The 288358-nt window shown below is 34.4% G+C and overlaps 1 pseudogene; it reads left to right on the forward strand.

The window, feature by feature from the left end:
* The first annotated feature begins 136314 nt into the window (after positions 1 to 136314).
* LOC122750477 lies at positions 136315 to 136701 on the forward strand (annotated as a pseudogene).
* Positions 136702 to 288358: the final 151657 nt, after the last annotated feature.

A 288358-nucleotide genomic window follows, 5' to 3' on the forward strand; every position in this document is an offset into this window, starting at 1 on the left:
TTTCTTTTTTTTTTTTTGGTCTTAATTATAATTTTATATTCCCAAATTAAATATAAATACAAATTTTGACATCAAAAATTTTTTTTAAAACTTGTGTTCCAAATTTTCTTTCAACCCTCCCTCCCCCCCTCCAAGAACTTAAGCAATTCAATGTAAGTTATACATGAGCAAAACATTTTCACATTAGCCAGGTTGTTAAAGAAAACAGACAAAAAACAAATTTCAGATTAATGAACTAACAAAAAATATGCTTATAAATCTGTATTCAGACAAAATCCATTCCTCTTTTGTACATGAACTATGTTTTCACAAGCTCGTCAGAGCTGTCTTGGATCACTGCATTTCTGAAAGTAAACAAGTCATTCACAGCAGATCATCTTACAGTATTGCTGTTATTTTTGTGTACAGTACATTTATGTTGCATCATTGAATCATTGATAGTGAGGACTGACTGATAATATATAAGGATCAGTTGATGAAAAGGTGGTTTGATTGATAATGAGGATTGATTGATGATGATTGACAATGACGATAAAGAGAGCGAACTGATTTTGTTCTGAATACAGATTTAAGCATAATTGTTTTTGTTAATTCCTTGATCTGAAGGTTTTTTGTCTGTTTTCTTTCAGAAACTGGATAATGTGGAAATGTTTTGCATGGATTCTCATGTATAGCTTATTTTTGAATTGGCTTGAGTTTTTGGCAGGGGGGTGGAAGGAAAAGGATTTAGAACAAAAAGGTTTTTTAAAAAATTGATGTCAAAATTTTTATTTACATGTAATTTGGGGAAAATTCTAAATAAATGATTTTCCAACTTAAAAAAAAAAGAAAATGACTAGCCAAAGGTTACATATTAGTATCCCAGAGTTAGAATCAAAGCTAAAAACTGGACTCCAAATCCTGCACTCTTCAAGTACAATTTTAAGTTCCAGTTCTTATATTATTATTTCTCAAACTGCCTGAGTCTTTAGTTTCCATTCATACCTCTTCCAAATGATTTACTATGACATATCTGCTATTAATCAGGGTTTGCTTTGTACTTTAATTGACATTTTGTATACATGTATGTATACACATTTAAACAAATGTATGCTTCTACAATAGCTTCCACAATGACAATGCATCTGTTCATTATTATACTTATATATATATATATATATATACATATAATGTACATACACACAGGATAGGAAGTAAGTATTTAGGAGGCACAGACGTAATAGTGCCAAACTTGGAGGCAGGAAGACCTGAGTTCAAATCTTGCTTAGATGCTAACTAACTCTAAGCAAGGTACTTAAAGTCTTTCTGCATCAGTTTTAGTATCAAGAAATTGGGGATAATAATATCTTCTACCTCACAGCATTTTTGTGAAGATCAAATGAGATAAGATATGTATAGTACCTTGAATATAATAACAAGCTATTATTATATTATAAATGCAAAGTAGCATAAATGTTTATCATATATATGTCCTTTGTATATATGTAAATATGTATATAAACATACACAAAAACCTAATATATAGTATACACATTCTATTTATGTGTGTGTATATATATATATACACATATACATATACATGTGTGTGTGTGTGTGTGTGTGTGTATGGGGGGGGGATCCAAGAAAACTAGACTCTAGGTCACTGAAAACCCAGCCTGTGAGCCTTAATAGTAATTTCAGATCTTAAGTATTGTAACGATTGGAATGACGCCACCTGCTGGAGACTTACTGTAGAAGAGTTCTGCCCATGAAGCAAAGGTCTTTGAGGGCAAGACCAGGAGTCTTTTCTTTGGCGTCAGGAAGTGAGGCGGGCTAGTGGGAGGAGGAAGGAAGAGACTGGCTCTCGGTCTCACACTCTTTTCCTTGGGACTCTGGTGGAGAGCAGAGCTAGAAATGTGCTCTCCCTTTAATAGATAGGAATCTAGGCCTTTCTCTCTCTTTACCAAATTCTTATTCTCCTTAATAAATGCTTAAAAGTCTAACTCTTGCTAAATCTTATAATTTATTGGCGACCACTCATTGGATATTTTAGACAGACTAACTAGAATTTTAGCCCTTAACAGTATACAACAATGCCTTCTGCAAATTATATACTTAATGAATTTCCTTTGTTGCAGCTGTCAAGGGGGCTAGTGATATTGGTCAAATGCTTTTATACAGGCTTAAGCCCCTTGACCCTATGTGCAAAAGAATGATATAAACCTGGGTTTTCAAAGAGGTTTTAGATGTCATTTCATTCAACCCATATTTTAACAATCCTATAATAGCATTTCCATTTGGTCACATAATCTCTGTGTCACTAAGAAGAAACATATTACCTGACAATACATTCCATTTAATTTTTGAAAACTCTAGTTCTAGGAAGATTTTCCTTTAATTAATCACAAATTTGCCTCCTAATAGATGCATTTGTTCCTCATCCTATTTTATAGATTACTATGTAATGTTGAACCCCTCTTCCCCAAGAAACCCTTCAGATATTTATTATATTGTTTCTCTTTATGTCTTTTCTTTAAAGGCTAAACATATGTTTGTTTTAATAAATCTTAATATTGAACTTATCCATACATTCTGGACACTTGGAAATTATGCTTTTTCTCCCAATTTCACCATATTATTCTCACTCTTAACATATGGTACCCAGCATAGGACACAAAACTCCAGATATGGGTAGAACAGAAGATTTATTTGGTAATTGATGAATTAATTAGTTTTTTAAATTACTGCATCAAAGTTCACATTTTCTCTTTCAATTGTCTCATCAAGACAACTGATTAACGTGGGGTTTACAGGCAATTGTGATCATAATTATCATCATAAATTATTACACTATATAACTTTTCTACCTTAGATGTTTATATTTGATTTTTTTCTTTGAACCTTAATGTAGGATTATAAATTGTCCCTTATTAAATGTATTCTTATTAAATTCGATCCAACATTCTTTATTATCAACATCTTTTGGTTTTCTGATTTTTTCAGCCAAATTTTTATTATATTTGTGAGCTACATAGGTAAAAATTGTAAGCAGGTAATACTAGAACTGAGATAAGACACCATAAAGAACAAAATGGCTGCGCTGAAATGAGGCTAAAATTGGAAGAAAACATCTTTTACCCAAACCAAAATTATGTAAACTATTGCCACCATGTCTTAGGCCCTTTCTTACTCTTTGTCTAGGAAGACATTCCAATTTCAAACACTCAGTATTCAACCAATTCTTTAACTAAATCAATTGGCTAAATTAGGTACTCTGAGGAAGACAGGTAGTTAGAAATGCTCTGCTCTTATACTTATTAACCATTTGCTTTATTCATCCTGCTGTCACTTTTTGAAACTGAAATGATCCAAAAATATTTTTAAAATTATTTAATGACAAAATATTATTTCCATGAGAATATCACCCATATCATAATGCATTTATACAATGCATGCACACAAATATTTATATGTGTTTAGATATGTGAAAAACTACTTAAGATAAGACTGTTTCTCCATCTCTCCTTTGTTTTCTCTCCCATTTTCCTTTTCCTCATCTTCCTCTTTTTCTCTCACCCCTTCTCCATTATCCTTTTTGTTGATTCCAAGAAGCAAAGACAAAATAGTTTAATGATTTTATTATTACAACAAAGGAGTCATAACTATGCAGGCTTTTAAAAAGCAACTTCTATTCTAGTACTCTTAGATTCAAATTCCATCTTAGAAAGATTAAATATTCAGTGTCCCATTTTTGCCAAAGGTTAATCTCTGAAGAAATAAAAATGTGTTAAAAAAAAAAAACTGACAATTCCAAATTCAGTTTCTGATAGGATACAGATTGGTTTGATTCCCCAATGTAGAGATGCAATTATCAAACAAAATTGTGAGTATGGCTCCTTTGTGAACTATGATGTCAATTTTTGCATTTACTTTATAATTCCCAATAAACTAAAATTCTTCTACACTCATGGGTCATGCTTTCTAGGTTTAACTTAATTTTGTTTCCAGTTAATATGTTTTACTTTTTAGGTTAGGCATTTTGCTGTTAGTTAATTATACTATCAATAGGCATGACCTTGTTCTTCTACACTAAGGGGGCCACTTATTATTAACACGTAGAAATCAGTTTTTATATCCTAAATTAGATAATAAAGTCTGTATCCCAAAAGTCTATATTATCATGCTTTATTTCAGATTTTGGGATTATCTTCCTTTTATCATGAAAAATGATCATGAAAACAAATAAGGCAGTAAAGTTGAAAAGCAGAGAAAAAGCAGAAAGATAATTTTAGGAAACACCAGATTCTCTTCTTTATCACTATTCTAGATTGTAAATCAATAAATAGTCACAAAGAAATAAATATATTCATCTTCCTCCCTTCTTATTACTGGTTTTTCAGACTCACAAGTGAAAATAGCAACTATAGGAAGAAACATATTTATTAACTTATTTCTTAAAAATCATTCATTTATTTACTTTTTTGTTTACTTTTATTTATCTATTAATTTCTCTATTCATCCACTCATTTGTTGATTGATTGATTGATTGTATTTATCTCTTGGGAATCTCCAAACCTATGTTTGATAAATGAGTGTGAAGAGAATTTGTATTTCTATAATTTTAGCAACAATACCTAGGAATTTTTAAAAAACCTAATTAGATAAACTATTTCATGAAGCTTGAGCATGATTAAATGTAATTTGTCAGTTCCAGGGTACCCTGAGAAAATATGTTTAGACTTCTCATGCTGACAGCTGTTCTATTTGCACTGTGCTTTTTAAATAATACACTTTAGTCAGGGTGACATCAGTCAAGGCATATTTGAACAGAAAATAATTCTCTGTGTTAGGATTTCAAGGATGCATCATTTAACCACAGATGATCCATACAGAATAGTTATAAAGTCTGTTAAGCTGTAAAATATGTAAGTTTTTTTCACATAACATCAGAGTAATCTCAACTATTCCAACTGTAACCTTATTTTATAAATGATATATGAAGACACATAGTAATTAGGTTCTTATATAATGAAACAGACTATGTTTCTTATGCAGTACAGTGACCAGGTTGGTTTAAAAAAGGAGGGGCTAGAAATATGCCACAATTCTATTGTAAGATTAAAATATTTACTCAAATCAAATCACTTAATTTAAGATTATTTTTCTGAAGTATGAAAACAAGTATTTTTAAAGGATTTATCTGGACAGAAAACTATAATTCAAAGTATCTATGTTGAGTACAAAAATAAATTTTCTGGAATGGGAAAGGGTCATAATATTTATATACTCACTATCATTGGAATTCAAATGGTAGAATAACCTGATTTTTGCATAAAGCATAAGATCAGACTGTTGTGACATTAAAAAATGAGTGCCCACAATGAGGTAGCTTTTTAGATGGAATTAAGTCAATTTTCTATTTTCCATTTAAATATGAAGAAACAATAAAATGTTATAGTCCTTTTTAAAACTCAAAAATTATGGGGCAGCTAGGTGGCACAGTGGATAAAGCACCGGCCCTGGATTCAGGAGTACCTGAGTTCAAATCCGGCCTCAGACACTTAATACTTACTAGCTGTGTGACCCTGGGCAAGTCACTTGACCCTCATTGCCCTAAAAAACAAAAAACAAACAAACAAAAAACAAAACAAAACCCTCAAAAATTACTATTTTCTATTGCATATTTGATGAATAAAAAAGAATGCAGAATCATAGGTTGAAAGCTAGAAGGGAGCCTAAAGCCCCAAGTCCTCATTATTAACTGAGCTCTAGTACATCAATTAGATAATCAATCAACAAGTATTTATTAAGTGCCTTAAATGTCACAGGCACTGTCCTAGATGTGTGACATATGAGTAAAAAGAATGAAACCATCCCTACTTAGAGTGCCTTCTTGATATGTGGAGGAGCCCATGAAATAGTATAGAGATATTCTTTTTGTGATAGGAAGAGAAAAAAGAAAAATGTGACTAGATCACAGAGTATGGGAAGAAGAATAATACTTAATGAAGCAGGAATATTATGGTGGGTTCACCTTACAGAGGATTCTAAAAATGAAACAGAAGATTGATATTTAATCTTAACCCCCATAAGAACTCTATGGAGTTCATTGAACAGAGGGATGACATGGGCTTACCAGTGTTAAAGGAAAAATTTGGGCAGCAAAATGTTGAATGGACAGCAGTGGTGATAGACTTGAGTTGGGGAGGGCATTTAGGATGCTATTGCTATAATGTAGTTGAGAAGTCATTAGTGCCTGAAATGTAGTGATAGCTTGTATGGCTAGAGAAAAGCAGTCAAATGAGAATGATGTTGTTAATATGGAAATTGTAAGATTTTGTAACTAATGGGATATGTGAGGTAAGGGAGGTTGAGGACTAGATTTTAATGCCAAAAATATAAACCTAGTTGTTGGGAGAAAAGAAAAATAGTGGAAAAAGGAAAGAACTAGATAAAAATATAATGAATTCAGTTTTGAACATGATAAGTTAAAGATGTCTTCAGAACCTGATATTCAAAATTGCCAATAAGCATTGGTTGTTGTGGGACTGAATCAGAGTAGAGAGATAAGATATATTGATCCATGAGTTATACGGATTATATATTGTAATCAAAATGAGGTTATCAAGAGGAATAATGAGGACTGAGAAGAGAACTAGTACAGAATTTTGGGCAATACCCACTATAAGATGACATGATAGAGATGATTATACATACATATACACATACAAGCAAAAACATATATACAATTATACATTTATATAATAATATGTATGTGTATATGTATACATAAACATGCATTGAACCATGTTTTTTTCAATGGTTTGAACCCACTTAAACATATCCATGGTAGAAAGAAGTCACAATATATGGAACAAAGGTCTGGACCCTGAATTGGAATGATGTTAGACCATAGGTAGAAAGACATTTACAAGGATTGAGAATAAGTGTTCTGGGATAAGAAAAATTGTCTGTGTTGCTACCCTATTGTGGTTTATATCTATTTCAAATATGGAGACAAATATTTTCTTACCATCCATCTTTTTTTTTCTCTCCTACATTGTTAATATTGAATTACAGTGGCATAAATAATTTGTATAATTGATATCAGTTTTGTAGAATGGGTCCATTAGAGAATAATGTTGTAGATCAAGAATAACCCAGGTCAAAGCTTAGGCAAGAAGGCAGAATAACAAGAACCCCTTTAAAATTACTCAACCTCTCCCCCCAAAAAACTTTAAAATAACTCTTCAAATCAAATTATGAAGTGAAAGAATCAACAAAAGTTCAGGATGAAAGAATTTTCCAGGTCAATAACTTAGGAAGTTGTTGGGAAAGATATGTATCCTAGGGTGGTGTTAGTTTGAGGCAACATGCCCTATGGTGAACCTTGAGGAGAGCTCCATCAATAGGGAAGCAGCTTCAGGAACTTTCAGTACCCAGATAGTGTGTATGTGTATGTGGGGGGTCAGACAAGTGGTCAGAAGATCACTGAGGACCCTTTACTGGTTGGGGGCAGTACCCAGTTGAATTGAGCATATACAGTTCCAGTTCATGTTCCAAAGATGGAAAGGAACATTAGCAAACTGGTAGTTGGCACAAGGAGGAAGAACAGGAGCCATAGTCACAATTCCATAATGGAGAGAAGTATTTTTCGTCCCTCAAGTGGAGGTATGCCTGACTCAGGTTTGGGGGTTTGGGGCAGAAAAGGCCAGTGACTCTTGGATCAGTGGCTGAGTTGCATTTATAAAGGCAAAGGAGTGAGAGTGCTCAGAGAGCCCAACTTTAACATAAAGTTAAAAGTCAAGAAACAGACTGGTAAAATGATTAAAAATGGGGAAAAAAAGGAAACTGATCATAGAATGTTAATATGGATACAGAGATCAAAGCACAAACACAGAAGAAAATAGAATCAAAGCAGTAACAAGCAGAACCTGAAAGAGATCCTAAGATAATCAATTAAAATTTAGTTAAATAATTAACATCTTCTGTATAGCTGTAGGATACAAAAAAACCCTACATGAATCAAAAGCATTTTTATGTATCACCAACCAAATACAGCAGCAAGAGATAGAGAAATTTAATTTAAAATAACTGCAAACAATACAAAGTACTTGGTAATTTACCTGCCAAGACAAACACAGAAATTATATGAATGCAATTACAAAACACTTTCCCACAAATCTAGTCAGAACTAAACAGAGAAATGTCCATTGTTTATGGGTTTATGGGTAGACTAAGCCAATAAAATAAAAATGATAATTCAACCTAAACTAATCTATTTATTCAGGGCCATGCCAGTCAAAGTACCAAATAGTTATTTTATAGAAGTAGAAAAAATAATTAAAAAGTTACATATCTAGCAAAACAAAAGGCTAAGAATATCAAGGAAGTTAATGAAGAAAGGTGACTAGCATTACCAGCCTCAAACTGTAGTATCAAATGATAATAATCAAAACAAACTGTACTGGCTGAGAAATAAAGTCATGGATCAGTGGAATATATTAAGTATAAAATTCAGAGTAGGAAATTATCATAGTAATATAGTGTTTTTTGAAAACAAATACCCAATCTTTTGTGAAAATACTTCACTGCTTGAAAAAAAATATCCTGGGAAAAATTGAAAGAAATTTGGTAGTACAAGCATAGACCAGTTTCTCACATTACATACCAAGATAAGGTCAAAATGAGTAAATGATTTAGAAATACAGGGTAAAATCACTAGAAAATTAGGAGAAAATGGAATAGTTTACCTACCAAATCTAGGGATAAATGAAGAATTTATGAGTGAACAAAAGAATACAAAATGGATAATTTTGGTTACACTAAATTAATATTTGTACAAACAAAACAATTGATGGGAAGATTAGAAGAAAAGCATGAAACTGAGAAAATATATTAATTTTCTCTGATAAAGGCCTCAATTTTCAAACATGGAAAATAGATTCAAATTTATTATTTTAAAAAATGTCATTTTCCAATTGATAAATGGTCAAAAAACAGTAACAAACAGGTTTGAGATGAGAAAATCAAAGATAACTTTAGTAATATGAAAAAATCTCTAAAACACTGGTTTTTTGTTCTTTTATTTTGTTTTGTTTTTGCAACAAACATTTATTTTATTTTTTCCAGTTACATGTAAGGGTGGTTTTCAACATTCATTTTCATAAGATTTAAAGTTCCAAATTTTTCTCTCTCCCCCTTCCACAAGACTGGTATATGTTATATATGTTCAATCCAAAAGCGCTCTTTTTATCAGTTCTTTCTATGGTAGTGGATAGTATGCTTCATCATTAGTCCCTTGGGATTGTCTTGGATCATTGTATTGCTGAGGTAGTCAAGTCATTCACAATCACTCATCCAACAATACTGCTGTCACTATGCACAATGTCCTGCCAGTTCTGCTCATTTCAGTATACATCAGTTCATATGAGCCTTTCAAGGTTTTTCTGGGACCATCCTGTTTGTCATTTCTTATAGGACAATACCAATTCTACTACAATCATATACCACCACAGCTTCTTTAGTCATTCCTCAAATGATGGACATTCCCTTGATTCCCAATTCTTAGCCACCACAAAGAGTTGTATAAATATTTTTTGTACAATTTTCACCATTTTCTCTTTTTTTACAATTACTATTGTGAACTATTTCCCTCCATCCTATTACCTTCTCCATGATATTTACTGTATTATCTATCATCTTTCACCTTGTCCCTCTTCAATAGGGATTTGCTTCTATCTGTCCCCTCCCCCAATCTGCTTTCCCTTCTTTTACCTCTCTATCTTTATCCTCTTCCCCTCCTATTTTCCTGCAGGTTTAGGTAGATTTCTCTACCCAATTGAGTGTGTGTCATTCCCTCCTTGAGTGAATTCTGATGAGATTAAGGTCTTTGAGCCTATTCTGATGAGAGTAAAATTCATTTACTGCCCTGCTCCTCCCCCATTTCTTCCCCCTGTGAGAATTGGAGTGACGTTCCCTGATGGAGAAATATTGAGGGAAAGCTCTGCCATGAGGAGAAGGTGTCTGAGGATAAGCCATGTGGCTTGGAGGGTCAGTGCCTTGATGTTAGGAAGTGATGTTTGCTCATGGATACTGTCAATCAAAGCTACCAGCCAATTAGCTTGGAGCTCTGTGTGTGGACGGGCTGTTTCCATTTTCACAGGAGGGTTCTGGGATGAAGAAGGGGCAAGGTGGGCTCTTTTCACCAGGACCTCATGTGGAATGTAGTGGAGACACTGGCTCCCTTAGATAGATAGACAAAGGAACCTTGGGTTCTTTCTTTCTCCTCACCAAATTCTTATGCTCCTTAATAAATGCTTAAATGTCTAAACTCTTGCTAAAGTTTCTAATTTATTGGCATCCATTCATTAGATTTTTAGACAGTCTAGCTAGACAGACAACAATTTTACACCCCACTCCATAAGCCCTTTACTGTTTCTTTTATGTGGGTTTAACCCCAAGCTACCTCTACCCTTCCCCCTCCACCAGTGCATTCCTCTCAGACCTCAATTTTACCCTATAGATGTCATCATGGGGCAGCTAGGTGACACAGTGGACAAAGCATCTATCCCAGATCCAGGGGGCCCCCAGCCAAAACCCAGCCTCAGAAACAACACAGTCACCCATTGCATGACCCCAGGTATGTCCCCCAACACCAGGTTTTTATGGTTCCCCAGGTTCTTGTATTCGAAAGTCACATTTTCCATTCAGTTCAGTTCTTTTTTGTTTAAGTCCCATTTTTTTTCCTCTGAAAGATTATACTCAGTTTTTCTGGATACATGTATCTTGGTTGTAATCCCAATTTCTTTGCCTTCTGGAATATCATATTCCATGCTCTCTGTTCCTTTAATGTAGAAGCTGCTAGATCTTGTGCAATCCTGACTGGGGCTCCACAGTACTTGAATTTTTTTTCTTTTTGGCAGCTTGCAATATTTTCTCCTTGACCTGGGAGATCTGTTATTGGGCTATCATATTCCTGGAAGTTTTCCTTTTGGGATCTCTTTCAGGAGGTGATCAGTGGATTCTTTCAATTTCTATTTCACGTTCTTCTTCTAGAATATCAGGGCAACTTTCCCTGACAATTTCTTGGAAGATGATATCTACGCTCTTTCCTTCATCATGTTTTCAGGTAGACCAATAATTTTTGAAATATCTCTCCTGGCTCTATTTTCCAGATAAGTAGTTTTTCCAAGATGCTGCACATTGCCCCCTATTTTTTATCCATTTGGATGTGCTTTATTGTGTCTTGGTTTCTCAGAAAGTCACTGGCTTCCATTTATTCAATCCTATTTCTTAGGCAATTATTTTCATCAGAAAGCTTTTCCATTTGGCTTTTCAAGCTGTTGACATTTTTCTCATATCTTTCCAGAACCACCCTCATTTCTTTTTCCATTTTTTCCTCTACCTCTCTAACTTTATCATCAAAGTCCTTTTTGATTGCCTCTGTGGCCTCAGTCCAATTCCTATTTTGCTTGGAAGTTTTAGATATAGGGGCCCTGACATTGTCATCTTCCCCTGAGGGTGTACATCAATCTTCCTTGTCACTAATTGTCCTCACCTTTCTCTGTCTACTCTTCTTGCCTTTCTTTTATTTGGCTTTTAGCTCCTTAAAGTGCAGTATGTTTCCAGGCTGCACTATCCCAAGCATCAGGAGGTCCCAGGGGGGATGATTTAAGGACGGGCAGGTTCTTCACTCACCTGGCCTATTCCCAGGTCCATAGATGACCCAAGACCAACTTGCTAATCAACCAGCTTTGTGTGTTGTGGTTGTCAGCTCTGATGAGCCTGTGCCTCTCCCCCACCTAGGTCAAAGCTACTCAAGCCTACCCCCTGGGTCCCAGCAGGGGTGAAAATCAAGTTCTGCCTCAGCACCAGCAAAGTCCCTTGTAAACTCCCCCTGCCAAGGTCGCAGCTCTCTCATCAGATTGTGAGCTTAGTTCCAGGTGACACTGGCACTAGAGCTGATTCAGAGGTTCTAAGAGTCTCTTTCTCTGGTGAGGCCTTCCTGGGACAGGATCTATATCAGCGTGACTGTGGGGTTGAGCTCCACTTCTGTCTCAGCACAACACCCCCCTCCTTCCACCCTTCCAAGCTGTCCTTGGTTGGAAAATTATCTCAGAACATTCTTCTGTGAATTTTGCTGCTCCAGGAATTTTCCTGTGGTATTATTTGTATGTTTTTTTGAGTGATCATGTAGTGAGTTCAAGAGCTCACTGCCTTGGCTCTGCCCTGGAAGGTCTCTAAATCACTGTTGATCAGAGAATGAAAATTAAAACAACTCTGAGACAGAATCTCACACTTATTACATTGGATAATATGATAGACAAGGAAAATTATATAGGTTGGAGGATATGTGGGGAAACTGATACACTAATGGAACTGTTTTTTTATTTTTAAATTTTTTTTAAAATTTAATCATAAATTTATTTTACTATTTTACATTTACATGTAAAGATAGTTTTTGACATTTCTTTTCATAATATTCTTCCAAATTTTTCTGACTCCCTCCTTTCCCTACCCCCCGCCCAAGGCAGAAAGCAATCTGATATAGGTTATATATGTACAATCACATTAAACATATTTTTGCATTAGTTATATTGTGAATGAAGAATCATAACAGAAGGGAAAACTGCAAAAAAGAAAAAATACAACCAAAAAGTAGAAACAGGCTTGATAAATCTGCATTCCAAATCCAAAGTGCTTTCTTTCTGGATGTGGAGAACATTTTCCATCATGAGTTCTTTGGAATTGTCTTGGATCAATAGTGCTGCTGAAGTAAGCAAATCTATCACTGTTGATCATGATACAATGTTTCTGTTACTGTGTACCATGTTATCCTGGTTCTGCTCACTTCACTCATCATTAATCCACTTAAGTCTTTGCAGGTTTTTCTGTAATCTGCCTGCTCATCATTCCTTACAGCACAATACTATTCCATTACCTGCATATATCACAACTTGTTCAGCCATTCCCCAATTGATGGTCATTCCCTTGATTTCCAATTTTTGCCACCACAAATAGAGCTGCTATAAATATTTTTGTACGTATGGTTCCTTTTCCTTTTTCTCTGATCTCTTTGGATACAGACCTAGTAATAGTATTACTGGGTCAAAAAGGTATGAATAGTTCAATAACCTTTTGGGCATAGTTCCAAATTGCTCTCCAGAATGTTTACATAAGTTCACAATTCCACTAGCAATTCAACTAATGGCACTGTTACAGAGTTTTCAACTGATGTAACATTTTTGGAGAGAAATTTGTAACTATGCCCAAAGAACTGTAAAAGTGCAAATCTGCACTTTGATCCAGCAAATTCCAATATTGCTTTTGTATCCCAAAAATATAAAAAAAATATTTATAACAGCTCTTTTTTTGGTGGCAAAGAATTGGAAATTGAGGATATGTCCATCCATTAGGGAATGGCTGAACACCTTGTGGTATATGACTGTGTTACAAGGTACAACAAGGGTGGCCTTAGAAAAATCTGGAAAGCCTTACATTAAGCAATGTAAAGTGAAATGAACAGATCCAGGAGAACTTTGTAGTTGGTAACAATTATCAACTGTCAGTTACTCAGCCGTTCTAAGTAATAAAATCATTTCACATGTTTCTGATGTACTTATGAAGAAAAAATGCTAGCCATCTATGGGGAAAGAACTGCTGGAGAAATACATTTTCCCATTTTTTTTATTTCTGCATTAGTCATGTTGTGAAAGAAGAATCAGAACAAAAGAGGAAAACCTCAAAAAAGAAAAAAAAAGTAGAAACAGTATGGTTCAATCTGTATTCAAAATCCACAGGTATTTCTTCTGGATGTGGAGACCATTTTCCATCATGACTCCTTTAAAATTATTTTGGATCATTGTATTTCTGAAAAGAATTAAGTCTATCATAGTTGATAATCACACAATGTTGTAAATACTATGTACACTGTTTTCCTGAATCTTCTCATTTCACTCAGGATCAATTCATGTAAGTCCAGATATTTCTGAAACAGTCTGCTTATTATTTCTTTTGTTTTTTAATAGTGGCAATCAATTCATTAAAAGTGATGATGTATTAGGAATCTGCAATGGTGACTTTACCTTCTATACCTGGTTAAAAGCAGAAGTGATCTGCTTAACAATTTCAGAAGGACTGTGAAAATCAAGACATTTGTGGATTCTCATCTGGAACCGATCCCAGGTCTTAGAACCTTCACCATAAAGAATTTTTCTAGTTGCAATTCAAAGTATCTTAGTGGGCATTCAAACAGGTCCCTTCACTTTTTTTTTTTCCTTTGGCTCCTCTAAGTATGTCAGGACACACCTTCTCAAGTGACTTCACATTGCGGCTGGTGAGGATGATTTGAATCTGGTTAATTGCTTCTTCAGGCTCCACAAATGTCTGTCTGGTGTCTTTTAATGCCATGACAATGGAGCAGCTTTCTGATTGATTTATTCCTCAGTGAGACTGAACAGTAGTGAGTCAGGAGGTGGAGAGGCAGGAACTGCCGACTCCACGTAGCTGTGGCGATGATACCTTCAACAAAAGGTCTACTTCTCATCTCTTACAGCATAATAATATTCTATTACCTTCATATACCACAACTTCTTCAGCCATTCCCCAATTGACGGGCACCCTCTCAGTTTCCAATTCTTTCCCACCACAAAGAGAGCTGCTATGAATATTTTTTTTTATATGTAGGTCCTTTTCCAATTTTTATTATCTCTTTGGAATTAGACCTAATAGTGGTATTTCAGAGTGAAAGCATATGTACCGTTTTATTTCCCTTTGGCCATAGTTACCAATTGCTCTCCAGAATGGTTGGATCAGTTCACAACTCCACCAACGATGTATAAGTGTTGTATTTTTTTCACAGCTTCTCCAATATTTATTATTTTCCTTTTTTGTCATATTAGTCAATCTGATAGGTATGAGGTAGTGCCTCAGAGTTCTTTTAATTTGCATTTTTCTAATCAATAGTAATTTAGAGCATTTTTTTATGTGGTAATAGATTGCTTTTATTTCTTCATCTGTAAACTACCTGTTCATATCTTAAATCATACTTTTTACCTTTTTCTTATTTTTCCTGTTTAGTTTGTTTTTTGGTCTCTGTTCTCTTTTACAACATGACTAATACTGAAATACATTGTGAATGATTGTACATGCATAATCTATATCAATGTGCTTTCCTTTTCAAAGAGTGGAGAGAGAGGAGAGGGATGGAATATAGGAAATTTGGAACTCAAACATTATGAAATTGCAAATGTTAAGCTTGTTTTACATATACATAAGAAAAAAATAAAACATTCTAAAATATAAACAAATATTGATATTGTTCAATCTAAACTGGGCCTTCATTTTTTTAAATGTATTTAAATTGACTGTTTGACTCTAACCAACTTTCATTAGTAGCAATTTTAGACTTCTCCTTTCTTCTAAACATAATAGCACTTACACTACTTTTTACCTCTCAGCAGAGGAGCTTTGTTTCATGCCATACTGAAAAGTTTGAGACATACATTTTATGCATATGATTCCCAAAGATATGTATTTTGTCCAAACCCCTCCTTTATATTCCAATTCCTCATTACTAATTGTTGAACATCTCCATTAGATATTCAAAAAAACTTGTCATATTCCACATTTCAAAAACTTAACTCACCTTTCCACCAAAATCTTCCCCTTTTAATAATTTTTTTTTTAATTTATATTGAGGTACTCCCATCTTGTTAGTTACAGTTTTGCAAAATATTTATCTATTTCTTATATGTTATATGCAATCAATTGCCAATTATAGTTGGTGCTACCTACTTAATATGTCATATATAAATTCCCTTCATTCAATTCACATTGCCTCTTAAATAATGTAGGCCTTCATCACTTCTTGGCTAGTATATTGCAGCTGACTCCTAATTGGTCTTTCAGTCTCTACTCACCCTTTTCTCCAATCCAAATTCTAGTGCATTGCATAGGTCTCACCATATTAGTCCAGTACTCAAAAAATAGTAGTTATTCCATCTTGCCTATAGGAAAACATTAAAAAAATTTTTTTCCATTTGGATTTTTAAACACTTCACAGTTTGGCATAAACTTTTGTGTCCATGATAAATGCATATTTTTCTACCTCACACATTCTGTTGTTATTCATCCTTGGTTTTTTTAAAATAAAATTATTTTATTAATTTCCAACATTTGTTTATATAAGATTTCCAATTTCAAATTTTTCGCCCTCCCTGCCCTCCCTCCTCCCCTCCCCTAGACAGTAGGTAAACTGATATAGGTTATATATACATAATAACATTAAACATATTTCTGCATTAGTCATGTTATAAGAGAAGACAAAAACAAAAGAAATAGTATGGTCCAAACATCAGTCATATCCTACACTTCCTTTCCCCCCCCCCCTGGATTTGGAGAGCCTTTTCCATCATGAGTCCTTTAGAATATTCTTGTTCCATTGGATTAGTGAGAAGAATATAATCTATCACAGTTGGTCCACCCATAGTGTTGATGACACTGTGTATAATGTTCTTCTGGTTCTGCTCATCTCATTCATCATCAGTTCATGCAAGTCCTTCCAGGTTTCTGTGAACTCCACCTGCTCATCATTTCTTACAGCACAATAGAATGCCATTACATTCATATGCCACAACTTGATCAGCCATTCCCCAATTGATGGACATCCCCTCAATTTCCAATTCCTTGCCACCACTAAAAGAGCAGCTATAAATATTTTTGTACATGTGGGTCCTTTTCCCTTTTTTATGATCTCTTTCTAAAAAAGACCCAAAAGTGCTATTGCTGGGTCAAAGGGTATGCACAGCTTTATAGCCCTTTGGGCATCATCCTTTGTTTTTGAAGTGGAACAGTTGATATCAAACTTTGCTCTTCATTCTAATCAAACTGGCTTACATTGTATTAGAAATGCATCTCATTCCATTCCATCTCACCATGAAGAATACTCATACCTAAGACTCCACTGTTCTATTTGATAAATTCCTTGTCAGGATAATAATTTCATTAGTACCCCTAGCAATTTTTGCTTTATGCCAATATCAGTCCACTTTTGGGAATTTATCTTTACCTTTTTAACAGCCACCCTCACATTCTCAAGAAACCTCCACCCAGAGGCATGTTTATTCTTGGTAAAACCCTCTCCTAGAATGCCATTTTCAGGAAGAACTGCTATTTCTTCTCTTTTCATTCAACAACATCTCCACATTTTTAAGGCCTTCCAATGATTTGCAGCTTCTGTTTATGGACTTTTTCCCTCCCTATCATATAAATTCTTTAGGGGAAGGGTGAGTCTCATTTTCTTATATTTGTGTCCCCAGTATTGTATAATGTTTGGTACATAGTTGTTCAAAAAACAAACATCTTATTTTTGTATTGATATCATACTTATTTATAAATGTGCATGATGTCTTTCTGGAAGAATGTGAACTCCTTGGGGCAGGCAATTTGCATTTTTTTTAACCTTTGTGTTCCCAACTTCTAGAATAGAGCCTTTTCCATAGGGTTGCTTAATAAATGCTTGGTGAATTGAAGCATTGAATTAACCAATTGTTTAATATTAATGAAAGGCCAGTTATACAGAGATATCAGAAAATTTAAGTGGACCAGGTAAGAAACAAAGTCTCCTCCTACTCTTAGTATACTTAGTACATTTTTGAAATTTTTAGTTTATATCTTGTGGAGACATGGGAAGAAACCATTTAGCTATTTATTATGATGGAATTAGAAATGTTGATTTAATAAATGTTAGTAAATAATGACAAGAAGTTTCATTTTGTAATATGATTTTTAGATGAGTAATATAAATGGAATAAAAGGGATTTTATATCATATAAAGATAGGTGTCTAATTCTTTAATTTATAAGAAAATAGCTGCTCTAGTAAATAGTCCCACAAATTTCCATAAAGAATATTGACTACCTAATAATGAGCACATAAATAAAAAATTAAGGAAACTAATATTAGCTATTTGTATCTTTTAAAGATGGTAGAAAAATAGCATCTTAAGTCTTAATTCATATAAAGTTAATGCTGCATTTATATGATACTTTCAGGAATCACTTCTAAGTACCAAATTTATGGTTAATTATCTCTTTGTTATATCCTCTTCTTTCAATTTGTTAAAAAGTAATTCATAGCAAAGATCATAATGACAAGGAGAAAGGAAGAAAAAAATCCCACTATATATATATATATGCACACACACATACACACATATATATACATATATATACACACACATATATATATACATATATAAACACATACATGCACACACACACACATATATACATATGCATATATATTTCCCTATCACTGTTTATTATAAATACAAGCAGTCAGGAATATATGTGTGTATGTATGTGTATACACATACATATATTGGATATATTTTGTGTGAACTGTGGGTGAATATTCTTATGGCCTTTATTACAAAATTCAGAAATAATACTTAATTTCTCTAGCAAATCTGTTGTCAGAGAGCACAGACTCATAATGAAAGGGTAATGTAGTGAATATCTAAAAGTTAATGGTTGCTGCAAACATACCAAATAAACCAGTATCCAGAGCATTTTATTTTTGAACAATTAGACTTTTATGAAACTATTAAAATATATTTGGCTACATAAAGTTGATTACCTCTTTATGCAATAAAAATGCTGAAAAATAACTTTTGGGACTTTGATTAAAAGTAATAGCCCATTTATAAACTCGCATAATTTTCCTCAGAGTTGAACTTAGAAAAATACTGAGAAAGTGCCAAATCAGTGTAATAAATTAAGTGCTTTTTATATTATTCTGTAAGGTTAATTTAGCATCTTACATTTTATTAATAGAATTTCATCAAATATGTAATAGAAAAAATATTTGTCTCCTTGACAAAAATTTAAGATTCTTGACAAGGAAACATCACATTGATGCACAATATCCTTTTCATTTTATTATCATACTGGGTTTTATATTCCATTAGAATATTTTTAAGTTTTCGCCCCTTCAGTGAGTACTACTACTGAGTCCCAATCACTAGAGAATATAGTAAACACACGCACACATATGAATAAAGAGAGACTTTTATTTGAATGATACATCTAACTCATTTTTGTGCCAATGGACAAGGCACAAGCTCTCTTGAACCCCACTTTCTTTATTTGTGTAAAGGGGATAAATCATACCAGGAGTACACAAGACTTTACTTAGGATCAGCTGAGATCATATATGTAAAACATCTACAAAACTTGATGGATTATGCTTTTTAAAAAATATTGTGAATCCTTTCTGTAGATTAACCCTGGATATCAGCAACGGTACCATGACTGAATTTTGTTGTAAGATTATATTCTTCACTAGCACCAGATATCTAAATCATGTAGAAGGCAGATTAGTTGACTTGAAACTAGGAAGATATCAACTTCAATTAAATATCAGGTTCTTAATAGCTGTGTGATCTTGGTCCAGTTACAAACCTGTCTAAGCCTCAGTTTCCTCATCTGTAAAGTGAAGGGGCTGGTCTCAATCACCACTGATATTCCTTCTAGCTCCAAATCTAGGATCCTATAGTTTTAGGACACAAGATTCAAAATGCTATCTCTGAACCCTGTAAAATCTACTGTCAAGAAAACTAGGGAGGACTTCCAGGGCAGAGCCAAGATGGCAGAGGAAAGGCAGTGAGCTCTCGAACTCATGACATGACTGCTCCAAGAAACATCCAAATAGCACCATAGGAAAATGCCCAGAGCAGCAAAACTCACAGAAGAATGTGCCGAAATCATCTTCTAACCAAGAACAGCTTGGAAGGTCAGAAGGAGGGAGCTGCTGTGCTGAAACAGGAGTCGAACCCAACCACACAGTCATCCTGACACAGATCCAGTCCCAGGAAGGCCTCACCAGAGAAGGAGACCACCAGAGCCTCTGAATCAGCTGAAGGGCCAGTTTCCTCTGGAACTAAGATCACAGTCTGATGAGAGGGCTGAGCCCTGGGCAGGGGGGAGACTACAGGGGTCTATGCTGGTCCTGAGGCAGAACTTGGATTTTTCACTCCTGCTGAGAACCAGGAGATAGGCTTGAGTAGCAGTGGCCCAGGGGAGGGGCACAGGCTCATCAGAGCTGACAACCACAACACACAAAGCTGGTTGATTAGCAAGTTGGTCTGGGGTCATCTATGGACAAGGGAACAGGCCAGGTGAGGGAAGAACCTGATCCTCCTTAAATCATACCACATGGGACTTCTTAAGCTTGGGATACTGCAGCCTGGAAATAGTGCCCCACTTTAAGGAGCTAAAAGTCAAGTAAAAGAAAGGCAAGATTAACAGACAGAGAAAGGTGAGGACCATAGAAAGTTTCTTCAGTAACAAGGAAGACTGAGGTGCACCCTCAGAGGAAGATGTCAGCATCAGGGCCCCTATATCTAAAGCTTCCAAGAAAAATATGAATTGGTCTCAGGCCATAGAGGTGCTCAAAAAGGACTTTGAAGATAAAGTTAGAGAGGTAGAGGAAAAAATGGAAAGAGAAATGAGGGTGATGCAGGAAAGACATGAGAAAAAAGTCAACAGCTTGAAGAGTCAAATTGGCCAAATGGAAAAGGAGGTTCAAAAGCTCTCTGATGAAAATAATTGTCTAAGAATGAGGATTGAACAAATGGAAGCCAGTGACTTTATGAAAAACCAAGACACAATAAAGCAAATCCAAATGAAGAAAAAAAAATAAAGAGCAATGTGAAATATCTTTTGGGAAAAACTGCTGACCTGGAAAATAGGTCCAGGAGAGATCATTTGAAAATTATTGGTCTACCTGAAAACCATGATCAAGGAAAGAGCTTATACATCATCTTCCAAGATATTGTCAGGGAAAATTGCCCTGGAATTCTAGAAGAAGAAGCTAAAATAGAAATTGAAAGAATCCACCTATCACCTCCAGAAAGAGTTCCCAAAAGAAAAACTCCTAGGAATATTATAGCCAAATTCCAGAGCTCTCAGATCAAGGAGAAAATATTGCAAGCCGCCAAAAAGAAAGAATTCAAATACCATGGAGCCCCAGTAATGATAGCACAAGATCTAGCAGCTTCTACATTAAAGGACTGGAGGGCATTGAATATTATATTCCAGAGGGCAAAGGAAATGAGATTACAACCAAGAATCGCCTACCCAACAAAACTCAGCATAATCTTTCAGCAGAAAAATGGGACTTTAATGAAAAAGAAGATTTTCAGATATTTGTGATGAAAAGACCTGAACTGAATGGCATATTTGACTTTCAAATACAAGACCCAAGAGAACCATAAAAAATTGGAGCTGGGGGACATACCTGGGGTTGTACAGTGGGTGACTGTCTTGTGTCTGAGGCTGGGTTTTGGCTGGGATCCCCCTGGGTCCAGGGGTGATGCTTTGTCCACTGTGTCACCTAGCTAGGTGATGACATCTTTAGGGTTAAATTGAGGGGTGAAGCGAATGCAATGGGGGAGGGGGAAGGGCAGAGGTGAAATTCTACATGAAAAAACAGGAAAAGGGTTATGGAGTGGGGGAAGAGATGGGAGAGGAGCAGGGCAGTAAATTAATTTTACACAGATCAGAAAAGGCTCAAAGACCTTAAACTCATCAGAGCTACCTCAAAGGGGGAGGAACACACACACCCAACTGGGTGGAGTAATCTATTTAATCTGGGCAGTAAATGAGTGGAACACTCATCAGAATTGGATCAAAGACCTCAATTTCATTTGAATTGGCTCAAGGAGGGAATAATGTACACACTCATTTGGGTGGAGTAATCTCTCTAACCCTGCAGGAAAATAGGAGGGGAAGGGGATAAAGAGAGAGGGGCAAAAACAGGAAGGGCAAAGTGGGGGAGGGGACAGACAGAAGAAAATCACTTTTGAAGAGTGATAGGATGCAAGAAGATGGATAATAGAATAAATATCATGGGGAAGGGAATAGGATGGAAGGGAAAAAGTTAACAATAGTAACCATGAAATAGAGAAAAGGGTAAAAATTGTACAAAAGATATTTATAGCAACTCTTGCTGGAGGCTAAGAATTGAGAATCAAGGGAATGTCCATCAATTGAGGAATGGTGGCAAAAGCTATGCTATATGATTGTAGTGGAATGGTCTTGTGCTACAGGAAATGACAAACAGGACGATCCCCAAAAAACCTGGAAAGACTAATGAACATTGATGTATAGTGAAGTGAGCAGAGCTGGGAGGACATTGTGCATAATGACAGCAGTATTGTTCAATGAACAATTGTGAATGACTTAACTACTCTCAGCAATGCAATGACCCAAGACAATCCCAAGGAACTGATGAGGAACCTTACTATGCACCCCCAGAGAAAGAATTGATAAAAATAACAATTGTGGATTGTACATATAAAACCTGGTTGCGATCTTGTGGAGGGGGGAAAAATGGAGGGAGGGATGGAGAAAAATTTGGAACTCTAAATCTTATGAAAATGAATGTTGAAAACTACCCTTACCTGTAACTGGAAAAAATAAAATAAATGTTTGTAGCCATGGGAAAAAAAAGATTATAGAGAAGACAAAAATCTTTTGGGTAATGATAATTCAGTCATTTAAGACTTTTTTTCTATTTAAAACTAGCATTTTGACTTGATGATAAGAAAAAAACTGATTCAATTTTCTTATAAATTAAATGAATTCAAAGGCACACACAAACATATATATGTATATATAGTCTTTATATAGAAAATTTAAAAACAAAAAGAATGGAAATCATAAATTGTTCAGCTTCAAATTATTAGAATTTATGAGTTTATCATTGAGAGTAAAAATTAGAAATTAATACATCCCAATCCGAAGGAGGGTTAATCTTGGAGTTCACAACATGTCAAGCATTTGTTTCTTTATTTCTTTCTTTTTTTTTTTTTTAGTGAGGCAATTGGGGTTAAGAGACTTGCCCAGGGTCACACAGCTAGTAAGTGTTAAGTGTCTGAGTCCAGATTTGAATTCAGGTACTGCTGACTCCAGGGCTGGTGCTCTATCCACTGTACCACCTAGCTGCCCCCATGTTGGGCATTTCTAAAAGCATTTCAGGAAAAAAAATTGTTAACAAATCAAATTAAATTTCAGTACAGTGTGTCAACATGGGCCTCAAATGAATAATGGTTGATTACTCTCTGTGTTTATTTATTTCCCTTTTATATTTTGAAAATGACTAAATTAACATTTTCTATATAAAAGATAATATAGCCAACCTGATATTTTCTATGCTAATGTTTCAAGAAAGTGTTTTCAATCTGTTCATTCAATGTTGATTTATTAAGCATCACATACTCCAAGAGTAGGTGCATAATTAATAGTTTGACTGAAAGTTGATTAATTTTAAAGAATTTAAACATGAGTAGAAGATGAAATGTGGGCAAAAAAGATGTTTCACATGGCTTCACTTTTGCAATTTCAAATATATCCCTCTTCTCATCCTATTTCATTTCCCCTTGTTAATGCATTCATTTGAAAAAGACTTGCAAGAACTTTTCTAGTTTTATGAGGAAAATATTTTGGGGATAAACCTAGAAATGTAAGACAGTACCTGCTCTCAAGTTGGTCACTTTTAAATAGAAGACACAAAATAATTGAAGAATTTCAGCTAGAAGTCAAATGGAAAAGCTCCATCATTCTTAGGTTACAGAAACAAGGCAGAATTTAATCACTCTTCTCTCAAGTGATTTCCACTTCTAAAATATCACTTTCTGATGTTGAACTATTTATTAATACCAAGGACTTTTGTGTCAAGAACTGCCTTTTCTGGCTCTTTAATATCTGTGACTATAGCACTGTACTAAGCCATTCCCAGGCTGGATATACACAGAGAGTATTCCAACAGGTGATCCCTTTGGGTACTAGACTGGAAGCATCAAAATCCCCAAGGTTCTGGGTTCAGGGTCACAAGGAGTCTTAAGCAAAGTTTTAGGGGAAATGTGATAATGGTAGTTGTGGTGTTTTGACTTCCCTGACCTGTGCTTCCATCTCTCTCTCTCAGGGTGTCATGCTACTTTTGCTAGGCTAGTTTGCCTGCACTGTTTGTAGGCAATTGGTCAGGATTGCTGGCTAGGCCTCCACAGGAGTTGCTTCCCCAGATTATGAATGTGAAAACTGTGATGGAAGCAAGACTGGTGGTCCGAAGAGTGCTTCCTGTTCGTTGGAGATAGGCAAAAGCTATTGCTTGTTTTGAAGAGAAAGATGGACCTCTTTATAATTTTCCCTTCAATAATAGCCATAAAGGGGCAGTGTAGTTGATAGAACACTGGCCCTGGAGTCAGGAGGACCTGAGTTCAAATCCGACCTCAGACACTTGATACTTACTAGCTTTGTGACCCTGGGCAAGTCACTTAATCCCAACTACGTCACCAAAACAAAACAAAACATGAATAGCCATAAAAAAATTGGTCTCTGCAAGAAAACTAAGCAGTGCAAAGAAAAAATAATCAATATCAATTGAAAATATCACTAAATATTCTTTAAGGGAAAAAAAAAAGATATCACAGGGAAGACAGATCTTCTAAAGAATGATAAGATACAATGTTCCAGTTATCCACATGGTCACAAAAAATTCAAAATAATGACAATATGAATTGCCTAAAATAAGAGAGCTTTCACGAACTACTAATATAAAGAAAAATAGAGTAGTTACATTAAAAAATGAATGGAATCTCTAGTTTCTTTATAGAACTGAAAATTAGGGGGCTATATAAGATGCATATTTATTTGACCAACTGCTTTATATCTGCTTATAAATTACTAAAAAATATATTTTATCATTTTTTTCTCAGACACAACTTTCATCCTACTTTTCTTAATAGAAGGTATCACATGTCTTTTGTCCACAACAAAAACACCACTTATTCTTCAAATTGTAAGGTCAATTTTCCATTTCTGTACCTTATAATTAATATTCATAATTTATATGACTAAATATATGTGAATTTCTAAAGAAGACAAAATGGCACATTATTTTCTCCTTATTGTTTGAGGAGAAAAACATCGCAGTTGTATAAAGAACAGTTTAGTATAACTTCATTAATTATTGGGAAAAAGACTCAACGACAATGCTTGTCAATAACAGCTATACCTATTATTCTTTTTTTTAACCCCAGCATGTTAATGCATACTTTAATAAGTATAAAATAGACCATAACATTATAAAATATCCTTATGAAACAAATTGTTTTGATGTTCTTAAATTCATTGCATATTACTTGACCTCTCCCTTGAATCTCCAAACTGCATTCTTCATCCTTGCTGCAATTTCCTATTCCTCCACACTACAATTCATTCCCTGGTCATCAAACTTAATATTGGCTATATTCTGTTTCCCTTCTCATATTGACACCCTGCTAAATCAGTTCAATTCTATATTCTTTTCTCCATTTCTTTGTAGCTATATCTTATTGAAGATCTTGCCCTTTCAAATACTAACCTTTTATTATTCCCATCTTCCACTGCCTTCACTCCAACTCACACTTCTAAAAGAAGTTGAAAACTCTGGATCTACTACAAGTTAATGTTTAATAATGTCAACAGGCCCACAATGAACCAATGTGCTAAGACTAGATGATAGAAACATAGAGTGAAAGACTATATGTGTGTATGTGTATATGTATATGTATATGTATGTGTATGTGTATATGTATATGTATATGTATGTGTATGTGTATGTGTATATGTATGTGTATATGTACATGTACATGTACATGTATATGTATATGTATGTATATGTATGATAATGGGTGACTTCTCCCTATATGTATTGATTTTCCTTTTGTATTTTGAAAAACACAAAATGCAGACACTAAATTAATATTTTCTATGTAAAAGAAGATATATAGCCAAACTAATATTTTCTATGTTAATGTTTCAAGAAAGTATTTTCAATCAATTCATTCAATTTTGATTTAGTAAGCATCTCATGCTCCAAGAGTAGGTGCATAATTAATATTTTGATTAAAAATTGATTAATTTTAAAGAGTTTAAACATGAGGGAAATAAATTTGTTTCATATGTTTTCATATTTGCAATTTCAAACATTTCCCTCATATCTTACTTCATGCCCCTTTGTCAACTCATTCATTTGAAAAAGAGTTCCAAGAACTTTTCTAATTTTTATGAGGAATATATTTTTGGGAAAAACCTATATATGTGTGTACGTGTGTGTGTGTATATGTACATGTGTTTGTGTATATATGTATATATATATATATATATATACAAACACACACACATATATATGGAATAAAGAGCTGTCAGTGAATTATATTCATTATATAAAGCATATCATATGTATTATATTTATATTCCCTCTGTGTATGTATATGTCTATGTGTATGTGCACATGCAGTCAATATCTTTCTCTATCTCTATATATCTATTATCTCTATAGCTCCACCTATATCTACAGCTACATATAACTATATATAAATCTATATCTACATCTGTATCTGTATCTGCATCTATCTCTACATCTATATCTATTACCCCTAATTTATATACTATGAAACTAATTACAGTAGCTTTTACAAATCTTTTCATCCCTCCTCAAAACTTCCACAGCTCACTCTCTACCTATAATCTCAGGTGACAATCTTGCCTAATATTTCACTGAAAAGATTGAGGTGATTCACTGACAGCTCTCTTCTCCCGTATTTCTCATCTTAAGTCACCAAGAATCCTCCTGTCACTATTCCTTCCTCTACCTATATATCACATAAAAAGGTAGCTTTTCTAATTTACATGCACAAATAGCCCTATTCCATTCCATCTTCTCCAACAGCTGACTCTCTATCATCCCAACACTCACCAGTGTTCAATCATTCCCTGTCTACTGACTGATTTCTTTTTGATTAGAGTATATCCATGTCACCACAATCATAAAAAATCCCAAAACTAACACTTGATCCCTTGATCCATCCATTTCTGATAGAAATTATTGCCCCTGTTACTACTAGACTCCTTGAGAAATTAATCTTCATTTCCTCTCCTTTTCCTTTCTTCAGAACTCTGCTATATGTCTACAACTTCATCATTCAATATAAACTGATATTTCCAGAGTCACTAATAAGCTCTTGTTTTTTTCTCTCTCTCAATTACAGTGCAAGAAAACAATATTTTTTTTTACATACTGAATTCCAAATTGCCCAACCTGCTTCTCTTCCCCTGCCTTGAGAAGGCAAGCAATTTGATATGTGCAATCATGGCAATCATATTTCTATCTTAGCCATATTGAAAATTAAAACATATAAAAAAAGAAAAAAAAAGAAAGTAAAAAAAATACCCATCAACATGTATTCAGATATCATAAGTTCCCCACTTCATCCCATCCCACCCATGTCATGGAGGTAGATATTATTTTTCATTATATATCCTTCAGAATTTCCTTGGATCATTGCTAAGAATAGTTAAATCATTCACATTTGATCATCTAACGTGTTCCTGTTACTGTGTACAATGTTCTCTTGGTTCTGTTCTCTCCACATTACATCAGTTCACATAAGTGTTTAGATGATTTTTAAAGCAATCTCTTCCTTATTTCTTTTCTTTTCTTTTCTTTTCTTTTTTCTTTCTTTTTTTTTTTTTTGGTGAGGCAATTGAGGTTAGGTGACTTTCCCAGGGTCACATAGCTAGTAAGTATCAAGTATCTGAGGTCGGATTTGAACTCCGGTCCTCCTGAATCCAGGGCCGGTGCTCTATCCACTGTGCCACCTAGCTGCCCCTCTTCCTTATTTCTTATAGCACAATAGTATTCCATTACAATCATATCCCATGACTTATCCAGCCATTTCACCTACTAGAATAAATCCTTTATCTATCCTTACTGCCTCCCTTCTTTTAATTATTCCTATTTTTCTAGCATATGCCTCATTGGTACATCTTTCCTTGTTGTCTCCCCCATTAGATTGTGAACACCTTAATGGAAAGCTCTGTGTTTTGCTTCTTTCTGAATACCCAACACTTAGCACAGTATCTGGCTAATAGTAGTTGCTTAATAAATGGTTATTGACTAACAGAGATAGGAACTTAGGAAGGACAAAGAATTGCATTATTAGTGAATTAATGTAAATACCAAGAACACCTTCCAGTCATCTTGGCTAGACTCCTGGGGAAGATTTAAAGGAGAATATGGACAAGAGTTATACAACGTGAAAGCTTATAGACAGATTGGTCGCTATAGACTTTGAGACATGAAAGATCACTATTTCATTAATGTTTTCAATTAAGAACTGATTTCCAAGTATATTTATATTCAAGGGCAAGATTAACTGAAAATCTCTCTCTAAACTTATATGTTTCCTTTTTCTCTTATTAACTCCACTATGTTTCCATATAAGCTCAGTTATCAACACACAAACTTTTGGGGGGGAAAATGTCTTTTTGCAAAAACTGGACAACAAAAAAGAAAAAAAAAACCTTGTCCTTTGTTTCCATAGCTGGTCAGTAATTCTTTCTTTCCCCTCACACAGTGTTGTGTTTTGTGACACTTTAGTGTTTCTGTATGATAATTTTTTTCACCTGTGTTTTTGGGTTATTCTCCTATTTGAACAAATTAATGATTAGGTTACACTAAGTCTATATGCGGTCTTTGTAATTCTACTAAATTAGAGAACAGGCCAAGAATGGTAGAAAAACAGGAGCACCAAAAAAAAAAATAGGTAAGTGTATCATGAGGGAATGAGGGGCTTTGGCTAGATAATAGAAAGAGTGTGTTGACCAGGTGCAATTGACCTGTTCAACAAATATTTTTAGAATTACAGTGACTTCATTTTACCCTGGAATAATAAAAGACACAAACTTTGTTTCAAACCAATAAAATACAGCTAATAAATCTACTCATAAGGTTATGACACCTATCTTTACAGTCCACTTTGTTTTAAGAATATTGAGAAGCTGTAATGTCTGTAATAGTTCTCTCACCCCACGTTTTACTTCCGTCTTTCAGGTTTGATGTCAGCAGACTTTAACCTATTATTCCCTATGTGTTAACTGAAGCCCCAAGAGTAGCTGATATTCCTTCAGTGTCTTGTACCACAATAGAAACAGGAGTGGCAAAAAATTGTATTAGTTTGGGTGGAATCAGTGTCATTCTACCTTAAAATAATATTGCTCATTATTTTGTGGTCTGTTATAGTTACTTATACATTTCCCTTAGAGTGCAAGCCTTCCTACTGGCTTGACCAGAACAAGGGTTTGGGCAGCATTAATCTTTTTAATTGATGTTTTAAGAATGCTATGAGGGCACCATGTCTTTCAGGTGCAAGAATTTGGTACTGACCTAGATATACCTAGTTCACTTTCTAGGCATGTGACTTAATGCTGCTATTGTCTCATCTGTTAGATGGGTATGAAGATTCCAATTGTGTCTTCTTCAGCATGGTTGGTATGAAGAAGAAAAGGGTTAATGTATGTTAAGTAGATACATACACATATCATTAAAAACCAATATACTAGGGGCGGCTAGGTGGCACAGTGGATAAAGCACCGGCCTTGGATTCAGGAGGACTTGAGTTCAAATCCAGCCTCAGACACTTGACTTACTAGCTGTGTGACCCTGGACAAGTCACTTAACCCCCATTGCCCAGAAAAAAAAAAGACAAAAAAACAATATACTATAATCCCTCCCCCCAGTTTTGATTTGTTGGATGGTTAGTGTAGTAATTTAAATGTGGGACTGTGGAACTGGTGCTAAACTTGTCACAAAACCTAAGTTTACTTTATTGCTCTCCTCATTTCTAGTGTTTCATTGGGTAAGTCAATTAATATCTGCATGCCTCAGTTTACCTGTCTTTAAAATGATTACATTGCCAATCTACTCTTTTCCAATTCTTTATACATATTCTTAATTTCTGATAAGTTTTTTGAGTTATAATATCAAGCAAATACAATTTCAAGTTATACCCAGAGCATTTCATAAGAAACAAAACTGGAAAAGGCTATATTTTCTGTCTCATCTCTACTACTTTAACTGCTGGGCATACTAAGATTTGACAAAAATTAAAATGTGAAAATGGGTATTATCAAATTTCATGATTCTTTGAAACTCCATGAATAAATGTACTCTTTGTTTTACGAAGACTAAATTTCATCAAAAGGTTGTATGAGATTTTATTGCATGATCTAAAATATATGTCACTATAAAGGGTTTTTTAAAAATTTGCTGTAAACTTTCCTCTCCTTACTTTAATTCCATTATTTCTATTAATGATGTTTTATTTTATTCTTTAAAACTCTTCCCCTTGTGCTTGTGTACTTTAACTAGTCTGTAAGCAATTTTCATATTGTGACATACTTGGTAGTTGTTAACTACCATGATACACACCACTGTCTTCAACCATGCTTATTTTGGGAACTCATATGCTTTAGGTTTATCATGTTTCCCATTTTTCCATTGATTAATTCTATATAAGGTGATTGGTGATTACCTCCTTTATCAGAGCTAGGAAATGTATGTATTTGGTTCTAAAGTATATTGGTCTTCTTTTCACTTTATATATATTAAATATTGACTTACTTTTAGCTTACTGCATTATTTTACAAAGATAATGAGGATAAATGGGATCACAGATGGGAAATTTTAGGTGTTTCTTAGGAGGGCCCACAAAAATTCAACATATTACACAGGCTTAAATATACTACTCAGGAGGGCATTTGATTACTTATCAGAGATTCACTGATTTATATTTGGAAAGGACCACAAAGACCTTTTAAGCCAAACTAATTATTTTACAAATGGGAAAACAGAGGTTTATGGGAGGTTATGTGATTTACCCAAGATGATTTTAATATGTGAGATTTGAACCCAATAGGAAATGATTCAAATTCTACCAATCTAAATTGTTATCTGCTTTACTTGTACAAAAGGGGTAAGTTTGATTTCACATGTGGCTAGTCATTTGAAGAATAATTGCTTTATAAACTGAAAAACACATCTGCATTTTGAAAGACATTTTGGTTTTATAACTGCCTCTCTAGCTCTGTAGAACAGCTATTCTGGACAATTTGGAATCTTTGATGTACCATATAAGTCACCAACAACAAAAAAATGTATTAAATACTACCTATGTGCCAGTCACTGTTACAAGTAGGAAAAAAAGAACATCCCTGTCTTGAAAGAGCTGACATTCTAATGGGGAAAGACTAATTTATTTCTTTCTCCCTTCCAATCTATTCCTCCCATAGCAATCAAAATACATTCCTCATGAAAAGTTCTGAACACAGGTTCTGAACTGTAAGTAAACCATAGATCCTTAAAAATTGTCCAGTAGTTGCCATTATACTTCAGGGAAACTATCTGGAGTATATCTCTTCTTCCAATATTGACAGTCCTCAACAGGAGATAATGTGTCATAAATAATATTACAAGGGATTGAATATTTGGGATAATATCAAATGTTCTTATATTTTCTTTACTTATCAACATTAGACATGGAGATAATTTAAAACATTTTAAAACAATTATAACTTTACACTATCCTTATAAGAATTGATTACATTTCCAGCTTGGGTATATAAAAATATGGAAGATGTCTGAATGATTTTTATTTTTCAGTGTACTGTTAAACAGACTGTAATATAATATGACAAACATACTGACTTGAGTATATGACTATTTTTGCTTTGACAAAACTTTATATGAAACACAAAATGTTTGCATTACTTGTTTTTATTATGGGTGTCACATGAGGACAATTTGATACATTGATAGTTATAAACAAGAGTCCATCACATCTTTTGGCAGCCAACTGATATATAAAGAGGATAACATAGATGTCATATTGGTTTTGAATAGCTTTTCTCTCCCCATACTGTTTTTGGCTAAGTTAAAGAATTGGAAGCAAATAAAGTTTGATGCTACAATTTATCTGTAATTAACATCCAATTTTGCAAAATACAGTGTTTTATCTATGATAAAGGATATAATATGGCATTTTGGGAGAGAATGTATGAGAATCTAATTATTAGAGAAATGCACTCAGTTATTTTTCTTTCCATTTTTTTCCTGGGAAGTAAAGGATCCTAAAATTTTCTATGTAGATAGCCCAAAAGTCTGTAGTTCTCTATCTTTAGCAGAATTCTCTTGATGCTTTAATAACTGTTCATTCTTGTTGGCACAGTCCTTACTTAACATTTTGTTTCACTGTTACATTTCATTATTAGGAGATACTTAAAGAAGTATTTAGGGACAAACTATAGAGGGAAATACACTAGTACATTCCCCTCAGATCTATTTTTATTTAGTAATTTTTCTTAATTTTGGTAGTTTCTTTCCCACCTGATTGCATACCAAAAAAGTTGTTAAAATAAAACATGTTTGTATCCCAAGACATGCTCTGAAAACAGACTTTTCTATTGATGTAATACAAAATATTCCACATGCTACTGTCCTCTAAGAAAACTGATTGCATTAACATTTTTTTCTTCAAAAGGAAACTGAAGTTTTGCTAATTTAATTTTAAAACTTAATAGAATAACAGCTTAGTCTCATAAACTTTCATATCAGTACCCAATTAAAACATTGATTTGAAACATTTAAGGACATTATTTCATTCAGAAATATTTGGTAGCTCCATTTGAATGCCAATGGGCTTTATTAAACCTGGTTTACTAAAGCTATATTTTAAGAAATCATAAATGAGACTATATGGGACAAAATAGTTAATTGTCCCAATGTATTTTTCAATTTTAATTGATAAAATAAGTAGGAAAGAGAAAGAAAAAAATAGCGTGTAAAACTATGTATGGCAATCATTTAGATGTAAGAGTTTTTAAACTACACAAGTCATGATGTCATCCATCTCTCACTTCTTAAATGGAGTCTCTGAAACTGTAAGAAAGTATTTTCATGTGAGTCAAAAACTGACTTGGAGGGCAAAAACTTGAGAATGCAAGCCTTTTTTTTGTTCAACCTTAATAGTATTTTATTTTTTCCATTGACGTATAAAAATAGTTTTCAATGGGACCTCCTGGGCTGGGGTCCAGCCCAGCCCAGGCCTCTGTCCTTGGGACTTCAGGGCTGATTCTTGCCTTCCCCACCGCTGTCAGTTGGTCCCTTGAGGCCCTGGCCACTGTTCCCCAGATCTGAGGCCAGCCTGATGTGTGGGACCCACAGTCTTACAGGCTAAGCAGCAGAAACCTGTGGCCAGTTTATCTGACTAGTTTTGGCTGAGCAGTTTGCCTAGTCATAAGATGGAATCTTCATGGTGACTGGGATCATCTTCTGCAGGAAACTCTAGCTGTTACAACTTTGAGGCCTAAGACCATTGACCAGCAAGAGATCTACAAGCTGTAAATGTGTTTCAACTTTCTCATCCGGGAAGTTCGTTATCAACCCTTTCCTAATTTGAGAAAGCATGAATTGTGCACTGGAAAATGGAAACATGTCACCTTAGAAAGTAGCAAATTTTGAACATCAACTATATGGAAAGCTGTGAAGGGAGATGGCTTTCACTCAACTGATCCAATGGAAGATTGTCAGTGGTTAGACCAAAGCCCATCATTATACAAAAAATCCCTAGCTTTCCCTTCATTAAGACTATGGGAATCCTGGCCCTTGATGATGCTATTGGAGTTGAAAGAAGCTAGAAAGTGTGTTCTTGTAGAGAATTAGAACTGTCTGGGTCCTCTTGGCCACATAAAAAAAACATTCTTGTCTTCCCATTGGGCCCAGTATTCTCCTATTTTGCCACAGGAGCAGACTGCATAGCAAGGATGGCCTTTGATGGTACTGCTAGAGTTGGAAGAAGCTAGGAAACTTCTCCTGGTGGAGAATTTGTACTGTGTAGGTCCTCATGGCCAACCACTTTTAATACCATCCTTGTCTTCCTTTGGGCCTAGTCCTCCCCTTCTGTGCCACAGGAAGAGACTGTCAATAATCCTTGATGGTGCTATTGGAGTTGGAATAAACTAGAAGAATTTGTGGTTGACTCCTTGTTGCTCTGGACTTGACCTTACATTATAGTACACATATTCATCAACCCTCCCCACTTTTGACAACTTACCATGGGACAGAGTATGGCAAGTCTGCCACCTCCCCTTTCTCCCATCATTCTATTTGACCCAGAAGAAGCTTTTGTAAACCTCTTTAGTTGAACCTTCCACGTTAAGGAGAGCCCCATCCAGAGCAGGGACTATGCCTTTGACTAGTCTGAAATTCTGTGATCCTGAAATAAAAATTATTTCAGGGAAAAAATAGTTTTCAACATTTGTTATTATAAGATTTTGTATTCCAAATTTTTCTCCCTCCCTTGCTTCCCTCCCTCTCACCAAGAAAGAAAGCAATCTGATATAGGTTATATATGTACAATTATATTAAACATATTTTCACATTAGTCATATTATGAAAAAAGAATCAGGACAAAAGGGGAAAACCTCAAAAAAGAAAAAAAGATAAAATAGTATGGTTCAATCTGCAGTCATATTCCACAATTCTTTTCTTTTTCCTAAATGTGCAGAACATTTTCCATCATGAGTTCTGTGGAATTGTCTTGGATCATTGTATTGCTGAGAAGAGCTAAATCTCTCAGAGCTAATCATCACATAATGTTGCTGTTAACTTGTACACTGTTCTCCTGGTTTGTCTCACTTCACTCAGAATCAGTCCACTTGTCTTCCAAGTTTTTCTTAAATCTGCCTGCTCATCATTTCTTACATCACAATAGTTGACAATGCAAATCTGTGGACTCATTGCTCTTGAACAGAGTACAAAATCAACACTTCAATTTATCTTTATCATATATCATACTGTAGGATTGTATTTGTAGGATTTGTAGTTGTTATATCGGTGACTTTTAAATCACATGAAGTGAAAATTATCCCTGTTAATATATGTAGCACTGACTTGTGAAACAAAACTACATGTGAATAAGTTTTTCTTAAATGCTTGTGATGGTAGAAAATATGTTATGATGAATTAAAAAAAACAACAGATCATCATTTAAATCTTCTTTCTTTAAATACAGGCTGGGTATGAAATTAAAGGTGCTCTTTCCAAAGAGATGTTAAAAAAGGGGAAAGGACCCACAGCAACACAAATATTTTAGCAGCTCTTTTTGTGGTAGCAAAGAATTGGGGATTGAAGGAATGACTGTCAATTGGGGAATGGCTGAACAAGTTCTAGTATGTGAATGTAAAGGAAGACTGTACTATTAGAAAAGATGAGCAGGCAGAATTCAGGGAGGGGGGGGCACATGGAAAGTGTTACATGAACTGATGCTGAGTTAAGTGAGCAAAACCAATAAAACATTGTACACAGTTACAGCAACATTGTATGGTGGTCAACTATGATTGACTTAGCCCTTTTTGGCAATACAACGATCCAAGGTAATTCCAAAAGAATCATAATGGAAAAGGCTATCAGATGCACAAAAAAGAACTATAAAGTCTGAATGAATATTGAATTATAATATTTTCACATTTAATTTTCTTTTTTGTGGCTTTTCCCTTTTGTTCTGTTTCTTATTTCATAACACTAATGTGGAAAGATGTTTACATGACATGTATAACATATATCAGATTCCTTGCTCTCCTTTGGAAAGGCCATGGGATGGAGGGAAGAAGAAAAAATTGAAGCTCAATATTTTATACATGTAACTAGAAAAAATTAAACACTATTTTTAAATGGTGCTCTTTATTGTCAATTTCCCTGGCTTGCTTTATATTTATCTGATTATCCATATATGTGGAAGGAAAAAAGGCCAAAGGACAGTTGTTTAGAATACATAAGCAAGTAATTGGAAAACAAAATAAAACAAACAGAAAACCCAGAATAGTGAGAGATGATACACATGTGCTACAAGCTTACCAGTACTAATATGATTGGGCATTACAGTTACAGGAATAGCAGGAAAATGTGTAGTGGAAAAAGCACTGAATATATAGTCACATTGCTTGAGTTCAAATCTCAACTCTTCCAATTGGTATGTGAAATCATAGGCAAGCAATTTCAACCTTTCTGGACCTCGGTTTTTCCAATAGTAAAATTAGATTTTTTAGGCTGAGTGACCTTTTAAGTCCAATTTTAATCCCATATCTATGATTCTATGGTCCTGTGATCAACTCAACTCCTTTGGATGGCACAGATTCCAGGGAAATTCGAAGCTATACTTGAAGGTAAGAATAATGATAAAACATTGCTTTTCATATCAACAAGATAATTTCTATACCAGAAATGTGACACTAAAAGAGATATTTTAACCAAAAGAAATGCTCCTAAGATAACTTTATACTTAAAATATATAAATCTTCCCTGCTCCAGTCTAAAAAAATTTGCCAAGGCAATTCCCATAAACTACAAATCCAACTATGTCATACCCCTGCAAAGAATTTGTGTCTTCTTGCTTTAAGGATTAAATGTCATTTCCTCAGTTTGTCATTTAAAACCCTTCACAATATGGCCCAGCCTAATTTTACAGACTCCTTTTTTATCCTTGTTTAGAATTTATTTTCAAAATTACATGTAAAAACAAATTTTGACATCATTTTTTAAAACTTTATGTTCCAACTTCTCTTACTGCCTCCCCTCCCATCCCTGACCTCCAAGAACTTAAATAATTCAATATAAGTTGTACATAAGTAGTCATGGAAAACATCTCCACATTAGCTAGGTTGTGAGAGAAAACAGAAAAAGACAAAGCTTTAGATTAAGGAACTGTCAAAAAAGTATGCTTCAATCTGTTTTCAGATATCATCAGTTCTGTCTCTGTAGATGGATTGTAATTTTCTTAAGTACTTCAGAGTTATATTGGATCATTGCATTGGTGAAAATAAACACATCCTTCCCAGCAGGTCATTTTACACTATTGCTGTTATTTTGTCTACAATACATTTCATTCTGCTTTAGTTCATGTAGGTCATTCCAGGTTTCTCTGATAGCATACTGTTCATCATAACTTTTATATTGTACCTTGAACTTGACAAAGAATTTTATTCACAATAGCCCAGCAAAGTAGGTACCATATGTTTTGTCATTATAATCAATAACCATAACTATTTCCCTCCAACCTATTCCCTTCCCATGATATTTACTCTATTTTCTATCTACTTTTACATTATTCCTCCTCAAAAGTATTTTGCTTCTGAATGTTCCCTCTCCCATTCTGCACTCCCTTTTTTCACCCTTCCTTCCTTATCCTCTTCCCCTCCTACTTTCCTGAAAGGTTAGATAGATTACTCCTCCAAAATAGGTTTGTATGTTATTCCCTCCATGAGCCCACTCTGATGAGATTAAGGTCTTTAAGCTAATTCTGTGTCCTAAATTTTCTTCTTCCCTCCCTCTTCAACCCTCCGTATGAAATCAAGCAATTCACTATAAGTCATACATGTGTAGTTATGCAGAATATCGTCACCTTCCTTGAAAGTGTTTTGCTTTTTACTAATCCCTCCCCAAATCTGCTCTTCTTTCCTTCCCCTCTTATCCCCCCTCCCTTATCTACTTCCCCTCCCAATTTCCCTCAGGTAAAAATATATTACTATATCTAGTTGAATATGTATGTTATTCCCTCTTTGAGCCAATTCTGATGATAGTAAGGTTCATTCACTCCCCAACTCCTTCCCCCTCTTCCCCTCACCTCCAAAAGCTTTTTTTTGTTTCTTTTATGTGAGATACTTTTTACCAATCTACCTCTCCTTTTACCTTTTTTCCAGTGCATTCCTCTTACCATTTAACTTTATTTTAAAGATGTCATCATGGGTTAGCTAGGTGGCACAGTGGACAAAGCACCAGCCCTGTTCCCAGAAGGCCCTGAACCAAAACCCAGCCCCACCCTATCTGCCCCGCAAAAAAAGGATAAACAAAAAAATTAATGATTTACAGATATCATCCCTTCATATTCAGGTCAGACCTGTGTCCTGTCTAAATGTATTTCTTTCAGCTACCCTAATGCTGAGAAAGTTCTTATGAGTTAGAAGTATTATGTTCCCATGTAGGATTGTAAACAATTTAATCTTTTAATATCTCTCATGATGTATTTTTCCTGTTTACCTTTTTATGCTCCTCTAGGGTCTTGTATTTAAAAGTCAAATTTTCTTTTCAATTCAGGTCTTTTCATCACAAATGCCTGAAATTCCACTTTTTCATTGAAGTCCCTTTTTTCCACTGCAAGATTATACTCATTTTTGCTTGGTAGGTGATGCTTGGCTCTCGTCCCGGTTCCTTTGCTGTTTGGCATATGTCCTCTGGTCCTTTAATGTAGATGCTGCTAAATTTTGGTATATCCTTATTGAAGATCCAGAGTATTTGAATTCCTTTTTTCTAGCTTCTTGAAATATTTTCTCCTTGAGCTGGGAGTTCTGGAATTCAGCTATAATATTCCTGGAGATTTTCCTTTTGGTATCTCTTTCAGGAGGTGATAAGTGGATTCTTTCAATTTCTATTTTGCCATCTGCTTCTAGAATATCAGGGCAATTTTACCTGACAATCTCTTGGAGGATGCTGTCTAAACTCTTATTGTGGTCATGGTTTTCAGGTAGTCCAATGATTTTCAAATTATCTCTCCTGGATCAATTTTCCAGGTCAGCTGTTTTTCCAAGGAGATATTTCATATTGTCCTCTATTCTTTTATTCATTTGGATTTGCTTTACTGTGTCTGGTTTCTCATAGATTCACTAGCTTCCATTTTTTAATCCTAATTCTTAGGCAATTATTTTCTTCAGAGAGCTTTTGTATCTCCTTTTCCATTTGGCTTTTCAAGCTGTTGACTTTTTTCTCATAGCTCTCCTGCATTGCTCTCATTTCTCTTTCCATTCTCTCTTCCACCTCTCTGGACCTTCCTTCTATCTCTCCTACTTTCTCTTCAAATTCCTTTTTGAGTGCTCCAAAGACTGAAACCAATTCATATTTTTCTTTGAAGCTTTGGATGTAGGGGCCCTGAGGTTGTTATCCTTTTCTGAGGATGCACCTCAATCTTCCTTGTAGTTAAAGAAACTTTCTATAGTTCTCAACTTTCTATGCTTGCTAATTTTACTGTCTTTTACTTGACTTTTAACTTCCTCTTACTGTGTGGCCCTACTTCCAAGCTACACTGTGTCAAGCTTCAGAGGGTTCCGGGTGTTTCAGTTAGAGGAAGCACAGGTTTTTCTCTTGCCTGGCCTGTTCTCTGATCCTAACATAACCTCAAGCCAACTTGCTAATTTATCTGTCAGCAGAATTGTTTGTGCTGTGGTGGCTGTTAGCTCCCAGAAGCCTGTGTCCCTCCACCACCTGGGCCTCCCCTTGCTCAAGATTTCTTCCTAGTTCCCCTCTGGGGAAGGATGGCTGAATTCCTCCTTATGTCCCACAGACTCCTCTGTAACCTCCCCACCCCCCAGCTAGCTGTTCAGCCCTCTCTCCAGAACATAACCTTAGTTCCAGAAGATGCTGGTTCTACAGCTGATTCAGAGGCTTGGAGGTAAGTTTCCCTGGTTCAGCCTGCCTGGGGATTGTGTTGGTGTGATCATGGAGTTTGACTCTACTTGCAGCCCAGCATAGTCCCTCTAAGCTGTCTTTGGCTGGAAAATAATCTCAGCCCATCTTTTTATGTGTTTTCCTGCTCCAGGGGTTGTTTTATTGATGTTTTGGGGCTAATTATGTCAGGAACTCTGTGTGTTTAATGTGTTTTCCTCCACCATCTTGGCTGCCTAGACATCTTTTATATCACTCTTCTTCATGGATTCCATGTTCCAGCCTAACTGTTCTACTTGGCATAATATCTCTAATCTATTTACCTTCATATATACTTTCACATGCCTAGAGTATACTTTCACCTCATTTACAACTCTTAGAATCCTGATATTCCTTCAAAGCTCAACTTTACTGTCACTTTCTATAGCAAGCCTTCCCAGATTCCCCTAGCTTCTAGTAGTATCTCTTCTAACAAATTAGCTTTTATTTATCAATTATTTTCTATGTATTTCCCCATAAAAATAGAATCACTAAGAAATTATTTTAATTTTTATCTTTATATTCCTAGGACCTTGTACAGAGCTTAAATGGTATGAAATACTTAATAAATGATTGTTAAATTGTATTGAATTAATAAGATAAGACAGTTAAGTGGCACATGATATACAGGCAAATGGGGAGTCAGAAAATCTGAATTTAAGTCATATTTCAGACATATTAACTATATGAACAGGGACAAGTTAACTGCTCAACCTTAGTTTCATCATTTATAAAAATGAGAGGATTGAGCTTGTTGGATTCTGAGATCCCATGCAGATCTTGATCTCTTGATCCTTGAACTTGGACAACTTAACTGTTCAAACTTAGTTTCATCATTTGTAAAAATGAGGGGACTGGACTTGTTGGACCCTGAGGTCCCATGCAGATCTTAATCTCTGATCTTTAAGTTTTGATATGGTTCTGTCATTCTAAAAGAAACCCAGCAAGTGATTTATATGTCAAAACTATAGAAGCATGACCCAGAATCTTTCCAATGCTATATGAACATCAGATGAAATGTCTGAGCCTTGGAGAAGTTAAGTGACTTAGGTAACGATCATAACTAGTGTGAAAGATCGGGTTTCAAATCAGGACTTCTTGACTCCAGGTCTAACATAATTATTCACTGTGCTAAACTGCTCAAAAGTGAACTGGATTTCAAGTTATTGGACCTTCATTTGAACCCCAGCTCTGCTACATACTGCCTATGTGACTTTGGACAAATGACTTCTCTCTAGGCCTGAGTTTCCTCATTTGAAACATAAAAAAAGTTGAACTAAATGATCCCTAAAGTCTCTTCCAGCTCTAAAGCCTGTCATGTGACAAAGGTCATCTTACCAGTCATTGAACTTGGCTTTTTCTCATAGTGATTCTGATTCATATCTAAACAAAGATTTTTCAGCTCATTTTCCAGACAGAGATTTTATTTTCTTTTATTTTTCTCTGTGACACAGGTCTGTTATGTGTCTTTAAAAAAGCTGAACTTAACAGATACCAAATAAAATGGGCATTTCTAAATACCGAATAGAACAAAAAAAGAGAGAGAATTGTACATGAAAGTACAGATCTCTACTATGTACAGTTTGCTTTTCTCTTTAAGTATATAATAAGTACAATCTGTAGCTTTCAAAGCTGTCCTGCTTGCTGTGCTTCTTTCTGGACTATCTTTTGTTCTATTTTCCACAATTTGAAAAAGATGCCTCAATAAACCTCTTTTTATTTCTTTTCTTTTTACTATACCTATGCCCCACCCTCAGTAGCTCACTCTTCTCCCAAATCGCTGCCTACTGGAAACAAAAAAGAAAGAAAGAAAGAAAGAAAGAAAGAAAGAAAGAAAGAAAGAAAGAAAGAAAGAAAGAAAGAAAGAAAGAAGGAAGGAAAAAGAAAAAAGAGAAAAAAAGAAAAACAAGGCCCTTATAACATATATGTACAGTGAAATAAAATGCAGTCCACTATGGAATATGTGTGAAAAAGTTTATCTTCTTCTATCTCTTAAATCTATCATTTTCCTGTCAGGAGATGGATGACATATTTTTAATTAATATTTTAATTGTAGTTGATCATGGCCTTAATAAAATCTTTCAAAGTTGATATTATTTATAATGTTTATGATATTACATGAATGTTATTCTGGCACTTTCATTCTGTATCACTTCATAATGGGCTTACAAACTATAATTAATAATGTCCATTTAATTATTTCTTATGATACCATACCATTTCATTTCTTCCTGAAAATACTTTCCATAATTACTCAGATCTTAAAAAAATTTTTGTTGCATTAATTCATGTCAAATTATATGTAATATTATAGATAAATTATATATAGGAAAAATTACATTTTATTCTTTGTGATCTGTTTTAGCCCTTGTATGGTCATGATTTCATCTCATATACATAGATTTGAAAGGTAATTCCTTCCTTGTGTATAATTTGTTTATAATAATACCCTTAAAAATAAATCACATACCCATTTGGAATTTATCTTGTTATGTGATGTGAAGGGTATATCTAAATCTAATTTCTGCCATACTCCAGTCAAGTATACCCAATATTTTGTTGTTGTTGTTGCTACGAAATAAAGGGTCCTTACTACAGTAACTTATAATAATAAGATATTGTTATTTGTATAACAATAACAGATATTGTTCCAGTATTTGCAAACTATAACAAATAGCCATGTGAGCATTTTGTAAAGTGGCTGGCATGCTATTTCCTGAGGAAGTTTTCTATTACCATTGATTTTATTGGGAGAAAATGTAGTATTATAATGTTTTTAATTGATTAAAAATTATCACAATCAGATTTGTATTGGGTGTCTATTTTTTACCCTTTCAAGGTATGTTATTAATAATTAATTTGACTTTAATATAAAGAGGAAAGTCAAACATACAACGTACTTACCAATAGCTTAATCAATACAATTATAGCAAAAAAGTATTATTAAATCAACTGTTTCATACAATAAGTCCTCTATATCTTCCCATTTTTTCATATGGATTTACTAAGCATTTTTGTTTTTGTTTTTGTATTTTTGTTGTTTTTTGGTGAGGCAATTGGGGTTAAGTAACTTGCCCAGGGTCACACAGCCAGCAAGTGCCAAGTGTCTGAGGCTGTATCCGAACCCAGGTCCTCCTGACTCCAAGGCCGGTGCTCTATCCACTGCGCCACCTAGCCGCCCCATTTACTAAGCATTTTGAAATATATTAGATATTTAATTTTTAAATGCTTTGTTAATCCATAATATTTATTCAGGATTACAGTGTTTTATTTAAATAAAAACAAACAAAAAAGACATGTTACAGAACCTTTTTCAATTCAGGGAGTTATTTTGTGTATATTAGAATGCCTCTCTGAAAGAAGAGAGACTTGGGTCATATGAATGTTATGACACTTTTATTTTCCAAATAGAATAGATAGAACATAAGTGATATCTTTCAGAATAATGTGACTGGTGATTGAGCAAAGAATACATAGAATGCATCCCACCTTTTTATTATTTTGTTTTATTAATAGGGAGTCTCCTTTTCCTAAATTCACCTTCTGGTAGAGTCAAAAATTTGTAATTGACTGAGTTCAGAGGGATATTAGTCATCTCAATCCCTTCCCGAAGGACAGATAAATTCTCTTGTGGGACATCATATGTATACTAGATATTAAATAAAGTTTAAGGACAAAAAGTGTTTCATGTTTGCCATTGTATCTCCAGTGTCTTAGCCCATAGAAGGAACTTAATAAATACTTATTCAATTGAGTTGAACTGAAGTATAAGAAACCATTTTCTTTGTTTCTAAAGGAAAAACACATTATGGGCATTATTTGCATCTGGTTTTTGATACCTTTATTTTATTTTTTTAATTATACTCTATTAAATTATTGTATATAAAGATTCTACCACCTTCACCAAGAATTAAAAAAAAAAAAAGAATGAACAAAACAGACCTAAGACCTTAAACCTGTTTTTCAGGGACACAGGGCCTAAAAGGCAAAGGGGGATATTGTTCCTCTTTGTTCCATGAACCACAATCAAGTCAATGTATAGTACTTAAGCTTAAGTTTTTGATGAAAAGGATCTCTATTTCCCAAACAGCAAGAGAGAGAGACAGGCAGAGAGAGAGTGAAAGAGAGAGAGACACAGAGAGAGAGAGAGACTGAGAGAGAGACTGAAAGAGAGACAGATACAGAGACAGAGATAGAGAGACAGAAACACTGACAGTCTGGTTGTTTAATGATATAGACTATTCTAACTGCAAAGCTGATGGAAACAGGCTTTATCCACCTATGTGTTAGAGGAACACAGGATGTCTTTCCCCAGAAGACCTCTGTCACAAGGATACCTTTAGCTTAGATGATTTTGGAATGTGCAGCAAAGTCCTATTGAGTGTATGTCTATGTTTATGTCTATGTCTATGTCTATGTCTATCTGTCTATCTATCTATCTATCTGTCTGTCTATCTTTCTATCTATCTATCTATCTATCTATCTATCTATCTATCTATCTATCTATCTATCTATCTAACTATCTATCATTTATATGCAACCATAGAAAGGTAGGTCATTCACATTTTGGGGTTTAAGGAAGATAACCTGTTGATAGTGCCTTAGCTGAGGTTAGAAGAGAACTAACATCTTTAGAAGCAGATATGATAAAAAGTACATCTCAGACATGAAGATCCTTATGTAAAGGAACAGAGATATCAGTTGAAATGTAATGTGTGAAAAATATCAAAATGAATTATTCAGATGAATGATAGAATGTGTTAGAGGAGTAACTTTTGAGACTGCAATAGAAGTAGGGGGTCAAATTATGAAGGATTTAAAAATCCAAAATCTTATGTTTATATTTTATATTTGAGGTATTAAGAAGTTACTGGAATTAACTGATAGAACTTGTGAAGTAGTCTGATACTGAAAATTTAAGAAAATCATATGGATACCTATGTATATAGAGAATGAAATGGAAAAGGGAGAAGCTTGAGTTGATTAAATATTAGCAAAAGAGACTCACCAGGGTGCCCTTGCTCCTCTATCTCTGTACACCGGGTCTGTGTCTTCCCAAGAGAGAAGTGACAATTCCTAGTGTCAAAGCCAAACCTAGAGTATTTCCCTATTGTACACTAAAGTAAGAAACTGGTGACTATTCTCATACAGAATTTCAACCAAGAACTATGGGAGGGTAAGCATGATCAGAAGCCTGACATCCCATCCAGAACTACAGTTTGGCTATGAGCATTCAGACTTCAGCAAGCTAAATTACAAGCTAATGCTAAAATAACAGCATTTAATTGACAGGCTGCAGCAGGAATCACCACCAAGTTTTATATACTCCATCTAACACTGGGTGGTAGTGTGGGGTAGAAATCAGAACCTGAGTTATTTTGATCTTTCTGTTGTGAAGATTTCTTAATAGTTAATTGTTAATTAAATAATTTCAATTATTTCCCACAAAGTTCTTGTGTTTTTTAATATAAAATAAAAGGTATTATTCTTATGAACATTATTATGTTGGAAAAACATATAATGAGTAGAAATGAAAAGTTAATTCCTTTATTTCTTCATCTGGGTCTTGGACACATAATTGATAGAAAAAGACTGAAAGAACATATGATAACATGATTAAAATCTATAGAAATAATTTTGAAACTTGTAAAGCTCATTTTGCTGAACAATATTTAAGGCTGAAAATAAGTACATGCAATTGGATTTGTCTACAGTAGCCAAAAGAGGTCTACTTATACATGGAACCTAGGAAAAGACACAGATTCAAGAGGGGAGTCAACTGGAACTCCTTGGGCAACATCTAATGATTGGTAACCAATAGACAGAGCACCAGATAATATTTCATAAACAGCAGCCCCAAACCCTTCATGGCACTGTTAAAACCATAAGGGGAAAAGTAATTAGCCTTCCTTTGGGGACCCAATTGTTAGAGTAATTTTAAATTGAGAGGTATTGCCAGAGCAGGTGTTACACATGACTTTCAGAAATTCCAGAAAGACTATCTTTAAGGAACATAGAATTATTTATCAATGTCTAATATTCAAGAAATAATAGAAACTCTTGGCTTCAAATATCACCTCCCAAAGACCCAGCAAGATATGAATTAGTTGCTCAAATTATTCCTCAGAAATTTGCTACCTTTTATAGACTGAGATATTGCAAATTCCTTCAATACAATTACAGACCTCAACATACCATGTAGAACTAAACCAACAAACTGCACTGGAAATAGATCATTCTGAGAAACCAAATTGTTGCTCAAAATTGCCTGGATTGAAAATTGATCCAAAAAACTAAAAACAGTTTCTTTAATAGATAACATATTAAATACTCATAATTTCCACACTATATGGGAACAACAAAAATATTTTTGCAATATATAAGGATCTGGCAGAAGAATTCAAAATAAGTTGTGAACAAGATGAATTATAAATCTTTCTCATCCTATTTGATACTAGAATTTTACAGATGTTACTTTCTGGGAGCCAACAAAAATATAGGCTCTAATTTAAAGTGCTTTTTCAAATAAAAAAAATATATTTGTTTGAACACCCTATGCAACAACATGCAAAACATGCAGTATGAACAAGTAATAGAAAGAAAGCAACTTGTCCTATAACAATTATTGTGATCTCCATCAAAAAAGATATATACACACTATATATATTTGGTATGTGTTGAATAGTTTTTACCAATTTTTGTTGTCACTTATTACCATACTATCCTTATTAAACAGCTATTATATCCCTTATTTATATTCACTGGTGCCACTAACATAGCCTTAAAAAATATTTTTGTTAATATGTTCTGAGCTTTAGAAATCCTCAAACTATCCTTTCTGAAATATATCCAATTTTAATACACAAAGATTTTGGATTAAGGATTTTCTTTTTGGATTCGCTTTCTTAGAAATCTAGAATATTTGGACTCACACTCTAGGACTGAAGGCTATTCAGATGGTGAGCACTCTCCTCCAAGTACAGAATAGAAATTGCAGAAAAGAATGAAATGGGAGATGGAGCCAAGATGGCAGAGGAAGGACATTAAATACACAGAGCTCCTGACACAATTACTCCAAAAATAGCAATAAAACATGCCATGGAGGGGCAAACCCCACAAAAACATGCTGGGTTTATTTTCCTGATTAAAGGGGACCTTACTGGGCTGTGAGAAGAATCCAACCCCTGAGTGCGCTGACACAGACCCCAAACATGCTACGCAAGGGAAATTTAACCCCAGCCCCCAAATCAGCTGCAGCATCTGTGTTTTCTGGAACTAAGCTTACTGTCAGGTGAGAAGACTGAATGGCTGTCCCAGGGGGTGGAAAACACAGGGGTGTCTGTGGTACCTGAGGAGGAGTTCAGATATACCACCCCAGCAAGGAACCAGGAAAAAATCCTGAGCTGCAGGATGCCCAGGTAGGGGAAGGGCACTGGCTCATCGAGGCTAAACACAACCACAGAACTCTGCTGGCTGGTTAACTAGCAAGTTGGCTTGAGGTTACCTTCAGACCACAAAATAGTCCAGGAGAGAGAAAAACCTGCCCTCCCACAAACTGAAACACCTCAGACGCTCTGAAGCTTGACACAGTGCAACTTGCAAGTAGGCCCCCACAGTAAGAGGGAGCTAAAAGTCAAGTAAAAAATGGCAAGATGAGCAAACAAAGAAATATGAAAATAATAGAAAGTTTCTTTAACTAAAAGGAAGATGGATGTGTACCCTCAGAAGAGGAAAACAAATTCAGGGCCCTACATCCAAACCTTCCAAGAAACATATGAATTGGTGTCAGGCCTTGGGAGCACTCAAAAGGGAATTTGAAGAGAATGTAGGAGAGATAGGAAAAAATATTTAGAGAGGTGGAGGAAAGAAAGGAAAGGAAATGAGAGCAATGCAGGAGACCTATGAGAAAAAGTCAACAGCTTGAAAAGCCAAATAGAAAAGGAGGTAAAAAAGCTGTCTGATGAAAATTATTGCCTAAGAAGTAGGATTGAACAAATGGAAGCTAGTGAATTTATGAGAAACCAAGACACAGTACAGCAAATCCAAATGAATAAAAAATAGAGGGCAATATGAAATATCTCCTTAGAAAAACAGCTGACCTGGAAAACAGATCCAGGAGACATAATTTGAAAATCATTGGACAACCTGAAAACCATGACCAAAATAAAAACTTAGAAACCATCCTCCAAGAGATTGTCAGGTAAAATTGCCCTGATATTCTAGAAGCAGATGGCAAAATAAAAATTGAAAGAATACATCAATCACCTCCTGAAAGAGATCCAAAAAGGAAAACCTCCAGGAATATTATAGCCAAATTCCAGATCTCCCAGGCCAAGGGGAAAATATTGCAAGCAGCTAGAAAAAAAGAATTGAATACTATGGAGCTTAAATAAGGCTAAAACAAGATATAGCAGCATCTACATTAAAGAACCAGAGACCATGGAATATGATATTTCAGAGGGCAAAAGAACTGGGACTATAGCCAATAATTACATATCCAGCAAAACTGATTATAATCTTTCCGAGGAAAAAATGGGAATTCAATAAAAAAGAGGATTTTCAGGAAATTTTGATGAAAAGACCTGAACTGAACAGTAAATTTGACTTTCAAATACAATACCCTAGAGAAGCATAAAAAAGTAAACTGGAAAAAGACTTAATGAGGGATATTAAAAAATCAAACTGTTTACATTCCTACATGGGAAGATAATACATCAAACTCATAAGAACTTTTTCAGTTAGGAATTCACAGAAGTCAAAGGTCTGAACTGAATGTAAAGGGATGATATCTGTAAAGCATTTGTTTTGTCTTTGTGGGGCAAACAGGGTGGGGTGTCTTATGTCTTGGGCCAGATTTTGGCTTGGGGTCTCCTGAGTCCAGGGCTGGTCCACTGTGCTAGCTAACTAACCCATGATGACAGCTTTAAAATAGGATTGAGGGGTAGGAGGAATAGACTTGGGGAGGGGTAAGGGGACAGATGGACTGGGGAGAGGTACCTCACATGAAGGAAACAAGAAGATAGTTTATGTAGGGGAGGTGAAGAGGGGATAGGATTGGTGGAGTGAGTGAACCTTAATATCATCACAATTGGCTCAAAGAGATACTAACCTCCATATTCAAGTGGGAGATATACTGTGGGGGGGGGAAGAAGAGGGTAAGGAGGGAAGGGTTGATTTGAGGAGAGAGCAGTAAAAAGCAAAGCACTTTTGAGGGAGGTGAAGATATTATGCATAATTGAAAAAGTATGACATATTTAATTGCTTGATTCCATATGGAGTGTTGAGGAGGGAGGGAGGAAGAAAAATTTAGAACACAGAATTAGCTCAAAGACCTTAATCTCATCAAAGTGGGCTCAAGGAGGGAATAACATTCACATCCAATTGGGAGGAGTAATCTATTTAACCCTACAGGAAAGTAGGAGGGGAGGAGGATAAGGAGGGAAGGATGAAAAAAAGGGAGTGCAAAGGAGGGGAGGGGACAGTCAGAAGTAAAACACTTTTGAGGAGGAATAGGGTAAAAGAAGATAAAAATAGAGTATATATCATGGGAAGGGAATAGAATGGAGGGAAATAGTTATGATGATTGATTATAATGACAAAAAGTATGGTACCTACTTTGCTGGGCTATTATGAAGGAAATTCTTTGTCAAGTTTAAGGCACTATATATAGGTTATGGTGAACAGGATACTATCAGAAAAAACCTGTAAAGATCTATGTGAACTGAAGCAGAGTGAAATGTACTGTATACAAAATAACAGTAATAATGTAAGATGATCTGCTGGCAAGCATGTATTTATTTTCAGTAATGCAAAGATCCAATATAACCCTGAAGGACTTATGAAAAATTGCAATCCATCTACAGGGAAAGAACTGATGTTATCTGAAAATAGATGGAAATACATTTTTAATTTTTTTCTTTGACAATTACCTAATTTGAAGTTTTGTTTTTTAACTGTTTTCACTCACAACCTAGCTAATGTGGGAATGTTTTCCATGACTACTCATGTATAACTTATTTTGAATTGCTCTAGTTTTTGTTGGTGGGGGGTGGCAAGGGAGGGAGGAAGAGAAGTTGGAACACAAAGTTTTTTAAAAATTGATGTCAAAATTTGTTTTTATATATATTTTGAAAAATAAAATTCTAAACAAAATTTTAAAAAAGGAAATCTAGAATATTCCCTGATAAATAAATAGGAAAGTAATGAAAAGAATTCAAACGAACAAGTTTCTAAGGATCAAGCCTATAGAATATTAGTAGGACTCATTTAACTGAATATTCAATAAATGACAAGAATAACATATGCATAGAATCCATCAGCAAGCACCAACAAGAAACATATGTAATAAAAACTAACTTGCAAAATCCATCTTTGAAAGAAACATGAAAAATTAAAAAATGAAATTTTAAAAAGATAGTCAGGTTAGATTAGTAATGAATGAATTGTTCTTTTATTACTCAAGTATTAGCTGAAGCATTTTATGGATATTTGAATATTCTATGGAATTTTAAAATATTTTCCTTCTTTGTCTGTAATTGTAACTGAATGTCCATATATCATTATTTCCAATATTGGATAATAGATATAGGATATGAATTTAAACATCCCATTTTTCAATAATGTAATGTTATAAATATAAAAGTAATTATTTGAATAATTTTGAATTTTAAAAAATGAACTTTAAAATTAATCTACTCCTGAGGGAGGTTATCTTTCATTTACATTCAGCTTCAGTTGTGGACTTTCTTCCAACACAGATAACATCAAATAACAAATTTTAACTTGTATTCTGCTACTCTGGTAAATTGACTATCTCAGTTTTGGCATTCCTTCAGTGATAGCCTTGAAAATAATTAGATGGTATTTATTTTATACTATTATACTATCTTGATTTTATCATCATCAAATGTAATCATTAGGAATATTGTTGACTATACATTTGTTGACCTTCCTTTACATCATTTTGTCCACATTGGAGTATCTACATTCAAGCTTCGAACCCAAGCTTATGATTTTAAAAATGGATGTATGTAATTGATTAAGTAATGCACTGTATAATTTAATTTCAAAATCATTCTTATTGTATCAGTCAATGATGTTAATTTAGTGATGTAAAATGTTTCCCAGACCCAGATTAAAAAAATGCTTCTTATTTTTACTTATTATATGCTTTTTAAAGTTAATTTTCAGAAGAATATCACTTTTTAACATAAAAACCTCAATTAATTTTTGGAAAATTATTAAAATCATCATTATAGAAGATAATTTATTTTGAATGTATTATACTCTTATTTCACCTGATAAGTTTTTTCTAAAGAAATACTAAATCAACTCTCTAAATTATATTGTAAATTTTTTAAATTAGCTTTGTTTAAAAAGTCTTTTTTGCATGTGTATTACAGCCACTAAGATGTATACAAAGCAGAGACAGTTGATTTATGAAATTATCATACCCATAAAGGGTAAATCATACTTATTAAGTTTTTGTGATCACTGCCTCTCATAATCACCCTAAAGAATTAGAATAGTTTCAGAAGATAATGTCAATTTCAGCTATCAAAAATCTTGTAAAAATCACTTGCTTTTCCATCTTTTTTCTGAGGGATGACACAGGAAAACTTGTATATAGTGTAATGATTGGAGTGATTCCACCTGCTGGAGAGTTACTATAGGAAATCTCCACCATGAGGCTTTCCTTGGCATCAGGAAGTGACGTTAGCTTGTGGGTACTGTCAATCCAGGCTACCAGCCAATTAGCTTGGAGCTGTGTATGCTTGTGGATGGGATGTTCCCAGTTTCACAGGAGTCTTCAGGGAGGAAGGAGGTAGCATTGGGTCCTTTTTGGTTCCTGACCTCACCATGGCAGGTTGGGTGTTGGGGTCTCTTAGAAATAGTTAGATTTTTACCTTTCTCTCTGATCCTAACGCTCTTTAATAAATACTTAGACAATTAAATATTCTTGGTGAAGCTTATAATTGATTGATGACCACTCAGATTTTAGATAGTATAGCTAGAATTTTAGCCCCTTACGATAGGCATACAGAAAATCCAATAAGTTACTGAAATACATACACACAAACTGCTTTGCCACAATATATATTAGTCAGCTTTCTTTAGGATTCTCATATCATTCTCAAAGTACTCCATTGAAGGGGAAAACACTAAACTTGAGATAGCCCATTCTATTTTTGGACAACACTTATTATCAAAAAGTTCTTGGTATCTCTTTGTGTGTCTTCTATCTATCTGTATTTATTAGATCTTATAGAGAGCAATCCCCAAAATAACTCAACATTGCAAATTCCATCATTAATATAATGCTGTTATTTGTACAAAGGCAATGTCAGTGAGTCACTGAGAGTCTTGTGAAAGGAAAACCCATACCTTCTATGGAGAGTTTGCTCCTAATTCAGTAGACAACAAAGTGAAATAATTATACCTAAGCTAAATGCAGGGCTTAGGCCTATTTACATAGTAATATAGGAACGATATTGTAGCTCTTGCAAATGAATCTTATAGACTTGGTTATGTCACTAAGATACATTTTGGGGATGCATATGGATACTTTACATTATTTAGCTGTCTATAATCTCATTTGTTTCCAATTCATCCTACATCTCTTGGTCTGAAACATTGTTTTCATACAGTCATTTCTGTAATGACCTTGCTGTGGGTAATAACCTGGTTTACTAGAAATTGGGGATTAGATTTCCTGAATCACCAGATGTCATCTCTGCATTAAACATCATCAGTGACCACCACTCTATATTAATTTATGTCAATAGTAATGATTGTATGTGTAAGTGTTCTGGGAATGCCAGCACAATCTTTAGTGAGCATTACTATTGACCCATCCCTATGGGTATACATACCCAAGCAAAGTAATTTCATGTTCTCTGCCTATGAATACAGTCTGAACTTCAGCATATCTAACATCTCCTTTCTATGTTCACTGAAGGGTTATGGGTACATGTAATATTTACAGAAGTTGAAATTGAAATTCCATTGTGTGACATTGTAACACAATTCAATTTTAGGCAAGTGACAATTGTTGCCAGGAATGAATCAGGCACATAGTATAAAACACTGGGATGATACTGGGCAGAACACAAGGCATCTGGGCAAAAGGTGTCAGCTAAATGTTGGAATAACACCAAGAAATTACAAAGAAAGGAAGAAAGGAAGGGAAAATCAGAAAAGGAAGGAAGGAAGACAAAAATGGTATGTTTGAGTCTGCAGACAATATTAGTTCTTTTTCTGGAGGTGGATTGTTTGTTTCATCATGAGTCCTTTGGGTTTGTCTTAGATCATTTTATTGCTGAGAATAGATAAGTTGTTCACAGTTCAAAATAAAATAATTCTGGTACTATATACAATATTGTTCTGGTTCTGTTTACTTCACTTTGTATCATGCAAGACTTTTCAGGTTGTTCTGAAATCATCCAGCTTGTCATTTCTTATACCATAATGCTATGCCATCACAATCATATGCCGCCGCTTTTTAAGGCATTGTTTGAATCTTCCTGTACAAAATAAGTAATATGGAAATGATTTACATGATTGCACATATATAACATGTCAGACCACTTACTATCCCAAAGAAGTGTTAGGCGAAGAAATGAAAGAAGAATAGAATTTGAAACTCAAAACTTAAACACACACACACACACACACACACGTGTGTATTAGTATGTAACTGGAAAAAAGGAAATATTTTAAATATAAAAACATTAAAATGAGATTTACAGTTTCTGGAAATCAGACACCATAACACATTTGCCACCACAAATCCTGCATTCTGAGGGTACAAGGACACATACAAAAGATCATATTCAGTGTGGTATATGCATGCACATTGTTCTTTAATAGATAAAGTCAGAATTCTTTATTATATGCCATTAACAATAAAGTTAATTTGATAAATGCCCTCACTTGGTTCCAGTCTATCATATCCAAAAAGGTTTATTAGACAGAACATTTAATAGCATAATACATCAATTTCAAACTTTCTCTGAAATATTAATTTAATTATTTTGGTATTCTCATAAAATATGACTTTTAGAATAGAGTAACTTTTTTCTCTATCCCAACTCTCTGCTTAAAACCAAGGTGATGCTCTATGAGACAGATTTTCCTCCAAATTTCCTGAGCCTAACAATGATAATATTTTCATTGAGTGTATCTTTTTTCATAACTAGACATTTTCAGTTTGTCATACAAATATTTACACATGCAAGCATTATATTTCTTTTTTTTTCTTGTATTCAGTATACCTTATCCATTGAGAGATTTTATAGTATAATCCCAATAGTGCTTGGTTAAAAATTATTCATTCTTTTTATGAGTTTTCACACAGAAGCAATGACCTTGAATTGTTAAAACCTAGGTTCTTGACAAGATGCTTTTTTTTTATAACTCTAGACAAGCTAGAAGGAAGGAGAGAATACTAATTTATAAAATGCCTCCTATGTAATAGGCATGATCCTTATAAGTCTTTGAGATACATGCTGCTATTATAACCATTTTATAGTAGATTAAATTGAGGCAAAGAAAAAGATAGTAACTTGCCCAGATCACACAGCTCTTAAGTATCTGAGGCCAGGTTTGAACTCAAATCTTCCTGACATAAAGGTCAGCATTTTACCACTGAGACATTGAAATATAATAAAGAGGGTACAAGAATTGGAGTCTAAAGACCAGAGTTTCAATTTTAACTCTGACACAATAGCTATGTGACTTTGGACAAGTCAGTAAAAAATCCCTCAGTTTTCTCACTTTAAAAAAAAAAAGATGAATAATTTCAATGTAACTAACATTGTTGTGAGAAAAAATATTTAAAATGAAGTTGCTACTTTTATAATACTGAATAGATCTGAAAAGTCTGCATTGTATAGTATGTCCTCCCATTTTACATGTTTGACTTTATCTTACCTACATAGCCAATAAGATTCACACCCAAAGGTAAAAGCAGAGTAAAAATGGAGGTGATTAGTCAATTTCCATTAATTAGAGAAACTATAGACACTCACAGATTGTTTAGGTTAATTATTGCTACACAGTTAACTTAATACTGTGGTTGTCCCAAGCCCTTGAAACATTGGGGAGTCTAGAGAACACTCACATGGCAACTCTCCAGGATGCAAGGCTGGTCAAGACTTTCCTCAAATGATTACAGAAGCATGGCCTAGGAGTGATAGGTCAGAATGCCAACATTAGTAATTTTTAATAAGTTATTACAAGCAAAGGTGTCATCACAATGTCACTGGCATTGCAAATTATGAGTTTGAAAATGAACTAGACCATTCACAGAAAAATTTCCAAACCTAATTGTGCATGAGATTGATAGAATATGTGAATCAATCTTTATTTTCACTAAAATTATAATAAAACCAAATGAATCATAACTCTTTCAAAGGGAAAGATTCTTCTATGAATGTCAGTAATTTAGCTCTAGTATATTTTAGATAGAGACTTAAGATGATGATGCTTCTTAATCTTTCTGTTAACATGAAAAATGTATACCAGATGGTAAATGTCCTACTTGCTCATCTCTGGGAATAATTGGATCCCTAAACAGAGATGCATGGGAAGGAGTTTATATCACATGATGATACTAAGAATATTGATCATGTTGTGAAATAATCACATTCTAACTAAGGAGCTTGGTCATTGTGGGCATAATGGAGCCTGGAGCATCTGGTTGACTAAATAAGGCCCCTATGATTCCACTGAATAACCTTTCACAAACAGAGAATTATTTGTTTGTTATTTCTCTAAAGAACAGTGATAACTAAATCTTCTGAACTTCTGAAAGGTTATTAATTATTGAAGTTTATTTTCATTCAAATGTCTATCTTTTTAATGTTAATTATATTTCTTAAGCTAAGAGAAATGAAATTGTCAGTATTATGTCATTTCTTAAGAAAAGCATATTCTCCTTTGTGTTCCATGGTTGAGAGAATGTATGGGTTTAGGACATTTTATTTGTTCCTTTCAAGTTACTGGATTAATGTAAATGAGTAATATGACACCAATTGTTATACTCAATGAATCTGTGAACTCACTTGTTGAATGGAATGCAAAAGTATGTCTCGTGAGTTTACTATGTGCTGAGCACTACATTAAGTGCTGTGAATACTAAAGCATGGCACTTCCTGCTCTCAAAGAGCTTGCAAAATAATTAGAAAAGACAACATGTGTAGAAGTCATTCATTACTTGGAAAATGGAATAATCCATTGATTCCACTTCTAGGGCTCCAAGGTGGTCTCAGAGCCAGTGAAATTTAGGCTGGGGAAATTATGGAAAACTAATGAGGGATTTCAGATGATTAAGTCATTCTTCTAAAGCACATGGTGGTTTCTGTGCACATGAGACTTGAGCCATAATAGTATTCTCTTGCTACTACAAGATAACAAAATATTATTTTGTCAATCCAAGAGTTCATAACAGTTTTTTCCAATGACAAGGTAGACTACATTGCACCCATGCATGAATATCTTGTGCAGGTCTTGCATGTTTTCCACAAGAAGTCCATCTAAATTGTCCTTTATCTAGTTCTCTTACCTTGTGTATATAGATGGAGCATGTGAGCTGTCTATTAATTATCTCCCTTTCTCATCCATTTTTTCTGTTAATATTCTGTGCTCTGTGGTGACATTATTGTTATATAAAAAGTAACATAAAATGCTCATTATGTTCAATGCTAACTTAATTAGGTAAACAATTAAAACTAAAGTACTGTAAATGGTATGTAACATGTAAATATGTATGTGTAGGTAAATCATATTATATAGCAAAATGTAATGCCACTGGAGCAAGGAGACAGAAACCTGAATTCTTCTTCTTTCTCTAACACAAAATTCCTTTGACACCCTTCCTATTCACTTAAAGGCTATAGGCTTCAGTTTCATCCTCTTTAAAATAAGGAAGATAGTATAGATTAATTCTAATATTCCTTCTGTATGGAGCAAACTTCCTCAGTCTACCCAAATAACTCGAGAAGACCACCAAGTCAAGCAGAGACAGATTTATTACATTCCCATAGGAATGGGCAAGCTCAATACCTGAGCCACGCTAGCTAATACATGCCTTGACCTTTTATAGGGGAAGTCCCCATGCACACTAGGTTGAGCTCACAATCTAACATCTATTAAGGGCTAAAATTCTAGCTAGTCTGTCTAAAATATCTAATGAGTGGTCGCCAATAAATTATAAGCTTTAGCAAGAGTTAGACTTTTAAGCATTTATTAAGGAGAATAAGAATTTGGTAAAGAGAGAGAAAGGCCTAGATTCCTATGTATTAAAGGGAGAGCACATTTCTAGCTCCGCTCTCCACCAGCGTCCTCAGGAAAGAGAGGCAGAGCGAGTGCCAGTCTCTTCCTTCCTCCTCCCACTTGCCCGTGTCACTTCCTGACGCCAAAGAAAAGACTCCTGGTCTTGCCCTCAAAGACCTTCGCTTCATGGGTGGAACTCTTCTACAGTAAGTCTCCAGCAGGTGGCGTCATTCCAATCCTTACACATCCAATCCTGTCTCACCCAGGGTGCGTGTTTACCTCGTGATCAATGTATGGAGACATGCATATGTGTTCCAGGAACAAGGGGGAAAAGGGGAGGGGGAACAAGGTCAAACCAAAGGAAGAGGAAACAGGGGAGTGACAGATGTTTCAGATCTCACAGTTCCCACTGACTCCCCTCTCCCGACCCCTGTCTCTAAAGATATTCAACCTGAATAAGAGGAAGAGTCGCTCAGGTTCTTCAGCATTGTTCTGTAGTCATGTTAATTCTAGAAGGATGACAAGGTTAAAATTTATCTTCGATCATATTGGGAAGAAAAGAATAATCCATTGTTGGAACCCTAGGGCCAAGGGGATTCTGCTCTGAGAAAAAGAGACATGTCACTTAACATCTGGTCTCAACTTAATTGCTGCATCCTCTGCCGAACCCTTTCCTTTCTTCTTGAGTCCCGAGTATTGAATTGGTGGGCAAACTCCCTGACCCACTCGACAGGGACTGGGGTTCTGACACATGATGGATTACAGACAAAACTAATATGTAGCTGACAAATGGGGAGACTGAGCAGAAGAAAAAAAAATACTGTTAATTGGCAATAAAACTTAAAGGAGACAGTGAGAATTTGACAAGTAACAAACTTCTAAACTAAATGGGGCAGGGCTGGGTACCTTCCAGACCCCATCCTCAGAGTTTAATCTGACTCAAATCCATAATCATATCATACACTTCCATTGTAAAAATCTATGATATTCTACTCTAAAATGTCATTATAATATCAGTGCCAAAGGAGAAATATGTAGCTGCACTTTAGTCTTTCTGATGAGCAAGAGAGACAAAGAGATAAAGACAGCCAAAGCCAGAGATTTAGACCAAGAGACTTGGGGGGTGGAGCATGCAAAAGTATGTAGAGAATGAAAATCTCAGAGAAGATAATATGACCTTGACATTGATTAAATCAATATATATTTTCCTCCTTAAAAATAAGAGCTTTTTTCATGTTTCAATTTTCTTATTCCTTATGTGTAAGGGAAGGAAAGTACCTGGATTGCATCTGGCCTCTGATTTATACTATCTGTTTAATCATGAGCAAGTGATAATTTATCACTGTTCCATGCAACTCAGTAAGAATATGTTGCCAACAAACTGCAAGTCTGCTTTGGTAAAGTGTTGCCAAAATACATCCAAGGTTTACAGCAACATAATTAACAAACCCTCTTTATACATATAAAGGAAGACAGATAATTAGAAATATATTGAGTTCTTATAGTTAGACCATTCTACATAATAAAAATTATGATACTATCCAAATTAATTTGTGTTTCTTGCCAAACCAAGAAAACTACAAATGATTAATTAATAAAGCTAGCCAAAGTAATAAAAATTCATTTAGAGGAACATGTGATCAAGTATTTCAAGAGAAATAATGGAAAAAAGTAGGATTGAAAAGGTAACAGAATAAGATCTCAAACTATATAATGAAATAATCAGCAAAATTAATGGTTCAGAATATATAGAAAAGTTGGCTAATAAAACATATTGCATAAACAAAGCCCAGAAATAATACAAGATTATGGCAAATGACTTGCTAAATCTAAATACATCAACTGATATAAATAATCCTTTTTTCCAAAAGATATAAGGAAAACTAGAAGGAAGTTTGGAAAGAATTATATGTAACCCAAAATCTCATACTTTTTTTTTTGGTAGGGCAGTTGGGGTTAAGTAACTTGCCTAGGGTCACACAGCTAGTAAGTCTTAAGTGTCTGAGGCGGGATTTGAACTGAGGTCCTCCTGAATCCAGGGTCAGTGTTCAATCCACTGTGCCACTTAGGTGCCCCAAATCTCATACTTTGTATTATGATAAACTCTAAAAGGATTCATGACATAAATAGAAAAGGTTATATTAGAAACAGATTAAAGAATGGGAAGATACATGTTTCAAAACTATGGATTAAAGGGGATTTTTAATTAAACAAAGCAATAGAGATAATCATAGAAGGTACAATGGATCATGTTTAATTACATAAAAGTAATAGATTTTGCACAAGCAAAATCACTTAAGTTAGAATTAGAAGAGAAATAGTTTACTCTGGGAGGAAGTTTTTTTTTTTTTGCTATGAATTTCTCTGATAAAAGTCTGATAAATTATCTAACTATGAAACACTTATAATATTGTAAAACAAAAACTATTGTCCAATAGATAAATGGTCAAACCTTATAAACAGTCAATATTATTTTATTTTTCTTGAATTTACAAACACTAAAAAATACCATATATACAAAGCAGTGAATAAGATAATTTTAGATGAATAGAGATATCAATCTGTTATTTCTAATTTAATTTTAATTAAATATATAATATATTCAACCTGCTCCATTCAAAGATGTTTTGCTTGTTTTTCCTATTGAACTTCCTTTTTATCCCCTTTTGTGCATTGTACAAGAAGCTTTATAAAGAAGACACACACAGTATAAATTGCCATATAAATAATGCACTTAAAATCCCTAATGAGAGAAATATTAATTAAAAGAACTCTCAAATTCTAAGTCAGTCCCATAGTCTTAGCAAAGTTATAAAAGTATGAAGTCAACAATTGTGATGGAAATTATAGGAGGGCAGTGTTTGAATTTCTATTAGTTGATCCCAGGACTCTGGAAAGCAATTTAGAACTATATCCAGAGTAAGTACATTGTTGATATACCCTTTAATCCATATGTATTACTACTATGAATATAACTGAAATGAAGTCAAAGAAAGAAGGAAAAGACTAATTCATACAAAAATATTTACTTCCATTCTTGATCTATTAAAGAACTGGAAAAATATATGTTCCCATCAATTAGGGTGTTTTCCATCATAATGAAATCACAGGCTTGGATATCAATCCCTTACCCCTGCAAACAATTTAGATGGTTAAATTCATTTTTCAATAATGAAATATATTTCACATTTTCCCAAAATATTGCCCCCAGATACAGCATCCTAGAAGTCACTTCTAGTTTTTTGGCATTAGGGGGGTACTAATCACAAATGAGTTCACTCTCCCTTTATATCACAATTAAAATATTAGAATTATCTTTCAACTTATTAAATAAAAAATCATAGTTTAATAGTTTTCTTAGTTCAAAGTGTGGTTGCAATTTTAGGGTTATATGCCAATATAGAGAGTTAAATAATGGAAGGACTACATTTCTCTGATACTTTATTAATTCCAATATAGCACCTATTCCTACCTCTCTCCACCCTATGTTTTATCATCTTCAATGATAGCTTTGACTGAAAATATTTCTCAACTCGTGACTCAACTTTTGGTGAGAAATTTCTCTGAGTTTAGCTTATATCATACTTAGTTCATTTCTAAGTTCAGCCATGAAGACTTTCCAGATCAGAAACTTAGGGTTACTTCCACATTATGATGGCAATCCAAGTAAGAACTGCAAAAGTAAATTCATTCAAATACTCTCATTTTTATGAATTTTGAGGTACTCTATACCTTAATTTTTTCATATTTTCATATGAATTTCCTATAAAATTAAGAAATTCTGGAACTCTTTCTTTATAAAACCAAACTTTTAATCATTATCCAAAAATGAAATATTGGGGACAAATCATTTTTAAGCAGGCATATCTAATATACAATCTGAAACTAATTAGAAGTACAGTATTTCTTCAAGGAGTAGCCTATAATAAAGTTTTCAACTTCCATTTTAATCAAAATGTGTTAAATTAAAAAGTATTAAAATATTTTATGTGAAGGTGCCATCATTCTCTCAATGATGTTAATGTAAAATAAAAATGATTTGCAAAGGAAAAGGTTTAAAAAGTTTAATAACCTATATTTAAAAAGTAGAGTCACTTTTAGTACTTCCATTAATTTTCATATTAAAGCACTTTAACTGTCAACTTTTCACAGAGATCATTTTTAAAATGTCACTCCAACCTTTAAAATGTTGGTGGTGATCTTTAAATATGTAAAAAACATATGTTTACTAATCCCGATTCTCTAATTCAATGCATGAAACACCTGCAAATATTACAACCAGCATAATAGATAGCCCCTTAGTGAACATGAAGCAATGATTTACTGGATTGAGTTATTCTGATGAAAGAAATGTTGAAAGCACACCTGTTTACTGACTTAAACCTGATTGTTGTGTTCTGTTTTTTTTTTCTTTTAAATGAGCTTAAACCTTTGAAATCTTTAAGAAGACAAAGCTTTGTTACAACATTAATTTTGTGGTTTGTATTTTATCAACAATGCCATTTGCTTTAAAATTGCTTAGGAGAAAAAAATAGAGAGACCCTTGCATTTCAAAAAATTCTTCAAAAAATATGGTATGTAAACAAAATACTGGATTTGGGGTCATATGCCTTAGGTTCAAAGTCTGACCCTGTAACTTGCAATCTAGGTAAATGAGTAAGTCAGTTTTACTGAAAAGACCTTCATCTTGCCCACATGTAAACTGAAATTATCAAATTAGATGGTTTTAAAGGTCCTTTCTAGCTCTAATTGTATAATCTAATCATTGCCTACAATAATATCCTATATAAATAATATGTTAATTAAAGTGTCATAATATAGTTTACTTGAATGGCTTCAACAAATGAAAATGAAATTTAAAGCATCTGATCAAAAATGTTTTACAGATTTTAGAGAGCCATAACTTTTAGTTTAGATTCAAATATCTAATAATTTTCATGAGGATTGACTCTTTTTGATGATGTTAACAATTCATTGAATCATATATTTAATTTTGGTAATTATTTTACATTCTTTATACTTAAATTTGGAATCTGAGTTTTATTTCATTCTGGAAATTTTGGGGAACAAAATCATATTATTTCCTTATTATGGCAAAAATAAATATATGGTGATTTTTTTTAAAGTAACTGAGATCTACAAAAATCAAATTCTGAATGGAAATTTTTCTTTATAGCAAAGTCACCTACTTCCTAAAAAATAATCTTGCCAATGAACATACTTAAAAGAAAAGAACAAAGGATATAATATTTACAGAGAAAAGAATAATTGATCTTTGATTAAGAAGCAGTAAATAATAGAAGCATAGTGATTGAGTAGAAGGAGCCCTGGACTTACAGTGGGGAAAACTCTGATGTCAGATCCCCCATTCCATACTTAGCAGCTATATATCATGGGAAAGATACTTTAACTCTCTCAGCCTCTATTTCCTTAATCATAAAATAGAAATAATGATATCTATTGTAGTTATCTTACAGGGTTATTGTGAAAATTAATTGAGATTACATGTTTGAAAGTTTTGGTAAATTTTAAAGCCCTATATGTTATATTATTATCAAGCATTTTTAAAACATTTATTTTTAAAAAGTAGTTAAACACTACATATAACACATTTCTAACTACTTCTTATGCATCATTTATTGTTGTTGTTTGTAAACATGATATTGTAAAAATAGTGGAAAACATATCAAAGTATATGCAGTTTTTAGAAAACTAGTTTTACCTAACATGTCAGTTTATGGGTGGTGATAATTGTAGTGATTTATAGAAGTTAAAATACACAGAATTCAAAAAGAGCTAGTATACAATCATTAGTTGCATACTTATATGTTATGTTACCATAGGCAAATAATTTATCCATTATTGTGGAATTAAAACATTCCCTTAAGGCTTGTATTGGGAAAACCATAACAATAATATTTGTAGTTTGGTGTTAAATATGCAAAAAGTTTTATTTCATCCTTAGTTATAAGGTAATATATATTATAGGGCCAAATGCCCCATTGAAAAGAGAGTGTGAAGGGGTCAAATGGAATGCTGAATATGAAATATTTCCCACAACTACTTATACATGGTCATGGCAACCAATCAGACACTGCTCTTAGAAGTAGTTCATTGTGAACTAATGATGGCCACTTGTTTCAGTCCTTTCCTCCTCTTTGTGATCTCTTTGTGATTTTCTCTGCAAAGGTACTGGGATGTTTTGTCATTTTCTTCTGCAGCTCATTTTACAGATGAGGAAACTGATGCAAACAGGGTTAAGAAACTTGCCCAGGGTAACAGAGTTAGTTAAGTGACTGAGGTCATACTTGAACTGGGGAACATGAGCCTTCCTGAGTCCAAGTTCAACACTCTCTCCATTGTGCCACCTGGATGAACGGTGAGGATAGAGATGCCCTAATTGGCTAAACTGTTGTTGTCTACAAGGTTATGAAACAGGGTAGATTGCCTTTTTATTGACTTTCCCTAAAATCTGAGATAGAAGAGATTTAGAACATTGAAGTTAGAAGTGTCTGCCAATTTGTATTAAAGTAGATGATTGGTATAAAATGGCATTACTCTTTTAGGAAAGGAGAAATACAGCACCCCTTTTCTCTACCACCACATACCTATTTATGGAGTCATAGACAAATTATGATCTGCATCACTGGGGGAGGGTTTCTCACAATGGCAAAATAATAGATCCTCTGTCTTTTTCTCTTTGTCTTAAGTAAAAATACATACACAATTCTTTAACATTAGGAAATATGAGTTACCATTCCCCAGCATGTTTTTGAAACAAAAGAAAGTGAGGTTGGGTGGCTAGGTGGTGCAGGGGATAAAGCACCATCCCTGGATTCAGGAGTTCCTGAGTTCAAATCCGGCCTCAGACACTTGACACTTACTGGCTGTGTGACCTTGGGCAAGTCACTTAACCCCCATTGCCCCACAAAAAAAAAAGGGGGAGTGAGGTTACTAAAGCACAAAGAAGAAGCTTCTGCAGAAAGCTCTAGGAAACTTCTGATGACAGTGAAAAGGGGGAAGAAAAGGCAAAAAAGGTTTTGTTGCTGGTGTTTGTTTCTTTTCTTGGCAAGAAGCAGTTGAAGAGGACTTCTACTGGGCTCTGAGAATATTGTTATTCATACTATCAAATACAAGTATAAGATGATAAGAAAACTTGAGAAACTTTAGAAATTGAATAGGACAATCCAAATTAGGATTTAAATAAGATACATATCTTTTTTTATTATAACGCTATTTTATTTCATTTTCCATTACATATTATGTTTATTTTCAACATTCATTTTTGTAAGATTTTGAGTCCAAATTTCTCTCCCTCCCTTTCTTCACTCCCCCTCCCTAAAATGGAAAGCAATCTGATATAGGTTATATGTGTAGAATCATCTTAAATATATTTCCGTATTAGTCATGTTGTAAAAGAAGAAACAAAAGAGAAAAAAACAAAAGAAAACAAGAACAACAACAAAGTGATAATAATATACTTAGATCTGCATTCAGACTCCACAATTCTTTTGCTGGATGTTGAGAGCATTTTCCATCATAAGTCTTTTGGAATTGCCTTGGATCATTGTATTACTGAGAAGAGCTAAATCTTTCACAGTTGATCATCACACAATGTGGGTGGTACTGTGTACAATGTTCTCCTGTTTCTGCTCACTTAATTCAGCATCAGTTCATGTATGTCTTTCCAGGTTTTTCTGAAGTCTGCCTGCTCATCATGTTTCATAGCAAAATAGTATTCCATTACATTCATATAGCACAACTTGTTCAGCTATTCCCCAATTGATTGGCATTTCCTCAATTTCCAATCCTTTGTTACGACAAAAAGAGTTGCTATAAATATTTTGTACATGTGGGCCCTTTTCCCTTTTTGATGGTCTCGTTGGGATGCAGACCAAGTAGTGGAATTGCTGAGCCAAAACATATGCACAGTTTCATAGTCCTTAGTTCCAAATTGCTCTACAGAATAAGTTCACAACTCCACCAATAATTTATTAGTATTCCAATTTTCCCACATTTTCTCAAGTATTTATCATTTACCTTTTTTGTCATATCAGCCAATATCATGGGTGTGAGGTGGTTCCTCATAGTTGTTTTCATTTGCATTCCTCTAATACTGATTTATAGCATTTTTCATATGACTATATGTGCCTTTAATCTGAAAACTGTCTGTTTGTATTCTTTGACCATTATAAGTTTCAGACTGTTTCTGAATACAAATTAAAGTTATCCAAAGAGAAAGGACAATGGTAGAAGTAATACAAAGTATATTTTAAAAGTTTAGACTAAAGAGGATAGAGGACAGTAAGTGATGGCAGATGTATCCATCATTTCTGAATGTAATAATTTAGAAATACCTAATTTTGGAAAGGGAAAATATGCTTTCAAATTATTGAAAACAAGTGACATTTTAAATTCATTTTAGAGTGCAGAATCTCAAAATTTAAATGCAGTTTATTAAAATGAATTCAATTTACTCTACTTCAATATGCTTTTAAAGAGATCATATTAAGCAAGACTAAATTGCAACTACTTCTATAATAGACTGTGATATCTCTTAAAATATGCATACATTTTTGTAGAAGTTTAAGAATATTGTACATTGAGATCATACGCAATTGATGTGATAGTTATCCTGAAGTATGAACATTCAAGGTGTAGGGGATAGCCAAAGAAAATGTCCTTTGAGGGAGGGAGTGACATGTTCATAGAATAGTCAGGAGGGAAGTGGCACTATTTGTATTAGGGAATAATATGTAAGAAGATTAGACAGTTAGGAGGGGCCTAGGTAATGAAGGACTTTGAATGCCCAAAAGAGTGTTTTTTATTCCTTCCCTAATTTGAAAGACTTTTAAAAATCATATATTATATTATCTTTAATAAAATCCTTCAGTCTCAGTCTGGTGCCCCAAGGGACATTACACATAAAGCTAGCTACAGCTAAATTATATATGTTATCAAATATATCTTTTACCTTGAAGTTATTTTTGATTGCAATTCAGTAGCAGATTTTTTTTTCTTGTTTATAGTAATTAAATTGAATTCTCTAATGGACTAAGCAAAGTAAATCATGTTAAGAAGGCCCTTTAAAATTTTCCTAGCCAGAGACTATAAATTTTTCTCCAAAGGCCAGCATTTTTTTTATTTATGTGAATGTTACTTCCCTCCACTAAAGCAGATCAAACCCCACATCTATACTATAATCACTTTTTCTTAGCACATATAGAAGGCAAAAGTTATACCACATGTTTCAGTGTTGTAGTCCAAACTTATTCAGATTGGTCTTCCTATAACATCATGTCTACAATGGTTTGATATGAATCCAGAACTCAAAATCATGGTAAGAGCTTCAAGAGTTTTTCCTCTGCTTATAAAGGCTTTATGAACCAGTTCTAAATTTGGTAAGATGTTCTGATGAAGCATCAGAATGTTCCTACAGTGGAAGATATTACAAATAACTACCCTGAAACAATATCTTTCCCCAAAAGTCATTGTGTCTTCTCTGACCTACATACAGGTTTATAATTTTTCATGTGTCAAAAGGAAATATTATTGATTAAATTTATGGTGTACTATACAAGGCAGCCAAAATGTCAATATTTTTGAGGGGGAAAAATGCACAGTGATTTCATGAACTACTTAAACTGTTCCATAAGATTAGTTTTCTTCTGTTATAAATCGAGATAGAGTGTTAAAATTTGATCTTTCAGGAAAATCAGTTTAGACGGTCTCCTCTAAACAAGATGAAAGGATAGGAAAATTTCTGAGAATATAAACTGGAATGTTAATTGAGGACATATATTTTGATTACATCTTTATTATTTTGGGGGAGAGGAATATGTTACTTTACTGGTCCTTTTTGGGTATCCAGAAAGCACTGTTGAGTTCCTGTTTTGTTATTTCATAGATATAAGGGCATAATATATTATATAAAATATTGATACTTAAATTTATATGAATTTTGTTAAATTTGTTTAATTGCAAAGTCATAAAGTTCAGCATATCTAATATTGTTTATCAGCTGAATTGAGAGGGAAAGAGAATAAATTACTAGAAAATAATATTTCCAAATTATTTGAAAGCCAAATATATTACACAAATTTTAACTGCACTTGTTATTATTATTATTATTATTATTATTATTATTATTATTATTATTATTATCATTATTATTATTATTGCAGGGCAATGGGGGTTAAGTGACTTGCCCAGGGTCACATAGCTAGTAAGTGTCAAGTGTCTGAGGCCAGATTTGTACTCAGGTACTTCTGAATCCAGGGCCAGTGCTTTATCCACTGCGACACCTAGCGGCCCCACTTGTTGTTATTTTAAAGCAAGAGGGAAGAATAAAGGTCAAAGAAAAATAAATTTTGCATTTGGGTAGAAGTAAATTGACCTAAGAAGTTAGTCTTAAACATGATTAATTTAATGAAAGTGGAAATGTAGATATTTCAGTGAAAAATTCTTAGATTCTATGCATTCACAAAGTAACATTTAGTCTGTGAAGTCTCTAAATTACTTCCACTAATTAAATTTACCAATTTGCCAACTACCTAGAATGAGGTAATCAGGCCCACTGAAGGAATCATTCCATTGTCTTTTTGTGTTTTCTGTTTTTTTTTTTTCATGGTAAATAGCCAAGGCTTGGTTTTCCATCATTGCTTTTCCTCCTCCTTCTCCCACTCATTCTCCTTTTCCATTTCATTTTTCTTGGATATAATGTGAATAATTATCACAGGAGAGGAACAGAGTCATTATATATAAAATGTACTTCTTAAGAGTCCCAATACTAGAACTTCATTGAACTTCCATACTTAGTTAAAACCCTACACATTTTCTTTTTCTCTTTTCTTAGATTCTTACTGCCTTGCCTTAAATTTATTCCCTTTGAGCCTGACTACATAATGTGAGAAAAGGGGGATGTTCAGACAAAGAAGATGAAAGGTTGGATAGAGACAAATGAAGTACAGAGCAATTAAACATATTTCTGTATGACTGTATTTAAAGTTGGTTCTTATAAATCTAACTTCTCTAAGAAGACAAATATTTGGTTTATATGAGTATGCAGAGGTGCAAACACATATACAAGTTTTCATTTTATGTACAAGCTTTAGAGTAGCAGTTGGGTATAGTGAATAGAAAACCAATCTTCGAGCCTTGAAGATCTTGGTTCAAATTCTATCTCTGACCCTACTATGCGATACTGGACAAGTCATTCAAGCTCTACCTTCTTTTCTTCTCATTCTCTTCTTAACTCTAAGCAGTGTGGTTTTCACCTTCATTAAATTAACAATAATCTCTCAATTGCTAAATATAAATGGCCTTTTCTCAAACCTTATCCTTCTTGAACCTCTCTCCAGCCTTTGATTGGCATCACCCCCTTCAAATTGATACTTTCTTCCCTCTGGATTTTCATGATAGTATTCTCTCTTGATTCTCCTTCTACCCAGATCCTTCTTCTCCTCTGTTGGATCTTCATCCAAATCACTCCAATTACCCATGTATGTTCCTGGGATCTACTCTGTTCTCCATTTATACTAATTCAATTGGTAATTTTAACAATAGCCATAAATTCTATATTATTTCTCTGCTAATTGTCATTAATTATACTTATTGAAACTTAAAATTTGTCCTAACTTCCAGTGTTGTAGCACCTACTGCCTATTGGACATTCAAATTGGCTATTTTAAGCTCAATATTCCCCAAAATAAATGCATTGTGATGACTCCCCTCCCCCATCAAATCGTCCCTTCTTAACTTTCCTTCTAGTACTGAGAGCACTACTATCCTTCCAGTCATTAGACTTATAAACTCAACTCCTTTCTCTCTTTCTTGTCTATAGGTACAAAGTAGATAGTTAATAAATGTTTATTTATTCATTTACTTTCTCAGGAAACTCTGTAAGATGATAAATTGTGTAGAAGGTATGATTCTATATTAGTAGTTACCATTCAGCTTACCTAAACTTACTATAACAAAACAAAACAAAAAATTCCACTAGCATTAATTGGTTGGTTGTTGTCCTTTTTTTTTTCTCAAAGAGGACAAAATTACATCACAAAGTACCTTGTGTCTGATAGTGTCTTATAGGCTCAGTATGAGCTCAGAAGGCTCTAACATAGGTCAGGCACAAATAGTGCACATGAACATTTGGAGGGTGGATGTCTCTAAATGTGGGCATCTTAATTTTATTTTTTAAGCTACTGCAATCTTGCTTTGCTAATAGAGCACAGCACCTAATTTCATGTGGGCAAGCCATGCTGGGTAGTCTTTTGCTAGTGTTTCTGAAGTCACATAACCAATTCCAAAGTTCTTCAGAGAGACCTTGAGGGTATTTGTATATGAGTTCTTCTGACCTCCATGTGACTGCTTTCCTTGTGTAAATTGTCTGTTAAATAGCCTTCTGTACAAATATTCATTTGTCATTTGAAAAATGTGACCAGCCCAATGGAGTTGAACCCTCTGCAGTAGAGTCTGAATGCTTGGTAATTGAACTCAAGAAAGAACTTCAGTGTCTAGTACCTTATCTTACCAGATGATCCTTATAATTTTTTTAAGATGATTCAAATGGAAGTGATTCAGTTTCCTGGAATGGAACTGATATATTGTTCAGATTTCAGAGGCATACAACAAGGAGTTCAGCAGAATATCTCTGTAGCCCTTCAGTTTGGTAGCAGTCTAATACCTCTTCTCTCCCATACTTTTTTTTTTATCATAAAAGTATTTTATTAGTTTGTAGCTACTTGTAGATTTCAACATTTGTTTTCATAAAGGTTTTAGTTCCAAATTTTTCTACCTTCCTCCCTTCCTTCCCTCCTCCACAGGACAGAAAGCACTACAAAATAGGTTATATATGTTATCAAACATATTTCTACATTAGTCATGTTTATAATCAGAACAAAAGGGAAAAACCACAAAGAAAAAAAATAGTAGAAACAGTATGGTTCAATCTACATTAAGAATCCACAGTACTTTTTTTTCATGTGGAGAACATTTTCCAACATTAGTTTTTTGGAATTGTCTTGGATTATTGCACTGCTGAGAAGAGTTATTACAGTTGATCATCACATAATGTTGCTGTTACTGTGTACAATGTTCTTCTGGTTCTCCAAACCTCACTCAGCATCAATCCACTTAAGTCTTTCCAGGTTTCTATGAAATCTGCCTGTTAATCATTTCTTACTGCATAATAGTATTCCATTACATTCATATATCACAACTTGTTCAGCCAAATGATGTGCTTTCTCTCAATTTCCAATTATTTGTCACCACAAAGAGAGCTGCTATAAATATTTTGGTACATGTGGGTCCTTTTCCCTTTATTATGATCTCTTTGGGATACAGAGCTAGTAGTGGTATTACTGTATAACTGGGTAGGCACAGTCCCATAGCCTTTTGGGCATAGTTTCAAATTGCTCTCCAGAATGGTTGGATCAGTTCACAACTCCATGAGCAATGCATTAGTATTCCAATTTTTCCACAGTTCTCCAAAATTTATTATTTTCCTTTCTTGTCAGATTAGCCAATCTGATAGGTTTGAGGTGGTACCTCAGAGTTGTTTTAATTTGCATTTTTCTATTAAATAGTGATTTGTAGCATTTTTTCATATTACAGTAAGTAGATTTGATTTCTTCTTCTGAAAATTGCTTGTTCATATCTTTTGACCATTTTTCAATTAGGAAATGACTTGCATTCTTATAAATTTGATTTAGTTCCAAATATATTTTTGAAATGAGGACTTTATCAGAAACACAGGCTCTAAAAATTGTTTTCCAGCTTTCTGCTTCCCTTCTAATTTTGGCTGCATTACTTTTGTTTGTACAAAACCTTGTTAATTTAATCTGATCAAAATCATCCATTTTGCATGTAATAATATTCTCTATCTCTTGTTTGGTCATAAATTCTTCTCCTCTCCATAGATGTAAGAGGTGGACTATTCCTTCCTCTCCTAATTTACCTACGGTATCACCCTTTATGTCTACATCATGTACCCATTTTAACCTTATAAGATGTTGGTTAATTCTTAGTTTCTAACATACTGTCTTCCAGTATTCCCAGCACCTTTTGTCAAATAGTAAGTTCCTATTCCAGAAGCTGGAGTCTTTGGGTTTATCAAACAGTAGATTACTACAATCATTTACTACTGTGTCTCCTGTACCTAACCTATTCCATTGATCCACCACTCTATTTCTTAGACAGTACCAAAGAGTTTTGATGATTGCCACTTTATAGTATAGTTGCAGATTTGGTATGACTAGCCCACATTCCTGTGCCTTTTTTTTTATTAGTTCCCTTGATATTCTTGACCTTTTGTTCTTCCATATGAATTTTTTATTGTTTTTTCTAACTCTATAAACTAATCTTTAGGTAGTCTGATTGATATGGCATTGAATAAGTAAATTGATTTATGTAGAACTGTCATTTTTATTATAATAGTTCAACCTATCCATGGACAATTGATATTTTTCAAATTATTTTGATGTTTTTTTTTCTGTGAAAACTGTTTTGTAATTGTGTTCATAGAGTTCCTGGGCATGTCTTGGAAGGTAGACTGCCAAGTATTTTATAATGTCTATAGTTACTTTAAATGGAATTTCTCTATCTCTTGCTTCTGAATTTTGTTGGCCATGTATAGAAATGCTGATGATTTATGTGGATTTATTTTATATCCTGCAACTTTCCTAAAGTTGTAATTGTTTCAAGTAGTTTTTTTTTTAATTTTATTCTTTAGGATTTTCTAAATATACCATCATATCATCTGGAAAGAGTGATAGTTTTGTTTCCTTCTTGCCTATTCTAATTCCTTTAATTCATTTTTCTTCTCTTATTGCTAGCTAATATTTCTAGTACAAAATTAAATAATAGAGGTGATAATGAACATTCCTGTTTCACCCCTAATCTTATTGAGAATGCCTCTAACATATCCCCATTATCTATGAGGTTTGCTTATGGTTTTAGGTAGATACTGCTTACTATTTTAAAGAAAACTCTACCTCTTCCTTTGCTCTCTAGTGGTTTTTTATTTTTGTTTGTTTTTTGGCATGGCAATGAGGGTTATGTGACTTGTGCAGGGTAACACAACTGGTATATGTCAAGTGTCTGAGGACAGATTGTAACTCAGGTCCTCCTGAATCCAGGGCCAGTTTTTTATCCACAACACCAACTAGATGCCTCCTCTAGTATTTTTTAGTAGGAATCAGTGCTATATTTTGTCAAAATCTTTCTCTCCCATTCTTTCTTTCAGAGCCTCCCACACTGAGCTAGATCTGGCTATGCATGTATCTACTTATCATCTAATTTTCATCCCTTGAAATTATGCAGTTTCTTGAAGGACATTACTGATATTGAGGTTGGACTTTTTCAAGACCCACCCTGGTTTGGGCAGGACAGTCATTCTTTGAACAGATGGAGCAATGCTGGTGGTGGTCCAAGTATAGAGATAGTGTGTGGGGGGGGGTTGTTTGTTTTTTTTGTTTTTGTTTTTGTTTTTGTTTTGTTGTTTTTTTGGCATGGCAATGAGGGTTAAGTGACTTGCCCAGGGCATGATGTCACTCTCAGCCTCTCATTTTAATATATCCCAAATCCCATTGTGTTAACCAATTAGAGTTTCTTGCTAATCCTCTTCCAAAAGAACAAATTAGCCCTGAGCCTGACTCCATCATGGTCTTTGATCTAAGTGAGATTCCTAAATGACCATCCTATTATTAATAGCATGCTGGCCTTATTAATAAAATGATTAAATTTCCCACAGACTATGTCTTTCATAACTTAAGCACCACACATCACTACAAAAAAGTAGTAGCCACAGCTGCTATTGAAAAGAGTAGGTTAAGGAAAGGCACTTTAGGTTATGCGTTTGGTGTTCACAGCGATCTTTTTTGTTTGTTTGTTTGTTTTTGTTTGTTTGTTATTTTTCAGACAATAACATCACACTGTGATATTTCAAGAGACATATAAAATTAATTTAAGTGAAGCAGAGTTTTGAAAAGTCACCAATCTCTCCCATCTTCTTGTTTAATTTTGAATGTAGGTATTGCTCAAGGAACTGACCTTGATAATCATCTTTTTTATTTTCTCCAAAAATTATTTCCTTTGGCCATTCCACTCATTCACATAATATATACAAGTATCTACTCAGTCAATACATACAGCCTCATCCTCCTTTCTGAATCTAAGACCCAAACTTCTTACTGATTACAGGGTACCTGAAGCTGGATGGCAAAGCATGATATCAAATTGTCTTTGTCAAAAACCAGGCTCATTTGTCACCTAAACCCATATGTTTAGTTTCTGCTTTCTAATCCATTCTATTATAATTCTCCAACTTTAGGCTCAGATCACATCATTTACATTTATCTATGACTGCTATTTATATACCTCCCCACCATATGCTTACATAATTTTCCTTCTCTTCTCATCCCATGTTTAAAAATAAAAATAAAGGTGGGAGAAAGAAAAGGAAAGAAATGAAATGGTATTAATAGTAGTAGTACATAATGAAAATGGTTTTCTGATCACTATTGATTGCATTTTCTTTGAAAATGCTAATTACTTGTCTTTCATTTGAGACTCTCCACAATCTGATGCCCTTTTATCTTTTTATTTTTTAGCTTTATCTCGAATTACTTACTTTTATTTTTTCTTCATTCCAGTCAAATTTAGGAAGTCTTTCTCCTGAATATGAACATATTATCACTCTCCCCATCTTTGCCTATTGAATTCATTCTTTTTAATCCTTCATTGCTAGTTCAAATAAAACATTTACCAAGAGTTTTGTACAAATTTTCTCAGTGTGTAATGACCTTATTTCTTAAATTTCACATAGTACTTTGTTTCACAAATCTCTAAAACACTTTCATTTGGTAATTTTTTTTTATCATGCCCATTGTGTGTGTGTATGAGGGGGGTAATGAGGGTTGAGTGACTTGCACAGGGTTACACAGCTAGTAAGTGTCAAGTGTCTGAAGACAGATTTGAACTCAGGTCCTTCCTGTATCTAGGGTTAGTGCATTATCAACTGTATCACCTAGCTGCCCCCATCATACCCATATTTACTGATATCTTATTCACTCTCTGAATTACAAGCTTTAGACAATGGTCATATCTTTTCAAAATTTCCCAACATCCCCTATGCCATGTATAGTTGTATATACACAATAGCTGCTCAATAAATATTCCTCAATTGACACAGCACTATCTTTATGGCAAGTTACTCTGTACCATATATAGTGATTTGTAGTTCATTACAAATTAATAAAGTAGTATTATAATGTCTGATTTTCAGATGACAAAAGAGAATCAAAAAAGAGTTTGAGTGATAAATACTCATTTGCTCACCTAAGAAGCATCAGAGCTGGAGTTTGAATTCTGTCCTTTTGACTCCACATACCACTTTCATTCAATCCACCATATTACCTTTCTGAAAATAATTATTTTTATTTATAAAGCATTTTAGACTATTTGCATTTACATTATCATAGCTCATATTCAAAAGCCCTATGAGGCAAATCAAAGAGGAAGTGCTTAATTACAGCTGCTTCTTCATTCAGGGTAACACTAAAGGAAGGCAGAAAGTAGGGATAAGATAAAGTTTTAAAGATAGCTGCATAGGGCTAAGCAAAGATTCAATAAAAGCACTTTTTTGTATGTTGAATCTTCCTTCCCCCTCCCCTCTGATATTTCCCCCAATTCCTGGCTTTTTCACATCTCAAAAAACCTTATTTTATTTATTTTTTTCCAAAAACAGGTGAAATACTGAAGTCCCTTTGCATTTGTATTATGCTGATTTATAGCTCCACTATCATTTGTAATTTTAATTGTTATTTTAATCATTAAATCATAAAATATAGCCTCTTCAGACTAAATTTGAGGTTAGTTTTAAGGGAAGAAACATGAAAGTAATATTTATGTATTATATTATTTTGTCTCTACCTAGAGAGAAGAGAAAATTAAGTGGACAACCATTGTGAAGCCATTCTGAGAAGACCTTTGTATTTTTAATGCAGAGCAGAGATCCCATTATTTGTAATAAAGACCAAATGGGCCAGGCTTCCCTAATCTTTTCTAAATTAGCGTTTCTTTTTTTGCACTTTATATCACCTTGATGTCCTTGTGTCCTTTTTCCTGCCTCTTCTCAGACTCATATTTCTTAACAAGGAATGTTTCAAAAAATTAGAAAGAAAAATATTAGCAAAACTGATCTCAATACATTTGAAAAATGTTTAAGTTCTAGGTCATGTTTTAAACCTATGTCCTACTTGCTGTTCTTCAAACAGAACATCTCCTAACTATGGTCAGTTTCACTCTCTGTCCCATGTCTGGAATGTTCTCCCTCCTCATCTCCATTTCCTGGCTTCCTTTAAATCCTAGTTAAAATCCCATCTTCTACAGGAAGCCTTTCCCAGTCCTCCTTGATTATAATTCTTTCCCTCTGTTGATTATCCCCAATTTATCCTGCCTGTAACTTGTATGTACAAAGTTGTTTACATGTCTCTCCAATTAGATTTTTAACGTCTTAAAAACAAACTGGCTTTTGAGATTCTTTGAATCCCTTATGCTTAGTGTTGAATATTAAAATATATTTTTTGTATCTGCCTGTCAAACAGATCAGAGAAATAATGTTTAATCTCTCCTACAAAATTAGTAAATAGATCAGAGAAATTATAAAATCCTATCATATCTCCTACTAACCAGATCAGAGAACATGATGTCTACTACAAGACAAACTGGATCAGAGAACAGACAGAAAAAAAAAATAATATTAATTTAATATTTTGTCCCAAGAAAAAATATATAACACCATGATTATGTGGAGACTTCCCTCCTAAGAGTGAATCTCAGGGGACTCCTCATTTCTGAGCATATATATGTTTTTTTTTATTTAAATAAAAGTATTTTATTATTTTCCAGTTACATGTAGAAATAGTTTTCAAGATTTGTTTATATAAGATTTCAAATTTCAAATTTTTCTCCCTCCCTTCCCCCCCTCCCCTAGACATCAGGCAATCTGATATAGGTTAAATATATATAATAACATTAAACAAGTTTCTGCATTAGTCATGTTATATGAGAAGGATCAGAACATAAAGGAAAAACCTGTAATCAGAAAACCAGAAGCATCAAAAAACAAAAGAAATAGTATGGTCCAATCATCAGCCATATCCTACAGTTCCTTTTTTTTCCCCCTGGATTTGGAGCGCCTTTTCCATCATGAGTCCTTTAGAATATTCTTATTCCATTGGATTAGTGAGAAGAATATAATCTATCACAGTTGGTCCACACATAGTGTTGATGACACTGTGTATAATGTTCTTCTGATTCTGCTCATCTCACTCATCATCAGTTCATGCAAGTCCTTCCAGGTTTCTGTGAACTCCACCTGCTCATCATGTCTTACAGCACAATAGAATTCCATTACATTCATATACCACAACTTGATCAGGCATTCCCCAATTGATGAACATTCCCTTAATTTCCAATTCCTTGCCACCACAAAAAGAGCAGCTTTAAATATTTTTGTACCTGTGGGTCCTATTCCCTTTTTTATGATCTCTTTGGGAAAAAGACCAAAGAGTGATATTGCTGGGTCAAAGGGTATGCACAGCTTTACAGCTCTTTGGGCATAATTCCAAATTGCTCTCCAGAATGGTTGGATCAGTTCACAGCTCCACCAACAATGCATTAGTGTTCCAATTTTCCCACAGCTTCTCCAACATTTATTATTTTCCTTTTTTGTCATTTTAGCCAATCTGATCGGTGTCAGGTTGTACCTTAGAGTTGTTTTAATTTGCATCTCTCTAATCAATAGTGATTTAGAACATTTTTTCATATGGGAATAGATAGCTTTGATTTCTTCATCAGAAAACTGCCTGCTCATATCCTTTGACCATTTCTCAATTGGGGAATGACTTGGATTCATATAAATTTGATTTAGTTTCCTATATATTTTAGAAATGAGGCCTTTGTCAGAGGTACTGGCCATAAAGATTGTTTCCCAGCTTTCTGTACCCCTTCTAATTTGGGATGTATTGCTTCTGTTGTACAAAAACTTTTTAATTTAATGTAATCAAAGTCATCTATTTTGCATTTCATAATATTCTCTATCTCTTGTTTGGTCATAAACTTCTCTCCTTTCCAAAGATCTGAAAGGTAGACTACTCCTTTTTCTCCCAATTTACCTATGGTATCACCTCTTATGTCTAAATCATGTACCCATTTTGGCCTTATTTTAGTATAAAGTGTCAAATGATGGCCTATGCCTAATTTCTGTGATACTATCTTCCAGTTTTCCTAGCAATTTTTGTCAAATACTGAATTCCTATCCCAGAACCTGGGGTCTTTGGGTTTATCAAACAGTACATTGCTAATGTCATTTACTATTGCATCTTCTGTGCCTAGCCTATTCCACTGGTCCTCCACTCTATTTCTTAGCCAGTACCAGATAGTTTTGATGACTGCCATTTTATAGTAGAGCTCCAGATTTCGTACAGCTAACCCACCTTCCTGTACATTTTTTTTTCATTATTTCCCTTGACATTCTTGATTTTTTGTTTTTCCAGATGAATTTTGTTATTATTTTTTCTAGCTCTATAAAATAATTTTAGGTAGTATGATTGGTTTGGCACTGAATAAGTAAATTAATTTAGGTAGAATTGTCATTTTTATTATATTATCTTGGTATATCCATGAGCAATTGATATTTTTCCAATTTTTTAGATCTGATTTGATTTGTTTGAAAAGTATTTCATAATTGTGTTCATAGAGTTCTTGGTTTTGTCTTGGCAAGTAGATTCCCAAGTATTTTATATTATCTACCGTTACTTTAAATGGAATTTCTCTTTCTATCTCTTGCTGCTGGACTTTGTTGGTCATGTATAGAAATGCTGATGATTTATGTGGATTTATTTTATATCCTGCTACTTTGCTAAAGTGGTTAATTGTTTCAAGTAATTTTTGAGTTGATACTCTAGGATTCTTTAAGTATACCATCATATCATCTGCAAAGAGTGATAGTTTTGTTTCCTCCTTGCCTATTCTAATTCTTTTAATTTCTTTCTCTTCTCTGATTGCTAAAGCTAACATTTCCAGTACCATATTAAATAATAGGGGTGATAACGGACATCTCTGTTTCACCCCTGATCTTATTGGGAAGGCCTCTAATTTATCTCCATTGCATATAATACTTGCTGATGGTTTTAGGTAGATGCTGTTTATTATTTTAAGGAAAGCTCCACCTATTCCTAAGCTCTCTAGTGTTTTTATTAGGAATGGGTGTTGTACTTTGCCAAAAGATTTCTCTGCATCTATTGAGATAATCATATGATTTTGGTTGGTTTTCTTATTGATGTGGTTAATTATGTTAATAGTTTTCCTAATGTTGAACCAGCCCTGCATTCCTGGTATAAATCCCACCTGGTCATAGTGTATTATCCTGGTGACCACTTGCTGTAATCTCCTTGCTAATATCTTATTTAAGATTTTAGCATCAATATTCCTTAGGGAAATTGGTCTGTAATTTTCTTTCTCTGTTTTTGCTTTGCCTGGTTTTGATATCACCACGATATTTGTGTCATAAAACAAATTTGGTAGAACTCCTTCTTCACCTATTTTTCCAAACAATTTGTATAATATTGGAATTAATTGTTCTTAAATGTTTGGTAGAATTCACCTGTAAACCCATCTGGCCCTGGGGATTTTTTCCTAGGGAGTTCATTAATGGCTTGTTCAATTTCTTTTTCTAATATGGGCTTACTTAAGGAATTTATTTCCTCTTCATTTAACCTGGGAAGTTTTTATTTTTGTAAATATTTATCCATTTCATTTAGATTGTTAAATTTATTGGCATACAGTTGGGCAAAATAGTTCCTAATTATTGCTTTAATTTCTACTTCATTAGTGGTAAGATCACCCTTTTCATTTTTGATACTGGTAATTTGGTTTTCTTCTTTCTTTTTTTTTAATCAAATTAACCAGTGGTTTATCTATTTTATTTATTTTTTCATAGAACCAGCTCTTTGTTTTATTGATTAATTTTACAGGTTTCTTGCTTTCAATTTTATTAATTTCTCCTTTAATTTTCAGGATTTCTAATTTAGTATTTAATTAGGAATTTCTAATTTGTTCATTTTCTAGCTTTTTAAGTTGAATGTCCAATTCATTAATTTCCTCTTTCTCTTTTTTATTCATGTAAGCATTTAGAGCTATAAATTTTCCCCTAAGCACTGCTTTGGCTGCATCCCATAGATTTTGGTATGTCTCATTATTGTCATTCTCTTGGATATATTTATTGATTGTTTCTATTATTTGTTATTTGACCCACTCATTCCTTAGAATGAAATTATTTAGTTTCCAATTGATTTTCCATCTACTTTTCCAAGGCTCCTTATAACATGTAATTTTTATTGCATCATGATCAGAGAAGGATGCATTTACTATTTCTGCCTTTCTACATTTGGCTATGATGTTTTTGTGCCCTAATACATGGTCAAATTTTGAAAATGTGCCATGTACTGCTGAGAAAAAGATATATTCCTTTCTATCTCCATTCAGTTTTCTCCAGGCATCTATCATGTCTAACTTTTCTAGTATTCTATTCACCTCTTTCATTTCTTTCTTATTTATTTTGTGGCTAGATTAATCTAATTCTGAGAGGGGAAGATTCAGATCCCCCACTACTATAGTGTTACTGTCTATTTCCTCTTGTAACTCATTTAACTTCTCCTCTAAGAATTTGGATGCTATACCACTTGGCACATACATATTTAATATTGATATTACTTCATTATCTATAGTACCTTTTAGCAAGATGTAGTTTCCTTCCTTATCTCTTTTAATTAGATCTATTTTTGCCTTTGCTATGTCTGAGATAAGGATTGCTACCCCTGCTTATTTTACTTTAGCTGATGCATAATATGTTCTGCTCCAGCCTTTTATCTTTACTCTGTATGTATCTCTCTGCTTCAGATGTGTTTCCTGTAAACAGCATATTGTAGGATTCTGGTTTTTAATCCACTTTGCAATTAGCTTCCTTTTTATGGGAGAGTTCATCCCATTCACATTCACGGTTAAAATTATTAACTGTTTATTTCCCTCCATCTTCTTTTCCCCTTCTTTCCCCCTATTCCACTTGACCAGTGTTTTGCTTCTTACCCCTGCCTCCCTCAATCTGTCCTCCCTTTTATCACCTGCCCTCCTTTTTCTTGCTCTTTTTTCCCCCCACTTGTGCCCTCCCTTCTATCAATACCACCCTTTTCCCCCTTCCCCTTTTGTTTCCTTAAAGAGTAAGCTGTTTCTTTATACAAATGGGAGTGTATTTTATTCCCTCCCTGAACCAAGTCTGATGAGAGTAAGGTTTCAACAATGCCCAACCCTCCCTTATTTCCCTCTGTTGTAATGAGTTCATTTTGTGCCTCTTCCTTTGATATAATTAATCCCATTCCACCTCTCCCTTCCTCTCCTCCCCCTAGTATTCTTTTATTTTGTCCGTTAATTTTCTTTATATCATCACATCAAAGTCGATTTAATAACAATACCTTTACAGAAATACAGATCCCAAGAGTTAAAAGTATTATCCTCCCTCATATGGACTTAAGCAGTTTAACCTCATTGAACAACCCTTTTCTCCTGCTTGTTTACCTATTTATATTCCTCTAGAGTCTTGTGTTTGGAGATCAAATTTTCTGTTCATTTCTGGTCTTTTTCTCAGGAAGTCTTGGAAATTTCCTAATTCATTGAATTTCCATCTTTTCCTCTGAAAGATAATGCACAGTTTTCCTGAGTAGTTGATCCTGGGTTGTAATCCAAGCTTCTTTGCCTTCCTGTATATCATATTCCAAGCCCTGCAATCCTTTAATGTTAAAGCTGCCAGGTCCTGTGCAATCCTGAATATGGCTCCATGGTATTTAAATGGTTTCTTTCTGGCTGCTTGGAGTATTTTCTCCTTCACCTGATAATTCTGGAGTTTGGCTACTATATTCCTTGAAGTGCTCCTTTTGGGGTCTCTTTCAGGAGGTGTTCAATGGATTCTTTCAATGATGATTTTATCCTCTGATCCTAAAATTTCAGGGCAGTTCTCCATAATAATTTCCTGGAATATGCTGTCTAGACTCTTTTCTTGATCATGGATTTCAGGTAGTCCAATAATTCTCAAATTATCTCTCCTGGACCTATTTTCCAGGTCAGTTGTTTTTCCAATGAGGTATTTCACATTTTCTTCTATTTTTTCAGTCATTTGATTCTGCTCATCAGATTCTTGTTGTCTCATGGAGTTATCTGCTTCCATTTGCTCAATTTCAATTTTTAAGGCCTTATTTTCCACAGTAAGCTTTTGCACTTCTTTTTCTGTTTGGCTATTTTTTTCTCTCATTTGGCCAATTGTATTTTTTATGGAATTGTTTTCCTAAGTCATTTTTTGAGCTTCTTTTTGCAGTGTAACTCTCATTTCTCTTATTTCTTTTTCCATTTTTTCTTCTACCTCTCTTATTTGATTTTTAAAAGCCTTTTTGAGCTCTTGAAAGATGGCTTTTTGGTCTTGAGACAAGATCATCTTCCCTCTTGAGCCTTCACTTGTGGATGTTTTGACTAACTCCTCTGTGTTTGAATTTTGGTCTTCCCTTTTACGATAGAAGTTGTCAATGGTAAGGTTCCTTTTTTGTTTCTTGCTCATGTTGTAGGCTATTTTTAAACTTATCAAGTTGAAGTCTGCTCCTGGGGCACAGGGTTCATGGGTGCAAGCTTCTTACTGCTCTCAGCTGCCCCGCTCTCAGCTGCCCCACTCTCAGCTGCCCCACAGTCAGCTGTGTCCAGTTACAACAGTGTTGAGCTGCCCCTGAGTGGAGCTTTGCTGAGGTGATCTGCCAGCTGAGATGAGTGGTGCTAAGCCACACTGAGCTGAGCTTTACTGAGGTGAGTGGCCCTCCCCTTTTACCCCAGGTGAGACAGACCTTTTCTGAAGTCTTCTAAGTTTTCTCACATAGCAGGATTTTGTCTCTGTTTTTGTAGGTTCTGTAGTTCCAGAATCTGTTTAAAGGCTTGGTTTAATGTTGTTTTTGAGGGAAATATGGGAAAATGCATGAAAGTTCCTAGCTTCTCTCCACCATCTTGGCTCCCCATATAAATGTTTTTAGTCCACTGATTACAGGGCATTGTCAATTTCAATAGTATGATGAAAAAATCAACCCAGAAGCAAAAAGCAGTTTAACAATTTCAGCTATAACAAGTATGGAGGAAATATAAAAACGTAATGATAAGACTACAGAATTACAAAAAAGGGTTTGACAAGGATGGGTACACCCAGAAATTACCATAAGATAGGAACTTACTATCCCAAGGGGAAAGAAGTCACTAGGTAGGGTCTTTTATCTACTAGCTATTTGGGTTCAGGTTTGGAGTTCAGTTGAAAGACATTTTGCTCCTATTAACCCAGAGTTTCATAAAAAAATACTTTTGGATAATAAGGTATCTCCATCAATTCCAGGTGATCTATATATTCATATTAACATTAGCATAGTGCCTTGTACACAATAGGTGCTTAATAATTGTTTATCAACCAATTGATTTATAGTCTACCTCTATATACTTCTGTAAAAAAAATGGGGTAAATTGTCCTCTTCTTTGTGGCCAATATTGTTTATATTTTTTCAACATTCCTTTTTTAACTGTGGGTTTTGTGGTTGTTGTTCTTTCCAGTTACAGTGGTACTCTTTTTTTCCCCCTTTAAATGTCATTTTCTTGGTTCTGCTTACTTCCCTTTATATCAGTTTATGTAAGTAGTTTTATGTTTCTCTGTATTTGTCATGCTCATTGTTGACTAGAGTATAGTATTATCTAATGACATTCATGTATCGTGATTTGTGTAACCATTTACTGTTCTAGAACATGTACTTTGTTTCCATTTCTTCGATACATAAATATAGGTCCTTTCTTATTTCATTGGCTTCCTTGCCTCCTCAACATTTTTTAAAGCTTTATGTTTGATGAGGAGAAAAATAGATGGCATTCCTCCTAGTTACTAGTTCCATAAAATCCATGTTCTGAGTATTACTTGCCAAAGTAGTGAAAAGGAAAAACTATATAAATTTACCTTGAATCTTAAGAAGTGCCTTACAAAAGCCTCCAGCTTTGTCCTTTGGCTAAAACTTCAGGCTGAACCCAGATAGCTAGCAGATAAGTCCCTATTTAGTAACTTCTTTCCCCAAGAGAGTAAACAAATCAAAATGCCCCTTTTGACTAAACTTCAACTAATGAATCCCTATTCACTATCTTCTTTCCCCCACAGTGTAAATAGAGCAAATCTCTCTATATACTTGTCCTTGTACTTGGTAAACACTTCCTGTGTCTTTAAGCTGCCTCTTATAGTGTTTGCTTTAGTTTAACTTGTATCATTCTAATGAAACTGACATCACCGTGCAACCAGTAAACCTTAAAATTTGTATCATGCTAATAAAACTGACATCACCCTGTAACCAGTAAACATTAAAAACCCTTAGAAAGAAGGGGAGTTTTGAGCCTCACTCTTGGGAGGGCAGACTCAACACATGATCATGTGTTGTATATTTCTTCTTGGGACAAAATATTAAATTGATATAATGTTTGTTTTTTTGTTTTGTTTTTCTGTCTGCCTCTGATCTGGTTTTGTCTACTAGGAGATATTAAATTCTATGATCTGGATCTTAACTATGTTCTCTGATCTGTTATTATACTTTGTAAGAGGACAGGTATGGGAACAAATTGTAGGAGTTATTATAAGATATTATAATTTCTCTGATCTGATAATTGATTCTGTTTGTAGGAGATAGGCAAATACAAAAGCTATATTTTGCTATTCAACAGTTGCAACCCCATATAGGGTGATGTAACTGAATGTGGGGGTTGTGAAAAATTTGGCTAAAGTAAAAGGTTGAGGCAGCTAGGTAGTGCAGTGGATAAAGCACTGGTCCTAGATTCAGGAGGACCTGAGTTCAAATTTGACCTCAGACACTTGACATTTACTAGGTGTGAGACCCTGGGCAAGTCACTTAACCCTCATTGTCCCACAAAAATAAAAAGTAAAAGGTTATGTATACCTATTTTATATTCCTATATATCTAGGGTCACGTAAAATTTTCTCTGTCAAAAAAGGGTTAAAAAGTGGAAAAAGTTTAAGAAGTCATGCTCTAGATAACTCCAGAAGTACCTACAGTACTAACTACATTAAAGCCATATTAATTGCAGTAATTCATGTGAATTATTTACCATTACTAAGTGTTTTGTTACAAAATGATACAGGGGCAACTCAGTCCATCTTTGGCTTCAAGGTCCCCACTGCTGTATGACCTTGGCCAAATCATTTAACTCACAGTGATTGAGGTGACTCTCTGAGACAAAGAGAGTGGGAGAATCCTCAAGGGTAGTTGCCTATACCAATGAATTCATTAGTTTATTAACAAATGTGCAAGGTATAAAAGCAACATTAAACTTGAATCTTATACTTTCTTTCCTTACCTTTGAACTCCCTATATCAGGGAAATCAAAGGCCTCTGCTTTAGACCAATCCCTGTTTGAACAAAAAGAAAAGTAATGACTATCTCTTTTGATGACAATGTTAACCTGTTGTCAGTTATGAAAGATGTGACACATTTCAATTTGATTAGCTGTGTAGTACTGTACATTCCAGAAGAAAGGTCATAATATGATAACCGTATAGTAATGAATATGCTCAAAAAAAGCCCTGAATTACCTTTATTAGGTAAATGCATGCAGCAAGTACAAACCAGCAGTTATTCCACTTTTGTTACTTTGCTTCATAACACATAAAAACATATAGTATAAGAATCAAGACAGTTAACTTTTATTCCAGGCCCCTTGTTTCAAGAATGATTTTCATTGTAACAATAATGATTCTTGGTGTGACTCAAGTAAATCATAATGTTAAGGAATGCTGGATCAGGTTGACCAGATACTTACAGTTGTCTGCTGCTTATTCCTCATGCAAATCTGTGTGGCTCAGTCAGGGTGTTGTTATTCCAGTAGGTTGGCATTGTCTGGTCTGTCTTGTTCAGAGACATAATTATCATTGTAGATTATTACTCATCAATATGAGAAACCAGTGTGAGACAATAATAATAATACGTTTCTAGGGGGGACCCCAGAGATCTGTTTCAGTCTTTTCTCCTCCCCCACTCCAGAAAGTTCAGCACTTGTCTGGGAAAAAGAAAGCCCAAGGGAAGAACCACACCTAGATAATGGACTTTGCCCTTTAGCTATTGTCTTCTGAATACTCTTCTCTGATATTATCTGTAGTGTCCATTTTAATTTAGATCACCCTCAAGTCATGTCAATCAGTGGAACTGAATGATACTACAACCAATTATCTTAGATCAATGCATAATGATCTGCCTCTATCTAAAGAGCTGAAAACCCTTGGCCAAGTCAGGGTCATTGTCTCTTTGCCCTCTCTTGCCCTTTTCTCTCACATCACTTTTGTTTGGTGTGCTCTTCCTCTTAGGACAATGTAGGTCTGAAGACATGAGACTATAAGAAGTTAGGGAGATACTGATATACAATATTAATTAATAATAAAGGCTTACTGCTAAAACTGGTATAATAGAAATTTAATTAAATACAGTTATAGTAAGAATTAAAAAAAACACAGTAATTTGGGAAAAACTTGAAGTCAAACCAGCTGATTCTGTTTAATGGGCAATGATGAGGATTTGCAAGTGGCTTAATTGGACACCAATGCTTAATCTGAGACACCATCTTGCTAAAATATTGATATAGCATGGCTATGTACTATTATTATTATTTCTAATGGAGGGACATTGCCACAATTCAGGCAAGGAGAATTGGAGTCTCAGAACTTTCCAGGGAAACTTTTTGGGAGAAAGCAGAAAAGAACTCAAGCATTCCTTTTCTTTTGTTGTCATTAGTCAGTATCTAAGTCAGTAAGGTTCAGTAAAGGTGTTTAGCTTTCCTAACTCCGATAGCCTGCCCTTTCAATTTCTTTTGCAAATAATTCCCCATAATCTAGATATTCTAGGGATAATACCTAGGACACATAAGATTTATCAACTCCACCCCCTCAGCTCAAAAACTGTTTGCTAATAATAAGATTTATCCATGCAATGAGTGTTTTAAGATGCGTGTGTTTGTGTCGAAGGGAGGAGGAAGAGAATAAGAAAATAGCCTCCAAATTATAATTTTTATGGTTTTACTATTTTATAGTGACATTATATCTGTAACATGATTTTCTGGGTTTGGGGAGTGGACAAATTGGTGGTTTGGAGATAAATGACAGAGGTTTAGATTCTGATTTGATTAATAACCATTTCTGTGTCCCTGTAAAGGCACTAAACATTCTTAGGCCTCAGTTTGCTCAAATATAAAAGGAAGGGATTGTAACTAGTCCCTCAAAGTTATTTTCTATTAGTAAATATATGATACCATGATACTGGGAAAAATAACTTTTCTAGTAAGGGCCTAGAGAAAGAGACAATAGAACTATTATTCTATCACTCTAGGCAGGTCAATGACAAATTGATTAGAGAACTGTTTTTAAAGTCAAGTCCTGTGTTCAAAAACTGCTGCAGATATTTATTATTATTGTGTCACAGATCAAGTCACTTAACTCCTACCAGGCTCTGTTTCCTCATATGTAAAATAATAACTCCTAGAGTTATTAGGAGATCAAATGAGATGCTCTGTAAATTGCAAATCTTAAAGTCTGATGTGGACATTCTTAATTATAACTACCCAATAAGTACCGTATATATTATGTAATGTATCATGATCTGCACGCTCTTCTTAATGAATTATAAATTCTTATTAAATTCCTTACTCTTGACTTAGACATAAATGAAAATAACACATTCCTTACTGTTTGGACTATTTTCCAAGACTGGCAAGTATAATACAGTAGTCATCTAGACATTTTTTTTTTAAATCCCATCAACAGTCTCATCATCAAATACTCTTCAGTAACTATGTTATTTATAGCATTATGTTAGAATCTGTGCAAATCAATTTCAGAACATGGTTTAGCAATAAAAATAGGTACAGAAAAGATGAAAAAATTAAAATCAATTCCTTTGATAGAAAAAAAATAAAGGAGGAATGACAGAAATTGAAAAGACTTATAAAGTTGAAACTTATCAGATTTGATTCTTTGAGAGATGAGTGAGACACACAAGTCTTTAAAGTAAAATGCATTGTCAGGCAACAAGCTTGGAAAATTACTAGCACGTCTGCTTGCAGGGATCTTAGAGCCAAGAGCAATTCCTGTCATCAAGGATAAGGGAGATGACCTTAAAACTGATTTACAGGACATTCTCCATTTCTTCACTGGATTTTATGAGCATCTCTATAGCTTACATGCCTTAGGCACCAAAGTGGCAATGGAAGAATTTCCTTTTTAAAAAATGTATTTTTACTCAATTTGAAATAGGTAATAAGATCAGAATACCTGCCTCCAAGGTAAAAGTGATATAGCATCAGACAATTGTGGGGAGTACACAGAAACATTAATAACAATATAAATTGAATGAGCCAAAGTAACAATTAAAAGTTAAATAAAGAACATGAAAAAAAAAGTATTCCCAAGGTATTGGGCTAAATAATTCAAAATAAAGCTTATACCATATTTAACTGAATGACATTTTGCAAAATGATTAACATTGCAATTGTTACCAAGTCCAAATATTCCTCTGGCAAATAATTTTTAAAAAAACTGTGGAATGAAATGAAAGCTATACATGAAGGATATTCTGGATCTTTTCACAATTATATAACAATATAATAATATAAGATGGTTGAGTTTAGCTAAAAATGTTTAAGTTTTAAAACTCAGAATGAGATCCTATAGTAATGATTACTCCTTAACAGACATGGATAAAGGAATACTAAGATGGTTGAACCCTCAGAAGATGTTTCATTGTTCAGCCAAACAGAAGAGAAGGAAACAATATCAAAGAGTCTAAGAAAAATCTTAACTTCTAATATTAGGGAAATATGCTTCAGATTTTTAACCTCTTGTCCTCTCATTGTGGGAAAAAATAAAATGATGTGTGCAACTTGATGGGCTGGTTAGGTAGACATAGAATTAGCTAAATATCTTTTCTCAAAGAAGTTGATTTAGAAAAAATCTCTACTGAATTAATCCAGTGATCTATGTCCTTGGTCCTATATTGTTTAATATTTTATCAGATATTTTGGATGATACAAAGGAGGAAAGATATGCTTATCAAATTGAAAAAAGACATGAACCTCAGAGGAATAGCTAATACATTGTATATCAGTCTGCAAAAAAAAGCAAATTTTTTTTTTTTTAGTGAGGCAATTGGAGTTAAGTGACCTGCCCAGGGTCACACAGCTAGTAAGTGTTAAGTGTCTGAGGCCAGATTTGAACTCAGGTCCTCCTGACTCCAGGACTGGTGCTCTATCCACTGAGCCACCTAGCTGCCTCCAAAGCAAAATAATTAAAAAAAAACTAATTTTGTTAAGTTGTTTAAGTCGTGTCCAACTTTTTGTGATTTCATTGGAGCTATTCTTGGCAAAAATGCTAGAGTTTTTGCCATTTCCACTAGCTCATTTTGCATATGAGAAAATTGAGGCAAACAGGATTTACTGACTTGCTCAGGGTTGCACAACTTAAGTGTATCAGGCTAGATTAGAATGAGTTCAAAATTTTTTTTTTAATTCTATTTTATTTTATTTTATTTTAGTGAGGCAATTGGGGTTAAATGACTTGCCCAGGGTCACACAGCTAGTAAGAGTTAAGTATCTGAGGCCGGATTTGAACTCAGGTACTCCTGACTCCAGGGCTGGTGCTCTATTCACTGTGCCACCTAGCTGCCCCAAATGAGTTCAAATTTAATAGATATAATGAGAAATCTAATGCTTAGGTGTAGAAAATCATTTTTCTCAAGTAAAATACAGGGATACATGACTATATAGTAATTTGTTTTTAAAGATAGGGCTATTATAATGACTTGGGAGTTCAATATAGTTCAACAGTTTGATATGTTACTGAAAATATCTAACATAAACCTAGAGAAATAAAAAATTATGATAATTAAGGGGATGATAATTCTATCACACTGTTTGCTGATTATTCTCAAATATAATACTCATTCTTGGAGTATTGGGTTCAATATCAAGAAAGCAATTGATGATGTAGAATGTTTCTTGGAAGACAGCAACCAAACTTGGAAAGAAGTAATGGGAACTAAAATATTCATGGCTAATGAAAGGAAAACTCAGTGGAGTAAGGAAGAGGTAATTGTTCTCCTTAATTATTATTTGTGCATTTTAACAATCTTCTGTTTAAATGGATTTTAAAATTTTCTTCCACTCCTCTAACTCCTTCCTACCCACTGATATACCATATATGACTTGCCATGAATTTTATGAAAACATTCCCTCATCATTTCTTATAAGGCAATAGTATTCCATCACAATCATAAAGCACTTCTCCAGCCATTCTCTGATTGATGAGCATCTCCTCAATTTTCAATTATTTTCCAAAAAAACAAAAAGAATTCCATTTACAAAATCACACATGTCCTTTTTTTTCCCTCTTTCTTTGATCTCTTTTTTTGTTTGTTTGTTTGTTTTGAGGGAAAATGAGGGTTAAGTGATTTGCCTAGGGTCACATATTCAATCTAGTCTCCATAAAGATTCTGGAACTACAGAACCTACAAAAAGACAGAGAGATATAATCTCCTTACTTGAGATAATTTAGAAGACTTCAGGAAATGTCTGTCTCACTTGAACAAAAGGGCAGGGTAGCTCAGCACAGCTCAGTGCAGTGCCACTCAGCAAAACTGAGTGTTCAAGCTGCAAAGGGTGTCTGAGCAGGTCAGGAGGAGGCTCCTGCACACAGCATAAATAAGTCACTGAAGCCCCTTGCTCCTGATTCAGAATGCTGGTGGCACAATAAGCCATTACTGAGACTCACCATCCTTGGCTGGGAGGGCAAACAGCCAGCTGGAAAACCACTCAAAGGTCAGTCATGAGTTATCCAAGCCACCCCAGCACAGAGAGCAATCCCACAGCTGTGAAGAATCCAAAAGCCACAGAGGCCTCAGAACAGAAAGCCAGTGACCTGGCCCCTATCCCCCAGTAAAAGAAACTTCGGACGTTGAATTCTGTGCCCCAGGAGCAGATTTCAACTTTATAAGTTTAAAAATAGGCTACAATATGAGTAAGAAACATAAAAGGACCCTTACCATTGACAGCTTCTACAGAGAAACAGAAGAATAAAACACAAACTCAGATGAGTTTTTCAAAATGCCTACAAGTGAAGACTCAAGTGAGAAGATGACTTTGTCTCAAGACAAAAAGTCTTCTTAAAAGAGCTCAAAAGGGCTTATAAAATAAATAAGAGAGGGGGCAGCTAGGTGGCACAGTAGATAAGGCACTGGCCCTGGATTAAGGAGGACCTGAGTTCAAATCTGACCTCAGACACTTGACACTTACTAGCTGTGTGAACTTGGGCAAGTCATTTAACCCTCATTGCCCCGCCAAACAAACACATAAATAAATAATTAAAAAATAAATTAAAAATTAAAAAAATAAATGAAATGAATGAATGAATGGATGAATAAATAAATAAGAGAGGTAGAAGAAAAAGATGAGAAAAGAAATGACAGAAATGAGCTATGCTGGAAAAAGAAGCACAAAATTTGACCAAAGAAAACAATTCCTTGAAAAATACAATTGGCCAAATGGGAAATTGGCCAAAAGGAAAAGGAGATGCAAAAGGTTACTGAGGAAACTAATGCCTTAAAAATTAAAATTGGGCAGAGGGAAGAAAATGACTCAATAAGACACCAAGAATCTGTCAAGCAGAATCAAAAAGACTGGAAAAATAGAAGATAATGTGAAATATCTCATTGGAAAGACAACTGACCTGGAAAAGAGACCCAGGAGAAATAATCTAAGAATTATTGGAGTACCTGAAAGCCATGATCAAGAAGATGGTCTAGACACCATATTACAGGAAATTATCACAGGAAATAAAAGATAAAATCATCATTGAAGGCATCCATCAATCACCTCCTGAAAGATACCCCAAAATGAAAACTTCAAGGAATATTGTAGCCAAATCCCAGAATTATCAGGTGAAGGAGAAAATACTCCAAACAGCCAGAAAGAAACAATTTAAATATCATATAGCTACAGTCAGGATTAGACAAAATCTGGCAGCTTCAATATTAAAGTATCATAAGGCTTGGAATATGATATTTTGAAAGGCAAAGGAGCTTTGATTACAACCAAGAAGGGAAAAGATAGACATTCAATGAAATAGGGGACTTCCAGGGTTTCCGGAAGAAAAGACCAAAACTGAACAGAAAAGTTCATCTTCAAATGCAAGACTCAAGAGAAGTAAAAAGAGGTTAACATGGGGGAAAACTATTGTTCAATGAGGGTAAACTGTTTACATCTGTATGATGGTGGATAATACTTATCCTTTTTTTTTCCCCTGGGTCAAGGGGGGTTAATGACTTGCCCAGGGTCACACACCTAGCAACTGTCAAGTGTCGGAGGCCAGATTTGAACTCAGGTCCTCCTGAATCCAGGGCTAGTGCTTTATCTACTGTGCCACCTAGCTGCCCCTGGATAATACTTTTAACTGTTGGGATATGTATCTCTATTAAGGTATTGTTATTAAATTGACTTTGATGTGATGATATAAAGAAATTTAAGGGGCAGAATAAAAGGAGAATAGGGGGAGTAGAAGGAAGAGAAAGTGGAATGGAGTTAACATGATATGAAGAGGCACAAAAATGAAGCTACTACAATAGAGGGAGAAAGAAGGAAGGGGTGAGCATTATTTCAACCTTACTCTCATCATATTGTGTTCAGGGAGGTAATAACATATACATGCATTTATATAGAGAAACTTAGCTTACTCTTTAAGGAAGTAAAAGGGTGAGGGCGAAAGGGTGGTCCTGATAGAAGGGCAGGCAGAAGCAGGGGAAAAAAGTTGAAAGAAAAAGAAGGGCAGCTGATAAAAGGGAGGGCATATTGAGGGAGGCAGCAGTCAGAAGCAAAACACTGGTGAGGAGGAATAGGGTGAAAGAAGAAAAAAAAGATTACAAACAAAGGGGAGAAGAAGATGGAAGGAAATTAATAATTACTAATCTTAACTATGAATGTGAATGGGATGAACTCTCCCAGAAAATAGGAGTAAATAGCAGAATGGATTAAAAATCAGAAGCCTACAATATATTGTTTACAAGAAACACATTTGAAGCAGAGAGATACACACAGAATAAAAGTAAATGTTTAGAACAGAATATATTATGCTTCAGCAGAAGTAAAAAAAGCAAGGGTAGCAATCCTTATCTCAGACAAAGCAAAAGCACAAATAAATCTCATTAAAATATGTAAGGAAGGAAACTACATATTGCTAAAAGTTATGATAACTAGTGCCTCCCTTAATCTTCCCTACCTTTTATCACCTCCTATATCTCTTATTCTCTACCACTTTAATTATCCCATTGGGGAAGATAGAGTTGTATGTCCAAATGAGTTTCTATATATATTCTTCAGTCTTTGAACCAATTCTGATGAAAGTGGGGTTAAAACTTTGCCTGTTACCCCTGTATTTTTCCCTTAGTTATCAAAGTTTTTCCTTGTGCCTCTTTTATTTGACAAAACCTTTGCCATATTATATCTCCCTTACCTCTTTCCAAATGCATGCCTCTTTCTTCATCCATATTTTGGGGGGAATACCATCACATATAATTTTACATAACACAACATATTCCTGCTACTCAACAAGTAGAAATAAACTATGAAGCATCCAAACACACATGAATTTATGTGTACACTCTCATAATAATAATAATAATTTATAATTTAATGTATAATTTAATATTTTATCATAATATCCTTATCTAAGAAGATGATTAGTTTGTTAGCTTGTTGAAAAATCTAATTAAGTGAGTGGTGATGGCCCAAAAGTTGTTCATTAGTATTTATCAGGGACCATATTTACCATATTGTGTTCAACATTTTTTATTAATGGCTTAGTGCAGGGGTCAGTTAAGTATGACCTTCAGGATGAAGTTTGTCTACTCCCGTTGAAAGGAAGTTATAGATTGACTAGATAGATAGACATAGATATATACCTTTACATATACATATATGCATATGTACAAATACATATGTACATATATTTGTATATGCATGTGTGTATACATTTGCATATTATGTTAAGCTGAAATGATTGACTAATTTGGGATTTAACTCCCCAAAATTGACATCATAATGAGAATACAAAATATTTTAATGAATTGGAATGATGGACTGAATCTAAATTAAATTTAATATGGAAAAAGATGTTCTTACATGGGTTCAAATATCCCAGGTAGTTAGAAGGATAGGTATTCTGGATGGAAGAGTCATGTTTAGACAATAATTCAGTACTAAAAGTACTAAGGTTTTTAATATAATAAATCTTTCCAAACTCAACATTCCAATGTCATGAAAGTTAAACAAACATATGTGATATCAGATTGAAGTAAAAGAAACTTCTGTCCAGTGCAAGGAAATAGTTTATAATAATAAGGGACTTTTTTTTAATACTTTGCATGCATCACTTAAACTTCACAAGTAGATTGTTTACAAGCAGAAATCTAACATTTGATTGTTCAACTGAGTCCATAGTATGGCCAGGAGGTAAAACCATGTCTGGACCAGTCATATCAGGATTATAGTTAGGCATATTAGCTTTTCTATTGACATAAGGATTCATTACAATGTCATAGTGGTCTAAAAAGGTATAATAGAGTAAAAGGAGCTGTGGCCTCTATTCTAGCCATGGCTTTTCTATGAATGAACTATGAACCCTTGTTGATCATTAGCCTCTCTTGGTCTCATTATAAATATCTAAATAAAATTAGTAGGTTCAAATTTAAGGCATCTTGCAGGGGCAAAATCTCTTATTCAAGGTTTTAAATAATACCCAGTTTTCTTTCATCTCTTTACTGATTCAGCAAGGACTTAATCAATGCTTCTTAATGCATATAGAATTCTGAAAGGTAAAGAAAGAAAGAAAATGGATATTTAATATATTTCCTATCTTGTAGAAGTTTGCTTGATTCAGAGATCTTTATAATAGTGTGTTTGTACTTCTCCAAAGTAATATATACTTTAGAATCTTATAATTATATCTCTAAATTAAATCTTGGTCCTTACATATATAAAAATATTCATAGCAAAACTTACTGAGGTAGTAAATATCCAGAAACAATTTATTCATCCTTTATTTCATTAATTCTTAAATAAATTGAAGTTTAAAATGGTATTGCTTAGCCATGCATATTTTTTAGAAGAAATTTGTTTTTCTTTATTTTCAGTGGCTTGGGGGTTGATAGAAGAGAACAGAGATTTCCATTCACTTTCTTTTTAAATAGAGAGGTGGGGACTGCTAAAAATGTCAAAAATTACATGCATTTTATGTGAGGTCATTGTGATGTTGGATTTACTTCATTGCTTTATTTTGTTTTAACGTCTCTCACAAAGTTTGAGTTATTTGTAAATGTTAGTAATATTAAAATGAAACATCAATAAAACATAAAAAAATTAAAATAATTTTATTGAATTCTAAAACCATTGAACTGGGGCATTCAAAAAAACTTTGGGAAGAATTGTGAGCTTATATGGTAGAAAGTAAACAGAAACTATGGAAAATGTATGTTTCCAGTCCTGTAAAGAACAGTATGTGACAGTGGAACTCAAAATCTTGGTAATGACCAATTTCAGCTTCAGAGAAAAAGTGGTAAGTACACACCTTCACCCTCACTATAGAAAATTGGAGGACTATGGCTATGGATTACCACATACACTATCAGATTCAGTCTCTATATCAGTTAACTTTATTCACTGTTAACAGAATAGAAGATAAAGTGATAGCCTGGGATTTAATAAAGAATGGGTTTAAAGCCCAAATAAGAGACATTATCTGAATAACTAAACAAAACATTTCATCATCCATAAATTGAAGATAATGACATCTACCTCAGAGTTGTTTTGAGGACTTCTACTATATAGACTTTAGACAATGATGACAATAATTGAGGATGCCAATGATGATGATGTTACAATGATCCAGTGGATGATACATTTTTTAATCTTAAAATAATTTTATTATTTTCTAGTTATTTGTATCAATACTTTTTGAAATTTCTTTTATAAGAATTCTAGTTCCAAATTTTTCTCCCTCCTTCCTTTCCCTCCCCTCCTCCCAAGAAAGCAAGCAACCTGATAAAGCTTATATGTGTACAGTCACATTAAACATATTTCTGCATTAGTTATGTTGTGAATGAAGAATCAGAACAAAAGGAAAAAAATTTAAAAAAAGAAAAACAAAACAAGTAGAAACAGTTAGGTTCAATCTACATCTGTTTTCCACAGTTTTTTTTTTTTTTTTCTGGATGTGGAGAGCTTTTTCCATCATAAGTATATGGAATTATCTTGGACCATTGTATTCCTGAGAAGAGCCAATTCTATCACATTTGATCATCACACAATGTGATTGATACTTTGTACAATTTTTTCTTGGTCCTGCTCATCTCACTCAGCATTAGTTCATTTAAGGCCTTCTGAGTTTCTCTGAAATCTACCTGCTCATAATTTCTTATAGCAAAATAGTATTCCACTATACTGATCTACCACAACTTGTTTAGCCATTTCCCAATTGATGGGCATCCCTTCAATTTCCAATTCCTTGCCACCACAAAAAAGAACAGTTATAAATATTTTTGTACATGTGGGTCGTTTTCCCTTTTTTACGATCTTTTTAGGATACAGACCTAATATTGGTATTACTGGGTCAAAGGGTATGCATAGCTTTATAGGCCTTTGGGCATAGTTCCAAATTGCTCTCCAGAATCAGTTCACAACTCTATGAACAATGCATTAATGTTCAATTTTTTGCACAGTTCTCCAACATTTATTATTTTCTGTTTTTGTCATATTAATCAATCTGATAGGTATGAGGTGCTACCTCAGAGTTGTTTTGATTTGCATTTCTCTAATCATTAGTGACTCAGAGCATTTTTTCATATGATAATAGATAGATTTTATTTTTTTCTTATGTAAACTTCCTGTTCATATCCTTTGACCATTTCTCAATTGAGGAATGGCTTACATTCTTATAAATTTGATTTACTTCCTTATATATTTTAGGAATGAGACCTTTATCAGAAATACTGGGTGTAAAAATCATTTCCCAGCTTTCTACTTCCCTTCTCATTTTTGCTCCATTGCTTCTATTTGTACAAAAACATTTTAATTTAATATAATAAAAATCATCCATTTTGTATGTCATAATATTCTCTATCTCTTGATTGATCATAAATTCTTCTCCTCTCCATAGATTTGAGAGGTAAACTATTCCTTTCTCTCCTAATTTACCCATGGTATCCTCCTATATGTCGAAATTTTATATCCATTTTGACCTTATATTAGTATACTGTATAAGATGTTGATCTTTGCCTAGTTTCTAGCATGCCATCTTCCAATTTTACCAGAAAATTTTGTCAAACACTGAATTCCTATCACAGAAGCTGGAATCTTTGGATTTATCAAACAGTAGATTATTATAGCCATTCACTACTATGTCTCCTGTGCCTAACCCATTCCATTGATCCAACACTCTGTTTCTTAGCCAGACCCAAATAGTTTTGATGACTGTGACTTTATAGTAAAGATTCAGATTTGGCATAGCTAGCCCACTTTCCTGTGCTTTTTTATTAGTTCCCTTGGTATTCTTGACCTTTTGTTCTTCCAACTGAATTTTATTATTTTTTCTAGCTCTATAAAATAAATTTTAGGTAGTCTTATTGGTATGGCACTAAGTAAATTAATTTAGGTAAAAAGGTAATATTATATTGGTTCAGACAATATATTTTCCAATTATTTAGACCTGATTTTATTTCTGTTAAAAGTGTTTTTCTCATTGTGTTCATAGAGTTCCTGGGTTTGTCTTGACAGGTAGACTCCCAAGTATTTCATATTGTCTATAGGTACTTTAAATGGAAATTCTCTTTCTATCTCTTGCTGCTGAGCTTTGTTAGTCATGTATAGAAATTCTGTAGACCTATGTGGATTTATTTTATATCCTGAATCTTTGCTAACATTGTTAATTATTTCAAGTAGTTTTTCAGTTGATTATCTAGGATTCTCTAAGTATACCATCATATCATCTGCAAAGAGTAATAGTTTTGTTTCCTCCTTGCCTATTCTAATTCCTTTCATTCATTTTTCTTTTCTTACTGCTAAATCTAACATTTCTAATAAAATATTAAATAATAGATGTATAATGGACATCCCTGTTTCACCCCTGATCTTATTGACAATACCTCTAACTTATTATATATAATGTTTGCTGATGGTTTTAGGTAGATAATGCTTATTATTTTAAGGAAAGCTCAGTGGTTGATATATCAAGAAATGATTTTCAAACAAGTATCTGAAGTCTTCAAAAACTTCAAAAGGCATGCATATATACATTTTTAAAATATACATTATCAAATTAAAATTTGGATATCTGAAATTTATTAATCCTTTACAGAATTTACAGTATGAGATTGAATTGAGTAAATCTACTAGGTTGCTATGGAATCGATTCTGAAATGTAACTCTTTCAAATAGCATTTAAAAATAAGTCATTGAAGTAGTATTGAAAGAAAATTGTATTTTGTTTCAGAAGACCTGGGTTGACTTTTCTCCTCTGTCCCTACCTGTCTTAGTTTTGGCAAGCTCTTTGCCACTCTGGGCATCACTATCTTCTGTAAAATTAAGGGGTAAAATCAATTATCTCTGAAGTCTTTTCCAGTGCTAAGTCTTATAGAAATACCACATGTACATACATGCCACACATACAATGTTCTATATAATTGTACTTACATATTATATATTTATATTATACATAGGTATATTTTCAATCTGAGGAAAAGAAAATAAATGTTTAAAAATTTAAATTCCTTTTCACTATTAAAAAGTAGATCTAGATGAATATCAATTTATGTTTTAACTAATGCTTCAAGGATTTAGCTTTAAGTGAGTGCTTTATTTTAAGAAGAGATGAAGTTGATGACAGATGAAAGAAAAATTTGCACATCGATGTTGAGTAGACATGTTAACTTTTGCTAATGTCAATTTTCTTATCTTTTGGAAACATTGGGTAGAGAGGAGACATAGTTAGGCATAGTTCTATAAAATGGGAGGTTTGATGTAGGTGATATAAGATATCCCTTCTAACTATAAAATATGTTGGACCTCTTAAAGGAAATCCAGAGATTTCAGGATCTGGGACTTGGATCTTGATGACAAATTTAGCTATATAAATTTTGGATTGAAACAGCAAAAAGTTTTTACTTCTCAAAAACAAATGTAAATTTTACCCTGTCTCAGTTTGTAAATAACAATGGAATCATCTGTAGAGTATATAATACCCTTGGCATCACATTCATCCAGAACATTTAAATTCTGCTGTTCCAGGAAAAAAGAAAGTATGCCAATATGAGAGATCTCTTGTTGTTCTGTCTAAAAGAGGCTTTGCTTCTAGTCTTATAGTGTTATTCTTCTCTCCTTGGGTGGTTTAGAGTACAAGATAGGAAGAGCTGAAAAGGGTAAACAGTTGTAAATGTATAATGCATGGAAGATTACCATAATGGGGCTGTTAAGTTAATTTTTAAAATTTTCCTCATGTGAGAAATTGCTTAATTATATGTCTGTTTCAGGGCTGGATTGTTTTACATCTGAGCAAAAACTTCTTGGCACAGAGCACCATTTACTCAAAAGATTATTCATTTATTAAGTCCAATTTTCCTCTGCTAACAAATTGAAGTCAGTTTTTTTCAGGCCATGAAAGGAAAATTTAAGCATCCCCATCATTTGAGGAGTTGAGTGATACAATTAAGATGAGCAAATACTCACAATCTAGCTTTGGAGGCTAGGTGAGCCAGCATAAAAAATTACCAGGTATTCTGTGATTGCCCTTAGCTGATTAGCAGTCATAGCAATATCACTATTATACCATCATTAATATTGGTATAAATAATTATAAGGAATATGCTTCATTTAAACATCACACATTGTTGTGAGAAAGGCCATCACTGAAATTTAAAATGATATTGAAAGAATAGGAGAAGAGTAAAATCACATCCATTCCTGGATTCATTTTTATCTCTTTTATTTTATTATTTACTATATTTTATTAGGTATTAAGTCCTACTACTTTTATCTCATGTGATCATAATATCATTTATTGAGCACTAAAATATGTTCCATCATCTCCTCTCACAGGGTCAGTACCCTTCTTTATATCCTTGTCATCTTCCTCTTGTATGTTTTTAATAACCTCTTTCCAACTAGTCTCTGTGTCTCCATGATCTTCTTTCCCAGATCCCACCTGCATTCAGATACTAAAATGTTGTCATTGCCAGTCATTCATTTTTGTTAAATTCTTCATGACCCCATGGGCCATAACATGCCAGGCCCTTCTATCTGCCACTGACTCTCAAAGTCTGTCAAAGTTCATGTTTCCATGATGCTATCTACATTTCAACCTCTGTCATCACCTTTTTCTTTTGTTTCAATCTTTTCAACATCAGGCTGTTTTCCGATGATTCCTGTCTTCTCATTATGTGGCCAAAGTATTTGACCTTCAGCTTCAGTATTTGTCCTTTTGGTGAGTAGCCTGATTTAATTTATTTAAGTATTGACTGATTTTATCTTCTTGCTGTACAATGAATTCTCAAAAGTCTCAAAAACTGCTAAAATATTATTCCTGAAGGACATAGTCTAACTACACAATTCTCATAATCAAATAACTTTTGTGGCTCTCTGTTTTTCTAGCCTAAAATATAAATGTTAACCTCATATTTAAGGCTTTCAATAATTAGTTCCAAAATACTTCTCAATATTATTTCACTTGACTCAGCTATTGATTAGTGCTATTTCACATTATTCCCCCCCTCACACACTCTGAATTCTAGACTAACTGAACTATTTCCTCCTTGTTGAACATACCATACCATCTTCTACTTTGTAGACAAATTAACTTCTTCCTTTTCCTGAATTTTCTGCTTCACTTTTTCCAATCTTTGGTTTTTCATTAGCTGTCTATATCCTTCCCTGCAACACATCTACTGCATTAGTACTCTCTATTTCTTCAATATTCATAGAACTTTTACATGACCTTTTCTTTCTTTTTTAACCCCTTTGTTGTTCACACACACACACACACACACACACAAAACTAAGCTTGAGGGCAGAGATTTCTATTTTGTTTTATTTTTGCCTTGAAATCTCCAGTCCAACACATAATAGGAGGTTAGTAAATATTGAATTGGCTATTAGGTCCAATTCTATTCAATAAATATTTATTTTATGCCTAATATGTGTCAGGCACCTCAGACACTTACCAAATGTGTGATCCTGGGCAAGTCACTTAACCACAATTGGCTTAAATACATCCAGGTCTATCTCCAGTCATATTGATGTGTATTTTTCCACAGGACCCAAAAGGCTCTGGAGGAGGGAGTGAGGTTGGTGACCTTGCACAGCCCTCCTTCACTTAAATCCAATTCACTATAAGTCACAACATCACCCCAATGTCATGGTTGTCTTCAGAAAATGAAGTACATGTAGAATATAGATGCAGATTGAACCATCCTATTTCTTTTGTTTTTAATGCTATTTTTCTTTTTGGAGGTTTTTCCTTTTTGCTCTGATTCTTCTTTCACAGCATGAATAATGCAGAAATGTTTAATATGATTGTACATATATAACCCATATCAGATTACTTGCTATCTTGTGGAGGGCAGAGGGAGGGAGAAAAATTTGAAACTGGAAATTGTATAAAAGCAAATGTTGAAAACTATCTCTACATGTAACTGGAAAATAATAAAATAGTTTTTTTAATTAAAAAAATATGCTGCCTCTGCTCTAGAGATGTCACCTGCTTTTGCTTGGGACCCTTCCCTTGCCCTTTCCCTAGAACTTCTATAAATGGCATCTCCCCATATTGACAATTTGTAGCTTTCTAGCTAACAGATCTATTGCTGCAAGTGATAGAAGATAAAGGAGACCAATTGGATATCTCTCAGTCAGAACCCACCCCTCCCAGAAAAAAAAAATTCTCTTCCAAAACAACAATCAATCCTGTTGTGTGAGAAAGACCCAAACTGGGGAAGACTGATAAGAGCATAGCATACTCTGGGAATTATATCTGTGGTCAGTCATCCTCTTCTTGGTGGTAGCTTCAAATGATCACATACAAGGCCTAGACTCTCCTCACCCCCATTCCTGGTATAGTTTGCCTCTCTAGATATTATATTTATCATTATGGTCGATACTAATTCCTATGTAGTCTTGTCTACTCTTCACTTGTCTTCCTGAATCAAAGCTAAGTACTTTGCTTTCTACATGCCTAAAATAAACACCTATTGTTTTTTTTGTTATAAAAAAAAGAAAATGAAGTACAAACAACTGTGCTAAGCAATGAAGATACAAAAAGAGTCAAAAGGTATTCCCCCTCCCTCAAGAAGGAGACAACAATCTAATGAAATTGAAAATATTCATAAATTCCAATGATAAAAATCAACGTATGGAAACTGATTTACTGAAACTCATTCCTGTTTCACTTGGTGAACTGTTATGTTAAAATGACATTTCTGTATCTTTCTTATTTTAAAGATAATAACGGGTCCAAGAGCAAGATGATATTCACATGCAAAAAATTGGTGAAGCAAAAAGGTGTAGAAAAGGGAGGACTGGTATTAACATTTTAACTTCATAATTTACCTTGGTATCCATGCTATTTGTTTTCATCTGTGCTAAGGCAAATAGAAGCTCCACAGAGTATGTGTTATCATACTAGGCACTGGGGATGCTTAACAATAACATTGCTAGTAAACTATCTTTTAAAGGAGAAACTGGTAAACATAATTTGTGAAGTATTGTGTTTTTATTTTTGTTTCTAACATGATAAATGTTGTTATATTGCATTTTTGGTTCCCAATAGTCTCTTCTCTGCCATTTCTCTTAAAGAATTTCAAAGAGCATTGAAAGCTTAAATCATTCATACAACTGACTCAGGTTCACATAGCCAGTCTGCCATAAACCTATCAGACACACAACTTGAACCCAGGTTTTCTTGATAATGTTGCCAGTTTCTATCTACTACTCCACACTGCCTTTCATGTTTATGCATATATGTAGAGGTACATATGTCAGCATATAAAAACATATTTATTTAAACCTCAGTTCTGTAACCTTCAATACAAGATTTTGTACTATAATCTGTTACCCCTTCTCATCATAGAATTTTATGATTCTCTAATGTTTTGTAAGGTCATAATATGGGAGCTAATGGTCTTCTTTCCTTTTGTTCCCTTGTCTTCAGGAACCTCAATTGACTTTAATTGTGTTCAAAGTAGCATCTTAGGAAGGATATCATTTGAAAATATACTTATTTCTACAGACCACACTGTCTAAGGACTCCTTGATCTCAAAAATTCTTATCCCAGTAATCAGAGTAGTTGGAGATATTCTGTGAGCATAAGAAAAAGCCTCTTCTATTCTGAGACTTACTGTCTATGCATCACACATCCCCATCCTTCCTTACCATTAGCTATGTGCTGCACAGCCTCACATAAAAATGTTCACCTTGTAACTGGAATGACTGCAGAATCCTGGTTCTTAATGACACAAATTTTTCATCTTATTTGGCTATACATCTTAATAATGATTTGGGTCTTTTTTGGTGAGAATCATTACTTGAGGAAAAATGATAAGTTATCTTTCCCTTTTATTTTAAAATATGCTTAGAATAACAATAATCTTTTTTCTTATTATAGGCAGGCATAATCTGTTGAAAAAGTCCCTGAATGTATAGTGAGTTGATTTTATTTCTCACAAACTCTGCTACTAACTCTCTGACCTCTGACAGGTGATTTTCCTTTTCTAACTGTGACTGGGCTTATTCATCTGTAAAATGAATATAGTGAAAAATCACCCCTCTTATTTCTCAGAGGTACTACAAAGCTAAATGAGAAAGTACTTCAAGAATTCACAGACCCTTTTTTAAAAAGGTGCTCTATAAACATATGCACATTTTATATTATTTCAATTAGAAATTGCTCAATTTTATTAAAATACTCTTGTTTTTAGGATGCCTTGCTCAGTAAAATCTGCTTATAGGTTGAGAGTTGTTTCTCTTTAACAACCTGGATGTTTATACTTTTTAAAAATATATGCACTTTTTATCTTTTGTATCTGCTCCCTCAAACAGGAGTAGATAGAAGACATTCCGGGCTTACTCCACTTCTTTGTTGGATATATCATACTATCCTGTGCAACTGCAATGAGAAAACAGGGCTTATCACTCTATAAAAATATAAGTAACTAGATGATTTAACAAAGCTGCATCATAGTTAAAGAGAAAGAAGAACAAATAAATATAATTCATTTTCTATATTTTTTGAGAATTGAATAACACAGTCTTAAGGTAAGACTTCACTCAATAAAGAAAAACTATAATAAATATTAAATACTTGCAGTCACGTAGATCATTAATCTCATTTCATCTATCACACAAATTATTTTCTTTTTAATCAAGAGTAAAGGCAGATTTTCATAATCAAATGCAGATGTGGTAAAATCAAATCCTATGTTGCAAATTGAGACTTAGATCCTAGAAAATAAAAATTGCAATTTTTTACTAGTAAAGAAATAGCTATCATAGCACAAAATAGCTCTATCAATACACATTTATTGCTAAAAAGAGATTTCCTAGTATTCTCTAAATGTCATTTTCTAACTCTAGGTCACAGGTTGGCATGATACATACCCCTATGGGGAATAAGAATAGGTAGGAATATTTGAAGTTTTTGATACTGAAATAGCAATGGGAAGGGCTTCCCATCTTTAAAAGATAGTTTATTGTACAAGTCAGGACAATCAAATAACTTAGTTATCTTGTGGTATATGTACGTAAAGAATATACATAGCCAAATTGACCTAAATTTTTTGCTGTTAATACACCAAAGGAAAGAATTTTTAATGGATTGCATGGGCTAAAAATAAAGTTAAACTTTATTTGTTCTTCTCAGACATTGTGTTAACAGATGCTAGTTTTTCTTTCTCCCAAGACACAAAAACTGATGCAAATACTGATGACATGCATTTGGAGAATCACACAAACACACACACACACACACACACACACACACCCACACACACACACACACACACATGACACTACCTAAGAGGCTAGCTCAACCACTGTTTAGATGTGAGGGAAAAGCACATTTTGAAGACACAACCACCAACGTTGCTACATACACACACAACACAACTTTCAAATAGCTACTATAGTTTCAAAAAAGAAATAGATAGATTTGGGGGATAGTGACAACCCTGATAGAAGAGGTCTTCATCTCTGTGACTCTCTTATACTCTTATTTTCTTTATTTCTCCTTATTTCCTTTCTTCCTCTCTCCCTACTTCCCTCTCTTTCTTCATTCTTTCTTTTCTTATCTTTTTTCATAAATTAAAAAAAAAAATAAGCTGCACTCATATTAATGGCTGTGTTTCCTCTCTTCACCTGCTTTGTCTTTATCCACTTAACACATTGCTGAATCCCATGCAAAGAATATGTCCCCTTGGAATCTGAGACCAAACATTCTCTTACCTAAAAGTAGAGATATTAAAACAAAGATCAAAAACAATCAGATGAAAAAAAACAATCTGATAAGATGAATCCTTATGAAAAGTCTAACTTAATCTATAAAAGCTGAATTTAGTTTGACCTTAGCTGAAAAAATAAACACAATGCTTTGTGTGTTCTTGAACTCATTCAAAGTTAGGACCCATTAGCCCATAGAATAAAATTATAAATCCATGTAGGCTTTACAAGTTATATAATCTGAAGGTTTCATGAGGGCACACAGCTTGTAATTCATAGCTTTCCTTTGGTTTAAAAACTTGTCTTTTTGTAGAAAGATAAAAGTAAACATCATAGGAGGAAATGAAAAGAAAACTTCAATCAGCAAGAAGCATCTCACAGGCCTTATCTTTTCTATAGTATACCGAACTTTTCTATATTATTACTCTGTTCATTCTAACAATTATAGAGAACTGCATAATAGAGAATCTGTCTGTACAATACCAGCTGTGTTGGAAACATTAGAATCTTAAACCAAAAAGGAATACAAATGCTAAATCAAATTAGCAGTTTTTCGTGTTCAACCACTGTGCCTAATCTTTTATGACATCTGGTACCTGACAGTGAGTGATTTAACCTAGGCTTTACCTCACTAGCTGTTCAATAAGCCTTTTCATGAAAACAAAACTTGCTGAGTAACACAATTCTTCTCTTTGTCTTGTATACTATGCAATAGAATTAAGTTGAAATCATTTTTCTTTCTACCAAGGTGGCATAAGTTTTGAAAATTTTGAATATTATGCTCCTGTTATAGCCTCAGGTCAACCATTGAGTTTAAACAAGGGGAATGGGTTTGGCAGCAGTGGATGTCACAGAAATGCCAGGTAAGGAAGGATTTACCTGTGATATTTCTCTAAAAGAGTATTGATAACAAGTACAACATCATATTAGATTCTTATTTTATAGAGATTCTAATGGAAATAAAGTTTTGAAAGTTCATGGTGTGGGGCAGCTGCCACAGTGGATAAAAGCAACAGCCCTGGATTTAGGAGGACCTGAGTTCAAATCCGGCCTCAGACACTTGATACTTACTAGCTGTGTCCCTGGGCAAATCACTTAATGCTTATTGGACCACAAAAAAGAAAGAAAGAAAGAAAGAAAGAAAGAAAGAAAGAAAGAAAGAAAGAAAGAAAGAAAGAAAGAAAGAAAGGAAGGAAGGAAGGAAGGAAGGAAGGAAGGAAGGAAGGAAGGAAGGAAGGAAGGAAGGAAGGAAGGAAGGAAGGAAGGAAGGAAGAAAAGGAAAGTTCATGGAATAAGTTCTCCAGTGATAAAGTCTCACCTGTGTTTTTATTGTCACTATCATTGCCAGGTGAAAATGACATTAGTCACTACATGAAAGTCAACAAAGGAAGAGACAATGCTAAAAAGGAGTTGTAGAAAGTAATGTTAGAGAATGTTCTCCTATGAGGACTATGAAATAATTGGATATTCATATATGTTGCACTTGTTCTATTGTTGATCAGCTTGGATATTTACAAACATAAAGGTGACATTTTAATCATTTACAATGGAAACCTCAAATACAATAGTTATATTTCAAAGAATGATTAAAATTTTAAAAGATTATAAATGTTAATATACAAACTATATATAATATAAATTAATAGGGTATTAAGCATAACCTAAAAGAAACTAATTTATCAATTTGCTTACTGTTACAAATCCACTTAAATGGGATCCTAACCATATTAATGTTGAACTGCATAATGTTTATGAAAAAATACATTAATAAAACTACCATTAAAATTCTGACAATCTTTAAATACAATAAATATATTTAAAGGTAATAGGGCAAAACAAAAACTTATAATAAATAGGGAGAAAGTTTAAAATAAATTATGGTCTGAACATTATTTTCTTAGAAATATGCATAAATTAAGTTACTTTAGTTATCCAGTTTATTCAACCTAGTAGATTTAGATTTTTAAATTTTAATAATATTGTGGATCATTCTAATGAAAGCTTATTAATATATTTTTCATATACAGTTATCAGCTAATACTTTGAGCAATCTGTGACCTCAACAATGGAGGTGATGCTTCCAAACGTTGGAAACTACACTATGTTCACCCATTCATCCACATCTTTTTTAAAATAACAGTTTTCCTTCTCATATTTTTCCTGTTCTGCATCATCATTTTTCTTCCTGAGAAAATGGTACAAGTATGAGAGATGATGTGGAATAAAGATCAGTAAATCTTGGATTCCTGATTAGATTTGACTATGGAGGGAAAGTCACAGAAAATTCTAAAGTTTTGAATCTTAAGAATTAGCAAAAAGTGGTATCAACAAAAATGGAAAATTTGACACGTTATAGAATGCAAGATGCCTCTGGAGCATGCAATTGGAGGCTTTTAGCAGACCATTGCAAATATCCTCTAATTTAGACGATAGATTAGGTATGGCTATATCGTGGTATCTAAAATTAATTATCACTTACCACTGTCACTGACTTCATCAAATATGTATAGTTTCAGGCCTAAAAACTATATTCCAAAAGGGGCTTAAGTAATAGGAATTATCTATGTGCACCAACTGACAAATAACTCTTCTTGAGGAGAGAATATAGAATCTATGAGATTCTTAAGTCATAAGTTTCACAACTTGTTAGACATTGAAACTTTTAGAAGACATAAGTTGAGAAGAATATAGGTCCATTTAATTGAAAAAAAACGGGGCAGTTAGGTGGCACAGTGCATAGGGCATCAGCCCCAGATTCATGAGTACCTGAGTTCAAATATGGCCTCAGACACTTAACACTTACTAGCTGTGTGACCGTGGGCAAGTCGCTTAACCCCAATTGCCTCACTAAAAAAAAAAAAAGAAAAGAAAAAAATAGGTCAGATTACTAACTGGGAAGCAGTGGCACATTGGTAGGTAAAATTTATTTCAATACTTTAGTGTATCAGTTCTGTTATCATATTAATTGACTATTCCTTCTTTCAGTCCAGATCACAATCTATCTGTTTCTGACCAAACTATCTAAATCTTGGTCATCTATCCATGTAAATAAAATCTATTGCATACATTCAATTTTCTGGCTATTTTCTTCTAGATCTCTTAATATCTGGATCACACCCTTGGAGCTTATGGCTTATAGAGTGGCAATTCCATACTCTCACAATATGAATACAACACAGCCCCTGCAGCCCCCTGCAGTTATTCATGTTGTTCTGATGATATCCTTTACATTACTTTTTTTTCCTACAATATCCCCCATTTGTAATGTTTCACAGTGTACAGAAACCCACAGTATACCTCTTCATTTATGCTTAAATAACCAATATCTTTAATTCTTTGAAGAGTGACATTGCAGGACTCACAACCATGCACCAAAACCAGAAGAATATCAATACTAAAATTTGGGCCTTTTTCCACCAAAAAGAAGCTTGATGATCATTAAAGGAATTAAACAATTTCCCAGTACCTCTCTTCCAGATATTTGATTCTGGGCCAATTCATCATTCATAGTCCATGATCTATAAACTATAGGACCAGTGCTACAAGTTGCCCATCCAAATATTATTTTTCCCCATGTGAATAGTTAATCCAAAATGTTTGAACGTGAATAAAGTCTTCAGTATTAAGGGGGAGAAAAAAAAAGTCTTTGGTATTCTTCTCCACTAAATCTGTAATGCAAGTTTCCAAAAATCTTCCCTATAAATGAACCATGTACTTATGTGAATTCATTCCTGAATGCTAACCCTCTTCAAATCTGGCTTCTAACTTATGGGGAAAATATAGTAACCATGTCCTTCAATTTGTAAATCTTCAAAACAATTAATGGCTTACCTCTGTCCTGCTCATTTTTCCTTCCAAGAGAGCCTAGAAGAGAGTGGACTCCTTTACCTAATTGCATATTCTATTGTTTCTATCAACTCAGTATTTACAAGAACTTTCATTGACATCTATGTCTACTTGCCCTTACCCAAGTTCCATTCTGTAGAACATGATTAAGAGTAGTTAGTAGTTCTATTGTGTTATAAGAAAAGATGGTCAGGTAGATTTCAGAAAAACAAAAACAAAACAAACAAACAAAAAGAACATGAATTGATGCTGAGTGCAGTGAACAGAACTAGGAGAACATTGTACACAGTAACAGCAACATTGTATCTTATCAATCATGATACATTTAGCTCTTTTCAGCAATACAAAGATCCAGGACCATTCCAAAAGTCTCATGATGGAAAATGCATCCCAAACCAGATAAAGAACTATAGAGTCTGAATGATGATGGAAGCATACAATTTTCACTTTTTTGGGGGGAGGGGGAGTTGTGTTTTTTCTCCTTTTTTTGTGTATTTCTTCTTCTACAACACAACTAATGTGGAAATATGTTTACATGATTTCATATGTGCAACTCATATCTTGCCATCTTTGGGGAGGAATAGGAGGGAGGGAGGGAGAAAAAAATTGAAACTCACAATGTTATAAAAAATGCTGAAAACTATCTTTACATGGAATTGGAATAAATAAAAAATACTACTTACAGAAAAGAGTAGTTAACTATTCTTTGCTTAAAGAGCTAGTTTGGTGGAAAATCATTTCAAATCTGATACTGTGGCTATCTTTGAGGAAGTTTTTTCTTATTTTGCTACTGATATTCAATAGGAACTAATCATAAATGAAATGGAAACATTAAAAATTCAAATGGGACTTTTGTGCAATGTCCAGTACAAGATCTGAAAGAGTAGGGCATGTCAAAAATTGTAATTGACCTTTTGTTCGTGTAAACTTGACCTCCTTGTAAATCTTCAAGCAGAAGTGACATGATTATTTGCCTGGTATGTTAGTGCAATTTAGTTAGTGGGGATTTCATTCATGTTTGGATTGGACTAGACCCTTCCAACTCAAATTCTGTGAATCTGTGAGAGTCTAGTAATTTCAATCTTTTAGCCTTCCAAAGACAGTGCAAACCTACTTGATTTTGTCCTGTTTTATTGTTGATTGTTGCATCAATAGAAAGCAAGCAGCTTGAAAGAAAATTCAGTGACAAATTTTAGTTCTGAATTTTTAATGAATCTTTGCCTGCTTTTCTAAGGTGGAGGTAACCCTGACAATCAGAAATTCAAAGTCTCTTCACTTCAAAGGCCTTATAATCATATTTAGCATAACAAAAATCAGTAGGAGGTGGTTAAAAGGAGATAATTTTATATCCACATTATAGAACAGCAAACAGTGTTGCAGAGAGATTAAGTGAATTGCTTAAGGTGACACAGCAAGACACTACAGAAGGCAAACCATGAACCAAAGATACCCTGCTTTCTAATCCTTTGTTTTGGCCAAATGCACTATGCTACATCTAGTGCAACTATATGATAAATGAATAAGTAATCTCTTTCAGAAGTTTATACAATGAAGTGCTTTAGGGATTAGGATGTTGTATTTCCCTTTGGCTGCTGCCTATAATTGGTTATCTCTAACATTTACTCTTTGTAGAATTGCCTTAATTTATGGAATTCTCAATTAAATGACCCAGGATAACACAAAGATTATATATAGAACAAATCTAAACTCTGAGGCTTCTATTTGCCACCAGCCCAACTGACTACCCTCAACTTTATTTTGATATGAAGAAGATTGGCCTTGAATTGAAGCCTTGATATTCCTTTTTTCACCAAAATGGTAACTCCTTTTTCTTACCTTTTTGCTCACCTATTATGTTCCTCATTTAAACATAATCGAATTTTAGAACCACATGAATCGTACAATTGTATAGGGCCTTATATTTCATCTAAATTTGGGGTCCTCAACTTTTGGTATGTTATAGACTCCTTTGGCATTATGGTGAATTCTATGGGACTCATCAGAATATTTTTTTAATGAAAAAAGTCAAATCCAGAGGATTATATAAAATTAACTTGAACTACTGCTATCAAAATATGATTTCTTAAAGTTCACATACCATAGTTTAAAATCCCCTAATCTAAGAGCCTGACCCTTCACTAGGGCTACCAAATACAATCCATGCATTGTGACTTGACTTAAGGCACCCGGTGAGTTAATGCAAGGGCCAGGATTAGGATGAATGTCTTTGGACTCCAAGTGCATTGTGGGTGCCTCGCTCTTAATGATGGGTTATGCTTAGTAGTCAGATCTCCTAGAACAGATAAGCAGTACATGCCTAGAACACTAGACCAAGAGTTAGGAAGACCTGAGTGCAAATCCAGTCTCAGACACTTACTAGCTATGTAACTCTGGGCAAGCCACTTGACCTCTGACTACCTGGATTTTCTCCACTGTAAAATGTGGATAACAATAGCACCTACCCAGAGGGTATTTGGGGGAAATAAAATGAGATAAAATTTGTAGAGCACTTAGGAGAATGTATTAACACATAGAAGGTACTCAATAAGTGTTTATTCCCTGCCTTTCCCTACTACTGAATGCTAATAACAAGCTGTTTTCAAGTTTAAATAATTATAAAAATAGTGGTAAATAAAATGAGAAATTATAAGCATATCTGTCAAAAAATTCCACCTAACACAACAGTTTCAGGGATATTATTTGAAAAGAGCAAAAGATTCTCCAGACAGTCCTAACAGAGAAAAGAAATGTCTTGCCACTATAAATGCAAAAGAAGGGGCACACAAATAAGCCATAAAAAGACTATTGTACTCAATTTTCCATTTCATCCATGTAGACTTTTCAGTGGTTATAATAGCAAATAGTTGCTGTGTAGCTAATCTGACACAGCACCCCTGTGGAGTTTATTGGTACAGAGAATTTCTATTTCTTTTAAAAGGGACTTTAGGGCTAGTGAGCTAGCTCTGAAGAACCAGAAGGGTAACATTCATGGATGAACAGAAATATCTTAAAAGTTTTAGATACAAACCCAGATATTTTTGTTCCAGATATTAGAGAGAGCATTGGACTCTCTGAATATAAAATAAAGTTATTTTCTGGGTGGTTCTGTTTAGGGAATTCTCATCTGAAACATTCAGGAAATTAAAGGGAGATTTTCTCCCCTTTTCATGCATTTTACCTTGATCATTTTGTAAAGCCCCCTCTACTCAATTATTTATTTTGCTTTATTCTCTCATTTTACTTGTTTAAAAATTCCAAGTAATTTTATATACATCAACTTGTAAACTCACCTATTTTAGAAAACAAAGTAAAATGTTTCCATTTTATATGATCACATTTAAAATTTTTAAATGCCCCTTTCCCCATATGGGTTTTTAGAATACCCTCTACAAAACTATCTATAAAATCCTTCAACAATGACCTTGTGTAATATTTTTAATTACTCTTAGCCTCCTCAAAATCTCTGGGGCATCTTTATTGACATTCATTGATTGCAATTAACACCCTCATAGCAAAGTGCCTCACATTGCTTATTAAAATCACCTTTACCATACTTTTTCAATGGTTCTTTTAAAAAACTATAAACATTATCCATAAATTTAATTCTGTAGTGTAGGATTTCATGTTAATTCTCTGATTAAAATAAAAGAGCACTACATTTGTTCATTCAATTTAATTTTAAAAGAAATTGGCCTGTACAGATGATGAATTTCAATGCATATTTTGTGCATGTGTTCTCTACTGCATAAAACTAAGCTTTGAATTTAGTTTATTCAGCTATTAGAGGATACAGAAATCTGTTATAAACAGCATTGCTCAAAATTAAATTTGGTTTGTTCTAACTATTCTCAATGGAGTTTTTATCACCTATAAGCTGAATTTGTATTTTCTGTAATTTCCCTAATAAAACATTCCTCATTAAAGTTGCATGTACCTTATGGTACAAAGAAATGTTTTCCCTCCCACTTCTCAAAGTAAATCACCTATACTTCCTGCTTGGTCTTGTTTGTGTATATTAAAAATTAAAAAAATACAAAAAACAGGCACTCCAAACTAAAAAAAAAAATTTTCATATATAAATGTGGATAAATCTAACACTATCCATGAGTAGTTTTATGTAGTAAAACAATTTTGCTATATCCACTTTGATTTAGCAAGAACACACTGAAGAATGTGTGGTATGTACATGAGTGATCGCATGGCTGTGTAGGGAACAAGATAAATATTTGAGAATAGATAAACAGATAGACAGATTAGAAAGACAGATACATACATACATACATATATACATACACAAATACAGACATGCACAGATGCATATATACATACAAAGAAAGGAGAGAGAGAGAGTGACAGACACACTCAGAGACAGAGAGAGATATAGACAGAGAAAGCCTCTAAGTGGAAAGAGTAAATTACATTTGGCATCAGTCGTGCATTTCAAATGCAAGCTCTTATAATATTTGATGTTGCAACACATACTTAGTCTTCCTGGTCAACTGTGTCCTTATCTATAAATAAGGGTGTTGCAATATATATGGCAAAAGGGATCTCTTAAGTCTAAATCTAAAATCACGTGATGTGTTTCCCTGGTCTTGTTTTTTGTTTGTTTGTTTGCTTTGTTTTGTTTTATTTAGTAAATGGCACAATGAAAAATATTTTCCCTTTTATTTATCTATTTTCTTATTTGTTTGTTTGCTTCTTTTTCTTTTTTTTCTTTTGAAGCTTTATTTATTTATTTGGGATTTCCCCAATTTACATGTATAAAGAAATTTTCACAAGAAATTTTAAAGCTTTGTATTCCAAATTTTCTTCTTCCCTCTCTCCTCACCTCCCCCTTAAGAAATCAAACAATTCAAAATAAGTTATACATGTGCAGTCATGCAAAACATTTCCACATTAGTCAGGTTGTGAAAGAAAATAGACAAAAAACTTTAGAAAGAGGAACTAACAAAAAAATCTTCAATCTGTATTCAGATACCATCAGTTCTTTCTCTATAGATGAATTACATTTTTCATAATTCCTTCAGAAGGGGAAAGAGGAACAAAATTAACTGAAATTGTGTATTTCCTAGAAGTCCTGGTTTCAAATTGTTTCTATATGTGAACACTTGTTGATTCCATTAATATGGAGTGCTTGCAGCTGCTTAGAAGATTTTTATTATGCATTTTATTATTATAATTATGTTCTTTTAATGTGTGCATCAACTCTATTTGGTTGTAAAGGCTGTAAGGTCAGTTAAGCATGTTTTTTTTTTTTTTCCCACTACATGGTCATATGAAAGAGTTGCATGAAGTAGTATAAGTTTAAGAAGGAGAGAGGATTTTTTTTTGCAGGGCAATGAGGGTTAAGTGACTTGCCCAGGGTCACACATCTAGTAAGTGTCAAGTGTCTGAGCCTGGATTTGAACTCAGGTCCTCCTGAATCCAGGGCCAGGGCTTTATCCACTGTACCAACTAGCTGCCCCAAGGACCCAGGATTTAATACAAAGATGAGGATTTGAATGTTTCTCTGATTGGTTAAATATGCAAATCCATGCCTCATGATAAGGAGATGGGAAATGGGCTATCTTATACAGAAGTGGAGAGGAGGAATAGAAGATCCTTGAGTCCCAAAGAATGAGCGAGGGCTTGATTTCTCATTAGCCCTTATGTCCTTTGGGGGAGGGGGTACAATGACAAGCTGTATAAAGATATATTTGTTTGTTTTTTCCTGAGGTAGTCCATTCCCCCAAGCTTTATGAAGACTCTCATGCCTGTCACTTAGCTCCAGATATTTGGTGTTTCTTCTTCCTTTGATTCTATGTATAATAGATTCCTTATGTCACTTGGATTCCTACTTGAATCTTCTCCTGATATCATGAAATTTATGGTAGTAATTTCAAAATAAGGATAGAGATAAGATCACTCACTTTTTAAAAACTTTTACTTATATAACAGACATTAACTGGTATCTTGTATATCAATATTGCTATAGATATAGACATAGGTATGTATAACTCAAAGAATCATAGCCAGACTTATTTCTTTCTTGCTGCTTGCAATATTTTCTCCTTGACCTGGAATTCTGGCATTTGGCTATAATATTGCTGGATATTTTCATTTTGAAATCTCATTCAGGAGGTGATCAGTGAATTCTTATAATTTCAATTTTACCTTCTGCTTCTAGAATATCAGGGCAATTTTTCCTGATAATTTCTTGGAAGATGATGTCTAGGCTATTTTTTGATCATGGTTTTCAGGTAGTCAAATAATTTTCAAATTATCTCTCGTGGATCTATTTTCCTGGTCATTTTTTTTCCAATGAGATATTTCACATTGCCTTCTATCTGGTGTGGGGGAGGGAGGAGAGGTCATTTTTGATGAAAAGATCTGAGCTGAATAGGAAATTTGACATTCAAATACAAGACCATAGAGGAGCATAAAAAGGTAAATAGGAAAAAGAAATCATAAGGGATATTAAAAGGTTAAACTGTTTACATCCCAACATGGGAAGATGATACTTGTAACTCATAAGAACTTTCTCATTATTAGAGGAGCTGGGTGGAGTATATTGAGTCAGGGGGTACAGATGGGAGTTGAATATGAAGGGATGATATCTTTTAAAAAATAAAATTACAGGGTGAGAGGTAAAATATCTCATAAAAGTAGAAAGAAAAAGCTTATAGAGTGGAGGGGAAGATGGGGGAGGTTCTAGGGTGTGAGTGAGACCTACTGTCATCAGAATTGGCTCAAAGTGGGAATAACACACATTGCCTTCTATTTTTAAAATTTGGGGGGGGGGGTTATGTATTATTGTGTCTTGATTTCTCATAAAGTCATTATCTTTGATTTGCTCAATTCTAATTTTTAAGGAATATTTTCTTCAGAGAGCTTTTGTACCTCCTTTTCCATTTGGCCAATTCAGCTTTTCATGCTGTAGTCTTTTTTTTTTCATGATTTTCTTTTATCACTCTCATTTCTCTTTCAATTTTACCTCTATGAGTGTTTCTTTGGCCTGAGACCAATTCATATTTTTCCTTGGAAGCTTTGGATGTAGGAGCTTTGATTTTGTTATTTTCTTCTGTAGGTGTATTTTGATTTTCCTTGTCACTATAGAAACTTTCTAGGGTCAACATTTTTTCTGTCTGCTCATTTTCTCCACCAATTTCTTTACTTTTAACTCTTTGTTAAAGTCGGGCACTGCTTCTAGGGAGTAGGGTACACTATCCCAAGCTTCAGGAGCTTTGAGAAGCTGTTCTCCAAGATACTTTTAGGAATTGGTAAGTCCTTAGTTTTTCCAAGGTGATATGGTTTAAGAGGAGGGATGTTCACCACTGTCCTGGCCTTCACTCTGGGATGCAAGCAGCCATAGGCCTCATTCTCTGCCCTGGAACCTGGAATAGAGCCCTGCTCCACTGTGGCTGCAAGCTCTCCTGTGCTTGTGCTCCTCTCCCTCAGGGCTGCCACTCAAGACTCTGACCCACATATGAGCATGAGCAACACAACAGAGTCATATCTCAGTGCCAGCAAAGGGACCCCTGCAATCTCCCTCTGGCCAACCACTCAACCCCCTCCCCCCCACTGTTTGTGGGCTGAGGTACATAAGCAGCTGCTGCCACAGCTGATTCAGAGGCTCTAGAGGCTGCTCATGCAGCCTGAGCTGGGCTGTGCTGACTCTCAATTTGGTACAACAGAACTTTCCTTTTGACCTTCTAAGTTGTCTTTGACTGGAAAATTATTTCACCCTGTCCTTTGGTGGGTTCTGCTGCTCCAGGAATTGTCTTACAGCATTATTTAAAGGTATTTGGAGAGGTCTTGGGGAGAGCTCAGGCAAGTCACTACCTTGCTTCCACCATCTTGACTCCACCCCCTCTTATATATTTCTTAACCAAGTAAATAGAATTACTAAGTGAAATTACAAGTAAAATAGCCATTTAATACACTAAAGTATGATTTTAAATGTTATTGATTTATGACATTATACTTCTTGGGTATCAAAATGTTACCTGTGAACAACGTATTTATATGTCCATCTATCTATCTATCTATCTATCTATCTATCTATCTATCTATCTATCTATCTATCTATCTATCTATCTACTAATGTGTTCTGATTATTTATACTGTGGAGCATTTTACTTAAATCAGAAATAAAAAGAAAATGGATAAATGGTATTACTATAAATAGGGAAGAAGAAAAGGAGGTGAGAAGAGATGGGAAATGAAAGGATTAGAAGTAGGAAACCATGAAATATCTTTAACAAACTGAAGAATACTCATGTAAGAAAATAGATAAAGATATATTGGAGCAGATTGTGGAGCACCTTGAAAAGGAAATTTGCTTTTTTCCTATAGGGAATATTAGTGTTTGAATATTTTTTTGGGGAAGGTGGAGACCAAAATTAAAAAAAAAAGTAGTGTTTTAAAGCAGTTGATCTACCAGTAGTTTCTATGAAAAATTATAGTGAAAATATACAGTAAAAACAAACAGGTAAAGCTCCAATGAAAAAAGAGGGAAAAGAAAGGGGCATATTAGACAGACAGTTGTTGGATATGTTTAGAGAAAAAGAGGGAAAATTCAAAGAAAATGTTTAGGTTATAAATAAATAATTGCTAGAAAGAAGGACAGATCCATTAACAAAATATGAAATTTATAAGAGATGGATATTTTAAGGAAAATGTGAGCTATATTTCTAAGCATGTTGGATTTGAGGTGATAGAACACCTAAATGGAAAGATTAAACAAGATGGTAAAGACAGAAACACAAGCTCAGGAAAGAGATAAGGGAGAGACATACAGATTTGAGAATTAAAAACTCAGAAGTATGCAAAACATTGAAATTAAAAAGTAAAGTTTATACTAAGAATGTCATTGTAAGTTTGTGAATGTTTTCCTTTATTCTTTCAGATTCATAGAAACTCACTGTTAATCTTGTATATATTCACTTAATCTTCTTTCTTATGTATGTGTTAGCTTTTATTCCTGCATCATTAAAATGAATAACACTATTCTTGGATTTATAAAATATTTTAGTAATGTGTGAGCCTAATATTCACATAATTCTAATTAATTCATTTTACTGTTTTTCCAAACAGCCCCATTTGTTCTTGTTGGAATGTCTAAAGGTCAGATTTTAAAACTTTAATCCTTGTGAGCATATTTCCTATTAGGATTTAAATTTTACCAAGTGATTTTATTTGCTCTGTTGCATGGTACCATGCTTCAGTGATTTAAAAATGAGAAATTTTAATAAATAATTTGAATACATTTTATGTTTTATAAAGTACAAAGGCAGAAAGAAAAAATATTTGATATATAATTATAAACGTTGGAAAAACAATGATCTCTCTATTATTTCCTTCCCAATTTTTAATTGTAGTCCAAAGCAAAGCATAAATGACTCCAAAGATCATTTTATGTGACACAAGGAACTGTTATAGTATTACTCAAGGCTATGTTTAATAGTAACACTTTCAAGAGTGCACATTGTTTTCTAAAGATTAGGCTAAAATAGCTGACAGTATAGTTTTACAAAATCCAGAATTATTCAATTCCAGCAATGTCTACCTCTATCAAACCAGTCTGGTATGAGATCAGGAAAAAAAGCAATTGGTAGAAGAAGAGATTTGAATGTGGTATAATAACAAGACCTGGCCATGTATCATTATAAAATAAATTGTAACACATTTGCAAATGCCATGGAGCTTCATTATGACATTTTCCTTTTAACACTTTCCTATATATAATGTTTATTTTAAAGTCTTGGTCAAAAGCCCATAAAATTATGTTATTTTCATGTAAACAGTATTAAGAAACATAGTTAGAATACTTCTTAGTAAAAACAGATAAAATGCTTTGACAATTTACCTTCTTAAAGGTTTTTACAGATAGTGATCCTATTTATGTATTGTTCCATATGGTTAATTCATGAAAGGTCACTTTCCCTTTTATTGTTTAAAAACAGTTTGAGGATGACCTATTATTCTATATATTGAGCTAAAACTATTGGCTATAGATAGTACAAGTTATTTATATGAATGTATGGCTGTTCTTCATAAGTTAATATTTTTAAATAATGATTTCCAAAGACCATAAGGTTTATTATCTAAAACTAAGATGATTATCACAGATTATAATGAATTATTCACTCTGTTGTTATCAATATATCTCCTTTTTATATAAATTTACTTTGTTTGGAGAGATATTTTCTCCACCTTTCTTCCTAAATCAATTTTGTTACTTCCAGGCATAATTATCCATCAAAAAAAAAAAGAAAATAGAAGAAATGTAGTTTATCAAACAAAAAAAAATATTGAAAAACTTGATATCATACACAGCGATCTGCAGAAATACTCCCTCACCTCTTTAAAGAAACAGGATATCTACTCATATCTCCTCTTTAGGGCTATTTGACCACTATAAATTCACAACATTTAGTCCATATTGGGTTTTTTTGTACCTAAATTTCCTCATCTGAAAATGAGGTAGTTGGAATACATGTCCTCTGATGTGCCTTGCATCTTTAGATCTATCATCTTATGATCTTTTATTGAACAAGGCACTACTGGGTCCAAGGCAGGACTGAGAGTTATATTTCACAAGAGGACTCTTTTCAGTTGATAGCAATGCACTTATCAGTGTGTCTAAGATTCCATGTACACATAAATTATCTGGCTCAATTTTTTCCAAATTGTCAAAAAGGATGCCACAAGAGACATACAATTGATAACTATTTACCCAAACAAACAAACAAACAAAAACTAAGTGACTATTGTATGCTAGGTGTGCTAGGTGAAGAGATAAAGGGAAACTAATCAATTTATAGGCATTTTATTTAGCACTTAGTATATATTTGTATATGATATTGTGCTAAGTACCAGTCATACATAGAAAAAGCACAGATATTCCTAACACTCAAGTTGCTTACAGCCAAAGAAGGAAAATGATATATGAACTCAAGTAAGTATAATATAAAATAGACTGGGAAGAGAGGTACAAAGTATGAAGTGACATCATTCTCAATTGTCTTACTGTAATTTAGAAGGGAGGAAAAAACCCCTAGCTTTCTATAGATCCATTAGTCTATAATAACATTTAAAAATAACATTTAAATCATTGGAATTTCCTTTAAAAAAAGGAAATGAAGGTTTTTCAGCATGTCTTGCTCTTTGTGAATACATCTATTTTTGTGATTTTATTTTTCTTTCATTACCTGATTTCTTAAAAGTTCATGTATTATCTACTTAAAAGTCTTTTTTATGGTTTCACTAATATCAAAATCAAGCTACCAGATTCCATTTCTCTACTCTTTAAAATCAACACAAAATCTTTCCATTTATCTATCCATCCATGTATCCATCCAATGTCCTGAGGGCAAGGATTGTGTTTATTTTTGCTTGTATTTGCATTCCCAATGCTTAGTACAGTGTCTGTTATATATGGCTCAATAAATTCTTATAGACTTGCAAACTTTTGTTACTTTACTGATGACAACAACAACCTCAGTTACCACAAAATATTGTGTTTTGTAATTCAATGATGTCTTTAATGTGGAATATTGTACATTGCTGCATCTATGCTTATGTCTCAACCTCCTAGTAGACTATAAAATTTAGAAGGATGAGAACTCTATATTACACGTTGTTTTTTTCTTTTCCTCCAACATGAAGGATGTTGTTCTGTATACACCAGGACCTTGATTGATGTTTCCTTTTGTCATTTTTGAATGTTCCTAAAGTTAATTTTGCTTCTTAAAATTCTTTGTGAAGAATTGTTTCAGTTGTCTTCAGGTTAGGAAATGCATTAGGGAAAGAGATGATTTGACTTGTGAAAAGTAGACAACTTTTCAATTGAAAAGGAGCACTTCAACTTTTGTCCCAGGGTTTGTGATCTATAACTACAAGGAATGTCACTATAATTAAATGTGTAAGTATAAATTTGGCTACTCAAAGAAGGTGATTATCTCAGGCTTTTTAAAGTATGATCTTTCTAACAATATGTTATTTACAGAAAAGTAATTCAAACATTATCCAATAATCTATTTGTTATCCTATTGCTTTTTTTCTCTTTAGATGATTTTGTTCCTCCAATTGATTTTAGCAAAGATGTATTACAAAAAGTGTCGATATCTGTGATCAATGAAATTCACATAGCTACAGAGGAGATAATATCTTTTGCTCCTCTGTCATACTTTATTTATGGAGCTTAATTTCTCTTTGACATCATCCTTTCTTTGTTCATTTTCTTGGGGGAAGATGTTGTTCCTATTTTTTTTTCTATTGAGTTCCATGTCTTTTATTATGTAACAAGAATTTCCTCCTACATGTAGGTTGGGGGTATCATCATGTGACTTGAAAGGTGGAAGAATAGACATTTCTAGCCTATCCCCTGACTGGAATTTTCCAAGGGTGACTTTAACTTCTGCCAAGAGATTCAGGGCCAGAAGCTTGGCCACTACTTTCTACAGAGAGAATGGTTATCAGGCTAGAATTATATCTATTATTCATTAAATGTTGTTAATCCAGATTATGTGGTTTTCAGATTCATTCTAACTTCTGATCACTCTTTCATTATTTGGGGGCAAGCACGAGCCCAATATTTCTATGCAAGGTTTGGCTTCCTTCCCACTAAATACCAGTCCCACAATGAACACATAAAAAGTAGCAAATACATTTATTTACCCAAATAAAAACAAAATATAAATCAGAGCATGTATATGTAGGAGAACATGTACCAGGCAATAAGGCATGAAGAAGCTCTCCCACTGGGAGTGAGGTAGCTCAGTTCAAGCAAGAAAGAGATTCGTAATCATGGGGTGGGGGAGCAGTGAGGGGGGAGTTGCCTGAAAATTCTATCATATGAAGATGGGTATAGAGACATGATGAAGACTGTTAGGGCCACTAATATTAAGTCTTTCAAAGAGTCTTTTCCATAAACACGGAAATGGGATTTATATTGTCTTTCTTCTCTTTCAAAGATAGAATTCCAAAATACTAGAAGTGAATACAGAGCCAGAAGGCCATAAGGAGTCTAAAAAATGGTGAAGAAATTAAACTCAAAGGTCTTAAGGGAACTGAAAAGCTCTTGTCTCTTCTACAGTTGCCAATAGTGCCCTTTTCCTCTTGGAGGTCCAGAGCATCGATCTCTACCAATAAGGGAGAGAGTACCATATCAATGGCCTTTGGGGCTCAAATTATAAATCCATTGACTAACTAAGTAGTAATTATCTTTAAAGGTACTCTATTAAAGTGAGAATCTCAACAATAGCCTTAAGCCAACATAACCATTGCATGTTTTAGATTTATCTATGAGTGTTCTTAGGAGTACTTCCATTAAATAATTATGTCTGATTTGACTCTGATCACATTTATGCAAAAGACTTCCATATATACATTTCTACCCTCTTACCCAATCAAATTCCCAGCTTTTAGCACCTTAAATGTCTGTAGTGTTATACTGCTGTCTACCCTCCATCTTACCCCCTCTTTTATCTATATCTTCCTCTTCTTTCATGAGTAATACACAGCCCTGTATGTTTAACCTAATTCTCTTATACTTTAATTTCCTGGGTAATAACTAAAACTGAAATTTTCCTTCATCACATCAAATCCCTTTTCTCCCTTTCCATTTCTTGCCACTCTAATTCACATAGCCTTAAACTCACAGGATCAAGAAGAGAAATTAGAATATTATTGATTCCCCAAGTCTAGATAGTTGTTTTACCATAACTGCTCAAAAACACATTTTTCTCCTACCTCTGTCCTTAACTCCAGACCTCCTAATCTCCTTCAAGTATATTATTTTATCAATAATCTCCACATTCTCCTCCAAATTCAATTCTCCCTCCTCTTATGGATTTTTCCTCTAAGCCTATTAATAAATTCAGGTTTCCTTTCATAGAATGTCTTCTTCCATTCCTTCCCCATCCTCCTACAGATAATATATTATTTGTATTCCTAACTTCACTGCCAAAATCTTAGAGAGGAGCCTGCACTCACTGTTTACATTTAACATCTATCGACTCCTTTTTCCTTTCCATTCTTCAATATGCTATCACTACCTTCCCCCCTCACTGACAGAGCTCTCTCCGGAGTCATAATTTACTCCTTGTCACTTTTGTTCCTGTCCACATCTTCCTTTTATTATTTTTGACAAAGGAAAGATGACTCACCCATTCCTCCTTAATGCCCTATCTTCTTTCCACTGGGTTCCATAATACAGAATTATCAGGGTTCTCTTACTATCTCTATAAATATTTTTAGTAAAATTCCTTTTTACTAATCCATCCTCTTTCTCTCACCCCTAAAATCAGATTTCTCTTAAAATTGCTTTCTTAGGTCTTCTTCCCTTAATTCTCTTCCCTCTTCTTTATTTCAATTGCCATCTTGATACATATATCTTTCTCTAACTTTTTTCATCATGCCAGTATGGGATTACCAACTGCCAGTGATTAATCACTATTTGGATACCTGACTGGCACCTCAAAGTCAACCTCTCCTTTTACTTTTACCACCGACTCCCATTTTTTGACTTACCCTCTGCCTTCATAAATGAAAGATCATAGTAGCAAAGGTAGAATTTTTGTATTGCTGCTGAAAATTGAAGGCAACATATTGTGTATGTATATATGGGTATGTATATATGCATATGTATAAATGTGTATATGTGTATATATGTATGAATGTATACATAGATATATGTTATGATAAAATAATGGGATTTGGCAGATGCCCAGGGGCCCACCTGAAGATTGATTTAGAATTGATTGAATTGGGCAAGACTGAGAAACTGACTGAGTACCTACCTAAGAATGATTAAATAGAAACCATGCCTGGCTGGCCCTGAGTGGGGTGTTGTTCTCAGAGGGTGTGGACTATTGAGGTAAGCATGAGATGACCCTCAACCAATCAGCTTGAAGGACCTCCCCTTTTGGGGAGGGAGACAGGAACTAGGAAGTTGAGCCTGGCTCGTGGGAGCTCACTCTTTTCATCTGGAACTGGCTTGGTGGCAGAAGACAGAGAACAGGAGGGTCCCCCTTTCTGTCCAGGACTTTGGCGTGGTGAGGGAATTCATGTGGACTGCTAGGAAAAGCAAGGGTTTCTCTCTGGCTATACGGCTATACGGACTTTCTCTTCACTAACTTCTAATACACTTTAATAAATCCTTAAAAACCTAAACTCTTGCTGAATTTATCAATAATCTTAGCCAGTTTCTCCCCCAAAACTGGGGGGACAGGTAAGGACCCACATTTAGATTTTAAACATCACAATACATACACATACATATATACATATATGTGCATATATGTATATGGATGTGTGTATGTGCATACATGTATATACACATGAGTATGTATGGTATATAATATATACACACAGTCACATACATATACACATATATGTATGTATAATATATACACACATACACATACATACATGCATACATATATATATACATAGATGATTTACTATACACATACACACCCCCTTGAAAATAAGATTTAGAGCACTGACTGTCAAAGGGAGGAGATAATGTGTTATGTTTATCTGTCAAACAAGACATCATAGAAAATATAGTTATAAAATAGAAAGGACAAAAAAGTAGTAATGACTAGTTATTCTCAGTAGACAAAGCTTTCTAATATTTATACACAAAACACAAATAATAATTATCTTTTATATAGCACTTTAAAGTGTGCAAAGTGTTTTGCAAAATATGTTAACTTTGATCCTCACAAAACCCTGTGAAGTGCTATTAATATTCTCTTTGTATGTATAAGGAAACTGAGGCTGAAAAAGGTTCATAATTTTCCCAGGTTTCAACAATTGTTACATACTGTCAACAGGATTCATTTGTATCTTCCTAACTCATCCAGTGTTTTGTCTACTGCACCAACTGCCTGCATCACTAAGTGAGAAACAAAAGGATGAATTGTATATTTAAATAAAAGGAGACAATTTTGAATTCATAGATATAATTGGAATTTGGTAGAATGAGACTCAAAGCGAGAATTTTGTTAGACTTGTATACTCTATAAGTATAATGGAAAGATACATAATTGTTCAGAAGTACTGAAACCAGAGAGAGCATTTTAGTCAAGACAAGTCTATAAAGCACCTAATATGTGTCAGCACTGTGATAGGTACTGGGGATGCAAAGAAAGACAAAACCAGGTTTTTGTCTTCAAATAGCATACAATCTAATTGGGAATATAGCACGTAAACAAGTATGTACAAACAAAATATATCCAGAATAAATTGCAGCTATTTTCAAATGGAAGACACCAGCATTAAGGTGAACTGTCTCTTAAAATAATTTAACAATCTTAGCAACTGTAAGGATTTAGCTAGGAGTTTAGGACGTGGAGGTGAAGAGGGAGATAATTACAGGTAGACGATATCTCAAATAAACACAAAACAAAAGAAAACATGGAATGAGTTGATGAAATATCTTTTGGGAAGAAGATCAAGAAGTATTTGGAAAGGAGGAAAGTAAAATAGTACTGAATAGGTAGGAAAGTAGGAAAGTAGCATTTTTGCCTGTTAAGGATGATGAGGCTTAGCTTGGGAATTTCAGGGGAAAAAGGATTAACAAGAAGCTGAAAAAATATGAGATGTCCCCTCTGGTCTTCATGTTTTTTTATGTCATGAGGCATAGATGAATGTAGGATCATTGGATCTATAAAGGATTAATTGTTATTTGAGATTTTTATGCCTTGGCGCACACTGGCCTGGGGCTCCGAAAACCGCATGGTGCTCCACCCAGTGGTTATAGCCATTGCCAGGACTCTGGCACCTCACATCATCACCACTTCCCGACGCCTATGTGGACCTGGCAAAATTATAATGATTGGAAGCCTAGTGAGGGCAGTCATGTGACTGTCAGAGCGCCCATCCCATTGTCTGGGACTGTGTGGGGGTGTTTCTAGGTTTGGGGGAGGAGAATTGGGCATTCTAGGTGGAAGCTGGAATGTGACAGGCGTTTTGCTGTGTATTTTCAACTGATTCCTGGGCGGTGGTATTTTTTCAGGTATTATAATTTCCCTTTCCCCATTTTCTTTCCTTTCCCTTGATCCTACTGATCGTGTTTGTGTGTTGTTTTTTTTTTAAGTTCGTTCTCGTTAAAATAAATCTTGTTCTGTTTTGAGGGAGGCTGCCGGTCTCCTTCCTTGCCCCAATATTGTGGTGAGCCGCTTAGCTAGCACTCCCCAATTAAAATTTGGTCCCCACAGATGCTAGTTTAAGAACTGAGAGACTGCAATGGAGGTTATCTTGTACAACCCCTTCATTTTAGAGATGTGGAAACTGAAGCCCAGAGAAATGAAGTGATTTGACCCATGAAATAAAGGTTAGACACAGTTTTCAGACTTCTGGTCCTCTGGCTCCAGAGCAGTGTTCTTTCCACTATATTATGCTGCCTCTTAGTTCAGTTGTAAGATACTTATAAAAAGCTTAAGCTTTGGGGCAGCTAGGTGACGAAGTGGATAGAGCACCAGCCCTGGAGTCAGGAGTACCTGAGTTCAAATCCAGCCTCAGACACTTGACAGTTACTGGCTGTGTGACCCTGGGCAAGTCACTTAACCCCAATTGCCTCCAAAAAAAAAAAAAAAGCTTAAGCTTTAACTCACACTAAAAGTTACAACAATGTGTTGGGCACTTAGATATCCACAGGAAAATAAGATTACTTTATACCAAGGTACTGCTAAACTACAAACTTCATCTTTAGTAAGTCTCAGCAATCTTTAAAAGGTACTGGAGAGTGGCAATCAGGGAGCACAGTGGATAAATCCCTGTGCCTGAATTCAGGAGGACCTGAGTTCAAATCTGGCCTCAGACACTTCCATTTACTAACTGTGGGACCCTGGGCAAGTCACTTAACCCTCATTGCCCTGCCAAAAAAAAAAGTGGAAAGTTGTTTTTCTACCAGTGCTTCATTCACATTATCTGTCATCTGTAATAGCTACCTTCTGATCATCTGGCTTGTTCCTGCCTAGAGGTTCCTTTTTTATGTTTATACATATTTTCTTATTTAAAAATAAGCAAATTCTTACCCCACAAAGAACACCAAACTTCCCTTGATCCTGATATCATTTGAAGCTATCCTCCATTGCTTCTCCACCTAGTATTTTCTGGATAGAAGCCTGTGAGTCTAATATCCTCTGTAATCTGTGGATCATAATAGTGAAATGGTTCTTACTGAGGTTAATGATCTCTCCCTTCAACTGCCAAATCCAATTGAAGTTTATCAGTCCACCATGACTGTCCTACAATATTTGATACTATTAGCCATATCCTCCTCCTACATACTCTCTCTCTTCTTGGTGTATATGAAAGTGATCATTCTGGATTCTACTCTAATAAGGTATAACTCCTTAACAAACGAAGCTGTTGAAAAGTGAAATGAAACTTTTCAGAAGATGGTGGGATTTTCCTCACTAGATATTTTCACTGATTAACCATTTGTTGAAAATATTGTCAAAGAAATACTATTTCAAGAAATGTTTTTAAATTACCTGAAATAGTATATTGAAACCATTCTCATCCTTCAAACTAAAGAATAGATGTCACATTATTTTATAGTCTCTGAAGACTCTCACACAATCCTTAGCTAAGGTCAGAAGTCCTTTTCCACTCTGAGATTCTGTGAGTCTCTGATATACCTCTCTATCTGCCTGATCCTTCTAAACTCTGCTGTTCCCCCTTTGATAAGGCATTTATCTTCAGTTCTCTTTTTTTGCATAACTTTCTTGTTAGAAAACCTGAACTCTAACAGTTGCTTCAATTGTCATCTTTGCCAAGTGACACTCTTATATCTAACTATCCAGTCTCACTCTTCCTTGGAGTTTCAGTCCTATATCTCCAGTTGCCTTATGGATACCTTCACCTAAGTCACACATCAGCACCTAAGATTCAACCCCTCCAAAATAATCTTCACCCTGGAAGCTTTATATTCTCTGAAGCTAATCTTCACGGAGCAATTTTCCCCTCTAAAAAGGTGAGCCTAATATTTTCTTCAACCTAGAGATCATAATATTGAAATGATTCTAAAGTAAATGATGTCAAATTCAAATGGTATTTCTTCATCTACCATGACTGACGTACAGCATCACTTTCCTCCCAGTCTTAAAGACTTGCAAGCCCAGAATTATCTCTGAAATTTCATTATAGTTCACCACACATATTCAATCAAGGTTGTTATCTTTATTGTACCTCTGCAATCTATAAACCTCACTTATTTCATTTCGCCTTGCACAATGCCAACAACCTTGTGACATGGACTATGTAACTAATCTCCATACATCTAGTATCTCTTTCCCCAAATCTATCCTCTATACAGTTGCAGAAATAATTTTATAAATTCACACACTTGAGAAATGGGGGTGGGGATGTTATTGGCTCTGGCTCTCTATTACCTAAAGAATTAGATGCCAATCCAACCTGGCATATAAAGTCCTCCTTAATTCCTTAGTCTGATTTCATGTTGTCTCTTCTGCTTTAATTTACACTGTTACCCTTCATAGTCTGTATTCCAAACAAACTTAATAGATGAGATGTTATTTTTTTATGTCTCTGATGACTCTCATCTAATCCTTAGCTGAAAGTCATCATTTCCCTATTATGTTTTTGACCTGTCCCTTACATCTCTTAGGAGGATGCCTACTTAGTCATCCTTGACAACAAAACAATAAACTCTAGCTCTCTGCCAATGCAGATCAACATTTGCCTTATAGTTTCTAGTCTTCAAGTATTGGCTGGGGCATAAAAAGTTTAAATAATTTGACTAGGATCACATAGCCAGTAGTAGTCAAGAGAAATATACTTCCAGTCTCAGAAGAAGTCTTAGTACTCACAGTCTCATCTCCTGCTTAGAAAAACTAACCGGTGGTGGAAGATTTACCACTTTTGCCTGTCTGACAAGTGGAAACCTCTAAGAGCCCACCTAAGGGAGCCACCCTATAAAAGCCCTACAGGTCTGAGATTTAGGAATTATTGCTTTTGCAGAAGTGCTATAGCACCTCTTTGGATGCACAGTATGAGCACTCTGTAAATGGGGTGTGATCCTATCCATCAGTGGATTGTTCTTTAGACAAAATAGTTGAAGACCACAGTCCAGAGTTCCAGTCATAGTTGTGAATTTCCCCATTTTTTTCTTTTACAAATGTGACTCATTTATATGGGTCTATATTACCCCCCTCTTTCCTCCTCCTCTTTCATAAAAACAGTTTTCATTGTTGGCAAAGTTGGTCCTCAGTTCACAGGTGAATTTTTGTGTTATTACCATTTTTGCTTAATTTCCTGTTTGGTACTTTTTTTCTGATTTAAATTTAATTGAATGAAACTTTACTGATATGTTCACTGGAAAAGTCTTGGCAGCTAATTCATATAGTTCTAGTAGTGCAGTAACTCTACCATGGTTGTCCCTAAAACTGAGTGATTTGTAGAATTAATTTGTCCCTTTGACACCTCAGGAACCTTCCAGTCAGGATAACTGCAGGATATGTGAATGTGGAAAGAAAGAGATGGAGAAGGAAAGGGAGAAAGAGAAAAGGGATAAGGAGGGATATGGAGAGACAAAGAATAAGAGGCAGAGAGACAGAGGGACAGGGAGACACACAGAGACAGTGAGACACACAGAGAGAAACAGAGATTGAGACAAAAACAGAGACAGTGAAAAAGAGGCAGAGAGTGTGAGAGAGAGAGAGAAAGAAAGAAAGAAAAAGAAAGAAAGAAAGAGAGGCAGAGATAAAGAAACAGATACATGCACACATAGAGATAGGGAGACAGAGTGAGAGTTATGGGGGGGAGAGTTTCCTTAGAGTTCTCAACACCCTCTACAATAAAATCCAGAAAACTTTAATTAAGCAAGTACTTTCTGAAATGGAACATTAATAATGCATTGGATTTCAACAAGCTTAGAAAGTGGGTGTGGAGCATTAGGAATGGAATAAGCAGCATGAGCAAGGACACTGAGATCGCAGGGTCATCTAATCATAGATTTAAAGAAGGAAAGTCCTATTCACGCTGTTATTTAAAAACAAAAACAAAAACAAAACAAAAATTAAAAAAACAAACACCTGGGGACCATTAAGGATTAAAGACTTTAATGAGAACTTAGATGTTGTAAGAGAATTAGTATTTAAACACAAGTTAGAGGGAATCTAAACCCATAGTCATCCAAAAACAAATACCAGTTTACTAGAGTGTGGGATATTGAAATAGAATATGTGAAAAGACAGCAATTTCATAACAACCCGGGAACTCCTGGTGTGGCGAGTCCTTCAACTAATATAGACAGAAACCCCTCTATTGCTTAAGAGATAAGCCTTAGGAAGAAAGTTGGGATGTAGAAAAGGACTTCATCCAGGTCACACAAACAATGTGTCAGAGGCTGTTTTTGAACTCAGGTCTTTCTGACCCCAATCTCAGCACTTTGTCTCCCACACAATCTTCCTTTAACAAGCTTTTTATTTTTATTTTATTTTATGTTGAGTAGTAGAATATAAAGTTAGAAAATTATTTGGGGTCCATATTATAAAGGTACTTCAATTCCATCCCTAGAATTTGTTACTTTAGTATTAGATGCATTACAAAAACATACCATCATGGTAAAATCCTATCTTCTCTGAATTTACATTTTGACACAACTGAAATATATTGTGAATTATTATTACTTGAAAAAATAGTTCATATTCACATACTGCTTTAAAGTCAACAAAGCACTCTCCTCCCCATATTCCTGTGAGGAAGTGAATATTATTCCTGTTTAGCAGATGTAGAAACTGATGAACAGAGAGGTGAATTAACTTGCTCAGGGTCACATATTTATTAAGTGTCAGTACTATGAAATATAACTCAGGGTCAAGATAAGTGCTAGATTAAAATATCATAATGTTTTTTTCTTTTCTAATATGCTATGAAGAAGACAAACCATTAGTATTGTAATGACCTTTGCTTATGACTTTTAGCCCATTATATGAAAAGGGTCAGCACAGAAATAATTTCCCTAATATTGTCAAGTACTAAGACTACTTTGAAACCTTTTAGAATAGCACTCATATGGAATATTACAACTTAGGAAAGTTCTAATTGTGATTTGCTAGTAATAATTTAATTCATCTACCAAGACACTAAAACCTTTAATAGAACTTGCTCTGTCATTATTATTCATTATTCATAAAGTGTTGTAAATGGAAATGGTGCTTCACAAAGGTTAGCATACTGATAAATTCTTGCCCTGCCAAACTTCCAGTTAAAAAATTCCTATAAATTAACTTTTCTTCTACTTATAGGAATTAGGTATTCCTTAAATATATCATTCTCTTTAAACAGTAAAGGACCCTAAACAGATAAAAGTTAGAATGGAATTCACTTGTTTTTTTTTTATTTCAAAGCAAAATTATAATGCATCTAATGATATATCATCAAAGGCATAAAATATAATATGATTTTTAATTGAATCCTTTACAGATCAGCAAGTATAAGATTTTTTCTCTTCAACCCTACTATTCTGTGATAATATTGCCATATACGACAGTGATTTAAGAGAAAAGATATAAATCCTTTAGTGCTTGAACATAGACTCTAGGGCTAGTATTTGAATTTAGATTCTCTAACATAGAATCAAACTTCATTCTGCTTCCTGTACTCATATTAAACTACTTTACCTTAAACCTTTACCTTTTACCATGAATAAACTCTTTTACCCTTAACAACCCTTAGTCTATTTGAAGACACTAAGCATACTTAATTCCTCCACAATTATTCATTTATCTAAAATAAATGTCCCTGGGGGCAGGCAGGTGGCACAGTGGATAAAGCACTGGCCCTGGATTCAGAAGGACCTGAGTTCAAATCTGACCTCAGACATGTGACATTTACTAGCTCTGTGACCCTGGGCAAGTTACTTAATCCTCATTGCCCCACCCAAACTAAACTAAAATGAAATAAAATAAAATAAAATAAATGTCACAGTTCCTTCTCCTGATCCTTAATTAATATAGTCTTGCATAGACCCATTATTCTGGCCTCCCTCTGATATTTCTAAAACTTTTCAATGTCTTTTCATAAATTTGACACACTACACCAAATGTGACCTCAGAAGGGCAGAACAAAGGGGTCTATCCCCTCATTTCTTCTGTAACATGACTATTATTATTGAAGCTTAAAATGCATTGGTTTTGACTTCCTGTACCAAGATGGCCAAGTGAGGAAGAAACCCTCTGTATTTCTCCTAAATTTCCCATCCAAACTGACATAATACTGCCTCTGAATCATTGCAGGAGAAAGAAAACAGCCTTGCAACCAGGCAGGAAAGGTCTGTCTCACCTGGGTGTGAGAGAACTGAAGTCCAGGAGCAACAGCCCCAGCAGCAACAGCAGGACTTTCTGGGCCAAAACAGGGGGCTTGAAGTAGGGCTCAGAGCCTGGGGAAATCCACCAATGAGGCTCCTTCCACTTACAAATCAATACCTCCCTGGGCAGGTTTGGAATCTGGACAGCATATCAGGGACTCTCACCAGTCACTCAAAAGCTAGCACAGAACACCAGAGAGGCTTTGACCCCACTGTTGACCAGTAGTGAAGCCCTGCCAAAGACTGGTCAATAGCAAGTTTCCACCCCTGCAACCTCGTAGCAGAGAGACTATCTCCAGGGCAAGCCAGCAGCAGGGGACTCCAAATTGAAGCAGATTGCAACAATATTATCCTTCCTGCTAGCAGAATGACAGTTTACCACAGCAACCCAGCAGCATGACACACACCCCGCCCCTCCCCACCCCCCATCACAGTTGGTCAGATTGGAAACAAAATGACTCCTCCATGGCCTGCTAACAGAGAGGCCTTGCTAACAGAGAAACCCACCAGCAGGGCATTAATACAGGGGCCAGCCAACAACAAGTTCTCTCCTTCAGGGCCAGCCACCAGAAAGATTTTGTTAACTTTAGGAAACCAGAAAAAGCAAGCAGCTAAACATTGAAACCCAGTGAAAGCCATCAGTATGACCCAGAATCTGAGTACAAAAACTTCAAAGAATTTAGGAATAGAGCCCAACTCAAATAAAAACATCAATGCACAAAAAAGGGCAAAAAATGAGCAAAACCATAACAAAACAAAAGAACATGACTATTGACTGATACTAACGTGACAGGGAAAATCAAGGCATAAACAGAGGAAAATAGTAACAAAAAAGCTACAGGTAAAGTTTTTTTTTAAAATGTCAGTTGGTCTCAGGCCCAAAAAGAATTCCTGGAAAAACCTTAAAAATAACTTTAAAAATGAAATTAGAGAAGTAGAAGAAAAATTGGGGAAAGAAATAAAAATAACGAAAAAGAACCATGAGAAAGAAAATTTACTGAGGAAAATAACAGTAATTTACTGAGCAAGATAACTCCCTAAAAACCAGATTTGGCCAAAGGGAAAATGAAGTACAAAGGTTACTGAAGAAAATAATTCTTTAAAAATTAGAACTGAACAAATAGAAGATAATAACTCTATGAGACAACAAGATACAATTAAAATTTAAAAGTTTAAAAAAAATTAGAAAAATTAGAAGAACCTGTGAAATTTCTCATTGGAAAAACAACTGACCTAGAAAATATATCCAGGAGTGATAATATAAGAATTACTGGACTACCTGATAGCCATGATTAAAAAATAATCCTAGATGATATACTTCAAAATATTGTCAAAGCAACCTAACAACTTTATTATAAGAACAATTATTAGACTAATTAGGAATATAGAGAGAGGTAGGATGTTGTCATAAGGTGATATTGAAGAGATGATAATATTTGTAAGTCTTAACGACTTTGATGTAAGAATAATTAGGAATAGGGGGCAGCTAGGTGGTGCAGTGGATAGAGTACCAGTCCTGGAGTCAGGAGGACCTGAGTTCCAATCCAGCCTCAGTCACTTAACACTTACTAGCTGTGTGACCCTGGGCAAGTCACTTAACCCCAATTGCCTCACCAAAAAAAATAAAAAATGAATAATAAGGAGTATATGTGGACAGAGGGTGTGGTTTTTAGGTGACATTGATGGAATGATACCCCAGAAAACAAAATTTAAATTAAATAAAGGTTTTTTTTTTTAATTGCATGGAAGAAGGAGGGGAGAAATTGTATATGGGTGAATTGTCACACACACATACAGAAAAAAAGAGCCATGAATGAACCATCATAATGGAGGGAAATATGGGGATATGGGCAAAGATTAAACTTTACTCTCATCAAAATTGGCTCAAACAGGGAATGATAAACACATTTGGTTGGATATAGAAATCTATCTTAACCTAAAAGGAAGTTTTAAAAGGGACGGCGATAATAGAATGTGCATAGGGGACTGACACAAGGGAATAGATATTGGGGAAGGTGGTGATCGTAAGTAAAAGACTTGTTAGAAGGGAAATGGTAGGAGGTAAGAGTCGGGGAAATAAACAGGTTAAAAATAGCATGCAGAGAAGGAAACAGTCATCACAACTAAATGTGAATGGGATTAATTCACCCATTAAACAGAAGCAGATAGCAGACTGGATTAAAAACTTGTTTACAAGAATCATATTTAAAGCAGAGAGATACACAAAGGGCACATATAAGGGGCTGGAACAGAATCTGTTATTCTTCTGCTTAAGCAAAAAAAAAAATCAGGGGTAGCAATCATGATTTCAGGCAAAGCAAAAGCAAAAGAAATCTACTTAAAAGAGATAGAGAAGGAAACTAAATCTTACTGAAAGGTACCATAGACAATTAAGTCATATCAATACTTAACATATATGCATGAAATGGTATAGAATTTAGATTTTTGAAGAAGTTGAATGACTTACAGAAAGAAATAGATAATAAAACTATCTCAGTGGGGGAACTTAATCTTCCCCTCTCAGAATTGGATAAATCTAAAGAAAAATAAACAAGAAAGAAGTTAAGGAAATGAATGAAATTCTTCAAAAGTTAGATATATAGATATCTAGAGAAAATTTAATGGGAATAGAAAGTAACATACTTTCTTCTCACCAGTACATGAGAACTTTATGAAAATTGACCATGAATTAGGGCATAAAAACCTTATAACAAGATGCAGAAAAGCCCCAATATGAAACATATCCTTTACAGATCATAATGCAATAAAAGTTACATTCAATAATGGACAATTGAAAGAGAGATTAAAAATCAATTGGTAATTAAATAATCCAATTCTATAAAAACAAGTGGGTCAAAGAACAAATCACAGAAATAATTGATGATTTCATTAAAGAAAATGACAAAGATGAGACAATATACCAAAAGTTATGGGATGGAGACAAAGGTGTCCTTAGGGGAAAATTTATTTCCCTAATTGCTTACATCAATAAAATAGAGAAAAAGCACATCAATTAATTTGGCATGCAACTAAAAGCAAACAAACATACAGACTAGAAAATAAAAGATATTAAAAATCCCCAACTAAACACCAAATTTGCAATCCTGAAACACAAAGCAGAGAGAAATAAAATTGAAAGTAAGAAAAACATTGAATTAATAAATAAAACCAGAAGCTAGTTTTATGAAAAAAGAAGCCAATAAAATAGATAATTTGTTCAAAAAAAGGAAAGAAGAAAAACAAATTTCTAGTATCAAAAATGAAAGTGGAGAACTCAACAGCAATGAAAAGGAAATTAATACAATTATTAGGATATATTTTTCCCAATTACATGAAAAAATTTTGACAATCTAACCAAAATGGATAGACATCTGCAAAAATATAAATTATCTAGATGAAAAAATATTTAAATAACCCTATTTTTGGAAAATAAATTGAATAAGCCATCAATTAGCATCCTAAGAAAAAATTCCCAAGATCAGATGGATTCACGAGAGGATTCTACCAGAAATTTAAATAAAAATTAATCCCAATACTATATAAATTATTTGAAAAAATAAGTGAAGGACACACACAAAAAAATAATAAGTGGAGTCCTATAAAATTCCTCTTAAGACAAATATGATGCTGATACCCAAACCAGGAAGAGCCAAAACAGAGAAAGAAAATGATAGACCAATTTCCCTATTGCATATTGATGCAAAAATTTTAAATACAATACTTACAAAAATATTACACCAATAAATCACATGGATCATACACTGTGACCAGAAGGGATTTATACCAGGAATGCAGGGCTGGTTTAATATTAGGAAAGTTATCAGCATAATTGACCATATCAATAACAAAAGCACCAGAAATCATATGATAATCTCAATGGATACAGGAAAAGCTTTTAACAAAATACAGTACCCATTCATATTAATAACACTAGAGAGTACAGGAATAAAAGGATCTTACCTTAAAATGATAAGTACTATTTATTTAAAGCCATCAGCAAGCATTATCTGTAATAGGGATAAGCTAAAAGCCTTCCTATTACAATCAGGGGTGAAGCTAGGATAGCCGTTATCATCTCTGTTATTTAATATTTTACTAGACATGTTGGCTATAGCAATAAGGGGAGAAAAAAAGAAATGAAGAGAATAAGAATAGATAATGAGGAAACAAAATTATCACTCTTTGCAGATGATATGACATTATACTTAGAAAATACTGGAGAATCAGATGGTTGAAACTATTAACAACTTTTACAAAGTTGCAGGAAACAAAACAAACCTACATAAATCATGAGCATTTCTATATATTACAAACAAAGTCCAGCAACAACAGTTGGAAAGAGAAATTTCATTTAAAGTAACTGTGGCCAATACAAAATCCTTGGGAGTCTACCGCCAAAGACAAACATAGCAACTATTTGACCAGAAGTACAAAACACTTTTCACAAAAGTAAAGTCAGTTCTAAACAATTGGAAATATATTAATTCTCATGGGTAGGCCAAACCAATATATTAAAAATGACAATCCTGCCTAAGTTAATTTATTTATTTAGTGCTATACCCATCAAACCATCAAAAATATTTTATAGAGCTAGAACAAAATAATAACAGAATTGATTTGGAAAAATAATAGTTCAAGGATATCATGGGATTCAATGAAAAATAATATGAAAGAAGGTATTCCAGCAGTACAGGATCTCAATCTGCATTATAAAGTGGCAATTATCAAAACAATCTGGTACTTGCTAAGAATTAGAGAGGTAGCCCTTTCTGCCTCCTCAATCATCATGGCTCCTGTGAAGAAATCTCTGATGAAAGGTGGCAAAAAAAAGAATCAAGTCCTCAAATTTACCCTGGATTGTACCCATCCTGTGGAAGATGGGATTATGGATGCTGATAATTTTGAGCAGTTTTTACAAGAATGAATCAAAGTGAATGGAAAGGCTGGCAACCTTGGTAGTGGAGTCATAACCATTGAGAGAAGCAAGAGTAAGATCAATGTGACTTCAGAGGTGCCATTTTCTAAAAGTTATTTGAAGTACCTGACAAAGAAACACTTAAAGAAGAACAATCTTCGGCATTGATTCCAAGTGTGGGCCAATAGCAAGGAGAGTTATGAATTACGGTACTTCTAGGTCAACCAGGATGAAGAGGAGGAAGAGGAAGAGGATTAAACCCTCTTGGGTCTGGAAACATTTTGTATATATCAAATAAAACCTAAACCAAAGTGTTGATTATCCTTGTCTTTCTGCACTGTAGATTGTACAGGATACTGGAAGCAATTGGAAAGGGCTTTGGTTGGGCTGCTGTGCACTCATCAACACTGAGCTGCTTCTGTTTGAGGATTTCAGTTTGGAATGTAACAGTGCCAAATTGGAAGTGGAAAAAAAAGGCATTTTAAGGCACCTGATGCAAATTCTGACTGCTTTGAACAGGTTGACAGTGGCCTTCTGCTGAGAAGTCAGTCAGAGATTTGAACCCTTTCACTTAGTGATTTTTGGGGAAAGTGTTCCTCAGTCACTAAGTCTTATCTATCTTTTTTCCTCAAGGAAATTGATACACAATTGTAAAAATATGGAGGCTCTTAGTTCAAAAACAAAAATCGATTTCCCTTTGAGTACCTTTAAATCAGATTGGAAAAATGTTACTTGAATAAAAGTACTTAAAAAAAATTCCTGGGGCATTTGGCTGAATTCCCTGTTTTGCATAAAAAATTAGACTTGGACAGGAAGCTGCTTTGAATAGCCCTTTTCCTATCCAAAGTAAAGACAGTCCATTATTTTGAATGACAATCTGTCCTGCGGAATTTGGTATGGGGTGTGGTAAAAGTATGATTTAAATGGAGTAAGTCTTTACAAGGATATATTAGTCAATAGCCATTGTTGGAAAAATATTCTTATTTTTGCTGAGCAGCTACAAACAGTGGCTTCCAGTAGGGGGAGCCAGAGATAAGGGACAGGTGGTCTACACGGGGTACTGCTGGCCAAAAAGAGACTCCACACAAATAGGATGTGGGAAGCTAAGAAATGTTATCAGGAAACAATTCTTCTCAGTCTGGTTCTAGAATAAAAATTTCCTAACAGAAATAACCCTGTAAGTTGGCAAACTTGAGGTAATAGAATAAAACCTAAGTTCTTGGGGAGGAGAATGAGATAGCCTGTTTCTATTTCAGTTTTCAGTTTGCCATGTAAGATTAGAAATGGGAAGGGATATAATTAAAGTTCTAGTGACATTACAATGAGAGACAGAAGGGCCATTGAGATTGACTTTAAGAAGCATTTTCCAAGTATTTTGGAGAACAGTTCAGATGGAGCTTTCTCCTATTTACAACTAAGGATGCTTGCATGTGTAACACTCCCAATGCCAGCAGCCAATTTCCCTGGCTCAGCAGGGTGGTTGGATGTGGTGGGCCAGTGGCCAGGAATCATCTCAGACTAGCTCTAGAATAGACCCACCTGGGAGGTATCCAACTTTACCTCCTACTTGTGGGTTGAGATAATCATATGAGAGCCTGATTTTTTGACCTGAGGAAAATGCCAGGATGAATCCCAATACTATGATGAAACATATTATCCACCTCCAAAGAAAGAGATATTGATAGAACAGACTGAAGAATACTGTTTTTCACTTTCTTCTTTTTTCTTTTTATCAAGTTTGCTTGTACAAAATGACAAAATATGGCAATGTTGTACATAATCATACATGTATAAGCCATATCTGATTGTTTGCTGCCTCAGGGATGGTGGAGGGGAGGGAGGGAAGGAAGGATAGAAATTGGAACCAAAAACTATAAATATAAATATTTATTACATTTTTAAAAAGTAAATAAAACAATAAAATGCATTTTGTTTGCCACATTATAATATTTTAGCCCATGTGCTTCTTAATACCTGTTACAATTCTGTATATGTTATTTTTGTGGTTGCCTTGAACACAAATTCATACCTTTACATTTACTCCTCATATAATTTATCATAAAATTTGAGTCATCATTATGGCCTTTTGAGATATTTGTAGATCCCTATCCTGGCCTCAGATGCATTAACTATTTCCCCATGATACTGACAAAGCAGGTGAACCCTCCTAGCCAAAGCAGTGGGGCTCCTTTCAGGAGAGCTAGGAGGACATTTGTGCCCATAAATCAAACTATCATTATCACCTTGATGTTCATATTCACAAACATTGGTGGAGGCAGCTCAGGTCCCTAAACCCCAAAGCCTTGGGAAGAATAGTTTTCTCTAGGTCATAGAAACAACTTTCAGCACGACCCTCATAGAGATCAATGAAGAGAGAAATCATTATTGACAAGAGACAGAACTTCCTCACCATAGTCAAAAACTGCTGTTGGTCAACTAACATGAATAGGTGAATAAGTGCAGGAGCCCTATATATAGGAAAACCTCCTGCTTTCAGCCCAGACTTCACAATTATAGTGAAGGAAAATGGGGAGGAGTTAACTCCTATAGAGAAAGGGCCAGCCATCTCCATCAACTGCCAGCTGACTGCTACTCACAACAGGAAATCAACCTGGCTGAAGCAACAGAAAACTCTAAGAAGTCAACAGGAGTCAGTGTATGTCAGGAAAATCAAATCACCATAACCACTTTGAACACTATCTCACCTCAGATTCTTGTGCAGAGAGACCAGGAATCTGAAGACCAACTGATTAGGAATGGAAGTCTTTCAAAGATAGTTTCTAAATATATCATCCTGGGAAACAATCCCTGGGGAGATGCCAATCCGCAAAATTTCCTAGAGGTGCTATAGCCATATCAATTGAAGCCACAGAAAAGAATTTTCTCATTTTAAAAATCATCAGAACCATTGCTAGGTATATATCCCAATGATATCCCCCAAAAGAGAAAAGGTCCTATTTGTACAAACATATTTATAGGAGGTCTTTTTGTGATGGTTAAGAATTGGAAATCAAAGGAATGCCGATAAATTGGGGAATGGCTAAACAAACTGTGGTATATGATGGTGATGGAATATTAATGTGCTATAAGAAATGACAAGCAGGATGACTTCAGAAAGGCCTGGAAAGACTTGTATTAAATGAAGTTTTGTGAAGTGAGCAGAACCAAGAGAACATTGTACACAAAGAGTAATATTGTTTGATGAAGAACTGCGAATGACTCAACTATTCTCAATAAGACAATGATTGCTAGGTGGCATAGTGGATAAAGCACTGGCCCTGGATTCAGGAGGACCTGAGTTTTAATCCGGCCTCAGACACTTGACACTTACTAGCTGTGTGACCCTGGGCAAGTCACTTAACCCCCACTGCCTGCCCCCCCCAAATTAAATAAATAAACAAATATATAAAGAAATTAATACAATGATTCATGACAATCCTAAAGGACGATTGATGAAACATACTATTCACTGCCAAAGAAAAAACTGATATTGATGGAACTGACTGAAACTTGCTATTTTTCACTTTACTTTTCTTTTAATCAAGTTTGCTTGTACAAAATGACAAATATAGTGTGGTTTTACATAATCAAACATGTATAGCCCTGACTGTTTGATGCCTCAGTGAGAGTGAAGGGGAAGGAGGGAAAGAGGAATAAAAATTGTAATGCTAAACTATAAAAAAAGTTTAATATAAAAAATCATTAGAATTATCAAATGGTTCAACATCAGAAATTGGCATTTTTTTCAGTGTAAATGACATTCATAAAAGGGATTATCATCTGATTTATCAATGCCTTCTCAGTACAATGAGGCCTTTCCATCTGACTTGCAGTTGAATTATTCCACATGGGATGACCCTCCTAGTAGAGAGCTTAATAAATACTTTATTTGTTTGATTATATAATATGAAATTCTGATAATAATCATTGATATCTATATGGTGTTTCAAAAGCTCAAAAATGCTTTATAAATATAATTCCCTTTGGTCTTCACAGAGAACTAATGAAATATGTTCTATCCTCATTTTAGGGAATGAGAAAATAAGGATATGAAATGTTAAATGACTTACCTAGAATCCTCCAGCTGGATAGTATCTGAGATAAAGTTGTATTTCAGGTCTTCCTGAAATCAAGCACTGTGTACTGGCTGTTAATCATGTTGCCTCTCTTTTTCCATGTTATGAATAAATATCTTTAAAAAAATAGTGTCTAGGACATAGTCATTTTATCATCATCCAGCAGAAGGCTGATTATACATATGATAAAGTGGAAAATTACCCTGATATTCTAGAAGCAGAAAATAAAGTAGAAATTGAAAGGATCTACCTCCTGAAAGAGATCCCAAAAGAAACACTACCAGGAATATTATAGCCAAATTCCAGAGCTCCCAAGTCAAGGGGAAAATATAACAAGCAGGCAAAAATAAGCAAATCAAGTAATGTGGAGCCCCAGTCAGGATAGCACAAGATCTAGCAGCTTCTACATTAAAGGATCAGATGGCATGGAATATGATATTCCATAGAGCAAAGGAATTGAGATTAGAACCAAGAATCACCTATCCAGCAAAACTGTGTATAATCTTTCAGAGGAAAAATGTGGTACTTCAATGAAAAGGAGGAATTTCAGGTATTCCTACATGGGAAGAAGATATGTCTAACTCATAAAAACTTTCTCAATATTAAGGCAAATGATAGAAATAAATTTAGACAGAGGGAAGAGGTAGGAATTTATTATGAAGGGATTATATCTGAAAAGTATTTATTTTTTATCTCTCTTTGTGAGGTGGTTGGAGTTTGGTGACATACTTGGCGTCATGCAGTGGGTGAGTGCCTTGTCTCTGAGGCTGGATTTGGAATCAGTTTCTACTATATCCTGGGTGGGTGCTTTGTCCACTTTGTTACCTAGCTGCTCCAAGATGACATCTTTAGGGTAAAATTGATAGGTGAGAGGAATAGACTGGGGGAGGGGGAAGGGTAGAGGTAGAATGGGGTTAAATCCCACATGAAAGGAACATGAAAAGGCTTATATAATGGGGGGAGAGATGGGGGAGGATCAGGGCAAAAAATGAATTTTACACTCATCAGAGTGGGCTCAAAAACCTTAATCTCATCAGAGTTGGCTCAAGGAGGGATTAACATATACACTCAATTGGGTGGAGTAATCTATCTAACCCTGCAGGAAAATGGGAGGGGAAGGGGATAAGGAGGAGGGTCAAAAGAAGGGAGGACAAATTGGGGGAGGGGGCAGTCAGAGGAATAAGATAACTAATAGAGTAAATATCATTGGGAAGAGATTAGGATGGAGGGAAACAGTTAACAATAGTAATTGTGAAAAAGAGAAAAGGGGAAAATGTACAAAAATATTTATAGCAACTAATTGTGGTGGCTATGAATTGGAAATCAAAGGAATGTCCATCAATTGGAGATTGACTGAACAAGCTGTGGTATATCATTGTAATGGAATATTATTGTGCTATAAGAAATAACAAGCAGGATGATTTCAGAAAAACCTGGAAAGACTCATATGAACTGATGTATAGGGAAGTGAGCAGAACCAGGACATTTTGCACAGTGACAGCAGTATTGTTCTATGAGCAATTGTGAATGACTCAACTACTCTCAGCAATACAATAATTCAATACAATCCCAAAGGGCTAATGATTAAAGCATACCGTCCACCTCCAGAGAAAGAACTGATATTGATTGAACACAGACTAAAAAAAAAAAAAAGAGTACTTGTGGATTTACATATATAACCTATATCAGATTGGTTGCTGTCTTGTGGAGGGGAGAGGAAAGGGAGGGAGAAAAATTTGGTACACTAAATCTTATAAAAAGGAATGTTGAAAATTACCTTTACATGTAAACTGGAAAATCAATCAATCAATAAGAACTTGCTCAATTTTAAAAAAGAAGAAGAAAAGGAATGAGCATCATACAAGAGAGAGTCAATAGCTTGGAAAAAGAAAGACAAAAATTGCCTGAGGAAAATAACTCATTTAAATATGCAGTGCAAAAGGAAATATAAAAGCTGAATTGGGAAGAAAGAAGCTAATGACTCAATGAGAAAACTGGAAGAAGTAAGTCAGAATCAAAATAATATAAAAGTAGAAGACATAAAATATCTCTTCAGAAAAACAACAGACCACGAAAATAGATCTGGGGTGACAGCCTAAGAATAATTGGGTTAGATGAGGAAAGTGGTCAAAAAAAAGAGCCTAGACAACATATTTCATGACATTATCAAGGAGAACTACCCCAATGTCTTAGAACCAGAGGGGGAAAAAATAGTCATTAAAAGAATCCACAGATCACCTCCTGAAAGAGACAACAAAAAGAAAACTGCAGGGAATATCATAGCCAAATTCTAGAATCATCAAGAAAAAGGAGAAAATACTGGTAGAACCAGTTTAAATACCAAAGAACAACAATTAGATTTATAGAGGACCATGCAGCTTCAACATTAAAAGACTGGACAGTTTGGAACATGATATTCTGTAGGGCAAAGGAAATGGGATTATAACCAAGAATGTACTACACAGCAAAATTAAGCATGATCTTTCAGGGGAAAAGATAGACATTCAATGCAGGGGAATTTAAAATTTTCCTAATGAAAAGCCCAGAACTGAAAAGAATATTCAATCTTCAAATACAATCCTCAAGAGATACTTGAAAAGGTAAAATGGGTATAACATTATTCATTATGGTTAAAATATTTACATAACTACTAAGGAAGAAGATACTGGTAAATCTTGAGAACTATATCTTTATGAAGGCAGAAAGGAGGAGTACACATAGTGGGTGTGGGTATAAGTAGATTTTGATGTGATTTTATATATATATATATATATATATATAAAATAATCACACACATATATATAATCACATATACATATAATCACACACATATATATAATCACATATACTTATAATCACATCTATCTATCTATCTATCTATCTATCTATCTATCTATCTATCTATCTATCTAAACTTAAGGGGTGACAAAAAGGATTATACTGGGAGAAGATGAAAGGGAAGGCAGAATGGCATAAATTACATCACATGAAGAGGTACAAAGGACTGTAACGATTGGAATGATACCACCTGCTGGATACTTACTGTAGAAGAGTTCCACCAATGAAGCGAAGGTCTTTGAGGCAAGACCAGGATTCTTTTCTTTGGTGTCAGGAAGTGACATTGGCTAGTGGGAGGAAGAGGGAAGAGACTAACGCTCTGTCTCCTGCTCTTTCCTGAGGACTCCGGCGGAGAAAGGAGCTAGAAATGTGCTCTCCCTTTAATAGATAGAAATCTAGGCCTTTTCTTCTCTCTTTACCAAACTCTTATTCTCCTTAATAAATGCTTAAAAGTCTAACTCTTGCTAAAGCTTATAATTTATTGGTGACCACTCATTAGATATTTTAGACAATTTAGCTAGAATTTTAGCCCTTAACAGGACCAATTACAATAGAGGGAAAGAAAGGAGGGATAAGCATTGTTTTAAACTTACTATCATCTGATTTGGCTCAAAGTGGCAAATATATATATATATATATATATATATATACATTTTGGTATTGAATTTTTCATTACCCTATAGAGAAGGAGGAGGGGAAAGGAGAAAGAAAAGTGTGAGGGACTGATAGAAGGAAAAGCAAAACTAAGAAGCAAAAGGGGAAGGGGCAAAAAGGAGGTGGGCCTGATGGAAGATAATGTAGACTGAGCAAGATGGTGGTCACAAGCAAAACAGTGGTGAGAAGCGACCAGGTGAAAGCAGAGAGAAAAGTATAAACAAGTGGGAAAATAGGATGCAGGGAAATACACAGTTAATAATCATAACTGTGAATATGAATGGGATGAACTCTACTATACAAGGGAAGTGAATACCAGAGTGGATTAAAAACAAGACTACTACAATATGTTGTTCACAAGAAACACATTTGAAGTAGAGAGATACACAGAGGAAAGGTAAAAAGGTTGGTTCAGAATATATTATACATCAGCTGGATTAAGAAAAAAAAAGAAGTGGTAGCAAACCTTATTTCAGACAAAACAAAAGCAAAAAATAGACCTAATTAAAAGATATATGGAAGTAAGTAATATCTTTCTAAAAGGTACCATAGACAATGAAGTAATATCCAAACTAAACACACATGCACCAACTAGTACAGCATCCAAATTCTTATGGAAGAGGTTAAGTGAGTTACAAGAGGATATGAACAGTAAAACTATACTAGTGGGGGACCTCAACCTTACCCATTTTTAACCTTGCCCAAAAGGCTATAAAACAGTACAAACTGTTTGACCCAGATATGCCACTACTAGCTCTATATCTGAAAGAGATCATAAAAATGGGAAAAGGATGCTCATCTACAAAGAATTTAATAGCTGCTCTCTTAGTGGTGTTGAAAGTTAGAAATTGAGGGGATGCCCATCAATTGGGGAATGAATGGCTAAAGAAGTTGTGGTATATGAATGTATTGCACTACATAAGAAATTGTAAGCATATGGATTTCAGAAAAACCTGGAAAGATATGAATTGATGCTGAATGAAATAATGAGAAAAAGAGAACATTGTACACAGTATCAACAACAATGTGTGATGATCAACTCTGATAGATTTACCTCTTCTCAACTATACAACAATCCATGACAATGCCAAAAGACTCATGATGGAAAGTCCTTTACACATTCAGAAAAAAAAAAGTACTATAGAATCTGCATGGAGAGTGAAGCATACTATTTTCATTTTTGTTGTTGCTCTGTTGTCATTGTCATTGTTGTTATTGTTTATTCTTTCTTGAACATTTTTTTTCCTCTGAACCTTCTCTTACAACATGACTTATGTGGAAATATGTTTAACATGATTGTAGTGTGTTACCTGTATCAGATTGCTTGCTGTCTTCTGGAAGGGAAGGAAAGGGAGCATGGGAGGAAACTTTGGAATTCAAAATCTTACAAAAGTGAGTGTTAAAAAAAATCATATAATACAGACATATACATATACATACACATACTTACACACATACATACACACAAATGCACACACATATATGTGCACACATGTGTGTACATATGTGTGACTAGAATACATACCTTTGTATATTCATATATAATCATTTTCAACATTCATGCATACATAAATATTCATTATTTTGCTATATGTATCGTGGACAGACTATACATACTTCCTTTGCTAATTCAAACTATGAACAAGTTGAAGAAAGAGAGGTTTGAAATCTTACTTTATCTACATATATTATTTGAGGAAGAATTTCTGGTAATAGATAATCATTTAAATAAAGTAAGATGTCTAAGATACTTTGCAAAATTTAAGGCACTATAAAAAATCTATTGCCATTGCCATCATTTTCCTCTTTCTTTTCTTCCTCTATTTCATCCTCCTTCCTCTCCCTTTTATTTTTATTTGAATTGAGGAATGCTAGGCTTTTGATAGCAGAAAAAGACTGGGGAAAGGGCACAGAAACAGGAAAGTATTAAATGTGTAGAATATGGTAAGCAGTTAGCTTTTACTAGAGTATCAGCTGCATTTGGGGTAATTGTGGGAAATTCATTTAGGCATACATAATGTGGTAAGATTGTGAAGATATTTTAATGGCAGTTGTTGAGAATTTTCTGTGTATCACATAGGAAATAGAGTCTTTAAGAGTTTTTTGAGTAGATGAATAACATGGTTTGCCCTGTGTTTAAGAATGATTTATTCACTTTGAAGTATAAATATATTGCAAGGAAGAAATGGAAGAAGGCTAAAAATAAGGAGACAAAGCTGGAAAGAGGTGATAATGACTTGATTTAGAATGGTGCTACTGGGAATGAAAGTGGTAGGATATAGCAAGAAAGGAAACAGGAGACAAAATTGGCTCAACAAGAAACTGCATATATATGTTGTGAAATAATTACATGTTTATCAGCTTTGATGATTGGATAACAATGTCACTCAAATAGTTTTATAGAAATTAGGGGGCAAAATCAATTGTGAATAGGATGATGAGGTTTTGGGAGGACATTTTTTTAAAATAATATCACAGATTTAAAACTGTAAGACACTTTGAAAAACATCTGGCCAACCCTTTCCTTTTATAGATATGTGTTCTATTGAGTTGGAGGGTATAGGAGAATATAGCAGCATATATCAAGCAAGCAGATCATATGTGACTGGAGTTCATGAGAATAGATGAAGTTGAGTGCAAAAGACAACTAAACGATGACTTTTAATTACTTTGGAGACAAGATTGAGAAAGAAATAGGTCATGGTGGATAGAACATAATAGCATTACTGTGGGTAGGCAGAATTTTATTTAATTGTTATTTTGTTTCTGTTTTCTTTTCTAGGGAAAATTATCTTTGGATAGTGAAGGAGAAAACAAAGCTGTTCTTTAATCTAAATGAATCTAGCTCCAACTAGATCTCCACCTCCATGAAATCCTGGGTTCTTTTTTTTTTAAATTTTATATATAAACTGATAGTTGAAATCATCAATAGATATGAGTCACCAAGGGGAAAGCATAATTTAGGGAGAAGGAAATATGGCTCTGGCAAAAATCTTTGGGAGCCACAAGAAAAGAATTATTGAAGGAGAAAAAAGGCAGAGAGAGAAAAGAATACAATTGGAACTGTTGATTAGGAGGTCATTTAAAAAATAGTGGTAGAAGAAGACAAATTGCAAGGGTTTCCTTATTGAGTCAGATTAATGTGAGGAAATTGAGGTAATGAATATAGACTGCTTTTTCAGCGAACATGAGATTGAAAGGAAAGAGAAAGAGGAATATGATGTCAGGAGAGATTTACTTATTTGTTGCTTCATTGATTCATTTGTTTTGTTCTTTCCTTGTTGTTTCTTTTTTAAGTACAGAATAACAAAAAGGGAGAAAGCAGAAAAAGAGAAATCATTGAGGAGCAATTAGGTGGCACAGTGGATAAAGCCCCAGCCCTCAATTCAGGAGGAACTGAGTTCAAATCTGGCCTCAGACACTTAACACTTACTAGCTGTGAGACCCTGGGCAAGTCACTTAACCCTTATTGCCCATCAAAAAAAAAGAAAAGAAAAAAAGAGAAATTATTGAAGGGGGAGAAACAAAAGATTAGCAAATTCGGGCTACCACTCAAATTCACAGAGAAAGCAGAAGGAATTGCATGAAGAGAATGAGTGCAGAAATAATAATGCTATGAAATAGAGATACTTCCCCCTAAACAAGACAAAAGAAAAACAGTAGAGACTAGGTAAAGATAAAAGTATTTTGAGATTGAAAAGAGTAAGTTAAAGGAGCTCATGACAGATCTTAATTTCATTAAAATAGGACACTGGATTTTTTGCTGAGTGTAAAACTCAAGTTGGAATTTGGGGCTTTACGAGGCTGGCAATTATTTGTTACAGTTATAATGGAGAATAAAATACATAATATGTTAGAAATGGAAAAAATAGTCAAGAATTTGTAAGGACTTGGCAATAGAATAATTCTGTAGTGTACTCAGTAGGTGTAACTTAATGATTTTTTTTCTCCATAAAACCTCTCAAGCCAGAGAAAAGAGTCAGAGGTGATTCACATATGTACTGTAAAATCAACAGCAACAGAAAAAACAAACAAAAAGTAATATGTGAATTTTCCATAGGCTTACATGTGTGAAAACTGAATTATATTATTAGTGAAAATGAAAATAGTTGGATTGAATTTCACCTTCTAAATAGAGTTATTAATTTCCAAAAAACTGTGCCAACATTATAATTTTAAAGGATAGAAAGCCCTGGGAAAATTTTGAATCTAACAATTATTTTGCATAAGCAATGTTTATATACATAAAAAAGAAAAAAAAAAAACACCTCTCCAAAACCACCCCCAATTAAAAAAATCCAGGACTGACCTAAATCTACATTTTGGTATTCAAATCTTTTACTCCATTGCTATTTGTCCCTGAATATGAATTAAGGGATTCATCTAATTCCCAGAAAAATAAAAGTTTATCCTCAGGGCATCTTTAGTTGCCAAAAATCTACTTCTCCAAAAGGAGAAAGCAAATGAAGAAACTGAATTTGCTTTCTGTTATAGCAAGCTGTGAGGAGTAGCAGTCCTGAAAGATTCCCCCGTTGTGTGAACCAAAGGCTTTCCTCCTCTGAGGGATTTTGGTTTCTGTTTTCAGAAATGTGCAATTAGCTCAGAAGAACTTTAGACAAATGGCTAAAGTAGGTTATATAGAAATATATGTGCGTATGCATACACACATACATATATGCACACTCACATATATGTATATATGCATATATAAATATGTGTACACATATTTGTGTACATGTACATGTATATACGTGTGTATATGCATGTGTGTATATGCATGTGCACATATAAGTATACATATATGTACGTGCACATATACATAAAATGCATTATTCACATACACATATATATGTATATATTCCCAAGCCCCCTTTCCTTGTCTTGTGTCAGACCTGCAGTCAGGAAGACCTAAGCTCAAATCTGGCCTCAGTTACTTACTAGCTATATGACCATCAGCAAGTCATTTAATTCTTGTTTGCTTCAGTTTCCTCATCTGTAAAACGGGAATAATAAGTACCTACCTCCCAGGCTGGACTGTCTGGGTTGTTCAAGGAGGACCAATATCTCTGGTATGAGGGCATGCTGAGCCCATTTCAGGACTTCTCATCCACCTTAAGCATTTACCTGGTACTCAACTCTCACTTGTGGCTTCAAGAAATTATAGCATGTGCAGCATCCACACCTTGGTAAACCATTTCAGCAGAGGGACTAAACCAAGTTGAGGGTAGCTGATGGGCCACCAGCCTATTAGTGAGTTGAGTCAGGGGGTATCTAACCTAAATTTGTGAAGACTTTCCCTGGCTGAATGGGCAGATGAGAACAATTTGTTCATTTGGCCATGAAGGTGGCTAAAGCATGCACTATGGAGTCTTAGAACTTGGTCAGACATCAAAGAAACCAAAGTCATCCACTGCATCTGGGGCCATCTCTAGTCATCTTGCCTTTTGTGTTTCTCCTGGACTTCAATGACTCTGAAAGAAAGACAGGGACTGAGGATCCTGTTCATCCATGAATCAAGACATTACCCTTTGTTGTCATTGTGATTTTTGGAAAACAAGGGATAAACAAAAATAAAACAACCTCCAAGGGTTGTTATGAAGATCATAAGATAATCATTTAAGTGTTATTAGCACAGAGCCCAGCACATAGTAAGCATTGTGTGAATGCTAGCTACCATTGGGATAATTATATATAGACTAAGAATAATTATAATGTTCTCCCAATATTTGATTAATCATCAAACATGTAATTTTATTTTAGTTAAATTTTTGATTTTTTTTTTTAGTGAGGCAATTGGGGTTAAGTGACTTGACCAGGGTCACACAGCTAGTAAGTGTTAAGTGTCTGAGGCCGGATTTGAACTCAGGTACTACTGACTCCAGGGCCGGTGCTCTATCCACTGCACCACCTAGCTGCCCCCAAGTTTTTGATTTTGATAAATAGATATTTGCAAGCAACTCTGGCAGGTAATATAGATACACAGAAACAAAACAAGATCTACCTTCAAGGAACTTACACTCCAAAAGGTAAAAGTATATATGCATACAAGTAGACACCAATATAGATGCAGAATAAATGGAAGACAAATCCAAGGTTATTTCATAATGGGTTATTCAATAGTTTCCGGAGGGGAATTCTAAATGGCCCAGATTAGGTGGTGGCATATGATGATGACGATGATACTGATGTTGGTTGTGATGATGATGATAATAGCTAATATTAATTAAAACCATTTTAGAGATAAAGAAACTAAGGTTTTAAAACAATGATTAAGTGACATACCAAGGATCATGGAGCCTGTAAGTGTCAGAGGATGGATATGAATTCAGATCTTCCTAATTATGGGCCTTGTTCCCTATCCACTGAACCACCTGGCTGAACATGGAAAGAAGTGACAATTTTTGAAAGACAATGATAAAGAGAGAGTACATTCTTGGAATAGAAAATTTCCTAGGCAAAGACTAGTTCTCAGAAGCAATAAAGTTAACTTCATCAAACTTCTGAAGTCACAGGATGTGGAAAAAAAAAAAAAAGCAAATTAAGCATCCAAATGGCTTAGGTCCACAAACTTTCATTTCTCTAAAATCCCCCAAGAAAAATGGATAATTCAGCTCCTCTGCTCACATCCCTTTTAGAGTTATAAAGATAATTACTTCAATTTTCTTTTCTGCTTTGACTAAGGAGATTTGCCCTAAGAATTATAATTAACTTTTATCAATACTGATAAAAACGCTTTAAAATATTTCAATATTATCTCTCATATGAAGGTGGAGTGTAGACACCTGGTTTATTATTTCCATAAATAAAAAGAATATCAGTTTCTCCCCAGTTTCCTGGAATTAAATTATGTGACAGAGAATGTCTTATCCTATAGCATACTATATGGCCTGCCCACAATCACATTCTAATCTTATGTCTATTGTTTATTTTTAAAGTTGCATCTGGAATACAATGACTCATTAATAAATTGATTCAACTTGTTAGCTGTAAAATTCACCAATAATTTTTTCCAAAAATATTATTTATTTTATTTTTTTCTTTTTAAAAATTGAGTTCCAAACTCTCTCTGACCTACTCCCTTTCTCACCCACTGAGAAGATAAACAATATGCTATCAATTATACATATTATATCATGCAAAACATATTGCTTCAGTTTGTTCTCAAAGTTTATTAGTTCTCACTCTGTAGGGGAGAGCATTTTTTTTTTGTCATGAGTACTTTGTAATTATCTTGGATCATTGTATTGATCAAAATATACTAACATTTCACAGTTGACAATCATTATAAAATTACTGATAAAATACACACTGTTCTCTTAATTCTTACTTCACTTTGCATCAATACATTATTTTTTTATGAAACCACACTCTGCATAATTTCTCAAAGCCCATTTATACTTTGTCACAAACATATGTCCCAGCTTATTTAGTCATTCTTCAAATGAGGAGCATTCCCTCAGTTTCAGTTTCTTGGCTACCACAAAAAAAAGAGATGATATGAATATTTTTGTATACATAGGTCCTTTTTGTTTCTCTTTGATCTCTCTGGGATAGAGACCTAGCAGTATTTTTACCGCAAGAAAGGGTAGGTACAGTTTTTCAGTCCTTTTAGCATAATTCTAAATTGTTTTCCAAAAAAGTTAGATCAGATCTCTACTCCACTAATAATTCATTAGCATAAGCCTGTTTCTAATAGGTGTTAGACATTACCTCAGAGTTGTAATATTTTCCATTCTCTAATCACTAGTGATTTATTTTTCCTATGAATATAGATTGCTTTGATTTGACCATATATCAATGAAAATATGTCATTTTTAATGAATTTGACTGATTTCTTTATATATTTGAGAAACAAGGTTTTTACTTACATTTACTTATTTTTATATTATTGCATTGATTATGATACCTTTTCATAAAATGTAGTTTCTCTGAGTATCTCTTTAAATAAGTCCTATTTTTGATTTAGCTTTATCTAAGATCATGATTGCTGCCCTTGGCCTTTTTTTTTTTTTAACTTCAACTGAGAGACAGAGCCAAGATTGAAAAGAAAAGTAAGAAAGCTGCCTGAACTCTCCCAAAGTTGTCTTAGAAACAGCATCAAACGAAGTCTCTAAATGGATGCTGGAGATACAGAACATGCAAAACTATGGAGTGAAACAATCTTTGGGTTTAAGACAACCTAGAAGGACTTCAGAAAATGTCTGTCTCACTTGTGTAAAAGGAGAGTACAGCACAGACAAGAGGGAGTCTGGGCAAGCCAGTAGAAAGCTCTCAGTCACAGCACAGATCCACAGCAGAGGTTCCTTGGTACTGGTTGATCAGGCTAGTGACACAGCAGGCCACTTTTGAGGCCCTCAGCTTCAACACAGAAGGCAATCTGCCAGCTTGGGTATTTGCTATAACTAGGCAAGGATACCCAATGCAGTGAACAATCTGAGGCCCCAGAGGCCTCAGAGCAGAATGCCATTGATCAGTACCTGGGCCCCCAGCAAAAGAAGCTTGCAGCAGCACCTGCTGCAGCCCAGGAGTAGAGCTAATCTTTAACAGTTGCAAAATAGGCTAAAATATGAGTAAAAAAATAGAAAAAATCCTCACCATAGAAAGCAAAAAGGAAGACCAAAACAAATTTGAAGAAGACAACAATGTCAAAATGTCTATATGTAAAGCAAAAAAGGGGAAGATGAATTAGTCTCAAGACCAAAAAGACAATTTAGAAGAGCTTAAAATACATTCCATAAATCAGAGGTAGAATAAAAATTATATAAATGAATGATTTATGTAAGAGAGAGTCAATGTCTTGGGAAAAGGACAAAAATTAATAAAGGAAAACAATATATTTTTCCCTGTTATCATCTCTCCCTTACACTTATCCACTTCCCTTTCTATTTCCCTGTTGGATAAGATAGAGGTTTATATATGTATATGTATTATATATATGTGTGCGTGTGTGTGTGTGTGTGTGTGTGTGTGTCTATTTCCCTCTGAAACAATTCATATGAAAGTGAAGTTTAAACATTGCCTATCATTCCTTCATTTTTCCCTCCACTATAAAATCTTTTCTTTGTGAGTCTTCTTTATGTGAGATAATATTCTACTTCTCTCATCCCTCTGTCTCAGTGCATCTTTCTTTCTCACCCCTTCATATTTTAGATCATTGCAAAATAATCAAAACAGAACCATGCCCTTCATCTTTTGAAACTTCTTTTAATTGCTTTAATAATTATGCAATTCTTAGAATGCACATATGTCATCTTCTCATATACAAATGGGAACAGTTTAACCTTACTGAATCCTATATGATTTCTCTTTTGTCTTTACCTTCTGATGCTTATTTTGAGTGTTGTTTTTCAATGTCATGTTTTCTATTCAGCTTTAGTCTATTATTCAGGAATACTTGAACACCCTCTATTTCATTAGATATTATTTTACCCCTGAACAATTTTACACTTTTGCTTCATTGATTATTGTTTTATAATACTAGCTCTTTTACCTTCTGGAATATCATATTCCAAGAACTCTGCTTCATTTAGGTGGAAGCTGCTAAGTCTTGTGTGATCATGAATATGGCTCCATGATATACGAATTGTTTCTTTGTGGCTGCTTGCATTAATTTCTTCTTGACTTGAGAGTTCTGGAATTTGGCTTGAATTTTTCTTTGAATTTTCCTAGGAGTTTTCTTTTTCTTTTTCTTTTTTCTTTTTTTGTTTTGTGGGGCAATGGGGGTTAAGTGACTTGCCCAGGGTCACATAGCTAGTATGTGTCAAGTATCTGAGGCCAGATTTGTTTTTTTTTTGTTGTTGTTGTTGTTGTTGTTTTTTTTGTTTTGTTTTTGTTTTTTTTTGCGGGGCAGTGGGGGTTAAGTGACTTGCCCAAGGTCACACAGCTAGGAAGTGTCAAGTGTCTGAGGCCGGATTTGAACTCAGGTACTCCTGAATCCAGGGCTGGTGCTTTATCCACTGCGCCACCTAGCTGCCCTTCCTTGGAGTTTTCATTTGGGGATCTCTTTTAGGAAGTGATTGGTAGATTCTTTCAAATTAAAAAAAAAATCAGAATTTTTTTTTCCACAATTACATGTAAAAACAATTTTTAACTTGCATTTTGAAAACTTTGTGTTCCAAATTTTCTTCCTTCCTTCCTCCCCACTCCCCTTAAGAAGGCAAACAATTCATTATAAGATATCTACACACACATGTGTGGATAGTATGTGTATGTGTATATGTATTCATATATACATATATACTTATGTATGTATGCTTCAAGCACATATATATGTATACATACATATTTATATGTGTATAGATATATATAGAGAGAGATCAGATGTAGATGTAGATGAAGATCTAGATGTAGATATAGATATATTAATACAGATTGAAGCATACATATGCAAAGCATACACACACACATATGCTTTAATCTGTATTAAGACACCAGCAGTTCTTTCTCTGTGGATGGATAGCATTTTCATCATAAATTATTCAGAGTTGTCTTGGATTATTTCATTGTTGAGAGTAGCTATGTGATTCATAGCGAATCATCTTCCACTATTGATGTCAATTTGTCTTTAATGCTTTGCTTGTTGTTCTTTAAATATTATTGTATTCTTCTGAATTTGTGTCTTGGTCTTCCTTGATATTTAAGCAACTTTTTTATAATATTGTTATTGTTTTCTCAGTTTTACAGTCATTTATTTAACTTTAAACTTTATATTAATGTTGGTCTCTGCTCACTTGGGGGCAGGGAATGTGCTATGCAAAATATCAGGCTTTTTTATGCTTCTCTTCAAAACTAAATCGGGGCATCTTTAAATTTTCAGTGCTTTCAAAGTAGTGTGATCTGGGTAGAGGTGTTGTCACTGCTTTCCTTATCTGTGCTTTGGTCTTTATCTAGGAAGGGTCCTTGTTCCCCTGTAGTAATAAACTCAAGCACTTTATCATCCCTGAAACTCTGAGCAGGGCACTTGCTCTTCCACAGCCATCTTGTTCATGTTCCTTTTTGCCTTATTACTATGAAAAGTAGCCAAAGTACCTTGTGACTAACTACAAGAGTTCCTCTTTACCTTGGAAGTTCAACTCAGCATTGTGACTAGGCAATAGAAATTCCAATCAGTCCTGAGTGCCATCAATAGGTACTCTGTAATTTTACTGACCAATTGTCTGACCCTCTTATAATCTTTGGGCTGAAATTTCCTAAAGCTTCTGCTGCTACTGCTTTCATGACTACCACTGTTACTATTTGTGCCCCATGTGTTTGAGTTCTGGACGGGCCCCCACCCCAGTGTCATAACCCTCTCCTGCTAACTGCCAAAGTTTTCTTATTCAGGAAAAAGATCTCACCCAGATCTTTTGTTGTCTGTATTACTACAAAGTTTGATTTGAGGTGTTATTTTAAAGTTATTAACCATTGAATGTTGAAAGACATCAGCCATGTTGCTCGCTCTAATTCATTATCTTGGTTCCACCCCTCTCACCATTTAATTTCATTGATTTTTTTTCAGTTCCTGTAGATTTTTGGCAATCCTTGTTACTTCACCAAAGACACTGGTTCTTTTTTCCACTTGAGATGGATGATTGGAGGGTATCAAGTTTATAATTTCAAAGTTTATAATATCAAATTTATAATTCATTAGCATAGTTAAGTATATTTTGGATTTCTCCCAAATGATGTATTGTCATTGGTTAAAACTACAATTTAGAAAATAGAATGATGAAATAAAGGTAGGTTCATAGTATTCTAGTTCTTTTTTTTCTGTGATAGATTCATTGGCTGGCTACTTTCAGGGTCACTTTGATATCCAGGATCCTTACAATTTTACCTCCTACATGACATACTTTGAAGTATTCAGCTGAAATACACCTTCTCAAGAAATAATAGAAATAATTAAATGGCCTTAGGTTTTTAGGTATTCCCACAAGTGTATAAAGAAAAAATGTCTCATTAGGGAAAAATCATGTTATAACCTAGCTATTAGATTTACTTCATGAATGGTAGAGTTCTGTACACTAAAAAGAACATAAGAGCAGTATACTTTCAAAAACACTACAAAGCAATGAGCCACCTCACACTTTTCAGATTAGCTAATATGACAAAAAAAAGGAAAATTATAATGTTGGAGAAGATATGGGAAAATTGGAACACTAATACATTGTTGTTAGAGGTGTGAACTGATCCAACCATTGTGGAGAGCAATTTAGAACTATGCCCAAAGGGCTATTAAACTGTGTATAAAATTTGACCGAGCAATACAGTTAGTAGGTCTGGATCCCAAAGAGATCATAAAAAAGTGGAAAGGAACTGCATGGACAAAAAATATTCATAGCTACTATTTTTTGTAGTGGCAAAGAATTAGATGTCGAGGGAATGCCTGTCAATTAGGGAGCAAAGAGGATGAAGAGCCATAGAATATCGAGTTTAATTCTCTTATTTTAAAGATGAAGGTATTTATGGTCATGAAGATTAAGTGCCTTGAGCAAGGCCCCACAGGTAGATAGAAACTGAAACAGGACTTCAAGAGAAAGAACATTTGTCCTAGATGCCAAAGAACTGGATTGGGATATCTAAATCAACAAAAAGTAGCTGGTGCTCTGGGGTAAGTTACTTCACCTCCATGAGTCCCATCTCCAAAATGAGAATAATCATAATTTCATCATCTACCTAAAAACAGTATTGCTAAGAGATTTGTATATCATGAAACAACAAATTAATATGATATCATTGCCTTTTACTCAGGGGTAATAATTCCTAGATCAATCTTCTTTCCATTCTACCATATTTATTCAATCATACTGCTGTCATAGCCTACCATTTATTTGAAATTCCTAAAATTAGAATTTTGGGTTAAGGGTAAAATATCCAGGGGTTTACTTTCAAGATGAAATGAATTGGAAGAGATCACACATTGAACCTCAGCATGAAAGAGTGTCAGATCAGCAAGGCCACTATTGCTTATATAAATGTGTTAAAGGAAATGTATACAGCTAAATACTGCTCCTGGGAGCGGTCAAAGGGATTCATCTGTTTATGATTTATGACTACAAGACATGAAACACTACAGTTTCCAAATAATTAAAAAGGACTCTCACACAAAGGAAAATAGAAAAGTGTTTCTGAATAGGTTTGTTATTATTGATGTTGTCATTTCAGTTGTGACCAACTCTCTTTGACCCAATTTGAGATTATCTTGGCAAAGATACTGGAGTGGTTTGCCATTTCTTTCTCCAGCTCAGTTTACACATGAGGCAACCAAGATAAACAGGAGTAAGTGATTTGCCCTGTGTCACACAGCCAGCTAGGTCTGAGTATGGATTTAAACTTAATTCCTCCTGACTGCAGGGGTAACCCTCTATCTATTACCTTTGCAGCAACCAGGTTATTACCTATTTCAGTAGATCATTACCCACTAAATTGAGCCCAAATGTATTTATTATAACAAAGAAATAATCATTTTTTATCATGAATAATTAGTTGGTAGAGTACATAGCAATCAAAAGACCTATATACCCCAAAGAACATTTCTCCAATTCTTGAACTGAGAAAATATGTACTTAACAAAGTTTAGAAATTTATTTTTCTTTTGCTTCTGTTGTACTCTTAGCTGCAGTGTCAATGACTTTAAAATGACATGATTTTAAAAGAATGAAACATAACTTCATAGAATCACAGACTAAGAACTAGAAATGACCATATTTTCCATCTATTTCAATGTTCTCTTTTTTTTTTTCCTTGAGAAAACCAAATAGTCACACAGATAGTAAGTGGCATAGCTGGGATTTGAACTCCAACTTTCCAACTCAGAATTGCATCGGGTGGATAATGAAGTCTCCATGAATTTTATTTTGTTTTGTTTTGTTTTTCCTTTAATGCTTAGAGATTAACTGGCTACATGGTGGCTTATTCTGAGATGACTACCTTATCAAAAGCACTACATGATCCTCAGAACAGAGTTAAAAAGTTTGTAACCAGAATTATAATTAAAGTTTCACCAGCTCTTTACAATCTGCCAGAACTTTTATTTTCCTGGAGCCTTTAAGAACCCTGATAACCTACTTTCCTTGATGAGACATTGGAGTAAGAACTTAGAAGAGGATTAGTAAATATTGCTAATATTTTCCCCCAGCTATGTAGACAGAAACTAAAATAATGGGAAAGTAAAAAAGAGCAAGAGAGATAAGATAGTTGTTACTGGTTTCTACCCTGAAATAGTGTTGTATTAATTAAATATAATGTAACTTGAGAAGACACCCACTGATTTATAATTCTCTAGATATGAACATTTCTCTAGCACATTCTGAGACCTCAATTTTTTTTTTACCTTTCAAAGATGAATATATTTAGTGTCCTTCCACAGTGACAAAAGATAAAACTGAACATCCTCCTACCTACAAATACCAAAAAATAATCCAAATTATCTTAAAAACTTTTCTATCACAAATATATGTTTCAACATTATGTCATGCAAATTTCTTTACTTTTCCTAAAATACTATGAGAATATATTTTACGGGAGCTTTTGAACTAATATGAATTCATTAGAAATAAATGATACCAAAACATTCCATTGACTAGTACATTTATAAACAACCTAAGTTTTTGAAGAAACCACTTGGCTTCTAAAAGCTCATATAACGAGCATATAGTACAGACTTAACCCTTTATTTTTCATGATTTATTTGCAATATTTCTCAATATGTCTTACATTTCTGATGATATTTGACTTAACTGAGGACTTAATTCTTGCCTGCTTTGAATACACATGAATGCTTCAGGACCATAAAATCTCAGAGGAGAAGTCACACATCAGGAGTCATTTTCAAAATCTGCTGCTTCTCTCAGATTGTGACATGCTTTTACTGCTGTGCAAAGAAAATGTGGACATGCTAATTTTGGATCCCCTAAAATCTCATGCTGAAATAATTGCTCACATAGAAACATTTAGGGGCATAACCAGAAATGTCTCATATACCATATTTCTCCTTCTGAACTAATACTATTCCTTTATAAACAGTATATATCCCTAGAATGCTACTGTCTTACTCAGGAGCTCTTGCATTGAGAATAATATCATTTTAATGTCATTTTAAATAATGTCATTTTAATAATGTCATTTTAAAATTACTACATTCTTCATTTCCTAATGAAAAAAATAAAACTAGAATCTTACCTACCCAAAAATAAAGCATTCAAGCAAGTCTAAATATTGTCTTTTAAAAGTATGGCTTTAGGGGCAGCTAAGTGGCACAGTGGATACAGCACCAGCCCTGGATTCAGGAGGATCTGAGTTCAAATGTGGCCTCAGACACTTAACACTTACTAGCTGTGTGATCCTGGGAAAGTCACTTAACCCCAATTGCCTCACCAAAAAAAAAAAGAAAAGAAAGAAAAAGTATGGCTTTATTGACTTTGACGTACACCAGTAATTGCTCTTATATCCTATACATTTCAACAATTTATCATTTTTATTTTGTTACATCTTATCACAGAACTTAGAAGAAACCTTGATAATAGCTGTATAGGTCAATATCTTATTCATTTGTTCTTTATGTATTATGGTAGCTATTGCATTTAGAATGTACCTAATGTACTGGAGGCCTTCTTTTGGTTCTTTAATATTTTCCTGACCAACAATGCAACAATTTGCCCTTCACATTCAACACATGATTTGCCCACTTTTTTCTGCATATACAACAAAGGAGTGGTATTTTTTCCCTTATATTGGGAAAACTATTAAGATTCATTAGTCAGCCAATCAAAAAAATTAGAAAGTTCCTGTTCAGTCCTTGTGTTACTCCCTGGGGATATAAAGGTGGGGGGGGGGGGAAGAAAAAAGTCACCATCTTGCATGCTTCAAAGAAAAATAATATATATAGTTGTTGTTTTCTTGTTGTTTTTACTTATTTTGTTTTGTCTGATACTTTGTGACCCAATGAATCAAATCATGCCATGTCCTTATATTGTCTACTATCTCTTGAATTGTGTCCAAGTTCATGTCCATTTTTTCTGTAACACTATCATCTCTCCATCTCAGCTTCTTCCATTCCCTTTTCCCTTTGCCTTCCATCTTCCCCGACAGCAGCGTCTTTTCCAAGGAGTCTTTTCTCCTCATTATATGATCAAAATATTTAAGCTTCGGTTCTTATATTTTATATTCCAATTAATAGCCTGAATTAATTTAAGTATTGACTGGTTTGATTTTTTTTTATCCAAGGGACTCTTAAAAGACTTCGCCAGCACCACATATCAAAAGTTTTAATTCTGTGGCACTTGGCTATTTTATAATCCAACTATCATAGCCATCTTGTTGCCCTAAGTACAGATAAATATATAAAACACATACAAACCAAATAGGGATAGGGACAGGGCAAATGATTTCAATACAGAAGTAACTCACACATGAGGAAATTCATTTTCCCCATAACATAGGACAATTTCTCTACCAGTCTAATTTTAGGTATTTGTTTAAAGCACTGAAAGATTTCCTAAGTCACAAGAATATATGTCAGAGTAAAGATTTGAACTCAGATTTTCCTTCATAAAATTTCAGATTTTTTTCTCCACTAAAGCATGCTGCCTTTCTTACTGGGAAGCACTAGTATCTAATAGGATCAGGTACAGCAAAGATCAAAGGAAAGAAGCATTGCTTCTTGGAGTAGATGGAAATAGAACTTCTAGGCCATGAATTCCTGGTTTGAGTATATAACATGATACTGTCTTCTTTATACAAAATTAAATATTGCACCCCTCCCCAGGATTTTGTATTAAACAGTGTATTCTTTAATCATAGAAATTGTTTTAATAGATTTGAATATTTTTATTAAGATAGAATATTACCGGGGCAGCTAGGTGACACAGTGGATAGAGCACCGGGCCTGGAGTCAGGAGGACCTGAGTTCAAATCCAGCCTCAGACATTTAATACTTACTAGGTGTGTGACCCTGAGCAAGTCACTTAATCCCAATTGCCTCACACACACACACACACACACACACACACACACACACACACACACACACACAGAATATTCCCTAAAGCAGATGATCAGGATGTAAATTATTCCTCTGACATTATGTAACCACTGGCAAGTTACTAAACCTGAGTCTCAGTTTCCTCATCTATAAAATGGGAATTTTCTAAAGTTCAAATAAGGGAATATTTGTAAAACAATACATATATCTGTGTTACTATTAGTATCAACTCTCAAACTTTTGTAGGGTCCTGTGTGTGAAGTTCATTTGAGGTAAGGGTTGTGTCACTTAATTTACTGTTTTGTTGGTTGTCTTTGGTCTAAAGTTCTAGAAGTTGATTTGAAAGGAAATTTTGGAGGAAAGAGATATTCTTATTTAGACTTTATGAATCTGGGCACTCCCACCCAAGTAGTCAATGATAACCTATTTGATTTCTAGTCAAAATCACATATCTGTGACTCACAAATGTTAGGCAAAAAGAAATTTTCTGGCATCTCAAATTCATACTTTTAAATAGGTCATTATACATTCAATCTTTTTTTTTTTTTTGAGGGGCAATGAGGGTTAAAGTGGCTTGCCCAGGGTCACAATGCTAGTAAGTGTCAAGTATCTAAGGCTGAATGTGAACTCAGGTCCTCCTTAATCCAAGGCCAGTGCTTTATCCACTGTGACACCTAGCTGCCCCCTATACATTCAATCTTGATAGCAATTCAGAATCCATTCAGTTCAGCTTTCGTATTTTAGAGATTAAGAAACTGAGAACTAAGAAGGTTATAAGTGACTTGCCCATGGTGACACAGATAGTGTCAGAAATAGAGTTGGAACCCAATCCTTCTAATTTTAGGGAACATCTATTCACTGCACTACATTGTCAAACAAAAATAAAAAACCTGCTTAATTAACAATGATTTTAAATGAAAACATGCACATACAAGTAAGTTCACAACCAAAGAATTATAAAAAATGATTACTGCAAACACAAGTGAGTAAAAAAATTAAGAAATTTATGAGTCAGATTCTTGTTTACATTTGTATTATGTGGACTAATTTGCTAAATTAAGTATATCCTTAGGTTGATTACTATAATAATTATATAAAATGTTTGACTAAGCTTGGATGAAATGAAAAACCTCTAAAATTGAAGCAATTACAAAATTCACGTATATTTTTATTCACAACCAGCCTCAGAATGACTGCAATGAAGGTAGTGTTAAGGGCTAAAATTCTAGCTAGTCTGTCTAAAATATTTAATGAGTGGTCGCCAATAAATTATAAGCTTTAGCAAGAGTTAGACTGTTAAGCATTTATTAAGGAGAATAAGAATTTGGTAAAGAGAGAGAGAAAGGTCTAGATTCCTATCTATTAAAGGGAGAGCGCATTTCTAGCTCCCTTCTCCGCCAGAGTCCAGAGGAAAGAGAGCCAGACCGAGCGCCAGTCTCTTCCTTCCTCCTCCCACTAGTCTGCGTCACTTCCTCCCCGCCAAAGAAAAGACTCCTGGTCTTGCCCTCAAAGACCTTCGCTTCATGGGCAGAACTCTTCTACAGTAAGTATCCAGCAGGTGGCGTCATTCCAATCGTTACAGTCCCCCCTGTTGTTCCTCAAGAAACAAAATGTTTCCTTGACGGAACAGTAAAAACAATATAATAACTATTGCTAACTAATAATATGTGAACAACAATATAGAAAAGGAAGAGAGGAAAGTTTTGTCCAGAGGGGCGATTTTTTTTTTTTGTCCTCATGAACCGACGCTTTGACATTAGTCTTGCAAAGGGAGGGCCTCTGCAGAGAATACATGTTACAGATGGTGTATATTATAACAGAAAGAGAAAAAACAACAAAAACAACAAATCAAAACTGTTCATTTAAAGTCTCTGAAAGTCTTTTCTCAGATGTCCTCTAGGTGTAGTCGTGGAATGGAAGTCTTTTCAGGGGTTGATGTGTGGATGCTGGTAATCAGCCAGGAAAATTTCCTACAAAATTGAGCTTAACACAACTTTAAAATAGCTTTGTCAATAATCAAATCAAACAATGAAAGTTCTCAAAAACATGTCTAAGGGAATTCATAATCTTAGTTGTTACACATGAAACATATAATAAAAAAAAATTGAACCATTCTTTAAAATTATAATATTACTATAGTCCCCCCCTTATGGAGGGTAATTGAGAAGACAATTGCTGCGATATTAATTATTAAAAATAATTTTTTATCTTTGTTTCATCACTTTTTGTATCATCTGCCTAATTATCCTCATGCCATTATGAGAAATTAAAAAAATCTAATATAATTGGTAACAGGTGTCAAGGCCAAATTCAACACTGTATTTATCATGACACCTGAGATAATTATGGGGGTTACCATAAAAGAACAGAGAAATGATGGGATATGAGCATTCCCACACTTGAGGAAAATGTACTGCCCATACAGTATGCCAGGCTTAAAATAGGTGGATGGAATATACGTCCATGCCACCGAACATATTGGAGGAAACTGAGTCAGACTTAATCAGATCCATGGGATTAAGATGTCCATGGCATCAGGCATATAGGAGGGAACATAGAAGCCAGGTGTAGAAGTGAGATGGGTGGGATCAATACTTCCAGCCATCTGTACAATATTGTGGGGAAAAAGAGAATAAAATATTAAACCAAGAGAATCCAACCTCAACATTTGTCAAAAGCCGTTCCCTCGGCCATACCTTGACTTCATGCATGTCTCCCCTCATGTGACAGTTCAGTGTCTGCTCTTGCATGTATTCCTCTTGTGATTGGATGGCACCTTGGCCAACTGGCATCTGATAACTCAGAATAAAGGTAATTAGTGTCTTAAATGATAAGTTCCCATAATCCAAGTCTCATATGGATTTAAAAATTGAGGATAATAAATGATTGCAAAAAATGTGAATACATCTTGACTCAGAACACAATATATAATTATGCAACAATTTCAAATAATACCCCTTTTTTTAAACTTAGTATACAATTACTTTTTTGAAAAATCTGAACATATTTAAATACAAGTTAAAGCACAACACAATCTCAAAGAAAACTTTTACAAATGTTCCCCTCTTTTTTTTTTTTTTTGGAATATGCTTATCAAAAATAATACTTCTAGAATCAATTTACACTTGCCTTGGCAACCAATTTGCCAAGGAAATGCTTTAAAGAGTTTGATCAAATAATCAGTTGAGAAAAAATAACAAAAACAAACAACTCAGAATATGGGAGCACAATACTCCTAGAATTAACATTGTATTATGAAATCAAAACCATGTTTCAAAATTAGATAGATGAATAGAAGAAAATACATGTGGAATAATAAAAGACAATGAAATTCAAACTAGGGAAATCTAAATGAATATGAACTTAATATTAATAAGAGTATTATAAAATATAAACTTGATCACATGACTATAAAAAGCTTTTACAAATATTCTCCTTGTTTTAAAAACTAAGTATAAGACACAATCTCAAAAGCATGAAAATCTCTATGAAAATAAACCCATACCATTAATTTCAAAATGTATATATAATAGCATAGAAATCCTATGTAACCTCTGAACTGACATCAATACTCTGAGTGAATTCAGAACACTTTTGATTCCTATATCTAAAATCCCCAATACTCATATCAATACCTTGCTGCTTACTTCTACATTTCTGTACAATATATACCCTTCCATGGCAAAAGAAGCAGAGTCTTGAACTATGTTGATGGTTGTCATTCTTATTCAGCTTAAGTTTTTCTTCTTTAACCCCTCTATATTGTCTGTCAGTCTTTTCACCATACAAATGCTTTATAAGATTACTAATTAAAGACAAAAGCAGATTAGCAAAATTATGAACAAAACGAGCATATCTGGAATTTAAAGGGCTTTCTAAGGTTGTCTCAGAAGCACGGCCAGGCTGGGGAAGGGCTGAGCCTGAAGCTGCAAATGTAGTTAGAGAAAGTTGCGCATGAGCATTAGATCTCTGGACTTCCCAGGCCTGGGAAGCAATGGGCTTGGCCATGGGAGGAGTAGAGGGTGGGGTCTGGAGAGGAGGGGAGGGACCAGAGCAATTTGAATCAGACTTGATTTTGAACTCAGGCCTGGATTCCTCTTCTCCCACTTTGCCTCCAGGTGCTAGGGGATTAAAAGCTTCTAGGGGGTGGGTCATTGCCTCCAGGCATGCAAAATTAGAGCAACAATTAGTGTTAGAACTGGGAAAAGCTGCGGGAATCTCTTCAGGTTTCTCTGAAAAAGCATGGTTGGGAGAGGGAGAGATATTTCCTTGTGTGAGTAAGTTGCTGGCTCTTTTAACAAAAATAAAAAGAAAAATAGAAAATCCACAAAAACAAAGCATTAACATGATCTTATCTCCCATTTGTCTGGTTAAACAGACCAAAATCAAAAATAGGATAATTAGGGAGTTTAAAAGGTCCATTCGAAAAAATTCAAAGGAAAAACACAGCCAGTACACCAGTACTTAGCAGTTAAAGGGAGAGGGAGGGGAAATTTCTTACCCAACCAGAAGATCAGAAGAAGACTAAGGGTTAGCTTTCCTCTTCGTGGTCAGCCATCTGTTAAGGGCTAAAATTCTAGCTAGTCTGTCTAAAATATTTAATGAGTGGTCGCCAATAAATTATAAGCTTTAGCAAGAGTTAGACTTTTAAGCATTTATTAAGGAGAATAAGAATTTGGTAAAGAGAGAGAGAAAGGTCTAGATTCCTATCTATTAAAGGGAGAGCGCATTTCTAGCTCCCTTCTCCACCAGAGTCCAGAGGAAAGAGAGCCAGACCGAGCGCCAGTCTCTTCCTTCCTCCTCCCACTAGTCTGCATCACTTCCTCCCCGCCAAAGAAAAGACTCCTGGTCTTGCCCTCAAAGACCTTCGCTTCATGGGCAGAACTCTTCTACAGTAAGTATCCAGCAGGTGGCGTCATTCCAATCGTTACAGTAGGAACTTTTTAGGTTTTTTAACTATTAGAACAGAAAATTAAAATGTAGAGCAGAATATTAATTTCTTAATTAGTCTTCCCTGAAGGCATTAGTTTACACTGTTTTTAGCCATGATTCATAAAAACCCTATTGACCCAGATGACTAATGTTTCAAAAATTACAGAAGTGAGATCATATCCCCTGCTATCATCAAATACATGTTTTATAGATACTCTGCTATAGTTCCTAATCACATGTTCAGTGAACTAAACCTACCTCCTTTCTACACATGCACAAAGAATAGTATATTTCACTGTGATTATGTGGCAAGTGATTTGAGCCAAATCAATAGTCTGGTGGGAACCAAGTGAGAACATGCTAATTTTCATATAGATATTAAAAGAACATTCAAAGCTATACTAATAACTTTTAATAAATGCATTATATTAATCATATTTTCATTTCATTAAAAATATTCACAGTGACTGTATTTCATCTAAATGTAGACATATTTTAAAACATTTACATGTTATTTTCCAGAATTACTTTTATATTTAAAAGAGGGGCAAAATAAATATTTTTAAAATTTGCTTTTTAAACATCAGTTACCGTACTACTGTTTCTAAAAGTCAAATTCAAGGAAGGTAATGTTTATGCATATGATTTTAATTATTTGTCATTCTTGCTTTGCCATGAAGCAAATTTTCATTGGCCATACTGCATTAAAAAAATTCAGTGTTATGCAACTTACTATTTTTTTTAACATTTCATACATTTCCATTTTATGGAATACAAGCTGCTGATAAAATATCCCCACCTTTGTCACAATGTATTTTAAAGAATCCTTTGACTGATGAGCCTCACCAATGTAAGGCTAACCAATGAGATGCAATATTATCAGAAGCAAAAGAGAAGTACTCATTTGTCTTACAGAACAGAAGATAACAGAAAATGGATTTTGATGACATGACTAATTAGCCTTAAGCTTCCTCTGGAATTCTACACATACTTGAGATCAGCCAACTGCTAGTGAAGAATGACAGCCCTGGTAAAGCCCATTTTGCCTCTGGGTTTGATGCTAATTTGACAGGTTGCTGTCTTTCAAAATGATATTGACATAGCATGAAAAAAAAAAACTAAAGCAAAGCTTGAACATGTTAGTTCTGGTGTTATTTTTTTTTTCTTTTTCTTTATGTAGCAGTGTCTTTCAGAGTAGGATAAGAATGTATTTAACTTTGATTAGTCATTTAGGTGATTCTAGGATTAAACTTCTATGTAACACATGCGGTTTTTAATGTAAAATTTCATTTATTTTCTGCCATCTTTTACCAATTTAAGGATAATTTAGGTAAAAAAAAAATCTAGGTTTTTTTCAGCATTTCTTTATTTCAATCTTGCATTAATGAAATTACTCTCAAACTGGTCCCTCACCCTTCTGGTTCTCTATCCACTAAGCCATCTTTCACAGTGTTGCAATATTAATCTATATAAAATACAGTGTTCTTTATGCCCTATCAAATCAAGATGAAACTTATAAGTCTGGCTTTTGATTCCATTTATAGTCTGCCACATTTTAATTACATAGATTTTCCCCTTAGCATTCAGCAGTAAAAATCCTCTAATTTTATTAAACCAAATTGTGAACTCTGCTTCCCTCATGGAGTATTGCTATGTATAGTATTATCATATCTTTTTCACCAAAGTAAATCTATCTTCTAAGTAGAAATATTTCCAAGTAAATATTCCACATATGTTCCAAATATGTAAATGGATTTCCCATACCTAAATAAAGTCATAATGGCCTTTCTCTTATCTGAATTCTTATATATTCTTCAGTATATTAAGTAATTTTCTGACTATATTTTTATATTTATACATATATACACACATATTTTATATATGTACATACTTCATATATATTCATATATTTATATACATGTATGATTTTCAAATTGTCTCATGAATAAGGAATATATGACATAGCACTGAATTTGGAGTTAGAAAACCTTATTCTAATAATCAGTATCCTCCTCCTCCTTTACCTAATCTTCTCTGTCCTCCTCATCCTCATCAATATATGAGCAGGCATTTCAAATAGCTTCTCTGAGCCTCAGGACACTCATCTTCAAAAGGTTGCAAATTATATTAATATAATTAATTAATTATTAATTAATATAATTAATATAACATACTTGTTATATTACATGAGTTCAAGACTGGCCTAAACACTTAATAGTTTTGTGACCCTAGGCAAATCATTCAGATCTTTGCCTCCATTTCCTCATCTGTAAAATGAGCTATAGAAGGAAATGGCAAACAACTTCAGTATCTTTAACAAGAAAACCCCATTTGGGGTGAGGAAGAGTTAGACATGACTGAAATGAATGAACAAAAATAAAGCCACTTCCATAGTTGTGAAAATACTAGAAGGAATGTATTATTGCACTTTGTGAACTTTTTTTTCACTTTGTGAACTTTAAAGTTGTATCAGTATAAATTATTTTTATACATCAATTCTTGGACACATTTTAGATCTTTAGCAAATATAAATTGCTTTTTGGTTGATAATATTGCATCTATGATATTTCTTGCTTTTGTTTTATTCATATAAACAAATTCTATATCTATATCTGTATCTACATAGAAAGACAATATATAAAGTATTAAAGAAAAGAAAAGCAAGAAGTATTTGGGATATCTATCTATCTTTCTATGTAATCAGCATATTAGTGCAGTGTGTGACCTTTGTGATGAAATTACAGGAGGAGGAGGAGGAGGAGGAAGAGGAGGAGGAGGAGGAGGAGGAGGAGGAGGAGGAGGAGGAGGAGGAGGAGGAGGAAGAAGAGGAGGAGGAGCAGGAGGAGGAAGAGGAGGAAGAGCAGGAGGAGCAGGAGAAAAAAAGAGAAGGAGGAGGAAGGGAAGTAGAAGGAGGAGAAGGAGAAGGAGGAGGAGGAGAAGAAAGGGAAAAGGAGGTGTAAACCATTTTAGAGAGATAGATACATAGACAAATATGTATAGATATGTGTGCATGTGTATTATCCTAGTATAGATAAATAGATAGATAGATAGATAGATAGATAGATAGATAGATAGATAGATAGATAGATAGATAGATAGATAGATAGATAGATAGATTGATAGACACATATTATCTCAATAAGGACCTTTGAAAACTGAGCAAAAGAGTTGGAATTTGATTTACCAGGTCATAAAAACTCACTCCAGGTCCTTGAATAATGGAATTATATGAATAATATAGTTTTTATGGAAGATTATTATAGTATCTTCAAGGAATGAAGTGAATGAAATAATAATTATGAGGAAGGAGATAATCAAGTATGATATTATTAATCCTTGGATTCATATGCTGTCGGAAGAAAGGGAATGATAGGATATAATAAGTCAGTTGACTGAAGGTTTTTAAGAGATAGAACATATATGTAAAATGGGTGTAGCATTGTTAATTCTCTACATATCTGACAGATATATTACAATTAATTTGTTTTCTAAGTTTATTACTGCTCAAACAGCTAGGTGACATAATGAATAGACAGTAAAACCAGTCCAAATGTTGCCTCATACATTCAGTAGTGACTATGACCATACTCAGTCTCAACCATTTTACTCATTTGTAAATAATAATATAATTTATCTAACAAGATTTTAAGAATCAAATCAGGTAACATATATGAAAATAAAAAGTGTTGTTATAATATTTGCTAATTTGGGGTGTATGTATGTGTGTGTTTGTGTGTATGTTTCAACGACCTCTCACCACATGTTTAGTACCTTCTATTTAAAATGTTTTTTAGATAATTTCTAGAAAAAAATTACAAAATGCATATAAAGCAAAATCAAATAGGAAAAAAAGATAAATTTAGCAGAATTTATATAAAATATGTGATGCAATTAATTGTAAGACTATTTTAAACAACTAATAATTGATAATGTCTAGCTACATAGATTAGCTAAACTATTTTTTGTTTTTTGTTTGTTAGTGAGGCAATTGGGGTTAAGTGACTTGCCCAGGGTCATACAGCTAGTAAGTGTTAAGTGTCTGAGGCCAGATTTGAACTCAGGTACTCCTGACTCCAGGGCCGGTGCTCTATCCACTGCGCCATCTAGCTGCCCCCAGCTAAACTTTTAAGTATATTTTCTGAAAAGAGAAGAAAAGATCACAGGATGAGAGAGCATCTTACTTCTCATATCTATTTCCTTACCATTGTTTTCACCCCTGTACAACCTACAGTTGTCAAATTAGTGAAATTAAACAATTGAAGAAATTTCAAAGATAGTTCCCAAACCTGAAGTTCTGAATCACTCTGCCTTTCTCTTGATGTATTCCTTCTTATTTCTTGACTTATCTCTTTTTGCTTTTTTATGACTATTAGCAATAGCAATCTTTTAAGAATCATGTATTAAAGTTCTTCAGCAGATGACTGCTAAGCAGAATTCAGTTAGGTTCCCTGATAAGTAAAAGTTGATTAATCTATTTCTACATTAAGTAACTAATCCTTTTTCAGATGACTTGACAGAAATGTGGAAGATTTCAATTTTGAAGTTACTGAGCAAATTAAAGCAGGAAAAAAGTTTTTCTTTAAGGAGATAATTTAGTCTTTAATCTATTTCAGTTTTTAAACAATTTGGTGTTAAATAAGTATGTCTACATGTCTGTAGATGTAGAAATTATTAAAGCAATTGATATAATTATTGCTAGAATTTATAAAGTTTCTTAGCATGTTGCATGTTATTTCACTTGATCAGATTTATTACTATAGTTTCTTGCATGTTCAAATGAAAGGCAATATTGCCACTTCTCAAAGCCAAAGTCACACAGTGTATCCTGGGACACCACAAGTTGTGTTGACTTATGTCTTGTCACTGGACTTTGATGACACTGGAGGAAAAAATGAGGCTAATGACTTTGCCCAGTTCTATCTTGGTGAAATCCAAATCATTCTGAAATGAAGATATTACCCTCATGATGTCATTGATCCTCTTTGAGGATGAAGGTTGAACAAGCAAGCAATCAAGTAAAGAAAAGGGCTTACCAAATTTACAGATTCATATTTTCATTTTAATATAAGTTATTAACAATAAGTTCAAACTACCTAATTCACAAATGATGGATGCTATAGGTATTTACAAAGTAACTGAGTTAAGTGAGGTTGAGTATGGGTGCATGCAGGCATATTTGATATGATGGTCTAGGGGAAAATTTGCACAATTTTCCTAATGCAGAATTATTCATTTATCTTATCAATCTGGAGATTACATTGTATAAATGAAGTGAAGAAAAGCTTCCTAAAACTGTGAGGGGGAAAACAAAACAAATAAACAAAAACCCAAGAGGACTATATTAGTTAAGTGAATAAAATAGACTTTCAGGAAATGACTCAAAGAGGCCTAATTAGAGATGGAGTGGAGCTATGAAAAGGACCTAAGGTACTTCATATTTGATGAAAGGTAGTGACTTCAGTACTCTGATGAAGTAACTTAATAACTTCGTTCTTTGTTGAAAGGAATTCACACTGTGGAAGTACTAAAATGTTTTATAGCCTACTCAAGGTTCATGCCAAATTCCATTTGATAATGCATCCAGTCTCAAAATGACATTTACTTAATTTGTGTAAAAAATTCTTATAAATGCATAAAGATTTAGCACTTATATTTATCAGAGAATCACAGCAATAACCTTGAGTGCTCTGTAAACATAGAACATTCTTTTAATCCAGACTCATATATGAAAAAACATGCTTTTCTATTTATTTTACCCCCATTTCAAACTTTCAATTTACTTTTTCTTTGAGAGAACGCAGATGATTACAGATTAAGTTGATTGCACCTAGCTAAGTTATACAGAGAGGAAATCCATCATAAATGGTACAATAATCTTGTAAATTATTCATTTTATCTTAGCTTAATTTACTTAATATTTTATCCTATTTTAAATAGAAAAATGATTTAGGGTTACCTGTAAAGCATCTCTTAATATTTAAACTGCTATTAATTCATCGCAATAACCCTATAGCCATTCGTTTAAGAGCAAGAGAGATTAAAAAATAGAGAATCAGGAGGCAGCTAGGTGGAGCAGTGGTTAGAGCACCAGCCCTAGATTCAGGAGGACCTGAGTTCAAATCCGGCCTCAGACACTTACTAGCTGTGTGACCCTGGGCAAGTCACTTAACCCTCATTGCCCCACCCCAAATAATGGATGTTTAAAAATAGAGAATCAGAAAAATTAAATAATGAGAAGATCACAGGAAAATGACTGAAAGAGAGGAGACTTAAATTTCAGTTATTCATTTGTCACTAATTATCTATGTAACCTTGGGCAAGTCACTGGAACTTTCTGAGCCTAAATTCCCTTATCTGATATCAAGGTTTTGGAGCAACTCTATAATTCTTTAGAGCTCTAACAGTCTATGATTCTATCAAAACAGGGTATTCTTATTTTATGTTTCTCAACCATTTTCTTGTTTTGAAAGTATTTGACAATGTCCTCTGAGAATCCTATTAAAAATCAATACTATTTAAATTATGCATGCATAATGCATTAAAACATTTATTTGGCTAGTTAAGAAAAATATATTTGACATAGTAAAATTAGAACTTTTAAAAGGAAACACTATAAAATAATCAGAATCACACTTTAAAATTAAATTATACAGATATACTATGCTCATTATGGAAATGAGTGGAAGTATTCCTAATTTCAAAGAAAATCCAAGAGCTCTCTGATTAATAATGAGTACAAAAAACTTTCTAAGTGTTAAATTACTTAGAGGTAACACAAATTTTATTTTAAAAAGTGAGCAAAAATAGTTCATTGGAATAAGAAAATGTATTTTAGACATATGATATCATTAAATACTTTTTTAAACTAAGAAAGATTAGCACATATTTTCTTGAAAATAAGTTACTATTCAGTAAAGCAGAATTAATGACATGGGTTACACAATTCCTCTGTGGACTCTATTTATCTTTAGGAAAAACAATGAGGCATGTAAGTGTTGCTAATGTAATGCATGGTATGTCATTGTATTTTTTGTTATCAATTCTATGTCAAGCTAAGTTACCAGACAATAATAAAGAAAAATAAGCATCTGCCATAGCTTCATACATACCATTCCAAATGACAGAGTGATACTAGGATTTGTCATACTGTCTAATGCTTAACAACAAAAAGAATTCAAGGGCAGTTACAGTTTTCTACAAGCTCTTCATCATCTCAAATAGCTCAAAGCCATGAGCATGGTTTTTAATTGTTTATGTGATGTATCACTTGATTGTCTCCTTTACACAGCACCAAGGAAGACTAGAGTAAATTAATAATAAGCTCAGGCACAGCTGCAAAGAACCTGCTAGGCATACAATTGATTTCTATCTGAGGTGATGAAGTCTGGAGTCCAGATGAATAAATAAGGAATATAAAGTTTCTTTCATATCTAAAATCAGTTTCTGAGGTTAGATTTGCCAAATTTCTGTTGATAACAACAGTACTTGATATATGGTTATTGGGAAAGGAATGCAACTGAATGGGTTAACATTGATAGGAAAAGAGCAGATGGAAATTGAATGACTTTCAAACCTGTTCTTTAGCTTCATCACACATTTATATGGAGCAGCAGCTCCTGAGTTTCTACACAAAAGCAATAATGAGGAATAATGCTGACAGAAATAGCTTGCCTCCAGCTAGACTAATGGCAAGGTCAGATTACATCAATTAAACCAGAAAGCCTACAAGATAAAGTTCACCTGCATGCTATCAGATTTTTTTTCCTTTGCAAATAATTGTCTAGTCTTACAAATAAAACTGCTCCACTGTAATTTCACAGGGATAACAAAGCAAAATTAAGCAGAAAAGTACAAAGAAAGAAAGACAGTATATCTAACTTTAACTGAGAGGTATATTTTATATTTTTAAAGGCTGTGATGTTTCAAAGCACACCATAAACATCAACAACACATGTGTTACAGTTAAAGGTATTTTGGAATAGGCCAAGATTTCTGGATCATCACAAACATGGGGGAATTAGTTCACTCTTCACCACAGATACCCATTAGAGGGACAAGACCTTGAACCATGAGCAAAGGGCAGGTAGGCTGCACAGTGGATAGAGTTCTGAATATGAAGTCAAGAAGCCTCAGATACTTATTATCTGTGTGACCCTGGGCAAGTCATTTAACCTTGTTTGCCTCAATTGCTCATTTGTAAAATGAACTGCAGAAGGAAATGGCAAACCATTCCAGTATCTTTACCAAGAAAACCCCATTTGTGGTTGTGAAGAGTCATATATGACTGAAACAACTGAGCAACATCAACAACAAAACATCCCTCCCCCAAATAAATAAATAAACAAACAGACAAATGAACAGATGGATATACAGACAGACAGATAGACAGAAGAACAAATGAATGAAAGAATGAATGAATAAATGAATGAATGAGTACACAATTTCTAGAATGAAAAGCTATTCTTGTGTAGTACTATGGGTTGTTATTCTTGTGTAGAAATGTGTAAGACTATTGGCTATTTGAAAGGAGAAACTGTGTTAAGTAGCATAAAATGGATGGAAAAAGAAAGAACTTTTAAAGATTAAAGGAAACTGTTGAAAAATTAAATGAACAAATATTCTATAGGTTTCCCTCATCACCAAAAATCTAATTAAGCCACAGCTATATATGTCAAACTCATTTTTACTTTTCAATTGAGTTATATGTCCTATCCATAGAATCTTCTTCTTGGGGGGGGGGAGCAATGAGGGTTAAGTGACTTGCCCAGGGTCAAACAGCTACTAAGTGTCAAGTGTCTGAGACCAGATTTGAACTCAGGTCCTCCTCAATACAGGGCTGGTGCTTTATCCACTGCACCATCTAGCTGCCCCTCCATAGGATCTTAATATTCTGAAGATAGCAGGCTAAATTTGGAAATATTGACAGAAGCAATAACCATTTCTACCAGGAAATTAATGTCTATTCAGATCCCTATCTGATGTAGATAAAAGATAATCCCAGAAAGTATGAAACTGATGGTATTATTTTGACCAGGTTATAAGCCTCTTATCCTTGTTTATAGGTTTAAACTATTGCATGCATACTTCAGTCATCTGAATCATATACATATGGACATGATCATCAAAGGTAGCATAATTTTTGATAGTGAAAAGTGAACTGGACCTCGGCTCAGGAGACTTTCATTAAAATCCTGGCACTTGAAACATATTGATTAAATCATTAGAAAGAAACTTAAAATCTTTAAGACTTTTATGTCAATTTAAGATGCAATTATTTATTCTACTTTCCTTGTGGAATTGAAGTAAGGAAAGTTCTATGAGACTTTTTTTTTTTTTAGCAGTACAGTGAGGGTTATTTGACTTGCCAAGAGTCACACAGCTAGTAAGTGTCACATGGCTGACGCCAGATTCCTCCTGAATCCAAGGCTGGTACTTTATCCACTGCACCACCTAGCATTCTGTATAGGACTTTCTTTAAGAAACTCTGCAAAAGTTACATATTATAATTTGGACAGAGACAAGATTGAAAATGTCCTTAACATTGAACTCATAAGTACATGGGGTTGGCACTATGGGATTAGGGGATCTTTATTTATTTATTTATTTATGTTTATATCTTTTTAGGGCAACCAGGGTTAAGTGACTTGCCCAGGGTCACGCAGGTAGTAAGTGTCAGGTGTCTGAGGTCGGATTTGAACTCAGGTCCTCCTGAATCCAGGGCTGCTGCTTTTTTCCACTGTGCCACATAGCTACACCCAGGATCTTTATTGTTAACAAGATTTTATAGCTAGTGCATCAATTTAAGATTTGTTAAATGTCATTCCTTTTCCAAACCCCCAGGAATCTCAGTCCTTAAATACTCATTTCAAGTTGCACCTTTTCCATGAAAACTTTTCCCCAATCTCCAAATTTCATTGTTTCTCTTTAATGCAATGGTATTCAACTATATTCAACTCGACAATATTTTATGAAATGTTATGTGTCAGGCACTCTGCAAGGAGCTGCTTATAAGAAGACACAACACCAATCTTCACACACTGAAGTAGCTTTCAGTGTATTAAAGTTGTGGGGGGCTGCTAGGTGGCACAGTGGATAAAGCACTGGCTCTGGATTCAGGAGGACCTTAGTTCAAATTCGGCCTCAGACACTTGACATTTACTCGCTGTGTGACACTGGGCAAGTGGGCAAGCTACTTTACGGTCATTTTCCCACCAAAAAAAAAGTGGTGAAGGTGGCCAGAACAGGTACACTGAGAAGTAAGTAAAAAAGAAATGTAAAATAATTTCAAGATATTTGGGGTAGGAGAGTGGTAGAGAACACTAATAACCCATTTTCAGGAAAGGCTTTCTTTATCAGTTGACACTCATAGGATAATAAATCTAGAAAATTTAGATCAAAGCAATAATGTTTGAGGGTTTAGAATTCAACCCTTTCATTTTACATATTAAAAAAAATGAGACTGAGAAAGTTTAAATAATTTGCATAGGATTACACAGTTAAGAAGTGTTTAAGGAAAAAATCAAACTCAAGTTTCCCTGATTCTAAAACCTTTATTTTGTGGGGATGTAGGGATTAAGAGAGACAAAAAGGATAAGGAAGCAGAGGTAGACTAGTAAGAATATTCCTGGGCAGCTGGGTGGCACAGTGGATAGACCACCAGTCCTGGATTCAGGAGGACCATAGTTCAAATCAGGCCTCAGACATTTGACGATTACTAGCTGTGTGACCCTGGGCAAGTCACATATTCCCAATTGCTTCTCTCTCTTCCTCCCTCTCTCTCTCTCTCTCTCTCTCTCTCTCTCTCTCTCTCTCTCTCTCTCTCACTCACACACACACACACACACACACTCACACACACACACACACACACACACACACACACACACACACACACACACACACACACACACACACACAGAATATTCCTGACATTGGGAACAGCCTAAACAACATCAACAGTGACTGGAAATTAGGTAACATGTACATAGAACAGCAAGGAATCCAATTTGCCTGGAAACTAATGTGAATGAGGGAGAAGGATCTAGCTCACAAGAAACTGGCATTTTCATAATAGTTTAAGCTTTCTAAAGCACTAAAATTATATTTGATTTTAACTTTATGATAATCCTGGAGGAAAGGTGTTTCTATTGTCCCTATTTTATAGATGAAGGAGCTGAGACAGGAGATAGGGTCACTTGGTTAGTAAAAGACTTAGGCTACATTTGGACTCAGGTTTTCCTGACTCTGGGTCCAGTACTTTATTGTTATGCCAAATAGCTGGCATCAAAGAATATGAAATCCATTTGGAAAGATTTTGGAACTATATCAGATTTTTAAATGACAAATAGAGGCATTTGTATTTTACCCATAAAGCAAGAAGTAAAAACATTGAAGCTACTTCAGCAGGAGAGTGGCATTGTACTTTAGCAGCATGGTTTGTTCAGCTACTGGAATGGAGAGAGATTTGATGTTGATGAAGTGAAGCTAATTAAAGTCCATTTTAATGGGCGAACCAAGAGGTAATGGTTGTCTAAATCAGGGTGGAGTTTGTGTTTGTTATGAGAAGGGAACAGATCTAATAGATGTTGTAGAGGTAGAAGGGATAAGACTTGGCAACCAATCATATTCATGGGATGAAGGCGAGTGATGGGTCAAGGATGATTCCAACACTATGAATCTGCACAACTGTAAAGGAGGTATTGTCCTTTACAGAAACAATCATGTTAACAAGATGGATGGGTTGGGGGAAGAGAAATATAATGAGTTACACGTTGGATAAGTTGAATTTGATATATACATTCAAAGGAACCTAGGTAGTACAGAGCATAGAGTGCTAGGCATGGATTCAGAAGACACCATCTTCTTGTGTCCAAATATGAAGTCATACACTTATTAGCTGTGTGCCCCATGGCTACTAAATCAAACCTACTTACCTCAGTTTCCTCATCTGTAAAAATGAGCTGGAGAAGGAAATGGCATGCCATTTCATTATCTCTGCCTAGAAAAGCTTGAATGGGGTCACAAAGGGTCAGATACATATGAAAATGACAGAAATGGTATATGAGGTGGAGGAGTACAGAAAAGGATTATTTATATAGGTCTAAAGCTTAGAGTGGTAATGAAGCTGAAATACTTAAGATACATCACAAAATCATTTGCCTGTCAAAAGATATCAATAGATGACAGCTTGACTAATGCTAGAGGAAATAACAATGCTGATGTAGACTACTACAAATTTTCATTCTCTAATTTCACCAAGGTCCTTACTGTGACAAGACAATACAGTTTATTCCTTCCTAATTGAATCTTTAACTTATTTTCCTCCATTATTTTTCCATACCTTGTCTTCTCTCCTCAAGTCACCACATTCTGATTTTCCTCCTCCCACCCTAATGTGTCAATTGAGGATCTTGACTCATCCTTTAATGAGAAAATTGATGCCATTTTCTGAGAGTCATTTTCTATCTCTTCTTCCTTTATCTACAGCTTAAATCTCTGCTCTCATTTTTTGATAACTACATAATCATTTCCAAAGTTGACAAGACAAACCCTTTGTATAGCCTTTGATCACATCCTCTCTCTAGTCAATATAATAAGAATTCCACAGTCAACACCTCTAATTTCCAATGTATCATTATATCCTGGTTTCTTCCAGGCTTCCTAGAACTATGGTGATAGCCTCAATTCAAACAATTCCCTCTTTACTCATCAATCCTCTCAAGCTCTTGTCCAATATCTCCCCTCCATTCATTAAAAAAAAAAAAACCTTTTAGAAAAATCTGTCAACTTTTCTTACTTGCCTCCATTTCTTCTCATTTCACCACTCAATCTTTTGCAATCTGATAACAGTGCTTTTCATTCAACCAAGAGAACTCTCCAAAATTATGAATGATCAGATGATTTTTCTCAAACTTCATCCCTTTTGACCTTTATGCAAAATTGAACTTTGTTGTTTACCTCTTGGGTACTTTCTCTCCTCCCCTATTTTTGACATTGTCTTATTTCTCCTTCTATCTATTTGGCCATTCCTTTAGTTTTGACATCATTACCATTGTGTAAATTACTTCTGAATGTATATATCTGTCCCTACTCTTCTGAGCTCCAATTCCAATTCAACAGTTGTCTATTTGATATTTAGAACTAGATCTATCATCTCAGATCCAAGATATTTGAAGCAAAATAATCATTATTTCTCTTAAAAACTAAATGTCTTTTAAACTTTCCTAATACATTTAACCATACCACCATCCTTCCAGTCACCTCACTTAAGAACTTTGGAGTCATTCTTGTGTTCCTCAACCATCATATCTAATCAGTTACTGAGTATTGTCATTTCTATCTTGATATTATTTTAAATACAAAGATCTATCTGTCTATCTATCTACCCATCTATCTGTCTGTATGTCTGTCTGTCTATGTGTGGGTATGTCTATGTTTCTGTATACACATGCATACAGAGAGACAGATAGATATAGACACAGACTCAGTTCCTGAGAGACATCTATCTGTCTGTGTCTATGTGTCTGTCTGCCTTCCTGCCTGCCTACCTTCCTACCTGTCTGTCTATCTATTTATCTATATATCATCTATCTATCTATCTATCCATCTATCTATCTATCTATCTATCTATCTATCTATCTATCTATCTATCTATCTATCTATCTATCTATTTATCTATCCATTTATATTACCTTATTTTCCCTCAAATGAATTCCTTCCAATTTCAGGTTTTCATCATTTCTTACTTGGCCTATTACAATGATTGCTATTTTGCTTCTCTGCGTCAAATGTTTCCCCTTTCCATTCCATCCTCCATAAAACGTCCAAAGTGATTTTCTTAAATCACATATGTAGCCATATCACTGACAGCTAGGTGCCACCATGTTGGGTCTGGAGTCAGGAAGATTTGTCTTTCTGACTTCAAATCTGTCCTCAGTCAATTACTGGCAGGTTACCCTGGGCAGGTCACTTAACCATGATTGCCTCAGTTTCCTCATCTATAATATGAGCTATAGAAGAAAATGGAAAGCAGAGGAAAATCATTAAAGGCACAGAGCTCCTGGCACAATCACCCCCCAAAATAGCTATAAAAAACCCCCATGGAGCAGCAAAGCCCACAAAAAGGTGGGCTGAGATTATTTTATAGCCAAAGACAGATTAAAAAGGGCCGTGCTTGGCTGCAATAGGAATCCAACCATGTTATCGCACTGAAACTGACCCAAGTCATTTCGGGTATTAAAATTGGCCTCAAGATCACTGAGCAGAGCTGCTGCTGTCCCTCCCCGACCACTTCAGCTGTGGGGGGGCCTCTCAACTGGGGTAAGCTGCACAGACGAAAAACCCCAAGCCACAGATGTGGCATGGTGTAGCCCTGTGCGCATAGTGGAAAGGCCCACAAAAACACTGAGGGACACTGGGGTTTGCTTTGCCTCGCCCCAACTGCTGGCACATGTAACACGGGGCTCAGCTGGCCCTGAGGGCGGCCAGTCCCTAGTTTTACTGGCAAGAAGGAAGATATATACCTGGGATTTAGACAGTGAGCAGGGACGGAGAAAAAGCCAAGAGCAAGGAAAGAGGCAGGACAGAAAGAGACAGGACAGAAAAAGGCAGGGAAGAATGCCAGAAGACTAACAGAAAAGAAGGAGGTCAGTGAGAAAAGAAGGTAGAGATGCTGAGGGAGGTGGACAGACAGAGCAAGGAGCGGTAAGAGAAGAAGCTCTTGGGGGTTGGTCACAACAGTACAGAAAGGTGGTTCGCTGAGGAGACTGAGGCTATGGTAATGAGAGAGAAGTTAAAGATTAAAGTAAGGGTTGTGGAGTTAGAGGAAAGGTAAAGGTCAAAGAGTAAGCATAAGCTTCAGCAGGAGAGAGACATGCCAGAAAGCAGTTAGGTTTACATTTTATTTCCCTGTATTCTTATTTTTAAATTGTATCTCATAAATAAACTATGCTTTGATTATTTAATTAAAAGGCTTCTTAATCATTTGCTTATCAATTTGGGAGCAGAGCAGTGTGGAGATAATTTTTAAAAGGCCCTAACAGATTGTCTTAGGAAATTAATAGCAGTCAGATAGCCAGCCAGTCAAAAGTCCCTAGATTAGTCCTCCAGTTAGATTAGGCCCCCAGTCACATTAGTCCCCCCAAGTTAGTTTAAAATATTCTTACAGCATGCTGCACCAGAGAAACTTATCCCCGAGCCTCCGAATTAGCTGCAGAACCAGCATCTTCTGAAACTAAGCTTATGGTCGGGAAAGAGGGATGAATGGCTGGCCAGGGGGGAAAACACAGGGGTGTCTGCCTGACTTAAGGAACAATTCAGCTCTTCCATGCCAGAGGGGAACCAGGAAGAAATCTTGAACTGCAGAAGGCCCAGGTGGCGAAGGGGTGCAGGCTCATGGCAGATAAGAACCACCACAGAACACAAAGTTCTGCTGGCTAGTTAATTAGCAAGTTGGTTTGCGGTTATCTTTGGGCCACAGAAAAGGCCAGGTGAGAGAAAAAACCTGCTGTCCCTCAAACCAAAACACCTGGGACACGCTGAAGTTGGAACAGTGTAGCTTGGGAGTAGGGTCCCAAAGTATGAGGGAGCTAAAAATTAAATAAAAGATGGCAAGTTGAGCAAGAAAGAAAGGTGAGAAATATTAAAAGTTTCTTTAGCAACAAGAAAAATTGAGGGGCACCCTCAGAAGAGGATAACAACCCCAGGGCCCCTACATCCAAAAACAATGAGCAGGAGGAGTTCAGAGAAACTTGGTAGGACTTACATGAACTGATGCTGACTGACAGGAGCAGAACCAGGAAAACATTATACACCGTAACAACAACAATGTCTGATGAACAAGTGTGATAGACTTGGCTCTTCTCAGCAGTGCAAAGTTCCAAAACAATTTCAAAGAATTCATGATAGAAAATGTTCTCAACATCCAGAAAAAAAAAGAACTGTGTACTATGAATGCAGATTGAACCATACTGTTTCTACTTTTGAAACATGTTTTTTTCCTTCTTTTCAGAGGTTTTTCCCTTGTGCTCTGATTCTTCTTTCTCAATATGACTGATTCAGATATATGTTTAATATGATTGTACATATATAAGCTATATCAGATTGCTTTTCCCTTTGGAGGAAAGGGCAGGAAGGGAGAGTGGGAGAAAAATTTGGAATTAAAAATCTTATGAAAACAACTATTGAAAGCTAGCTTTAAGGGGTAACTAGGTGGCACAGTGGACAGAGCACTGGCCCTGGAGTCAGGAGTACCTGAGTTCAAATCCGGCTTCAGACACTTAACACTTACTAGCTGTGTGACCCTGGGAAAGTCACATAACCCCAATTGCCTCACCTAAAAAACAAACAAACAAACAAAAAAAACCTAGCTTTATATGTAACTGGATAATAATAAAATACTTTTATTTAAAGAAAAAATTTGATGTCAAAATCTGTTTTTACATGTAATTTGGAAAATAAAGTTCTAAGCAGAATAAAAGAAGAAAATGGAAAACCATTCTAGTATCCTTGCCATGAAAACCTCAAATGGAGTCATAACAAGTCAGACATGACTCAAAATAACTTAAAGAAAACATTTCACCACCTTGCTCAATAAACTCCATGTCTTTCCTATTATCTTTAGTGTCAAATACAAATTCCCATATTTAATGTATAAGATTATTCATGAATTAATTTCAAACTACCTTTTCATTTTCACTGTATATTACTTCCATTCATGCACTATATGATCAAATTTAAATAAGCCTTTTGATTTTTCTTTACTACAATCCATCCCATTTCCAAAGCCTTGTAATGGCTTTAATTCTGATGTGCACAGTTTCTTTATGTCCACTTCTTAAGATTTTTAGTTTTCTTTGTCACTCAACTCAGATACCAACTCCTAAATGTGGTCTTTTTTGATTACTCTCAGATGATAGTGTCTTCCCTTCCACCAAAAATTATCCTGTATCTTGTATGTTTATCAGTCTTTATACTTGTACGTTGTATCTCAACTAAATAGAAAGCTGCATCATTGAGGAATAGAGTTTTTGTATGCCCAACATTTAGCAGAGTGATTAACTCATAATAGGAACTCAATAAATACATGAGGATTGATTTATAATTGAACCTTGTGAGCTAAGAATTTCAAGAAGAAAGTGTAAAGAGATAAAAGTGGCTAGGACTCTGTCATAAAATATCACTGCTCTTATTTCTAAACTCCAAGTACTTAGAGATAAAAGTAATGTTAAAACGGTATTTCCCTACCAAAGATTAAAGCTAATTAAGGACCAAGAATTATGTTAAAAACTCTTAAAAATTCTTTAATAAAGCTTTCCATATTACTTCTTCAAATATTCAATAGGAACTTTTAGATGAATCAACAATCACAATATTTTCTGAAAAAGCATTCTTATTTGGAAATGTAAAGAATTAATTGTTATTTGAGGTTTGTGGCCTGGGGCTCCACAAATCTCACAGTGCTCCACTGACTGGTTGTAGCCATTGCCATGGTGCTGAGACCTCACATCATCACCACTCGCCAACGCCTACATAGGTCTGACAAAATTATAATGATTGGAAGCCTAGTGAGGGCAGTTATGTGACTGTCAGAGTGGCCAGTTGGCTGGGGGCCCTGTGGGACTTCTGGGAATGGGGAGGAAAATTTGCCATACTGTCTGGAAGCTGGAAGGAGACAGGAGCTCTGCTGTTTATTTTCAGCTGATTCCTGGGCAGTGGTATTTTTCAGGTTGTATAATTTCCCTTTCCCCATTTTATTTCCTTTTCCTTGATCCTACTGATCCTGTTTGTGTTTGTGTTTTGTTTTTTTTTTTAATTTCGTTCTTGTTAAAATAAATCCTGTTCTGTTTTGAGGGAGGCTGCCAGTCTCCTTCCTTGCCCCAATATTGCGGCAAGCCGCTTAGCTAACACTCCCCAATTAAAAATTGGTTCCCACAGAAATAAGGGCCTATACTGTGTAAACATTTGTTGTCTCAGTTTTATTTTTTTGCCCATATTTGATTATAATTTTCACTAATTAAGAAAGATTATTCTATGTCTTACTCTTTCCTCAAACTCAGTAGTTTCATTTACTTTAATTCCCATTGCAAATGCTACAGTGGATACCACCAGCTTGTCCAATTTCATACCGGGAATTTTAATCATATAGGATTGATAAAATGTTGAGAGTTCGATCCAGAATTTATTCAAAACATATGCATGTAATGAATCAAATTATCATATCTTGTTATTAAATATTTGGGAATATCTATATTGTCTGTTCTAGCTTATTGTTATTATTCAATTTTTAAAGTTTTGGATTTATAATGAATTAAAAGATTACTCAAAATGGCTAAATTTAAAAAGCAATTTGTTTAAGACTTCTGATGAAAGATGTTATTTACTACTGATTTCCAAGGTGTAAATATATGTATGTATGTGTATATATACACACATATACACATACATACATATATATATATACACATATACACACATACATACATATGCATATATATATATATATATACACATACACACACACACACACACAGGATGGGCCAAAAGTCACAAATATTTAATAACCCCTTTTGTAGAACTTCATTAAAACCACATCAGACCACTTTGGTACTTTTGTTCCATGCTGAAGTTGTTGTCTTACCAGGTATACACAGAATGGTTTAGCAAAGGATATAAGTTTGATAGCAAATATACCCAGGGCCACAGGCAGAGTTATGGTAAAGACCAGACTTTGGTGAAAATTTGTTCAAACTGAGAGAGAAATATTTGTGGGTCATCACAGTGCTAGGATTATACATGTCATAAATACAGGCAGAGGTCACAGTAGTCAGTTGGTTAAGAAGATAAGAAGCTATTCCTAAGCCAGGGAGGATATAGATAGTACAACACGATGTGAAGTGAATCTCTCTATCTGTTTCTTGCTCTGGCTCTGTCTGTCTGTCTGTCTGTCTGTCTGTCTGTCTGTCTCTCTCTGTGTCTCTGACTCTGTCTATCTTTGGCTCTTTATCTCTCTCTCTCTCTCTCTGTCTCTATCTCTTTCTGTCTCTCCCTCTCTCCCTTCCTCCCTCCCCCCATCTCCATCTCCCTTTCTCTCTCTGTCTCTGTCTCCCACTCTGTCATTTCTCCTTCCTGAACTGGATTCCTTCTCTCCCTGTTTCTCTTTCCTCTATGTCTGTCTCTTCCCTCCCTCCCTTTGTCCTTTCCTTTTCCTCTACATCTTTTCCTTCCTCTTTTTTACCATCCTTTCTTTCCCTGTATTCCTCATCTTCCAAACTCTCAAGATCTCCAAATAGATCCTACTAAAAATCTTTTAAGCAGCTTTAGGACTCTAATGTCAAAGGCTCTTTTATGAAGTTTGGATTCCCTAATGCTTTGGTAGAAGTCATCCTTTCATTGAGTCAACTTTCGCTGACCTTCTTGTCAACTTTCACTTATTTCACCAGGTTAATAATCCACAATGAGAATTGACTTAATTTTGCTTTCCTGAGTCTTGACAATAGTGAAATAACCCAATTTAGGCAAGGGAAATATGTTCTGAGAATAGCATGTGATGAGTTAAAAATAATGTATTGTTAGGATGTATAAAATGTTTTATCTTTGATGTTTATTATTAAAATTATATATCAGTGAAATGCAAAGCATTATTATGCTTAATTTTTAATAATTATCAGCACAGGGGCAGTTAGGTGGCGTAGTGGATAGAGCACCGGCCCTGGAGTCAGGAGTACCTGAGTTCAAATCCGGCCTCAGACACTTAACATTTACTGGCTGTGTGACCCTGGACAAGTCACTTAACCCCAATTGCCTCACCAAACAAACAAAAACAAAAACAAAATAATAATCATTAGCATTAAATTCAAGGATATTAAGGGAAATTCTGCTGTAACCATCTGTACTTTTATGGAGAATATTAATAATCAAAGAAACTGGTTGGAAAAGGAAAAAAATTAACATAGCAACCAATAAAATAATTAAAATAAATAATATCTATTTTAAAAACAAAGAACACATATCAGTAGTTAACTTTAAATTAAATATAAGTAGTATGGTATGCAACAATTTCTTTCTAAAATAACTCACAGCAATAGTTACATGAAAACATATGAGACATTTACTAACATAAGCACTTAAGTTTCCCCCTTTTCCCCCTTAATTTTGACAAGGGAAGGAATAGAAGATGTTATTAGATGAAGATTGAAGCGTCTTATATAGCTCAACTCCATGTCATTATTCCCATGGTTTATTCAAAGTTGTAGATATTGTGACACTGTAAACCACTATTATTAGAGAATGGACTTATAATCTTCTAATACCATGTACCATTGGAAAAAAATAATCTTGCAAAAACAAATGTATTTTATGTGTAATTTCAAGATGCACTGGACAGTGGTATTGGGATGATTCAGTGCAGTTGTCTAAAATAGCAAAGGCCTCCCAAGATGATTGTAGAAACCTAATGACCTTCCTTGAGTTTATTCTATTACAATGGAAAAGAAGTTTATCAGTAAATGCTCATATTTTAGAAATATGCTGAAAGAGTGCCTTACAGTAAAGAATTAGAGGGATTTACTAAAAATCTTACCCTGGCAGAGAAATTCAGAAAATTTTCAATTAAATGTGTAACTCTCAAAGAAGCTTGACTTGGCTTAGAAATAACTTATGTTTAGTTGATAAATAAGAAATAAATAAAGTAAGAAGATGAGAACATAAAAGAAAGGAAGAAAAGGAATGGGGAAATGCATTTGAAATGAAAATAAACACTTATGATAACATGATAATGGGAACTTTTTTTTGTTTTGTTTTTAGGAAACATAGATATTTTGTAGGTGGATTCGAACTACATTCCTTTTGGTTAGAGATAAGATTTAACTAAAACCCATCATAAAAAATGTAATCATCTCCATTTTCCCTACTTCCACCTAGATATTTTTTAACCCACCTGGATATTTTGCTAACTTGGTACCAAATACACAGGGATTAGAATAGCATCAGGTTACCTCAGCATGGGGAATTGCCAGCATGGGAATTGCTTAAGGGAGTTTAAGTGGATTGTTAAATCTCAGACACAGGATCTGAATATAACCTTTTAATTCCAATCCCAGCATACTATAAACTATACCAATGCTGCCTATTGTGGTTTCCTGGCTAATTAGTTTTTTGGGGGGCAGTTTGACATTTATTATATTTTATATAAATGAATGAATGAATATATATATATATACATGTGTATGTAGGTATATAGTAATATGTTATTATATAAAATATATACTGTATATAGATAAATATGTATACACACATACATACTACTAAGTAGCTTGTTCAAAAGATAGCACATACGTATATACATATCAATCCATCTATTTATTTTGCCATCCATTCATCCATCCATCTATCCATCCATCCATCTATCTATCTATCTATCTATCTATCTATCTATCTATCTATCTATCTATCTATCAATCCATATATCTAGGTGTCTTTACAATAAAGCCAAAAGAAGAACCTGCATGGCATGTGGTTATTTTTTTTTCAAGTCAATGAGGGCTAAGTGACTTGCCCAGGGTCACACAGCTAGTAAGTGTCAAGTCTCTGAGGTCAGATCTGAACTCGTCTCCTCCTGAATCCAGGACCGGTGCTTTATACACTGTGCAGTTATTTTTATTTCTGAAACATGTACTGAAAAATATTGTGGTGTGCTAACAAACCCAGAGTTAGTGAAGGCAATTTGGTAGAGTTAATATTGTGCTGAATTTGATGTCAGAAAAACCTATGTTATAATTTCAGGTTTACCATTTGGTAACTAAATACTCTTAGCCTTAGTAGTCTCATATAAAAAAATGAGGAGGGAGAACTAAAAGACTTATCAGGTCCCTTATAACTCTAAGTGTATGAACTTGTGAAATCAAGTTCTATCTCTAATTTTTACTATTTCTTTGACCAAAATCTTTCTCTATGTGTCTATCTCTCTGTGTCTCTGTGTCTCTGTGTCTCTGTCTCTGTGTCTCTCTGTCTCTGTCTCTCTGTCTCTGTGTCTCTGTGTCTCTCTTTCTATCTTTCTCTCCCTCCCTCCCTTCCTTCATTCCTTTCTTCCTTCCAGTCCCACTCAGTCTTTGTATCATTGCTCCAGCATTTAGCTTCTTGCCTTAAGTCTCATGTAACCAGTTTCACATAATGTTTCCTGTCAAGGAAAATGCTCTTCAAGTAAGAAAAGGGTAGAACAAACATTGTTAAGAAGAATGTGGGTGCTAAAAGAGAGGAAAATATAATAGGAAAGAGCTAACTGTTTTAAAAGCATTCAATATCAATAGACTCTCCCTTACTTTTGCCAAATTTTATCCTCAAGAATTCAAAGAATTCACAAACTTGATCAATATTTGATCCATTAGAGAGAAATGTAGAGGCAATAGAAGATGAAAAATAAGCACATCAAATCCTGACTTTTGAAAGGAGAAAAAAAGTATATTAAAAAAGTCATGAGAAGTTAATGACATACTGATACAAAACAATGTTTAGAAGAGATCACTAAAGTTAAACTCTAGAAAGCATTTTTAAATAAGAAGGATATAAACATTTAGGAATGGAAAAAAATTGACCTCCAGAAGCCAAATCAATGTTTACTAAGAATAATTATGCTAAACTAACCTCATACCTATTTTTCATTAACTTTTCAAAATTGAAATGATTGAGAAATTGTGTAACCTAGTGCTTCACTGTACCTTGCTCTAGTCAAACAATTATCATTAATATTTTGTCATACTCTGGGAACTAATTTTTTGGAGATTTTGGAGATTTTGATAAATTGTAGAATTATAGTGTATAAAAAACTAGACTGATAAGGTTTCTCAAAAACATGTTCTAATAGAAAAATGTTAAACAACTAATACTATTTAGCCTATAGAAAAGAAAGCTATTTTCAAATATTTGAAATGATGTTTTAGAAAAGTATTTTATTTGTAGTTACAAAACATGGGTAGTGTGAGAAAATAATTATTAATAATGGATTTCTTGTGGGACCCAGAGATCAGTTACTCAGTGCTTTCTTCACCCCACCCATGCCCCCAATCCAGAAGTTCCAGTTCTTGAGAAACTTGAGCAAATTTTATTTGGGGATAAACCCAAGAGAACACAAGAAATGGAGATAGACTCTTTTGTATAGCTTGGTAAAAGGACTAATGGTATCAAACCACACCTAGATAATGGACTTTTACTGAAGCAACTTGAGCAGGAGGGTCTTTTCCCTGACATGATATGTAGAATTCATTTTAATGTGGACCACCTTCAAATCATGTCAATCAATGGAATTCAATGATGCTAATCAATTAGCTTTGGTGAATGTATAATGACTCTCCACTCTCTAAAGAGAATACAAATTCTGGGAAGAGGCCAGGAGCTCTCTTGGCTCTTGGCTTTCTGGCTGAACTCTCTTGGGCCTCTTTGAGACCACTTGCTGTCTGTCTGGGATAAAGCCTTGATCTCTTGGCACGTTTTTCCTGCTCACATTAACTGCCATGCAGAAGCTCTCTCCTTGTTTTCTCTACCACACAGCCTGAGACCATGAGAAGTTAGGGAAACACATAGTCAATTCTTTACTGTTATATAATATTAACAAATTAATATATGCTTACCCCAAACTTTATATATATACATATATGTGTGTATATATATATATATATATATATATATATATACACACACACACACACACATACACATATATATAGTAATTATTTTTTAAAAACATAGATCCAATATTGGCTCTGCTATATGTGATCAGTGTGACCTTAGTCAGCTTACTTGATCTCCCTAAACATCAGTTTCCTTATTTATAAAATTAAGACATTGGACTATATGATCTTCTAGGTTTTCTTGCAGATTTAATTCCTCTGATGCAATCTGGGAATATGGATTATTTTTTTTTCTGCTAAGCTCCACAAAACATACCTAATAAATTAAGATTATCTGTTTAACATAAGACATTTCTTGCAATTATAGATTTAGAAAGCTTGAATGGGATATTCTAAAGAGGTAGCATGGTCTACTGAGAACTGCTGAATTAGAAATATAAATATATATATATATACATGTATATGTGTATGCATATATGTGTATATGTATTATATACATAATGCATATTCCATAGGGTTTTGTGCAGAACATTACAGTTACCTTCTAAATTTAATTTTGCATAATTATATGATTAAGATTTCTTGTTCCTGAGTCTCTATAGCAAAGTATCATTTATTTTGTAATAAGCTTTTTAATGTCATGCCCAGTGCTACACAAAATATTCCTCATTCTAGACATTCTGGTAAATTTTCATTGCATTAATAGCTGTTAGGACTTATGTAACACTTAAAGCTTTGCAAAGTGGTTCACAAATACTATCTAATTTTATCCTTACAACAACTCTGAGACATAGGTACTATTATTAGTTCCATTTTTACAGATGAGGCAATTGAGTCTAATGGAGATTTAAGGGATGAGCACAATCATAAAATTAATTATGTATCAATGGTGGTATTTGAACTCAGGCCTTCCTGACTACAGGTACAGCACTCTGTCCACTGTAACACCTATAAAGTTGTACTTCATACTCTTGAATTGCCAATAGTAGACTTACTTATTATTCGATAAGGATCCACAAGTTTATTTTTTAAAGCTGAAGGATTATGTTCATTGGCTTCTAATTCTATTAAGTTCTTGCCAGTAATTACTGAAGTCCTTGGATTATCCTTGTTTTAGTTATGAGATTTTTAAGGCACTGCTAGAGGCAAAGAATCTAGAATGTTCTGCTACTTGCAATGGAAATCAAGGAGAATTCAAGGACCATTTCTACTTCTCCATATAGCATGCAAATTGCATTAGTAATAAGTCAGCAAGGAATTAAGTTTTCAAAGCCCAGTTTATCTTTTTGAAACTTTGAGTGTTACAGGCAAGTGCCTTATAGTATATTATTTTCCCCAATGTTTTCATAACTAGCTTTTTCTATTACATGGTACTGGGTTGAGATTACATGGTGCTAGAAAGAAGTAAAAGAGAAAAAGTTGGAAATGCATGTCCTATAAAAATTATATGCTGCAGCAGCATATAATTGGTGTAAAACAGTTGCAATTTTAAATAAATACACTTGGAACTTTGGCAAGAAAAAGGAAATAAAAGTATATTTTATGTTTTGAACAGATAGATGAATGATGAATTACCAGTAATAACAGATAACAATAATCTTGTAACAATTTCCTACTTGTCTCTCAAGCCATTATTTTTATTATATATCTGAGCTTTCTATATCATGTTTAAGATATATCACTTATCATTAGGTAATATTAAATGAATTCACAGTTAAATAAATTGCCAACTTTCAATCAGTTTCATTATTATCCTTGAACCACTGTAAGCAATCATTGATTCCATGAGAACCAGTTCAAGTCAGGAGGGAATCAGAATTGTATCGGCTATCTAATTTAAATAGAAATTACAACTTCTGCTTAGGAATTCACAAAATACAAGTTATCCTTCCCTTCCCACCATCAAAAAAATCTTTATTAGGCCAACCAAGGGAGAATTTATGAATTATCTATAGACTTGATTTTCACTTTTCTTTAACTGGAATGACATGGTACTAAAATTTCCATTTCAAATAGGAAAGAAACTGAGGCTCTCCTCCTTGTGCCAAAAAAACCACTTATATATAATAATTGTATAAGCATATGTGGAAATTAACTATTGTAGGAGAAGAAGGAAAGGGAAATATCTCAGGCCCTGTAAGGTCATAGTAATTGAACAATTTTCATTTCTAATCTTGATCTTGGATGCTATGTGGTAGATTAGAAATAAAATTGTCCCTCTGAGATTTAGGAAAGTTTTATTGGTTAAACATTATTGCACTCTTACATATTCTTCATTAAGCAATTTTATCTCCATAAGAGGTTTTTTCCTTGCTTTTTAAATTTTTAGTTAAATTATTGCAGTTTATAAAATACTTCTATGATATCCAAATTTTTATGTAAGATATGTTAGTGACTTGAAAACCAAATAAGCAGGTTATGCAGGTTAATTAGGTTTTACTTTTCCAATTATTCCTATGCTTATTTTTAATGAATATTACTAAAGTATATTGATATTCTATTAGCACCTGCTGTATAATTTTATTTAATTTATGTGCAATTCATATTAGGAGTGCAGTTCACTTTTTATAAGGCATTGCTCCAACCAAAAGTGTTTGTCCTTTGCAACATCAGTTCTATATTTCCCTCTTTGCTCTTTTCATGTGTTTCTCTGAGCTAATTAAACTTCCAAGAATTTTGCCTCCCTTGTTTAAACACAATTGAATAAACACAGTGTTGCCCCAGTGATTTATTGGCCTGAATTGCCCTAGTTTACTTATCAGTTATGCCTCACTGACCCTGAACTAATCCAAGATAGTATGTACAAGACCAATAATAGATGTCATCACTTAGTATCTTTTATAAACAGAGTTGGCATGCATTTCTCTCAGTAGCCCTTTGTACTTGAATCTAGCTATTATGTTTTCTATTCCATGATATTTATTTTCATATTTTTTGCTACTCTTTAGTATCTATGAATTTCCCACAGTTTTTTGGAACATATACAATATATATATAGTCATATACATATGCATATGCACATGCATATGTGCAAATAATATATATGTCTACATAAACATATGTGTATGTACATGCATATATACATATATACAGCCAGTGTGATATAATGTAGAAATGCAAAGAACACTGGATTTGGAGTGAGAGGACATCAGTTTGAATTTTTTTTCTCTACCATATGTGTAAGACAGGGAAAATCACATAACCTCTCTTCCCCTTGATCTCTTCATCTGTCAAAACAGGAGTTTCAACTAGATGACCTCTGAAATTCCTTCTAGCTCCAGATCTATGATTCTTGAACATGTATGCATGCATGAATGCATGTATAACTAAACTGTGTATTGAGTATATAGTCATATATGTATTTGTAAATGGCACTTGTGTATAAACTATTATTTACATATAGACTCATGTGCATATGTAGACATATAATGTATATTTCCATGCACTGTATATATACATAAAGTATTATTGATTACTATATAAACAAGTAAATACATATCCCTTATAAAAGGTGTCAACACTGCAATCCAAAAAATCAAAAATTCATATATCATTACTCTCAGGGTCAGTAAGGCATACTTGATTCCATATATGAACAAATGCATGTACCTAGAATTTTTTTAATGTACAAGTATTCCAAAAGTTTTAGTGAATTTTTTAGCTTTAAATAACTTCAGAAGTATAAAGGATAATAATAATTGGCCAAAATGACATCTAAAAGTTTAATGATTTATATATTAAAAATACTAATATAGTTCTTATTAAAATTAAACATAATCAGGGGCAGCTAGGTGGTGCAGTGGATAAAGCACTCAGGAGGACCTGAGTTCAAATTCTGCCTCAGACACTTGACACTTACTAGAAGTGTGACCCTGGGCAAGTCATTTAACCCTCGCTGCCCTGCAAAAAACAAATAAATATAATCACCATTTATTGATACAGTTAATTTTCAATTACAGCTATTCATCAACTGAAAAAAATGCATTTGTAATCCTGTTCATAATTCACACAAGACAGTTTTGATGTGATCCTTCATTAAAAAGTCTAATGGCAATTTATCAGGTGACTGAGATGGTCAAACAAGACAATTGCCTCTACTGACCCACTGATGGAGAAAATGTGGCACACTCAAAGCATAAGGACAATGTTCCCTCCCTTTGTTAAAATAAAAATGAAAAATGTATTATTCAAACTTCACAAAATTAAACAAGTAAAGAAAAATTCAAATAATTAAACTTTCTTTTTTTGGTAGATTTATATCATATTTATATAGTTAATAATGATTTAAGTTGAATATTAAAGAAAGAAACCATTAAATTGCCTGAGTTCTCCCAAGTTTCCCTCAGAAACAATGTTAAATCAAGCTTCTAGATGGATTCTGGAGGTAGAGAGCCTACAAAAAGACTGAGAGACACAATCTTCCAACTTCAAATAATTTAGAAGATTTCAGGAAAGGTCTGTCTCACCTGGGCAAAAGGGGAGTGCAGCTCAGCACTGCTAGCAGCATTTATGGGCAAGTCAACAAGAGGCTCTTGGCCATAGCACAGATCAGCAGATGAGGCCCTTGGTCCTGGCTCAGCAAGCTGGTGGCAGAGCGGGTCACTTGTGAGACCCACCAGCCCCGGCCGAGAGGCCAAACTGCCAGGTAGAGAACCACCCACAGAACAGATGTAATTAGGCCAAGTCATCCCAGCACAGGGAGCAAGTCGAGCATTGTGAGGTTTTATGAAAAAAATCAATAAAATAGATAAAACTTTGGTTAATTTGAGTTAAAAAAGAAGAAAACAAATTAGCAGTGTCAAAAATGAAAGGGGAGAATTCACCAGCAGTGGAGTGGAACTTAAAGCAATAATTAGGAGCTACTGCACCAAATTGAATGCCAAAAAAGTGACAATCTAAAGGAATGGGTGAACATTTTAAAAAATATAAATTGTTCAGATTAACAGATGAGGAAATAAAAGACCTAAATAGCCCCATTTAAAAAGAAAGAAAGAAAGAAATTGAAAAATCAATCACTGAACTCTCTAAGAAAAAATCTCCAGGGTCTGGTGGGTTTCCAAGGGGATGCTACCAAGCACTTAAAGAACAAAGAATTCCAATACTATATAAGTTATTTGGAAAAATAGATGAAAGAGTTCTACCAAATTCCTTTTATGAGGCAAATATGAAGCTGATACCTAAACCAGGCAGAGCCAAAGCAGGAAAAGAAAATTATAGACCAATTTCCGTAATGAATATTGATGCAAAAATCTTAAATAAAATATTAGAAAGGAGATTAGAGGAATTAATCATGAGGATAATAAACTATGACCAGCTGGGATTTATACCAGGAATACAGGGTTGGTTCAACATTAGGAAAGCTATCAACATAATTGACCACATCAATAACAAAACTAACCAAAACCATATGATTATCTCAATAGGTACAGAAAAAAGTTTTGACAAAATACAGAACTATTTTCTGTTAGAAACACAAAAGAGCATAGGAATAAAGGAAGGTTTCCTTAAAGTGATAAGTAATATCTACCTAAAATCATCAGCAAACATTTTATGTAATGTGGATAAGTTAGAGGCATTCCCAACAAGATCAGGGGTGAAACAAGGATGACCATTATCACTTCTATTATTTAATATTGTGCTAGAAATAGCTTTAGCGATGAGAAGAAAAAGGAATTGAAGAAATTAGAACATTCAAGGAGGAAACAAAACTATCACTCTTTGCAGATGATATGATGGTACACTTAGAGAATCCTAAATCATCAGCTAAAAAACTACTTGAAACAATTACCAACTTTAGCAAAGTTGCAGGATATAAAATAAATCCACATAGATCATCAGCATTTCTGTACAAGACCAACCAAGCTCAGCAACAACAGGTAGAAAAAAGAAATTCCATCTAAAATAACTGTAGGCAATATAAAACATGTGGGAGTCTACCAGCAAAGACAAAACAAAGAACTATATGAAGACAATTACAAAACGCTTTTCACACAATTAAAATCAGATCTAAATAATTGGAAATATAATCTATTTCTCATGGTAAGCAAAGTTAATATTATAAAAATGATAATTCTACCTCAATCAATTTACTTATTCAGTGCCATATCAATCAGACTACATATCAACTATTTTATAGAGCTAGAAAAACATTATAACTAAATTCATTTTTAAGAACAAATGGGCAGCTAGGTGTCATAATGAATAAAGCACTGGCCCTGGAGTCAGGAGTACCTGAGTTCAAATCCGGCCTCAGACACTTAACACTTACTAGCTGTGTGACCCTGGGCAAGTCACTTAACTCCAATTGCCTCACTAAAAAAAAAAAAAAAAAGAATAAATGGTCAAGAATATCAAGGGAACCAATAAAAAAATGCACAGGAAGGTGGGCCAGCTGTACCAAATCTGAAGCTCTACTATAAAGCAACAGTTATCAAAACTATTTGGTACTGGCTAAGAAATATAATAGTGGGGTAGCTAGGTCATGCAGTGGATAAAGCACTGGCCCTGGATTCAGGAGGACCTGCATTCAAGTCTGGTCTCAGCTTTGTGACTCTGGGCAAGTCACTTAACCCTCATTGTACCACAAAAAAAAATAATAATGATAAAATAAAATAAAATAAAAATATGTGTGTGTATCAATGGAATACTTTAGGCATAGGAGACACAGTAGTAAATGACTATAGTAATCTACTGTTTAATAAACCCAAAGACTCCAGCTTCTGGGATAAGAACTCACTATTTAACAAAAACTGCTGCAAAAACTGGAAAATAGTATAGTAGAAACTAGGCATAGACTAACATCTTACACCATATACCAAAATAAGGTCAAAATGGGTACATGATTTAGATAAAAATGGTGAAACCATAGGCAAATTAGACAAGAAAGTAATAGTTTACTTGTCATATTTGTAGAGAAGGGAAGAATTCATGACCAAACAAGGTATAGAGAATATCATGAAATGTAAAATAGATCACTATGATTACATTAAAAAGGTTTCACACAAAGAAAACCAATGCAAACTATATTAGAAGGAAAGAAGAATACTGGGAAACATTTTTTTTTTTACAGTCAGTGTTTCTGGTAAAGACCTCATTTCTAAAATAGGTAACTAATTGAGAATGAATAAAGGGTATAAGTCAGTTTTCAGATGAAAAAATCAAAGCTGTTGACATATGAAAAAATGCTCTAAATCACTACTGATTTGAAAAAAAATCAAATTAAAACAACTCTGAGGTACCACCTCATAGCTATCAGATTTCTTAATATTACAAAAAGGAATATAATAAATGTTGAAGAAGCTGTGGGAAAAATGGAACAGTAGTGTATTGTTACTGAAGTTGTGAACTAATCCAAACTTTCTGGAAAGCAATTTGGAACTATGCACAAAAGGTTATGGGGCTGTGCATACCCTTTGAACCAGTAATACTACAAGTAGGTCTATATCCCAAAGAGATCATAAAAAAGGGAAAAGGACCCAAGTTGTCCAGAAACATGTGTAGCAGCTCTCTTTGTGGTGGCAAAGAATTGGAAATTGAGGGGATTCCCATCAATTGGTGAATGACTAAACAAGTTTTGGTATATGAATATAATGTGATAATTTTTAGCTCTAAGATATGATGAGCGGGCAGATATAAAAAAAAAATCTGGAAAGACTTAAGTGGATTGATGCTAAGTGAAGTGAGCAGAACCTGGAGAACTTTGTACACAGTAATAGATAGCAACATTGTGTGATGATCAACTGTGATAGACTTAAGTTTTCTCAGCAATACACTCAATGACCCAAGAAATCCCAAAGAACTCATGATAGATAATGTTCTCCACAACCAGAAAAAAAAAAGAACTGTGGAATCTGAATGCAGATTGAACCATTCTGTTTCTACTTTTTGTTTACTATTTTGAGGTTTTTACCTTTTGTTCTGATTCTTCTTTCACAACATGACTAATGCAGAACTATGGTTAATATGATTGTACATCTATAACCTATATCAGATTGCTTTCTGACTGGGGGAGAGGGGATAAAAGGGAGGAGGAGAGAAAAAATTTTAACTCAAACTCTTATAAAAACAAATGTTGAAAGAAATAATAAAACAATAATATTAAAAAGATTTTTAAAAAGATTAAATCTGCATTAAGACATTTGGTGCATGATGTTTTACACGGCATCAAGTATGGATTTTGCTAATGCAGCAAAATGGTTAAATTAATTGCCCAAGATCACACAGCTAATTAGAGTCTGAGTTTCAGATTGATCTCAGATCTTCTTGATGCCAAGTCTAGAATTCTGTCCACTGTACCAATTAAGCTGTCTCTAGAAAGACTAGATGGCATAGTGGCTAAATAGATGCCCCTAGGGGCAGCTAGGTGGTGCATTGGACAAAGCATTGGCCCTGGATTCAGGAGGACCTGAGTTCAAATTTGACATCAGACACTTTAAACTTATTAGCTGCGTGACCCTTGGCAAATCACTTAACCATCATTATCCCCCCACAAAAAAAGTAAAAAGATAGTCTTGAAGATGGAATTATGTGTGTTCAAATTCTGATTGAATAATAAACATTTTGTCATCAGTTTCATTACCTCTCCATTTCTCTAGGTATCTAAGATAATAAGATATAATAAAATTGCTGATATTAATTAATCCAAGGGTGTTGCCTACACTGGTGAAATCACAGGTCTGGGTTAAAAAAGATTTGCATGTATGTGAAAGACAGGTATTTGGTAACATATTCCTAAACTATTAAGATAGGTATCAGGAAGGACAACCATTCCATTCTAGACCACACCATATCTCTACTGCACTCTTATATGCAACACATTATTAGATTGAATTAGCATGGAGCTGCTTCAACAAGGAAATTCTTATTCATATCTTTGTGCAAGAACTAATTTAATTCATATGTAAACCAAAGTGAGCCTCTCTTAAATGGAATTTAGATCTCTCATTTCCCAAAGTGTAACAACAGAGAATGAACCCCCCTAAGCCAGTTCTCCAGAGAATGCAAAGGGCAATTCTTCAGATTTAAATCCCATTCTTTCTAAAGGGAAGGAAAATCAGAGAAAGACAATGACCATAAAAATTAATAGCAAGGTTTTATTAAGAAGGGAAGAGATTCTAGCTTGATCATGAGTGCTGTTCAGTCTATTGCTAAATAGAACACCATGCAATAGATTGCAAAGATTTTATACAGTTTAAACAAAGACAGGACCAGAAATCTAGAGCAAAGGTGGGCTTAGCAATGCCCACTCCCAAAAGGAGGGGAAATACATGAGAAATTCCAGGGGAGCAGGATGTGGTCTTGGATACATAATAAGAGGTGATAGGTAGATTCAAGGGTTGATTATGTAGAATTCTTGTAAAAGAAAAGGATTTTTTCAAAGTTAGAGAATAGCTGAAGATAAGTTCCATATCCAAAGGCACATATCCTGCAGTTGGATATGTCTTTGATGCATATCCTGCAGTCAGATAAGTTTGATTGGTTTCAGGGTTACTGATTCCCTGCACTTCCAGCTGGGTTTACTCTCGATCATGCAAAGGGCAAAGGATTGTTAGTGAAGACAGTTATTCTGGTTCCCTGGATAATTGGGGGGCTCAAGCAAGTCAAGCTATCCATTTTCACACGTATTATGATTGAACTCATTATAAAGTAAAACATCATATGTTGAGGTTTTACAATAGACTTACAGTGCTTTATGCATTTTCCAGCAAATTGAATTATCCTGGTTCTTGGCATTTTTTCTCTCTTTAAAAATAATCCTTTCTCGTCTTTCCTTATTCAACAATTGTCTCTTTAGCTGTATTCCGTAAGGCTCAAAACTTGGAATTGGGTTTTAAAGTCCACAGATTGACTATTGAAGCCCCCCGTAATTTGTGCTCACTATACCACTCTACTAATTCAACTTCATTTCTAAACATTTACTAGTATGTCTTGTCCTTTTTAATCAGGGCAATCTCAATTTTCCTTACACATATTTTAATCATAGTCATCTCTATCTATTCTAGCTTAAGATCCCTTTTCAATGAAAAGAAAACTCATATGGCTCCATTCCACACTAATCTCTTCTTTAATTAAGCTAGAGTTGGAAGAGACCTCTGTGATCATCTAATCGATCAACCTGATTTTAAAGATAGGGAAACAGAGATATTGAGTGGATATGTGACTTACTCAAGGTCACAAAAGCAAATAGCTTCTAAGGTAGAATTTGAATACAAGTCATAGGACTCTAGAAGGTCCTGTCTACTGTTCCAGGTTGCCTCTGGTTTGCTTTATTTTTCACATCTAACACAATATTGATAGATTTCTTTGCTAATTATCTGTATCACAGATTTTAGTAAATTATTTTACTTGTATCTCAGTTGTCAATTTTGTTTTTACCAGCTACATCATAAATGTGTGCTTCTTTTATAACCTACAATATCTATTAGACCTAAACTAAACCTATGACTCTGTGAGAATTGGAATGACACCCCCTGCTGGGAGGGACATTGTGAGCTCTGGCCTGAAAAGAAAGCATGTGACTTTAGTACCTGGAAGTAACCTTTTCTGGGGTTTCAAAGGTCAGATCCATATCAGGAAGTGATGTTTGCTTCCTGTGGGTCCTGTCAATCAGATCCACCAACCAATTAGCTTGGAGCTGTATATGTGTGGACAGCCCTGTTTTCTTGTTTCAAAGGAGGCTTGTGGGAGGAGCAAGGCCTTTCATTTCGGGACCTAGCCTTGGTGGGAGAACAGATGCTGGGCTTTCCTAGGTAGTTAGATGAAGTTTCCTTTTTACCTCTCTCTCTTCACTGACTTCTGATGCACTTTAATAAATACTTAAAGTCTAAACTCTTGCTAAAGCTTCTAATTTAAGGCAACCACTCATTAGATTTTCGACATCATAGCTAGAATTTTAGACCCTTCCAACTCAGAGCTCAAGGTTACTCTAGAAGATTCCTTTACTTCCAAATACCTTATTTACTCTGGTATGCAGTTTAAATATTTTACTCCTAAAATTTTTGCAGATGGAATTTGTTTTTCAACCTTATCTTCCTTTTGAACACCATAGCATTTCCATTTTTTTTTCTTTGAGTGGGGCAAAGAAGGTTAAGTGACTTGCCCATGGTCACACAGCTAGAAAGTGTCAAGTGTCTGAGGGCAGATTTGAAATCAGGTCCTCCTGAATCCAGGGCCAGTGCTTTATCCACTGCTGCCCCTAGATGCCTCCCATAACATTTCCTTTTGACATTTCCCTATGTGTTCCATATGTTGAAGGTGAGCAACCATCTTGCATGAATAACAAATTATTAAAGTTGAATTTAAGTGTACTGATTTAAATGTTACAATCAAATTATTATTATTTCACATTTTACCTGCTATATCTCCTTATAGGAAATTTTCTTTGGGGCTACTTGTTCTGTAAGTATATATTATAGACATTGTGGATGTATAACTAGTTTATATGACTTTTACGTAGGCAAAATAAATATTTGCATTAGAAATTGAGGGTTAACAGGTTAGAGGGTCAATAATTTTCACCAAAGAAAAGCCTTTTCTAATTCTTCAGACAAAAATGAGGCAAGGATATTTATAGTACTACATAATTGTGCCTTTTAAATCTTCCTTCTCTCCCTAGGAGTATGATCTAAGGGAAAGATTAACTTCTACAATCAAACCACTCATTCTTCAAATTTAGATTAGTTTCATGAAATTATTTCTCTAATAGTACCTCTATCCATACCAACCTTAATTTTCCCAGGGATGTTTGCTAATCAATCAAAATTCCTCACTAATTGACACAATTTGAGATTATTATGAATATTTGAAGTATAGGTTTTGACAATTTCATGGCCATTGGCTAGGTCTCTGGCAAAATTACAAAATGTTTTTTTTTTCTTAGAAACTTTCTACTTCCCTTTTGGTCTGCCTGCCAATTGTGTGTTTCACATTTGTAAAGGAACCCAGTCTTTTCCTGCCAGCCAAATGCCTCTTACTTCACACTCAACCTGACCATCCCAACCCTCTGTACCTTTTGGTTTCTTATATCTCTCAAATACCCCATGCCTTCTAATTGTTAAGCTCATGTCTAACATTTCCCATACAATCCAGGCCAATTTCTCATTCTAAGTCAATGGATTTATAAACACTTTTGAGAAAGAATATAAAAATTGGGGTCAACTAGATGGCACAAATGATAGAGTGCCAGGCCTGGAGTCAGGATAATTCATCTTCTTGACTTCAATCTGGCTTCACACACTAGCTATGTCATCCTGGTCAAGTAACTTAATCCTGTTTGCCCCAGTTTCCTTCTCTGTAAATTGAGCTGAATAAGAACATGGAAAACCACTCCATTATCTTTCGCAAGAAAACTCCAAATGGAGTCTTGAAGTGATGGGCAGAACTGAAAATGATTGAAAAACAACAATTTTTAAATTGTCAAGTAAAATTAATTTATATTAATGCATTAACAAATATCAGTCACTCTTGGTTGTTTACATTTCTTTTAAAACTACTTGATATAAATAGATTTCTAATTGTTGGAAAGTTTAAAGCATATATAATATGAGTCAACTATTTCCACATAGAAGAGCAAGAGATAGTGTTAAAGAACTTGAGTTAAACAAGGAAGATGAGATATTGTGCAGAAGATTTGGAGGTTTATACAATTGTGAAAAAGCCTAGAGTTTAAATTTAGAGATAGCAGGACATGGGATGAAGTCAAAAGAGAGGGAAGAATCAAACTGAAAAAGGACTGGGTTTAATAGAGAAAAGACAGAATAGACAGGTAAAAATTCAAGAAGAATGAGGACGCAACACAAATGGCCCTAAAGAGGAAAAGAAGAAGTAGAAATAAAGAGACTCGAGGAGAATTTGGACGGACAGAAGGTTAGTGAGACAATAAGGTAAGAACATCCAAGAAATTATAAGGCCAAGGAAAAATGATATTGAATATGCCTCCAAAGTATCTAAGAAGATGCTAAAAGTTCAGAATTGATAATAAGGTTTTAAAAAATATATTTTACAAGATGAAAGGGAAGATAAAATACCCTAATTTCATCCTTCTCCTTGAAGCAATTTTCCTATAGTAGCTCTCTAGGGGTGCAACTAGCAAGAAAAAGAGAGGGCTATAGATCTCATTTCCAGCAAGTAAGAGAAACAGGAAGACTTTTTCAGTGAATAAAGGCTGTGATATTTGCATTTCTTGCATGGTCCCCAAAACAACTGTTATATCAAAAAACAAGTGAGTCCCTTTTATAAAGAAAGTAAAGGTATTCAAGAAATTTCTCTTCATATCAATATATAAGGGAAAATAATTTATTCCAATAAAACAATTATATTTGTGTTTGTGTGTGTCTCCGTGTGTATATGTTCTTGACTCTCTAGGGAATGGGGATACAAATAAACAAAAATGAAAAAAATTAATACTAGTGGTATAGTATATGGAAGTTTTATTTATATATACTGGCTGGTATTATAAATTGATGAAATATTTTCAGTACAAACTTGCAATATCCTGTAAGAATGATAATGTTCTCTTTATGGGGAATACCCCATAATAATCTTTATCACAGAGGACATAATAGATGGCTAATTTTATTATATTTTAATATAATCTCTGATGAAAAATGCAATTTAAAACTATGAGTATAAGAAATATAAAGTAGTATGAAAAGATGGGTTAAAAAATCAGGAAAAGCAAAAAAAAGAAAAATCAGAACCAAAAGCTCACTGTGTTCTGTTGCTTTTCAGTTGTGTCCCAATGTAGCATTTTCTTGTCAAAGATACTGAAATGGTTTGTCATTTCCTTCTCTAGCTCATTTAATAGACAAGAAAATTAAGGCAAATTGCATTAAGTGACTTGCTGAGGGTCATAAATCTAAGAAGTGTCTGAAGTCAGATTTGAACTCAGGGAGATGAGTCTTACTAACACTTAGGCTTGGCACTCTATCCATTAAGCCACCTAGCTGATCATACATACTGACAATGTGGATGTAAAAGGAGAATATTTAGGAAAACCCAGGGGTAAATAGATTTGTTTTAAATAAAAGAAGCTGGGGGAAGTAGTAACAAAAACTTTTCAAACTCTGCTTTGTGGGCTTCCTTTGATTTGGGTACTTGTGATATGATTAGTAGTAAGCTACTGATGGAGATGATTCAGCTGGATATTTCTGGTTAATTATTTTTTTGGTGGGGGGTGAGGGAGAGGAAGGTAAAATTTTTTGCCTATAGTGGTTACTTATGATTTTTAAAACCCAGGGCTTTTCCACTTATTTCCCTCTTATTTGTTACCTGTATCCATTCCTCTTCTACCTAGTGTACTAAATGGGAGATTATGCCTTTGGCCCCTCATTTTGTGTCAAACTTCCTTGATGAGGACCATTATTTCTCCTTATTCTTGTTTGTGTATTGAATGAATACATGGTTTTAAAAGCTGTTTTTTTTTTTAAATAAAAAGAGTAGGTTTATGTATATGTCAGCTTTTGATGTTTTAAAGCTGTCCACCAATCACCCACATGTTTCTTGCTGTACTTTATTGTTACAGAATCATAGGCTCAGAGTTAGAAGAGACATAAAAAGTTTTCTTTGATCTTCAGAAGACACCCAAAATCTATAATACAAATATAATTGATTTTCATACATGTTTGAGCAGCTCTTTTACTCTTGACCTGAAATACTTCTCCTAGAATTTATGATTTTTTAAAATGTATACAAGTGAAAATAGTAATTTTTAGAATGCATCACTGAAAAGTCAGTTTGGGCCCTGATATACATACACTTAACTAGTTCTCATCCATTTTACTATAGGATATATAGGATGGGTCCTTACTATAGATAACCTTGAGATATATTTTATTATAGAAATATTTGTTCTTAGAATCAGAATTTCCCTTCCAAGGCAAATAGATTTCAAATGCCTTATTCGAAATAAAAGTATGCTCTTTCTGTGTTGTGGCACTCACATCTGTCAGAATTTAGGTTCTAGTGCATGAGCTGTTTATTCAAGAACTAGTAGAAGTTATTCTCTAAACTTATTCTAGGCTTATAATCATGTACTCTAATATCACCAATAAAATTACTTATATTTTCCTTATCTATCTATCCCTCTCTCTCTCTCTATATATATATACTATCTTTCTCCCCTGAAATGTTTCACTCCTTCCTTTTGTCAAACCTTAACTATATCTTTTAATGCTGTTAGACACTAAGCAGTTCCATTAAATCTTTCTAGAACAACCCATGTAGTCCTAGAAAACACTAGAAAAGTTCTCCCTTAAGCTCTCTTAGTTGACTAGAAGTGTTCTTATAAAATCAAGCATGTGTCTATATAGATTGACAACCATGATTTCAGCCACTAAATTCTTTTCAAGGATGTATTCCAGAGACTTTTAAATTTCATATAGATTCATCCCCTATTAATACACAGCTCTGTCACCACTCCTAGAAAAACATTTTGTCTCCTGTATCACTGCCATTGCCCACAGCCCATAGCCCACATACTGCTCTTCAATAAAAAGCACAGCAGTGTCTGACAGTGATGGCACATATTGAATGAGGAGCTGGAACATTTCAGAGGAGATGTTATTTGTTAAAACATTATTGAAAATCTCTTCCATCTGCCATAAATGGAAGCATTTTGTTGATGTCTTTCAGTGCAGTTATATCTAATGAGATACAAGAGTATTTGTCAAACATCAATTAATTGAAGCTTCACATTATTAAGATCCTATTTTGTACTTCATTTGCATTTTTTGTATAAGGTGTCAGACACAGCAAGGAAAACAATATAAATTGTCAACATGTCTTTGCATACCCAAGATTCAACAGGGAAACATTTCTTATTAGAAAGACATGCTATTTACCTATAAAATAAATAAACTCATCTAACTTTTCCCCATTACATTATTCCTTTGTATCTCTGGGGAATTTGAATTTTTTATAAATCTTTATTTCCGATATAAAAATGAAAAACAGATTTTGGTAGATGGATCTCTAAGGAAATTGTAAATGACTATGAATAATTTTGCTTCTTCAATGAAATGGGAGTTTAATCCCGTTATGGAAAATGCCACCATCAATCCATTAATAATACAATGTAAATTAATTCACTTAGAAGAAATTTATTACAAAAGACCAAGGCTTTGCACTAATCAAATTTTGTTCTTCAGTGTTGATTCTACCATTATATGAAGGAATAACAAGGTTGTTTTTTTTTAATCTGTTTTTTGTTTTCTTTTGTTTTGTCTTTCACATACTGCTTATTCTTACATATATTGACAGGTAGGAATGGACATCAAACACAGATCTACAAGTTTACTGGACATTTTAGGAAGATATGAACTTCTTGACATTAAATAAGAAGTAAAGAATTGGATTATTGAATAATTATCAGAAAATAATTTCAGTATTAAAAAGCTTCCTCTTATGGTGGGAGGTAAAATGAGTAAATGTTACCATTCCTATTAGAAAGGGTAATCACTGATATTGGAAAGTGACAATAAATTTGCCCTTTCTCCACTCACCATTTCTATGACACTCTTGAGTAAATCTCTCTTCCCTAGGCACCATTGTCATATATATATATATATATATATATATATATATATATATATATAAAAGCTCTTTGAGGCCAAGACTTTTCTCACATTTATATTTTTATCCCCAGCATCTGGCACTGAACACAATGCTTAAACATCGTAAGTGCTTAACAAGTCTTCTTTCCTTCCTTCCTTCCTTCCTTCCTTCCTTCCTTCCTTCCTCCTTTCCTTCCCCCCTCCCTTCCTTCCTTCTTTCATTCCTTTATCATTCAATTAGCTATAAATTTCATGGTTCCTAAAGAAAAAAATAATGCTCTATATGTTCCAATTCTAAGGTGAGGAATATACAGTATGGGTATGTGCAGACACATATAGATGGAATGTCTATGGAAGTAGCTAGTGAACAACTAGGTTTCAACTAAACTGGAAAAGAACAGTTTTGATCAATGTGAGAAATTTCAACAACTGAAATATGATAGATTTGGGGTTATAAAAGCAATCATGCACAAATGGTGCTTCATAAATATGGCATGTTGCAAACATAGACTGTTGACTACAGAGCAGAAAAATTATATGATTCAAGTAACCTAATAGAAAATTATACTTGGAGTAGGATATTTTGAAAAAGTGAAGAAACTAGCTACCAGGACTGAGAGCAGGAATATGATTAGTGGTATCTTGATGTCAAAGAACATCAAGTCAAGAACATCTGGAGTTATCTAAACAGAATTTTGAGTTACTAGAATTCACAGAAACAAAACATTTTATGATGGAGATAATAATGGTTTTATATAAAGAAGACTTAAAGGTGAATTAACATTCTGATACTTACTTTGCCTGTGATTTTGGGTAAGTTACCAAATTTCAATTTTCTTATTTGTAAGAATAGAGATAATAATAAGTGTACTACCTACTTTCACTGGATAATTATTAAGAAAGCACTTTTATAAACTTACAATGAAAAGAACAAGAAATTTCGTGTCAAGAAATCTAGAAGCCAATATGAACAATGTCATTTAGAAACTGTATGACTTTGGTCAATTTATTTAACCATTCTGGTCCTCAGTTTTTCCATTATTATCATGCAAATAAAGCAGCATATTGGATAAAGAACTGATTTCAATATAAGTTTGAACTGGGTTTGAATCTCAACTATTCTCAAAACAAGTGTTTCAATCTCTCCATTTCGCAATTAAGATTAAACATTGAAGAGTACAATCTGATCTAAATTAGTAAAGAAAGTTTTCTCATCAGGAGTTGCCAATACCACTGAAATTACTGAACACATCTGGTTTGCAAGGAAAATAGGAAAAAAAACAGAAAAAAAAAAGAAAGCATGATATGTTTCTACTAAAGACTTCTAAGGTCCCTTCTAGCTTGAAATCCATGATCCTATGATCCTGAGAAGTATTTAAATGTGAATTTCAATTATTTACAAGACATTGGTGAGACTTTTGATGTTTCCTTTTTGAGAAGCTCTTAAGAATTTCAACTATTTCCAATTTTGTTCAAGGATATAGATTATGGATTCTGACACTTCTATCAGTTCAGGCCTGTGGGGGTCTCACTCACTGATCTTATAATACTCTAATACTTTAGTTTTCTCAAAAGATTGGCTATCCTCTCTGCATCACACTGTTTATCTTCCCAAGATTTTTGTACAGCTAGTACCAGCACTAAGCAAAGCATTTTAATTGGCAAATGCTGTTATTAACCCTAAAGCAGTACAGAACAATTATAATGTTTTTAATGTTATTGTTGGATCAATTTCAATTGTCCCCTGGGTACAGACAAATTAAGATCTCAAAAAGATGCTGCCTTCTTACAACAACAGATGTTTCAGTGACTGCCAGCTGTGTGTCAGTAGCTCAGCAGCAACTGGCATACAGTAAAAATAAAAACTCCAATTCATTACACTATCTGTCCTATTACAAGGTGATAATGAAAATTATATTTATATTTTTGGTGTTGTTTTTTTTTACTATAATAGTGGCTAGTGATCAACTAAACTGGAAAAGAACAGTTTAGCTTATGTTGAGAAATTTCAACAACAGAAATACTGTAGATTTGAGGCTATAAAAATAGTAATGTACAAATGCTATTTAATAAATAAGGCACATTACAAAAATAGAATGTAGGCTAGAAAGCACAGAAATTATATGTTTGATGTGAATCTAATAGAAAAGTATTCTGGGAGTAGGATACTTGGAAAGAGTAAAGAGGCATCCAGCTCTTGTAATCAAGATACAAGGTGATGCCATAATCATGATAGATGCAGCCTACACCTCTTAGGATTATAAGGATAGAGAGTATCATTGAGATAGGCTTTGTGAGCAGAACCAGGAGAACATTGTACAAAGTGATGGAACATTGTTCAAAGAACAGCTATGAGTGACTTAGTTCTTCTCAGCAATACAATAATCAAAGACATTTCAGAAAGACTCATGACAAAAAGTCCTATCCATATACAGAGAAATAAATGTGCAGCCAGAATGCACATTGAAGCCTACTCTTTTCACTTTCTTTTTCTTTTTCATGGCTGTTCGCTTTTATTCTGTTTTTTTCTTTCACCACATGACTAATGTGGAAATCAGTTTAAAATGATTACACAAGTATAACCTATATCAGATTGCCTGCCATCTTGGGAAGGATGGATATGAGAGAGGGAGAAGAATTGCAACTCAAAATCTGATATAAATGAATATTAAAAATTATTTTTGATGTAAATGGAAAAAAATACTATTTACTAAAAAAGGAGATATGGGCTTTGGAGGAAATCATGAGATCTTTTCCCCCCATTTATTTATAACATTATTTGTTTCCCCAAAATACATGTAAAAACAATTTTAATGTTAATTTTTAAAATTTTGTATTCCAAATTCTCTTCATACCTTCCTCTGCACCCACCCTTAAGAATGCAAGCAATTTAATATGTTATACATCTGTAGTCATGCAAATATTTCCACATTAGTCAGGTTGTGAAAGGAAATCGACAAAAAAAACCTTAAGAAAAAGGAACTAAAAAAAAAATCTTCAGTCTGAATTAAGAAACCATCATTTCTTTATCTGGAGATAGATTGCATTGTTCTTAAGTCCTTCAGGCTTGTCTGTACCATTGTTTTGCTGGAAATAGCTGTCATTCACAGCTAAACATCTTACAATATACCTATTACTTTCTATATAGTACATTTCACTTTGCATCAGCTCCAGTAAGCCTTTCCAGGTCTTATATCATCTCATTCATCATTTGTTATAGAATAAGTTTCCATCATAATCTCATCCCACAATTTGTTCATCTATTCCCCAATTGATAGGCATCTTCTCAATTTCAAATACAAATTTTTGTTTTTTCTCTCTTTTTGGATACTGACATAGTAGTGGTATTTTTGTTTTGTTTTGTTTTGTTTTTTGTTTTTTTTTATTTTTAAGTGAGGCAATTGGGGTTAAGTGATTTGCCCAGGGTCACACAGCTAGTAAGTGTTAAGTGTCTGAGGTCGGATTTGAACTCAGGTATTCCTGACTCCAGGGCCGGTGCTCTATTCACTGCATCACCTAGCTGCCCCAGTAGTGGTATTAATAGGTTAAAGATTATGAATGATTTTATAGCCCTTTGACCATAGTTCCAAATTGCTCTACAGAATGTTTGAATCAGTTTAGAACTTCACCAAGAGTGCATTAATGTCTCATTTCCCCCACATCCCATGCAACATTTGTCATTTTCCTCTGCTGTCCTATTATCCAATCTAATAGGAATGAGGCATTAACCCACAATTGCTTCAATCTGCATCTCTCTAATCCAGACTGCGTTAGAGCACTTTTTTCATAAGACTATAGAGAACTTTGATTATTTCATCTGAAAACTTCCTATCATTTGATCATCTATCAACTGGGGAGTGACTTTTATTTTCACAGATTTGACTCAGTTATCTGTGTGTTTAAGAAATGAGGCTTGTCAGACAAACTTGTTTCCATTTTTTTCACAGTTCCTATTGCTAGCTGCCTTTCCCTCCAATCTATTTCCTCCCCCTCTATTTTCTATCTTCTTTTAATCTGCCCCTCCTCAACAGTCCTTTACTTCTGACTTACCCCTGCTCTAATCTGTCCTCCCTTCTATCAACCACCCCCACATTATCTGTTTTCCTTTCTATTTTCCTGAAGGGTAAAATAGATTACTATATACATTGAGTGTGTGTTATTCCCTCTTTGAGTCAATTGGGATGAGAATAAGGGTCACTCACTCCCCAGCATTATCCCATTTTTATCACATTCTAACTCTCCATTTCCCTTTCTCCCAGTGCATTCCTCTCACCCCTTAATTTTGTTTTATTTTTTTAGATATCATACCTTCATATTCAACTCACACCTGTGCGCTCTATGTAAATATAATACATACAGCCACCTTAATACTGAGTTCTTATGAGGTACAAGTATCATTTTCCCATGTAGGAATGTAAACATTTAACCTTTTAATATCACTTATGATTTTTTTCCATTTTTACCTTTTTATGTTTCTCTAGGGTCTTGCATTTGAAAGTCAAATTTTCTATTCAACTCATGTTTCTTCATCAAGAATGCCTGAAAGTCTTTTCTTTCATTGAGTTCTCATTTTTACCCTGAAATGTTTATATTCAGTTTTGCTGGGTAGGTGATTCTTGGATGTAATCCCAGTTCCTTTGCACTCCAGTATATCATATTTCAAGTCCACCAATCCTTTAATGTAGAAACTGCTAGACGTTGTCTTATCCTGACTGTGGCTCCAAAATACTTTAATTATTTCTTTGTTGCTGCTTGCAATATTTTCTCCTTGATCTTGGAGCTCTGGAATTTGACTCTAATATTCCTCAAAGTTTTCATTTTGGGATCTTTTGCAGGAGGTGATAAGTGGATTCTTTGAATTTCTATTTTACTTTCTGGTTCTGGAAAATCAGGGAAATTTTCCCTGACAAATTCTTGGAAAATGGTGTCTAGGCTCTTTTTTTTTATCATGACTTTCAGGTAGTCCAATAATTTTCAAATTATATCTCCTATTTCTACTGTCCAAGTCACTTGTTTTTCCAATGAAATATTTCACATTGCCTTCTATTTATTTTCATGTTTTTGGTTTTGCCTTATTTTTTCTTGATTTCTCATAAAGTGATTAGCTTCCATTTGCTCAATCCTAATTTTTAAGGAATTATTTCTTTAGAGAGCTTTTGTACCGTCCTTTCCACCTGGCCAATTTGACTTTTCAAGTCATTCTTTCCCTCATTTGCTTTTTGTACATTTTGTACCATTTGGCCCAGTCTGTTTTGTTAAGGTGTTATTTTCTTCAGTATTTTTTGTGTCTCCTTTACCAAGCTGTTGATTTTTTTCATGATCTTCTTGCACCACTCTCATTTATCTTTCCATTTTTTCCTCTATCTCTCTTAATTTATTTTCAAAGTCCTTTTGAGTGCTTCTATGACCTGAGACCAATTCATATTTTTCTTGGAAGCTTTGAATTTAGGAGCTTTGATTTTGTTATCTTCTGAGGGTGTATTTTGATCTTCCTTGTCACCACATAATTTTTCTATGGTCACCAATTTTTTTCCATTTGCTCATTTTCCCATTCTATTTCTTGACTTTTAAGTCTTTGTTTAAGTGGTGCACTACTTCCTGGTTGGAGGGCACATTATACCAAGCTTCACAGGGTTAGAATAGCAGTTGTCCGGGATACTTCTAGGAATTTTTAAGTCCTTAGTTATTCCAAGGTGGTATTATTTAAGGAAAGGTATGTTTACTAGTCTCCTGGCTTGTTCTCTGATCTGCAAGCAACCACAGGCCTGCTTTTGTTCCCTGGAACTATGAAGCCTGCACCACTATGGGTGTATCCTGATGGTAAAAAGAGATAACTGTTGTTTCCTGAGTAAAGAATTTATTGAGCAAGAGAGTAACATAGAAGGAAATGTTCTTTAGGAAATCTGATTTGGTGTCTGTGACAAATGAATTGAAAGGCGAAAGTAAAGCAGGAAAACCATTGAGGAAGCTATTGTAACAGTACAGGTTAAAGATAATAAGGACTGGGGCAACTAGGTGCCACAGTGGATAGATCACTGGTCCTGGAGTCAGGAGTACCTGAGTTCAAATCCAGTCTCAGACACTTGACACTTACTAGCTGTGTTACCCTGGAAGTCACTTAACTCCAATTGCCTCACCAAAATGTTAAAAATAAGACAATAAAGGTTAAGTTGCAGAGTGAAATCAGGAAGCATCCTGAATTCTCCCAAAAAATCCCTTAGAAAAAATGTCAAAGTAAAACTCTCAACAGAATCAAGAGCTGCAAAACCTGCAACAACAACAAAAAAATGGAGTGAAATAATCTTCTGAATTAAGAGAACCTAGAATACATTTAGGTAAGATCTGTTTCATCTAGGTAAAGGGGGAGCATAGCTGAGTGTAGAGGCTGTCTGGGCAAGCCAGCAAAAGGCTCTTAGTCACAGAACAGATCAGCAGCTGACAACCCTCAGTCCTAGCTCAGTAAGCTAGTAGCACAGCAGGCAAGTTGTGAGTCCTCTGGCCTAAAATGGAGAAGAGAATCTGACAGCTGGGGTATTTGCTACCCAACAGGCCCAACTAGGCTGGAGCACTCCAGTGCAGTGAGCAAGCAGTAAGCTGCTGATGCCTCAGAGCAGAAAGCTGGTGATTTGGCCCCTGACCCCTAGCAAAAGTATTTCTTGGAGCACCTAGGTGGTGTAGGGGATAAAGCACTGACCCTGGATTCTGGAAGACCTGAGTTCAAATTCAGCCTCAGACACTTGACACTTACTAGCTGTGTGACCCTGGGCAAGTCACTTAACCCTGATTGCCCCACAAAAAAACAAAAAAACAAAATCTCTGGACAGTTCACACTTCAGAATTGTCTTAAATCATTGTATTGTTGGGAATAGTGAAGTTATTCATAATTGATCATCATATAATATCACTGTTACTGTGTACAATGTTAGCCTGGTTCTACTCATGTCACTTTGCATTAATTTTCATGTAAGTCTTTCCAGGCTTTTTTTTTTTCCCCCTAAAACCATCTGACTATTTTTTTTTTTTTTGCTGGGCAATGAGGGTTAAGTGACTTGCTCAGGGTCACACAGCTAGTAAGTGTCAAGTGTCTGAGGCCGGATTTGAACTCAGGTCCTCCTGAATCCAGGGTCGGTGCTTTATCCACTGTGCCACCTAGCTGCCCCGACTCATCATTTTTAATAATACATTGGTGTTCCATTACAATCATATACCATAACTTTTTCATCTATTCCCAAGGGGATAGGCATCGCCTCAGTTTCCAATTCTTTGCCACTACAAAAAGAGCTGCTATAAATAGTTTTCATACATATGGTTTCTTTTTTTTCTTTGATTACCTTTGGGTATAGAGTTAATAGCAGTCTTTCTGCATAAAATGATGTGCACAGTTTTTATCCCTTTGGGTATAGTTATATTATGTTCCCTAGAATGGTTGGATTAGCTCACAGCTCCACCAACAATGCATTAGTTTCTCTATTTCCCTTCATTCCTTCTAGCATTGGTCCTTTTTCTTTTGTCTTACCCCATCTGATAAGTGTGAGGTGATATCTCAGAGTTGCTTTAATTTGCATTTTATTTGATTAGTGATAGTTTTGATTTCTTCTTCTGAAAACTGCCTGTTCCAATCATTTATCAATTGGTAAATGCCTCTTAATTTTATAAACTTGGTTCATTTCCATATATATTATATATGTATGTGTGTATATACATACATGTGTATGTGTACATACATACATGTATGCATGTGTGCATGTATGCATGTATTTGCAGGGCAATAAGGGTTAAGTGACTTGACCAGAGTCACACAGCTAGCAAGTGTCAAGTGTCTGAGGCAGGATTTGAACTCAGGTCCTACTGAATCCAGGGCCAGTGCTTTATCCACTGTGCTACCTAGCTGCCCCCATTTCCCTATATTTTTACAAAATGAAATCTTCACCAGAGAAACTTCTTATGAATTTCACTCCCAGTTTTCTGATTTCCTACTAATTTTTACTGTATTGGTTTTATTTGTGCTAAACATCACTTATTGTCTTAATGTATAATAAATGTTTCCTACCTTTGAAAATATGACAAAGTAAATAAAATTATCAGTTATTACTTATTTTAATGTGCTGATTATCATAATGAGGTAAAGGTAAGGCCACTTACAACCAAAACTTGAGGTTGCCAAATTTTTGTTGGTGCTTTTTTTTCCTTCTTTCCCTCTCAATGTGTCTCCTTCTTTAGTCAATCTCTCCACCCTTCCCCTTCTTTTCTCTCAATACACATCATTTCTGGCCTCTCAGGGCTCCAATTCTTTATCTCACTAGAACAGTATAAAAGCTTAAGTGGATACCCTGAACAGTAGTGTTTGCATATCAACAAAGTACTCTCACTACTAAAAGGTTGTTATAAAACAAAGGAATGATTTGTTAATACTGAGATAGACTAGATAGTAATAATATTAATGGTGATGAGGATGATAGATAACATTTATATAAAGTATTAAGGTTTACAAAACATTTTCCAAATATTATCTTAGTTAATCCTCATATCAACCTTAGGAAGCAAGTATTATTATTATCTTTATGAATAAGGAAACTGAGGTAAACAGAGTTTAAATGACTTGCCCAGGGTCATATAGATAGTCAATTTTGGAGGCTGGATTTAAACTCAGATCTTTTTGACTCTAAGTCCAGCACCCTATCTACTGTGTAGTAGTAGTTTTCCTTAACTTCACTTTTTTTGATATGGTGATAATGGATTCCCAATCATATAGTTGATATGGAAAAAGTAGGCCTCTATTATAGGGACAAATTTCGGATCACTAAAAAGGCTTCAGGTTCTAAAAGGTGATATGAAGTGAATTCTTCCTCCTGTTCAAATTAGGGGTTAGCTTTTTATCCAAGCAAAACATTCATCAAAGTTATATATACTGATGAATAATGTCAATATGTTATCTGTCCAAATTCATTTTATAGTTTGGACATTCTTCATCTACTTTTTTTTTCACTTCATTGATAGGCTAAATTATTTTTACTGATTATAAATGATATTTAAGAAGTTCTTCAGTGTTTCAGGTCTTGATGCAATCAGCACAGAGTTCTGAGAAAACAGTATCATCTGGGGAACCTCACCATCTTTAATGGGATCCCACTTCTTCAATTTGGCTTCAAAATAGGACATTTGGTAGGTATAAGAACATAGCCAAAAGTAAAAAAAAAAATGAAAGATTTCTCATGAGAAACTTCATATATGATTTCAACAGAGAAATATATAATTAGATGAGAATAAAGATATTCTAGACATTTAGCAAGGAAATGGAGGTAACCAATTTTGAGTCTGCATATTACGTTAAGAGCTATTGTACTTGTAAGAGGAATGTAGAAAAACCTACATGTATAACTTATATTGAATTGCTTGCATTCTTGGGAAGGTGGGGAGGGAGGGAGGAAGATAATTTGGAACAAAAATTATGAAAGTCTAAGTTAAAAATTGTCTTTACGTGTAACTTGGGAGAAAATAAAATTCTAAATAAATGGGGAAAAAAGACTTAGAAAAATCTTCAGAAGTTTTGATAAACCACTTGGGGAGTATTTATGAGAAAAGAATTACATGGGAATTGGCATGGATAGGTTATGATCTCAATCACTGAGATCAATGTCCATACCACTCAGATCACAAATCCATGTAAGTATTCATCAAAGAATTATATAATAATGATGATCCATGATATTAGAATAATTCCAGATATTGTACAAATAGGACCTTTTAAAAAAGGTACAAAATACAATGTCATCATAGGATTTTAGCTATAGCAGTATCCCATGTCTAACATCAAGTAGTCAGATCATGTGCCATCCAGTCAGATAATGACATGAACCTGGCAAAATTAATATGATTATTTATAATTTTTCAGAGGTATATATGTAAATATATGTGTGTATATATATAAATGCATAAAAGTTTATACATTCTTACATATGTAAACACATGTGTATGTATAAATACATGCATATGTAAGTTTATATACTCATACATGTAAACACATGTTCATGTGAATATATGTATACACATGTGTATATGCATGTATATGTATGTGCACATACATATGTATAAGTAGCATATTCAGGGGTAGTCTGAATAAATAAGAATGCCTTAATTACGTTGGAATTCAGCTGTTAAGTCTAGGAGCAAAAGTCAAAGATAAACCTTGCTCACCATGAAGCATGTAGAACATAAGGAGTGAGAGAAAAAGGAGCCATTGAAAAGCCAAATGATCCTTACCTCATAGAAATATAAGCAGAGAAAATTCCCATTCAAATGGGGACAAGGCTGGAAGCAAGGTTACTTTGGGAGATTAGATATGCCAATCATTGTGATCAAAACTATAGCTGAAACCCCTCTATGAACAGATACATGCTTTTTTTCTCTTCTTGAACTTTAAATTCAGTCATCCCTTCTTAGAAAATCTGTTTACCTTTATTTGTTTACTTTTATCTCTATAAATGTTTTCAGTCACAAGGTTTTGTTAGTTTGCTTATATTTACTGGAAATGTCATTTAGAGGAAGCAATTGAGAGGGGATTAATATCAAGAGAAGAGAGAGAGAGGGCTAATGACCTTCTTTTCTTCCTTCTGTGATGAAATAATGGGATTTAGCAAATACTCAAAGACCCACCTGGAGAGTAATCTATACTGATTGAATCAAGTGAGAGTGATTGACTGCTGATTAAACCTACTTCAAGTTAATTGGATTGTAATCACACCTGGCTATCCCTTAAGAAGGTATTGTTCTCAGAAGCTAGACTGTGAACTCAACTTGAGAACACATTCAAAACCAATGGAATTGGATGACGCCAACCAATCAGCTTGAAGCAGTGTGTAAGGACCGCCTCTGTTCCAGACCTATAAAAAGCTTCCACAATCAGCTTGCTAGAGAGTTCCTGATTAAAGCAGGCTCATGGAGGAGGACTTCAGGAAGAACCCGATCAGGCTGGCACTCTAGGCTAGGTAGGACTTCTTTTTTCTTAACTTTCTGAACTCCTTGTGAAAACCTCTATGATTTAATAAATGTTTAATGCCCAAAGACTGGTGCTGAAGCTCCTAATTTAAGGTGACCACAATTTAGATTTTAAACATCACACTTTCTTCCTTCCTTCCTTTCTTTCTTTCTTTTTTTTTTGAGAATTCTGTCTCTGACTGGGACTTCAATGCTAAGAGAAAAACAGATACAGTGTGAGAGAAACAGAGAGACAGAGAAAGAGAAACAGAGAAAAAGAGACAGGGAGAGAGATACAAAGAGAGACAGAGACAGAAAGACAGAGAGAGACAGAGACAGAGACATATAGGGAGAAACAGGCAGAAATGTATACTGCTTTTCTATGATTGATTCAATGAAAGACTAGGTCGCTGACTCTCTCCCTGAAGTTGATTTTGCTTTCCCCAGCAAATAAGCTTCCAAGTGTGTATGCTATCCAAAAAAATCCCTTTTGTTTTCTGTACTTCCATTTTCACATAGATTCATTCTGAAAGTATTTTGCACATTACCCAGTAAATACAGCATGGCCATTTAGTGTGAGGGCTGCCCTCAAATTCAGCAAGACCTATTTGTTTTCCAGACTTCATTCTAACCTTTTCCAACTGTATGACCCTGAGAAAGTCTTTTCACTTCTAGGAGCCTTGCTCCTTTCCAGTTCCAGCTAAAATTCAATCTTTCACTAGAATCTTTATGTAATACTTTGTTGTTGTTGTTGTTTTTGGTGGGGCAATGAGGGTTAAGTGACTTACCCAGGGTGACATAGCTCATAAATGTCAAGCATCTGAGGCTGGATTTGTACTCAGATCCTCCTGAATCCAGGGCCAGTGCTTTATCTGCTGTACTACCTAGCTGGCCCCTGTGCAATCCCTCTTAATACTAGTGCCTTCCCTCTATTGATTACTTCAAATTTCTTTTACATTTACTTTGTTGGAACATACTTATTTACATGACATCTCCCCCATTATGTCATGAGCTCCTTGAAAGCAGTGACTGTACATTATCTTTCTTTCTTTCATCAGTGCTTAGCAAAATACCTGGTACATAGTAGGTTCTTAATAAATGTTTATTTACTTAATGACCAAGCAATACCCTACCATTAATTGGCAGATCTGTTGCTGATCTGTAAATAGATGAAATTTCATTACACCAATGAAAGAAGGGCCTTACAAGGAAGGGAGGGAGGGAAGGAGGGAAGAAGGAAGGAAGGAAGGAAGGAAGGAAGGAAGGAAGGGAGGAAGGAAGGAAGGAAGGAAGGAAGGAAGGAAGGAAGGAAGGAAGGAAGGAAGGAAGGAAGGAAGGGAGGGAGGGAGGGAGGGAGGGAAAAAGGAAGGAAGAAGAAAATCCCACCCTATCTAAGCCACAGTGTCAAAGAAAATGTTTTATAAACTGAAAATATTTATAACAATAAGGCATAAATATAACAGTGTTGTTACAAGGTCTTTGGCAGATGTTTAAGAAAATAATATGGCCAAGGGAGACAGGAGTGATTCTTTCTGGATCCCATCATATAATAAGACCTTCCAAGTGATACCCAGTAATATAGAAGGGCAGAGGAGATGCAAGAAGTACAATGTTAATCAGTCAGCAAACTTGTGTTTATTATGCATACCCAGCATAGCACAGTTTTAGACTCTTGGGAATCCCTGCCCTATATCCAAGTCAGGGACAAGATACAAAGTTAACTGTATCTAATTTTAGGACAACCACCTTTAAAATAGCACTAGGGAAACATCCAGACTGGAATGACCCTTTGTTCTTTTTAAGTCAGCCTCTATCAGCTTGTACTTTCTCCCTCTAGGCCTTTAAATTATACAATAGGGTGACTCTGATGTTAGTGTTAGGTACCAAATAAGTTCTATTTCTCTCATTCTCTCTTCTAATGTATTAAGTATTTTTCTGTGGATTAGTAGAAATAAGTAAATTATTTAATAATTATGGAAATTATGGAGACCAAAGGATATTTTAGGTTTTCTTTTAAATATTTTTATTGATACATATATATGCAAATACAAAGAGATACACACACAGAGATCAATTGATCGATCTATCCATAGAGATATAGATATCTATCTCTATCTATCTAATAATATTTCCACCAGCATCTCTCTTTTTCCCCTCTCAAAGAGCCATCCCATATAACAAATAATATATGTAAATAAGAAAAAAGGAAAAGAATAAAAAAGCAGCAAAAACAGTCAATAAACCAAAAAGTCGAGATGTGCAATGTACCACTTTCATAGTCCTCCCACACTACAAAGAGATTATACAGTGATGTTTTCTCACAGGTTTTGTTTAGACCCTTGTTTGTTCTCTATGATTTACAATAATCATTTCTGATTGTGTATGTGAATGTTCTTCCCATCTATAATTTGTATTCATTATGCATGTTGTTACTGTGGCTTTGCTTACTTGACTCTGCATAAGTTCACTGAAATATTTCTATGTATCTCCATATGCATCACATTTGTTATTTCTTTCAGCACAGTATTATTGTATTATATCCATGTTCCATGATTGGTTGAGCTATCACCTAATCAATGAGTTTCTACTTTGTTTCCAGTTCTTTACTATCACAAGAAGTGCTGTTATAAATACATTGATATAAATTAGACTTTTTTCTTAATGGCCACCTTGGGAATGTAAGACTATTTTTAATAATTAGTCTTTTTTCCTTCACTAGGAAATTCATTTACTGACATTTTCTATATTTTTTACTTTCATGCGGATAAATTTCATAAAAGATAAATTCATGGGGCAGCTAGGTGGCATAGTGGATAAAGCACCGGCCCTAGAGTCAGGAGGACCTGAGTTCAAATCCGGGCTCAAACATTTGACACATACTAGCTGTGTGGCCCTGGGCAAGTCACTCAACCCCAATTGCCTCACCAAAAACCTTCAAAAAAAACAAAACAAAAGATAAATTCATTAAAGGAACTTTGTTTTAATTAAGGCCTTCCTGAAACTATATGCAGTTTATCTCATACATTGAAAGGACCAGTGAGACCTCTTCCTTTTCCCCCTTCCTTGAAGGTCTCTAATTTGTAGGACCACTTGCTGCCAAGTATTGAGAACTGTCTGACCAGCATCCTTTCCTCATAAAAGAAATTAGAGATGTACCACTTAGCATCCTTGTTTTCTTTCACACAAATTATTTCAGGCTATTTTGTCTCAAGCTATCTTTTGTCTTTTGATTGCACATGCCTTGTTGACAGAAATTGTGATTCATTAGCTATAGGAAGGGAATGAGAAAAAAAATCAAGGAAATCTAATATTTTCAAACTCACACAATGGGAAATTATGGTGCTAACAGCTAAAACAGGGTAAATAGATACCAATTATGGGGAGAAGATAATGACTTCCATTTTCAACATGCTGAATTTGAGATGATAGAATGATCATCCAATTGAAGCTTCAAAAAAAAAAAACCCACTGTGAAAATTCGGCACCAAAGATAGAAATCCCTAGTCATCTGAAAAGAAGTGATAGCTAAGTTAAAGAATGGATCAGTTGCCTAGGAAGAAACTAGTTAGGGAATAAAGCAGAGAGTCCAGTACTAAAAACCAGGATGAGCACAAATTCATTTTGGAGGTAAGAAGTGATTAAAGAAAAAGCACAATGGTGCAGCATGAAGTAGGCCAATAGAGTACAATGTCAAGTAGAAGAGGGGTATTATTCTATGGTTATTTCATGTGTATTAACTTTTATTTTTCTAAAAGGTTGTAGTTTCCTTACCAAATATACTTCTCAGTAGCAAACACTATAAATACTTGATGACTACTCCTAACTTTTGATGTTATACTGTATCTAAACATTTCTATAACTATGGAGGTTCCCATTATTCATTGCAAAATGCAGCAAATGAACTAAGTATCAGTTTTATATTTTAAATCACATACTACAAAACAAAAATCAACCCAAAATAATAGCAATAATAATAACTACTTTATATACTGCTTTATGGTTATCAAAATACTTTATAATTGCTACCTCATTTTATCTTCATAAGACTCCGGAAGGTAAGTGCTATTATTATACCCATTAGAAGATGAGAAAACTGATATAACTAGAGTTTTAATTTACTAGTAAAGTCACATAATTAGTTAAGTGTCTGAGGTCAGATTTGAGCTCATTCTCTTGATTCCAAGTCCAATGCTCTATTCACTGCATCGTATAACTCTATACATTCCATAGTTAACCTGAACTGTAAACAATCTGGTTTTCATTTATATTACACATAGTGGTGAACCTTTGTCCTCCTTTTACTACAATAAGGAAATAAATGTTTTAGTCCTCAATGTCATCCAATTTTTGAGACTTCAGTGTCTTCTTCATTCCCATCTACCCCTCAAACCAGATTCCCAACACCCATGGCTATATTTTATTTGTTTGCTGTTTGGAGGACAGGAGCTAACTTAAAAAATGTTAGGAGCCATAGAATCAAGGAAATTTTAATAGTAGAAATGAATAAAGGAGTATTTGAGAAATATTTCTGGGAAGTATTGAAAGTGATGGGAAAAATAAAGAATGAGATAAAGAAAATTATTTTTGCAATTAGGAATGTATATGCCAGTCCCTTGCTCTAATGTCCATAAGTAAGGAAGAAATATTAAGAAATTCATTAAGTAGGGTCATTTTACCCCTTTTTTGTTAACAAGTAATTCATTTATTTGATCTGTCTCCATAGTTTATTAAAAGCATTTTTGCTTGTCTGGAAGGGATACAATGCTGAAAAGAACTTCACACATTTTAGAATTTCTAGCAGGGAAACACACTGATTTCACATAACTAACATGTATCATTAAGACTTGCTGGGGCAGCTAGGTGGTGCAGTGGATAAAGCATCGGCCCTGGATTCAGGAGTACCCGAGTTCAAATCCGAGCTCAGACACTTGACACTTACTAGCTGTGTGACCCTGGGCAAGTCACTTAAGCCCCATTGCCCCACAAAAAAAAAAAAAAAGACTTGCTAAACATAATTATATTTCACAAAAATATAAAGAATAGCATAATTAGTAAATTTGTGCATAATATCACCATTGACAGTAAGCGTTAGACTTTAGCTATTTATATAAATCATTATGTGACAAAATATTGGTCCCGTTTGATGCTAAGTGAATATATTATTCTCTTGAAGTGTTTGATAATTTATTGTGTGATGAATGTTCTTCTATAAAATGTTTTGAGACATCATTGTTGTGTTTGTCATCCATTTTGTCATTAGATAGAATTCTTGGAGTTTTCAGTGGACAGTTTTCAATATTCTCAGATTCCTCAATTTCTCTTCAGATTTTTAGTAGTTCCTTGTTTGTTAATCATTTTATTTATTATAGATTTAAGAATGAACTTATTTCTTTTTTTGTTTTTTTATATTTAGAATTTTATCTTCCAAATTACATGTAAAATACAAATTTTGACATCAATTTTTAAAAAATTTTGCTTTCCAATTTCTCTTCCTCCCTCCCTCCCTCCCCAACCTCCCCCAAGAAGGCAAGCAATTCAATATAAGCAATACATAAGCAGTCATGCAAAAGATTTCCACATTAGCCAGGTTGTGAAAGAAAATAGGCAAAACAAAACTTCAGATAAAGGAACTAACAACAAAATAAAAAACAAAATGTTTCAATCTGTATTCAAATACCATTAGTTCCCTCTCTGTAGATGGACTGCATTTTTTCATAAAACCTTCAGAGTTGTCTTGGATCATTGAATTGCTGAAAATAACTGAGTCATTCACAGCAGATCATCTCACAATATTACTGTTATTTTTTATACAGTACATTTCACTTTGCATCAGCTCATGCAGGTCCTTCTAAGTCTTTCTGAAGGCATCCTACTAATAATTTTTTTTATAGTAAACTACATTTATATAGTATTTTAACAATAAACCCATGAGGTTGATTATTGCAACAACTGTAATAGATAACATTTATATAGTACCTTATACTTGACAAATAGTTTTCTTCACAATAGCCTAGCAAAGTACCATAAATTTTACCACCATTAACAGAATCAGCATCATAGTCATCATCATCCTCAGTCAGTCCTTATCATTGTCAAACAATCCTCATCTTCTTCAATCCTCATCATCAGTAAAACCTTATTAATAAATCCTCATCTTCCTCCAATCATTATCAATCAATCAATAATCATCATCATCTTGCATTACTCTTGCCTCTGATTCAAAATTTTTTCACAATTACTATTGTTTTGTTTTGTTTTTGTTTTAGTTTTTGTTTTTTTTTTCTGTTTTTTTTTTCAGGGCAATGGGGGTTAAGTGACTTGCCCAGGGTCACACAGCTAGTAAGCATCAAGTGTCTGAGGCTGGATTTGAACTCAGGTATTCCTGAATCCAGGGCCAGTGCTGTATCCACTGTGCCAGGTAGCTGCCCCTCACAATTACTATTGTTAACTGTTTCCAACTGTGTATTTGAAAATTCTAAATGTGGGTTCTAATCCGTCCCCCTAGTTTTGGGGGAAAACTGGCTAAAATTACTGATAAATTCACCAAGAATTTAGGCTTTAAGGGTTTATTAAAAGATATAAGATAGTAAAGAGAGAGAAATATTGAGATCAGATTCCTTATAGCATGGAAAACCTAGCCTTCCTAATTACTCATTCCAAGTCCTGCCACCAAACCGATGTCTCTAACCAAAAAAAGAGGAAGAAGTTCCTTGCCAGTGTCTACTTCCTCCTTCATGTCCTCCTCCCAGAAATGTGAAGTTCTTCAAGCTGATTGGCTAGCATCATTCAAATCCATTGGTTCACTGGACGTGAAGGTGGTCTACTGTTAAGTTCAAAGTTTTTAGCTTCTGAGAACAATATCTTTTTAAGGGCTAGCCAGATGTGCTTATAATCTAGTTAACAATTAGTTTACATTAATCTCCAAGTGGGCCTTTGAGTATCTGCTAAATCCCCTTACCTACCACATTTCATTATCTTGACACATCCCCATCCTATTCTCTTCCCATGATATTTACTCTATTTTCTATCTTCTTTTACACTATCCCTCCTCAACAGTGTTTTCCTTCTGACTGGGCCCTCCCCAACTCTGGCACAGCCAGCCTGGGGCTAGATCTGTATTTGGTGTGACTGCAGGGGTTGCACTCCACTCCCACCCTGGCATGGCAGCCCCCATGTTTGGCTGGAAAATGATCTCAGCCTGACTTTTTGTGGGTTTGGCTGCTCTAGGAGTTTTCTTATGGCTGTGTTGGGAGTATTTTGGATTAATTGTGTCAGGAACTATGAGTGCTTACTGCCTATCCTCCACCATCTTGGCTCTGCTTCCTCCTTTGAAACTCTTTTCCAAATTAACTTATTTCTTACAATTGCCCTCTGTTGATCTGATATACATTTTTATATCCTGCTCAGTTTATCATGTTGACAAAAATTGCTACATATAGCTTTCATTTGCAATTGGTGAAATGATCTCTTTTTTTTCAACTTTATGATGTACTGGCACATAAGGTAAGTATTCATATTTTAGTTCATTTTACACATATTAATGGTTTGCTCATGTTAGTGTTCAGAGCCAATCACACTGAAGGTTTTCCAGAATGAAAAAATAGCATTTTTTATATGCTCATGTATATTTTGCATTTTTATTGTCCAGGAATAGGAAAGAGAGTAATTCATTTCACCATTCTCTGTGTCATGCTGAATATTACACTGATTTCAAATAGGGCCAGGATACAACCCTATGCTATCCCATCTATTTCTTTGTATCTTAGAAACACTGTAATTGTACTTACTAGATGAAAACACAGTTATTGGAAACACTGGAGCTTAATTTACCAATTTTTCAGAGTTCTTGTTTTACTTTCACAGCACTAGTAGTGGTCTCATGGCATAAATATATTCTCCCAACTGGCATTCCCCTACTTTTTTGTCCTCTCTTCCCCTCCTCATTTCAGTATAAATGATGAGTGATGTTTTGAGGGAACTGTTCTAATTGCTATTTTTATTAATGGAGACAAACCCTACCACCTTTAGAACTAGAAATGAGTTTAAAAAGTTTTATTAAAGCGCAACTCTAATGATGAAAAAACGGAGACCCAGACAGATTGTAGTGGCTTTCACTAGATCATGCAATTAATAAATGATAGAGCCAGGAGGACTGAATCTTCTATTTCAAAGCTGAATTTTCATTTCATGATGGAACATTTTTCATTAATTAATTTTGAGATCCCTATACCTTCTAGTTCTCTCATTCCATATATTGAACAGAGATATCTAGGTAACTAAGGAAGAAAAAGGTTATAATGCAGGTGAGGTGTTGAAATGATCACAATCATATGTTCCTTTTTCTTTTTTTTTTGCAGTGCAATGAGAGTTAAATGACTTTCCAAGGGGCCACACAGCTAGTAAGTGTCAAGTGTCTGAGGTCGGATTTGAACTCAGGTCCTACTGAATCCAGGGTCGGTGCTTTATCCACTGTGCTACCTAGCTGCCCCAAATCATACATCCTTTACCACAACTGAAACATTTCAAAATTATTTTTATTAAATGCATACTGAATATGTACATATGTTACTTTTTTTCTAGATGTAAAAATATTGCTAAAGAATCTCATTCTATCCTTGTTTAAGAAGGAAATATATTTGATAGGAGCATTTTAAAAAATATCCATAAGCCATTTTGTTCAGTTCTAGAATTGTCAGCCAAATTAACTTCTAAGACTATTATTACAAACATTCTGTAAATCAAGCCCAAATCCAAATCCAATTTAATGGATTTCATCCATTAAAGTAAACTAATGAAATACTTTTTTTTCTTGTATTTACTTTTTTTCTTTCTGAAAGGAGATATATTAAATAAAATTAACAATGACTTTCTGTTCTTGGACTATGTATGACTTCTTTTATTTCAAAAGCATCAGCACTAGTCTAAGCTTTGAATGCTATAACAGATGTACAGCCCTTGGATCAGATTAGATACAAGCAAAGTGACAGTCAAAGGGGAAAAGATATGATGAAAAGCAGGATACCATAAGTGCGCCACAAGATAAACAACCATGCAATTGAAAGGATGTGGCAAAGACACTTTTGAAAGCTATTAAATACAATTTTGTAGAGTAGGTTTTTCATGACTGTCAGATCTGTCAAATCCTAAATGACTTTTCAAAATGTAAGGGGAAATAATCATTTGTCATACAATTTGTTGACTTTTTGATCATGGTTTACTCATGTTGTCCTATTTAATCAGGCAACATATTGTGCATTGTTTTATTATAGGACAGCATGTAATTAAATATAATGCAAATTAATGTTAAACATTTAAAACTTTTAAAAGTAAGATGATATTTTGAAGGTCTCACTGCTATCTGCCCCTCCCCACAATTCATACCCCCTTCTCCTCCACTGTGTGGACACATAGAAATACCTCCATATATCTTCCAATGTCTGTAGAAATTCCAGGTTACTGACAGAATGAAATATGATTCTGTGCATGTTGCTTGGGGTGCTATACATCATTGTGACCTAGTTGTTTGTGATTTCAGAATTCAATTTTCATCAAAATACATTTGATTTGCAGTTATCTATCCAAAGTTATTATTAATACTTGCAAGGTCTTTTCAAACCCAAAGAAAAACAACTTTACCAAAGTGCACCAAGGTCTTTACCTTCAAAAATAAATAATCTAAAGAACTTAATGGAAGGATAAACAAAGCATAATATTTTGCACATAGTTATTCTTCCATATAACATCTTGAACCCTTGCCCACAATTTTTAAGGGGGCATGAGTTTATTTGAATTTACTTTGTACCCTCTGGTAGATTCCTAATTTCACTGGTGTGATCCAATTCTATTTAAGGTGACATATTCAAAATATTTTGTTTCAACTGCAAAATATTGACATAGTAGTTTCAATGGCATATTTGTAATTTCATTACTCACAACAACAACAACAACAAAAACCCACCAATTAAGGAGTAAAACAACAGGCAAAAAGAAGCATTTTTATGCAATTTTCAAACAGTGTCATTCTATGGGCTAGCATGAACTCCCAGCTGGTCATGTCAGAAGTTTACTTGTGTTTTGTTATTTAGTTTTTTTCTTCCTTAAAAAATAATATGGGGGCAGCTAGGTAGCACAATGGATAGAGCACTGGCCCTGGGCAAGTCACTTAACCCCAATTGCCTCACCAAAGAAAAAAAAAATAGTATGCTTTAGTCAAATGAGGGTATTTGGGTTCATGTGTTTTTTATCTACATAATGCTAAGGAACGGCTTTGATTGTTGTACTAGCGACTTTTGTTTGATTTGTTTGATTGTACTAGTGACTTTTTAACTGGTTGCTTTGTCATTGCTTAAGAAAAGAATGCAATACATTAGAACACAATATTAAAAACAAAACAAAACAAAACAAAAAACACTTTGCATTGCCTAAATAGAAGGGAACAAAATTATTTGCTGCGATGTAGGTTTGAACAGGCCTTGGCAAACTAATTTGTTAGGTAAAGCAGTACCTTAATAACAGATTTGAAATTGGTACTGCAGGAGTGCTAATTGTTGGAGGGGTATGTGTGTGTATGTGTGAAGTGATAAGAGCTGAATCCAAAAGTAACAGTATGTCATCTTATTTTTCATCTTAATAGCTGTACCATGCACTATTTCACATGTAGCCTCCAATGTAGGATTAGTCACTGTTATAAATTATAACATTTATAAAATGTATGTGTGGGAAAGTGTCAATAATAAATGTCAAATTAGGCATATCCTCTATTTCAGAAAAAATGAAGCAAATAGTGACACATACATATGTGTTTATATATGTATTATATACATATACATACACATATATACATATATACATATGTATATAAAATGCATATATATGAAAAATAAAAACTCACCATTTCAATTCCCTCCAATAAGTATGTTTTATGATTACTTGAAGAAGTAGGTTATCACAAACTTTATTTTACATACATATTTTAGAAATTATAAGTGTCTTTGAATGAAATAACTTCTTGTTTCTAATGACTGCCATTTCTTTATATCCAGACTCCTTCTTCTCCTGAGTTTCAAGTCTCACATCATTCCACCTGTTGGACACTTCCAAAAGGATCTATTAAATTAGGTACATTCAGAAAAGAAAGCATTATCTTCTTCCTTAATCTAGCCTTGATTGAAACTTCTTTGACATTTCTTATTAAGGGCCATCTTTGCATGCATCATCCTTTCATGCAAACAAGTTTAGATCCTCATAGGAATTCTCAACACCTTTCTGTTTATATTTCAGTCTGATTCCATATTTTTTTTCTCTACTTAACTTTCTGTTTCTGTCTCTATCTCTCTGCCTCTATCTTTCTCTGACTCAGTATTTCTGTCTCTAACTTTCTGTTCTCAGACTCTCTGTGTCTGTTTTTGTCTCTGTTTCTGCAATGATTTATCTTTCATGTTTACCTTTTTATGGTTAGTTTTAACCTTGTTTTTCAAAGTAATTTTTTTCTATTCAGCTGTTTTTTTTTTCTTTAGGAACACTTGGAAGTCCTTTATTCCATAAATGTCTCTTTTTCCTTGAAGGATTATACTCAGTTTTGTGAAATAGGATATTCTTGTTTATAATCTTAACTGCTTTGCCTTCTGGAATATCATATTCAAGAATTCTGCTTTTATATATTGGAAGCTGCTAAGTCATGTTTGAGTCTGACAGTGGCTCCATAATATTTGAATTGTTTTATTCTGTTTGCTTGCAATGTGTTCTCTTTGTACTGGGAGTTCTGGAATTTGGCTATAATATTCTAAGGAGTTTTCATGTTTAAATTACTTTCAGGAGGTAATGAGATTATTATTTCCATTTCTGTTTTACTCTCTGGATCTCAATATCAATGATATTTATATTCTAATTCCTTGAAATATCATGGCTAGGCTATGTGTGTGTATGTGTGTGTGTGTGTGTGTGTGTGTGTGTGTGTGTGTGTGTGTGTGTGTGTGTGTGTGTGAGGGAGAGAGAGAGAGAGGGAGAGAGGGAGAGACAGAGACAGAGAGAGACAGAGAGGGGGGTGTGAGGGAGAGAGAGATCATTGTGTTCATTTAATCCAGTCATTTAAAAACATCTCTCTTTGGCCTATTTTCTATGTAAGTTACTTTTCCAATGAGATATTTCACTTCTATTTTTTATTTCTTTCTTTTGACTATTTTTTTTTTGATGTCTTGTGGACCCATTAGCTTCCACTTGTCCCATGCTAATTTTTAAGGAATTATTTTCATCAGTGACCTTTGGCCCAGTCTACTTTTTAGGGAATTTTCCTCAGTGAATTTTTGTGCATCTTTTACTCTTAGAACAATTCTGTTTTTAAGGTGTTATTTTCTTCAGTATTATTTGTGTCTCTCTTCCCAAGATGTTAATTTTCTTTTCATCATTTTCTTGTACCCATTTTATTTCCTCCCCCTCAATACTCTTTCCCCCCTGAGTCATCTCTTTCTTGAATACTTTCAGGAATTCTTGTTGGGTTTGTGTCCAATTACCATTTTTTCTTTAAGGCCTTCTTTGTAGTTGTTTTCAAATTCTTGTCTTCTGAGTTTGTGTCTTAGTCTTCCCTGCCACCATAGAACCTTAGTATGGTCATTTTTTTTTTTAGTTCACTCATTTTTCAGTCTATTTGTTTTACTTAACTTTATGCAAATGTTGAGCTCTGATCACCTGGGTGTGGTGAAGTATTGCTCTATGTTTCAGGCTTTTTCATGCTGCTTTTTTTTTTCTTTCCCCAGAGCAAGTTTTGGGATTCTGTAAGTGTTTGCAAAGACTAGGCTACATCAATTTGATGTGATCCATGGAGAGGTGTCCTCTCCTTTTTTGCACTCTAGATTTGCTCAGGAAGTGTCCTTATATTTCTGCAGCCACACATGCTATGGTTCTGCTCTACTTTGGAACTGCAACCAGGTCCATATTCCTTTGTGATGGACGATGAGCACTGCTCTTTTTCCTGGAACTGCAATTCAAAATTCTTTGTCAAAAATAAAGCTTTCAATGCTAGAAAAAGTTCACCTGTAATCTCTTTCTGTACAATTTTTCAACCCCGTTCTGGCCTGAGAGCTCCTGAAGCTGATGATGTCACTGTCATAGCCTCCACCCCAATGTTAAAAAAAACAAACTCTCCTTCTATCCTCCTAAATTTTCTTAGTCTAGGGAAAAAAAGTCTCACCCTGACATTTTGTTGGCTCTGCTTCTCTAGAATATGATTAGGGATGGTGTTTGAAAGTCTTCTGTGGGAGAATGTTGGAGGAGTTTTACTGAGTTTACTGAGTTTCTAATATGATGCCTTGACTCCAACCCCATGTCCTACATCATTCCTTCCATCTTCACTTCATCTATCACCACAGATACCAAAATAATCTTCCAAAAGCCAATGTCTTACCATGTCAGTCACTTAAGCAAGGCTCTATCTTAACTCTTTAATAAAATAAAACCACTACTTAGCACTTACAGATCTTCACAATATGATTCTCACCCACCTATAATTATAAGATCCTTTCATTTATTCCTTATCACTCACCTCATTTTCCAATCAATTTGACTTACTTTCCTCTAAACCAAGATTCTACATCATGCCTATAACTTTTGCATAGGCTGTTTGTTGACTATGCCTAGAATGTTTCCCTCATCTCTACCCTTTAAAATCTTTAACTTTCCTCAAGACCCAGACTTTTTACAACCTCCTTCTGAAGAATTCCTTTCATGATTACTCTAGTAATTACAAGTCTCCTTCCTCTTCTTTTCATATAAGTAGCCATATGTGTGCAATACCTATCCAACCAGTAGAAAGAATATTAGTTATTTTAAGCAAGAATCATCTTCCTTCTTTCTTTCTTTCCTTCCTTCCTTTGTGTATCACCAATGCCTTGCACAATGTTTTAACAATGTAGTTATATTTATATAGTACTTTAAGATTTGCAAACTGATTTAAAATATTACCTCATTTCATTCTCAAAACAACCTTCAGAGGTAAATATTTTATTTACCCTATTTTGCAGATGAGGAAACTGAATTGATTAAGTAATTTGTCCATGTTCCCACAGCTACTAAGTGACTGAGGTTGGATTTGACTTCAGGTCTTGCTCATTCCAGGTCCAGCTATACACTATGCAACCTAGTTACCTAACAGGAGGAAGTATTAGGCTTCTTTAATGCTAATCCTACTGCATGATCAATTTTTTAGCCCGTAGTAGTAGTAGTAGTAGTAGTAGTAGTAGTAGTAGTAGTAGTAGTGGTGGTGGTTGTGGGGTGATGGTGGTGGTGGGGGGGTGGGGGTGATGGTGGTGATGGTGGTGGCAGGAGGAGGAGGAGAAAGAGAAAGAGAAGGACTGGTGGTGGTGATGGTGGTGGTAGAAGTTATACCCATAGTCATAGTCATAGTTGTAGTATTAGTAGTAGTCATAGCATTCATAGTGCTGCTATTGCTATTGCTGATAGTGGTACTGGTGTTGGTACTGTTAGTAATGGTAGTGCTGCTAATGGTGTTAAGCCATTGTAGTAGTGCTGGTGCTGGTGGTGGTAACTTTATAGGAAACTTTAATGCTTGCAAACCATTTTATAGAGTTTCAACAGTAGTTGATAGAGTTTATATGACTTTCCCTGATTCACCTAATTAATATGTATCTGAGGCAACATATGAACTCAAGTCTTTCTAAATTTAAGTTATGTTATCACCTAGTTGACCCCTTAAATCATCTTGTCATGGCAGAATTTTAAGATGAAGAATGATTATTGGGTTGAAGAATAGATTTTTGTAATAAGAAAATACTCCATATTTTAGAGATCATATAGTGGGAGAAGAAATCATTTGTTTCTAATTGATTGATAACCATATCATTGAGAACTAGATTAAGTAATAAAAATCATCAAGAAGGTATCAGCTTGAACTTCCTAGTACAGATACTGTAATAATTGATAAAAATAAGAAATAATTGGTAAAAAAAATAAATTATATTACCTTAGTTTCCTCATTTACAAAAAAAAGTATGTTGAACTCAAATTTTATCATCTGATGGAAAACCTTTGGGATACTGAGCCTCTCTACATGCAGACTAATCCTCAAACTAAGGACATTTTGTCTGTCATTGGGTTCATACTCATGGCCTTTTCAGTCTGATGTAGAACCTACAAGAGGTTACATTGCACACCCATAGCCTATAAATACCCAGGGTCACCTTCACACCAAAAAAACATGTAATGGGACTTAATGTGTTAAGTTTTACAATTATATCCTGAAAATCAATTATGACTGATTAGATAGAATGGGATAAAATATCTAAACTGTGGATTAAAATTTGGTTAATATAGTGAACACTTTTGCAGATTCAATCCAAGCTACTGAGTTTCTAATTTTAGTTATGTTTGGTCAGCAGCAGAGGGAAAACAAAAACAAAAACAAAAACAAAAAAACTGCATGAGGTTCATGCTATATGTTGCCCATGAAAGAATTTAAGTGGATAAAAATTCAAGTCAATACTAAGCATATGTTTAAATGTTTTTATTTCATTGATAGTATTGCTAGTTTCCCTACCCACTTAGCATATGGTGCTATCCTTATACCCTTTTATCATAAAGAATCTATTCTTTTAATTGTACTAAGCCTAAGAATTATAATTCAACATAACAAATCTTCAGGTTTTTGCAGGGACAACATGAAATGTATCAATTAAGTAAATGTTTGAAGAAGTAAGATTGTGTGATTTTTTTTTCCTTCACAAGTTACCTCATGTCAAAAATCAATCTAGTAGGTGTCTATACAAAAACATACAACAGCCCCCCCAAAAAAACAAAAAACAACCAACCTGACCACAAGAACACATACAACATTCTCTTTATAATGAAGGAGGTAAGGGGTCAGCTAGATAGTGCAATGTATAAAGCACCGGCCCTGGATTCAGGAGGACCTGAGTTCAAATCCGGCCTCAGACACTTGACACTTACTAGCTGTGTGACCCTGGGCAAGTCACTTGACCCAAATTGCCTTACCAAAAAAAAAAAAAACAAAAAAAACAAAAAAAAACCCTTTCTTTTATAATGAAGGAGGTAATATGGGAACAAGTCTGTACATATAACATATATAAAATGTAAATGGCTTAAGTTCTTCCTTTAATACTGTGTGACCCAGAGCCATTCACTTAACCTTTGTTCACCTCAGTTTCCTCATTTGTAAAATAGTGATAATAATGACACCTTCCACCCAGGGTTGTAGAAAGGATTAAATGAGATAATAATTTTAAAGAACTTAGCTTACTCCCTGACATATAGTTAGCCCTATATAAATCCTAGCTGTAATTATTATTATTATTAATCTCATATTGAAGGGGCTAGCAGCATAGAGCTTGGAAAAGGCTCCCTGTAGAAGATAAAATATGAGTTTAGGGTTTTTTGTGTGTGTTTTTATTTCTGTTTTAAGAATCCAGGAGCTGGAAGGAATTGTTTAATGTACAAAAAGAGAGAAGAGATATAGGGATAGTCAGTGCAAATTCAGAGTTGGGAGATGAAGTGCCTTGTGTGAAGAATAGCAAATAGTACCTAGTAGCTGCCTGGTGGATAGTATGAAGGAGAGTGAAATGTATGAATCTTGGAAAGGTAGAAAGGAGTCAGTTTGTGGAAGTCTTTATCTGTCAAGTAGAAGTTGTTCCTGCTCTGCTGCTGTTCTTGTTCTTGTTTTGTTCTTGTTCTTGTTCTACTACTACTACTCCTACTCCTCTTTCTTCTTCTTGTTTTATTTTAATCATGGATGAAATAAGGATCCATTTGTGTTTCCTGAGTAAGGTTGACATGGCTAAACATGTGCTTTTGGAAATTTCTTTGTCAGTGGAGTTATAAAATGAATTGGATTCAGGAAAAAAAAAACTGAGACAGACACACCAACCAGAAATATATTGTAATGTTCCAAGTGAGGGGTGATGAAGTTCTGTCAAAGATTGGTATCTGTCGAGCAGAAAGAAGGGGTAATATACAAGGGATACTCTGAAAATAAAAATGCCAAAATTTGAGAACTTATTTGATATGTGGGTTAAGTGAGAGTATTCATAGTATGTTGTTTAAAATTATATGGGGGTGTCTATTTCTGTTCTAGGTTTTAGGGAAAAGTAGCTGGGGTTTCTAATATATTACTACTTATGAATGATAACCTATAGTGGCAGTCTTTGGGCATTAAGAATTTATTAAAGCATATTAAATGTTAGTAAAGAGAGCACAAGACTCTGAAAATTCAGAAGCTTTACATACCTAGGATGGAGCCAAAGAGAGCATCAAGAAATCATAAGCTGTATGCTGTCCAGAGAAGAGGTGGCCCTTACACACTGCTCAAGGCTAATTGGCTACCATAATTCAAATCTATTGGTTCACTGGATTAAAGGGTGGTCCATATCAAAATGAGCAATACTTGCTGAGTCCAGACCTTCTGGGAAAAGGTAGGTGTGGTTTTAATCTATATTGTATCTATTCAGAGTCTTAGGTCTAACTTTATTGACTCTGGGCTGGCCCTGCAAAACCAGCCAGAGTTCCTGTATATGTTTGTATGTGGGGGATGTGGGGGGGGTGTCTCCGAGTCCACAAAAGAACCCATTATTAATAATTTTCTCACTATAGATTAAACTAAGGTTGTGAACCTGAATGGTAAGGAGGATGGTACTGTTCTCAATACTAATAGGACAGTTGTAAAGAGAGAAGTGTTATAGGGTAGTGAATCATGTGTTGTTTTGGACATATCAAGTCTGAGATGCTTATTGAATATCTAAATTAAGACACCAATAGGCAATTGGTGATTTGGTCAAGGAATTCAGGAGAGAAGTCAGGGCTCTATACATTCATATAAGATATGAGATATAGGGATAGTAACTGAACTCATGGGAGTCAATGAGATTCCCAAGCAAAATGTAGCCTATACCTTACAGCAAGAAGAGAAGAGGTTCTGGGATAGAGTTTTCCAAACATTTTCACAGGGTCTATGTCCTGGAGAAGGATCCAGCAAATGATACATGACATGAGTACAATGGATAACTAGTGGCACTGATGTTTCATGAAATGTAAAAAGCTTCACAGGAGAACTTCCATAGCAATGTAGATCTTCCCGAAATGTACCTGGGGAAATAAAGATAAGAATCACAGAGGATAAGTAGAGATTGAAGTGATTGTTTGGGATCTTTACTTTTTAGAATATTTGACTATATGAGAGCACTATGTCTACACTATGGCTCTATGTCTACAGAGACACATGTACCCATTTATAGTTATCTCTGTATCCATAAATCAATTCCTCATTGTTCCTTTCACTAACAACTTAACATACAGAACAGCTGGTTTTTCTTCTTTGAATATAGCTTCTGCATATTTCAGATATTTAATTTCAAATATCACCTGAATATGTGTAACTTGATTTTGTTTTCCCCTTTTGCTCTTTCATGCCTAGAGACAATATCAATGCACTAAAAACTATCTGAGGTTTATATTGTAGAAATATAGTGCCCCTCAGTAGTAACACACTCCCAGATTCTGAGAAGATATTCTTTAATCATTTTGTCATATTCATGGTTTAATTTAAAGGCTGTCCTAATAATTAATTCAGGGTAGTCATTTGCTTTCTCCTATGCAGGATTAGTAGTTTTTTTAATGTCAGATATTTAACTTTAGGAGGTTTTTCTCCAGTAATAAACTTAGGCCCAAGAGGTTTGGCTAGTTCTTTTTTAAATTTGCTTTATTCATTTTAATAAATATTTACATATAAATTACTTGTACTAACTTCATTTTTGCTCATTCTTTTTAGCAAAAATACAACAGAGGACATTTCAAGAATACAATTACAGTTGACTCTTTTCTGGTAAATAAATACAATGCAGAATATCTAAATGACTTAGGCAAAAAGAAACATTAATCTCAGTGATTAGAGGTGATTTTTGCCACTTCACCTTTTATGTTTACTTCAGAGAAGAGAAAAAAAGAAGCAAATGTCACAGATCCCTAACTATCTACAATAATACCAAGGCCCTCAACTTCTAAAGCTAAAAGGAAAATTAAATTTTAACTCTTTGTGTGTGAAGGTAAGCAAGTGAAATTCAGTGAAAACAATCATTATAATTCACACCTTGCTGGACTTGAACCACATATGAGAGCTATGTCACATCCAGATGGAATGAATATACTACCTATAGAAAATGGTACTGACTGACTTTGCTGCTTACTTCAGTTGGCAATTTGCATAAAGTTGCTTAATTATGGTTAATATGTGAAATCTGCAAAATTTATCAAGGCAGATATTAGACAATGTGTTAATGTTTATGACACATATCATCATGTTCATTAATATCCATATTTTACTGTTCTCCTTATACATTACTCCTGTAGGATCTGTGAGTACTTTATTATTGTTTTAAGTCTTCTCCTAGTTAGATTCTAATTTGATAATAGAGCACACAGTTCAGTGAGGTAGATAACATCAATCTTGTTATGCCTAAATGCTGGTGTATAAATCCTATTTTGTAATTCTTCTATAAAAAATACGATTCATGCTACTTGATACTGAATATATAGTGACATACTATAATAATCATAATCTCATTAATAAAAATATATCATGCTACTATTGTTCTCAATGTATCTTGGTGTTCAATATGACATTTGATTCTCACAACAGTCCCCAAGATAGGTTGACCATTCTTATAAATAAAGAAATGGTAAATAAGATAGATTATTTAGGAGAGTAAAATGGGCAGAGGACTAGAGTCTGAAGATCTTTTTTAGGCTGTGATTACCATTAATGAACTATGTGAAATTGGGTAATTCAAGTACCTTTCTATCTCAGTTTATCTTTCTGTTTATACTACTTTGTCATTCACTTTCCCTAGAAGATAACATTAAAAACTGCTAATGACAGCATTATAATCATCTAAGTCCAGAATGTAATGAAATCAAACTTATCATTCAGAATCCCAAATTGATTTTGAAGTCCAAAACTTCTGTATTGATTGTCTGTGAAAATCAGATTAAACAACGTACTTATCTCCACTATGATATTTTCTGTCCATACAAAGACATAAGATGAAACTACCCATATAAGTATGTTACTCTGCATTTATTTTTCAGAGCTAATGCTTAAAGACAACCAAATTTGCATTCTTCCATAAAAAAATTTATTAATGTTTCTAATTGTTATTCCTCATGTTCAAGTCTTTTGTAATTCACTTTTTTTGTAATTGGTTTTAGCAGGCAAGTTGATGAATATGCATGTATGCATATACATATATTAAATATATATATACAGACATATATGGGTGTATAGATATAAATATGCATATGTGTATGCATAGGAAAGAAATTAATAAGTGTTTCAGAATATATTAGGGAGAAATATGAGAAATTATAAGAACTTGAAAGCAATGTAAAATCAGGTAAAGAACACAAGTCACTTCCATGAAGTTATTGTCTTCATTTTAAGAACTCTAGCAAAGTGGGAATTCAATTCCCACTAAGTCAGCATACATTGCAATTCTGGAATCAAGTTGGAATAAGGGTTGAGTAGGAAAGAACTTTGAGGTAATGTGATTGCCAAGATGGCTAGGTAAGTTCTTTCCTTATAACTTCCGAACTCAAAATTTTCAAAACAAGGAAATATGTGCCCAATCCATTAAAATTAACACAGCATCCAGGAGAAATATAAACATATAAAATGAGAGGTTGAGCCTATGAAGTCAATTCTACCTCTAGGTACACAATCTGGGATTTAAGAGTTGATTGGAATTTTCTTTGTTATTATCTTCTTCTGAGGGTGTATTTTGATCTGCTGTGTTACCAAAGAAACTTTCAAAGGTCTGCTGCTTTCTCTTCCTTCCCATCTTGCCCACCTATTTCTTGGCTTTTAACTCCTTCTTAAAGTAGAGCCCTGCTTTGAGGACACAGTGTCCCAATCTTAAGGGGGTCCCAGGTGGTATGATTTAAGGAAAGGCTTGTTTTCAGCCCACCTGGCCTGTAAGTAACCATGAGCATGCTTGCTCTTTAACCCAGAAACAGAAGTCTGACTGAAATCTGATTCTCTGTGGTCTGCAAGTTTGATGTGCTTGTGCCTTTCTCCACTGGGCCTCTGTCACTCAAGTCTGCTTCCTAAACAATGTGCTCCTCCCCCTGGCCAACCGCTGGACACTCTCATTGGTCTACGAGCCAAAATTCAGAAGAAGCTGATGGTACTGATGATTTCGAGGCTCTGGACGTACACCCTGCCTGGGGAGGGATCTAAACCATGTGCTGAGCTCCTCTCTCACTGTATTAAAACAGACCCCTTCTGCCAAATTTCTAAGCTGAATTTTACTGAAAAATGGTCTCCCTCTGTTATTTTGTGGGTTCTGCTGCTCCAGGAGCTGCCTAATATCATTTTTGGAGATATTTGGATAGATCTGTTAGAAACTCCCAGGGTCACAGCCATTCCTTCACAGTCTTCTAATTGAAATTTTCAATAAAATTCTCTAGATATTGAATATGGGCATTGTAGAATATTAACATAGTCTCCTGACATGAAAAGTTTAATCTATTACCATATTACACCACATGAAAAGGAAAATATATTACAAGTTCTGATTAAGCAGATTGTGTGACCCATCCCTTTCCCTGCCAAACATCTGTTTCTGTCTTTTACTCTCTTACCTTTTCTTACCTGGCATGTGAAAATTTTATGTCTCAAAATGTCCAATTGCCAGATGCAGAGCTCAGCAAACAGGTGTGAAATTCCTTGTGTTGAAAGAGCTATGAGCGGTACCATGAATATTAAAGAACTCAGAGAATAAGTGTCTCTATTCACCAGCAAAGGGAAATCTCTGTCAGTGATAAGAAAGCTAGTCTTTATATAGCCAGGTGTGTTTTTGTTTTCTCCAAAATAGTCTTGTTCTCATGTTCCATGAAGGGTCCTCTTTCTTCAATAATTCTATTGGCTGTCCATTATCAATTTGTTTTCATACTAATGTAGCATCTCTTGTTTTGACAATTTGTAGATTATATTATATGGAGGAAACATGACATTATCAGTAGCAGGAGAGATAGGCAGATAATAAGCAAATAGTGAGAAGAAATTACATCAGGAGAAAGGGATGCAGAAAGAATGAAGAGTGATGAAAAGGAACAAAGAAGTAGGAAAGAAAAAAGAAAGGGGTCTTTAATATGTGTAATTGAATAAAGATATCTCATCTTGCTGCAACTGTCACAGAAGCTGTCACATCTACTCCTTGGGGAAACTGATTGATCCCTCTTTTCTAGGACTTGATACAATTGTCTGAACTTGTTTTCAAAAGCATTCTTCCTAAAACGTGAGGAAGTCCTTTGGGTGATATGATTAGATGAGAGAGAAAGACAGAATGGCAGATGAGAGAGAAAGACAGAATGGCAGAGAGTCAGAGAGAGACAACGAAAGACAAAGAGAGTCAGAGAGGTGAGAGGCGGTAAAGCATATATTATATATGAATTCTTATGTATCTTCTGTGATATATGTTGATCACAGAATTGGAGTTGGAATATCAGAGTTATAAGGGACTTCTGAGGTTATCTGGTTTAATACACAACTGGTCAAGAATCTTATAAAAACATGATACTTATGTTATTGTCTTCATTTTAAGAACTCTAGGAAAATGGGAATTCAACTCCCACTAAGTCAGCATACATTGAAATTCTGGAATCAAGTTGGAATAAGGGGTGAGTAGGAAAGAACTTTGAGGTAATGTGATTTCCAAGATGGCTAGGTAAGTTCTTTCGTCATAACTCCCCAACTCAAAATTTTCAAAACAAGGAAATATGTGCCCAATCCATAAAAATTAACACAGCATCCGGGAGAAATATAAACATATGTCATGCACTATAAAAGCCTCATGATATTTTGCTGGAAATTTTAAGTAATTAAAGTTCAGATTTACCTCCTTCACTTCTGACCTACACTATAAAAGGTTTAGGGATGTTCTGGAAAACAAGTACCTTTGGTGTGAGGACTGCTAAGCCCTTTCCACTTTTGCTGACCATCTGATTCACTCAACTCACCTGTGGCTCTAAGAAGATATGACACATGCAGCAGCCAAACCCCAATTAACCCTCTTAGCAGAGGAGCCAAACAAGGTTGGAGATAACTTAGGAGTTTCAAATCCATTGGTGAGTTAGGGGTGGGGAGGCATCTATACCAAACTAAACATATGAAGACTTCTCTGGGAGGAATAGGTTCAGGAAAGCAATTTGTCCCAGTAGTCATGAAGGAGGTTGAAGCAGGCCCTGTGCAGAGCTCAGACTTTGGATACTAATTGGAAATTCCAAGGTCATCCACTGCATCCAGAGTAATCTCCAGTTTTCTTGCTTTTTGTCTTGACACTAGATTTCAATGTCTCTGGAAGAGAGAGATCAAGTTTTCACAACTCTGCCTCACTTAAAGGCAATTTATTTGCAAGTCAAAGGATATCACCTATATCAACTGACCATTTTGCTTACTTCAAAGTTCTGTGATTGCTACTTGTAAGAAAGTTCCATGACACCATCATCAGTGTATATGCTCACACAATGATGAACCCAGATGAAATCAAAGAAAAAAATATGAATACCTGGAGATACTCATAATCAATGTGCCAAAAAAAAACAAGCTTGTAATTCTTGGTGAGTTTAGTGCTTGAGCAGAAACAGACTGTCAGAAATGGCAGTGAGTTCTTAGAAGCAATGGAATCAAAAACAGTAACAACAATGGTCACTTACTACTGAAGACTTGTGCATCTAATGACTTTATCACCACAATTGTCTTCTTTTTATATAAATGCAATAAAACTTTATGGATGCACTCTCACAGCAAACATTAGCATTTAATAGACTATTGCATTGTAAGGAGAAGAGCCAGAGCATACGTGAATGTGATGAAGGAGATGTGTGGTGCAGAGTGCTGGACTGATCATAGACTTATTCTCTCTATGCAAAACATTCATATTCAACAAATAGTGGTGGCACCAAAGAAAGATGACCAAAAGAAGACGATATCAAAAGGTTAAAATATCTCTCAGCATGAGCAGTTTGTCATTTACTTGGAGGGAAAACCAAACTAACACATGCTTGACAACAGTGGAGCAGAAAAGGAGTGAGCAGCTTTCAGAGATTTGGTATATAGCATCACATTCACTTAGCTGGACCAGAAGATGCACAAATATCAACATTAGTTTAATGAAAATTATGGGGAAATTCAGAAGCTGCTGAATGAAAAATAAGAACTCTATAGGTTTTAGCAGAAGGGCAGTATACCTGTCTTCTAAGAAGGCAGCATTTAACTCCATGAAAAGTAAAGTACAAGCAAAACTTAGAGATATGCAGGAATCTTAATTCAGTAAGAAGGCATATGAAATTCAATTTTATGCTTATAGTAACAATCCAGAGCATTTTATGATTCCCTGAGAGCTGTTTATGAGCCAAAGACCATCTCAAGTACTCAGTGCTGATGGAGCCACATTCATTAGTGATAAGGAGATGATTCTGGAGAAATGAGAAGAGCACTTCAATAATGTTCTCAACAGACCCTCATCAATCAAATCTGAAACTACTGACTGTATACCTCTGGGTGAAGTCAATCTATCTCTAGCCAAATTCCCAACTGAATAATTTCATTAGGCTCCTTTCATGTGACAAAGCACCAGGTGCTGGTTCTATTCCAGCTATGATTTATAAGATCGTCAGTCCACTACTCATACAAAAGCTGACTGAAAATTTCTGTATTACATGGCAAAAGGAGATTATCCCCCAGGAGTTCAAGGATGCCTCCATTGTTCATCTCTATAAAGGAAAAGGAAATTAGGTTGTCCTGTGGCAGTCAAAGAGGAGTCTTTCTTTTAGTCATTGTTTGCAAGATTCTTACCAGAATTATGCTTTATAGTCTGACCCTTCATCTGGAAGATGCCCATTAACTTGAGAACCTGCGTGACTTCAGAAAGGGCCAAATAATTATGGATAAGGTATTTGTTTCATTACAGATCTAGGAGAAATGCCAGGAGCAAAACTCTATACAATGTTTGTCCATCTGACCAAGGACTTTGATACTATCAGTCATGAGGGATTGGGGGAAATCATGTTAAAATTTGATTGGCCATAGAAGTTCACCAGGATTATATGTCAGTTTCATGGTGGCATACTTGCATGGAACTACTGATTGAGGAAATAGAGCAATTTTGATTGCTGTGGATAAATTAACTTACCTTGGCAGTATACTTTCTATTAATGTTCATAAAAATCATTAAGTTGATGCACATATTGCCGAAGCTATCTCAATGTTTGGCAGGCTCCAAAGGAAATGGTGGGAGAAAAGAGATATTAAATTGGCTATCAAAAGAAAGAGAAAGGACTTAAGATTAAATAAAGAATCCATAGACAATTCAAGAAGAATGCAAGAAAACAACTATTAAAAAGTCCAAGAGAGCAATGTAAAGAATAAAATTAGCTCCAAACCTGATACTCATAAAGATAATTAAAATGAATAAAAGACGTTAAAAGACTCTGAAACTTGTAATACATAATATACTATGAAAGTAAGTGAATCAGGGAAGAATTCTGCAATCTCCAGAAAACTTGAAATGATAGCAAGAAATTCCAGAATGATTCACAGATAATATTATGATAAAATTAGGTAAAAAATAGATGTCTCACATCAGAAGTAATAAGTAGACATATGACAAGACCAAGAACTTGGAAAACACTGTGGAGAACCTCTCCAAAATTGTAGAGAGTGAATAAAAGAATAACGGATTAGGAACTCACAACCACAGAAATAAAATAAAAAATATCAAAAGAACGTCTTTTACTCCAATACAATCCAAAGTAACTATACATAAAGTTGGAATAAACAAAAACAATTTACACATTGATCAGGCTCCAGGGAAAAGAAAATAAAACAAACAAAAAACCTGAATTGAGTACAAAAAGAAAAGTTCTTAGAGCATTTTAATACAGAGAAAAAATAACATATTGATTGAATCCACAGTTTTCCTCTGTAGAAGAACTTCACATTTGAAACCCAAAGGTAAAGAGTGATTAAATTGGTGAATTGTAGATAAAAACAAATATATTTTTCAAGCAGTCCTAAGAAAAACCTTCATTTATGAAAGCTTGCCAATACAAATATGCAAGTTTACCCCTCATAAATGAGAAATTAATAAAAATAGAATAGGATATCCACCAAAGCAAAGGAGCTCATTGTATCTCCAAAATAGCATATTCTAGAAAGCTAAATTTAATAATACATGGGGAAATTTTCAGGTAAAATAGAGCTATGTGATAAATTTCTGTAAAAAGCAAGCATACTCAATGTAGGTAATTACGAGAATTTCTTAATCTTCTACACAGAGGCACTTCCCATGGAACCTTCCATATGTTCTTGTACTTGTTCTCGTTATATACTTCTGCTGAATGACAAACTTTGAGATGACATAATGACTCCTTCTAAGTTGTTCTCTTTATTGGAAAATATTGCTGAAGAACACATGTCACTGAATCAGAATAAACTTCATTCCTTCCCTGACAATCCCCCTCCATAGTCAATAAGAAAAGGGAAAAAACCCTCCCCTTTGTGTTAAGTAATTTTCTTCTAGGGCTCTTTAACACTATCTTTCTTTTGGTCATCCAGGTATGAATAAGAGGGTTTTGAGAACCTCTGTTTGCAGTCACTTGAGGATCTGGCTGACTTCTGATTTGTGTTCTCACAGACATATGTGATTTTAGCCACCATTCATGACTAGAGGGTTGGAGGAGGAAAATCTTCCTGTTTGCTGATAGTAGCAAGTGCTAAAAAGGGTCCCACAAGCAAATTACTGAAAAGGAACAAAGGTGGAATTCTTTCCTAGTCTCTTATAGACCACCATTGGTGGAGATTCCTCTCAAGTTCATCTTTATTCCTCTTCAGCATAATTCCCTAGTCGTGAAAACCAATAATAAGAGTTACTGCATCATCTCATGTCTCTCAGCAAGATGCCAAGAAAGGGAAGAAAAGAAACAAGCATTTATTAAGCTCCTATTATGTTTAGACACTGGTTTAAACACTTTACAAACATTGTCTCCATTTTTTTTTAAATCAGCAACTCTGCTTACTTTGAACTCCAGTAAATATCATTTCCCCTACCCCACCCATAGGAAAATATTCCATCAGTCTTTAACTCGGCTTTGGATATACAGAACATTCCCAACTCCTTTACCTTCCTTTTCCTTCTGCTTGGAGTGCTGAAAGGTAGAGCACTAAACCCCATTCAAAGCTTTTCTTTTAGAGAGCTGGAATTTGAACTTACAAGTTAGCTTTCCACTTTCTGTCCACAGCTGTGGTTTGAATTCCATGGAAAATTATGCCCCCATGGCAGGTACTTCCTCCTCCCCTCAACACCTCCCTCCCACTCCCAGCTTCCTTGTCTGCCTTGTCTTTTCAATTATATTGTAAGTTCCTTGCTGGTGTATACTTTCTTTCTTTTTCTTTTTCTTTTTCTTTTTCTTTTTCTTTTTCTTTTTCTTTTTTATCCCCAGTGCTTAGCACAGTGTCTGGAACATAGTAGGACCTTGTTTGAATAGATTTATCCCATGTGTTCCTCACAATCCTGGAAGACAAATGATATTATTGTCCTTAGTTTACAGATGAGGAAACTGAAGTAGACAGAGGAAAATTAACTTGCACAATCACACAGCTGGTATCTGATGGCAAATCTGAACTCAATTCTTCATGATTTTAGGCTGAGCAATGGAACCACTGTATCATCTAGCTGCTTCCATGTTCAAAGACCAAGGGAAAGTGAACCCTAGAAAAGTGTAAGAAACAAGGTACTGAAAATAAAGCTTACTTAATTCGGTTAATATCTTGTACCAGTGGGGAAAGATGGGGAATTTTGAATTACAAACTAACCTCGCATTTGGTAATGATAAAAAAAAATAGTCATGTGAATAGAGAACTGTGGTAAAAAATAGATTGATAAATGAACACAGACAGCAAAACATCCTTTAAAATGAGTTAGTCTTTATTTTCTGAATGTCTGACTCATGTAAGTCTCCATCTATCTTACGTATTTAGAAATGTTTCTGATGATAACTGATAGCTCAGTGAGCATGACTGATAAGACTTTTACAAGACATATAAAATAATCTCTTCTCAGATGTCATGGATACACTGGAATACTAGATTTTTTTTAAATTTTCTGTCTCAGAGTTACTTATATTAATGGTTTATTCCTATGAAAACATCCTTTGTATGACTGCCCAATGAACTACTTCTATTTGTCTGAGAAACTATAGCCTGTTAAAAGATAAAAATGGAAATTCACCCAAAGTATGTCTTATTCTAGTACAATTGACCATTAGTTCTCAAAGGAAAAAGCATAGAAAACCATTGGAACTCAGTTTACTACTCTAGGCTCTCTCAAACACCTGGGATTTATGCTTTTAAATTGAAGATGTGGAAATTCTTTGAAAATAGGAACAGTAACTTTTAGAGAATTGCTTTGGTGATTATTGTAAAAGGAAGATGAGGGCTACCATTTTACACATGCCTTTTTCCCAGAGTTTGCTGTAAGAAAGAAGCAATGTTAGAATTGTCTAAATAAAATTTTCCATTGTAAGAGGTTGGGTCCATGGAGGCCAATTTGTTTCAAGGTAAAGAATCATATTCAGCACTTTGGGGCTTTCTTTTATGAAGTGCATTACTTCTGCCTGAGAAAAACTGCCACAAAGTCAGAGTTTAATGACTAGATTAACTTCAAATAGGAATTCTTCTCCTTCTACTCCCTAGAACAAACTGTCCTGTTTTAGTCATCAATGTAAGAAACATATATATAATAGATTGCCTACATTTTAATTTCCAGTTTTCACTGATCCCCCTGAAGAAGACTTTTCATCTATTTTTTTGGTATGTTTGTTTTTTTGTTTGTTGTTTTGTTTTGTTTGTTTCCTGGACAATGTGGGTTAAGTGACTTGCCCAGAGTCACATAGCTAGTGTCAAATGTCTGAGGCTGGATTTCAACTCATGAATCCAGGTCCAGTGCTTTATCCATTGAGACACCTAGCTGTGCCGACAAGACTCTTCATCTTGAAGTAATTTTCTAATGCTTAAGAAACTGAGTGTTTTGAATGCATTTGTGTTTTATGTTCAGAAAAAAAAAAACTAAACTAGTAAATTGTGTTTTTTGAGTAATCTCAGTTTATAGAATTATGGAATGTTAATATTTCAGTGGGGCCTTAGAAAGCATCTAGTCTAACACTGCTGTTTTTACAGGTATCAAAAAAAGAGGTCCCAAAAGTTCAAATGACTTGTCCAAGGTCAAAGAGTAGTCATACTTATGGTAAGTGGCATCACTAGAATTTGAATTCTTATCTTCAAACTCATATGTCAGTGGTTTTGAGTAATTGAGGTATAGGCTATGCCTACATTCAAATCTCTCTCCCAAGGAATACTTAAGATATTATGATCTTGGACCCTGATATTTTTGTTTTAGCCTGTGTGTAATACAATTACTTTGTTCATCTTACATTTAATTATGACAATTGAAATAAAAGCTAATGACAATAAAGGAGGTTAGTGGAGTGCTGAAAGGAGGCAACATCAGAGGTGTCTTCTGAGTCTCTGAAAAAATACAATGGAGATCAACTAATTGGGAAAGGCAGAGTAAATCTTGAAGACAAGGGATAATGTACGTGGGTAAAGTTCACAAAATGCACCAAATAAAGGAGTATAATAAAAATTCTCAGGATATAACCAGGGAAGAAGGATCCTTAACTCTTTATCTACCTTAAAGCCTTCTGCCCTACCTTATGGCATTGTATGAGATTTATCTAAGGATGTTTGGACATAGAGGCTCATCTCCTAAATCCTGTCATCTTCATCTCTCCAAAGCTACACTTTGCTATGCAATTGGTACATCTTTTTGATTTTACATCCATTAAAAAATTTACATTCATGGATTCCTCTCTTGTTATACAACAACACTATAGTTAAGACCCTCCATCTCATTTTATGTGTACTCTTCCTACACTAATGAAGTTGAACTCCTGGCCTCTTGTTTCTCTTCTTCTCCAATTCGTGTTCCACACACCTGCCACAGCATCTTTGCTATACCATGTATAATATGTCACAATTCTGCTCAAGAAACTTCAGTAACTCAACTCTATAGTATAAAATATAAACTATCCAGCTTAGCATGTAAAGCAATTCACAATATGCTGTGTTAAGCACACTGGGAAGTAACTTAAAGAGAGGTTTGCATCCTCATATCATGAACACTGTGGTCTTCCAATTTGATTTAGTGATTTTATGTAGGTACAAAGTTTAAATATAAGGAAGATACATTACTGTTTAAATATAAGGAAGATTACAATTACCATAGTAATTATATGGCTAACAAAATTGTAGTTCATATACACCTCAAGTCTGGATTATGCATGGACTTGTATTCAACCTGGAGCCATTGAATAACTGATCTTCTGTTGTGGTTCTAGTCCTGATCCCATTTTCTAATTCAAAGTCTCTAAGTTCAAAGTCAGATATTCATTTTTGGGGGGTCCAATGAGGGTTAAGTGACTTTCCCAGGGTCCACAGCTTGTAAATGTCTAGTGTCAGGCTGGATTTGAACTCAGGTTCTCCTGAATCCAGGGCTAGTTATTTATCTACTTCGCCACCTAGCTGCCCCCCATTTTTTACCAAAGCAATCCATCCTGAAGGACCCACATATTAAAATATTGAAATATATAATTATGAGAGAATGAAAATAAATAAAAAATACAGCTAAGCATTTTTTTCCTGACTGAATGCACCATTAAAGTTCTCTCGTTTACCTAACTCTAGTAATGAAAACATGCCTCCCAACCAGAGATTTTAGTAAAACATCAAGTTTTCAATCAGGATCTCCTGCTTTTCCCTCTCTTATTCATATACCCAATTTATATTATGTCTCTTTTCCAAGGGATTCTTGTTAATCCATATCCATTCAAATTCCTAGTTCTTACTGTCTTTATTGCCAGTTTTCATGTTCCTTATTCCTTCATCTATTGCATACTCATAGAGACACATATATGTGTATATACATGCATATTTATTTGCTTGCATGTATGTATATGTGTACATATATGTATATACACCTATATTTGAGTATGTATACACAAATACATATGCATATACACAAGCATATGCACACACATACACACATACATACATACACCTCAATTCTGCGTCTTTTGAATAACTTATCTTTGCTTCTTGTTCAAAACCTCATCCCAACTTCAATTTGGAAAGCTCTAAGTTCAAAAACAGATATGCATTTTCTTCCCCCCGCCCCACCCCACCCCTGCGCACACACACACACTCCTGAAACTACTATTGCTGGTCCTCCCTCTGGTTTTGGAATTTAGTCCAACATCCCTATTTTCCTTTCAGAGACCACAAGCAATCCTATACACTCTGGCATCCCAACCAGGGTCCCTGCTTTCCTGTGTCTACAAGTTCTATTGCTCTTTTTTGGCCCTGTCACTGTTATTCAGAACTATATTTAGTCAATGTAACCCAGAACCACAAAGGTCTCCTGCAATCTCCTTCTAACCAGCTGTCCAACTCCTTACCTCCTCACACTCCACCTTTCATGGACTGTGAGCTCCAAAGCTGCTGTTGCTAGCAATTCAACTACCTCCAATGCTTGAGGGTCTGCCCTCCTCAGTCTGCACTATACTCTACTTATGACTACCACCCCATTAAGACACATCTTTACTGTCAACCTTCTTTGTGGTTTTATGTGAGAATATTCTTTCAACTGACCTTTTCTTGGTTTGCTGCACCAAAATTTGATTTGGGTTGTTATTTTAGAATTGTTTTGAGGGAAATTTTTGGAAGCTTAACTGGATGCTTCTCTCAGTTACCATCTTGGCTCTCCTTACCTCCCCCATGCATTGTCATTGTGCTTCTTTTCTTGGAAAAAGAAGAACTGCTACCAGTGTTGTAGCCTCTTTTATTTCAGTATTGATGGTCATCACACCCTGAAAATAATTCTGTGCCTTGGGCTCCTACTTTGATTGGTGAGTTACTGCCCAGGACTACTGTTTCATGAAAAGTCTAAGCTAACCATACTCATTCATGTCCCTGAAATAATTTTGATTCTCAGGACTTTTAATTCCCCCCCATGAAGACCCCCCTTTATTCTATCCCATTTACTACTTCATCTTAAATGTTCAATTAGAATGTAAGTTAATTTGGAGTAGGGATTGTTTTTTGTTGCTTTTATTCATTTACCCAATGCATAACACAGCATCTGGTACCTAGTAAGTTATTAATAAATTTGTTTTATCTTTCTATGTAGTACCCAGGCATTGTTAAGAGTCAGGGAAATTATATATATTAAATATTCCTGGAAAAAGTCTGGAAAGGTTTAAGTTATCTAAAAGTACAGAAAGTTATATGAAGAGACAAATACCTAGGTTTTTAATGTTTAAAAGAGAGGTCATTCTTGGAAACATAGGACCAATAATTCAAGCTTGAATTATAAATTTTCTGACTTTTCTTTCTTCACAAACAAATTCAAATAGTCAAATGGATCTGTGAACTAACTGATTTCAATATTTTCCCCAATAATGTACATGGCTGATTAACTTTATGAATCTTTTCCATGTCTTGCCATAATTTTGCCATAACAGGTCTACTCAGTGAGTTGCAATCGTCAAGATATCACAGGGATACCAGTGGATCACTTGAGAAAAGTATTATTCTTTGTCTTTGTCTGTTACTCACCTACTTTATTTCTCTATCATACAGCCCCTGAAGACATATTTTAGGTTTTCACTTCTTCAAAATATGCCATTTGTTATATACTAGGACCTTCTTACAAATACCATGTTTCTTCATTGGCTGCTGAATGATGATATTCTTTTCCAAATCTTCAGAGAAAAATATACTTTTTGAGAGAAAAGTATACACACATATACACACACAAATATATGTATGTGTTTATGTGTGTTTTATGTCTTGTAGCCATCAGAAATTTTCTTATTTAAATGCTTTTTTCTGGTAGACATTTGTGATAATTAGCAAAGTTTTGCAATGTACAGAAAGCAAATCATTCCCATTCCCATCTCTTCTTTAGTTATGCCCAAATAATTTTGTCAAATATGTCCCAGATACATTTTCTCGTGGACAAGCTCTGTAAGTTGTCTTTCCAACAACATTCTATAATACAGGCAAATGACATTATTCATTTGGCCTTTCTTCACAGGTAACATAGTAGATGACCATGCAATTTTAATTTCATTTTGCTCTGTATGACTATTTAGAATTTATTGTATTTTATGGTAGTAGACTAAAGCCTGGACAGCAAGTTTTAAAAGTGCCTGTGATTCTAGTTGAGAGAGTTGTGAGTGATTCTGGGAGCTGCTTAGTACAAGTTTAAATGAAGCCAAGTTCATCACTGGAAACTTTACCTATAGGACAATAACACTGTAAGTTTTGAAGTAATCATATTTTAAACTTGGAGAAATGTGGAGAACTTTATTCATGGTAAGACATCCATCTTTTCTCTCTGCCTTCTTCCACACACTCCTAATCAAAGCCTCTTCCTTTGATTCATGCCTATAGTATGCTTTGCATGTTTTTGTGTTAGTGTAACATATTGCATGAAACATTTTTAAAAGTGGTTTATTAAAAAGGTTGACATAGCACAGCAGGTTATTGACTTACTGACAATAAAATAAAGCCATTAAGAATGTAATCCCTAGTCTCATGATAAATGTTTGTACAGAAATGGAAACCCCAAGCAGCAAAACATTCAATTCAAATTTAATTCAATGAATATGTTTGACTACATAGCCTAAAGGCACAAGTTTGCCACAGATATTTGTTCAATTATCTCAAATTGCAAAATATCACATGACCCAAGAAGCCTTAGTAACACACACCCTCACAAGCATTTACTTGCCTACTATCTAAATGCTTTCTTCATAAGGCTCTGAAATCCTTGTTATCTGAACTGAAGGAAAAGGAAGTATTTATATTAGTGAAATAACTCATCTGAAAAATTCTAGTTATCTTTCCTAAACACTTTGGGGGACCACATGATTATCACAATGCAAAAATATGAGCTCATGGATGAATGGGAAATAGTAGAAGAACTTCATGAATCATTTGTTTTAGTCTTTGTTGAGGAAAAAGTAAGGACAATTCCCAATGCAAAAGGGTTCCTTTTGAAGTAGACAGATTAGACTTAATACATCAAATATGCCAAGTTCATAGGACCTTCTAAAGGAATTAGTTATAAAGAAACAACATAGCTAAAATGACAACATCAAAGGAATTCAAAATGAACTGAAGAACAAATTTGTAAAACTCTTTGGTCAAAAACTATTATTGGTGATTACAAACTACCACTGTAAAAAGTATTATTGCAGTATTTCTGTGAACTCTATCTTTGTATTCCAAAAGTAAATCTGGAGCAATAGATAACTATGTCTCATATGAAAACCCCCCAAAATGGAAATGATTAGATTTATCCTATAATACATTTATAGTATCATACAATGATAGGTTCTCAGAATGAGATGGGAACTTATATATCATTCTGACCATGCCAAATGAGAAGGAATCCCTTCCTGTATTGTACAGGTAGTTCTTCTTTCACATTTGCTTGAAGATCTCCAGATGTGTGCATCCATCTATCCAGATAAGGACTTTTACCTTTACTCTAATTGTTCAAGAAGCCCTTTTTTACTGACTTGAAATCTGTCTCTCTAAATCTTTGGTATTTTTTTTTTCTTAATCTACCCTCTAGAGCCTAACAGAACAAGTAATATCTACTTAGCACATGATGTGCTTTCATTTTTTTTTTCTGCAGGAAAATAAGGGTTAAGTGCCTTGCCCAGGTTCACATAGCTAGTAAATGTGAAGTGTCTGAGGCCAGATTTGAACTCAGGTCCTCCTGAATCCAGGGCCAGTGCTCTATCCACTGTGCCACCTAGCTGCCCCCATGATGTGCTTTCAAATACTAAAAGACACTTTTCATGCACCCCTTAAGACTTCTTTGGCAGGCTAACCATACTTAGTTTTTCAACTGATACTTGCATGACACAGAATCCAGCCTGATTTATCCTGGTTACTGTTTTCTTTTTTTTTTCCTCTGGATCTGATCCAATTTGGCAATATTCTTCCTAAAATGTAATTAAAATAACTCAACACAGTGTACTGGAGGTGGTTAGTGTAGGGCCAATGAAAAGGGTAATGGCCAAGATGAATTGGACTTTCTTACTGGCATATCACACTATATATTTATATGTAATTTATAATATGCTCACATCATTGATTTCTTAAATTTACATAGATTTTAAAAATTCCTATTAAATTCCATTGTATTAAATTCTACCTAATCATTCTCTACTGATGAGCTCTTTTATAGAACATGATGTTGTCTTTCAGCATTATTTTCCCTACTTTTAATTTTGCATATTTTGTATAATTCATAAATCTACTAGGAATACGATATGTTCTTAGAACTCAAAATTTTGTTATCCATTGGAATTTCTTTGCCCTTCTCATTCTTGATAATGGAGCCATAAATATTTTGCTTTTCCTTCCCACTTTAAATTCCCCAATCAAGGATTTAGCCACAAACACTAGGAGATTCATACTACAAGTATTATCCCCATTTTATAAGTGAGAAAATGAATGCGAGTTTAAATGTCATAATCACATGCCAAGCAAGAATCTAATGTGGAATTTTAAGCTAGGAATGGTTAATACTCCAACTCCAGAAACTAATTAACTATATTATGCTGTCTCTTGGCCATATACTATTAAATGGGTTTAAATGAGCTGGTTTTCTTTTATTAAAAGGTCAATTCTTCTATTTAAAAATTAAATCACTAAAATAGAAGACACCCCCCTCCCCATATAATGTAATCAGTGACTGAGATCTGATATAGACTTTAAGATATCTTATGTTTGCCTTTAATTCTCAAGGATAGTTAAGTATCAGCCCCTCCAAATTACTTATTTAGCAGGGATTCATATTTTCTTACACGAGTTAAATCTAAAGCATTGGAAAGAATATGTGGAGCACACATTCTTGTACACAGATAGACAAACATGGACAGATTCTTCTTTTGCTCCTTTTCAGGGATATAGCTATATGTTTCTCTTGATCTTATAGCCAAATTAAATGTTTGGACAATCTATCTGGAGGTCTTCCAATAAAGGTTGAACTACCTCTTGTCAGATAGGTGTCACTTATTGCCATTCAGGTATAATTTAGAATAGATAGTACCTGAGTGTCCCAACAACTGTGACATGAGATTTGGCACCATCTGGGCTCTTTTGTGCAATTCCATTACCTTCACAGAAGAAAAATGGGACAGCATAGGAATGAAGGTCATTTAAAATATATATATAAAATATATATAATATATATACATATAATATATAATATATGTGTGTGTATGTATGTATATATGTATGTATGTGTGTGTGTGTGTGTATATATATATATATGTGTGTGTGTGTGTGTGTGTGTGTGTGTGTGTATTTTGGTTCATGGTGAGAAGGACTACATATTTTATCAGCTAATAGATAATGTACCAATCTTGCTGTTCATAGCTAAAAGAACCTCCAAACAACATACTATATATATTTTTTGTTAGGAACATAATTGAAGACTTTCTAGAATCAACAGAACTAATGGATATATGGGTGATCTTCAGGAACCAAGGGTTGGTGCCATGCTACAAGATAGAGTTGAATTATACTACAATGTCAAACAGACTAATGCCATTGTGTGTGTGTGTGTGTGTGTGTGTGTGTGTGAGTGTGTGTGTGATAAGTTTGCATGAATGTAAGTTAAGGATATAATTAAATAAAGCATTTGGCATTTTTTTCATGATGTCATCATGGACAAAAATGGAGATCCCAATCAGCAAAACATTCAATTCAAATTTAATTCAATGAATATGTTTGACTATATAGACTAAAGGCACAAGTTTTCCACAGATATTTGTTCAATTATTTCAAATTGAAAAACATCACATGACCCAAGAAGCCTTAGTAAAACACACCCTCACAAGCATTTACTTGCCTACCATCTAAATGCTTTCTTCATAAGGCTCTGAAATCCTTGTTATTTTAACTGAAGGAAAATGAAGTATTTATAGATTGAGAAACATGGGTTGAAGATTACAGTTAGCTAGATTAGGAGATGTTAAATGATCATAGGCAAAGCTATTGATGAATGGATTGCTATGATCCCCAAGGGTCTATAAAGAGGTACTATAGGATGCTATCCTTGGCCTTGTACACTTTGAGATATTTATCACTACCCTTGATAAAGACATAAGGGTCATGCTTCACAAATTTGCAAATGACTCAAAACTGACATGGATAATTAAGACACTGGATGGGATTAAGAGGGATCTAAACAGGATGTAACAGTGGGTCTAATACTAACCAGATTAAATATACGAGGGATAAATATGAAGTTCTTCATTTAGATTTTAGAATAGCAGAATGTATTAGTATAGGTAGCACAATTTTTAAAATAAAAATGTATTAATCTATGTTGGGGCAGTCCTAAAAAATAAGCTTTTGGGAAAAGCTTGGGGAATTTGGTTTTCAAGGTTTTTATCATTGTGGATGCTTTAAAAACAAAAGTATGTTATGTGGGCAGGGTGGTATTAACAATGTACAGTTCTCTAAAGGGAGAAGCAATAGTCATTGTATTCTGTATTCATTATACTATATCTGGAATGTTGTAGATAACATGGAATAATATTTGAAAAACATTGCAAAATTGGATGAAGGTGAGTATTGTGGTGGAAATAATTAAAATAATATTCTATCAAGAACAATTGAAAAAATAACAATGTTTAGCTCTAAGGGCAGAAAACAAATAATGAAGCAATATTTGTAATAATTGTTATTGTTATATTTCAAGGTTTAAAAACTAATATAAGAAGAAGAAGAAGAGAAAAAAAGAAGTATTTATAGCACTCTAAGGTTTGCAAAGCACTTTACATACATTTTACAATCTTATCCTCACACGAACCATTTGGAAGGGTGCTATTATCTCAATTTCACTAATGACAAAGAAAAAAAGAACCAGAGAGAGATTAAGTGGTTTTTCAAGGATCACATGGCAAATAGATGTTTAGGTCAGGTTTGAAATGAACTTTGATTTAAGGTCAATCACTGTAACCACTGTGACACCAAGTGATTAGATGATGGCACATTGGTTATAGGATATACACACACACACACACACACATACACATACACATACACACAAATCCACACATAACATAAATGCATATATATGTATGTGATGATATGTTATTTGTATTATGCATATATGACACATATCCACATATACATTTACACACCTATATCCACATATGTGTATACATTTGTACATGTGTTTATGTGTGTGAAACATGTATGCATGTGCATATTTATTCATTTCTTTGTTTATTTTCTTGTGTGAGGTCTGTGAGAAAGACAACACAATTGTTAATGTCCTTATTTTCCTAGGAGGTTAAATGACTTCCCTTAGTTGCACATTTAGTAAGTTTTAAAGGTAGAATTTGAATCTTGGTCCCTGATTCTGAATCTAGTCCAATATTTATTATAACATTTTGTCTCTTCATCTTTCCCTTCATTTGTTTATTTGGTACTTCGTATTATATTAATTATTTTTGTCTTCTATCCTTATAAACCTTGTTATATAGTGCAACAGGTGATAGACTTGGTCTCAGAGGATCTGCGTTTAAATCCTAGTCACTCATTGCCTACGTACCCTATTCCAAATCCCTTGACCTCTATAGGCCTCAGTTTACATAATAGTCTATAATATTCCTTGCAGCTCCAAATTTGGTATCCTATAAAGTATTCTAATCTCTTTGGAGATTTTCCTCTATGTTGTCACTTTGTTACCAATTTTCAAAATTCAGTTTAATGCTTTTGTGTCTGTTGTCTGTAGTTGTTTATTTTAGAATGTTAGAGAAGTAAGGGAATTTTTTGATGATCTCACCTAATTTCCTCATTTTACATTCAAGTAAAGTAAGGCCCAGAAAGAAAAAAAAAAGCCTGTAACTAATTAAATTAGTTTCAGAGCCAAGATAAGAACACAGGTATTCAGACTCTTAATCCATTGAGACAATGTGGTCAAGTCCAGTGAAAGACATATTTGATTTGGGTCTTAAAAGCTTGGGTGCCCTGATAGACTTGTTGCTCTGAGGAAAAAAAAGTGTCTAAGGAGGGATTCAGAAAGTAATTATTGCTGATCCCTCCTTTCTCCTACTTGCAAACACACACATAAACACATACACATACATATGTGTGTAAATACCAATATGCATATGCACATGCATGTATTTACATACATATACATATACATATAGAAGAATTTGTATATTTTCCTATATATGTATATATAAACACATGAATGCATATCTATATCTATACATATACATACATGCACATGCATATGCACAAATGCATATATACATATATACATATACACATCTTGTTCTGAATCAGAAACTGTTATATTTCTGGTTTTGTAGTATTCCATCAAAAGCATTTGTCAGCAAGGTTTGGGAGTAAAATGTTAATGCTGGGGTTTCTTGGACAGTAGTTTTCACTCTAGGATTTCAGATGAATGGAAAGTAAAGTTTAGAAAATTTACCAACCTACACTAAGAAATGGGAATTTAGCAGCAGATTGGAGATATGATTATCCTTGGATGAAATATCAGAGAATAACAGAAGAATGCCCTATACCTTTTTTTAGATTTCAGCTTGGATGCATTTGCTAAGTGAGCATATCTTAGCAACAGTTTATACTCAGCAGAATTTATAATTAGTGAAAATACTGAGGAAAGCAATGAAGCATATATTTTAATTGTAGAAATATGAAACCCTTGAGAAAAAACATATATGAGAAATCTAAGACTAATGGACTAATTTTAAGTTCTGTATTTTCATATTTTGTTCGAACCCAAGAGATAAATAGCTCTCAGGGGAAAATATTAAATTTTCCTCTGTAAACAAATGAAAACATTTGCAATGATGCAATATTAATTAGTACATTGTTAAGTCCATAGTTATAAATGTATATATACATTTATATACATACAATCCCATAGTACGTGTGTATAATACCAAAGTATTTCTATATGCAAATTTGTACATATGCACCCATCTTAATATGTGAGTTGCATAAAGTGAACTCATAGTGAATATGCATACTTCATATGCACATTTATATTCCTATACAAACATAGCCATACATATGTTTGCTCCAATTAAGCATTTTGATTACTCAAAACAATTGGTTAAAACTTCAATTTAAAAATTCTCAATTCTGGGGGCAGCTAGGTGGTACAGTGAATAAAGCACCGGCCCTGGATTCAGGAGGACCTTAGTTCAAATCTGGCCTCAGACACTTGACACTTACTAATGTAATGACTGGAATGATGCCACCTGCTGGAGACTTACTGTAGAAAAGTTCCGCCATGAAAGGAAGGTCTTTGAGGGCAAGAACATGCGTTTTTTCTTTGGCGTCAGGAAGTGACGTTTGCTAGTGGGAGGAAGAAGGAAGAGCTGGGCACTCTGTCTCGATCTCTTTCCTTTGGACTCTGGGGGAGAGCAGAGCTAGAAATGTGCTCTCCCTTTAATAGACAGGAATCTAGACCTTTTCTCTCTCTCTTTACCAAATTCTTATTCTCCTTAATAAATGCATAAAAGTCTAACTCTTGCTAAAGCTTATAATTTATTGGAGACCACCTGTTAGATATTTTAGACAGACTAGCTAGAATTTTAGCCCTTAAAACTAACTGTGTGACCCTAGGCAAGTCACTTAACCCTCATTGCCCAGCAAAAAAAAAAATTCTCAATTCTGGGTCACTTGTTGAGAAACTTGGGGACTAGAATTTTCCTGTGATACCCCAAACTTCCAAACATCTTTGAAATAGAAATAATGTACCAAAGATAAAGCAACTTTACCTGTCTCCATGATTTATGACACCAAGAATCCAAAAGAAGGTAACAACAAAAATTAGACCATGAAATAATTTTCTTTCACTGAGCTCACTCAGCAACCCTACTCCACTTCTCACACTACCCACAGCTGAGCTGAACTTAGCTGACCTAAAGAATTGACACAAGGATCTAACAAAAATACAAAAGAAAACCAACCCTGTACTCAGTCCCATTTTCCTTTCTCCACTATTATTGAAATTTTTGCTTCAGAGATTCCTTCCCTGAAAGACAGTGCTGAGGCAGTATTCCAGGGGTAGAAACTCCCTAGGTGTGATTAGGCAGTGTAATGCAAAATACCTCTGCAGGAGAATCATTGTTGTTTGTCCTTTGTTTCTGAAGAGGAAGATTGACATCACAGTTAATGTCATGACTTGCCCATGAATTGGATTTAAGTGAGGCAAATTAACACAGAATCCCAAGCCTCACTCTCCCTTACAGTTAACTAATTCCAGAGACAAGACTGGAAATGGCGTAGGATGCAATAGATGACCTTGTTGTCTTTCACATCTGATCAAGCTCTAAGTGCTTCAGTTGCCTTTATGGCCATTGGATCAAATTTATTTTATCCATTCATTTCACTGGGAAAATCTTCATTTCTTTGGGAGAGAGAACCCCTGAACTCACTGATGGGTTTGAAGCCTGTCAGTTACCTTCAATCTGGTTTAGCCTGTCTATCAAGACAGTTTACCTTGTTGTTTCTGCTGCACATACCACAACTTCTTGGAGTCACAGTTGAGAATTGAATGCTCACATAGCAACAGTGGGAAAACAGAGCTGAAAAGGGCTCAGGAAGTGCTCACCCCAGAGGTGCGAGGCTTCCTTGAATGCCCTGTATAGCCCAGGAGACCTAGGGCCAGAATGAAAAGGATTAGGTGTTTGGGCTTGAAAAAAGATCCCACCACAACTTAAAATCCTTCTAGAAACTGAGACCCAAGTTACAGACATCAATCCCATACTACAGATATGAACCTCTCTGAATTCTTAGTACTAGGATAGATAGATAACTGAGGAAGAGAAGGAACAGGATAGGATATTGAAACAGGTCACCTTGTGTAGGGGAGTTAAGTATTCTACTAAGCCTAAGGAAAAGAGTTCAGCACCTAGCTGGGGCCAGTTCTATCCTGCCAAAAGTAACTTAAGGCAAAGACCTAAGCTACTCAACTATTAATTCCACAGTGTAAATGGAGACTGAGAAGCTTTGAGATATAACCTCCAAGGAAACCACTACCAGAGGAGAGGGATTCAAATAGTAAACCATAGAAAAGTAATGGGAATGGGGATAAAATTACCAAAGATCTCAGGAAGAAGAAGAAAACGAACCTTGAGCATAAACAGATAAATCAACAGTATATTTCTTGTCCCTGGAGAGAAAAAGCCTCTCAAGTCTCTCTCTCTCTCTCTCTCTCTCTCTCTCTCTCTCTCTCTCTCTCTCTCTCTCTCTCTCTCTCTCTGTCTCCCTCCCTCCCTCCCTCCTATACAGACATATCTATACTATATTATATATACATAGACAGATCTATCTCTACCTCTATCTCTCTATCTATTACATACATGTGCAGATATCTCCACTATCTATAGTATGGTGAGAGATCATATATACATACATATGTATATACACTCATATGTGTACATATATTTAAAATGAGCAGCATCAGGAGAATAATGTCTACAGTAACAATATCATAATGCACGTAACTTGAAAAACTTAAGAACTCTGTTCAGGGCCATGGACAACCTTGATTCCAGAGGACTGATGATGATATACAATACTCACCTTGGGTTAGAATAAAATCACTGCTTTTTCAACTTCAACAAATTGACTCCATATAGAGAGTAAACAATATATACTTTTGAAAAAAAAGAATTGGATTAATTTGATTATTTAAAAGCTACTGCTTTTTAGGAAAATAATGATCACAATTTTCTTGTTTCTTGTTAAAAAGGCTAATATTTATATTGGGCTTTAAGGATAGAAACCAACTTACATCATACATTCATATCTGTTAGGAATAGTAAACATTTTCTAGTACAACTATATCCTTTTGCAAATGAGAAAACTGAAACTCAGAGGAACAAAAGTTATTTGCCTCAAAATCACACAGTTAATATATAACAAAGTTATAATTCGAATATTGTTTTTATGAATCTCAATGAATGTCTTTGCCACACTAGAAGAAGCAAAATGATGTACAAAGGAAGTTGGATCTACATTAAGTGCATACACGAGTTTAAATCAAAGAGATACAGCTATTCTGAACTTCAGTATCATATTTGTTATAAAACAACAACAATAATAATAACACCTATTCTATCGAACTAACTGGCTTGTTATAGTTCAAGTGTGTTAGTGTCTGCAAAACATTATACAATCTTTAAAGGGCTTCATGAGTGACAACTCTTATTATGACAATAGGTTGCTTCACCTTAAACCTTTTGACAGAAAGTCTAACATTGTAGGCTGTTTGATATACTCTATAGTCAGTTCTGTGCCACTTTCCTCATTATTATTGATATAACTCTAGAAATTGATATAATGATTTCAGTAAGGCAAGAAAAGTGAAATAATGAATAAATTTGAGGAGAGAAAATAATAATAGTAAAGTTTCTCCTTAGGAAACTTAAGACTGAAAGCTCTTTTTCATAGCATGGACTTTGGATTCAAATGACCTATCTCTGTCACTTAATCTATTTGTACCTTAGTTTTCAAAATATAATATGAGGTTTTTAGACTTGATGCTCTCAAGTCTCTTTTAGCCCTAAAATGATTTCAGTCCAAGAAAACATGTATAAAAGAAAATGCAAACAGACACAATTTCATCTGATGGTTAAATTAGCTTTTGCTAAAAATTTGAAGTACACTAAAGGGGCCAGCTAGGTGGCACAGTGAGTAGAGCACCGGCCCTGGATTCAGGAGGATCTGAGTTCAAATTCAGCCTCAGACACTTGACACTTACTAGCTGTGTGACCCTGAACATGTCACTTAACCCTCATGGCCCTCCCACCCCCACCCCCAAAAAAGAAGTACATTGAAGACAGCAGTATAAAAATGGGAGAAGAAGCTGGGCCTACTTTCATTAGAGTTGCCTTGTCATAACTTTGGGCACTTTTGTGATGTTGGAATTAGAATCACATACAGAATATTCTTAGTAGAAACACTAATCAATTAGTCTTTTTGTTGTTGTTGTTGTTTTCATCAGTAACAAGTCATTTTATTGGGATGTAAATGGTGGTAGTTTTTTGGTACAGATTACGAAAATGTCAGATAACCAAAATATGCGTGCACTGGAAAACAGGAGTGGCACCCACAGTTCCCAGGTGTGGGGGAAGCCAGGTGTGTGGCTTAGCTCTTGTCACTGTCTCCAAGGGTGTGCTTGTCAAAAAGATATTCTGAAATGCCAGAATCAGGGGCCCCCATTTTGCGCAGGTTGGTTACGTGATCACCCAGTTGTTTGATGGACTTTACCGGTTTGTCCAGTTAGTGGGTTTTGATGAAATCACATAAATAGGGGTTGTTTTTGTCAGTTGCCAGCTTGTGCAGTTCCAGTAATGACTGATTGACATTTTTTTCCAAGTGCAGAACACACTCCATTGCGTTCAGTCTGCTCTCCCAATCATTGTGGTCTGGTTTCTTGATGTCCTGAAAGAAGATGCGGCTGACACTTGGTTCTGCAGTTTCATCAGCTTCTCAGCATGCTTCTGCTCATCATGGGACTGGCATAGGAAACACTTGGCAAAGTTCTTCAGGGCCATGTCATCTTGGTCCGAAGTAGTAAGATGTAGACAGGTAGCAATAGGAGGTATAGAGCTCCAGGTTTATCTGTCGGTTGATGGTGGCCTCAGAGTCCTGGTGGTAGTTCTGTCACACCTGAGAGGAAGACAAGGTCATCAGGGCGGTTGTGATGGTGGAGGCAACTTAGACGAGGAGGCGGAGGGAGGAGGCGGCTGTGGCTGTGGCGTGGCTGAGGCTGGGGCAGCGGCAACAGCCAGGGCAGCTGAGGCTGATGGCTGTTGCTACAACGGTAAGATGGAGAAGTGTTGCTTAGTGGAGGTGAAGGTGGAGAGGTGGCTAAGGGTGGCTCCTGCTGGGAATCAAGCAGTGGGTTCCATTCAAGCACTGGTGAAGAAGGAAACCACAGCGACTCCCCTTCCCTGAGCTTCTGGCCTAATCAATTAGGCTTTATGTGACATTTAGACTGCTACCTCTTATGGTAAAAGTGTTTTGTTTTGTTTTTTCAAAGAATTATTTTGATTTTATCTTTTACTGATGCTAATCAAATTACTTTCAGTTTTACTAGAATTTTATGTGCTGGAGTCATCCTATCAAATGGGTATAGACAATCAAAGGTATAATTTAGTAGAAAAAAAAACTAGACATTTATTTAATTTTCCTTAAACAATGATAGAATTTAGAACATATTTAATTTTGGTCATCTGACCAAAATTATATAGGACTGGATTTTTTTTCTAATTTTTAATGCCTCTCAAACTTCTCTAAAATGGGAATTATACGAAAAAGCTCTCTCCATGGTCTAATACACACACAAATCCTAATTTGGTAAATATCTGGTGAACTAACAGCAAGGATGACTAATCCATAATCCCTAATTTGCTAGTTTTGAGTACCTTAAACCAACAATCATCAATCTCTGGCAGGACTGAGCAAGTCAAATGACAGGATTGCAATAAAACTCAATACTTCTCCCCTTGCCTTTCCTTGTACTATGCAAATATAAAAGGCAGAAGTTGCCCTGGCTCAGACTACAGTGTTGCACACTCTGTGATGCAACACTATGCACCTAGAGAATTTAGGAACAAAGGGAACTAGGATATAAAGTAAGCAAGTGCTTGGATTGACCAGGCCAATCTGAACTTCTGTCCATCAAGAACTCATTTAGAGCATAAATTAGGATTGGTGAAATGTGAATTACCCACCATGATAAGATATCTTTGTGGTACAGAACCCAGGGAAACTACCATCAAAATAAAAGACTCAAAAGTTAACAATAAGGAAATATATATGTCTGTGTGTGTGTGGGGGGGTGAAATTATGAAAAAAGATCTGAGGAGGAAGAAGAATCACATAAAGACTTTGAGAATAAACACATAAACTAAGAGGGAACATATTTATAATAGGAACATTCAAATAGTATACAGAAAAACTTTAAAAAAAATAGATCCCTAAGAATAGGTTTTGTAAATCAAAGGAAAATTAATTAACACCTGATGAGACAGAAGACCTATGAAACAACTTCCTGCTCCAAGAGAACATGGAAATACCCCAGGATGTTCCTGAAAGACTTAAAATGAAAAATAAGAAATGAAATATGAGAAGAGAATTTATGGCCTAAAAAACAGAAATAATTAACAAAATAGAAAATAAAGAAAAAAAAACATGTACTTGATGGTAAAATTCATCAAAGGAACAATATATAATAACTGATAGCAAATAAAAAAAAGAATAGAAACTAAAAGAAAACATGATATCCAGATACACAAAACATTTTGAATTTCAAATACAAGATAAATATATATATATATGTGTATATATATATATACATATATATATATATATAACTTTATTATGGGTATTTAATTGTCATTATAGCACAAGTCAAAAAAAACTAAATAACAATATAGGAAATAGTACAAGACTGATCAGATCTTCTGAAAACATAAAACAAGTGACATTTGAAACAATCCACAGACTACCATCAGAAACAATTTTTTTAAAAAATGCGCAAGCAGACGACATATGCTGTAATCTTCAAGACAAATAGTGATTAAACTTAACAAAAAATTTAAATATAAATATTCAAATAACAACAGACAATTGCACAAGCCCCAGGAATGTTGGGGTAATACAATCCTATGTTCATAAAAGCAAAGGTATTCAGTACTCCAAAATGCTCTGTAAACTGGAGCCTAATCTTTAATGAAAAAAGGAAAAGGTTGACATTCAATAAAAAAGTCATTTGAAGCAAAAACAAAACAAAACAAAACAAAAAACCAGACCTAACTATATTATTTTCTTCTCAAACATTTCAGAGAGCAGAAATGCAAGTAAGGTAATAAATAGAGCAACCAAAGACAAAAACATAGCAAAGAGGCCATTATAAGGTGTCATTCCCAAAGTATATAAGAAAAAAATTGAAAAGGGAAATCAAAAGATAAACAATGGTTGGAAAAAAAAATCATGTCCCACATATAATGGATTCAATTTCACATTATCCCATGTAAAAGTGACTGTACATTTGTGTGATTAAATTATAAAATGAGAAGGAAAACAATAGGTGAGAGGGGTAGAAGATAGAGGAGAATATGTTATGCATACCAATCAAGTCAAAGGTTAACAATGAAAGGGGGAAAAAAAACTTTCTGTAGTCCCTTATGAAGTAGATAGTGGTCAATCTTCCTGTACTATTTCTTTTATACACACACACATGTACATACACACATTTTTCTTTTTTAAAAAAAAATTATACATTTTTCATAATGAATGTAATATAGTTTTAACGTTAATTTTTCATTTTAATTTTGAGTTCCAAATTTTTCTTTCCCTCTCTTCCTTCCCCCCTCATTGAGAGAGCCAAAAAAATGGATATAGTTAATAAATGTGTAGTCTCCCAAAACATATTTCCAGTTTAGTCATGCTGTGAAATAAAACACATGCAAAAAAAAGAAAAGAAAAAAATTTGTTGTTGTTGTTGTTGTTGTTGTTGTTTTAAAGTATGCTTTAATCTGCATTCAGAATCCATCAGTTCTTACTCTGGAGATGGATAAACTTTTTCATCATGTCTTTCAGAATTGCCTTGTATCATTGCATTGATGAGAATAACTAATCTAAAATTAATCATTGTACACTAGTGTTGTTAGCATATATAATATTCTCCTGCTTCTGATCATTTCACATTCTATGAATTCATTAATATCATAACAGCTTTTTCTAAGAACAACCTGCATATCATTTCTTATAACACAATCATAATCCACAACTTACTGAGCCATTCCATAATTGATGGACATTCCCTCTATTTTTTTTTTTTGGTGAGGCAATTGGGGTTAAGTGACTTGCCCCGGGTCACACAGCTACTAAGTGTCAAGTGTCTGAGACCACATTTGAACTCAGGTGCTCCTGACTCCAGGGCTGGTGTTCTATCCACTGTGTCACCTAGCTCCCCTTTATTCCCTAAATTTCAAATTTTTTTTGCCATAGTTCTAAATTGTCCTACAGAATTGTTGAATCATTATACATCTCCACCAACAGTGTATTAGTGTCTCGATTTACCCATATTCCCTCCAACATTTTTCATTTTCCCTTTCTATCATATTAGCTAATATGAGAGGTGTGGGGCTTTTTCTGAGTTGTTTTATTTTTTTTTTTTTAGTGAGGCAATGGGGGTTAAGTGACTTGCCCAGGGTCACACAGCTAGTAAGTATTAAGTGTCTGAGGCCGAATTTGAACTTAGGTACTCCTGACTCCAGGGCCGGTGCTCTATCCACTGTGCCATCTAGCTGTCCCTTTCTAAGTTGTTTTAATTTGAATTTCTCTAATCAATAATGATTTAGAGCATTTTTCATCTGACTGTAGATTATTTTGATTATCTTTGATTATTTCATCTAAAAACTACTTGTTCATTACCTTTGACCATTTCATAACTGAGGAATGAATTTTAATTCTATAAATTCAACTCAATTGTCTATATATTTGAAAAGTGACACTTTTATCAGATTTCTGTTAAAACATTTAATTATGATTACTGTGTATTTCCCTCTATCCTATTCTCAAATTTATCTTACTATCCCATCACTCTGTATATTCAAAGTAGTTTATATATACTATTTGGTTCATTCTGTGTCTTAGGTGTTATTTTTTTTAGTATGATTTTGTGCCTCCTTTTCCAAGCTTTTGAGTCTTTCCCCATGATTTAATTGCATTATTGTGATATATATATATATATATACATACACATATATACACATATGTATATGATATATACATGGATGCATGCATGGGTGTGTGTGCATATGCATGTATATATGCATATATATCTCTTTGTATATATACACTCACATATATATGTATATATATGTATGCGTGTGTGTATATATATACATATATATGTGTATATGTATGTGTGTGTGTGTGTGTGTGTGTGTGTATACTATTTAGTTCATTTTGTTTTTAAGGGATTATTTCCTTCAGTATGATTTAGTACCTCCTTTACCAAGCTATTGAGTCTTTTCCCCCATGATTTTCTTGCATTCACTGTGATTTCTTTTCCCACTTTATCTATCCTTTTCTTATTTGATTTCTTAGGGTCTCTTCTGGGAATGCTTTTTGTGGCCTGAGACCAATTAACATTTTTCTTTGAGGATTTCTATGTACCAGTTTCCTCTTTTTCTCTAATTGTTTAGATAGGACTTTATTTGTATGAAAAGTGCTTTGTAATTGTGTTTATGTTTCCTCAGTTTGTTGTGGCACAAAGATTCCCAAGTATTTTACATTGTCTGCAGTGATTTTAATGCAATTAAACTTTTTATCCCCAGCTGTTGCTTGTTTTTGCTAATATATAGAAATTATAATGATTTGTGCATGATTATTTTATATCGTGAATCTTTGATAAATGTGTTAATTATTTCTACTATTCTTTTTTTTTAGAGTTGATTCTCTAGGGTTCTCTAATTATATTATCATATCATCTACAAAGATGATTTTCTTTCCTCATTTCCTATTGCAATTACTTCAATTTCTTTTTCTTCTCTTATTGCTATAGGTAGCTGTTTTAGTACAATATATAATAATAATAATAATAATAGGAAGCTTTAATGTTGATCTTTTGGGGAAGGCTTTTAGCTTATTGCCATTATAGATAACTCTTACTGATGTTTTTAGGAAAAAATATAGTACTTATCATTTTAAGGAAAGTTCCATTTTTTCATATTCTTCCTATATTTTTTATCAGAGTAAGTATTGAATTTTTTCAAAAGCTTTTTCTTTATTTATTGAGATAATCATTATTTTTTTATTGATATGGTTAATTATATTTATAATTTTCCCAATACTGAACCACTCCTGTATTCCTAATACATCGTGTATGATCTTTGTGATACATTGCTATAATTTCCTGGAAACTATTTTATTTAAAATGTTTGCAATAATATTCATTAGGGTAATTGGTATAGAGTTTTCTTTCTCCAGTTTTACTCCTCTTGGTTCAGGTATCAGCACCATATTTATCTATAGAAGAAATTTCATAGGATTCATATGCCTATTTTTCCAAGTAATTTATATAGTATTGGAATTAATTGTTCTTTAAATGTTTGGTGAAATACACTTGGTGATTTTTTTTACTTAGGGAGCCCATTGATGAATTTCTCAGTTCATTTTCCTAATATGAAGTTATTTAAGTATTCTTTTGACTTTACTTTTAATAAGGTCACTTTATATTTTTGTAAATATTCATACAATTCATTTAGATTATCAAGTTCAATGGCACATAATTGAGGAAATATTTCTGAATAATTGGTTAATATCTTCATTGCTGGTCAATTTAACCTTTTCATTTTTGATACTGGTAATTTGGTTTTCTTCTATCTTTTTCTTTTAAATCAAATTAAAGGATGGTTAATTTATTTTATTAGGTTTTTTTCATAAAACCAAATCTTATAATTGTTTATTAGTGAAATGGCATTCTTACTTATAATTTTATTAATCCCTTCTCTGATTTTCAGGATTTCCAGTTTGATATTTAATAGGAGATTATTAATTTGTCATTTTTTCTATTTTATTTGTATGCTTAATTCATTGATCTACATTTTATGTATTTTATTTATGTAAGCATATAGAGATATAAATTTTCCACTGAGTACTACTTTTGACTATATCCAATAGACTTTGGTATGTTAGCTCATTATTGTCATTTTCTTTAATGAAATTATTATTTCTTTCTCAGATTTATTCTTTGATTCACTAATTCTTTAGGATTTGATAATTCAGTTTGTAATTAATTTTAAATCACTATTTTCCTGGCCCTTTATATCTTGCATTTTTGTATTGTGATTTTAAAAGGATGCAATTAACATTGCTGTTTTATTTTTCATATTTGACAGTGAGATTTTTATGCTTTAATACATGGCCAATTATTGTGTATGTGCCTTGTGCTGCCAAAGAATAAATTTATCCCTTGCTATTCCCATCCAATTTTCTCCAGAGGTTTATCATGTTTACCTTTTCTATAATTCTATCCATCTCCTTTATTTTTTTATTGATTATTTTTTTTTGGATTTAAGTAGTTCTGAAAACAACATGTTGAGATTACCTACTAGTATTGTTTTTACTGTCTATTTCCTCCTGTAATTCATTTAATTTTTCTGTTAAGAATTGTGCTATGATGTTAATTAAGGAATATATGTTTAGTATTGATATTACTCTATTGTCTATATTTCCATTTAATTAGATCTTTTTTTACTTCAGTTGAAGCATAATAGATTCTGCTCCAGCCCTTTACCATTACTCTGTGTGTATTTAAATTTTTTCATATGTTTTTATATATAACATTCTGTTGGATTTTGGTTCTCAATACATTCTGCTATTCACTTTCATTTTCTGGGTGAGTTCATCCTATTCACCTTTATGTTTAAAAGTACTGTTGTTGTTGTTGTTGTCTCCATCATATTCTCTATCCCTCTCCCTCTCTCTCTCTCTCTCTTTCTCTCTCTCTCTCTCTCTCTCTCTCTCTCTCTCTCTCTCTCTCTCTCTCTCTCTCTTTCTTTCTCTCTCTCTTTTCTCTAGCCCTCCTCAAAGACTTGTTGTTTCTGACTATTTCCACCCACAAAGCAGTCTCCCTTCTTTCAGCACCACTTTTTATTTCCTTGACTTCCTATTTCCCTCTTAGATAAGACTGATTTCTATGTCCAACTTAGTGTGTATATTATTCACTCTTTCAGCCTATTCCAATGAGAGTAAGATTGAAGCATTCCCTGACACCCCTCCACCCTTCCTGCCATGGGAGAAGCTCTTTCTCATTTCTTTTATGTGAAATGATTTGCCCCATTTTACCTCTACCTCCCCTCTTCTCCCATTGTATCTCTTTTTCTCACCTGATTTTGGATATTATCCCATCATAGCCCACTCACGTATGTGCATTTTGTCTCTGTATACTCTTTCTAAGTTCCATAATAATGAGAAATTTCTTAGGAGGTACAAGCATCATCTTCCCATGTAGAAATGTAAAATATTTAACCTTAATGAATTTTCATAATTTCTCTTTCATATTTACCTTTTCATGCTTTTTTTGAATCTTGAAAAACTAAATTTATATTCAGCTCTGATCTTTTAATTAGAAATGCTTGAAAGTCTTCTATTTCATTAAATATCCATTTCTCCTCTGCAGTTTTATGCACAGTTTTGCTTCAGTGATTCTTGGTTTTAATCTCAGCTCCTTTTCTGTCTGGAATGTATTCCAACCTTCTGTTCCTTTTATGTAGAAGCTGATAAATCCTGTGTTATCTTGAGGCTGGCTCCATGATATTTAAATTGTTTCTTTCTGAATGCTTACAATATATTCTTCTTATTGAGGGAGCTCTAGAATTTGAATATAATATTCATGAGAGTTTTAATTTGGGGATCTCTTTTAGGAGGTGGTTAGTGGATTCTTTTAATTTATAGTTTACCATATGATTATAGAACTTAAGGAAATTTCTCTTCAATCTTCTCCTGGCCTGTGATCTGTTGTGTGAACGATCAAAAGCACTTTTTTTTTTATCTGAAACTTTAATCATGGTCCCAGCTCTCCTATAGCTGCAAACTTTAATGTCCTAGTGCTTTTTCTTACCCTGTGACTATCATCTTTATCCATATTTGGGCAATATAACAGAGTTCTATACCTAGTGGGTGCAAAGTATTTCTTATAATATTTTTCTTACCAATTAACCTGCCTCCTTTCCACCTGTGAGCTGATAGCTCTAGAAATCTCTGCTGCTGATTCATTTACACCCCAAACTTATGCTGAATTTCCAAGCTAATGCCTGTGCTAGAATGTGTTCTCTTACTCCAATGAGACAGACCTTTTGTGTGTACCTTCTAAATTGTCTTGGAATGGAAACACTTTTGTTGGTTCTGCTGCTTGACAATTTAAGATGCATTCTTTTTTATTTTATTTTTTTTAATTACATGTAAAGATTTTTGAGTTCTGAATTTTTCTCCCATCCTCCTTCCCCTTCTCCCAAAGCCAGTAAAAGCCTAATAAAAATTATACATTACAATCCTGTTAAACATATATCCACATTAGTCATGTTGTAAGAGAATCAGAAAAAAGGAAAACAAACACAAGAAAGAATAAACAACAACAACAACAAAGCAACAAGAAAAGTGAAAATAGTATGCTTCAATCTGCATTCATACTCAGCAACAATCTTTTAAATTTCTTTGCAGAATAAATTGGGAGATCTCATGGTAGTCCTTGCCTTTACTCTACTATCTTTTCTCAGTCTCCCTTAATAATATTTTATTTTTCTATTCCTTTATTCATTTATTTGTTTGATTGCTTATTTATTTATTTCTAAGTGCCTTTTGTGGGGTAATGAGGGTTAAGTGACTTGTCTAGGGTCACACAGCTGGTAAGTGTCAAGTGTCTGTGGCTGAATTTGAACTCAGGTCCTCCTGAATCCAGGCCTGATGCTTTATACACTGTCCTTTAAAAATATTTTAAAACTCTACCTCATAGGATCAGTCACTGAAGAACAGAGAACTGAAGAGAGAAGAAATGAATAGGAGTGAAATGACATATGAGAAAATAAAGAGGAAAAACATCTCAATCAATCTGGTTTAGAATTCTTTAATTAGCATAGTGGGATCAATTTTGATTCTTTGTTTTAAGGAAGTGTGTCCAGATAGGATAAACTAACTCTAAAAGACTACAAAGTAAATAAAAAACATATCACTATGTTATGTTTTGTTACCTAACAATTTCTAGATCAAAATCCTATTAGGTACCAGAACCTCATATCAAATAGAAGACTATTATGATCAAAACTATTTTCAAATACAAAGTATAGCTTGGAATACTAGTACCATTTATGTTAGCTTCTTATTCCATTTCACAACAACTGTGCTTTTTTCATTGTAAATATATATCCAGGAGAAATATTCTGAACCTCATAGCATCCTCTGGCTTTCCATAATTGTTTTTGGAAATATAGGTAGAGTTTTCCTGTAACCACAGCTAAAACAAATTTATATTTTCTTGTTTTGTTCTCATATTTCATTACAATGTTGAGGGATGTGTGGGGGCCTGGGATATGTAATATTGAACAGATTGTTAGATATAATTGATATATTGGTTGGTGCCTAATCAGGCCTGGAATTAAGTTTATGATATGCATCTTGCACTAGGAGGATAAGCATTTATCTTATTCTTATTGCTATCATTTGGCTTTACATCACAATCATAGAATCATAGATCTAAAGTTGAAAGAGACCTCAGAGTCCAACACCTCATAGATAAGGAAGCATAGTTTCAGGGATGTTATGACATTTGATAAAGGTTTCACAAGTTTTAAGTGATGATCACAGAATTTGAACCTAGCGCCATGACTATAGAACTATTGATCATCCACTTTATTATGGTGCTTCTGAAACATTTCTAGGAATGCCTTTCTCCCATTTCCCTACACTTTGAATCACTCCTTGTAATGATAAATAAATAAATAAATAGTGGAGGAGGCAAGTGGAAATCCAGTTAATATATCAACTGTATCTTAGAGTATCTTGGAGTACATACAATATTCTATATCTTATTTCTCCCTTCTTCTCACCTCACACCATCACCTATTTCTGTAAAGAAGGAAAGTATATTTTCTCAATTCTTCTAAAGGTCCAAGCTTGTCAATTAAAATCAAACAGTGCCAGAAGCTCATTTTAAGCATGCTCTTTCCAGCCAATGTAAGACTTCCTCTCCCCCTCAGAAACCATAAAGTAGAAAGGTGACTGATTATTTACTAGGTTTAACACTATCTTATGTTTTTTTTATTTTAAAATTAAGTTATCCTTATAAAATTTGACAATTGTGTAAGTGCTCACATTTCCTTTATTTTTTTTAATAAAATAGGTTAACTGCATTATCCATACAGAAAGAAGCAAATACTGTTCAGATTCTCTCTTTTCTCCCTTTTCTAACTTTTGCAATTTATGTGTTGGTAGTAGTTGTGAGAAGGATACTGATCCTCAAAATTTAATAATTATACTTTGAAGGTTCCCTTGGTAGCATCTGAAATTAAGAAAGAAATGAACAGTTATTTAGAGCTGAATGATAAACCAGATTTTACTGTTTATAGGTACCCAATGGGAGTTTATAAGGGCAATCAGTAGGGGAAAGCTAATCAGCATTGCATCAGGGAAATAGCTAAGCCACAGACTAAGGAAAAGATGTAAAATAATTGAAACAATTAGAGAAATTGGACAAATTGGAAGTATTATAAGAAATCATTTAATACATTGATGGTTAGAGAGTAGTAAAATAAAGAGAACACAGTTAGCTTTTCAAAAATATGTGAGATAGAATTGTTATATTGAAAATGAATTAAAAGTTTGCACTGAAAAAGGGTCTACAAATGATGGAAAGGGAACAATTAATATTCCCTCAAAATTTTGAAGATAAAGTTATGGAGAAATTTACCTAATAGAATCAAAGGCATTATTAAAGACATACCTTTTTTCCGTATAAATATTTTATTATTTTCCAGTTACATTTAGAGCTAGATCTCAACATTTGTTTTTATAAGATTTCTAGTTTCAAATTTTTCTCCTTCTCTCCCCTCCCTCCCCCCTCCCCAAGGTAGCAAGCAATTTGATATAGGTTATGTATGTATAATTACATTAAATATATCTCTGTATTAGTCGTGTTATGAGAGAAGAATCAGAGCAAAAAAGGAAAAACCTCAAAAAAGAAAAACAACAACAAAAAACCCAATAGAATTAGTGTAGTTTGATCTGTATCTAGATAGATAGATAGATAGATAGATAGATAGATAGATAGATAGATAGATAGATAGATAGATAGAGGATAGGTAGATGATAGGAGAGAAAGACATCATAGTATAGTGGGTGAACCTGGTCACGTCTTTTAATGGCTGTTTTCTGGGCAACTCTCTAAGCCAATAAGTTTCAGAGAAGGAGCTGAATTATCATCGTAGAGGAAGTTTCATCTCCTAAAATTTCCCTATACCAATGAAATCATAGGTCCAGTCATTATTCCCTCTAGCTTATAGAAAAGAATAATATATGCTAGCATTCTTTTTTGTTGTTCTTAAATTAGATTTTGAGCAGTGTCCCTATGATAGTCAAAGGTATGTGAATATATGTATATATGCACACACATATAAGCATATATGTATATGTATATGTACATATACATATATACTTATATGTACATATATGTATCTATAAACATTTATGTTTTATATATAATTATATAAAATATGTACATATACATATAATTTAAATAGCAATATTCCCTTCCATAAATTTTGGTGCACTTGTGAATTTGATGAAAAAAATGTAGATACATTTAAAAGCTACATTTACTATTTAATATATTACAATGCTATCCTGATTTAATGTTTATGTGATTATAAAGATTGTAGAAATTTTGCAAATCACTAAGCCTACCCCCTCTAATTTAAGCATGAAAAATTAAATCCCTGAAAAGCCCAGTCACTTTCAACGTGACTACTTTCCTGGACTTCATTGCTGTCTCCAAAACTTCATCTCTTGGTAAGATCACATCAATTCTGAAACTCAAAGCTCCTTAATATCCCCACACCCTCCATGGTGGACATAGGAAAGACCCTGCCAGATCCATTTAAGGAGGACCCTTAGCATAGATATCTCATAATTTCCCATCTAATTATGATTTCATCATACTCCAATGCTAGGTACCTTTTCTCTCCTTCTCCCACATTCATCAGTCTCTCTGCATTAACATGATTTCTTCCCACATTTGATTGTTAGCTCCTTAAGGGATGAGTTATCTCTTGATTTTCTTTGTATGCTCATAGCTTAGCACAGTAGTAGGCACCAAACAAAGAAAAAGTGACTGAATTGTAGTAGAGCTAAGATTCAAATCACAATTCTCTTAAACTCAAAGCTGGAACCATCAGATAAAAAGTCTTATACTCTGCCAACTTAATTATTTGTACTCTTCAGGGATTACATAATTGGGTGAAAGGAAATTTCTGAAAAAGGAAAAAAAAATATGCCTATGTAACACTGATTCTCTCCCTGCAACTACAGGAACAGAAGTCTGAGTCAGGAAGAGGGCTAAATGAGTTCAACCCTATATAGTAATTATTGTTCAATAAGCTTTAGAGCAAGGAAATGTAAAAGAAAGAATCAAAGAGCCAGAGGTGGTTAGAATTAACCTTTGGATATGAGTAGGGAAGACCATAGCACTTTTTTTTTTTTGCAGGACAATGAGGGTTAAGTGACTTGCCCAGGGTCATACAGCTAGTAAGTGTCAAGTGTCTGAGGCTGGATTTGAACTCAGGTACTTCTGAATCCAGGGCTGGTGCTTTATCCACTCTGCCACCTAGCCACCCCCATAGCACCATTTTTTTAAGGAGGAAAAACTCAGGTAAAATGTCCAGTGGGCCATGGAGGCAGCCAGCTCCTTCACTCTCTGTAAGCTTTCCTTAACAGGAAAGGAAGGCTATTTCCCTTAAATAGGGGCAACTTTAAAACTCATCGGGGCCGTGGGTGAATGTGGCAGCAAGAAAAACTAAAGAACATCCAAAGCAGAGCTTCTGGTTAAGACATCCTCTAGAGGAAAAACTAACAAGTAATCTAACTTGAGGCTGAAACTAGGGTGCCCCAAGCTGCCCACACATGCCTAAACCCTTGTCCCAGTCAGCTTTGTCAGCCTTCATTAAGGTGAAGGAACAAAAGAAAAGACATAGCTACCCACATGAGCACCATAGAGAATTTGCTATTGTAACACCAATTGCACTATCATCCTGGCCCAGATCATTCTTTTTTGTTGGGTGGAGCACATAATCACTAGGAATAAATTTAAGACTGACTTGTCTATACTATTTGCTATTAAATGTGGTAAAATGTGTTACCAGTGCCCTCTGGAGTTTAGACTTGAAATTGCTATTGTTATTTAAGTATTTTTGTTTGTTTCTTGTTGTGTTTCCCTCTCATTCTAAAACAGTAATAATTATTAGACTAATATTCTCTAGAGAAATCCACCCAAGCAGGTAGAGGAGGTCTAAAGAATGAAAGTCCAAATATACAAAGAGGAATAAATTCTCATAAAGAGAAAAAGAAAAAATTCTGATGATAAATGAGAATATCTACATATTTTTTAAAGTGTAGAAAAATATTAATAAGGGAAGATAAATGAGAACAAATGAAAAAACATAGAAGAGTATTATCTGAGTCTTATAACCAATCCTGGCTTTTCCAAATGGAAAGGTCCAGGGTGGTCTAAGGCATAAATTCAAAAGCAAACAACAGCCATGTAGCTTAGGCCCTAGGAGCAGAATACTGTTGTTATTGTTTGTCCTTCATTCTTGAAGAGGACCATGGAATTTAGGTGATGTCATGACTGGATCTAAATTGGATTATGCAAGGTCTGTGCAAGGTCACCAACCTCACTATCTCCTCCAGAGCCATCTGGGTCCAGTGGCAAGATATACATCAGGATAACTAGAGATGGCCCAGGATATTTGAAGAGACTTGCCCAGGGTCACACAGCTAGTATCTGAGGTGAGATTTGAACTCAGGTTATTTTGACTGCAGGGCAAGTGTTTTATCTACTATGCCACCTATCTGACCTCAGGAGCAGAATAGGATCTCAGTTAAATGATCTAGTCCATCCTATTTCCAGAATAATTAGGAAGGAAATCCTAGACCAAAAAGGAGCCTACATTCCAAAAATTCTCCCACTCTAAACCTGCACTTATTTCAAGTGTGTAATTTGAATTTCTAAATGTAGGTTCTAATCTGTTCCCCCAGTTTTGGGGGGAAACTGACTAAAATCACTGATAACCAAGTTTAGGTTTTTAAGGGTTTATTGAAAGATAGTAAAAGAAAGAGAAAGATTGAGAACAGAATTCCTACAACCTGGCTATCCTATCTTTCCACAACTCCCCTGTGAAGTCCTCTGGAGTCTAGCCTCCACCATGGCTAGGTCAGAAACCAAAAGAGAGAGAACTTCCCCACCAGTGTCTGCTTCCTACTTCATGTGTTCCTCCCAGAAATGGGAGGCTCCTCAAGTTGATTGCCTGGTAGCCTTGATATACAGTACCCATGAGCAAATGTCACTCCCTGACACCAAAGAAAAGCCGCATGACCTTGCCCTCAGAGGCCTTCTCCTCATGGTGGAGCTTTCCTACAGTAAGTCTCCAGCAGGTGACATCATTCCAATCATTACACAAGCTAGGTGACAGAGACTAAGCCCAGCAATAGTGCACTGCTGCTCAAACCCAAAACCACCTCAGGAATTTTCAGAATTCAGACTATTAAAGCATTTTTCAGATTTTGCCCTTGATTAGACTACTTTTCAAGTAGTGAAAGATTTCAAAGACCTAGACATCCCTGAGAGCCTGAATGTGGCATAGCACCAGCCTAATAACATAGTCCTAACAGAATTTAAGGGCAGCTAGGTGGCAAAATGGATAGAGTGCCAGGCCTGAATTCAGGAAGACTCATCAAAAGATCAAATCTGGTCATAGACTCATACTAACTGTGTGACCCTACCCAAGTCATGTAATACCCTTTGCCTTAGTTCCTCAACTATAAAATGAGTTAGAAAAGGAAGTGACAAATCAATAAAGTATTGATGACAAAAGAACAAACAAACAAAAACATCAAATAAGATCAAAAAGATTTGGACACAACAGAAAAAAATTGAAGAAATCACCACCACCACCACCACCAAAACAAAATAAAGAGCCAGGCAATAGTCTGAGAGAATGAAAATGGAAAGAAAATAGGGGGCAGCTAGGTGATGCAGTGGATAAAGTACTGGTTCTGGATTCAGGAAGACCTGAGTTCAAATTGAACCTCAGACATTTGACACTCACTAGCTTTGTGAGCCTGGGTCAGTCACTTAACCCTCATTGCCCAGAAAAAAAAAATAGTATTTCACTATAATGACCTATTATGATGTTAGGGAAGCTCAAGACATAACACCAACAGGAAAAAAATGACAAAACATCTACAAACAAAGCCTGGGGGGCAGGGAATAGTTTGAGAAAAATTCAACTAGAATACTTAGAAGAAACAAAGCATATATTTTTAAGAGCTTAAAATATTTTAATATAAATTAAATGAGATCACTTGAGGAAAAATAGAAAAGAAATTGTATCCACAGAAGAAAAAAATGAAAAGGGAATTCATCATTTCATATAAGAGAGAAAAATTCTTCTCTGAACAAGTGCTTTGATAATTATAATTGACCAAACAGCAGCCAATGACTGCATGGGGCAAAAAAGGAATATTTAAACAAAGTCAAAAGACTACAAATAGAAGGCATCTCATTGGATAAACAAATGACCAGGAAAAATTGAGAATGAATTTAACAATCACTCAACTATCTGAATGCTATGATCAAAGAAAGAGGCTTGGGGGCAGCTAGGTGGCACAGTGGATAAAGCACCGGCCCCGGATTCAGGAGGACCTGAGTTCAAATCCGGCCTCAGACACTTGACACTTACTAGCTGTGTGACCCTGAGCAAATCACTTAACCCTCATCACCCCACAAAGAAAAAGGGGGGCAGCTGGGTGGTGCAGTGGATAGAGCACCGGGCCTGGAGTCAGGAGTACCTGAGTTCAAATCCGGCCTCAGACACTTAACACTTACTAGCTGTGTGACCCTGGGCAAGTCACTTAACCTCAATTGCCTCACTAAAAAAAAAAAAAAAAGAGGCTAGGCATTTTATTTCAAGAAATCTTAAAAGTGCTTAGAACACCAAGAACTAGAGGACAAAGAGGATATAGAAAGAATCCATTAGTCATTTAATGAAAGAAAGCCCAAAATGAAAATTCTCTAGAATATAACCAAAGTCCAGAGTTCCCAGATCAAAGAAAATATACTGAAAACAGCTACAAAGAAAGAATTCACGTACTCAGAAGTCAGAGTGAGAATCACAGGTGGAAAATAAAATTGGAAATTTATCAGTATAAAGAATAATTTCAGAAGACTAATGATGGAACATACTTCCCATCTCCTCATATAGTGTTAAAGGAAAATTCTGAATTATTGGGAAGCATGATTTTTAGCACTGAGGAAATAATATTTCTCTGTTATATTTTTTTAAAAATATCAATAATCTGTATAGCGTTCAAAAGAGGACAACTAAAGCTAATTCATTGTGATTTTTGAGGAATAGTTGAAGTAACTGGTAATGGAGAAGAGAAGAATTAAGGGGATCATGTTATTTGAAATGACAGTATCTGAAAGGCATTCTCATATAAAAGGGTTATAATTGCTTTGCTTGACTCCAAAGGACAGATGGGTACAATTGACAAAGAGGGAAATTTAGACTTGATTAAAGAAGAATAAAAAAAAAACATCCAAGCAATTAGGTATTTCCCAAAGTTGAATGGACATGTAAAGGAAACAGGTTCCCCTTCACTCTAGTTTTTCTAATCACAGTTAAATAACCATTTGCCAGACATACTTTAAATGGGATTCTTCTTCATGTATACATTGGACTCTGTTGTCCCTTAAAGAGATATGATTCTATCACATATACAAATATTTTCTAATTGTTGAGGTTCCCTTATAAAGTCCTTCATGTAATAAGATTTCCTTATCTAATGTTTTAGTTCAATAAAATATGAATAATATGGATAATATACAGGCCCAAAATCAGTTTTGACCCTAATGCCTAACTTTTCAGAGAAACTATTTTTATTACATAAATATTTGGTAAATGCTCTTTAGTATAATTTATGATATAGAAATATTTCTAAAAGTGCAGTGTCTAGCCTACCCTTAAAAATGTTCTGGAAATCATGGGATGTGACATGGTTTCAAGAAGAGTATTAAGCCATATGACTCATCCCCACTAGTGAGTTTGGTGGAGCTGTTTTTTAAATGCTACATCACTGAGAATAATCCCTGGCTCAAAAGGCTGCCAGTAGACCCATTTTGCTAAGGACACATCTGTGCCTCACCTCAGAATAGTCATACATATAATCTCTTTTAGTAAGATGAAACTTCTGCCTTTGAGACATGTAACTATTTATATCTCTTCTTATTTCCTCCTATTGTGATTTTATCTCTAAATTCAACTATTACACATAAGTAAAGTACATTTCCCACAAGGATTTTATACTCCTGTTTCTCACTTATCAGTGTTGACGTCATACAAAACTCATGAGTATTTCTTCATCCCTCTGTGTGCTTATATTATCTTTCTTTAAAAGTTATTCTCTGATAATTAAAAAATGAAGTGGGTTTTTTTTTATTTTATTTTTTGTTTTGTTTTCAGGGAAATGGGGTTAAGTAACTTGTCCATGGTCACACAGCCTAGTAAGTGTCAAGTGTCTGAGGCTGGATTTGAACTCAGGTACTCCTGAATCCAGGGCCAGTGCTTTATCCACTGTGCCACCTAGCTACCCCCGAAGTGTGTTTTTTAAATCTCTAATGTAATCCAAAATTAGAAAAGGAAGTCCTTTTGTTCTGTCATTTTTCAATTGTATCTGTGAGCTCATTTTAGATTTTCTTGGTAGAGACTGGAGTGGTTAGCCATTTCATTCTATAGCTCATTTTACCCATTGAGGCATAAAGGGTGAAATGATTTGCCCAGCATCACATACCTTCTAAGTGTCTGAGACATGATTTGAACTATTGAAAATGAGTCTTTGTGATGCACAGACCAGAGTTCTATCCACTGCAGTGTCTCATATCCAGAAAAGGAAATAGAACTACCTATAAATGAACTGCCATGGGGAGTCTGTGGAGGGTGAAACTATGGCTGGTGAAGGAACTCAGAGAAACTCTATCCAACTTTTAAGGAACAAGTATGACAAATACTACACACATTATAATAAAATTGACAAAGCACTATGCCAATAAATTATTTAAAAACATTAAGTTCCTACTATGTACCAAGCACTATGATATGTGCTGGGGATACAAAAAGAAGCAAAGAACAATCCCTGCCCTCAAAGATTTTGCAATCTAATGGGTGAAACAACATGTAAACACACAAATATAAATCAAGCAAACTCTATACAATATAGGAAATAATTAACAGAGAGTTGGCAATGGGATTAAGAGGAGTTAAAAAAGACTCCTAGGCTTCTTTTATGAGTCATATATAACCCTAATGCATTAAGCAGGTAAAGTCAAAGAAAGAATAAGTCTCTTGCAATTTTAAAGAAATGAGTCTCTCCTCTTAAAATGCAGCAGCAGTCACAAGAGTTCATAATATAGGATTCTATAGTTTCTTTATGGATACATGTTTATGTGTTTCACCCTTGTGAGGAAATATTGCTAATGCTCCTGCAGTTATAGGATAGAACAATAATGCTGAAGGTGTTTCTGAGTGTGTGCTTATGGCACACAGATTTTTTATAAATCAATTTAAAGAAAAGTGTGTCCAGTATTAATGCAAATAAAGATAAAACACAATCATCTCTAAATGATTAAAATCAATTAGTACCATCAATTGGGGAATGTCTGGACAAGTTGTGGTATATGAATGTAATAGAATACTATTGTGCTGTAAGAAAAGATGAGCAGGCCGACTTCAGAGAAACCTGGAAAGACTTACATGAACTGATGCTGAGTGAGATGAGCAGTACCAGAAGAACATTGTACACAGTATCAACAACATTTTGTGTGGACCAACTGTGATAGACTTGACTCTTCTCAGAAATACAATGGCCCAAGATAGTTCCAAAGGACTCATGATGGAAAATGCTCTCCAAATCCAGGAAAAAAAAATAACTATGGAATCTAGATGCAGATTGAACTATACTATTTCTATTTTTTTGTTTTTCTTTTTTGAGGTTTTTCCTTTTTTCTCTGATTCTTCTTTCACAGCATGAATAATGCAGAAATATGTTTAATGTGATTGTACATATATAACATATATCAGATTGCTTGCTGTCTTGGGGAGAGGGAAGGGAGGGGAAGGAGGGAGAAAAATTTGAAACTAGAACTCTTATAAATACAAATGTTGAAAACCATCTCTACATGTAACTGGAAAATAATAAAATACTTTTATGAAAAATAATCAATTAGTAGCTTATTGACTTGGAGAGCAAGAAAGCATGACTTGAATGACAGGGGGCAATACCAACCAATTGACAAGCATTTATTACACAGCTCTCATGAAGAGAGATGAAGGTTTGGAAGTAACTTAGAAATGATTGCTGAAACCATGAAAGCAAATACAATCGCTAAGAGAAAAAAAATAGAGAGAAAATCAAAGGCCTGATGAATTTGTGTTGTAACTCATTCAAATTTAAATGACAGGAGAAACATGGAGAATGAGGAATGAGACAAGACTTGTTCAGGAGGTAAAAGGAAGTACAATAATAATAGTGTCACAGAAAAGAAGAAAAGGAGGTAGCTAGATCTCTCAGTGGATGGAGTACTGGGAGTCAGGGACTCAGTGAGACCTTGGTTCAAACATGGCCTCAGACACTTACTAATTATATGATCATAGGCAAATCACTTAATCTCATGTTTGCCTTAATGGAATGGAAAAGGAAATGGGAATCCCCTCCAGTATCTTTGCCAAGAAAACCCCATGGATAATATTGTCCTTGGTGTCATGACAAGTCAGACACAACTGAACAATTAAACATAGATTGCTTGCTTTAACAGTTAATGATCTTTTGATGACTTTCAAGAAAATGGTGATTACTGATTATAGGATATTTAGGGTTTTTATAGGAAATGGGTTATAGGTGATGAAGAAATTAAAATTGAAAGCAAAAATAATTCATTTGAAAAGTTGACAGTGAAAGACTTAAAATAGTATATAGTTCAAGGAGCTAGTTGGACCTGTAACTTTTTCAAAAGTCGTATTAAAATGTGTTTAAATTTAAATTGGAATGAGAATTTAAGGAAAAGGAGAAAATGAAGAACTCAGAGTGAAACAGGATAACTTGGTCCTAAAAACAAGAGGGAGGGCCTGGAATTAAGACTAAAAATCCCAATGCTACTTATTAGGTGTAAAGAATACAAAAGATATAACAAAACCACAAAGGCATTTAGTAAGGAAAATTTATATCTTCTACACAAGTTTAGTCTCCCAAATAAGGCATATAATGAGAAAATGTGATTTGAAATATCTTAATAAGCATATAGGAGAATTCACAAAATTGTTTATTTGATTGATTGATTGATTTTGGATTTATTTTGGATGGCTAAATCTCAGTGAGGTCCTAGTTGACATAAAATACAATACATATGCAATGGATTCTATCAAATGGATTCATGCTTCAGTAATTCTCTATAGCCTCAGATAAAGAGCAATGAAAACAAATGATGAGTCTGGCTCATTGATAGGTGGGTCCAATGAAGCATAGAAAAAAGTCAATAAATTATGAGATTGTTATAGGTCAGGGTTGACTAGGCTGGTCCCAAAGTAGTTTACCTTTGAGATTGAAACCAAATTAGACACTTCTAGTGCATCTAGTTGTTATCAGAAAAAGACATAATTCTCTAGAGCAGAGGAATGATATTCACCTTGTATGACCAATGAGGGACTGAATTATTTATTAATTACCTCCCTTGCCTGAGCTGCCTATAATGATCATAGGTCAAATTTAAAGGAGGAGTTCTATCTAAGGTGACCAGGAAGGAAAGTCAATAGCTAGAGCTTTTATTTTATGAACCAATTAAATTTCAAGGAAACTTTTAATACTTTGTTAAGGAAAATAACTATCCCAATTCACATGGCAATTGAGTCTTCTAAATATTCTTGTTCACATAGAAGTGTCTAACTTTTAAAATTAAGTATATCATATAACAGCCAAATTTAAAAACTTTATTTAATATTTTTCTCAATACATTTAGACCTTTGTACCATTGCATTTGAATACTATAAAATTTTGGCAGTTAAGGCTTCAAAGAATACTCATCTAAATATCACAATAAATATTTTACTCGACAATATCTTTTTGGCTTTCGCAAGGTCACTTTTAGCATGGTGTATTTTTTCATGCACAACAGAAGTTCTTTACAGTAGTAAATAGAACTCTGGTAACTCATCAGAGCTAATGAATTTCTTAAAGTGCTTACCTCTCCTCCAAAGGTTTTATCTTTTCACTGAAAATATCAGGTTTAAAAAATACTTTTAAAAATATATTGCTAAACAACAGAACCAACACATACTCTCCAACTGTTAATTTATGAGATTTCATTAATATTTTCAATAGTTAAATAAGTTCATTATTTCCTTTTTAGTTTAGCCCTTAATTCTTGAAAAAATGCTAACAACAAAACAAGGCTCTTAGATCCAACCACCACAGTGAAAACTTTAGAACAAATCCTTATTGTTCAATTAAATCTATTGGATCATTCAATAATCCTCATTCTCATATGGACGACATACAACTCAAGAAATCAAGAAAATGTGACCCCGAATCTTTGCTGAGGAAGTCATTTTAACCTGACCTGTGTGGATCAATTTTGGATCTTAGAGAAAAGGTGATGGTAATTGGATTTCTAGTAACGCTCTATAATTACCACTTCTCACACACATACACATAACATGGAATAAGTTTTGCCACCTTCCTGAAAGCAATTTCGAGCTCATTAAACAGAAATGTTGCTGCCCTTTCAAACATAATCATTAAATTGAATTGTAGATGCATTTTGTGCAATGTTATGGCTCCATCTCCAAAGTACTTATTTTCATTTATTTATTTGTTTGTTTGATGGTAGTAGTTGCTATTGATATTTTGGGGGGCAAGGGAACAGGAAACTACCCACATAAAACTAACCATTGAGAGAAATATTAATGTAAACACCTCTGGTCCCATCTTGTGCATAAGTATATTTGAATGTTGTTGTTTGTTTTTTTCAAATTAAAAAAAAGCTACATATATGTGTGTGTATGTGTGTGTGTACCCACACATGGTCAGGTTGGTGGCACAAGAAATAGAGCACTGGCCTTGGAATCAGGAAAACTAATCCTCATGAATTTATCTCTGGCCTCAGACATATACTTGCTGAGTGAGCTTGGGCTAGTCACTTAATCATTTTTGCTTTACTTTTCTGTCTTTAAAATGAGCTGGAGTAAGAAATGGCAAGCACTCCGGTATCTTAGCCAAGAAAACCCGAAATGAGGTCACAGAAAGTCAGGCATGACTCAACAATAACAACAACAACAACAACAACAACAACAACAACAACAACAACAACAAATTAATACCAGTATATTTAACTAAGGAATAAAGAACAAGTTAGAATGGGGACTGCAGAGGCAGTATACATTAGGTTTAAATGCCTTACTGAAATGAGATTGGTTATGTAACTCGGAGGATAATTGTTTACTAATCCCAATCTGAGAGATATTGGAGATCACTTCACTCACCTACTAATAGGAGTGTATTGTAGTCACCTCTAACTTACTGAAGAGAGCGGATTGTTAAATTTTAATTATGAGCATCTATAGTTACACATGTATACATTTATAGCAAATGCTACATATCAAGGTCATATTTCTTGTTTCATTTATCTAAACTTAAGGAAGTGAAGGAGAAAACATTCATTCTGTAGAATGAACCTAAAAATATGTTTTTCTTATTTTTGACAGGAAGAGAGACAATTTATTAGACGTTTATCAGCATACTCCTAGCTATAAATTTCTCCTATGAAAAATAATAATTAATATTTATAATAACTTGGAAGGAGAAATTGTCATGTTAATGGAAAAACATTTAATCAAGTTCTCAGAAAGTCCATTTATTGTACAAAATATGGTCTGAATGAACAAAAGAGCCACAAAAGACATAGGTTCTTGTATTCATTGGCTTTGGGATAGAGGGAAAGTCACTTAACCACTCTGTGTTCCAAGGACCAAAGTTTCTAATGTTATAAATTTCAGAATAGGTATGGATAAGCATTTTGGAAGACATATATTTACTATAAATTCCTTTACTGATGAAAGCATATGACCATTTTCGTATCTACTCATATCTATCCTACAGATGCATACAGACACACACACATAGAGATACAAACACACACACTCAACCACCCCTATAATGTCCCCAGTACTCATATACATAGTCAAGGTCAGAAGAAATTCATGAAACTATCCAAAGATTTATGATTACAACAAGTTTTGAAAAAGCAATATTTGAATAAGTTAAAGATTTATCAGAACTGAATATTTACTTGACAAATGATTTTTCATCATTACACCAAAGGTTGAGAAAGATTGGACTCTGAAAGTGGTGACCTGGAGAAGGTTTTTGGTTGTTGTTGCATTTGTTTGTGTGTTTGTACCACAAAAAACTGGGATGGAGATCACTAGGATGGAAAAAAAAAGAAAAGAAAAAAACTTCCTGCCAGATGGAGAGAGAGGTTGTTTATCAACCATATCAAAATCCCTTGGCAAAGTTCTATTTACTCCATGCTAGTTACAGGGCTACACTTACAATTTAACTATCTTAGAACCACATTTTTTCTTCTTTATATGTTATCCAAGTCTGCCTTTTATATTTTACCCATTATCCAGAAGTCCTTTTTTCCCTAAAATTTGTCTTTTAGGGGAAGCGAGGTGACTCATTGAATAGAGTACTCATCCTGGAGTTGGGAGAACCTGAGGTCAAATTCAGCCTCAGACATTTAACACTTATTAGCTGTGTGAACCTGGGGAAGTCACTTAATACCAATTTCTCTTAAATAAAATGTTTCTTTTACTCTCTTATTTTTCCACATGATTTGAGGTATGGCAACTTGGTATATTAATAACATGATTATGAGGATCCAATTTAGAAGTTTGGATTATCCATGTGATTCCCAGGGTAGAAAGTTAAAAGTCAAGAGATGAAGCCAATATCAGGAAGAATAGGCAGCAACTTGCCTGAGTTCTCTCCACAACCTCTCCAAACATGTTCAAATAATATCATAAAACAATTCTCACAGTGTCAGAACCCAAAAAAAGAATAGGTGAAACAATTTTCCAGCCAAAGACAATTTAGAAGGTCGACAGGTAAGGTCTGTCACACCTGGGTGGGGGTGGAGCATATTCCAGCACTGACTGTGCCAGCACAGACTAGGCCACAGAAAACCAGAAGCAGACCATGGAAGTTACTGAATCTGCAGCATCTGCTGCCGATTACAGAGCTCAGAGCCCACACACAGTAAGGAGTTCTAACAACTGGTTAAAAGGAGATTACAGTGGTTGATTTGTCTATATATAGATTTGGGTCTCAGTTCTGGGGGAGGGGGGTCCTTAGGCAAGGAAGAACACCAGTGGCCACAGTGGAACAGCAAATCTCATTGCAGTTACAGTGCAGAAAAGAGTGATTATTGTCTCTTACAGATTAGAACACAGGCCAGGAGAGGAGTAAATACACCTCTCCTCAGAGCATACCACCTTAGAAGTGTAAACTTGCTATCTGTATGGGGCTAAAATTCTAGCTAAACTGTCTAAAATCTATTGAGTGGTCACAATAAATTATAAGCTTTAGCAAGAATTTAGACTCTATCTATCTCAGGGAGCCTGGATCTCAGCTCCACTCAGAACCAGGTCCCAGGTGAAAGAGAGAGCCCCTCGCTCCTTCCTCCTCCCAGAAACCTCTTGTGAAACAGGAAAAAGGGCTGTCCACACACATACAACTCCAAGCTAATTGGCTGATAGCTTTGATCGACAGTACCCATGAGCAAATGCCACTTCCTGACTCCAAGGCCATATGGCTATGTCCTCAGGCCAGAGATCACAAAATGTTCCTCCCATCAGGGGTCTTTATTCCAACTCTCACAGAAGAACCAAAACCCTACACATCCCTAGAAATATCTCCGAAAACAGCTGCACAAAAAACCATGAAGTTTTGAACAGAGCACTTTCCACCTTGGAAGCAAAGCCCAACTTTTTAAAAGAGTTAAAAGTCAAGAAATAGATCAGAAAAATGAGCAAATGACAAAATAAATTTCTGACAATAGAAATTTACTATAGTGACAAGAAAGATTAAACACACAGAAGATTTCAAAGTGAAGCCTTCAATATCTAAAGCCTCAAAAAAATGTGAAACAAGAAATATTCTCAGGCTATGTATGATCAGAAAAATGATTTTGAAAATCAAATAAGAGGTGGAGAAAAAATGGGAAAAGAAAGGAGAGTGGTACAAGACAATCATGAAAAAAGAAAAGAATCAGCAACTTGGTAAAGGAGACATAAAAAACACTGAAGAATATAACACCTTAAAAACTGACAAGGTCAAATGCTAAAAGAGGCACAAAAAGCCAAGGAGGAGAAGAATGCCTTGAAAGTCAGAATTGGACAAATAGGAAAAAAGACACAAAAATTCATGGAAGGAAAAAAAAAACCTCCTTTAAAAATTACAATTCAGCAAATGGTATTCATGCTTTCATTAATTGTTAACCAATTAGTATTGATTCCCATCCAGGGGAACACTTACTCTTCAAAGAGTATATTAATTATGATCCTGTTGCCATGATTGTCTATGGTCTAAGACAGATATCAAAATGTCCACCCTTTATTTTATTTTATTTTGTGAGGAAATGAGGGTTAAGTGACTTGCCCAGGGTCACACAGCTAGTAAGTGTGTCAAGTGTCTGAGGCCAGATTTGAAATCATGTCCTCCTGAATCCAGGAGTAGTGCTTTATCCACTGTGCCACCTAGCTGCCCATATTTTATTTCTTAAAAAAACATTTTACTTGATTCATTTTAAAATACTAAACATTTTTATTTAATGTTTTCAGTTCCAAATTTTATCTCTTCTTCCCTCCCTCAGATCCCCTCTCCATGAGTTGTTGAGCAAATAGATATGGGTTATGCATGTTCAATTATGTAAGGCATTAACATATTAGTAATTTTGTATAAGAAAATTTAAATAAAAGAAAAAAAATGATACTGAAAATATCATGCTTAGTCTGTGTTCAATCAATATCAGTTTTTTCTTTGGAAGTGGATAGTGTGCTTCATCATTAGTCCTTTGGGGTTGTCTTGGATCATTGTGTGGCTGAGAATACTTAAGTCATTCACAGTTCTTCATCAAACAGTATTGCTGTCACTGTGTACAATGTCCTCCTAGTTCTGCTCACTTCACTATATATCAGTTC

Source organism: Dromiciops gliroides, chromosome 3 (assembly GCF_019393635.1).
Source record: "Dromiciops gliroides isolate mDroGli1 chromosome 3, mDroGli1.pri, whole genome shotgun sequence".
In the NCBI taxonomy this organism is placed as follows: domain Eukaryota; kingdom Metazoa; phylum Chordata; class Mammalia; order Microbiotheria; family Microbiotheriidae; genus Dromiciops; species Dromiciops gliroides.